This window comes from Acomys minous (assembly GCF_964271855.1).
Source record: "Acomys minous genome assembly, chromosome: 14".
Lineage (NCBI taxonomy): Eukaryota > Metazoa > Chordata > Mammalia > Rodentia > Muridae > Acomys > Acomys minous.
Window position 1 is genome coordinate 3079075 of NC_140496.1, and position 253251 is coordinate 3332325.

The following is a 253251-nucleotide window of genomic DNA, read 5'->3' on the forward strand; positions in this document are numbered from 1 at the left end:
CGAGACAAAGACAGTTCTAGAAGACAGCGTGTCAACAGTAGCGGCTCCTGCCGCCTTCCCACTTGGCTCCTGAGTAGATAGTAAGTAATTGTACCCAGTAGCTTTGTCACTTCCAGTCCCCATATTGTTTCCATCACCGTGTCATGCTCGTATCCCAACCCTGTCCCGCCTCCGCAGCTGTGGCTGGAGTGCCTGCCTGCCTCCCCACAGCAGCAGCACTGCGCTGTTTCCTCGACAGCATCGTCCTACCCACCGCACACTTTCCTCTCTGCTGACCAGATGTTCAGGCAACACACTGCTCCTTCTTCATCTTCTTTTTCCACACTGAATTAGGGCCGAAGACATGGAATGTAACCAACTTGACACTCTGTCCATTTAGGAGTGAAATCTCATATTTTCTTAGAATCAGTGGTGGAAAAAAACCCAAACTGCTCAAAGGAGAGCTATTTTCTAGACAATCCTGATTTATCTGGAGCCAGAAAATCAAAGGCAACTATAAAAGGTAGATTTTTGTGAGAGAATTTTTTTTTTTTAAATCATTACCTTAAAGCTGGATTGTGTTTAGAATGTGCAAATTGGAAGCAGACTGAGTAGCGGCTGCTGCTAGTGGCTCTGGCTTTTTGAAGTAGTGGAAAAGTTCAGATATGAGCCAATCAGTTTGCCTCTGCGGAGCAGGCCTGTGAATCCTGAGCTATGTTCTAATGATGGGGCCCTGAAGAGGCCCTGCCCACTGAGGTCTGTCTTTTAAAAGATTCATTTTGTTTTTCTTTAATGTGTACATTACTTGTGTGTGTTTGTGTGTGTCTTTGTGTATGTGTGTTTGTGCGTGTGTGTGTTTGTGTGTGTACATGTGTGTTTGTGTGCATGTGTGTTTGTATGCATGTGTGTTTGTGTGTGTATGCTCATGTATGTGTGCGCGTGCGCGTGCGCGTGCGTGTGCGTGTGTGTGTGTGTGTGTGTGTGTGTGTGTGTACTTGTGGATGCTAGGCTTTGGGTGCTAGAGTTACAAGTGGTTGTGAGCTGCTGGACACAGGGACCACACCCAGGGCCTCTGCAAGAGCCTCGGTGCTCTTCACTGCTGAGCTGTCTGTCTAGGCCCCGCCTTTCCCTCTTCCTTTATGTTGCCCAGAGCCCCAGCCTGTGGGTTGGAGTTGGCCACATCGTAGGTCTTTCTTCACTTAAACCTCCCTGGAAACATCTGCGCACAGATGTGCCCAGGGTGTGTCTTAGGTGATTTAAAGATAAGTCAGGTTGACAGTGAAGATGACCGTTTCTCTCAGAAAGATTCCTTCTCTGCCAGGAAAGAAATGCCACTGATGCCTGCTGTGCTCATGACTCAACGGTGGCCTCAGAGAGACAGCTTTCTATTTTCCTCTTTTCTGTCTCTTTCCTTGCCTAGGTGTGCTCTGTGGTACTCTGTGGTACTCTGGGCATCTCCACTCTTTCTCTCTTTTGCCACGTGACCAATTCACAAACCTCTGTGCCTTAACCCAAATAGGTGAGGTGTGTCTTTTCACCTCCCTTCTGCTACCACTGCGACTCAGCTTCCCATCCTGTTGTTTTTCTCTTAATCTTTATTTAGAAAGGAAGGAAGGAAAGGAAAGAAAAAGGAAGGAAGGAAGGAGGGAAGACAGCAAAGATTCAATACTTAGCATCTCCCAAATATCTCTGGCAATAGTCTTGTTCTCTGAAAATGACTTTGAGAGAGTCTGTCTGTGGACGATGCAGGAAAACCACACAAACAGAATGGCGTGGTCAGCTCGGCCCACTGAGCTGTGGTGCGTGGTCAGCTTGGTCCACTGAGGTGTGGGTGCGTGGTCAGCTCCGTCCATGCATGGTTCGCTATCTGAATTAGGGTGAGTCTGCTAGCACTGTATGTTCCCCAGCCTTCAACTCCCGAGGGATAAAAAGTTAGCACAGTACCCAGATTAATCACCACTGACAGCAGATATAATTGAATAACAAAACCATCATGGAAGAGAAACAACACATATGGAAAATGACCCACGTTGATTTGCCCTAGGATGGGCTAAGATGTGGCCGTTATTAACTAAGCGGCGATTTTTCTCTGCAAAATTGAGCCTGGGAGACACAGAGAGCAGTGGGAGTCACTGACAAACGTCACTGGTTCTTTTACATATAGTTTTCTGCTGCATGGACACCTGCAGGCCAGAAGAGGACACCAGATCGCATTATAGATGGTTGTGAGCCATCATGTGGTTGCTGGGAGTTGAACTGAGGACCTCTGGAAGAGCAGCCAGTGCCCTTAACCGCTGAGCCATCTCTCTAGCCCCAACAGGCACAGGTGTGCCCGATAGAAGAGACTAGAGGAGAGTTCTGGGATCTAAGACAATATTCACATGCTCACACACACACACACACACACACACACACACGCACACGCACGCACACGTGCGCGCAAACACACACACATGCACACACCCGCGAGCATGCACGCACGCGCACACACAGACAACACACACACACACACGCGCACACACGCACACACACACACGCGCGCGCGCGCGCACGTACGCACACGCACACACAGACAACACACACATGTGTGAACACATGCACTCGAGTGCGCACACACCATCGATGGCTCTGCTTCCACATGCACTAGCGGTATAACTCATAGACCCATCTCCCCCCGACTCTCCAAACTTAAAGCCCAACAAGTAGTCTGGATGCTGCGGCCTGAGACCCAAGTCTCGAATCCAAGACAAAATGAAAGCCGAATTGTCGTGTTCCTCTTTGCAGAGGTGGAATCCTTGAGGCCAGGTGTTCCCCACAGAGTAGCTGCCTTCTGAGTCCCCTGTGGACAGGGGTGGGCAGGGTGGGTGGTACCAATGCTTGGCTTGAGACCCACAGGGCAAGAGGGGCCCTTCAGCTCCATCTGGGCCGAGCAGACCGTGGTCAGAACCCCTGAGGCTTGCTTTGGCAGAGAACAGCGACTTCTCCCCTCCATTGCAGCTCAGCTGCAGGCTTCTCTCTGGAAGAAAGGTTTGAGAGGCAGAGGTAGAGGTGGGAGGAGAGGAGGAAGGAAGGCTGGAGCTGCCTGGACTCAGAGCTGACGTCATAGCGCTGACGTCACAGCCTTGTCTGTGGTGTCTGCGTGCACTCACAGAACCATGGGAACAGCTTTCACTGTGGTGCCGCGGCAGTCACCCATAATTTGTTGGGGTTCTGAAAGAAAAAGGGGGAAACATTTAGCTCTCTATTTTCTTCCCATACCCATGTGCTTAAGTAAACTTTACAAAACTTGTTCCCTCAAGGAAATAGGGGAGGTGGGGTGATTCCCAGCGTTTGAAAACTTGTCTAAGGGGAAACTTTCACAAATCTTCTCAACAACCTTAGCCAACATCAAGTGTCAGCCTCCTGGCCTCCTCACCTCCTGGCCTCTTCACCTCCTGGCCTCTTCACCTCCTGGCCTCTTCACCTCCTGGCCTCTTCACCTCCTGGCCTCCTCACCTCCTGGCCTCCTGGCCTTCTGACCTCCTGGCCTCCTGACCTCCTCACTTCCTGCCTCCTGGCCTCCTGGCCTCCTCCTTCCTGGCCTCCTCACCTCCTGGCCTCCTGGCCTCCTCACCTCCTGGCCTCCTCACTTCCTGCCTCCTGGCCTCCTTGCCTCATCACTACGCTCTTGGATTTGTTCTATGCATTCTAACCTGGGTGTTCTGACTCTGGGCCTGGACACGGTGCCTTATCACCTCTTTATGCAGCTCAGGTGTCTTCAGCCAAATAAGCAGTGACTGTGTTGCCACCCAACTCCAGTCAGGGGAGCCATCCGCAGACAACGGACATATGTCCAGGTGTGATCTGACAAGGTCAGCCTGTGGTGCTTGACCTGGGAGTCTCCCTGACACTTTAGTCTTGTGCTCAGAGCTTTCCAGTCACCTCACATGCCATGCACATTCCTGTCCTGACTCCCACAGGGCCCCAGAGGCACTAAGCTGTTTCTGACTCCATCCTCCCAGCCATGTAAGGACCTACACTGGCCACACGTAGAGGCTTCAGTGACTCCCAACAGAGGGTGAGGATAGCCAGCCCAGCACCTCTGCCTGTGCTTTCTGGGAAATGCGTTTAGGCTGGGCAGAATGCAGATGGACATCCGGGAAGTTCATGGGGCCAGACGTAAGCAGGACAACATCGCCGAGACAGCGCTGTCCAGTGAAGCTGCCATGCAGAGCTCCATCAGAGCTGGTGACTCACAAGCTGGACAGTTGTCATTGAAAATGAAGTGGTACAATGGCAGACACATTGCCAAGGTGTCCTGACGTCTGAGAATGCTGAGAACACACAAAACAAATGCAGTGAGCCGTTGACGGGAGCTTTGCTAATCCCCACAGCAAGAGGAGTGCGTGCTGGCCTGCTGGAAGCCAGCAACGGATTCCGTCTCCACAGCCAGTTACTGCTGTGGCTCCTAAGGCTTGCTGAGGAATAAAGGAAAATCTGAAATTGTGGCCTAGTGGCCCACACTTTAAATCCCAGCACCCAGGAGGGTGCGAAAGGGAGAATTCTGTGAAAAGCTGAGGTCAGAGTTCAGCCTGGGCTATCTAGTGTGACCTTGTTTCAAGAAAAATCAAGGGGAAAAAAAGGTTGGGTGGATAAAGGAAGAAATATGTAGAGACAGAAAGAAAGGAAGATGTGTATGTGTGTATGTATGCACACACGTGTTCATGTGTGTGAGTGTGTGTGTGTGTGTGTGTGTGTGTGTGTGTGTGTGTGTGTGTACAGTGGGGGAAAGGGAAGACAGAGATGGAGGAAGAGAAAATAACCTCAGTGCCTGGGCTGTAACTCACTTGGTAGGGCGCCTGCTTAGCATAAAGGAAACCCTAAGTTCAATCCCACACCCCATAAACTGGGCACAGTAGTCCATGTCTGGAACCCCAGCCCTTGGAAGGTGGAGGCAGGGGTAGAGGCAGGAGTTCAAAGTCATCCTCGGCTACATTGTGAGGCTAACCTGGGCTATATGACACCTAGTCTCAAAAAAAAAAAAAAGAAAGAAAGAAAGAAAGAAAAGAAAAAGAGAGAGAGAAAGAAGAGGAGAAAAGGAGGAGGATAAGGGCGGAGCTGTGCCTCTGCCTGCACTTGCACACTTCTCCTGAAAAGTCAGGAGAACCTTCTAGAACAGTGGCTCTCTGCCTTCTTAACACTGCAACAGGCTCTCTTGGTACACACCATTCTGCCTTCGCCTCACAGGAGCTGCGCACTGAACCAAGAGTTTCTTGTATATAGGCGAGCTCTCTACTAGGGTAACCCACACCCCAGCTCTGATCCTCAACCATTTTACAGAGTTTTGTATTATTGGATTAGAGTTACAGAGAAACCAACTCCCATTTAAATGCATAAGTGAGCAGCTGGCAGAAGAGAGAGTACAGGGCCTGCAGTGGCTCCCCGGGCCCCTCCGCAGAGCCCAGCCTTCTCAGACACATTGTCCTCTATTTGGGTGACACTTTTTCCCCCATTGGCTCTTCAGAGTTCCAGAAACAGTAATTAACACAGTGTAGAGGTTGGACTGTGCTGTTTACCCTGGCTCTCGGTTAATTAACTAATTGCTCAACTAGGAAGTGAAGTTTGTATATCGAGTTATCAGGACACAGGTGCGTGCCTGTGTGCATACACACACACACACACACACACACACACACACACACACCAGTCATCTGCAAAGCTGCTCCCCGCCAAAACATAAGATACTCACATGCTGAGGCACGACAAACAGGGCAGCTGCAGGAGAGGCTGCCAGGCCCTCCAAGGCAGGTGGGGGCTGTTGTTTCAGCTTTTCCACTTTCCAGCGGGAGGGGTGAATCATCAAAGGCCCGACCCTGCTTTTCCAGGGTGTGGTTGCCTCCTCGCTGCGCAGACAGCTGTTTGTCCTGTGCCTCCCGGAGGGCCCAGAGGAAAGGGCTTGTTCCTAACATAACCTAAACCTAACGCTGCTCCTGGGGCTTGGGGTCCGGGAGCGCTGTGGGAGTGGAGGGCTGTGAAAGGCTGCCGCTGTCCCCATGTCCCAGCTGAGCAGCAGGCCTAGTTCGCTTCTTCTCCGCCTTTCTTAAGAATTGAATCCTCCAGTAGGCAATTGACTTGGGTGTGTTTATAGTGTGCCTTGGGATATTCTGATATGTGCATATGCCATGAAGTGATCCCTACAAGCAGGCTGGCTGAGAGAACCCGCCTCTCACTGACTCCGCTCGCCTTCTGTTTGAGAGGAGAACTCTTACATGAAGGCTAGGGCTGCAGCTCAGCTGCTGGGCAGGCACCCTACCAACGGGAGCTGCACCCTCAGCTCCAGTTCCGTCCTTCTCCATCCCTGGGGAGAAAACGCCGCTGTGCAGAGCTCTCGAGAGGGGTTCCTTTCCTTCAGGTCGACAGCCGGGACCTGGGCAAAGACATGAATAGGCCAATCTCTAAAGAAGACCTCTCCCGGCTTTTAAAAAATTACTTATTTTGGTTTTAATTATATGTATATATGTGCGTGGGTATGTGCATGCGAGTGAAGGCTTGAGGCCAGAGGCATGGCTACCCTGGAGCTGGCATTACAGTGACGTGGGTGCTGGGAGCTGAACTCAGGTCCTCTGCAAGGGCAGTAAGTGCTCTCACCACCACCACCACGTTGATATCTAAGTGACACTGTGTCAGACTTGAGCACAGGCAGCGCCACAGTCACTGTTCCTTACCGTCACGTCATGTTGCCAGCTCGCCTACTCTGCCGTGCTGAAGAGCACGTGGATTGAGCCCATTACCAGGCCCTGGTTAAGTGTAGGATGTTCACCAAGGATTCCCTCCACGATGACCCTGAGCTGCCACCCACAAGGCTGTGCTTTCTGGAAATGACTGGCATTGTTCAGTCAGCGGCTTTGACTCCCCATAGGAGAGCCCATGTGGGCCAGTCCTCACAGCTTTCTCCCTGGAAACATGAAGAGACTTAGGTTGCTGGAACAGAATCTTAGTAACAAGTTGCTTTTGTAAGTGAGGATGTTGTTCTACACACTGTGATGGGCCTAGTAACCACTCCTCTGCTTTCCAACGTACTGCCAGAGCTTGGGGAAAGTTTTATGGGGCTTCGGAGTGGAACCTCAGAGTGCTGAGTGAGCGATGCCCCGGGGGAAGTTAGACCAGGACACAGGCTGAAGTCGGGTAGGTCATCAAAGCAGTCACGAAGCTTCAAGGACAAGTGGGACTCTGCCTGCCTCAGAAACCTGGAGTTGCTCACCTAGAGACCCGGGCAGAGAGCAGGGAAGCAGGGGAAACTGTGCCTTGTGGGTAAATTGGGTGAATATGGGCAAGGGTTCGTGGGTAAAGTGTCCATATCCCAGGAATGCACAGTAACATGCCAGCCGTGGGGCCGGGACACTCGCTGAATGTGCTCCAAGCGTGAGCGTGAGGAACGGAGCTGGAATTCCCAGAATCCTCGTAAAACTGGGTATGGTAGCATCCTTAATCCCCATGTTCCTATGACAAAGTGGGAGTTGGTAGCAAGAGAGTCCCCAGGAGTTGGCAAACCAGAGAGCCAGGTATGAGGTAGCAAGGTGGAAAGCTAGTACTAACTCGGGGGCTTTCCCACAAGCGTCACATGTATGCCATAGCACACATGTGTTCTGCTCACACATGTGAACACACACACACACACACACACACACACACACACACACACACACATACACACATCTGCAATCCTAGGGCTATGGAGGCAGAGGTGGAGGAAGAGGATGCCGGGACTTGCTGATCTGCCAGACTAGCCAATCGCTCAACTCCAAGTTCAGCGAGAGACCCTGTCTCAAAACATGAGGTGCAGAGAGGGGCGCTGAGAAGACACCCACAGCAATCTCTCCCCTCCACCTGTACATGCACACACAAGCGTGCACAATACAAAATTTAAAATAAAAATAAATCGCACCGTGGGCCAGGCTCCCCTTCTGTGCCTTGAATTCTATGTCTGGAGTTCTGGGCTTAATCCCGTTGCTTCCAGCATCCCTGACTCAGATGGACGGGCAGTGGCTGTCAGGGAGTGGTCAGCTTTGTGAACGAGGATGCGCTGCCCGGGGCCGCAAAAACTAGCTGTGGTTTCTATCATGGCAGAATTGCCTCGCCCTTTCTACCACTTAAAAATCCAAACAACACTTACCTTGCTGGGATCTTATGCCAAGTCGTCTTCTTCTTCTTCTTCTTCTTCTTCTTCTTCTTCTTCTTCTTCTTCTTCTTCTTCTTCTTCTTCTTCTTTTATTTATTTTATTTTATTTTTTTAGACAGGGTTTCTCTGTGTAGCCTTGGCTGTCCTGGACTTGCTTTGTAGACCAGGCTGGCCTCAAACTCACAGCAATCCACCTGCCTCTGCCTCCAGAGTGCTGGCATTAAAGGCATGTGCTACCATGCCCGGCTTATCCCAAGTCTTTAAGGGCTGTTAGCTCAACGAGATAATTATTGGTGCTTGTCTTAAAACTGTGCTATGGTCTTAGTGGAGAGTCATTTTCAAAGGGAAGGGTAGCCGGAACTGAACTGAATTGGAACTTGCTCTAGGAACTGTGGCCGGCGGAAGGGATGTTCTTTGTCTGTACGTCCTCCAACAGTCCCCACTGGCTGCTCACCCGAGAGGCTTACTTTTAGGGACCCAGGGTGACAACATGACATCAGTAGCAAAAAGCAGACCTCCTCAGAGGCAGGCATGTTGGAGTGGTCAGTCTGCCTTCCTTCTTTTCTCCCACCCTGCATTTACAACTTCCGTTTCCTCTTCAACTCCGTTCCTGTATTTCCTCCATTGCCTCCTCAGGGACCTGGATGAAGCACAAACACCAAACATGTCCTTTAAGACCTGGGTCAAGCTGGCACGGGCTGCAGGTGCTCTACAGCCCCTGGGTCAAGCTGGCACGGGCTGCAGGTGCTCTACAGCCCCTGGGTCAAGCTGGCACGGGCTGCAGGTGCTCTATAGCCCCTCACCTTAGTCTGATGTAGGAAACGAATTGATCTTATTGAATGGAAGTGGGGCTGCTGTTGGAGTCTCCTCTGTGCCTCTCATTTTGAAGGTCCTGTCGCCAGTGATGAGTAGGAACACCCAGTGACGTCATCAGGATCCTGTTCTGACCTCCCCGCAGCTGGTGGGCGTGCACTGTTGCTAAGGTCCTAAAGTTATGGTCACTGCTGTCTTTGTAGACCCTTCTGTGTCATTCCCACTCAGGCCACCAAGTATGCTACTAGACACTCTGGGGTGACCCTTCATGGTGACCAGATGGCAACAAGGAACTTGGGGCCCCCTGAATGGCTGTGGCCTTGTCAGCTACTGTCCACATCACTCTTTTGTAGCAGTCATGTCCCAGAGGGCGGGCAGGCTCTACGGATTTTAATCAGTGGGTGTGTGGTTGATATTGATTGTCTTAACGGGATTTAGAGTCACCATGGAAACAAATCTCCGTGCACATGTGTGAGGGATTATCTAGATTGGGTTAACTGAGGTGGAATGACCTACTCCAAAAATCTTCGTGGATCCATCCCTTGGGCCAGGGCCCTAAGTGGAATAAATGACCCGAGTGACCTGAGCAGCAGCGTCCATCTCTCTCTGCTTTGCGACTGTGGCTGTAATGAGACCAGCTGCCTCTCTGTCCTGCCCGCTCGACTTCCTTCCTATAAGGTCAGATTAAGTCTTTCTTTCCTTCCTTCCCTCCCTCACTCCTTCCCTCCCTCCCTCTCTCCTTCCTCCCTTAAGTTGCTTTTTGCCAGGGATTTTGTTGCAGCAAAGAGATAGTAACTAACACAGGTCGCTACAGTCCTTACACACAAGTGGGGGATTTCACAGCTAGCCCATGCTGAGGGGGTGACCAGGAAGCTGTACCACCCAACAGACATTTCTGAGAGACAAGTCACGCTCCTGCTCAGTCTTGGGGTGCTCCGGACATGGCCAGCTCTAGCCTGAGGTGTCCTGGGGTGCTTCCTAAGGGACACTGTGGCTAACCCTGCAGAAAGGGCAGAGGAGCACGGGGGGGGGGGGGGGCGGGGGGGGACGACAGAAAACCGGATGCCCATAGTGGCCCTGTGTGCCGGGTTTGGCAAGGGGTTTGGGGCAGCTAGCACTGACGTGGAGTTCTCAGTCACTGATGTTGACGTGACTATCTGGGACAGAACAGGGTAGATGATCTTCAGGCTTCTTGGGAAACCAACAGACACAGGATTTGAAAGTTTAGGAGTTTCAAGATGGCAAGAAAAGAGGCTCGGTTTTGAGGCGAGCCCTTTGCAGTTGCTCAGGCAAATGCACCGGAAGTAGACCTTGCCACCTGGAAGCAAGTAAACTGAGGCCAGGCTATGGATTTCTAGAGCAGTCATCCCTTGAAGGAGGGTGAGAAGTAAGAGAGGCAGAGGCAGAGGCAGAGGAGACAGGGTGAGGACAGCGGGTACCTGAAGGAAGCTGAGAGCTGGGCACTGGAGAGCATTGGTACTGAGGGACCAGCTTTGCTGGTTTCTGAGGGGTTTTATTTTGGATGTGGGAGGTTTGAAGCAAGACCTGATAAGCTCAGGCTGGCCTGGAGCCCACCATTTAGCTGGGGATGATCTTGAACTCACTCTCCAGGGAGCATCTCCCAAACGCCAGGACCACGGCACGGGCCCTTAGCAGGCTCTCTGTGTTGTTTGTTCTGGTTTGGTTTTTGACAACGGAAGAGAATTAGCATGTGTGGTGGTTTGAACGAGGGCGGTTCCGCATAGGCTCACGTGTTACAGCTCCTGTCCCAGGTGAGTGGCACAGCTTGGCGAGGCTGTGGAACCTTTAGGAGGTGGAACCGTGCTGGAGGAAGGCCGGGCCCAGGCCTTGAGAGTTTGCAAGGTCCAGCCACTTCCAGTTCACTCTGTCTGCTCCATGTTTGTGGCTACCAGCATGGCCTTCCAGTTTCCTGGCCTGTCCTCCTGTCCCCATGTCCCTCCCACCCAGTTCTCTGGGCTCTCCCTCTGGAACCATAAGCCAACATGAGCTCTTCCTGCCTTGGTCATAATGTTTTGTCACAGCAACAAAGAGAAGCTGATACAACGATACAATGTGTTTACTGATACAATGTGTTTACTGATACAATGTGTCTACATGCATTGGGGGAGGGGCAAGTAGTCTAAAGTGAAGATTTGGATGAAAAGACTAGAAAAAGAATGAGAAGGTGTTGGGGGTTGAAAGGGAAAGTTCCTGAGTGGCTGAAAATAGGACCTAGATGGTAAGCGCAGCTGGCAGCACAGTCCCGGGATTGGCTGGCTATGTTCTGACATGCTGGGAATTTATAAATGGTGCTGGACTTTCCGCAAGCCACTCCGTGACTCTGGTGATAGTAATTAAACAAAAGTGTTTTTCTTCTTGGATGTATCTATGGAGGACCAGTCACTGACACCTTTTTTTTTTTTTAATACAATGCTGCCACTGTAGCAGCACTCAGTTAAGAAAGAAAGAGAGTTCAGCGCACCGGCTGCTCTTCCAAAGGTCCTGAGTTCAATTCCCAGCAACCACATGGTGGCTCACAACCATCTATAATGATATCTGGTGCCCCCTTCTGGCCTGCAGATGTACATGCAGGCAGAATACTGTATACATAATAAATAAATAAATGTTTTGTTTTGTTTTTTTTTTAAAGAGGGAGAACATATATTCAAATGCAGGGAAGATGGTTGGAAGGGTGGGTGTGGCTGAAGAGCCACCCTCAGGAATTTGCTTACATTTGCCTGGAGAGACTTTCAGGCAGGAACTAAAGCGCTTCTGTGTTGAACTAAAGCGTTTCTATGTTGGATTTTCCTTTACTCTGTCTCAAGTGGAGGATGAACATGGGTGGGAATGCGTGCCATGCAGTTGTCAACTTGACACAATTTAGAACAGTTGCTGGTTCTCAGCCTTCCTGACACTGGTTCTTCATGTGGTGGTGACCCGACCATAACACTATTTCCGTTGCTACTTCCTAACTGTGATCTTGCTACTGTTATATCTGTATTTACCAATGGTCTTTGGCGACTCCTGTGAAAGGGGCTGGGACCCACAGGTTGAGGGCCACTGATCTAGAACCATCTGAAAAATGGGGGGCTGTTTGGTCTGTGGGGACTCGCACTGATGGCGTTGACTGAGGAGGGAATATGCACCCTGTTTCTGGGCGGGGGGTCCTGGATGGTACAGCATGAGAAAAATGAGCAAAGCGGCAGAATTCAGGTCTTAAATCTTTGCTTTAAGCACTTGACTGTGGACATGAAGTGACCAACTGCCCCAGAGTCCTACTGCTTTGACCCCCTCACAATTATGGACTAAAACCCGCAACTGTGAGCCTCCCTCATATTGTTTTCATCAGGAAAATGAAACCAAGATGCTCGGAGGCCAGAGTGTAAGCTCCAGGACAGTGGAGGGGGGGTGGGGGTGGGGCCCGTCCCCTGCACCCGGAATTCTGTCTAGCCCTGTAGGGAACTCGGTGGGTGTTGGTTTAAGGCAAGGAGGAAATTTCATGTTGACTGTTCCCCACTTCAGCAGGCTGAGTTCACTCATGGGCAGCGCTGCTACTCTCTTGATTCAGGTTAGACAATCAGAATTTGAAACCAACCTTGTGTGGGTCTCGGCTAAGATGTAGGCACACCCAGCTGACTTGCCTAACCCCAAACCACTGATGGGAGATGGGAGAAAATGTCCTTAAACAGCGGCCTGGAGGATCCACAGAGTGGGACCTCGAGAGTCAACTCAGAACCATGCTAGGTCCCACGGGGATAATGTGGGTTCTTAAAAAAGAGAGCTTTGTGATGTCATTGGTGATAGAAACCGAAGCTCTGAGGTATTAGAGTGCCCAGAATTAGAAACCCAGAAGTTAAAGAAGAAAGCTTAGAATTTTAGTAAACCTTTCCAAACTGTAGCTCATCCCCAGCTGGCTCACGTGTTCAAACACTCGGTTCCGCTGCCACTGGCACTGTTTGGGGAGGTTGTGGGACCTTTGGGAGCCTCACTGGAGGGAGTGGGCCACCTGGGTGCTGATGGTGTGGTGTGATGGCCTGGCGCTATAGCGCACCGGTCAACGACCTTGCACCCCCTCCCTCTGCTGAGATTTCATGGCCACAGTAAGCTGTGCCCCTTGAACTGTGAGCCAGACACGTGGCTCCTCCCTCAAGCCGCCCTCTGCTAGGTCTCTGTCATAGCTACAAGAGAGGAAACTAATACAAGCAACGGAGCGGGGTGTGGTGGGGGAGGATGCAGAGAAACAGCACTCAGACCAAACCAAGACATGTTTCACCTTTAAAAAGCAAAAAAATAAAGTGATGAGAATGCCATGCCTGCAGTTGTCAACAGTGACTCCAGCCTGGGAAACAGATCCAGCCGCAGTTTGGCAAAGATTCTGGCTCTCTGGAGAACTGAGGCCTTGGCCGGACTCTTGGGAAACCATACCGATGTAATTCAAAAATCATGAGCAATTGAAAAATAATTTCTAGATACAAAATGTGAAAATAGTTTGAGGCAACTTTCGTTTCCTCTCCCTCCAGCGAAGGTCAGTCCTCCCTGCTCAGGGGTGAGGTCTAAATTGTATTATCCTTTAATTCCTCTCTCCCAATAGTGACTCACGCACCATCTCCCACTAAGGCTGAGGAGGTGGAGGGCACGCGTGGGCAGCTGCTTCATAAGCTCCATTCCTGTTCACTTTCCTGCTTTTTTCATTCCTTGCCACCTTCTTCAGCCTTACTTATAAATCACCAAAACATCTGGCCAATTTACTTAATATCCAGATGTTTGGGCCTATTTTACATTGCCTTTTTTTTTTTTAAGCTTTGTAGGTAAATATAGCCTAAGCGAAAGTGAGTGAAGGTTGCCAGCTGCTGAAAATGGAACTAACTAGCAATCAGCAGCCAACATCTGCTCCTCATTTCTCTGTGGCTTCCTGGCTCAATCAAAAAGAATACGTGTAATCTTTGAAGAAATTCCTGGAGAAGTTAAAAAAAAAAAAAAGATCACTTGAGAATCTTCACCTTACCAGTATGACAATCAAAAGGAAACTTCTGGAAACGGCCCGAGTCCATTCACACGCTTACCGTAGGAATCAAATTAGGATGAGAGCCGAGATCCCAGATGGTCAGAACCACTGTCCCACGGTCCAGCTGCACACCAGCACGCCCCTGATAAGCACGGCTAATTACCTTGGTCCAGTGCCATCCTGCAGGAACCGTAGACTAATGACTCGCAATCCTATTGGGCTGGAAATCAAGGCTCCAGTCCAGGCTTTGGGGCCATGTTACAATGAAGCCTGCATCCCACGGTGAATCGAGTCCTTGGCCACATAGCCCTGAGCCAGTCGGGCAGCACGGGGACCACATCACTCTTCTTCCTCTTCCTTATGGTTTGGGTGTGATAACCGGATGGAAATGTGCTCCACTCAGCTGGTCACTAATCAAAACATTCTTCCAACTAAGCAACACATTATTTTTGTAATTCCAGTCTTGATTTTATTTTTGAGTGATTTATTTATTGGTTGTTCACTTAGTCACCCAGTGACTGATGTGAAGATGCCCATACACTACAGAAACCATCTACTTGGTTCAATTTTTGTTTCTAAATGGTCTCATGTAGCCCAGGCTAGACCCAAATACACTATGTACCTGAGGCTAGCCTTGAACTGCAGATCCTTCTGCCTCTCTGCTTCCCAAGTGCCACAGGATTAGCACGGTATCAGTCTCAGAAACACATGTTATAACACAATAACACCCTCCCCCCCCCAAAAAAAAACAACCAAAAAATCTCACAGAGAAGACAGACATGATTTTACCACCACCTATTAAAAACTTAAAATAAGGAGCTTCATTTCATGTCTAAATATCACCTACATGCAACCATGTCTGAACTATAGACACAGCAGCCCAGTATCTGTTGGTTTGGTACCACCACACAGGCCGTCTTACTTGCTTCTTGTGGGCACATATGTAGAGGTCAGAGGGCATCTTACCGGGGTTGTTGTTGGGTCGTTTCTCTCTCTCTCTCTCTCTCTCTCTCTCTCTCTCTCTCTCTCTCTCTCTCTCTCTCTCTCTCTTTCCCCCTCTCCCCCACGTAGGTCCAAGGAATTGAGCTCAGGTCACTGGGCTTGTCAGCAAGTGCGTTTACATGACATGTCGCCTTGCTGGCCCCTCGCCACCTCTTAAGTACTGTGTATCGGTGGATATCAACCTTACAGGGCGGTGGTTCCTTCAGCATCTCCACACACATGTACAGTGTGTTTTGTCCCCGTTCTTCCCCCTTTCTCCCTCCACCGCCTCCCGTTGGGTCTTTTCCTCTTGCCAAATAATTCCATTTCTACTTCCTTATCTTGAAAAATCTCTCGTCTAGATTTTTCCATGTCCCTCAGTGTTTTGTTTTGTTTTTCTGGGTCCTTATGGGTCGTCACGGGTTTCATCAGTTACTGTGACAGAAGTGTGGAACTCTTTTTAAATCACTGTGACGTCATAGTTTTCTATTTTTGCTCTGTACCGTCTGCGTTCTGTTTTTAGAAGCTTATTATTAGACCGACGACTGCAAAACTTTAAAAATGCCTTATTTTACATGTATGGTTATTTGCTTGCATATATGGCTATGTACCACATGCATGTCCGGTGCCCATGGAGGTCAGAAAAGGGCATCAGGTCCCCCGGGGCTTGTGAGGGCCATGTAGAGAAGCCCCGGTCCTCTGGTGAAGCAGCCAGTGCTCTTGACCACTGAGCCATCTTTGTACCCCAGCGTAAAATTCTTATGTCCCCCACTGTGATGAGCCTGAACCTGAGAGATGAGCTTCTGGGCTTGCCTGTGCGACAGTGTTCTCACTGTGTTAGTGTAGGCGGGGACTCCCACCCACTGTGGGCGGTGCCAATTCCCTGTCTGGACTCCTGGGTGATATAAAACAGTGAGAGGCAGCTGAGCAGCAGGTGCAGTCTTTTTTGTTTGTTTGTTTTTCAAGACAGGGTTCTGGACTCACTTGTAGACCGGCTGGCCTCGAACTCACAGTGATCCACCTGCCTCTGCCTCCCGAGTGCTGGGATTAAAGGCGCGCGCCACCACGCCCGGCTGCAGATGCATTCCTTATTCTCTGCTTCCTGTTTGTGGATGCCATGTGACCAGCACCAAGTATTTGCTGCCTTGACTTACCCACCATGACGGAGTGTATCTGTGCTGTTAGCTAGAGTCATCTGGGGAGAGGGAACCTCAGTTGAGAAAATGCCCCATCAGATTGCCTGGTAAGCAGGTCAGTGAGGCATTTTCTTGATTAATGATTGATGCAGGATGCCCAGCCCATGGTGTGTGGTGTCGTCCCTGGGCTGGTGGGCCTGGGCTCTATAAGAAAGCAGGCGGAGCAAGCCAGTGAGCAGCGCCCTCCATGGCCCCTGCACCAGCGCCTGCCTGCGGGTCCTGCCAGTGAGCAGCATCCTCCATGGCCCCTGCACCAGCGCCTGCCTGCAGGGTCCTGCCTGCTTGAGCTCCTGCCCTGCCTTCCTCCAGTGATGGGCTACGACTTGGAGGAAGTGTGAGCCCTTTCCTCCTCTAGCTGCTTTTGGTCAGCATTTTACCCCAGGAAACGAAACAAAACTAGAAGTAAACTGCGTGTGAGCTGTGATCCAGAGCAGCCCCTTTCCCTAGCCTGTGTCAGCTCGACAATCCCAGCTACAGGAAGTGGCCCCGTTTCCTCTTAGACAATCACAGCTACAGGAAGTGGCCCCGTTTCCTCTTCTCCTTAGTGGCTCTTCCTTCCTTCCTTCAAGCTGGCTGTACCCAACGATAAAATACTTCTACTTCCTCTGGGCTGAAATCTGTGCTGTTTAATCTTTCTCCATCCACTTCCAGCCTTTCAGATCTGTGTACGTATGATGCGTCTCTCCTGAGCAAAATATGGTTTATCTAGTTCGAGTGTTGTTTTAATAGAAATGTTTGGCTTATTTGACTTTAATGCTGTCACTTTGTGTTTCTTTCGTTCTTTTTTTTTTTTTAGACAGGGTTTCTCTGTGTAGCCTTAGTTGTCCTGGACTCCCTTTGTAGACCCAGGCTGGCCTCAAACTCACAGCGATCCACCTGCCTCTGCCTCCTGAGTGCTGGATTAAAGGCGTGCGCCACCACCACGCCGGGCCACCTTGTGTTGCTTATTCTCATTTTCTGCTTTATTGCTACTCGTTGCTCTGCGGTGGCCCATGTTTGATTGCGGCATGCCTGTCAGGCGCCGCCCTGTCCTCCATCCCACTGTACTCCTCCCAAGCACTGCCTGGAGGAGAGAACGCTGCTCTAGGCCTGGTTAAACCACGTGAGCCCATGCTTTTCCCACCCGATGGGCTGTGTGGGCGACCTGGGGGTTTTGAACATCTTTGCCCCGCGCTGTGTTGAGTGGTACTGCCTACAGATGCCCTGTGCACGTGGCGTGGTGCCAGGCACGCTTGTCAGTCTGTACTGTCAATTCCCATTCGGGTCCTCCCCGCAGCCCCTGCCTCTGTTCTCCTTTCTTTGGGCGGGAGAGAACATGGCTCAGTAGTTAAGAGCAGACCTGAGTTCATTCTCACACCGGTGTCAGGCAGCTCACAGCTCCAAGGGATCTGACACCCTCCTTTGGCCTCCCCAGGCACTGTACTCTTACACACACACACATACACACACACACACACACACACACACACACACACACACACACACCACACACCACAAACATATTTTAATGTATTCATCCAACATTCATTGCTTTAAATATTTTAGTTAGAATCTTAATATGCAGGATTCTCCAATATAAAATGTACAAACATCTTTAGCACTAGGGACTTTAAACTAAGCCCTAAGATGTGCTATCTTTCCTTATTTAACTCTGTGTGTGTGTGTGTGTGTGTGTGTGTGTGTGTGTGTGTGTGTGTGTGTGTACACTTTTAATCTCAGCATTTTGGATAAAGAGCCAGGAGATCTCTGTGAGTTCAAGACCAGCCTGGTTTACACAGCCAGATCCAAGCCAGCCAAGGCCATGTAGTGAGACCCTGTCTCCAACAAAACAGACAACGAAAACAGTGATTACTCTATGCTAGCTTTAGTGTGTATTACGGGCCTGCTACACATTAATAACAGCTGTGTTAGGCCTCAGTCGTCCATGTATCTAGACACGAGCTCAAGCTGGACTATAGCAGGGTTTCTCCTAAAAGCCTGCTGTCCTCAGGAACGTGTGAAACCGGTTCCCGTCTTCCAAAGGAGTCATTCCCCTGACTTCCAGCCGAAGCAGTGGCAGGCTCTCCTGACAGACACCTGAGGCGCCTGTCAGCATATACTTCCTGCCTCCCTCAGCATCACAAACACCTGTTGCACATTTCAAAGTCCACGCCAGCTCCTGGCCCTTCCCTCCCTCCACTTACTCATTCTCAGTATAAACCACACGCTTCGTTTACCCCATTCTGTCTCTCTCTCTTCTCTGTCTCTGTCTCTCTCTCTGTCTCTGTCTCTGTCTCTCTGTCTCTTCTCTCTCTCTCTCTTCTCTGTCTCTGTGTCTCTGTCTCTCTGTCTCTCTGTCTCTCTTCTCTGTCTCTGTCTCTCTCTTCTCTGTCTCTGTCTCTCTGTCTCTCTCTGTCTCTTCTCTGTCTCTCTCTCTGTCTCTGTCTCTGTCTCTCTGTCTCTCTGTCTCTCTTCTCTATCTCTGTCTCTCTGTCTCTCTCTGTCTCTTCTCTGTCTCTCTCTCTGTCTCTCTTCTCTGTCTCTGTCTCTCTGTCTCTGTCTCTCTGTCTCTCTGTCTCTCTTCTCTATCTCTGTCTCTCTGTCTCTCTCTGTCTCTTCTCTGTCTCTCTCTCTGTCTCTGTCTCTGTCTCTCTGTCTCTCTGTCTCTCTTCTCTATCTCTGTCTCTCTGTCTCTCTCTTCTCTGTCTCTGTCTCTCTGTCTCTCTCTGTCTCTTCTCTGTCTCTCTTCTCTGTCTCTCTGTCTCTCTTCTCTATCTCTGTCTCTCTGTCTCTCTGTCTCTCTCTGTGTCTCTGTGTCTCTGTGTCTCTCTCTGTCCTACTCACTCGCTCTCCGTTCTCTCGTCTCCATCTCTCGCTGCCTCACTGTCTCCACCACTGCCTCCCACTTCCCTAGCCCTGGCCAGGTGCAGTCTGTTTCTCTATACATATACTCTGGACCCTTCTAGATGCTTCTGGGTATTTTCTCTCTCTTATTCACAATAAAAACCTGCCCCCAGTGATGGAGCAGAGATGTTGGCAGTTCTTTTACTGTGCCTCTTCACACACAAGTTGAAGGAAAGCCACCACATATAGTCACACGGGCCAAAGAGGAGATCTAGACCCTAAATCAGAAGAGTTGTTTCATTATAGAAGGAAGAAAGGAAGGCAGGAAAGAAAAAAAGAAAAAAAGCTTTTGGATTGTGTAATAGAGTTTTGTACTTGGGGGTAAACTGACAAATTTCATGAGAGTGAGGGAACTAAGACAAGGAAGCAAATGCTTGCAAAACAAAAACAAAGCAACAACAATGCACTCCTAGTTTTGCCAGTGCCCTGATTTAGAACTGTAATCTTTCACAGACCTTGGTCTTTGGATAAAAATGTAACAACATAGCCGGGCATGGTGGCACGCACCTTTAATCCCAGCATGAGAGAGGCAGAGGCAGGTGGATCTCTGTGAGTTCAAGACCAGCCTGGTCTACAAAGTGAGTCCAGGACAGCCAAGGCTACACAGAGAGACCCTGTCTAGAAAAAACAACTACAACAACATGCCACACCATGGGGGGATTGGAAACTGGGGTGTTTTGATCACAGTCTCTCTAGTGACAACAGATTCTAATCCACATTGGATCGGACACATTCTGAGCTAAAGAAAAAAACGGTGCGTCTGTGAAGGGAGATGCAAACGGCACTTACTGAACACAGTCATGGCGGTGAGACAAGAGATAACCATTCAGGGTAAATCACAGAGGGGTGGCAAGCAGAGCACTTCAGAAGAGCAGGAACTGAGGCTCGCACTGGGGAATGAGTTGGACACCCCGCCTCGTTTAAAAAGACTTTTTGTAATTTTCCAGGTTGGAGATGGAAAGAAAGACCTATTTCATTCTCTGCTTTTCTGTCCTACTCTGTGACCTGAACGGTTTTCTTAGACCCTTGATTCTAAAAAGCATTTTCAAGTTACTTAGACTTTTACAGCAGAATTAGCAGACTGTAAAACATGAACTACAGAAGGCCCGGAGGGCTCGAGGCAAAGAGCTGTGTTTTCTTTGTAGGTAAAATTTCACAGGAAGAAGACAGATGATCGTTCCAACCACTCAGGGTTGCGCTCGTCTGCCCACCGTCCTGTCTATTTGGGTTTAGAGGCGGCCTTTGGAAACGGAAGGTAATGGTCCCTAAAGTCACCTTGTTTCCTTTACTAGCCTGGCTTCATAGGCTGCTGCTCTGTGGCTCGATGGCTCTCTCCAGGCCCATACATGACATGGCAGCAACAGATGCCTCCAGAAGAAGCAAACAAGACAAGATAGTTGACCTCTCCCAGTCCTACAGCTCTTGGGGCTCAGGTACCCTTGTCTGTAATGTGACCCTGGCCCCTCGTAAATCCAATGCCTCTACAGGTCTCAGCTGGGAGGGAGCACTAGAGGAGCCCGCTCCCCATTGGCTGCCGCTCCCATTGGCCGACGCTCCTCATTGGCTGCTCCGCCTCAGCGTTGCTCTGGGTAGCTTGTCCTGTATCCCTCTGTGCTCCCTCTGCTGTGCCAGCTGCCTTTCAGTGTGGCCATGGAGAGCCCTGACATCTCAGTACACGGAGCATGGTGCCTTTGACGTGGTCCTAGCTCCCCTGCCCATGCACTGAGGAGCTCAGGCTCATCCTGGTTGTCTCGTCCACAATCACGGCTCCCTTCCGTCACCTCTAGTAATAGGAGACGCTAGGACGGGCCCCTTGCCTCTTTATTTTTGCTCATTAACTCTGGTCTTGCCGCCTTCTGACATAATTTTCATGATATATAGTGCATATTAACTACTCATTATTTATCGAACAGATGGATTTAAGATGAATTTTGGATAAGTGGGAGAATCTCCAGTTCCACGAATGTCACATAATCTTGTTGACTATGTGAGGGACGCGGCGAGGGAGGGATTATTTTACGAAGCTGTTTTTCCGCTGGTATACAGTGTGCGCTTCACACACAGTGTGTTGTAGCTGACACCACAGTCCTGGTTTTTCCATGGCAAGTCTGCCTGAAATGCCGGAGAAGGAGCTTGTGGTTAGGGTAACTCCTGAGCATGGGAAACCACGACTTTTCTATTTATTCTCAGTAAGAACCAAATAACCAAGAGAGAACTAATTGGAATAGTGTGTGTGTGTGTGTGTGTGTGTGTGTGTGTGTGTGTGTGTGTGTGTGTGTGTTCGGGGGTGGGGAAGGGGGAGGTCTGTGCCTTTCTGGACAAGGTGATGATTGTAGTGGAGGTTGTAAAAAAATCACTTTTTAAAATACTCTGTGTGTGTGCATGTGTATGTGCGTGTGCATTCATCTGGGTGTGAATGTGGGTGTGAATGTGTGCACATTATGATACAGAAATGGCGGTGAGAGGAAGTTTGGGTGTCAGTCCTGACCTTCTACTGTGTTCCAGGCGTGGACTCTCCTGTCACACACTGCTCTGTGCTCCAGGCTTCTTGGCCCCTGAGCTTGAGGAACATCTCCTGTCTCTGCCTCCCATCTCTCCACAGCAGCCCTGGGATTACAGAGACGTTTGCTTCATCTCCAGCTATGACACGGCTTCAGGGCATCCAAACTCAGGCCCTGCTTGTGGAGCAAGTACTTGGCCCACTGAGTTGTCTTTGAGGCCGTAAGAAGCGTTTCAGTCAAGAGAAGCCTGCAGGGAGGGAAACGCCTCGGCAGGGACAGCACATACCAGGCAGATGACACCTGCCTGGGACACCAGCTCTGTGGGGGCTAGAAGCCTCCAACATCCAAGGGCACCTGCACTGGCATGCACATACCTCACAAAGACACACATATGTACGCATAATTTGAAAGAAAATAAATCATTAAAGAAAATTTAAAAGAAGGGACTTTTGATGGATAACACCTCAGTGCCAAGGAAAAGCCTCCAGACTGAGGTGGGCAAGGGTTTTATGTGCTTCCCTGTCCAAAATCCTGCGTCTCTCGAATCGAGCTTGAATGGTGGCCACAAACTGCAGCACAGAGAGTCAATTCGTCCCTCTGCATTTCAAAGCAGAGGGTCAGGACCTTGGACCTGGGTGGGGAATCCTTTCTCCTCAGTGACCATGCTGTTGCCCTTGTCACCCTGGTGACCAAGTTGCCTGGAGACCTGCAGAGGCAGCAGCTGGCCCATGGGCGGACCCACGGCCACAGGTCTTAGGCATTTCCCACCACACCAAGCAGTCTAGAACTACAAGATAAGCTTGCCTCCTTCTCTTTTCACAAGCCCTTGCAAAGAAATTGTCCCCTCTGGCTCTGCCCTCCAGGCAGGGGCTGAGGTGTGTAAAAGAGCGGCCCTGGGAACTGTGGTCTGTTTCTTTCTTCCTGCCCCCTTTTCTTGGCGCAGGCTACCCCTGGATCAATTGCTTTCTCCCCATGGGGGACACTTGGGAGTGAGAAGCCGCATACTGTCCTTACCTTCCCAGCTGGGAGTCTAAGACACAAAGCCAGGTTCTATCCCTGCAGCACAGAGATGCCAAGCCTGCATCTGGCACCTCCTCCTGTGTGTCCCATGGCTGTGCAAGTGTCACCTGCGCCATTTGCTCACTTTGCAAGTGACTTGATGCTACTACCGCAGCAAGCTTTTCATAGCTATCTCTATGGCTGTTCTTTATAGAACCAAGTGCGTCTATTTTGAGAAGACCTCAGTGTGGTGGCTAGTGTTGACTGTCATCAGCACAGGACCCCCAATGGCCCAGGAGACAAGCCTCTGGACGTGCCTGCCAGGGTTAACCTAAATTAGCTTAACCGAGGAGGGACGACACACTGCCCTAAGTGCATGGCTGAACTAAAAAGGAGGAAGCCAGCTCCTCAGTGTTCATCTCCCTCTGCTTCCTGACTGCGGACATAATGTGACCTGCCACCTCACGCTCCTGCTGCCATGCCTTCTCCACTGTAATGGACTCCCTCTCAAACTGTGAGAGAAAAGAAGCCCTCTTCCCCTCAAGTTGCTTTGGTTTCTTGTCAGAGCAGTGAGACAAGTAACTAATACAGCGAGAGAGCTTAGAAAGGAGACCTTTGTCTTTTTCAGGGAAAGCAGAAGTCAGAATAAACGAGGGCCCTCTCAGTCCTCCGTGGATCACTTTCCGGGCAGGCCATATATGGAGGGAAATAACCCTGTTCCACATACTTTAGAGGAACCTCAGGCTCCGCTCTGAAGCCACGTCAGAACGTTCTGGATGCTTCCCTCGCTCTGCCTGCTGTCTGTGTGACCTGGGAAGCAGGACCTTCAGACGCTGACTCCTACCTCTCCAATGACCAAGGGTCCTTCTTTGTCCTGCATTAGGTGTGACCATCGGTGGGTAATTAAATCAGAGAGTGACGTATCCTAATATGGCGCAGGTTATGCACTACAGATGGAAGTTTATTAGGGGGGAAAATGATGACTCACTCCTTTCTAGGATTTCTTCCAACTCCAAGAATCTAGGATGCTTTGGGGACCTTGTTTTTAGGAACAGAAATTAGAAAAATGAGTTGACTATATTGAGTATCCCTCCAAGGAGAGAGAGAGAGAGAGAGGAAGAGAGAGAGAGAAAGAGAGAGAGAGAGAGAGAGAGAGAGAGAGAGAGAGAGAGAGATATGATCTCATTTTTAGAATGTTGCCCCGTCATATCACAGATGCATATTTCAGATGCCACAGCTCATTCAGCTGTGGACTCTGGTTCGATAACCCCATTATATATTTCTGTGGGTTTTGCGAGGGAGCAGAGATCAACAGAGGCATTTCCAGCCACAAATCTAGAATGATGGCTTTCTTCCCTGCTCTATCTATTATTCACTAAGTACCTCTTTGTGAACAAATTCTGTCCTGGATCTCCAACGTGATTGAGCGGGAGGGCCAGCAGGGCCAACCCTGTGTGGTGAGATCATCCTCCTCCAAGTTCGGATCTTATTGAAACGCGTTTCAAGTTATAGATGGTATGTCCATGAGGGTTATATCAGGATCGTATTCCAAGATAAACCGACTGCAGTCCCAGCCTGCCCTGCAGCTTGCTATCGTCCGGCAACCCGCTGCGTATAATAGGAAACATTCACGGTTTTCCATTGCCATTGTGAGCAACGCCCAGGCGACGGCATGGTCAAGCCGGCAACACTGAGCTGAAGAGTACGTTTGTAATCTGCAAAAATTAGATACAATACCTCCCCTATGGGTGCTTCCCCAAGGAGCAGAAGGGAGGAAACTTCCTGCTGGTGAGGGACGGCGTAGCAGTGAGCCTGAAGAGTGAAGGCCAGGAAGCCAAGGCTCTCATCAAAAGGTGCAGACTGGGGTCTTTAAAAATACCTGTGTTAGCCAGGCAGTGGTGGCGCACACCTTTTATCCTAGCACTTGGGAGGCAGAGGCAGGTGGATCGCTGTGAGTTCGAGGCCAGCCTGGTCTACAAAGCAAGTCCAGGACAGACAAGGCTACACAGAGAAACCCTGTCTCGAAAAACCAAACCAAACAAAAAAACCTGAGTTTTCCAGTCCTCTGTGAACTGAAGTTACCAGAAAAAAGCCACATTTGTGCTAACCACACCACACGGCTGATGGACTGCTGGAATGTGGCAGGTGGGGACCCCAAATGTGCTAGGCTAGCTTTAGTCCCCCAATAGGCCTTCATTGTCTCTGTGTTCGACCTAACATCCTTAGGACTATTAGGAAAATCTCTTTGGGCTGTATCATCAGGCCCCTAGGTTAAGAGTGTCATCTGATAGCTGTCACAGAGCCACCCCCCCCACACACACACGTGTTACAAACCACCTGCCTCAGGACCCCACTGATGCTTTCTAATTGTGCCTTCATTAATGGCTTTCTTTGTTCTGTAACTATAAAAACCTCATGAAATTGTCACCACTCTGGACTGTGGTACTTGGGGAAACCCGAGTTTGTGTCCTCTTGCTGTGGTTACTCATATTTGGCTGTAGAACAAACCATCTCTTATTCCTGTTGAGGCGAGAGTTACGGCTTTGCTTTGACAGCTCAGAGAATTTGATGCAGACCTTTGGGCATTTATGAATTTGGCTCACGGGCCTTGACCACCAATCTATGTCTCCTCCCATCCTGGAAGTGAGGGGCCTGGGAGTCATCGGAGCTAAGTCCAAGCTCTAGTCTTTGCAGACTCTGAGGGTCTCTTGTAGCCAGCGAGGCCTAGCCATGCCCTATGAGGCTGCATCATGTCTTTGAGAAGAAGGTTGAGACTGTTGATGTTGACCTTGCTGTGATGAGAAAGTCTCAGGCATAGCTTTGAAGCCTTTGTCCCGGCCTAGTGGTCCTGTCATTCATGCCCTCTCTTGTAGTAGGTACTCTTGATGTTCTGTAAAGGACTGTGGTCAACACATCATGACTCATGAGCTGGGGTGGGGGGTGGCTCTGTGGTTGTAATGTGCTGCACACCTCTGAGCACTTGAGTTCAAGTCCCCAGACCTGATGGAGAAGAGGCAGATCGTGGGGTACATACGTACCCCTTGCGCTGGGAAGTCGTATCCCTGAGGCTCGCCAGCCAGCTAGTGTAATGTATGTGGTGAATTTCATGCTCAGTGAGAGAGAGCCTGTCTCAGACAAACAAACAAACAAACAAGCAAGCAAACAAGATGGATGGCTCCCTCAGTTGACCTCTGTGGCCTCTTCACACACAGACACAGACCCATGTGGGTATAATCTCTCTCTCTCTCTCTCTCTCTCTCTCTCTCTCTCTCTCTCTTTCACACACACACACACACACACACACACACACACACACACACAGAGCCACCACCACACCACACACTACATATGAGCAGACCCCAGAGTGGAGGCATCTTGCTTGGCTACAGAGGAAAGGACCGATGATCCCCAGATGACCTCACTGGACACTTAGCCTGCAGTGGGGCAGGCCCTGTCAATCGATCCGAGTTTAGTACTATCTGGAGGTGGTTGTGTCCCTCCTGCTGTTACCTCCCTGTGCAGACATGTGCTTGTCCCTCTGTCCATCCCCTGCAGGTACTTTCAGGTGACTTTGTTGCTATGGATGCTCATGAGTGCACACAGATGCTAAAAATAAATTCCAAGTACCACTTTCCACAGTTTGCCTTATGCACTTCTATCCAACTGGCCTTTGGTTGCTCTGCTCTGAGAAACTGGGTCTGCACAGACAGCATGCCCAGGGAACAACAGGTGGCATGGAAGTGGGAGAGAGACGTCACAGGCGAGCTGAGGACTGATGCTCTGTGACCTTGGCCAGCTGTGGCTTTGAGAGCATCATATCATCTCTCAGAGTCTAATCCTTTAACTGGAAAATGCAAAGAACATCAAAGTGCTCTCATCTGAACTCACTCCCTCCCCCCCCCCTCTCTCTCGTGTGTGTGTGTGTGTGTGTGTGTGTGTGTGTGTGTGTTGGATATAATTTCTATGTCAACTGTGGTGTAAGCTTTGGATTCATATGACAAAAATTATACAAAAGCACAGACCTTGAGTTTTACATGTATTTGTTCATTCATTCACTTTTTTTCTCCACCAGCCAGACATGGCTTCCTTCTGGATGATAAATGATCCCTTCTCCTCTTCCCTTCCTTCTCCTCATCTATCCATCTGTCTACCTATCTTCATCATCATCATCATCATCATCACCACCACCATCATCGTCATCATCACCATCATCATCATCACCACCATCATCATCACCATCATCACCATCATCATCATCATCATTATCTATCTATATCTATCTTTCTTACTTTCCCTCCTCCTCCTCTTCCTCCTCTTCTTCCTCCTTCCCTTCTTCTTTTGCTCTGCCTGACCCACTTTCTCATTTCAGTGCTGGGATCTAGCCCAGGGCCTAACATGCTAGCCAAGCACCCTGCCAGTGAGCTACAGCCCTGTTAATAGCCTTGAAGACAGGCTCTAATTCAGTTACTCGGGCTAGCCTTGAACTCACTCAGGCCCCAGGTGGGCTTTGAACTTTTGATCCTCCCGGCTCAGCCCCCCCCCCCCACATGCCTGGGATACTGACCTGCTCTGAAAGGCTCTGCTGAGACCTTAGGTGTTCAAACAGCCGGATGGGGAGGAGTATCCTGGGAGGACTTCCGTTCCACATGGGAACACGGACTCCAGAATGAACTACTGGAGTGAGATGGGCATTCAAGCTTAGCGTTCCTGTGTGTCTGTCCCTGACTATAAGTGATGTCTGTGTTTAGGGGCTGCCTGACATGCGTGAATGCGGGCCAGACTGCAGATCGCAACACCCACATTAAAATCAGAGCACGGCAACACGCTTCAGTTACGTCAGCACTGGGTGGGTGAGCGAGGAGGAGCCCTGGAGCTTGCTGGCCCGTTAGCTGGGCCAGTTGCTGAGCTCCGGGCCCAGGGAGAGACCCTGCCTCAAAAACAATGTGAAAAGTGATAGAGGAAGATTATTCAATGTCAACCTCTGGTCCTCACACGCATGTACACCCACATGCACACCCACATGTACACACCTACTCCCCCATATGCTTATGTTAAATTAACTGCAAAATTTTCCAAAGTTAACACTTGATATTGAACACAGATTTATTTAGTTTTGTTTTCTGTGTATGAGTGTTAAGGCAAACACGTATGTCTGTGTGCCATATGTGTGCAGCACATGTGGAGGTCAGAGGACAGAGTCAGATGGTCTGGAAATGGATTAACAGATGGTTGTGAGCTGCCAAGTGGCTGCTGGGAATTGAACCCAGGTACTCTGGAAGAGCAGCCAGTGCTCTTAACCATTAGAACCATCTCTCTGGTGTTCACCTTTTTTGAGACAGGGTCTCACTATGTAGCTTTCACTGGCCTGGAACTTGCTATGTAGACCAGGCTGTCCTCAAACTCACAGAGATCCACCTGCCTCTGCCTCCTGAGTGCTGGGATTACAGGCATGCACCACCACCCCCAGCCTCATTACACAGTATTCTACCAAGTGTAATGGGGACCACGTATCTGTTGATGTCTAGTTATAAGATATACAAGGAAAAGTAGGCAAAACGCCCCTGAGGGATCAAGGGAAATGCATCAAAACACCCCCCAAGGGATCATGGGAAATACAGGACTTAAACAGAACTCTCCCCATCATAGTTTATGTTTTGCTTTGTGACAAAAATATGCAAGAGAGCACGGTAAAGGATGAAGAATATATTGTTGGCTCATAGTTTCAAAGTGTTTAACCATGGTGACCTAGCCCCGTGTCCTTGGACAGAACATCAGGGTAGCTGAAGTGTGTGGCAGACACAGGAAGCAGAGGAAAGGTCAAGGATCACGCAGGAAGAGAGCAGGTCACACAGACTCCCCAGAGACATGTGCCCAGTGACTTCCTTCCTCCGCCTAGGGTCACCTTGTGCCTCTGGCTTCTCCCAGCAATGACATCACCTTGGCCTTCCACCACCCACCCATGGGTTAGGGCACAGCCCCTAGGCTCTCACCGACTCTGTGCCGCCTCACAGACCCACCCAGAGGCAGCATGCTTCAGTGAGCTAGGAGCTTCCATTTGATTGACAGTCAAGATTAACCATCCCAGAGACTACGCTATGCCAGTGGCTGTTGCCAACAACACTTGGCATGCTGCACACTGAAGGATTCAAAGACCCAACTAACACAGTGTAGCTGCCCGCAGCTGGGGTCTTCAGGCAGCACCCAATGAAGCCTCTCCTTATGGAAAGGAGCAGAGGCCCAGCAACGGTCTGCAGGCAAGTCTGTTTACACCATGCGACCCTTTCCTCACACAGAGGAAGGACCACCCTCTTGTTAAGGATAGAAACAGGAGAGCTTTTCACAGTCAATTGTTTGTAAAGAGATTGAAATCGATACACTGACAGCCTTGGTGCTTCACTGTGCACCCCTCTGGGTATGGGAGACCTCCCCCAAAGGATGAGGATCCAGGCCGTTTAGACTTCTTGCCGGGATGCAAGTCAAGGGGCAGATGTAAGGAGCGACAGAGCCAGGGAGACCTCACAGGCTTGTGAGATGATTAGAAGTAGAGGGTCACTCAGCAGCATTCGGAAGGCAGAGGCAGGCAGATTGATGTGAGTTCCAAGCCAGCCTGGTCTACAAAGTGAGTCCAGGACAGCCAAGGCTATACAGAGAGACCTTGTCTCGAAGAAGAAGAAGAAGAAGAAGAAGAAGAAGAAGAAGAAGAAGAAGAAGAAGAAGAAGAAGAAGAAGAAGGAGAAGAAGAAGAAGAAGAAAAAGAAGAAGAAGAAGAAGAAGAAGAAGAAGAAGAAGAAAAGAAAGAAAGAAAGAAAGAAAACCTTTCAAAGGGAGATGTCACAACTCCTTCCCAGTGCTATGGTACCTCATAACCACAGGCGGGCCCAGATCTGATTCCACCCCTGTCTGAAGCAGTGGGGATGAAGCTGCTATGAACCTTCCCTGGGGGACAGAAACAAATGTCTTCTCTCTCCACACAGAACACCAAGGACTTAGCTGATGAGTCTACCAGAGCCCAACATGGGGAAGCAAGCAGCATTTCTGGCTTACCTCAAAGAGCATGGATGATAAGGGGGTACTTACAGGAGTGTGGGCAAACTCAAAGCAGTCACAGCATGTCACCTCAGCATGGATGGTGGAGTCCCCATAGCTCCCTCGGTCACAGCATGTCACCTCAGCATGGATGTGGAGTCCCCATAAATCCCTCGGTAACAGCATGTCACCTCAGCATGGATGTGGAGTCCCCATAGCTCCCTCAGTCACAGCATGTCACCTCAGCATGGATGGCGGAGTCCCCATAGCTCCCTCGGTAACAGCATGTCACCTCAGCATGGATGGCGGAGTCCCCATAGCTCCCTCGGTCACAGCATGTCACCTCAGCATGGATGGTGGAGTCCCCATAGCTCCCTCAGTCACAGCATGTCACCTCAGCATGGATGGTGGAGTCCCCATAGCTTCCTTGGTCACAGCATGTCACCTCAGCATGGATGGCGGAGTCCCCATAGCTCCCTCAGTCACAGCATGTCACCTCAGCATGGATGGTGGAGTCCCCATAGCTCCCTCAGTCACAGCATGTCACCTCAGCATGGATGGCGGAGTCCCCATAGCTCCCTCGGTCACAGCATGTCACCTCAGCATGGATGGCGGAGTCCCCATAGCTCCCTCGGTCACAGCATGTCACCTCAGCATGGATGGCGGAGTCCCCATAGCTCCCTCGGTCACAGCATGTCACCTCAGCATGGATGGCGGAGTCCCCATAGCTCCCTCGGTCACAGCATGTCACCTCAGCATGGATGGCGGAGTCCCCATAGCTCCCTCGGTCACAGCATGTCACCTCAGCATGGATGGCAGAGTTTCCATAGCTCCCTCGGTCACAGCATGTCACCTCAGCATGGATGGCAGAGTTTCCATAGCTCCCTCGGTCACAGCATGTCACCTCAGCATGGATGTGGAGTCCCCATAGCTCCCTCGGTCACAGCATGTCACCTCAGCATGGATGGCGGAGTCCCCATAGCTCCCTCACTCACAGCATGTCACCTCAGCATGGATGGCGGAGTCCCCATAGCTCCCTCGGTCACAGCATGTCACCTCAGCATGGATGGTGGAGTCCCCATAGCTTCCTCGGTCACAGCATGTCACCTCAGCATGGATGGCGGAGTCCCCATAGCTCCCTCAGTCACAGCATGTCACCTCAGCATGGATGGTGGAGTCCCCATAGCTCCCTCGGTCACAGCATGTCACCTCAGCATGGATGTGGAGTCCCCATAGCTTCCTTGGTCACAGCATGTCACCTCAGCATGGATGGTGGAGTCCCCATAGCTCCCTCAGCCACAGCATGTCACCTCAGCATGGATGGTGGAGTCCCCATAGCTCCCTCAGTCACAGCATGTCACCTCAGCATGGATGGTGGAGTCCCCATAGCTCCCTCAGTCACAGCATGTCACCTCAGCATGGATGGCGGAGTCCCCATAGCTCCCTCGGTCACAGCATGTCACCTCAGCATGGATGTGGAGTCCCCATAGCTCCCTCAGTCACAGCATGTCACCTCAGCATGGATGGTGGAGTCCCCATAGCTCCCTCAGTCACAGCATGTCACCTCAGCATGGATGGTGGAGTCCCCATAGCTTCCTCGGTCACAGCATGTCACCTCAGCATGGATAGTGGAGTCCCCATAGCTCCCTCGGTCACAGCATGTCACCTCAGCATGGATGTGGAGTCCCCATAGCTTCCTTGGTCACAGCATGTCACCTCAGCATGGATGGTGGAGTCCCCATAGCTCCCTCAGCCACAGCATGTCACCTCAGCATGGATGTGGAGTCCCCATAGCTCCCTCAGTCACAGCATGTCACCTCAGCATGGATGGCGGAGTCTCCATAGCTCCCTCGGTCACAGCATGTCACCTCAGCATGGATGGCGGAGTCCCCATAGCTCCCTCGGTCACAGCATGTCACCTCAGCATGGATGGTGGAGTCCCCATAGCTTCCTTGGTCACAGCATGTCACCTCAGCATGGATGTGGAGTCCCCATAGCTCCCTCGGTCACAGCATGTCACCTCAGCATGGATGGCGGAGTCCCCATAGCTCCCTCACTCACAGCATGTCACCTCAGCATGGATGGTGGAGTCCCCATAGCTCCATCAGTCACAGCATGTCACCTCAGCATGGATGGTGGAGTCCCCATAGCTCCCTCGGTCACAGCATGTCACCTCAGCATGGATGGCGGAGTCCCCATAGCTCCCTCACTCACAGCATGTCACCTCAGCATGGATGGTGGAGTCCCCATAGCTCCATCAGTCACAGCATGTCACCTCAGCATGGATGGCGGAGTCCCCATAGCTCCCTCAGTCACAGCATGTCACCTCAGCATGGATGGCGGAGTCCCCATAGCTCCCTCGGTCACAGCATGTCACCTCAGCATGGATGGTGGAGTCCCCATAGCTCCCTCGGTCACAGCATGTCACCTCAGCATGGATGGCGGAGTCTCCATAGCTCCCTCGGTCACAGCATGTCACCTCAGCATGGATGGCGGAGTCCCCATAGCTCCCTCGGTCACAGCATGTCACCTCAGCATGGATGGTGGAGTCCCCATAGCTCCCTCGGTCACAGCATGTCACCTCAGCATGGATGGGGAGTCCCCATAGCTCCCTCGGTCACAGCATGTCACCTCAGCATGGATGGTGGAGTCCCCATAGCTCCCTCGGTCACAGCATGTCACCTCAGCATGGATGGCGGACTTGCTAGTAATTTAGATTTTTTTTAAATGTAAAAGATCTTGCTTTCAGAAATGTGTTGGTAATGGGTGGAATTTCCTTTCTTCTGCTCTGGAAATCAAGAGGGTATTTCCCTGATAAGATTTAGGCTGCTTTCTGATCCCATATCTTGCATGTGGAGCCACCAATGGCCCAAGAGCCTTTGTTGGATAAATGACAGATTTAGTCACAAAAGGGCAGGTAATATTGCTGGAGAAAGCATTGCTGGACTCTTGGGGGCTTCCTAGGAAATTACAAAACTCTGTCAAACCTTATAGAAGTCATTCCTAACATCCCCACAGAGAACAGGATGGATTAGAACCCAACGGAGGTGAAAAGGGCAGGAGAGGAAGCCCACAGGACCAGACCAGTATAGGGCAGAGAAGCCCACAGGACCAGACCAGTGCAGGGCGGAGAAGCCCACGGGACCAGACACAGGACCAGATCAGTGCAGGGCAGAGAAGCCCACAGGACCAGACACAGGGCCAGACCAGCACAGGGCCGAGGCAGCCAGGGAGGAGCCCAGAGGCCGGACGCCTTGTGGCTGGAGGGAGAGAGCTAAGAGCTAAGTGCCGGAGGAAGGGGGGGGAGGTGGGCTGGCTTGGGGCGCAGGGGTCAGCTTTGCCTTATATCCCACCTAGTTACTTCCCTAACCCTTTAAGCTCCCAGCACAAAGCAGCCCCATGTCCGCTGCGTAAATTACAGGCTTGAGACCCATTCTAGTGCCTCAGTAATTTGCTAACTCAGGGGTCACTCTGCTCTGTGCTCTAGAGACTAAGGAGCCTCCTTCGTCCTGCTCCCTCTGCGGCAGGTGGCTGACTTCCTCTCTATGGAGCCTGGAAAACATCTTTTCTATTAACCTCAAGGCTTCCTCCTGCCTGGGTGATCGGACAGACTGACACTGAGGGCTGGGACTCAAGGAGACCCAGGACAAGGAGCTTCAGAGTGAGTCTTCTGCTCTGAGGAATTAGAGGAATCACTCCCCTTAGCTCTGTGAGTATGCGGTGTCAAAGTAATTTTTAAAATATTAATAAGTACTAAATATTTCACAATAAAACCTGACCTTGCCTGTGAGGCTGGCTTAGCCTCTCCCTATCGCTCATCTTTCTGTGGGCTCACTGATGCTCATTTAGAGCCGTCTTCTCCTCTTGGATCCTGGCCCTTGCAAAGTCCTGAGCCAAGACCTGCGTGGCTTTCCCAGAGCTCAGCCCACCCCCTTCCTCCCCTTGCACCTTGCCATGGCTGGCACCAAGGTTTCTACCCTCTGTTCCTGCTGCTTTGCCAGCTGGAGGAGAACCCGTGGGCAGAGACAGAGAACACTCAGGAATAGTCTTCAATATTTGTTGTCTCCCCTCCCCCACCCTTGCCCCCACTCCCACCCTCACCCCCACACCTTTAAAAAAAATCCTACCTGGAATAGGCATGTGGTGCCTGGAGGCAGCAAAGTCATCCAGTTACTCAGAGACATCAAGACTGAGGAAAGGCCTAGAACACTGCAGAGGCAGTGCTAGTCACTGAAGAGGCAGTGCCCCCCCCCCAAAAGCCATTGCCAGTTGCTTTTTGTCTACACCCATCCCAGTACTAACCAGACTTGACCCTGCTTAGCTCCTGAGATCAAGCAAGGTTGGATATGATTGTGTGGTACGGCCTCAGACCACATTCTGTCTCTTTCTACGAGCAAATACATTTGTCAAGCATGCTGTAAGTCAGGCCAGTGGGCACAGATCCTCTGCTCCTATAGGCAGCAGCTGAAGGGCTTCCACAGAGCCCTAGAACTCTCACCTATGAGGACTAGTACACTCCGCCACGGGCTGGTCATCACCGGCCACCAGGCCAGCCTCTCCGTGGCTGCCTGAGTATCCTCACGGCACAAAGTTGGGTTCCAAGAGCAAAGGAGCAAGACAGCAAAGCAAGTCCAACCTGGGCTTAGATGCTACAGAGCAGCCCCGTCACTACAGGCCATCAGCCGGGTGTTCACAGTGCCCACCTGGTTCAAGGTGAGTGGATGGTCCCCTCTCTCTCATCAGCTGCGGTGTGGTCCTGGAGCTTGTAGGATGATGGACACAGCTGCAGCCACCTGACTACTATCTGCCGAGCTGTGGGTCCTAGGCCAGAGATGGCTGTTTCCTGTACTTCTGTACCCCAGAAAAGGGCCATGTGAACAGGTGGGGATACAGCTCAGCTGGTGGCACACTTGCCTGACCTGTCAGGGCACCACAGGAGCTGGGGTGAGCTGGGTGTGGGGGCCCCAAATTGTGATCCTAGCGGTCTGGCCGTGAAGGCAGGAGGATGAGGAGTCCATCCTACACACAGTCCATGTATGTGATGCTAGGGTGGTACCCAAGCCGGCCGAGGTGTTCAGTGCCTGAGCATATACATCCCTTCTGTCTTACAGGTAGGTGGTGGACCTGGGACCACTCGAGCTAGCAGGCCTGAGTGGGAGGAAACGGCATCTCCTGGCAACCAGGGCCGTGGCTAAGATTCTCTGAATGAATGGCTTTGTCTCCCTGTGAGACAGGAGAGTGTCAGTGGTGGTAGGACCTGCCTTACCTGAACGAGCACTGTCCTGTCAGGAAGTACAGGTCACAGGTGAGTCACTGAGGTGCAGTCAGGAGGAATAATAGTGTCCCATTCTCCAGAGTCGCCAGCCTCCCTCAGACTGCAGCCAGCCTCCCTCAGACTGCAGCCAGCCCCCAGCCCTTCTCTCAGTGTGCCCACTGACCTTCTGTTTTGTTTGAGACAGGGTCTTTCCTATTCTAGGCTAGCCTAACACCTGGTGGCTGAGGATGACCTTGAACTTCTGACTCGCCCTAGCCCATCTCCCGTGTACTTGGATGACAGACAAGGGGTGCCACACAGGCTTGGGGTTCATCCTAAGGTTTCTACACGCTGGCTGGGTCTCTACCAATGGTGACACATGCCCAGCCTTGGTCCCTGTCCTTCCTAACCCTTGTCTGCGGCCCGCAAAGAAGCAGTGCAGCATCTCACTTTGACACTGTTCTGTTCCTATTGGGAAGTGCCAAAGAGGCTGAGGAGAAGGATTGGAAAGCTGACTGAAGTTCTGAGGAATAATTCAACAGAAGAATGCACACACACACACACACACACACACACACACACACACACATGCATGCACACACATATACACACACAAGCACACGCGCACACACATGTACACACATACACATGCATGTACACACACAAGCACACACACATGCACAAGCACACATTCGCGCGCACACACACACACAGATACACAAGCACAGAGGCGGGGCTGGGAAGGTGAGGGAGGGAAGTGGATTGATTTAAAATGAAACTGGTCCCACTGCTTTTTCTTTTAATTGGTTATTTATTTACTTACTCATTTATCCATAGTGTTTTGAGATGAGGTCTCCAGGCTGTGTAGCCTCACCTAAATGCAAACTCAAAGTGATCTCCACGCCTTTTTCCAGGTGCTGGGTTAACAGATGTTAGCAACCACACCCAGGTTTAAAGTGATTTTGTTGTTGTTGTTGTTGTTGTGGGTTTTGTTTTTGTTTTTGGAGATAGGGTCTCTCTGTGTAGCCCTGGCTGTCCTGGACTCACTTTGTAGACCAGGCTGGCCTCCAACTCACAGAGATCTGCCTGCCTCCGCCTCCCGAGTGCTGGGATTAAAGGCGTGCGCCACCACGCCCAGCAAGTGATGATTTTTTAAAATATTAGATTTATTTTGATTTTATGTGTATGAGTCTTTTCCCTGAACATGTGTATTTGCCCCAAGCGCAGGCCTGCTGTGTGTATATGCCCCAAGCGCAGGCCTGCTGTGTGTATACGGCCCAAGCATAGGCCTGCTGTGTGTATACGGCCCAAGCGCAGGCCTGCTGTCTAGCCTCCAGGAGCAGGCATTGGATGGTCTGGAACCGGAACTGGAACTACAAATGATTGGGAGCTGCCACATGGGCACTGGGCATGGAACCAGGGTCCTCTAGAAGAGCGGCCAATGCTCGGAACCAGGGAGCCAGCTCTCCAGCCTCTAAGCCATGACTTTAAAGGTCCGCACTATTTCTCCCAGGTAAATGCACATGACAGATGCTGTCCTGTCCTGAGACCACCCATCCTCTCCAGCTACACAGTCCTACATGTCATGCAGGGTGTCCTTTTGAGCCAGGAGCTACTTCTTCCTTGCTGGCACATGGTGAGGCCTTCCTACAAAGAAGGCAGCCTGGTGGGCACACTCCCAGGTCCCCAAAGACAGGTGCAGAGTACTGTCTGGGGCTAATGCTAGGGTCTCTGCTGGAATTATTTCATGTGGGAAGAAATGAGAAAACCTCTATACTTTGTCCTCCTTTGGCCACGTTCTGGTTGGAAAGACTCGGTCACATGGAAGAAATCACTAGGTGAAGATATGGGGTGACCTCGTCTCGTGTAGGGTGTACAAGGCCCCTTGAAGATGCACCATCTGAGGATGAAAGAGCAGCAGCTGGCTGGGTGGAGGTGGGGAAGGAAGAAGATCCTGTTGAGAGAACACAGGGGCCAAGTGAGTGGTGCTCAAGGACTGGCTCTGTGGGAGAGACGGGGCAGGAATTGCACCGCCAGAGGCTGGGGCGCAGGATGGGCCAGACCAAGGCACGGGGCTTTTCTTGGGGATGCAGGGAACCTTTGAGGGATATGAAGCAAAGAAGAAGTGACTGGTCTCATGAGGGAGGGCATGCAAGAGCATGGTGGAGCTCGGGACGGGGAGAGGGGTTAGGCAGTTGGAGGAGATCCAGCAGGAGACACGGAGACTATAGACAGACAGACAGACAGACAGACAGACAGACAACTTTCTGCTGCTTTTCAGGCCATGTATAGTAGTATATAAAAATGTAGAGTTGGACCAGAAACATAGATGGGCACACGGGAGCTTAGAACGCTTGGCTGAGGGCTGCAGGAGAGCAGGAGGGTGGGGAGGGGCTGCAGGAGAGCAGGAGGGTGGGGAGGGGCTGCAGGAGAGCAGGAGGGAGGGGAGGGGCTGCAGGAGAGCAGGAGGGTGGGGAGGGGCTGCAGGAGAGCAGGAGGGTGGGGAGGGGCTGCAGGAGAGCAGGAGGGTGGGGAGGGGCTGCAGGAGAGCAGGAGGGAGGGGAGGGGCTGCAGGAGAGCAGGAGGGAGGGGAGGGGCTGCAGGAGAGCAGGAGGGAGGGGAGGGGCTGCAGGAGAGCAGGAGGGAGGGGAGGGGCTGCAGGAGAGCAGGAGGGTGGGGAGGGGCTGCAGGAGAGCAGGAGGGAGGGGAGGGGCTGCAGGAGAGGTCTGGGGCCACGCCAGATGTGTGGGTCCCCTGTTCCTGAAGCAGGGACTACAGGGAACAGAGTATAGTGAGGTCTCAAGACAGCAGGCTTTGGGGTGCAGTAGATTTGAGACCTCCTTGTACCCACAGAAAGCCCGTGGCAGATGGAGGCCAGAGAGAGAAGGCAGTCCAAGGAGGGACTCAGGGCTGAGTGTCATCCCAGCATGTATCCCGAGTGCCCCAGTTAGCACAGACAGTGGCCCTGGGGGAGCCTGACTGACTAGATGTCCTGCCATTGGGCTGCACGCAGGCATGCTGTGTCACTCACGGTGGCCGCCACGAGCCTTTTGCCCAGTCATTCCTTAGCATTTTCAGAAATAAGAAAGTGAAATTTTGCTACTGTCAGAGTGCATTTTCTCCTGGCTCTCTGACTTTAGTTTTCTGGAAACATTGGGGTCAGGGGAATCAAGGTTCTTTGGTTGTGTTTTATGCTTCCTTCTCGTTCTGGGAGTTGTTTTGATTCTGAACTCAGGGCGGTCTCTTTTCTCATTACGGGTGTGAGCTGCGACACCTGGCTCCTTTTCCTCTAATTGCTCTCTGACATTAAAACATGGACTGCCTCTCTCAACAACAAAGGCATTTTCAAATACCTGATCTTCAGGTTCATGGTCAGGATCTGCACAGCGTGTCCTTAGCCACGCTTGCTTTTCTCCTTGGCTGGCCTTCTGCTCTTTTTCCCTTTCTATCTCTCCCCAGCTTCTTTTCCACCTAGCCCCGTCTAGAAGTAAAGAGTGTAGCCATAAGGCAGACAAGCAGATGTCAGCTGAGGAGATGTTGCTACAAGGAGCTGGAGTGTAGTAAGTACCTGGTCCTGACAGAGCATTTCACATTCATCTTAATTTCTCCCTTGTAACTTGTAAGACTTTTCTTAAAACATCTGTTTCCTTATGTGATTTAAGTGCCGTGAACATTCGCATCTCAGCATGCTGAGGAGATACTGGTAGGGTTCCATTCTCAAAGGCTCACGGGTTGAAGTCTTGGGGTCACAAGGGTTCTGACCCCATCAATGGATCGATCCACAAACTGGTGGGCTATTGGGAGAGGGTGATGGGAAATTAGAATATGGAACCCTTAAAGGAAGGTGGGTCCTTCAGGCTGTGCTACAGACGCCCCCTCTCTCCTCGCTGAGGGCAGATGCCCCATGCTTGCTGTTTTGCCTCACCATACACCAGAAGCAAGAGATCAGTGAGGGCAGTACAAGTTCATGGAAACCAGGACACCAAACCAAACTGACTTCCACAAGGGCTGTGCCATGGGAGCAGAAGGTGACTAGCACTTCCCTGAAAGTCCTTACAGTGCCAGCTGCTTAGTCTCTGTCTCTGGAGCAAATGAATGACAGAGGCAAGCAGAGCGGTGTGCCTGCCTGACGGAGGCAAGCAGAGAGGTGTGCCTGCCTGACGGAGGCAAGCAGAGCGGTGTGCCTGCCTGACGGAGGCAAGCAGAGCGGTGTGCCTGCCTGACGGAGGCAAGCAGAGCGGTGTGCCTGCCTGACGGAGGCAAGCAGAGCGGTGTGCCTGCCTGCCTGCCTGACGGAGACAAGCAGAGCGGTGTGCCTGCCTGACAGAGGCAAGCAGAGCGGTGTGCCTGCCTGACGGAGGCAAGCAGAGCGGTGTGCCTGCCTGACGGAGGCAAGCAGAGCGGTGTGCCTGCCTGACGGAGGCAAGCAGAGCGGTGTGCCTGCCTGCCTGCCTGACGGAGACAAGCAGAGCGGTGTGCCTGCCTGATGGAGGCAAGCAGAGAGGTGTGCCTGCCTGACGGAGGCAAGCAGAGCAGTGTGCCTGCCTGATGGAGGCAAGCAGAGCGGTGTGCCTGCCTGCCTGACGGAGGCAAGCAGAGCAGTGTGCCTGCCTGACGGAGGCAAGCAGAGCGGTGTGCCTGCCTGACGGAGGCAAGCAGAGCGGTGTGCCTGCCTGCCTGACGGAGACAAGCAGAGCGGTGTGCCTGCCTGCCTGACGGAGGCAAGCAGAGCGGTGTGCCTGCCTGACGGAGGCAAGCAGAGCGGTGTGCCTGCCTGACGGAGGCAAGCAGAGCGGTGTGCCTGCCTGACAGAGGCAAGCAGGGCGGTGTGCCTGCCTGCCTGATGGAGGCAAGCAGAGAAGTGTGCCTGCCTGCCCTTTTCTCCATGTTGCTTCCAACTTCTTTAAACCGAGGGGGTAGTTTGTTGCGACTTGGTATTTTAGAGTGATTCAGGAAGTGTCACCAAGTACTGTGAGGTATCTAATGCACAGTGAAACTGCTTACATTTTATTTTAAAAAATTATTATTATTATTATTATTATTATTATTATTATTATTATTATTATTATTATTATTAATTTGTGTGTGTGTGTGTGTGTGTGCGCGCGCGCGCCCAAGCACACACCTAGGAATTCATGTATAGGTCAGAGGGCAACTTTTGAATGTTTGTTTCATCCCTGGATCTCGCAGTTCTAACTGCAGTCACATGGCTGGTACAGAATGCATGTCTACATGGCCCCAAAGCTGTTTAGTATTTAATTAACAGCTTTAACATGTTACCGAAGACCTTCACGGCTTGCCAAATGACAGCCGGCTGTAGATTCATAGCCAGTATTAAAAAGACATCACACATAAGCAGTGAATAGGTCCATATTAAATGGTTATAAATGTTTTCGAGTATTGATTTCTCGAGAATTATTACTTGGCAGAGTGTGTGCGCAGCCCTGACCCTCGCTTCTGACAGACGCCATCTAGTGGTGACAAGTAGCAGCTGCTCACACACCAGCCTACCTCACAGGGCACTGTGACTGCTTATTTGGTACAAACAAAATAAAAGATACTGGCAAAGAAACAGTGTGGGGGATGAAGATGCGAACCTGGAGTCTGCTATGGTAAGAGACAGGAAAGGCAGTCCTGGTACTTGTCTCTCCGCAACGCCCTCGTGTGCTGTCTCACTCAGGCATCAACCTCTCGTCCAGGCGGTGGGAACCGTAAACGCCGGGGCCCCTGCCACGCTGTCTGCACTCAGAGGCGCCACACATCTCCACCCGTGGCGGCTCCTCATCCACCTTAACTGTTTACTTTGATCCCCCCACCAAGGCATCTGTCTGGGTCTCTGCGGAGATTTATGGTACTTTTAAGTTCACGGTGACATTTTAACAACTATCTTTTCACAGTTTACATCTGCTTCCTGCAGAAATCCAGCTAAGTTTCATTTTCCTGGGGCAGCCACCTCCTTACTTGAAGAAGACTGTCATCTTCTGTTGTACCCAGGGTGGCTTGGGAAGAGCAGATTCCCATGTGTGCTTACAGAGCTGAGGTTTTTCAGCAGCCGGCATCCGTGGTCTCCTGGGATAGTGTACACATTCTGTCATACAAGGGCAGCGGGCAGGTGACCCCAGAACACACTGTTCTCTTGGTTTTTACACAGGTTTTGTTTTGGTCAGGACTAGTGGTTTATCACATGTCCAAGGCCAATAGCCAACTATGCATGCACACGCTTGTGTGTGTATGTATGTGTGTGTGCGTGCATGCATGGGGGGGGATGCCACTGCATACCTGTACACATCCAAAGGCAGCTTTGTGGAGTCGATCTCTCCTTCCATGTTTACATGGTTCTGGGGAGCTTAGGTCATCAGGCCCACGTACCAAGGCCTTTACCTACTGACCTATCTCCCCAGCCACTGAAGCTACTTCTTCAAATCTTAGTGGCCGGAGAGATGGCTCAGTGGTTAAGAGCACTGGCTGCTCTTCCAGAGGTTCTGAGTTCAATTCCCAGCACTGAAATGAGACGTCAAAACTGTCTATTAACTGTAGGCCTGTGGGATCTAATGCCCCCTTCTGGCATGTAAATGTACATGCAGGTAAAACATACATAAATACCCGACGTGGTGGCGCATGCGTTTAATCCCAGCACTCAGGAGGCAGAGGCAGGCAGATCTCTGTGGGTTCGAGGCCAGCCTGGTCTACAAAGTGAGTCCAGGGCATCCAAGGCTCTTGTTACACAGAGAAACCCTCTCTCAACCCCTCCTGCTGAATCCATAAACACAAAATACATAAATAGACATAAATAGGTTAATCTTTGCCAGGTGTGGTGGTGAACACCTTTACTCCTAGAACTTGGAAGGCAGAGGCAGGTGGACGCCTGTGAATTCAAGGCTAATCTGGTCTCCATAGTGAGATCCAGGACAGCCAGGGCTGCATACAGGGATCTAGTCTCAAAACAAGAACAAGCAACCCACTGACCAACCAACCAAAAGCCTAAACATTGCAGGACCTGGCGTTTGTTACCATACCTCCGAGGCCACACCGTTGTGAGAGGATTCTACTGTGGATATCCCGGGGAAGCACAGCCATAGGCTGGACACACATGAGGACAACCCCCAGCCCCAGGCAAACAGGACCATCATGGGAGAGTGATGTCTATGTGTGCATTGCATAAGCAGGGACACTCTACCAGGCCAGAGGGCATGGATGCTTTCCAGGCAGGCCCCGTGCCATCTCTCTGGGCTTCCCAGTCACTGGCACTGTTTCTGTCCTGTCTCCTGTTTCAAGTGGAGCTAAAGGCAGAACCCCGAGCTTCCCGCTTCAGGCCCAGTGCACTTCAGCCAAGCGACACCGCCAGGCCTCCCTCCCTCCCCATCCGTCAGCTCTGCCAAAGCCCTTGTGACTTCCCCAAGGTTGCTCTCCCTGTGGGGGCCAGAGCTCCTATCTGCTATCCAACTGCTCCTTGTCCTGGAGCCCCATATGGAGGCCAACAGCCGCCTGCTTCTAACATCAGGCCCTGCGCGACGCAGAAGATCAATACCTATTTATTGCAAATTATGACTGTTCATTTGGAATAAAGAGAAAAGCCCTAAAAGAAAGGCTGCAGCGGAAAGGGGACGGAGGGAGTAAAGGCAGGCTCCACACCTTCACTAAGCTGGCCACTGGACTTTACTGGCCTGCAAGCATCCTTGTGGGTTTGATCCTGTGGCTTGTTAGGGAAGCCAAACTGGCTTTAGCGAATTAAAAGGCAGACAGATACTAGCAGCAGCAAGACGGTTCGCTGACGACCTCAACTGCTTGGCTTGCCTGGCATGTCTTTGAACTCTGTCTCTTTCATTTTTTTCTTCAGACTCGTGTAGGAATTACTTCAGCAGAAAAAAAGGGTGTGGGAGAATTGGAGAGCAAGGGTTCCCAGAGCCAGTTTCCTTAGACACCCCTGAGCGCAGAAGAATTCCCGGGGGCGACGGGCCTTTGCAGGGAAGGGGGACTTGGGGGGAAGTGAACAGGAGGTGATGGACTTAGGACAGCTCACACTAGCTTGAGCGTTTGCAGTCATGTGTAGTCTCCACATGCGTGCAATGCCCAGAGAGGCCAGAAGAGGGCGTCTGATCCTGTGCACCTGGAGTTACAGATGTTGTGCGCTGCAGCTGGAAGCTGGGTCCTGAAGCCAGGTCCTTTAGCAAGGGCTCTTAACCCGCTGAGGAATCTTGCCCACACTGGCTTTTCCACAAGCTCAACGGAATACTTCATGGTTGGTGTCTTCCTCGGGAACGTCAACAATCTCCTCCATACCTTTGCTAGAAGAGGAGTTTTATGTTTCCTTGTGTAAGACACCCTGAGCCATGCACTGCCCTCCTCACTGCTGCTGTATCCCCCAATCTGTGTCCTGGGTTTAATCTGTGCATCCCCCAAAAGCAACAGAGCAGGGACTGGTCCCACGGCCGCTCAGGAAGAACAGCAGAATAGGTCTTTAATCAGGCTCCATGTTTGTTGAATGCATACACAACCTTGCAAAGCTAAGTATGGGGCGACCGTCTGGACAGGACCTCAAGACTCGGGAACTCCTGAGCGCCATGTCATAAACAGGTCGCTGGCATGTTTTGCCCTGCGTATTACACCTGTATTATAAAACGGTATATAAAGGATTGGACAATGTGTGCGGAAAGAAATACACCGAGGGTGGGGACCCACGCTGTTTAAACTTTACCAGGGTGTGTGCGCGTAGTAGGAAGCACCGCGCCAGGGAAGCGGAGATAACATTATTACATTATCTCTCCCAGGGAGGAGTTCAAAGTCCCAAACAAACCGGATCGAGACTCTGGGGCGGCTGGGTGAAGCCGGCTCGGGAAAGCTATCCTACCGCCCGCTCGTGCCGTATTTAAGCCTCCTCGCGCCGGGTGCACGTCAGAATAGGGCTCATCCCAGGTCTCCCGCAGCCGGCCGCAGGTGAGGCTCCCTGGGGTATAGACAAGGCCGGAACACCGAGTGTAGGCGTTTCCGGCCGGCAGGCGAGGGCCCGCTGGAGCATCACACCCGGCATCGGTTCCCCGGCCCGCGCGCAGACGGCAGCTTGGACTTGTGCGTCCAGTGCGTCCCCGGGGCTTCACCGGGCCGTTGGCGACTCTCAGGGGGGCCCGGGCACGGTGCGAGCATGTGGGGCTGAAGTCCACACCGGGCGATCACGGGTCGCTCCGAGGGCGCCCCGGCTCGCGAGCACTCCGAAGCCGGTCGCCTGTCCCCGCAGGCCCAGGCCTCGCGCTCGCCGCGGCCCGGAGAACCCATCAACCGGCTCCCCGAGGACGCTCGCGCGCGCCCGACGGGCGGTAAGGGGCGCGTCCGGCCGGGGAGGCGCGCCGATGGGCGTGGGCGGAGCTCCAGGGGCGGGGCCTGTCCGGTTGGCCAATGGGCGTGGGCGGAGCTCTGAGGGCGGGGACTGTCCGGGCACCGGCCAATAAGAGAGGGGCGGAGCGCTCGGGGTGGGGCCTGTCGGGGCACCGGCCAATAGGCGTGGGCAGAGCGCGTGGGGGCGGTGCCGGGGCGGGCGGGCGGCGGCGGGAGCCGGCTGCAGACGGAGCCGGGCGGCCGAGGACGCAGCGCGGCTCCTGGCGACGGCTCGAGCCGCGGGCGCAGCGGCCGCGCGGGATGCGCGCCCATGGGTAGCGCGGGACGGCGGCGGGCGGCGAGGCCCCGGCTTGTGCGCGCCGGCCCCGGCGGGGACGCAGAGGACCGCCGCTCCGAGGTGCGTGCCGGGGGGTGCGGGGTGCGTCCGCTGGGCGCGGGGACCGGACCTGGCGGGCTGCGCCCAACTTGCGGGCCGCTCCCCCGGGGCTCCCGCTCCTTTGTACGCGCGGGCTCGCGTCTCCGCGGGTGAGGACCGCGGTCCGGGAGCGACCCGGCAGCGCCGGCGCGTTCATTTCAGCCTGCTCGCAGATCCCAGAGAATCAATTTCGGCTCTCCTCCCCGAGAGCCGGGGACAACTTGGCGTCACCCCTCCGGGCGACGTTTGTCGTCATTAACCGGCTTCGGCTACGTTAATTCGGCCCTGGCCGACGCCAGCACGGGTGGACGGGTAGCAAGTGCGCCCTCAAGAATTGGGGCTCCTCTGGCGATACCTGATTTTGGCCAAAACAGGTCTTAGGCGCTTTGGATTCTGCTTAGACTTGACTTGGTGTGGACAAGGATGGCTTTAAGAGAGAAGAATAAAGGCGGAGAGAAACTAGGCAAAATGAATCAAAGCCCCCCCCCAAACCAAGTCATCCACAGAAAACGGGGCATCTTGGTTATTTTCATTGGTTTTCCCAGTAACTTCAAAATAGTCCCAGAAATGTTTCTTTTGTCTGCGGTTTCACTTCTAAACTTTAACACTAGATGGCTTTCTTATGACAGACATTTAGTCCACTGCCCGCTCGAGTTTCCTGCGTCTGCAGTCTAGGCTGAGATTTATTTATTTATTTAACGTCTTAGAAATTGGGATGAAAGGAAGAAAGTATCCCGAACTGCTGCTTTGTTTGAAATACAGTTACAATCCCTCCCCTTCCCCCGTCAGGCTTAAAACGGTTATTTTTGCAAATACGGGAAAATAGGCTTTGCTCTCTACCACCCAAAGGTGAATTATGAGCTAGCTGCTTGCTGTGCTCCGCTCTGCGTTGCGTTTTGAGTTATTTGGAGAATGTACAGTTCTTGGGTGGCTTTGGTGATAACGCTTGGTGTAGATTTTTCTACGTGCGCCGTGTACCGGTGGCTGCTGGGTTTTAGTTCGGAGATTTGAGAAACAGGCAGAGATGGCATCTGTCGGGAAAGAGCAGCCTCTCTTCAGTTTGGGCCGCAAGCAGGGCTGTTCATGCCTGAGGGTTGACCAGCAGCAGCATTTGAGGAAGATCTGTAGTCCAGTGCGTCTGCCTGAGTCATACTGAGGACTGTGTCACGGACCTCTGCGTTACCTTCTCTCTGATGACATCTGGTTCTTCTTTTCCCTGCGCGGCTCTTTGATGACTAGTACAGTTGCCTCTGGTTAACTGATCCAGCTGCCACAGCAGACTCTTACATTTGGGTTAAGCACTTTGATGGTGGTGTGGCGGCGGTGGTGGTGGTGGTGGAGGCGGAGGAGGAGGAGGAGGAGGAGGAGGAGGAGGTGGTGGTGGTGGTGATTTGGGAATTAAACCTTGAGTCGGCTAGAAAAGCACTCTGCCTCGTGCTGTTGTTATTTTGGAAGAGCCTCACTAAGCTGCCTCTGCTGACCTCACTAGAGAGCTCAAACCAGCGGCTTTGAACTTGTGGTCCTCCCGCCTCACCCCATCCTTGTTCAGTACTTTTGCTCTACAAGCAACCTGACATGGGGCCCAGTTCTTGCCTCGGTAGGCTTATTAGCTGAGGAAATTGGAATTTGGGTTTATAGTTGTGATTTCTTGCATGCCTTGCTTGGCTTAAAATATGACATGTTAAATTTGTATGTTCTAAATTAGTGTGTATTCGTAAATAGCCAAAGTGGGGGGGGGGGCGACTGGGTAGGTGTCTGTGAAGTGGGGAACACAATGAAACGGGACCGCCTTTCTTTCCTCAGTACCCGTGTGCTACCTATAGGTGGGGTGAGGTGAGCTTGCATAAGAAGCCCTGTAGACAGTTGCTCCAGAGGACGAAGAGAGAGCAACAACGTAGGGTCCAGTCAGGGTGTGGGGTGGAGCTTCCGCTTGGGAGCACCAGCCTGGGAGCTGCACTGGCTGCCTTGAGCATTGATTTTTTTTTTTGAACAGGACTTTGGTGTTGTAAAACATTAGGCTTTCGTCAAAAGCATTTGTTTTTGTGCTCTGTAACTTTTAGCCTCGTAAGTGGGACTGGACTGTCATTTTGGTCACAGCTGCCGAGTATGCATTTGGAAGGTGCCCCCCCCCCACACCCCTCCCCACCACACTGGTGTGATTTTGCAGGGCTTTCTCATACCTGAGTTTAGTCACCCTCCTGTAGCTCGGGGAAGACCAAAGCTGCAGTTGATTAGACACAGGATCTGTTTCTGAAACCGTGACGTTTCAGTACAAATGGCTCAGGCAGCCCTGTGCACAGCTCTCACTGCTGGCCTGGGAGCCGCGCTTTGACTCGCATGGGTCTGCCTCTCAGCCGTGCCCAGCGGCAGTTGTTAAAAGCAGATTTAGGAAGCCTCAGATTGCCTCTCTGAACTCTGATCTCCACATGGTGAGCATTTCAGGTATGTGTCATTACAAAGACACAGTGAATTTGAAGAAAACTTGGAGTGTGCTTGTTAACTTGAACAAAATGTGAAGTCAAGCCTTAAGGAATACAGAAGAGCCGCGTTCTAGATTTTCTTCCTGTGCCTATGTATTTCCTTTTTGGGTGAGAAGGAAGAAGGGTGGGGACCTTGAGGGGGCGCCTCTGTAGTTCGCAGGTGAGTTTGGGTAAAGTATTGCACAGTTCCTTGTGACTCCAAAGCTATAGGTTTCTTTTTTCATTTCTTTCTTTCTCCCCCCCCCCCCGCCCCGCCGTGTCTCTCTCTCTCTCTCTCTCTCTCTCTCTCTCTCTCTCTCTCTCTCTCTCTCGTGTGTGTGTGTGTGTGTGTGTGTGTGTGTGTGTATGCATGCATGTGTAGGTTAGAGGACAGCTTCTACAAGCCCCTTCTCTTCCATCATGTGGGCTTCTGGGATTGGGTTTAGGCTTGACAGCACGTCCTTTACCCACTGAACCATCTTGCCAGCCCCCTTTGTTCCTTTATTGTTTAAATACATGTATTAGCACAATAAAAATGTCTGTCTGGCCAGAATGTTTTATACTTCCCATGATTATAAGTCCTGCTAGATTCTGTGTATTGGAAGTTTGTGTACAGCGAATGCCCTTATATGGCTTTATAGTTCCTAGGTTTACCTTTGAAATCAGTGACTCAGGGATTGCTTTTCTCTGGCAGTTGCATTTGGTTCTGACCCTTTTTAAGGAGAGGTAGCCATGTGGTTGGAATTCAAATGTCTCCCAACTTCAAGGGTAAATTGGTTTGATTGTCTCTGAACCTGAGTTCAGAGTGACCCGCGTGACAAGTGCTCTGAGGGTTCGGCTCACATGCTGCAAGGCTGTTCTTCCTCACAGAGTCCTCTGTACTGTGAGCTGCCCCCGAGACCTGTTTCCTTTGCAGCGTTGTGTACATAACTGAGTAATGGAAGACAGGCTGTGAGCCGACCTCAGTCGTCACATCAGCGTTTCTATACCAGAAAGGACTCTGTTTCTATCCATCTGTAAAACTTAGAAAACAAAACCAAGCCACATGTGGTGGTGTGCTCTGATGATCCCAGCACTGGGGAGCAGAGGCAGGAAGATCAGGAGTTCAGGGCCAGCCTGGGCTACGTGGGACCCTGTCTCACAAAATCAACACAAAAGCAGACTTTAAGGACGTTAGATTTATATGCATTTGACATTGCTACCCTAAGCATATTACATAAATAAGCATAAGTATATTAATTAAACTGTAGCCATCATTAACTGTTATCAGTGCATTTAATCAAGAAATCATAAAGCTGCATGTGACAGCCCTGACCTGTGATCCTAGCACTAGGGAGGCTGAGGCAGGAGGATTGATGCAAGTTTGAGGGCAGCCTGGATTACAGAGTTGGGAGTCGGGATTCTATCTCAAAACAACAAAAGAGTAACACCCAAAAAGATTTGTTTGGGGGCAGGCCCCACATGGCGTGTGAGAGAGCCAGTGAGACAGACAGGAAGCGTGTAGTATGTACCGTCTTCTCATCTGCCCGCCCACCCGCTCCGCTCCCTTCCTCCTAGGACAGTGAGAGTGTCCCTGAGCAGAGAATTTAGAGTGCAGCCGCTTTGCCCAGTGTCCTGGAGCTTAGGATCCTACCCGTGGCTCCTGACCGCACTGAGACCTGAACCTGTGCTCGTAGCGCAACCAGGCATGTCTACTGAGCTGTTTCCCCGCCAAAGGGGCTCTTCCAGGAGTCACCCAGCAGGGCCTGTCATGATGTGGTGAGACACCACTTTTTGATGGTTTTTAATTTTTATTTGCCGTCTTGGGGATTGAACTCTGGTTTTACACATGCCAGACAAGTGTTCTACCACAGTCACACACCTGCCCTTCTTTTTATGTTTTTATTTTGAGCAGGACTAAGCTGCCCAGGCTGACCTTAAACTCATTGAGTAGCCCAGGCTGGTCTTGAGCTAACTTGGGCTCCTTCAGCCTCAGCTTTCTGAGTAGCTGGGAAGACAGAACTGCACCACCAGGCCTGACACCAGGAAGTTCCCTGAGCTATAGAATAGCCTTATGCTGCCTGTTAGTCATAATTTTACCCTTTCTGGGGCCTTCAAAACACACGCTCTAGAGCAGGGGTTCCCAACCTTCCTAACGCTGCGACCCTTTAATACAGTTCCTCACGCTGTGGGGACCCCCCCAGCCATAAATTATCTCGTGGCCACTTCATAACTGTAATTGTGTTACTCTTATGAACCACAGTGTAAATACCTGATATGTGACCCCAAAGGGGTCGTGACCGACAGGTTGAGAACCACCACTCTGGAGAGACGGTTCATCTCTGCAGTAAAGTGGGGTCCAGTAGCAGGCGCCCCTCCTGCCAGAGTTGAGCATGCAGAGCAGGACCAGAGTGCTCTGAGGCCACCTGCCCTGCGTGCCTCAGCTGTGCTCATGGCTGGCCCTGCTGCTGCCCTGTTCTATGACAGGACCAAGAAGTGCTGCCCGGGGCGGGGGTGGGTAAAGGTACTTGTCACCAAGGCTCACTCCTGAGTTTGAACCCCGAGGCCCACACGCTGGAAGGGAAGAACCAGCTGCTGGAAGCTGTTCTCTGACCTTCGCACATGCAGCGTAGCATGCACACCTCCCCTCCACTAAATCAACACGCTGGGGAAAGACGCGCCACCTGCAGCTTAGATTGCCCTCTGTACACCTCTCTGCGCCACTGGTGGCGTGGGGAAGTTGCCTGGGCACCCAGTGTGTGATCCTTAGTTAGCCATGGGGCTCCCTTCTGGGGGGTCTGAGCTAGTACAGGTGGGGGTGCCTCATCTTCTTTTTTTATAACTGGCTGAGTGTCTCCCCCCTTCCCACAGGTTATTGTGAAAGATGACGCCTAACTTGCTTTGCGGGTTCTGCTGCCTGAATTATTTTAAGTCAGAAGTGAGTCTGTGCTTTACTGTGCCCCTTGTCAGACCTGCTTTGCATGCAGTTGGTGATGAGGAAATGTATGCTTAGTGACTAACTGGCTCTGACCTGTTAAGGGGCCCTGTGGAGTCCTTAGAGAGGGAAACCGGAAGAGTACTGGGTGCCATGCCTGTTCTCAGGTGTGTGAGCTCCCGTTGCTCTCAGACAGCGAGGGCTGCACATCTCAGTCACATCTGTTGTTGCTGTGACCAGAGCCGCTTGAGGAAAGGATTCACAGGTACAGTCAGTCCATCACGGTGGGAAGGCGGAGCAGGTGCGTGAGGCTGCCAGGTAGCACGTCGCATCTGTAGCCAAGAGGGAAGAGATGAGCCCACTGCCTCCTGTTTGTGCATCGTGGTGCCCGGCCATGGATGGTGCTCCCCATCTCGGGTGAGTCTCAAGACCCACTTGAGTTAACACAAAGCTAGACACCGCAGACATGGTCGGAGGCTGGTCTCTTGGGTGACAAGAGTCTAGATCCCACTAACAGTATCAACCATTACTGCTCACATCTTGTCCTTGTGACTGTTACCCTTCAGCCTTAGGGGCACCTTGAACTTGTCTACATGCCTTGCACTTTGCACTTTGCACATTTGCCACCTCCTCTGAGGAATGTCCAGCGTAGGTGAGTTAGTGAGTTTTCCATGGCCACAGCCACGTACCTGTCTGTGGTTTCAGGGTATCAGCTGTCATGTCAGGAAAGCCAGTCAACTCTCAGCAGTCAGCAGCTTTGACTTCACACTTCCTGCTCAGTGTAGGGCACATGTGCACACCGTCACAGCCACTACCCCTGAGTCAAAAGGCCAGAGCAGAGAACCAGTGTCTGAAATGGTTACTGTGGAACACGGGTGCGTGAACTTTATGCACGTGGGCTCGTGGGCATGTAAAACATTACACACACCCAGTGATCTGTGGTTCAGGTCTCTACAGACATCCGAGAGGGGCGGAGGGCCTGGAGCCCACGTTGTCAGCACCATGCCTGCTTCTCTGTGCTCTGGGGCGTGTTTTAAGTTTTATTCCCGAGGAACCGTGGCGTTCATGCAGTTCTGGAGTAGCTCTGGCCGCGTTCCTCTTGCAATGTCTAATAATGGATTTTAGGAATTACGGTTCTGGTCATTCATTCGGGGGAAATGCTACTGTTTCCAATGTTCAACGCCTCAGTCTGGTGAACAGTGGCTGTTTTGTATAAGGGTGCAGTCATTTCCACTGCTAGGTCAACTCTCTGAGTGTCCATGTGTGTGCATACACATGCATGTGCACATGTGTCTGTGTGCATACGCGCTGCCGGGCGTAGTGGGTCACACCTTTAATCTCAGTACCAAGTGGGGCAGAGGCTGGTGGATCTCTATGAGTTCAAGGCCAGCCTAGTGTTCATGGCAAGTTTCAGGCCAGCCAAGGCTATAGAGTGAGACCGTGTAAAAAACTAACATATACACAGTTATGTGGACTGTGTCTTTTTTTTTTTTTTTCGAGACAGGGTTTCTCTGTGTAGCCTTGGCCATCCTGGACTCACTTTGTAGACCAGGCTGGCCTCGAACTCACAGCGATCCGCCTGCCTCTGCCTCCCGAGTGCTGGGATTAAAGGCGTGCGCCACCACACCCGGCCTTGTGGACTGTGTCTTATGTCTACATATGTGCACATGTGCTTTACCATGCCTGAGCATCATAAAATATAAGCAAAAGTGTGAGTTTTAAGGAAGATGTTCTGAAAGTGGTTAGAAGTAGAAGTATTTTCCCTTATACCCCAGCTCGCCATCCTTCCCCATGGAGCGCTCTGCTGTGTGAAGGCAGGTTTCCAGGGCCCATGCTAACCCGATCTTCATGGACTCTGTGTCTTTGTATGTATTGTCTTTCTGGGGGCCTTTCTCCTGGGTCCCCAGAACTACTTGTGTGTGCCTTGGTTGGGGATGAGGACAGGGGTGCTGGCCTCCTTGGGGTGTATCTGGTTTAGCTTGGTTACAGAGACAGCCTCATACCATTGTACCACCTTCTGCATAGACCTGGGGGAGGTGGCTATGACATGTCACCTGCCTGTGCAGACGTATGGACAGTCAGAAGCACATTAGGAGTGCAGTGGCACACGCCGTCCCCAGTCACAGATGCCCTCTTGTTAAGGTTCAAATGTGAAATGTCCCTGGTCCACCCATGTTTCAACACTTGGTCCCCAGATGCTAGTGTTGTTTTAAGCACCTTTAGGAGGTGGGGCCTGGCTGGGCGAAGTGGGCTCCTGGGCCTGACCTGATGGTCTGTAACGATGGTAGTAATAAGATGCTCCAATCCACTTGAGTCCACCGTCCCACAGTACCCAAACTCAAAATGCACCCCAGAGCACAGTGAAGGCAGGCATTGTGTGACAGCATGGGCACCAGCCCTCCTGCACCTCTCGGAAGTCTCTGGAGACCTGAACAACAGATCACAGGGTGTGTGTAATGTTTTACATGCCCACAGCCCTCATTTTCTATGGGAGCAATTTCAAGTTTTAGCCATTGTACCAACCCGAGCTCTGGCTTCCTGATCCCACAGAGATGTGAGCAAGCTGCTGCATGCTGCCGTGATGGGCAATAGCCCCAAACTGGGAGCCAGAATCAGCCTGTCCTCACCTGTGTTGCTTCTTATCAGGTATTTCCTGGGGTGACAAGTACAGGAAGCAGCTCGCCAGCCCTCAGCCTGCAGGAGGGCTGTGAATGCAGAGGGCCGGCTAACTCTCTGCTCCCTCACCGCCTTCTTGGCAGCCCACATCTCTGGCGCACCTCTCCCGCTGCGCTGCTGCGCATTATTTTTTGTGCCTTTGCTTCTTGTATCTCCTCCCTAGAGCATCTTTAATCCTGTGGGCAGGGACACCCCGCTGTGTTCCTGTGCTTTAAAAGTTTTTGCCACAACAGTGGCTCCTGGCCATAAGGGTTAAGTGATTGCAGTTGTGGCTTTGGGCGTGAAAGAACTCTGTGTCTTGATTTTTGTTGAAAGAAGTTGTAGATTCCACAGTGACTCATCCTAAGCGGCCTTTCGCACTTCGTCCTGCATCTTTCCCAGGTTTACAGGAAGTGGCTGCCACTGAGCTCTGGAGATGTTGCTGCAGGAGGCGGGAGTTCCTATGGAGAGCCTGGCAGGGTGCCATAGGTCCAGGGAGACTGCCCACAGTACTGAGGTTTGGGGGAGACAGCACACTTGCCACCAACTGCCCATGAGCTGGTGGGCTGCCTTTCCCGGTGTCAGGTTGGTCCCCGCAGGGTGGGCCCAGCGCTGTTGGAGGCTGAGGAGGAGGCTGAGTTCCTTTGGAGGCCTTGGCTTGGGCTGCTTGCTGCAGATTACTGGAGCGAAATGGATTCTCAGTTGCTACACTCTGTTGTCCTCTCCCTCTCAATCCTTAAAATCCCTACTAGAAATAGGGATGTTTGACAATTTGGTCTGCAGATTATAGGCCGTGCAACCTTGCTCATGCGTTTTTAATTCAAGACTAGCAAAGTCCACAGGAATGTTATTAATGTTAGTAATGACAGTGTTTACTTTTTATTTGAGACAGGTCTCATGTAGCCCAGGTTGATTTTGAACTCATTCTGCAGCCTTCAGCTTACAGGTACAGAGCTAGTGCTGGGCACGGAGCCGCCCCCTCCGCCTCCCCCGGCCTTGTCCCCACAGTTAGAGCCCTCCCTAGCAGGCGCCTTACCCTTCACTCCTGCGGAGCAGCGGTTGCTGTTTTGTGTGGATTCTGATCATCATGGTCAAGCCATGCTGTGAGCAGAGCTGGCTGAGGGTCAGCCATCGCTAATGAGTAGGGCCATCGGACTGGTCACCAGATTTTACTTGAGGGCCTTGCTAAGGCTTCTCTAGGAATCAGGGTCTGTTTTCTATCTTGGGTGTTCTGATGGGTAGGAGTGAAGGAGACTGCTGAGCTTGACGTATAAAGAGTGGAGAGCTGAGAGAGAGCCAAGGCAGGTCTCAGGCAGTTGTGTGTGAACTTTTCCTTCCTCACCCCTGCCTTATGTAGGAGCTTTAAAAAATGTGTGTGTGTGTGTGTGTGTGTGTGTGTGTGCGCGCGCGCGTGCGTGTGCATCTGTGTGTGCATGTGCATCTGTGCTTGCATGTGTGTGCACATGCCTTTGGCAGCCAGAGGACACCCTCCAGAGGTGGTCCTCAGCTTCCATCATCATTTGTTCTTTTGGGGACAGGGTCTCTCATTGCTTTGGGACTTGCTGATTCAGATAGGCTGGCTGTCCTGATCCCCCAGGGACTCCCTTGTTGCCACATCCCCACTCTGGAATCACAAGCCTCCACCACCCTGAAAGCTTATTTTATGTGTGTTCTGGGAGGCGGGGTGTCGAACTCAGGTCACCATGCTTGCTTGGCCAAGCTCCTTATCAACTCCAGCATGGGGGCTTGGTGAGGCCAATGCCATCTGTTTCTTGTCACAGACACAGTGTTTCAATGAGAAGTGTGTTTTTCCTAAGTCTTAGAGGTTTTTAATATTTCAAACCTGGGTCTGGCTGTGGTATTCTGTCATGCCCAGAGCACCGTAGCTGCCCTGGACATAGGTGGTTCTAGGAAGAGGGATGAATTGAAGGGGAGGAAGGAAGGAGGGAGGGGAAGGAGAGGTGGAGGCAGTTAGCTCACGGTCCTAGAGAGTGGGTTGCTGAAGTGGAAGGAGGGATGAGCTGAGCTGGGAAGCCTGTGAGCTGGGATGTCTGTGAGCTGGGATGTCTGTGAGCTGGGATGCCTGTGAGCTGGGATGCCTGTGAGCTGGGATGCCTGTGAGCTGGGATGCCTGTGTGCTGGGATGTCTGTGAGCTGGGATGCCTGTGTGCTGGGATGCCTGTGAGCTGGGATGCCTGTGAGCTGGGATGCCTGTGAGCTGGGATGTCTGTGTGCTGGGATGTCTGTGAGCTGGGATGTCTGTGTGCTGGGATGTCTGTGAGCTGGGATGTTTGTGAGCTGGGATGTCTGTGTGCTGGGATGTCTGTGAGCTGAAAGCCTGTGAGCTGGGATGTCTGTGAGCTGGGATGTCTGTGAGCTGGGATGTCTGTGTGCTGGGATGTCTGTGAGCTGAAAGCCTGTGAGCTGGGATGCCTGTGAGCTGGGATGCCTGTGTGCTGGGATGTCTGTGAGCTGGGATGTCTGTGAGCTGGGATGTCTGTGTGCTGGGATGTCTGTGAGCTGAAAGCCTGTGAGCTGGGATGTCTGTGAGCTGGGATGTCTGTGTGCTGGGATGCCTGTGAGCTGGGATGCCTGTGAGCTGGGATGCCTGTGTGCTGGGATGCCTGTGAGCTGGGATGCCTGTGAGCTGGGATGCCTGTGAGCTGGCAGCCCAGCCCAGGAGTGGTTGGCCCTTCACAGGCCATTTCTTCAGCTCTGGAAATCTCTGCCAAGATTAAAAGAAGTATAAGAGGGAAACAGTTTTTGTTTCTCATTTCTACTTTGCTACATTTGCATAATCTTTGTTGAAGCCAGCTGAATGTGAAGCCCTAAATAAATTCCAGGCATTTAAATATTTAAAGGGATCCATCCACAGGTCTCTACTCAGCCGAAGAATAAACGCATTCAACAAAGAAAATCACACCCTCGCAGATGCAGCCGGATAGACCGTGTCCACCTTGTCACCAAATTAGAGAACGTTAACAGTGAAGCTTGCCTTTGATGGGCTCCAAAACTGGCTGTGTGCCAACATATTGCTTCCCGGCTGGAGAAAGTGGTGGGTGTGTTTCAAGCTGGCGGCTGGCCAGCCAGGGGCTCTGACGCAATCACTCGGTCCCCGTAACTGCTTTGCAACTAATTTTAGGGCAGTTAAATCCGGGTGATGTCTGGTGGCTGCCATGTGTCTGGTTCATTGGCGCTTTCTAAATCCATCCTTTTAGCTTGGCACCTCACCTCCTGGCTCTTTCTAGAATAAGCCTGGGGCGGGGTGGGGGTGGAGGTGGATGTGTTGTGTCAGTGAGGGAGGAGTGAGGCTGTCGGTGAGAAGAGGCTCAGGTCTCACCTTGCTCTGCGTCACGGAAGCAAAGCTTAGGCTACTGTGTGTGTGTCTGTGTCTCTGTGTGTGTGTGGGTATGTGTGTGTGCGCGTGTGTGCGCGTGTGTGCATGTGTGTTTGTCCGTCCCAAGCTTTGCACTCACAGAGACTGAGGACTGAGCAGGGGGCGGGGCACAATGAGGCTCCACCTTCCCTGCAGCAGCCACCCTCAAGCCACTTACTTTCCTTGCAGCCTCTGGTCGCTGCCAGCCTCGTGGTGCTGAAACCTACATCTAGCCATGGTTTCTTGGAAATGCGAAGCTAGAAATCACAACAGCAGCAACAATAAAATAAATGCGTGCACATGTATATGTATACGGTAGCTGCAGCTATTTGGAGCATCTTACAGAAGAGAACGAGTCTCGTGTGTGTGTGTGTGTGTGTGTGTGTGTGTGTGTGTGTGTGTGTGTGTGTGTGAAGACTGAAGGCCAGTGTCCCATGTCACTGTCAGTCTCTTCCCACATTATTTTCAACTGTGCCAGCTGGCCAGAGAGCCTCGGGGGCCTTCTGTCTGTATTCTCCACTGCTGGGATGACGGGCGCGCACCACCATGCCTAGCTTCTTAAACTGGGCTTCTCATGTTTGCACAGTAGGCGCTTTACCATCTCCTCAGCTCTTACAGTCAGCTTTTATGATACAGGGCTATAGTCTGCAGGTCCACTTAAGAGTTTGGCCATTTGCTATTGATGGAGCAGTTGACTCACTGGTTGCCAGGTTAGCTGGGCGCCTCTCGAGTTCCAGACCTTGGCAGGCAGTCCTTGACTCCAGTGTCGTCCTACAACCCCTCATCAGTGTCAGTTCATACGATTCTAGACCTCAGAGGAACCCACGGGCGCCTTGTCAGTGGAGCGTCCCTCTCTGACTAGAGTGTGGTGGTTTGACTCTAAAGATGTTCCCCGGTGGTTCACATGTTGGAGGCTTGATCCCGAGCTGATGGGCCTGGCATCTCTAGGTCATTAACCCCACCATCATTCATTAGTTAATTAGCTGCTAAATGAGTTGTTAGGATGTCGGGCCTGGTTGGAAGAAAGTTGCTCTGCAGTTAGGGTTATGTCATGTCTCTGGCTTTTCCCTGTTACCGTGAGGTGAGCAGCCGTCCCCATCACAGGCTCCCAGTTGCCATGATATTTTTCCTTGGCACAGCCCCAGAGCAACAGAGCTGACCAGAGATGGCCCAGAACCCTGAAACCCAAGCCAAAATCAGCACACCCTTCTTAGAGCTGTGTCCTCGAAGGCCTCTGTCACCAAGAAAATGAATGGTGTGAGCGCTGAGTCTCGTCCTGATGGCCCCGCCTCAGGCCACTAGGGAGAACGGGAGACTGTGAGCCTGGAGCTGAGCTCTGGGAAATGCCTAGGATTTAAGGGCTTCCCAGAGATGGTGCTCGCCAGTTAGCTTAGACGGGCCTTGAACTCAGGACAGCCCTCCAGGTTCATCCTCCCGGGTGCTAGGATTACAGGCGACCGCCCTGCCAGCTCAGGCTCTGTGTAAGCTGTAAGTGCGGAACCCTCGCTCCTAGTGACTGATGACTCCCACACAGGTTCAGAACCTGTCTGTTACCCCAGGTGAAATTTCTAGAACGAAATGTAGATGCCTTAAGTGTGTCGTTCACCCTGTGAGTTTTGACACATGTGTCATCTGTTGTAACCTGCATTTCAGTCAGGGTATGACGTATACCAACTGCCTGGAAACGTCTTTCCTGTCCTTACCTGGACAGCTTGCCCCACCCCACCTAGATGTCTAGTTTTCGCCTGTGGAGCCTTGTGCGTTCCTGAGAAGATAAAAATAGCAGCTCAACTCAGTTACAAATTTCCACACTCTCTGCTGTGTGGGTGTATTGCTGTAGGTACCTTAGCTCTGCACGTGCTTTGCTCTCCCAGTGGGCTCCGGATCCTCCTCAGCAGCTTGTGATTTCAGGAACAGCTTCCTATTACCTGGTCTCTTAGTCAGGTTTCTGCTTACCCCTGCCTGCCAAGGAGTGGCTTCCTGTCTCGTCCTGCCGTCCACCTGCCTGGCTTCTTGCCACTGTGCACTCTAGGGTTCAGGTGTGCTGGCGTCCCGGCAGGGTTGGCAGGGCTCCTGGCACTGACTGAATGGCTTTGTTTCTGAAGATGGGTCAGTAGAGCTCAGCTGTTCAGCTGTGTGTGCCATTTGGAAAACTTGAGGCAAAAGAAGACACGGGTGTGTCCTTGGGAAGCTGAGGACTCATTTTTAGTTCAAACACAACAGTTGCTCCAACTCCCAAATTCAGTTTGATGATGTCATCTGTGGAAGAAACAAACCACCTAAACCGGGAAGACCAGATTTTCAGATCTGCTGTGCTAAGGTGATACCGGCTAATGCTCTAACCACCCCCTGCCCCCCACCTCTAACCCCCCACCCCAAGGAATTGAAGACAGCTTGCTAAACCCAATGAGCTGCCTCTTGGTCACGCCTTTAGTCACAGAAGCTTTGGATGACCAAGCCTCTCAGGCCATGAACTGGACTAGCTTCTAACTAGTGTTTGGGTTCCTCTGTTGTCACATGTTTGCTGTAATTTTGTTGTGTGTGTGTGTGTGTGTGTGTGTGTGTGTGTGTGTGTGTGTGTGTGTGATTTTTGCATAAGGCCAGGTTGGCCACAGTAGATATTCTCCCTGCTCGAGAAGACACATTTGAGTGTAGTCCCGGGTAGCCAAGAAGCCTTTCTTTGTGGTGTGACAGCCTGAGGCCTGTGCAGATGCCACCCTGGACCCAGGCTCCCTCCATCTTCTTCCTCTATCATAAGGCTTTTGTCCCCATCTCACCTAGTGACCTATGGCCCACACTCTGGCTTGCTGAGGAGGTGGCCAGCTAAGGGTCCCTGTCACTTTGCCCTCCTTCTAATGACCTGACCTGACCTCAGGGGAAGCTGGGAGCTGTCATTACTGACATTAGCTAAGGGTCCCTGTCACTTTGGCCTCTTTCTTCTGATGATCTGACTTGACCTCAGGGGACATCACTGGCTTCTGTCTAGTTCTGTGGCTGACACTGGGCTTCATGACACCTGGTTTGATGTGGATGCCCCTCAGTGAGGCCTTCCTGAAAGCTGCCTCCATAGCAGATGCCTCCTGAGAGGGTCATGTGTTGGGGGGAAAGCAAAGCCAGTGCAGTTGCTCATCTTGGGCCCCTAGTTGTTGAGCTATCCCACACTGTAGAAGCTGTGTGCCCACGGCTGTGGTATCTAAGCCAGGTACTTTCTCATCAGAACCACGTTTCTGTACCCGAGGATGGGGGACAGTCGCTGACCTTGCAGCATTCCCAGAGGAGTCTGTCAGGTGGTCAGGAGCATGTCTGCTTTTGCCTGGTGTTGTTGGAGGATGTTTTTGTGTATTGACTATACAAATGCTGACTTGTGTCTCCAGAGCGCTGGTTGCCGCCTGGACCTCGGCATGGCCTTTACTTTGTTAGAGCATCTTCTTGCCTAGGTCGTTGTAAACATTGTTCGTCACCACCTTCTATTGGTTGAATAAAGAGCCCAACAGTCAATGCTGTGCAGGACGGGATAAGGCTGGACTTCTGGAGAGGGTCCCGGGGGGACCAGAGAGAGTGGCAGAGGCAGAGTCACAGTGAGGGCAGGGACAGCGGGAGACCAAGATGGCAGGTACCTGGCGGGTTGGGATAGTAGAGCATCTGCCCAGCTGTAGAGCCTGAAGCTCTTAAGTATGAAGGTCTCTCTGTCACTAGTCAGAGCGAGGGCGGCATGGGAAGTCACCCATGTAAGCAAGAAAGCTGACCTGGAGGCTCTGGCGTCTGATGAACTGAAAGGGTGTGTTTTGACTGTCCACTGGTGGACAGACATCCACACGGCCTGCATCCCTGTAACTTGCCCTTCCCTTAGCTCCACTCTCTTATCTCTTTCTGCTGATGCTGTTAGGGTAAGCAGCATCCTGCAGAGCCAGCTGGGGACACTGAGATGGAATGGCTTGTCAGCCAGTGCTGTGACTGACCATGGGTTGAAGGGGGATCTTGGCAGCAGGGTGGAGGTTTCTCAGAGGCCCTGTCTTCGTGGACGAGTGGGGAGGAGGTGCCAGAGAGGTCGCAGCTCCTAGCAACCCTTGGAGTTCTGGTGTGTTGTCCCCCGTCCAGTCCTGTCCCATGCCCCTCCCCCCATGTCCTGGGCCACGCCTCTGACTCTGTGTGGAGCCTACGCTTCTGTGTTCAGATACTTCCCTGCCTGAGGCTCTGGTACTGGGTGTGTGCAGTGGGGTTAAGAAGGACTTGGGGAGCCGGGCGTGGTGGCTCACACTTGTAATCCCAGCACTCAGGAGGCAGAGGCAGGTGGATCTCTGTGAGTTCGAGGCCAGCCTGGTCTACAAAGTGAGTCCAGGACAGCCAAGACTACAGAGAAACTCTGTCTTGAAAAAAACCAAAATAATAAAAAATAAACAAAAAAAAAAGGATTTGGTACCTGAAGGAACACAGCTTGGGCTCTCTACATTGGGATAAATTAATGTGACCAAGTTATAGTGCATTTTGTCTTTTTGTTCTCAAATAATAACTTAATTTGAGACGGGGTCTCATGTAGCTCAGGCTGACCTCAAACTCACAGTGTTGCCAAGGGAGGACGGCCTTGAGCTCCGGACCCTGCTGCTCTACCTCCCAAGTACTAGCATGTGCCACCTCAGTGTCTGCCACAGGGGCGGAGCTTTGTGGCTGGTGAAGCCCCTTCCCTATCCCTGTGACTGAACAGAGAATTGTCCCTTGCATCAGAGCCCTGTGAGCTTCTCTGGAAACGTGAGGCAGGGCTGCTGCCCTCGGTTCTCAGGAGACACATGTAAATGGAGTGCATCAGCAGGCTGCCGCGGGGCCAGGTGCTCAAGGCCGCCTGTCCGGGTGGACTGCGCATGGAGAGATCTGGGAAAGAGACAAGCACCTCGCTGTTCATCAGGTCCCCTGGATCTCTGCTGTCCCTCATGTTTAAAAACTAATTCAGCCAGAGTCTCCCTCCTCCCTCTCATCTCTCACTAAGTCTGTATCCCTTGTTAGACCACGGAGCCCAACAGGCTGTGCCCAGCCCAGAGCTGGCCCTGCACCTGCCAGGGTCACTGTGACTCCTCCAGATCAGCCCGTCCACATCACCCAGCACTGCACCCCTCCCAGACTCCCCAACCCTCCAGCCCTCACAGGTCGGTGCTTCCGAGAACGGAATAAATATTGCCTGTTAAAAACACACGGACGGGGCTGGTGAGGTGGCCCAGTGGGTGAAAGCACAAGCCTGAGGACCTGAGTTCGATCCCCACAACTTACATTAACAGTGAGAGGAGAGAGCGGATGCCACAGCATTGTCCTCTGACTGCCAAACACGTGTCATGGCACACATCACACACACATTAATAATAAGTAAAAGTTAAAGTAACAAAACCCCACAGAGATACAAAATTGCTGGTTTTAACAGATGAGGGCTGGAGAGATGGCTCAGAGGTTAAGAGCACTGTGTGTTCTTCCAAAGATCCTGAGTTCAATTCCCAGCAACTACATGGTGGCTCACAACCATCTATAATAAGATCTGGTGCCCTCTTCTGGCATTCACACACACCTGGGGGCAGATTGCTGTATAATAAATAAATAAATAAATAAATAAAATATTAAACAAAAAACAGATGCTGTTTGAATTTATAGAATCACAGTGACCCTAAGGAAAAAATATTGACACCTTAATGCAGGATGGCTCTTGTAACTTTGCTGTTTTACACGGGTAGCCAAACAAACGAGTGTGAAGTTCCAGCCCCCAGCTGAATGCTAACCCCACATTTCAAACAACTATATGTGAGAGTGTGAAGATCATGCTGTGATAAGTGTGCTTGCCTCTCGCTTGGTGACTGATGGGGGGGGGGGTCCTGTCCCATTGGCAGGAGATGGTGTGCGTCTAAGTAGTTCTGCTGTGTTGATTCTTCTCATAGACTCTGGTCTAAAGGTACATGGATGAAAATGGAAAAGGGTTTGATTAAGTGATGTTTTTGACACAGGGTCTTTCTGTCAGACCAGGCTAACTTTGAACTTGTGTGATCCTCCTGCCTCTGCGCCTCCTGCGACGTGCATTGCAGACAAGCAGTGTTGTGCTGGGTCAGAAAGGGGATTCTGAGAAAGTTCACTAAAGTCATTTTAAGCTTTTGCCCCCAAAGTAAAGCACAGGATACTGGGTCCCAGGGTTTCTCTTCGACTCCTCCTTGGGGCGAGGCTTCCACGCTAACTGTGGGCCACAGTTAATTTGTCCTGGGAACACTGCAGCGTCCAGATTCCTCCTGCCTTGTATTCAGCTGCCAACTATAAACTCTCACAGTTGCCGGGCCTCATAATCGTAGTCAGTTACCTGCCAGTCCAGTTCTGCAAGAGGGAGACGGGTTTTTGGTGGTTTGAGGGGAGTGATTACCCCAAATTACTTCTCAGAGGAGCAGTGTGAAAGCGTGGAACACTTCTGAGAAGAGACAGCTTCCTTTAAAGAGAGGGGTGAGGCCGGGGCTAGGTGCCACACCGACTTTATAGAGGCTGGACTTTGACTGGGTACCTCTCAGAAGATTTATTTGGGGGCTGTGCCTTTAGGATGTGGTAATGGAACCTCAGCGTCCCTCTGCCCAGATGAGCCTGTGCTTGTTGGCCGAGTGCCTCTGCTGTGGCAAGCCCCTGGAGCAGAGCGTGTGGAAACGAGAGGAGGAAGCCCTTCCGGATGCAAGCCACCTGCTAAGGTCACCGTGCTGTGTACTGTGTAGGTTTTGAAGAGAGGAGGGCCATGCTATGGAAAGTCTGCACCAATAGTGCCTGCTGAAAAGAGCGTGCGCACATACCCACGGCTCCGCCATCCATTCTGTGACTTTGGAGTTCTTACTGTGTTTACATGCGCTCTGTCCTCTGCCAATTCCCTGGGGGGCCTTACATCTGCCTTGAGAAGTCCAGGCAACGATGATTTTCTATACATTCCAAGCAAATGGCTGGAGGTGGGGTGCAGGTGCGGGTGCAGGTGCGGGTGCAGGTGTGTAATCGGACCTAGAAACTGCCTTTGCGAAAAGACTGGGCTCCTTACCTGGACATGGGTCACTAAAGACTGAAAGCCTGGCACCTCAGCTTACCCACCTGATCACATGTACACTGACTTCTCTCTCCCCCTCCAGGCTGAGACACAAAGCTAAGAACATCTTGTTCACTGTGCGGCTTTACAGCTTTAGACCCCAAGGCGCTGGAGAGTCTCCAGTTATGGTCTAACCTATGTCCCCAAAGATTCTGGGAGCAGTGAAGTCTCGGGGACAGAGAATCTCGATGGGGAAGCCAAGGCTTTACCCAGCCTCCTGTCGTGACGTGGGAACTGGCTAAGAGAGATTTCTCTATCAGTGTCGAGATAAGGACCAAGCCGACCACAGTTCCCCCAAGACTGCTTGTTCACACCTCAGGCTGGTGAGGTGGCTTAGCGGGTAAACACTCTCCACCAAGCTTAGAGACCCGAGTTCAATCCCCGGAGTCCACGTGGTAGAAGAGAACTGACTCTCAGAAGCTGTCCTCTGACTGCCACAGTGCAGCCACACCACGGTAAACAAATGTGCAAAGTGCACACGCTTCTCACAGTTGCCCAGTTCTTCCTCTCTGTAAACCCCGACGGTGGCTGAGACATCGGGTCTCCCTCTTGCACCGTGGTCATCTTTATCCTTTTCTCCAGGGCTGGAGAGAAGGCTGAGTGGTTAACAGCACTTGCAGCTGTCCAGGCTTAGCGCAACGCATCTTTAATCCCAGCACGAGGGAGGCAGAGGGAGGCAGATAAATGTGAGTTTGAGGTCAGCCTAGTCTACACAGCGATTTCCAAGGTAGCCAGGACTACATAATCGACCCTGTCTCAAAAAAGAAAGAAAGAAAAAGAAAAGCACTTATTAGGTGCTCTTGTAGAGGACCTAAGTTCAGCTTTCAGCACCCACATTGGGTGGCTCACAGGCACCATAGCTCTAGGGGATCTGAGGGCCTCTGAAGATACCTGCACACATGTGCACATACCTCCCCACAGGTACACACACATATGCTTACGTAATTATAAATGAACATCATATTTTTCAGTGTAATGCTTTGAGTCGATTTCTGGGCAACTGGTTGGACCTAATTTGTTGGGAAGCCTCAGATTTGGCGTTGACCAGGACTCCTGACCTAGCAACCCCTAGGTGTGCTGAAGACCTTGAACTAGGCAGCTGGGCTCCAGCCCTCGGGTGGGCGGTCCGAGCACTGAGCCACGTGGGAGCTTAGTAATTGTGTCAGGGTTCGCCCGTTATAGTCACAGCTGCTCTGTGTGTGACAGATTGGAGTGCAAGATCGATTATAAGGTGGAAAGTGTTGGCAGGGAGACAATAAATTATGGTACTCCATACCATCAAGTAATTTAAGTCAATTTAGTATCTTGTTTCATTAGGCTATTTAATGGCGTGGGAGAATGTTCCCAGAATATTAATGCAAGCATAAGAATGTTCTTGCTAAACAGCATGTATGATGTTAGTGTGTCCGGAAGATGAGGTATAGGCATGTTGTTAGCGCATGACTACATCAGACTACACACTGGCCGTGGCTGTTGGGTGCACATATGCATGAGTGATTATCTCCTCCTTTGCTTTAGGTTTTCTGAAAGGAAAGTACTAATTTTGTAAGAGAAAAAGCATGCTCTTCATACATTAGAATGAGTTGTGTGTCATTAAAAACGATCAGTCTTTCTAGTTTAGATTGGTTTCCTTTCCCTGTATAATCTTCCTCTCTTTTTTTCTTTTGAGTGTATTTAGGAAGTTTTAAAGACAACTAATTAGCAACTTTACTAGGCACCTATAATAAACGTCTTGATATCTATCAAATGCACATGTAATCCAGTGGCCTAGGTGTAATCTCCTACAGGGAGCATTCCTGCCAGCGGCTGCTCATCCTGTTTGTGGGGATTTAGGCTGGATCTTTGAAACTTCTGGGTGTTTTCTCCTTAAGCTTCTGCTTCAGAATTCCATAGGTATATGTTTGTATCATACACAGTAAATATGCATTCCATAGGTACACGTTTGTGTTATACATAGTGCATATGCATTCCATAGGTACACGTTTGTATTATACATAGTGCATATGCACAGGTTAGAAGCCCCACAGTTAACGTCCGGCTCTGTAATGCCGTCTTCACAGTAAGGAGTCACCTGACTCGTGTTTATGTGTACCTTTAGCCCCACAGGTGCCTTCCCTGTGATGCTTATGCTAGCTACAGGACACCAAGAAGGTAGGGCATAGATTTTGGGCATTTACTTGGAAACAGCTCTGCAGCCCTCCCTTATCTCTGAGCGCACAGACATCTTGACTCAGAAAATTCCACGTGTCTTTTTAGCTGTATAATCACCAGCCTTTTGACACCATGTTCTTTGACATTTACATTAAAAATAAAAATTAGCTAATTTGTAAGTTATAAGGTCTTTAAAAATGGTTCATTCCTCTTTCATGCCTGTGAATGCTTCTATTAAACTTCTGAGATGGCTTATTAAATTAAATGCAATGTCAAGAGCTAATTGTCTCTCTGTGAATTAGCTTATGTGACAGAAAGAGACCTGGTTTAAGCAGCACCTTTGAGTAGCAGTTTTGAAGTCCACTCTTCAAATGTAACCATCCTTAGCATGTGGCCTCCGTTACCATTTACAGATGTTAACCCCATCCTTGGACGCTGAAAGGAGACACAGCCCTTTCAGAAGAATGGTGCCTGCCTTGCGTAGTAGCAGCCTGGAAGGGCGCAGGACCGTCATGGTCCACCATGTCGCTCTCTGCTTCTCGGTGTGGATGTGCTCAGCCAGGCCTCTGCAGTCCTTGTACTGCAGGCATTCGCAGGAGGCAGCTCAGGGCAGCTCCAAGCTCTGGGACTGGGCTTCTCTCCAAAGGCAAAGAGAAGCTGGTATCTTAGACCCAGTCTAGTCCTGCACAGGGGGTCAGGGGAGGAAACTGGGGTTGGGGGCCATAGGGATACCCCAGGTCTGGGCTGAGGGCATCTGTAACTCCATCTGCAGGCCATGGTACTCTAGGCAGAGGGAGAGGGGCCTCAGGGGACACTCTGTGGAGCATCCGTGTGCAAGAGAGAAGCTGCCTTTCTGCCTTGAGCCAAAGGGAGACACTGAGGGCTGTGGAGGAGGTGACCACATGGCAGGGCCAGGAGAAGGTACCATGGAGCAGGGGTGGTGCAGCTGGTCGGGGCTGCGGGTGAATCTGGGCTGGAACATTAGGGGGATGCAGGAGATGTGAGGTCCCTTCTGCCAGTGTCCTAAAGGAAGCCACTGCTGTTAAGGCGGAGAATCCAGATTGGCCAACGGTTGGAGCGTGAGTGACTGTGGAGTACTTGGTTCCTAAGCAGGATGTTCTGTACCGTTCTCCACATTCCCCAGGCTCAAGAGACACTGGGAGGAGGGGGCAGAAAGAAGGAGCTGTGGAACCCTCTTCTAAATGTGACATGGCCATGGTCAGGAGCTCAGGAGCTCAGCGCAGCTGTGGAAGCCTCTTCTAGATGTGACATGGGCCATGGTCAGGAGCTCAGTGCAGCTGTGGCTGCTGCACAGGACGGGTTTCATCTCGGCCTGCCTCAGGGAGGAGTTATGGGCCGCTGGAGGTCAGCAGGCCAAAAGCCAACCAAACAGAAAAGGCATCAAAGTAGGACGGGATCTGTTGAGAAGATGGTTCCACCAGGAGCGAGGAGGATGAGGGTTGCTATTGCCCAGATTCGGTGTCCGAATGATGTGAGGGAATTAAAAGCATATCGGGTGCCTATGACATGTTCTCTGTTCTACGCTAACTTCCTGGTGTCACGTGTGTGAAGCATCACTGTGTCCTTAGCGTGGCAGAGTCTGGCGTGGCATCCTCCCGGGCAGGCAGCAGCTGTCCCTGACACAGGCAGTGGGGACTCGAGAAGTTCATAGCCACATGGTATCAATGGAGAATCAGAAATGCTCTTTTCCAGACCTACTGTGTTTCTTCTAACCGCGGAAACCGTATCTCACAGGTCAGTGTAAGCTCCGTAGGATGAATGGAGTGTGAGGCCTGACATCACTGTGCCACCATGGTGAGCAGTCTGAGCAGCGGCTCGCAGCTTCCCACTACAGGGGGGATGGCATGCCGAGGAGAAGACTCAGGAGCTTCTGGTGTGTGCCACACGTAGTGCCCTGCACAGGGCAGCTCATGATCACTCTTGGGCAAGTCGCCTGTGCCCAAATGATAATCCACATGTGCTGAAAGTGTGGCCATTCAGGCTTGCTGTGGTGCAGAGCATGCTGGTTGTTCACAACAACTCAGAAGGAGAGCCACCTGAGTGTTTTAGAGTCTGAATACCCGTGTTGTGTTCAGGGAAGGTCCCTGTGACTGGTGGTAGTGAATGGTAGAACACAGGCTTGGAGAGGCCTGCCTGACCCACGCAGGAATGGCCCTGCTGCTTGGCTACCTGGGAAGCCCCGTTTACCCTTCAGCTCTGGGTAGACAGAGTGCAGAATGGCTCTGGTTCCCCTGGCTGCATTTGGTCTCTGCTGTGGCACTGGATGGAACTTACCTGAAGACAACCAATCCCTGACCCTGACCCTGACCCTGACTCTGACCCTGACCCTAGCCATACCATAGTCATAAACTCTGACCCTAACCCTGACCTCACCCTGCCCCTAACCCAGAAGTGCCCCACACTCTCAGTGGCCCTTGTTATGGTAGGATCCCTCCTGCTGGTATCCTCTGGCTGTCCCCAGCACCTGCTGGCTCTGCCTGTGGTCGGTCCTCTTGTCCCCTGCCTCTCTGTCTCTCTCTGGACTGTGGAGATGCCCTTCTAGACTGACCATCAGGAGGGCAGGAGTTGAAGGTGGCCGTTCTCAGTTAATGCGATGATGTTGGCAAGGGCCAGCTGCATTTAAAGCCACAGATGCCGCCATGTCACTTGCCACAGCTCACGTGCTCAGTGGCCATGCGCAGCTGGTTGCCACCACATCAGACTGCGTGTGGGGTGCTTTCATGACTGCACAGGGCTCCCTTGTTCGCGTGTCGTCCTCTTGTCAGCCTCTGGCCCCGGGCCTTGGACGGCTTCCACCCGTTGTTCTCCTGAGGCACATGGTCGGGGCGGCCCTCCTCGGAGAGTGAACACATTCCCTGCAGACCCCGCAGGTCCCCAGCACCCTTCCCGCCCCTGCACTCCTGCCTCTCTGCATGAGGTCTCCTCAGATGCACCTGTGCTTCCTTATCCTGGTAGGTGACACATGCTTTAAATGTTCCTGTGTCCACTCCCCCAGACATAATAGTCATAGAATTTGAGTACTTCACACATTTTTGAGGTGACATCCAGCACTTTCATCACACATTTAAATAACTTTTTGTTCACAGAACATAGAAAAACATCAAAGCTAAGATGGGAATAATGTGAGCACTGCTTTAGTTGGGATCAGTTTGAGCTGCCTGATCATGGGGTACATGCCACGCAGTGTCACGCCTGTGCCATGCCTGATCCTGGGATACATGCAACGCAGTGTCATGCCTGTGCCATGCCTGATCCTGGGATACATGCCACGCAGTGTCATGCCTGTGCCATGGCTGATCATGGGGTACATGCCACGCAGCTGTCATGCCTGTGCCATGGCTGATCATGGGGTACATGCCACGCAGTGTCATGCCTGTGCCATGCCTGATCCTGGGGTACATGCCACGCAGTGTCATGCCTGTGCCATGGCTGATCATGGGGTACATGCCACACAGTGTCATGCCTGTGCCATGGCTGATCATGGGGTATATGCCACGCAGTGTCATGCCTGTGCCATGCCTGATCATGGGGTACATGCCACGCAGTGTCATGCCTGTGCCATGGCTGATCATGGGGTACATGCCACGCAGCTGTCATGCCTGTGCCATGGCTGATCATGGGGTACATGCTGCGCAGCTGTCATGCCTGTGCCATGGCTGCTGTGGTTTGAACCTTTTTGATATTGGGGGAAATTCCTAGGTGTATTGAAAAGGTCTTCATCAGCTGTGGGGGCAGTGGTGGCGCACACCTTTAATCCCAGCACCTGGGAGGCAGAGGCAGGTGGATCTCTGAGTTCGAAGCCAACCTAGTCTGCAGAGTGAGTTCTAGGACAGTCAGGGCTACACAGAGAAACCCTGTCTTGAAAAATCAAAACAATAGCAGCAACAGCAAAGAAGAGCTCTTCATCATCAGCTCTGGGCTCTCTGAAGCTCCAGCACCCTCACTTGGGCTGCCTTTGCCGGACACATGCCTGCCTCTCTGGCCTTCAGGCTGATTGTTAAAGGCTTGTAGTAGTCAAAGTTCCGGAGTATCTTTATGTAAAGCCCCGGAAGTTTGTAACCATTCTGCAATGCATTGTGGGAAGAAAAGGATGCCCATCTGTCCTTCAGAAGTCTTGTGTGGACGGTGAGGGTCTAGATGCTCCTCAGTTGTGGGTCCTTGAGTCGTTGGTGCTTCAGGCTCAAGTGGGAGACCAGCTCTGAGGCAGGTTTCCTCTGTCCTTCTCCTTTGGAGGTGCCACGGGCCTGCTGTGGCAGTCTGCTCTTTAATTTAGGATATCATCTCTCATGAAATTATACAAGTATATAGTCACAAACAAAAAATAAAATATAATTGAAAAATAACACAAAGTGTCAGTTTCTGACAGCTGTTTGATTCTGTCACCCCCATGTCACAGGCCCTGCACACTGGATGCTTCGCCTTGTAGGTGTGTGTGTGTGTGTGTGTGTGTGTGTAAGGTAAGGTGTTGTGGTAGGGTGGTGATTTGGCCTACACGAGACCTTCTCAACTACCCTTGGCAGCTTGAGACAAGCAGAGTGATTGTTCGTATACTGTGACTGTGGTGTGACGACTTTGGGGGCCCCCCTGCTCTATACGTAGCCCATGAACTCACCAGTTCTCTGGTTGACCTTGGTGAGCTTGTGCTTTGATTGACACTGGAATCCTCTAAAGAGGGGTGGATGGACTTGTTTAAAAACAAGGCTTGATGCTGGGTGTGGCAGTGCATGCCTTTAATCCCAGCACCTGGGAGATGGAGGCTGGTGGATCTCTGTGAGTTTGAGGCCTGGTCTGCATAAAGCGTTGCAGCTGGCCAGGGCTACATAGTGAGAACTACAAAACTGAGGCCCCCAAAATCGGGCATATTAATTTTTACTCTATTAGGGAAGGCAACTGTAAATGTTGAGTCTATAATTGTTTTTCAGTTATGCTAAATATAGCACAAAAATGCAAATAAATGGTTTCTACTGGTTACCTTGTAGTAACAGTTAGTACTTCAAGTGTGACTGTCACTGTAGCACTTTTCTTTCCAGGACCACTGGGGGTAGGTTAGGTATCCCTGGCACAGGTTTGTGCCCAGAGTCTGGCAGAGCACTTCACCTGTGCGAGCAAACCCCAGAGTCTGGCAGAGCACTGCACCTGTGCGAGCAAACCCCAGAGTCTGGCAGAGCACTCACCTTTGCGAGCAAACCCCAGAGTCTGGCAGAGCACTGCATCTGTGCGAGCAAACCCCAGAGTCTGGCAGTCTGGCAGAGCACTGCACCTGTGCGAGCAAACCCCAGAGTCTGGCAGAGCACTGCATCTGTGCGAGCAAACCCCAGAGTCTGGCAGAGCACTGCATCTGTGCGAGCAAGCCCCAGAGTCTGGCAGTCTGGCAGAGCACTGCACCTGTGCGAGCAAACCCCAGAGTCTGGCAGAGCACTGCATCTGTGCAAGCAAACCCCAGAGTCTGGCAGAGCACTGCACCTGTGCGAGCAAACCCCAGAGTCTGGCAGAGCACTGCATCTGTGCGAGCAAACTCCTGAGTCTGGCAGAGCACTGCATCTGTGCGAGCAAACCCCAGAGTCTGGCAGAGCACTGCATCTGTGCGAGCAAACCCCAGAGTCTGGCAGAGCACTGCACCTGTGCGAGCAAACTCCTGAGTCTGGCAGAGCACTGCATCTGTGCGAGCAAACCCCAGAGTCTGGCAGAGCACTGCATCTGTGCGAGCAAACCCCAAGGCTTTTCTTTCTGCTTGCAGGAGTACTGCCCACAGCTCAGCATCTGATAAGTCTGACTCCAGGGGAAGCATTATATCTGCATAGGAGGAGCTGGGGAGATAAGCACTTGGGAGCGGCTTGCTCAGTGTTCTTGGGCATGCGCCCTTCTAGACTAGGGCTGGCTGTCAGCGGGCCTCCAGCCTGTGACATGTGGCAGGTCCTGGCAGTGGGAGACCCAGCCCTTGCTAGGAGTTAATGTGGTGGACGTTTTGGTTTATACATAAATATGTTTTTGTTTTAATCCCAGGTGTGGGATATGGGGGCTGCTCCAGTTTGTCCACAGCTGATAACTGCACCTTGTGCCAGCAGTGAGTGGTCTTTGTCAGTGGGGATAAAAGCCAGACCCAAAGCAGAAGGCTGCCGGTGGGCGGCCTGTGGCCCGTCCCCATCCCGTTTTCCCCCACCCCCATCCCCGCTGCTCCTGGTTGTGGTGTGAAGAGAAGTCAGAGACACTCTAAGAAAAGACTGGACTTGCCTCGTGAGGCTGGATTGGCCCCATGGAACCGAGGACACTGCACAGCAGGAAGCAGCTAAGGACAGCTACGTCCCCTCCCCCACTGACCTTTCCTCTGCCTGGTGTTGGGGTGTTGGAAGGGATTGAGGTGGAGAAGGGAGAAAGAGATTTTAGGAACCTAGAATAAAAATAAATTTTAAAAGTGGATTTGCCACAGCGCTGGCCAGTACTGTGGGGAGACCTGGAGTTGGGTGCTCTCCAGGTTGAAGTCTGCTCCGGGTGCTGCCACTTGATGGACAGTAGGCTGTGGAGTTCCCCAGATCTGGCCACACAGGATGAGGACAGGGTGTAGAATTTAGTGTAACTTCCCCAAACAGTAAAAATGTCCTGGTCACAGTTGTTAGCCGTAGAGTCAGCCCTGCGCAGCCTCCGGCCTCCTGCCAGGTGGGGCATGTGATGCAGGGGCACAGGGGTGCATGCTCCATGGTCAGACCAAGGGCACGGGTGGGGGTGTGTTTACAGAAGCTCGCTTAGCTAGAGCACTGTCAACTGTCATGTGTGACCCCTCCCCCCAGCCACTGTGTTGTTAATTTACACAGTATATACTCTGAACCTGAAAGCCCCATTCTGCTGTGTCCCAGGCCTTAAAGCAAATTTCTTGGTCCTGTTTCCCAGCAGACACTCTGTTTGCTAAGGGAAGCAATGTGATCAGATTTGGGCCATCAAGGAAACTGTACAATAAAACCTCTACAGAATTAGATGTAAGTGCACAGGTCTGTTTGTGAGGGGGGCTCGCCTAGCCAGGCAGTAGGCCTTGAGGGAGTGAGTGCTTATGCTAATTCTAGGTCAGAGCAGTGCTGTGGCCTCTGCCCTGGGCTAGCTGGACCTACCTCTTCTCTCTCAAGGGTAAATAAAGTCCTAGCTCCCAAGGGGGATGGTTCCTAGAGAAAAGTGGGGTGTGTGTGTGTGTGTGTGTGTGTGTGTGTGTGTGTGTGTGTGTGTGTCTGTCCGTCCATCTGTCTGTCCTCAGGTGGGATTTGTACCTTAAGATCTCTTCTCCCTCATGTTATGGAAACATGACCCAGAAAAAGTGGGGACCCCACCCCCAGCTTCCTGTGGCTTGGTTCTTAGATTTCCAGCCTCCAGGACAGCCAGAAGAATACACCTGAGCTTATAGACCTTGGGCAGTGGGAGGGGTTTCGGGGTGAGCGTCTGACTCGATGGAGCGAGCAGTGCCAAGGATACTTCATTTACACGCGGCAGCACAGCTCTATCATAAGAAGGGGCGCACGGGACTTAATTATCCTATGGGCAGTGGGGGGGGCGGCACTCAGATACCCTTAGAGGTATGGGAAAAGGTAACTGACTGAAAGCTAAGGTCCCAAGACATCTCATTGGCATGGAGGAGGTGGGTGTTTCCAGGAATCCCCAGGTGTGCACTGAAGGGGTTTCTTATCAGGAAAGGGTTGGGCCTGTAATCTCCCTGAGGGCTGTGTGACTGCAAGGGAGCAAGCAGATGAGGATCTTGTGATCCCCACCAGCTCCCTCCATGAGGGAGTGCTAACAAGCTAGATCTCTCTCAGGTCACCACGGCTGTCCCGCTCTGACTTAGCCACGGGACCGTAGCCATGACTGGCCGGCCGCTGAACACAACAGTTCTGCCCTTGCAGCCTTATGTTCTGTAGTGCTTCTAAGAGTTGCATGAATGAATCGTGTGACCTGAGCTGTCCTGCTGGTTGGTTTCAGTCAGGCCCTTCCCTGTTAGTGGCCTGGACCTGTCCCACAGTGTCTGAGCACTCCCTGCGAGCCACTCGGCTGAGGAACCCTCTTACACAGAGGACACGTGGGTGTTACAAGATTCTTCAGGCTGTAGTCTTGATGTTTCCTGGATGTTCCTTGATGTTTATGGAAAGAGGATTAGGAGGGAGGTCAGGACATGCAGTAGTTTCAGGGCCCACAGGCAGCCTCACCCACCACTCGCTGCCCACTGAATTCTTGGTTGGCCTCAGGGCTGACCTCTTTCCTGGCTTTCTGCTCCTTCCTCTGTGTCCAACCACTACCCCCGTTTAAAGCCTACGGCTGACCAGCCTTCTGGAAGTAGCGGTCTGCGTGCCACGGCGAATGGGAGTGATGGGGAAGTAGTGGAGGTGAGGACAGCCCCACCCTCCTGAGTGCTGCTCAGGGAACCTGTCAGCCGGCAGGGATGTGCCTTCATGGTTGTTTCCTTTGGTTAACACTTGTTTATGGTGGTTTTGGGATATTTTTGTTTTGGAGAAAGGGTCTCACTATGTAGCTGTGGCTTGCCTGGTACTCGCAGTGATCCTCCTGCCTCTGCTTGATGTTGCTGAGAGTAGAGGTGCTGGGGGTAGAGGTGTAAGCATTTCTCCTGGACTCCACAAATCCCAGTTTATTCTCAATGAAAATTAGTTCTTTCTTTGAGACTTTAAGGAACAAAAGCCCAAATTCCAAATGTCTGACCAAGTCCTTCCCGCCCCCTTTTCTATGGGGCAGGGGAAGAACATGCCATTCACCTACAGAGTGATTGCAGGTGTTCCCCAGGTGAAGCGTCCCCTGCCAGTAGTCAGTGATGACCGCCAGAATGGGGTGAGAGCAGGCCTTGAGGAAGGTGATGGCTGAGCAGAGTCGGGAGTTGCCTGGCAGCAGAGACAGTGGGGCACCCAGAGGGGATGGTTTCTGCCCTTCACCTGCCCTCCCTCCTTTTCCCCCTGCCCCCCTCTCCCCTCTCTCTGTGATTGAGAGAGGCTAGTTCTTCCATCTTTATCTTCAGATGTGGGTGAGGTACTGAGCATGGTTGCTCTCCTATACAGTTACTTTTTTTTTTCAAGACAGGGTCTCTCTGTGTAGCCCTGGCTGTCCTGGACTCACTTTGTAGACCAGGCTGGCCTCGAACTCACAGAGATCCTCCTGCCTCTGCCTCCTGAGTGCTGGGATTGAAGGCGTGTGCCACCACACCCGGCTCTTTCTTTACAGTTACTTTTCAGCCAGTGTGTCAGAGTGAGGCCAGCGCTATGGTTCAAGGCTTGGTGCTCTCTGTGCTGGATGTCAGCTAAGACAGGGTTAAATGTCAGTGTAGAAGGAAGTAGTCCCTGAGAGACTGGGCACTAGGCCTTGCTTGCTGCCCACCCAGAGTCCTTCATGCAGAATGGGAGGGGCCCTTGGGAAGCTGAGAGTGAGGGAGGACCTAGGAAACAGAGTGTCTGTCTGTCACGTAGATGAGCCTTGTATACTTCTGGAACCTTCTCAGGCCCAGCTGCTCATTAGACTCTCCAGGCATTTGAGAAGTCCATCTGTCAGCCATGGCCGTTTGCCTGTGGGACTAACTGTGGCCCTCAGTCGGCCCGCTGAGGAGAGTGTGCCTCCAGATGCCGGACTACTTGGGCTGCTAGCAAGTATACGTGGCCTTAGATGAAAACCCAAGACACCTTCCTATCTGAGGCTTGTTCCTGTGTCCTGCTCGGCCCTGTCACTGCCTGTAGTATTGACACTCTCTGGTCACAGGGACTGGAAGTTAAAAACGGTTCTATGATGTTAGATTATTTCAGGAGAGGTTCCGACTCCTCCAAGATGGCATGTGTTAAGTTTAGGAGCCTTGGGCTATTTGGGGCTGGGAAGGCTTTTATGGGAAGACGAGTGCTGGTGTCTTCTCTAAAGCTTCAAAACCGAGCGGATGAAGGGACGTGAGCTTAGCTCTGGCCGGTGCTGCGAGGCCCTTCTCCCAGCGTCTTCCCACAGTTCCCCACTGCTCTCGCCTCCTGATCAGATGGTTTGTTTTGCCCACTCAGGCCCTCTTGCCCACTCGTGGCCTTAGCTGCTCTCCATGCCTCCATCTCTCCCTCTTGTTCTGGTCTTAGGTTCCGCATCTGTGCCATCAGCCATCAGCGTGGCATCTGTCGGTGTCACCTAAGCAAGTCATTTTAGTTGGCAGAAGACAGAAATGGGGTCACAGGAGGGTTAGAGGGGAGCTGGAGTGTGGGATGAGCCAGGGTCAGAGGCTTCATTTTCTCGGCCTACTAAAGAATCAGAAGTGCAGCAGGTTGCCACAGAGAAGAAAGGCTCCAGTGCTGTAGACAGAAGTCAGCCATGAAAGGAAGGCCTTGGGAGTGAGGAGACACACAGAGCAGACGTAGCAGACCCTCCACAAAGCTGAGGCAGGGGACTCAGAAAACAAAACAACCAACAACAAAACCGAGTATCTTCTTGATGGCAAGGCCTGGGCTTGTTTTATTTATTTATTTATTTATTTATTTATTTATTTATTTATTTTGGTTTTTTTGAGACAGGGTTTCTCTGTGTAGTCTTGGCTGTCCTGGACTCACTTTGTGGACCAGGCTGGCCTCGAACTCACAGAGATCCACCTGCCTCTGCCTCCCGAGTGCTGGGATGAGAGATGTGCGACACCATGCCAGGCTCAAGGCCTGGGTTTTTTTTAAGTTTTCCTCTAATTTAGGGTTGGTCAGTTTGAAGGAAGCTAGGCTTGGCCTAGAACTCTGTGTGGCCCATCCTCAGCTGATCTTGAGCTTGCCGAGCCCTGTCATCAGCAGGGAGTCTGTTGCTGGGAGACCCTGCAAAGCTTTTCTCTCAGGTCAGGAGGGTGAAGCAAAAACCAGCCATCTTGGAAATGTGCCCCCTTTATTGCCCAGCGATGAATCCTCTTCCTTTGCCCTCCCAGGAGCTTGTGTCTCGGCGCCTGGCACACGTGTGTTGCTGCTGGTCCTGTGTCCTGAGCTGGGGTGGTTGTTGGCTTAGCTTTGTGCTGTGGAGCTGAGTGTGCTGGCTGCCCACCATACACACCTTGAACATGCAGGTGCTGCAGTGGGCACCAAACCCCCAGGCCTGCTCTGCGACTCCAGCTGCTTTCACAGGGTCTTCTACCTGGACCACCGTCATTCTGTCTGTGCACTGCTGAGGTAGTCGTCTCTTTCAGCACTTGCCACTCTGCTGACGTTGGGGATGCCTAGCAACGTTTCACGGTTTGGACAGTTTTTAATCACTTTAATGAAACCATAATAAATCATTTTAAGAAGAGCACCCTGGGGACAGGAACTCTAAGCTGGGTTTTGGGTTTCTCACGCTGCAGAGCCCAGCTTTTTAATGCAGTGCAGTCCTACATGCAGTGTAAGCAGGAGCTGCTGCAGGACAGTCCTGCTGCACCCAGAACCCCTGGAGCAGGGGTGCAGTGGCTGGGGGGCCTGGCCACTCCGCAGCCTCTGCACCAGGCACCCAGAACTGTGGGAGCTAAGGCCATTTTCCATTGTGACTTCAGCTCAGAGGAAGAGTAGAGCATGTGACAAAGGACTGCCAGAGAAAACAGCCTGGGCTGACTGCTCACACTGGCTTTGGTGCTTCTGTGTGAGCGACAGGTGTGGTAACTCCCACCATGGTGGCACACACACTTGTTGAGCAGGGCAGGTTGCTGCCCACTTCCTGGGTGTAGCCAGTCCAGGCACCATCTGCAATTATGTGGGCATGTTCAGTGGTCCAGCAACTGTTAGCAAAGGAGTTCCCAGTGTTAGAAGCTGAATCCCAAGGAACCGGTTTTCCTCATTCCCCCTGGTCCTGACTAATTTGTTTCCATTTTCTGGTTCCATGACAGAAAGGGACATGTTTAAAAACTTCCCCTCCCCTCCCCTCCTCTCCCCTCCCCTCCTCCTGGGGCTGGGATTTTCATCTCATAGCCTGTGTCTTATAAAGGGAATCTTCTAGAACACTTCCCAGTAAACTTTTTGATTAGTCATAAACATTCCTTTTGTATGCTTATGCACTGTGTCCCTGTGTGGTGGTTGTGTGAGAGTCTAAATGGAGGTCAGAGGTCAATGGTAAATGACCGTTATGGCTCCAGCTTTTACTTTTATCTTTTGAGATAAGAGCTCTGGTTTGTCTGGCGCTTGCTCTTTCAGCTGCGCTGGTTGGCCAAGGAGCCCGCAGGATCTGTCTGGCTCTCCTCTGGTGCTGGGAATCCAAATGTAGGTGGTCTTGGGTGCTCAGCAGGCACACACACAGCTATCTCCCCACGCCAACATCCCATTTGTGTGAGTTTTTCTTATCCTCTGGTTTCTGAAGGCCAGGGGTCTGTTGGATGCCTGAGGAATCACCTTTGTTTTCTTTTCACATATAAACCAGAACGATTTCCATTTGAAGCCAGCAGACTCAATGTATAATAAAGCACATTTATCTGCTTGCTTGCTTGTTCTTTGTAAGAGGAGAATGCTCTAGATGATCTATGTCTTCTCCCCAAATAAGCTGCCTTGGGAAGCCAGCAGCTGGTGGCCCTGCTCCATCACCCCAGCCTAGAGGTGCTCCCCTCTGGAGACCCGGCTGCCTGTCCCCGCCCCAGCAGAGTGCAGAACAGACGTGTCTTGGCTATGCGTTCCTCAGTGACTTCTGTCTGCCCGGCATCCCGTTTTAATTCTGGTGGTAAGCGTCTGTGAATGCCTGCTAAATATTCCTCTTACTAGCCGACAGCCCCCGTCAGGCTGTGTGCATGTGCGTGACAGCTTCAGGTTGTGTGTGTGCGCGTGTGTGAGAGCCGCTGAGTTTCTGTTCCTTCTCCCTTCTCCCTGATGCTCTGCTTTCAGAGTCCAGTTTGTGGGAATACTCAGTGACTGGTCCATATGACAGTGACAGCAGGAAAAGGAAGGACGCAGGCTCAGTCCAGGAGCACCTGCGCGAGTGGCCTCCTGTGACAGGGTGATTAGAGGCCAGGGCTCTTGCCATTTCATCTGTGTCTGCATTTCTGTGTGAGAGTCTCAACACATTTTAGGAAATTTAAAGTAAGAATGTGAAAGGGCTGTGAAGGCAGCTCAGTCTGCACAGTGCTTGCTATGGAAGTGTTAGGACCCGAGTGTGAGCCCAGTGCCCAGAGACAAAGCCACAGCACTGGGAGGGAGAGAGAGGCTTCGCCCAGCCCTGCACTCCAGGTCCACTGGTAGACTGCCTCACAAAAGCAAGGTGAACGGGGAACAACACCCTAGGGTGACCTCTGGTCTATGCGCATGTCCACACATACACAAATACACACACAAATACATACACAAACACACACACAAATACACACACGCACAAAACCACACACACTTGAAACATGGAGGGTGTCCTTCTTCTTGGCCCAGCAGGTGGGACTGTGGTGGAGTGTGACATCCCCTCACTGAAGTCTGTTAGCCCAGGCATGCAGGAGCTTTCTGGCTTTCTTAGACTTTGTCTTGCTGTGCACCCTCACCCAACAGACAGACAGACAGACAGACAGACAGACAGACAGACACACACACACACACACACACACACACACACACACACACACCCCATACACAGAGCACGCTAAGAGAAAGCCCTGGCTGCTGGTAAGCTGGCCAGTGAAAGGGCTCTCAGACAAAAGCACCACAGCAGCACACAGGCTCCCACCCACCAGAGTTAGAGGTCAAATCCAGCTCAGCCTGTAGAGAACCAATGTGGACCCAACTGCATCCCTAGGGCATAGGGGCAGTTGGTCCTGAGCCTTCCATGGCCTATCAGACAGACTTGGTCAGAGCTGGCTGCTGTGTCCACTGTGCAGTTACAGTAGCCAGGGCTGGTCAGTGCAGCTCCCACAGAGGTGGCTCCATGCCCACCTACCAGAGTGGAAGACGTCACTCCTACCATGGGGCAGCTTTTTACACCCCCTTCTCTGCTGTGCAAATAGCTGGGTTGGTGTCCAGTTTGTTCTGGAAATGGGAAAATCTGAAATACTTGCGCTCTGGCAGGTGCTGACTTGGCATCTGCAGGTTGGGCCCACACAAGGTGGGGCTCTGCAGCCCGCCCTCCTGGCTGTCCTTTAGGCCAGAGTCTGCAAGTCAGGCCCACACGAGGCGGGGCCTCTGCAGCCCGCCCTCTGTCACCTGTAGTCGAGAACCAAGAGCCCCCATCCACACCGAGTTGCTGGGCTCTTCTGTGGCAGACCTTCAGTGGGGCCAAGGTTTATTGTCCTGTCTGTTGTGAACTGCATGGAGATGACCCAGGACCCTGGCCTTCTGTCTGCGTGTGCACCCGGTGACTCAGTTCCCTTCCAGTTATTTCCAGTTCCTGGTCTGGTGCTTGCTCACCACACTGGACTTCCTGTCTAATTCTGGTCTGTTCTGCAGGATCTCATTCATGCTTTTTTGTCTGAGGTGGAGCAAGCCTTGGCGGGTGGGGAGGGGGAGGGGGGCCTGTTAGTGTGCAGCTGCTTCTACAGGCTGTGCATAGCAGCTCCGCGCTCTGCTTCAGGAGGTGAGATGCTAGAGTTGAATTCACACGGCTGTCAAGTCCGCTGTGTCTTTTCTCTCTGCCCTCCTCTTCCAGAGCAGAGTCTGTATACACAGGCTTTCCTTCCTCCCATGGTGCTGCTCTGAGTTAACTTTCTTTCTCCTTTAGCTGTATTGAGCTTTGGTGTAACTCTGGTTGTGAGCAAACATTAATTTCCCCTTGACGTGTCTTGCTGTCAGCTGTCGCAGCATAGTCCTTGTGGGCATTTCTGAGACAGGCCGCAGAGGCTGGCAGCCGGAAGGCCCGGACCCGAGGGGGAGGCGGCAGGGAGAGGTTTATTACTTGTTGTAACCAAGTGTGGAGAGAAGCAACTAAAGACCTATTTTGCTTACAGTTTGAGGGTACAGTCCGTCCCGGATGCAAGGCGTGGCAGCAGGGGCACAAAGCTGCCTGCTTATATCTCAGTGGACCAGGAAGTAAAGAGCCAGGCTATGAACCACACCTCCTAAAGGTTCCACAACCCCCCAAAACAATGCTGTTAGCTGGAGTACCGGTGTTGAAGCTCCCGAGCCTGTGGGGGACATTTCACAGTAAACCCACTACAGGAGGAGAGGTGGCCTGTCCTGTGGCGTGTTCTGTGAGGTGTCCCGAGGTCTCAGGTCCCCGGTGAGGCAGAATTCAGGAGTATGGGGTGTAGTGGGTGTCTGGATCACACATACCCTTGTATGGACTCAGGAGACCCTGTGGGGGAAGCCTTTGCCGGAGTCAGACTCAGTGTTGTGTGTGACATCTCTGTCACCCCCATATGTGCCACAGCAGGAGGCACCCTGGGCTGTGCAAGCGTCGCTTCAGGAAGCCAAGCTGCCTTTGCTCTGGAGGTGATAATGAGAAATCATTTCTTTTTCTCATGCTTGTACCTCATGCTCTCACTTTGAAGAACAAGACAAAGGCACTTAGCATCGAAAACCTCATTTCTCCTGAGATTCACTTAGTAAAGTTGTTGGCGGGGTTGAGGAAAGTTCTCCCTGGAAAACATCCCAGCCCAGGACCAAGTGGAAAACAAGCCTGTGCCCACTCGTGTCTGGTGACAACTGAGTTATTTGCCAGTTATGCAGAAGGTGTTTTTAGAACTTGTCTCATCCTCAGGGTTCCAGTATTTTGATCCCGCCTCCCGCCCCAAGACTCCAGAGCTAGAGAAAGGAGACTGCGAGGAAAAGATGCCTGTGAAGATGCGCCCGAGCAACTCTCGCTGTGGTAATTAATTGGCAGAAAAATCAATAATTGAGTGAGAAGTCTCTCAGTCAGTGTGACAGAGACAGTGCAGTGAGATGGGAGATGGCACCAGAATCAGGGAGCTAATTGGGAGAATTTACATACTGCACGCTTCTGTTGTGCCCCGAGCTGCTAGTCACCTGGGAAATCTGTAGGAGACTCACAGAGACCCACATGTTCAAATCTCTTAACCGTTTGGCCCTCGACAGAAGCCTTAGTGAATATATATATATACCTGCCTTAATGAATTAAAACGGGACCACTGTTTGCTTGTCGGTCTGATAATTAGCTCACTTCTTTCTTCAGAGATCAAATCCTTTGCCATTCTTCCGCCCTCTGCGACTTCTCATGGGGGCTGCTGTCTTAGTGTTTGTAGATGCTGACTCTGAGCCAATTTAATGGCAGGGTGGTTTTCTTGTTTTGTTTTGTTGTTTTATTGAGGACCTTCCATGGTGTTTGTTTTGTTCAGTGAGTAGCCGTCATGTTGAAAGTAATACATACGTGAAGTCTCCAGGGGACTTCATCCCGCCCCTGCCCGCCCCGCCCGCCCCCGCAGCTTCCCTTGGTTGCCTGCAGTTCTTTCTCTAGGGCTGAGGCCTTGTGACTTTGCCTTGTCCACACTGGCCTGTATGTCAGTGTCGTCCTTGTTCATGCTTAGGCGGCCATGTTGGTGAGACTTCGAGTGTGTCGCCTCTGGCATTTCTGGGAACACAGCCTCTCAGCAAAGCCCCCACTTCTGCCTTTGAGTCTCTCTCTCCTCTCTTCTGCAGTGACCCCTGAGTCTTAAGTTTAGGATTGTGTTGTGGATGTTAGATTTTATTTTATATGTATGTGTGTTTGCCTGCATGCATACATGTGCACCATAGGTATGTGTACGTGCTTGTGTGTGTGTGTGCGCGCGCGCGCGCACGCACACACACACACACACACACATACACACACACTAGCCTGCACCCACATAAAACTAACCTGACATACATAACACACACATATACAAAAGCACATAGGACGTTTGGTAGGTGAAAAGATGAGGATTAATTCAGTATTAACAGGAATAAACTGGAAATCCAGTCCACATGTTACATATTTAATGGCCCTGTAGCAGTGGGACTTGAGAGAGAGGTGAGGCCTGGAGGGGAAGGAGGAAGGAAAGGAGAGGAGGGGGGAGGGAGGAGGAGGGAGGTCCTTCAAGAGGTAGCTCCTGAGCAGATGCTATCTTTCAGGGACTAAATGGCCTTAGTGGCTGTGTGATACTTCCTACCACGTGGAGACCTTCCCCCTATATGGTCACTTGGTCCTGGACTTTGCAGATGCAGAACCATGAAACAGCCTTGTTTATATGTGATGCGGCCTTTGGTGCTTTGTTCTAGGGGCAGGGGCAGGTGATAGATGTGTGGAGCGCCCACCAGGCATTTGAGAGGACTACTCTGTCTAAGGCCCTCCTGCCTTCCTCTGACCCAGTCCTGCTTGTCCAGCAGCTGTGTGGGCGCTCTCCTGATGTACTAACCACGCTTTGAGCCCCACTGGCCACTGGGTTCTGAGTGGGAGTTACAGCGCCCCTCGCTCTCAATCCCCCAGTGTTTCTGTGCTGTTACCAGGTCTTGGGCTGTCTGCCTTCTGTGTACAGAACAGACAGCTGTTTCCCTGTGGCTTTGTTTGCCTAGGAGGACTTCCTCATCCCAGTCAGCGTTTCTCTGGTTCTTCTGCCTCTGACAAAATCTATCCTAGTGATAACAGTGTTTAAATTACTCTTTTGTGGTCAAAGCCACCGCTTCTGTGCTTTGGTTTTATTTTATGTACTGAAGTCTTTGGGGTGGCGTTTGCCCCACTACATTCTTTCCTAAAGGTTGCTGGCTGTGTCACTGCGAGAAGGGTCTCATCCAGTAGCTTGGGGCGTGTGGACTGGAGGAGCCATGTGGCCTGGTGAGGGGGTCCACAGCTTCCCAGGAATCTTCATTGTACAAATGGGTGTTGACAGTCTGCAGGTGTGGAGGACAGGACTGGACTAGTGACTCGTGTTCCCTGGGGGCATACACAGAAGGACCCAGGTTCCCAGAGAGAGCATACAGTGGATTCAAAGCTGAGTCCCATGGCTAGGCTTTGCCCTGAACCACAGCTGGGCTCCAGGAGGCTGGGAGCCTCACTTCTCCTCCCTGTGGACTTCCAGGCTGGTGAAACCACACCTTCTTTTGGTGTCCCCCTTGCGTTTTGAAATATTGCAACCGTTGCCTGACCTGGTCGGCTGGGCATAGTTGTTATTCTTGCAGATTAGAAGCACCAACCTTTCCAGTCTTTCTCACCTCTCGGTTTCCTACTTCAAGCTGTGAGAGGTTTAATTCAGTCCTGTGAGCATCTAGGGGATGTTTGCTTCCTGGCTCGCCTTGCTGCCTGCAGCCCTCGGATTTGCGTGCCCCGCCCTGCTCTGAGCCGGCTCCTCCCTCACCACTCCCTGGGCGGGTTGTTAAGAGAGCCTGTCCCTGAGCAGAGTGTCCAGGGCTGTATTTTTGCTATCTTCGGTGTGTACACAGACTTCACCCAGCAGTCTGTTGGCTCCTTTTGTATTGGGAAGTCAGGGAAGTGGAAGAAGAGAGGGTGTGAAGAGAAAATTACTTTTTTCATGATCTCTACCAAAGCAATAGAGTGTACTTAACTGTCTGCACAACTGTCTAGAGAAATACGGATAAAAGCCACATATTATGAATACAGTGAGTTACCAAAATGGATGGTAAAAGATGATTCACTTGCATTACATCTCCAAAGGCTTCTGGGAGGTTTTCTTTCATATCACGCAGTTGGTCCCAGAAGCTTGGTATGTGGCCAGCACCCTACGCGTACACAGAAGTGGGTGGAAGTCAGAACTTAGGAGGAGCCCGTCCTAGTGAGGAGGCACACATCAGCCAGCTCTCCCCACCTGTCACCGGATCCGTCCACGCCTTCTCTCCAGAGGTGGTGCAGCCCGCGGGTGGCACACCTGCCGGAGGTTGTTTTCTCTCTCATGCCTTTCTTTTGCTCACAGAGCTTGTGGTGGATGCTCCTTGTGCTGTGTGAATTGTTAGTACCATGTATCAGGACATGAGGCAGTAAGTGAGCTCTGCCCCTTGATAGAACAGTCGCAGAGGCAGCTGGAGCCTTGTGCCTGCGAGGGACACCTGCAGTCCTTTCTTAATTTGTGTGGCTGCTCTTACTCTGCATCCTTAAGTACACACCTGGACATCACAAGTCGCTCTCTCGGCTCCTCTTGCCTTCACGAGCATCACTGCAGGTTCACACTGTGGACTCCCAGGCTGAGCATGGTCACGTTGTTCCGTGGGAACTCTGATCAGCCACTGACAGCACAGCAAGGTGCGCACTCTCTCAGTCTCCCTCCCCCCACCCCCTGGTTGCGCTTAACCATAAATGGTGTCTCCTCGTTGCTATTGTTTGCTTGTCTCTGAGCAGGTGCTGAAGTGTCTAGCAGGTAGCTGTGGGAGCCCCGGGTCAGCTGTGCATGCCGGGCCCATGGGCATGGGCCTTTGTGCTGCTGAGGGGACGTCTGAGTGGTTCACCTGACTTCCTACTAGGGAACACCCTGTGACTGAGCCTGCAGCCCATTTCCCAATGGTCCCTGTCTGCAGTGGTTGCAGACTGGGTGGAGAGAGGATGGCTCCCAGGTGCCTGATGACCTCTCCTACTCCACCCTGTGCTGCCAAAGCCACTGTCTGGGCATGTGAACCAGAGAGACAGGGTAGGGCGCTGGGCGAGCAGGGGGCAGGAAGGCTGCCAGGGCTGAGCTGGCTACCTCGTCTATAAATTTGGCTTTGGGATTATGGGATAGTATTTTGGTATTGTTTTTGTTTTTTAACAGTAATGTAGCAAGAATGTATTGGTCCTGAAGTTTGTATTATTTTGTTGTGGTAAATGCTGAAAGAGATATCAACAGTTTCCTATACCACATATGTTAGTGAGAGTAATTTGTTGTTAACTCAAAATTCACAAAAAAGTAACATAAATTTGGCTGGACAGGATAAAAATACTGAATTCACTGCAGTGGCAGCAGCACCCAAGGCTCCTCCTGCCTATGAACTCACAGTTGAATGGCGCCAGCATGACAGAAATCTTGTAAGAGACTGAACACGTTGGAACAGAAAGTACAGTGTCCTTGGGCGCAGAGGGAGCGGGGCCACCTGGAAGCTCTTGACCTGTATTCTCTTAGAGATGGCAGAGACCTGGAGAGGGAAGGCTGAGAGACTGCCCTGTGAGGTGGAGGGCTGAGAGACTGCCCTGTGAGGTGGAGGGCTGAGAGACTGACTGACTGCCCTGTGAGGTGGAGGGCTGAGAGACTGACTGACTGCCCTGTGAGGTGGAGGGCTGAGAGACTGCCCTGTGAGGTGGGGTGGAGGGCTGAGAGACTGCCCTGTGAGGTGGAGGGCTGAGAGACTGCCCTGTGAGGTGGAGGGCCGAGTGGGCTCTATGTGAGGTGTGAGTGGTGATCCAAATCCTAGATGTTTCCTCATTAGCTCTAGGTTGGGATGAGTGGCAGGCCTGACTGAGCTCACCAGGTCTGTTGTAAAGTAAGTGTAAAGGATGACTTGGCCTCCTAACAGGACAAACAGATGCGACTCCCTCTTTTGTACTGCTCTATAAAACCTTCTCTGCGTGTCTTCCAGCCAGGTGTGACTCCTCCTCCCCAGTGAGGACTGTCCCACGGGAGATCGCTTCTGCCATCTGAGGACACTTGGACTCATTCTGTGGGAAGCCTGGCTTCCTGCTTGAGGCAGTGAAACTCCGGTGCCAGGAGCTGCATCTTGGTGTAGACAGCATCTAGGCTGCACGTTGGTGCTAGATTCGCTACATAACTCTTTGTTAAATAGTAAATAGCTTCAAAGGCTCCCTGTGTCCAGCTGCTCTTCTGTCTCTGAGTAACTTGAAAGGAACCAGAGTGATCACGTGTCTGCAGCCACCCATGTGCCAGGGCCATTCCTGTTGGGAGTTCCACAGGACTCAGTGCACACAGTGTGTGTGTGTGTGTGTGTGTGTGTGTGTGTGTGTGTGTGTGTGTGTGTGTGTGTGTGTGTGTTGAACACATACTTTTCATCAGGAGCATTGTGCCCACAGCACATTTTCAGGAAGGGTGATGTCATCTGATGTCCACGTCCTGAAGTCCCCTGGGACCCAGAGTCTTGGTGCTACATCTAGCACTGACTGTTCATGTCCTCAGCTTGTCTTCTGAGGTGTAACCTGGGCTTTGGGGGTTCATCGGGTCTGGGTTGGTGTCCAGCTGGGCTGGGCAGTCTAAGCTAGGCCCAAATGCTGCTGCTTGCTCAGTCACCGTATCTCAGAATGGCGAAGGGGCTGAGGTGGGAGAGAAGGGCTTTACTTGATGGTCTGAGCATCTGGGCCGTGGGCAGAGAGGGACAGGCCGTGTTTGGCATGCCTGGTCTTGACTTGGAGAGGTCTCAGTATTTTGACAAGGACCTTTCATCTATTTGTTTTTTCATGTGTGTTTTATATGCAGTTTATGGCAGCATCAGTCACCCTTGGGTGTCTTTCCTCAGACTCCATTCATCAGGGCCTCTCGCTGGCTTGGGATTCAAAGTTCCTCTGGGTTGTCTCTTTGCTCCAAATCCCAGTGCTGGGTTTATAGGAGCACACACCGAGGTGCTGGCTGGGTCCATAGGGGGCACACACTGCGGTGCTGGGTCTATAGGAGCACACACCTCAGTGCTGGCTGGGTCCATAGGGGGCACACACTGCGGTGCTGGGTCTATAGGAGCACACACCTCAGTGCTGGCTGGGTCTATAAGGGGCACGCATCGCGGGGCTGGGATCTATAGGAGCCTGCACCACACCTGACTTTTACCCATGGGTTCTGGCCTTGAACTCAGGTCCTTATGCTTGCAGGGGAAGCACTTGACCAGCTGAGCATCTTCCCAGGGCTGGATGCACTCTCTCAGAGCCCCACTTCATTAGGAAATCTGCGGGGAGGACCAAGGTGTGGGAGAGGAGCATGTCTGCATATGAGGTGTCTCAGCACAGACCTAGGAGTGAAGACCTTCCTGCCCCTTCCTGTGTGTCCCAGCTCATGGCAGTTGCTGGGGAAGACTGCTCTGCTGGAAACCCGGTTTTAGGCGCCCCTCCCCCAGCGCCCCATTGAGCCACCTGTGAAGGAGGAAGTGCCTGCTCCAGAGCCCCCATTGCTACTTGGAGACTCTGTGGCTTCCTTTCCTGCCCATAAACAAAAGCAGTGGCTGAAAGAGTGGGCGCTGCTTATCATGGGATGCTTGCCGTGTCAGAGGAAGGAAAGGGGCTTTTCCAGAGCGGGCATTGTGTAGGATCTCACTGTAAACTACAGACACTAGCCCAGGAGTGTGGTGTGAAGCTGACTGCCACAGCAGAGCATCGTGAGCTTCGCTTTGTCATGCCAGCCTCATGGCGGAGCGCACGAGGACGTGGGAGTAGAGGGAAATGGAACCCTGGCCTTTGAGGAACACTGATACTTCCGAGGTACCTGTCTCCACAGGGTCTCCTGGTGGCTGCCCCGTATGCAGTGCAGCACTGTCTCCACAGGGTCTCCTGGTGGCTGCCCCGTGTGTAAGTGCAGCACACCTCTTGTACATGAGCGGTGGCAAAGGCCTTCATGTACAGTGTGCTGCTGTCCTGCAGCTGGAAGCTAGGAGGTGGCCTGTGGGCGCTCGCCCAGCGGCTGCTGTCATAGATGGACAAGTCAGTGGACTCCTGAGAATACCTAAGTTTTTAATGTTAGGAAATCATTGATAACTATTTTAGCTTTTGGGGGGCATATATTCTGGTAAAATAAGTGGTTTGGAATTATCAAGTAAGTTAATATTACACAGCCATTGTGTCTCCATTTATGGTTTTCTGTAAGACTAGAGTTCCGAGCCCGTGAACCCGTTAAAGCGACTTCTTCCCCTCAACCTGTTTCGCATGTCTGCTTTGAGCCTGCAGGACTCCAGGAACCTCACTTAAGAGAAACCGTCTTAAAAAAAGAAAAAAAAACCCTCTTCTCAGCTTTTGTCCCTTGTGACAGACCCATGTGTCTTACTTAGCAGCCCCAGCTTCCACAATGTAACAGATGTCGAAATTTCCTTCCTCCTAAGGCTGAATAATATCCATTGTAAGAATGAGCCACATTGTGTTTATTCACCCTTCATGGACACTTGAGTTGGTTCCACCGTCTGCAGTCAATGTGGGCAGGCACACACCTCAGGAGCAGTGGTTCTCAAACTGTGGGTGGGACCCTTTGCGGATGAGCAACCCTTTCACAAGGGTCACCTAAGACCATTAGAAAATACAGATATTCACATTACAATTCATAACGGTAGCAAAATTACAATTATTAAATAGTGAAAATAATCGTATGGTTGGGTCAGCACAGCATGAGGAACTGTAGTAAAGGGAACCGCTGCCCCGGGGCCTGCTGCTGGGCTTCTGCACCTCAGAGCAGGGTGACTGGAGTACGGGGACAGTGACCTGCCCTCTTAGCGACCCAGCTGCTGCTGAGGGCCTTCTAGAAACCCCCATCAGCTGCCTCAGGGCTCCCAGAAGTGGAGTCAGACTGCGGAAGGTAGGCATCCAAAATCAGAGCCCAATCACAGCCTTCTGAGTAAGTGACCTTGTATTTATTTCCTATTGAAGTGGTTGGTGACAGGCCAGCACACCAGGTGTCTCTCACTGGGGGCTGCCTTGGCTCACAGGAAGCCCAGTGGGATTCTGGAGCTGCTGCCTTTAAACCGCTCCTGGGTTCCGCTGGGCAGTGGCCCCTCCCCCTCATTGCTGTGTCTTGGGTTTGAGAGCAGGAGTGTGGATTTTAGGGCGCTTTAGTTTTAGACTTAAGTCCACATTCCAGTCTTGCAATTCCAGAGGGCCCACAAGGTGCAGTTTCTTTCCTTCTTGTACATACACCCCCTTGTCCCGTCCCCCCCCCCCCCAACTCCTCTCTCTGGGTGAGACAAGGTTTCACATAGCTCAGTCTGAGCTTGAATTCTCCATGTAGCAAAGGATGACCTTTGACCCTCCTGTCTCCACCCTGAGTGCTGGATCCCTGTGGATGCTGCCACACGTGGTTGAGGTGGTGCTGAGGACTGAACCCAGGGCTGCATGCATGCTGGCCATGCTCTGCCAGCTGAGCTGCTGCCCAGCCAAGAGCCTGCTTCCTCAGAGTGCAGATCTCCTCACTCAGCATGATGGCGGCTGATTCTTTCATTCTTTGTTTTTCTTTCCTTTCCTTCATTCTTTTCCAGTGAGTGTGAGTCCCTAAAGAGCTTCAGGGCTGTTAACCAAAGCAGCCACCACTCAGCAGGGTCATCTGGAGCACAGCTCTCCTGTAGGTCTGAGTGTCACCTCCATGGCACCTGAAGTGACTGGATCCCATGGGGTTTGGGTGGTGTGCTTGGTTTGTACTGTTACTTCCTGTGGTTGAATTAGGATTCGAACCTTTTTAAAGTATTTGTTGGGGCAGGGGAAATGGCTGTGGCAGGGATCCAGCTTTGGTTCTGAATGAAAGAAAGAAAAAGCAAAGGACCATGACTGCGCCTAGGTAAGGGGTAAGACAGAGTTTATTACAGACATGTGGGCGAGCCAGTCCAGGATGGATGTGACCCTGAGCTTGGGGGCGGGGGGGGGGGGGAGGTAAGAGAGCGGAGAGAGCGAACAACAGCCAGGAGTACAAAGAAGGCTGCAGCCAAATGGTTGGATTGTAGAGGGAAGAGCAGCCTAGTACCCTGGGCTGGAGTGCAGGGTAGGGAGCAGGGTCTGCCAGCCAGGAGGGTCCTCTAACAGGTAGGAACTGAGGGATGCTGGGAGAACCTGGTGGCCAGGGTCTGCTCAGACATGTTAAAATAGGTCCCTCAGTCATTTGTCTAGGACTTGAAACCTAACAGGTTCCCAGCACCCACACGTGGCACACAGCAGTGTGCAGTCCCAGTTCAAGAGAACCTCACGCCTCTTCTGGCCTCTGGGGCTTGTGGTGTACATACATGTAGGTAACACAGTCATACACATGTAAATTAGTCTTTAAAATACTAAACCATACCTTGAAATGACAGTAACAATAGGGATGTATGTAAAAAACTGACAATAAACCCCTTTCCTTCTGTTATAAACACTATTTCACAAAAATAACTTCTCCAGTTCAAGAATGGCATTGCACAGAGAGACTGCATTTGCAAATCTCCACCATCTGGATTCAGAGCAGGCTGCTGGGTTCTTTTCCTTGTCTCTTTGGTCAACCTTTGGCACTATCACGTGTCGTTCAACCTCAGCAAGCTCCATTACACGCTGTGAGAGGAAGAGAAGGAAAAACAGTAAGGTATGCTCTGGTGCCGTTGATGAACCTGGATCTGACCTCCTGGGATCCCTGGATGGAGCTGCGGTCACCCAGGGATTCTGACCACACTGAAAACTGCTGCTGGAATTTCCCTCAGGAATCTGACCAGATCTTTCTTCTCCTGCAGGTTTTTGCTGCAGGCTGTGCAAGCGCCGGGCTCTGCCACAGGGAGGCTGCAATCGTTTTAGGTAAGCTGCTGCTGGCTGCCATGCCGACCCAGTTGCCCTCCACAGCTATTTGACATTTAACTGGACTCCTGTTCACCAACAGTGGTTCTTGGGAAAGGCTGGGCTCGCTCAGTGTGTTGGATGTTGTGACTTCACTCACAGCCTATGTCCTGAGCAAGGTTTACCCAGGCTCCTTTGAACTCCTGAGTTGCCTAAGTGGGGAGAGGCGCTGTTTCCAAACCAAGTCACCAGGGAATTTGTGTGTGCCCCTTGGTGTGTTTTAAGGGTACGCACTTTGCAATGATCCTGCGCTTGTCTGCGTAGAGGGTGCCCTCAGGGAACAAGGACTCGGATGAGCATATTGTGGGCAAGGGGCTGCCTGGAGTCCACTGTCCTGGAGAGTGCAGGACATGTGGGCGTGCTGAGGTGAGCCGTGGGCAGACGGGAACAACTGTGAGCTAACCCTGTCAGCCCTCAGTGCAGGCCCTGCTGCCTCCTTCCTTAGAATGTACAGAATATGTAGGGACAGCGGCAAGTAAGCAGGGTCTGTGAAGACGCCTGTCAGGGGTGACCACCTGTCAACCACTTTCCATCCTCTTCTGCTCTACCTTATAAGCCCACTCACACACATGTGCATGTCTGTACCTCCTCACAGGTGGGACTTTCTACCCTCTGTCCCTAAGAACTTCAACATGTATGTCCTAGGAATAAATGCAAGCACACACAGACACAGCGGTTCAGTTACCAACCTTGAGTTATTTAATACTCCTGTATGTCTCATCTGTTACCAGCTTTCCAGGTCAGTTCGTCTGACCCAGAGTGCCCTTCCTGGCAACATCCACCTCCATACAGTGGCCAGTTCAGGGCTGGGTGCTGCATGTAACTGCCATGTCTCTTGTTCATCCTGGTACCTTCAGCCTGTGGTTACGCGTGCGCAGCTTGTGTGTGTGTGTGTGTGTGTGTGTGTGTGTGTGTGTGTGTGTGTGTGTCTGTCTGTCTGTCTGTCTGTCTGTCTGTCTGTCTCCGTGTACCTTTGGCAGCTGTAGCTGGGCTTGCCTTTATAATGTGGGGCAAGTGTTTGAACAAAGCCAGGATGTCACCACCGGAGACGTCGACAATGTCCCACACTGCTCAGGGTCAGTGCATGCCACTCATGTCTGGTGAGGCTGTGGAAGTCTCTGTACAGAAGGGAGTGACTGCTGAGGGTGGGGGTAGAGGACCAGGGTGGCTTTTGTGACACAGCTCTGTTCCCTCCTGACGGGAACCAGAAGGCTCCGTCCACTTCCTGTGCTCACGGAAGCACTTGAGCCTGAGCAACTTCTCATCAGGAAATAAAACTGCAGGGAGGTGAGACCCGTTCAGCACAGGAAGCTAGCAGAACCGCCAGGGTTTGCTTTAAGGAAAGAGCCTTCTTTTGTGAGGCTGCATTTGTCCTCTGAGTGCCGGGGGCTCCTCTCCAGCTGGGTGACAAGTCAGTGCTGTCAAAACCAGGTGGCTGGCTGAGGCTGGACCCCGTGGAGGACCCTCTGGCGTTTCCTCACCTTGGAGAGCTGTGGAAAGCAGGTGTGCTTGAGTTTCTCCAGCCCAAAGGGTGCAGTTCCTGTCCAAGGCTTAGTGGGTAACCTTGAGGTGGGTCCTGGGCGGGTGCAAGGGTGTGGGGTCTGATCCCGGCCAGAGATGTTAGGCATCTGATTGTAGTTGGCTGCATTGCACGTGAGGGTATCACCTCATACAACCCAGGCACGAGATAGAGGGTACAGGCTTCCTGTAAACCTAGTCACATTTGAAAAGTGGAATTACCTAGGTGTGGTTCTGCTGACCTTTGGGCAGGTGGATATCTGTGAGTTCTAGGCCAGCCTGATTTACATATCATTTCAGGCCAGCCAGAGCTGTTGGTACGTACTCCCCCACCGCGCCCCCAAAGGAACTAATTGCTCAGTGGGTAAAGGTCCTTGAGTGCACCCAGACAACCTGAAGTCAGTTCCCTGAAACTATATGGTCGGATAAAAGAACAGATTTCTCTCTGATAGCCACATGCACGCAGTTTGCCCCCTCTGACCTCTCCACACGTATGTACATGTGTGCTCCTAACACCTGAAGGTGATGTACTGTGCACCGAGACCTCCAGTGTGCTTCAGCTGGGAGACGGTCACAGCCTGCATCATGAGCACGCAGGCTGTGTGCTTCCTTCGTGAGAAGCTCTGAGCCGGCTCTGAGTTGAAGACTGCAGAGGCCGGGCTCTGTCACAGAGTGCACTGCCATTTCATAAGCTGTTTCCGCTCTTTGGTTTGTTTGTTTACATGGCTGTTTGTTTGGTGGCGGCAGCAGAGGAGGCCTCATGGAGGAGGCGTTCACAGGAACAGTGGGTAGCTTCAGACTCGGGTTCCTTGGTGAAATGACTGTTTGTCCCTCGGAGTCTTTCCTTGTTGACTAACCGTGTGTCTGAAGGCCGCAGGGAGAACCCTCCACATCCCAAGTCCCAGCTCAGGCTCTCCTGCCTCCTTCTTCCTAGGGGTGGAGTTCTTGGGGACCCTGGGTCACTTGGCCCCCTATGTACCTGCCTGGCTGCTCCCCACTTTGAAGGGCTGTTTAAAGCACTCTGACACGAGAGCCTAAGCATTTAGCACAGCGTGGAAACTGCAAAGGTGAATCAGCTGGTGAAACTTTGTTAATAGTAAACACAGTGGAGTTAACAGCTGTGTCTTTTGCCCTAAGTCTATTTCTGTGTATTTGGTGTTGCTGCATCTGCTCTGAAGAGTGCTGTGCTCCTGTCCTCCCGTGAGTGCTCCTGTCCTCCTGTGAGTGCTCCTGTCCTCCCGTGAGTGCTCCTGTCCTTCCGTGAGTGCTCCTGTCCTCCTGTGAGTGCTCCTGTCCTCCTGTGAAGATGGACCATACGGTGATGAGATGCTCAAATCCTCCCAAGGCCGACAGAGGAACTACAGTCTGGTGCAAGGTTCTCAGCTTTGAGCCGTTTTGGCTCGGGATACATAGATAAACATGCTTGTTACATGGATTTTGAGTGGTGGCACATACCTGTAATCCCAATGTTCAGGATACTTAGGCAGGAGGAATGTGAATTCAGGGCTAGGCTGAACTACATATGGAGACAGTGTCTTTAAAAAAAAAAATCTCAACACACATACAGTATACACCACACACACCCCAAACACACACAGTTGTACGTTCACAAGCTTAGTGAAAATTGTGATTTAGTGAAGGGACCGTAATGTTAGAGTTGGTCAGCAGCCTGAGCTCTACCAGCAGACTGTCAGTGTTAATTTATTTAACCTTGAGCAATTTGCCTAAACTGTTGCTGGAGAATGAGCCCAGGGCCTTGCATTTTGCCCTTAGACCTGGGCTTTAGTTGCCTCACTTTCCTTACAAGCAAAATGCACTGAAGAGCCACACCCACATCAGTAGCCTCTGGGAGGGGTGGGGCCTGGAGAAGCCAATGGATGCTCCCTGGCCAGCCAGGAAGTAGTGTTTGTATAGGTGCTGTATTGGGAGCACCTGGGGGCGGCGGCTGGGGCGATCTCAGCTGTTGGGCTGCAAGGAGAAATAGCTACATAGCAGTCAGTGTCAGGGTTTTTGTCTAATTTTATTAACGGGACACTTGCCACTACCAATGTAGCTATTTAACTACTTTTTTTTTTCCTGGGGAAAACCCAAATACTAGCTCAGTTGCTAAGAACGCTCACCATGATCTGTTATGTCCCTGTAACATGACCACTCTGTTCTGAAGGGAATATGGTGAGAATTCAATCTGAGCCAGATGGCACTGACTGACCTTGGGCTGGCTACACAAGTGTGACCCCAAATGACATCACCCACCACTGCCGGTGCTTTTTATGGCCTCCTTTGTTCTGTGCCTGCAAATCAATGCACTTCCATCCTGCTGGAGGGAGCATCAGGTGGGCGGCACAGCACTTGGTCTCTGGGTTCCTGTGTTATCTCTCAGCATTTTTAGCCTCAGGGTTTGAGATAGCTAGGAGTCTGCTAAGTTTCAAGATGGCACAGAAGTTAAACTAATTGGCTTTTAAAGGACCTAAGATAAATTTACCTCTGGACCTGCAGCATTCCACATTGTTGTTACTGGTGGTGTTAGGGTCAGAGCAGGGGCCTGGCAGCCCCAAGGGCATCAGCTTGGCCACTGTCCTCAATAGACCACTTAGAGGAACAAGGGGCCAGCGGTGAAAAGCCAAGAAAGAGATCTATTCAGTGAGGCCACCCCGAGAAGAGGAGCCCATATGGCCAGCGACCCCTCCCCCAACCTCCGCTCTTCAGGGTCCTGACTGGAGGGTTAGGTTTGAATAGAGAGCACAAGTGCACATAGCTAAGCAGCTCTGGTCAAGGTGTGGGCCTGCCCCTCACTCCCACCATCCTCTCAGCTCCAGTCTCCTGCACTGTGTCAGGGCTGTGTGACATCTCTGCCTGGGAGGCAAGTCCCCTCTGGCCTGCACCAGCTGGGGCATGGGGGAGGGCTCGGGTGTCTATAGAATAGTCTCATTAACCTGTCGGGGTGGCCACAGGGTCAGGATATCCTCCTGCGCTTGTGTTGAGCCATCTGCAGCTTCTTGAGTAGACAAGTTCTCTTCAGAGAGCTCCAGCACGCTCACTGCCCCATCTCAGGCTTGCCCTGAGTCCACACTAGGAAGCCATGGCAAGGATGTTAATAGCAGCTGTACTGAAAAGAGAAAATTGTGAGTGCTAAGTTAGTGTCAGGGTTGTAGGAGTCCTTTTAAGTTCCCAGTTTGTTGGGTGTCTCTAGCTTCTCACAGAGCAGGCTCTGTTCTGGCAAGCTGTGTACCTCACAGGGGTGGCACTCTTGGCTTCTCGGCTGTGTAGGCGTCAACCCTGAAAATGGCTCACTCTAGACTGGCGTGCGTGTGTGTATGTACATACATGTCTCTGTACAGGTACACATGTATATATGTCCACATGGGAACAGAGCCATCCTCAGATCATGTGCCTGAGATGCCTTCCACCTTGTTTTTGTTGTTTTATTTTGTTAAGACAGACCTTCTCGCTAACTCAGCAATAAACTAGTTGGCCAGTGAGCCAGAGACCGCCTGCCACTGCCTCCCCAGCACTAGGCTTCTAAGCGCGTGCATCCACGCTGCGCTGTTCTACCTGGTTCTTGAGCTCCATTTGGGCCGTCATGCTCGCACTGTGAGCACCTGACTCACCAAGCCCGAGGCTCAGAGGTGCTTTTGTTGCTTGCTTTGCCGGCCGGGCAGTGGAGCTCAGTTGCTGGGAGCCCTGTGCTGCCTTAAGCTAGCAGCTGCTCATTCAAGACACTGTGAAGAAGAGTTACTGTAGTGTATGTAATTAATGTAACAACATAACCTCATGGCACAGTGCGTGTGTGGAGATCAGAGGACAGCTTGTGCAGTCAGCTGGGCACATCCACCTTTACTTGGGTTCTGGGAATGCAACAGTGGTCGCCGGCTTGCAGACACCTTTACCTCCTGAGCCATCTTGCTTCTAAAGAGCTTGAAAATCCTGGTGTTTGATATTTAAGAGCCGAGTCAACAGTGAGTTTCCAGCATCTGTGTTTACGCTTCCCAGGTGACCCCCATAGGCAGCAGAGGGAGGGGGAGCTGCCTTGGCACTAGGGGAAATGAGTGAGAACAACAGTGATTGTTGTAACGTGGGCATCGCCTTCAAGCCCACTTCCAGGAATAAGGACAGTCTGTTTGGTAGAAATGAGGAAGTGACATCACGGGTCCTGGCTTGGCTTCTCTGCCCTCTGCCGCACCTGCCTGCCCTCTGTGCTCCGAGGACAGAGCCTGGTGCAGAGGGAGCTCCTGCCTCCTTTCCCAGTGTCCTTTGTCTGCTGTGTGAAGCACGGCAGGCAGGCAGTGCTCCTGTGATGCCTGCCTGGGAACCACACTATTTTTAGGAACTTCTCCACACAATAGGTTTATAAAAAGGCTGTTGAGCCCTTTGAGGCTGCTGCATTCCGTCTGACAAAGTTGAGTTACAAGTCGGCTTTCCCGCCTCACTGTTCAGGCATGTAGGATTTTCTTTGCTTCATCTTTTTTTCTTCTTCTTCCTTGGAAAGCACCAAAGTAGCTTGGAGATCCAGAAATGTGACGGCCCTGACAGGCTGCGCCAGGTGTCTGCGGAGAGCTCTCTCGTGCTCTTTCTCCAGCTTCGCACACGTTGTTTAAGTTGCAAGTTTTATGTCTCCTCCTTTTCCTTTTAAAATGTGCTAAAATATGCGCAGTTAGTGGTGCTGTTGGGAAAAGTGAACAAGCAAGCTCTGTGGTTTCTGTGTCCTGAGTTGTTTCTCCCTCAAGGAAGGGATCCCCTAGTCCGGGCCTAGTGACCCATCAGGAAAACAAGCACTGCTTGGACTAGTGATGTAGCCAGCTCAGTTGGCAGCATGCTTGCCTAGCATGAAGGACACCCTGGATTCTTCCCCCAATGCCACATAACACCAGGGTGGTGACCCAGGCCTGTAGTCCCAGCACTCCAGAGGTAGAGGCAGGAAGATGACAAGTTGACTTCACGGTCACTGTTGGCTGCATAGTGAGTAAGTTCAAAGCCAGCTTCATGCTCGTGGGACCCTGTCTCAACAGAATAAGAGAAGATGGGAGAAGAACAATTGGACAATTGAATCTTGTTCCTCACTCTAAGCTCTGAATGAGTTTGTTCATCAGAGCGGAAGGACTGACTGGCCGTCACTGAAAACACACGCAGGCGCATGCACACACCTCATAGAGCTTGACTCTCTCCTGTGACGCTGGATGGCTTGGCCTCTCCTTTCCCTGGCTGCTTTCGGCTGAAGTGCTGCACTAAGCAGTGCACTAGACTCACGCTGTGCAAATGTGAATCAAAAAGGTCAGCTTCATGAGGATCATTCTCAAACGAATTGGCTTGTAGGCACTTAGCCAAATAACCATTTTCTTAGCACAGCTTGCAGAGCGCGTAGACTTGGAGTTGTCCATGGTGACCTTGCGATGCTTGCAGAGGGGTCTGGCCTCCCTCGGCTGGCCTTACTCTTGTGTAGCTCTCCAGGCCTTGCCATGTGCTCCTGGGACCTCAGCCGCTGTAAGGACAGGTGTGGCGCTTTGCTGAGGGAGCCACGTAGGGCCACCTGGCTGCATTTGTCTTCTCCAGTGTCCCTCTCGCTCCCTGGGCTTACCAGGGGCCTGGCCGGCAGCCAGTGGGTACTGATGCTTTCTTTGGTGTTCCTCAGGTGCCTGGCTCGGGGACCGCCTGCTTGCTTCACTTGTGGACACTGTTTAGTGATTTCCAAGCAGCATCTCTGCTCATAGATCCATTACCATGGTCACTGCACAGAGCATCCTGTGTCCCCTTCCCTGGTGCTCTGCTGTTGATTCATTAGGCCTAGGATGGGGCCCTGAAGATGAATTTTCCACCAGGCCCTCCTGAGGGAATTGTCTATGTGGACCATCCTTGGATGAACCATAAAAGCCCGGACAGTAAGTAGCTAACCCCAGGGTCAGAAAGGTCAACTCATTCCCTCTCTGTTCCGTACCAGTTCACGGTACAGAAGTGCCCACAGGCTCCTAAGCTGCCCACCCAGACCCAGAGCTGGCTTTGCCTGCCTGTCCTTTCTGGTGCTGGAGGGCCGGATGGCAAAGGGTCACTGTGGACTGCATGTCCATCCCACCCCAGGCTAATGGCCAAGTGCGGTCTCCTTGAGTGTGTTTCCATGAGTTGCTGTCCATGTTGGTCTTTTTGTGTCTCGTGCTGTTCTGCTTGCCTTTGTACCTGGTGGGTGTGTGCACTGTTGTGTCTCGTGCTGTTCTGCTTGCCTTTGCACCTGGTGGGTGTGTGCACTGTTGTGTCTCGTGCTGTTCTGCTTGCCTTTGCACGATGGTGGGTGTGCGAGCTGTTGCGTCTTGTGCTGTTCTGCTTGCCTTTGCACGCTGGTGGGTGTGTGCACTGTTGTGTCTCATTCCACTTCGCTTACCTTTGCACGCTGGTGGTGTACGAGCTCTGAACATGTTTTATTAGAACATAGGTTCAGCTGAGGTGGTTCTGAGCCTGGTAGGGACATCTAAACTGTAGCCGAATTCACATTTCATAGTGACAGTTGCCTCCCTGTAAAAGCAAAACCTCAAGACATTTTTGGTTGTTTTTGATTGCTGAGAAAGAATCTCAGTTTGTAGCCCATGATAACCACCCTAATACAATTGTCCTCTAGCCCAGGATGACCCCAAATATAATTGTCCTCCTGCCTCAGCCTCTTGGGTGCTAATATTCCAGATGCAAGGTATTATGCCTAGCTTATAAATCTGTTTAGTCAAAGGCCGGCTCCTCAGAATTGATCTGAAACCTCACGTAAATGAAGTTAGGGAGGGCAACCGAGGAGGATGAGAAAGTTCCAGTCTGTGTTCTTTGCCTCTCTGACCCAGCACTGTCCTGTCCTCTTCCCATGGGGAGGGTCTTCCTCCTGGGGAGGGGGAGGGGGTGCCTACAGCCAAGGGCCCTTCATACAAGGGAGCAAGATGTGCCCAGCCAGACGCCATGTGTTTATGTTTCTTCAGTGCTAGAGCTTGAGCGTGCGACCCAGAAGCACCCTCCACTTTTTAACATTTGAGGCAGGGTCTCACACACTTGTTCATACCAGCCTGACCTTTGCTCCCCCTGTGTCTGTGTTGAGAGTCGCAGAGATGACAGGCCTGTGTCAGCCACCATGACAAACGCTGCCCTCATATTTCAGGAGCTCTGTGCTCTCACAGGCTGCTTCGCCGTCTCCCGGGCGTTAGCATGCGCGGGGCTGTTTGCTTTGCCTTTTCTTCATAAGCACCCTGCCTCTGAAACCCAGTGTCTGTGCCCCACGTTGTTCACACTTCTCAGCTGTCTGAGCTTTCATATCTTCCCTGTGGTGGTACCTTCCGTTCTTTTGCAAGAAATTCAGTCTTGTGGGCTCTTCCCGTCCCAGCTAACTTACTTGCTACTCATGTAGCCGCAGGCCCTCAGCTGTGAGACTCCAAGTGGAGGCCGCTGCCCCTACCCGAGCTTGACCCCTTGGTGCTAGCTAGCCTGCTGTCCACATGCGACACTTGAAGAGACCAAGGCAACTGGGTGCTGTTCTTGTAGACCAGGGGGAACCAGCAAACAGCCCTGTTCCTCCCATGTGTGCTCAAGTGGCTGGAAAGCACCCGAGATTTGAAGCTGTGTGACCTATGCTCGTGGTGGGCAGGTGAAGTAAAGATGGCGAACAGCCTAGGATAGTGGTTCTCAACCTGTGGGTCACGACCCCTTTGGCAAACCTCTGTGCTCTCTCCCCCTCAATATTTACATTATAATTCATAACAGTAGCAAGATTAGTTGTGATGTACCAACAACAATAATTTTATGCTTGGGGGTCACCACAACATGAGGAAATATACTAAAGGGTCAGAGCGTTAGGAAGGTGGAGAATCCACTGTCTGGAAGAGTCACTAATGACTGATGGGATACGGTCTCATGATGAAGAAACCGTTGAAGGGTCTGCTTTGACTAAATAAGTTTAATAGCCAGGCTACCGGTTTCGCTGTCTTCCTACTGTCAAGCTTGTAGCCAGCCGACTTGGGTGAAGGGTCTATGGTCTGAGAGTGACACCGTCCTTAGTAGTGGCAGCTGGAAGATGGCACTGCAGCCATCCTGCTGTCACTAATGTCATAACGGAGAACTTGGAATCTGTGCGTGCATGCGTGTGCAAGTGCATTTGGAGGTAAGAGCCTAAGCTCGGTTTCTTCCTTGATAACCTCCACCTTCTGTTTTTGAGAGTCTCTCACTGAGTCTGGAGGTCTTTGCTTGACTGGGGTAGCTGGCCCTAAGCTCCAGGGTCTGTCTCACCTGCTGGGATCACAAGCCGTGGGTGCTGGGCATACAAACTCAGATGTGTGTTTTGTTCAGCAGGCACTTTCCCCACTGAGCCAGCTAGCATGCCTTTGGTTTGTTTTTTTTTTTTAATACAAACTGAATTTTTTTTCCCCTGAAAGACAAAGTTTATTAAATGGAATGCTGGTGCCTGCTGGTTGAACTCTGCAGAGGGGGAAGTAGTGATTCAGCCGGCGGATTTCTGGTGTCATCTTTACACTCCCAGAGGCTGACAGCAGGCAAGTTGGGCCTTGGCACCCTGCTGGGCTGGGAGGACTGCTCTCTGGGGTCCCTTGGGTAAGTTCAGACACTCTGCTACTTTATATAATTGCAGTCCCCCCTTCCCCCACCCATGGGATGAAGACCCTGGAGTGTGAAATTAACACATCAAGTGAATTTGATATTGCAGTAGCCTTGGGCTGATTTTTTGCAAATTAAATTTTGCAGAAATTAGCGTCAGCCTTGCAAAGGCAGCATTAATTTAGTGCTGTGACACTGAACTGTTTCCTTGCACTCTACCCAAGGCGGTGAGGGTGGTTTAATGCTAGGATGATGAAGGACCCTGGCTGGGTAAATCTTCTGTTTTGTTTTAAAAAAAAAAAATTCCATTGGCTGAAAAGCATTGCCCAAGTGAAACTCCACCCACACTGCACATATTTAACATGAACGTGGACGTAAAGTCTGGGGAGGTGTGTAGAGTTCACAGTGGAGAGTGTCACCTGGCTGTGCGGTGGCTTTGGGATTGGACTGCCTACTCCTTCCTGCCTGGATGCCAACACCTTCTCTCTGCCCGTGCCCTCCATCTATGTCCCAAGTCCTTGTCTTGTGTGTTTGTACATGTACACGTGTGTGCATGTGTGTGTGGAAGCCAGAGATCAACCTTGAGTTTCTCACTGTCCAACATTCTTAAAATTATTTACGTGTTTATATGGTTGCTTATGTACGATACCCGGTGCCTGCAGAGACCAGGGGAGGGTGTTGGGTACCCCGAAACTGGAACTCCAGGTGGTTCTGAGATGCGTGTTTTGGGCGGTCTTAACTGCTCAGTCATCTCTCCTGCTCACCTTGTTGTTTTTTAAGGTCTCTCTTGCCTAGAGACTGCCATCTTAGCTAGGCTAGCTGGCCAGTGGGCCCCAGGCATCCAGCTGCCTCTGCCTCGCCAGGAGTTAACAGGTGAGCAGTACAGCTGTGGGAGCGCCTGGACTTAGGGTGCCGAGGATCTGAGTGCAGGTCTGCACACTCCAGCGACAGATACCCTAAGACTGAGCTGTCTTCCCAGCCCCGCGCACCCTCCTCTGTCAGCTGTGCTCCCTCAGGCTGGAGGCGGCTGTTGTTTTCTGTGTGGATCCCAGTGTTTATCGTCTGGGGTCCTGTGGTGGGGAGTGGGCAGGGGTCCCTGTAGGAGCCTTCCCAAGCAGGCTCTTTGCACAGCATGGCTGAGGGCCACACTCCCAGGGCAGCAGCTGCTGCCTTGTTTGGGCTTCCCCTCTGTGCCAGCCCGCCCTGTTGATGTGGAATGCCTTCCCACACGGTCCATGTAGAGAGCCCTGGTCAGGGCATCACTGTGGTCAGGCAGGCCCCAGGGGACGTTCTCCCTCTTGAAGACTTCCCGGCAGCCGTTCCTGAGCTGCCTTTTGTGTCAGGCGGGTAAGAAGATGTAGCCAGGAGCCGCATTCTCAGGTTTCTTAGTCCTTGCTTCTCTGTGGCAGATGGGCGCATTCTTGGTAACGGTCACATGGGTGAGGCGAAGGGAGGCCATGTGGCATCCCCAGAGGGAGTATTTGTGGAGAACAGGAACCTCCCTGGAGGCCAGATGCAGTTATGAGGGTGTGAGAGGGAGCCAGCCCCATAGTGGGAATGAGAGGTGGGGCCGAGGCCATGCTGGGTCTGGGAAAGGGTCACTTTTCGGAAACTGTGACCAAAGATGCCTGAGACAAGCCGCTTATGGAAAAAGAGCTTTTCTTGGCTTGTGGGTTTGGGGGTTCAGCTTGTCGTCACCTGGCCTCGTGAGCCTAGGCCAGATCTCATGGTGGCCAGACTGTGTGGTACAGGGACGTGTCCCCACCTGATGGTGGACAGGAGCTACACACCTCGGTGACCTGTCCTCCTGTTAGGGTTCACTTGAAGTTTCCAGAATGTCCTCTTACCCCAGAAGCTGGGGACCAGGTGTTTAACATCTGGACATGAGGACATCTTAAGCCATTTCAAACCCTGTCTTCAGGAGCAGCTCAGAGCTGGCGTGCCATCGGGCTGCAGATCTCAGATGGCCCAGGTCCGTCTGCGGTGCACCCCTGCACTGTGAGCTCTGATGACACCCTCTGCTGCATTCCTCCTCAGGACCCAGGCCTCTTGAGGGCGCTTGCTGTAGCTCTTTAGGTGACACATTTGTCTTGGTTAGGGTTTTCACTGCTGCGACAAAACACTATGGACCAAGGCAAGTTGAGGAGGAACAGGCTTATTACATCCGGCACCCCGGGCCTTTGCTGGAAGCTAAAGCAGGATGCTGCAGGCAGGAGCTGGCGCAGACGCCATGGAGGGTGCTGCTCAGTGGCTTGCTCCTGGTGACTTGCTCAGCCTGCCTTCTTACACTCCTAGGACCACCAGCCTGGGTGTGGCACTGCCCACAGTGGGCTAAGAAAGCCCACCTATGTCACTAAGAAAATGCCCAGGCTTGACTCCAGCCTGACCTGATGGAGCAGTTCTGGAGTGAGGCTGCCTCCTCTGACATGACTCTAGCCTGTTCAAGTTGACATAAAACCAGCCAGTACAGCATTCTCGCTGCTTTGACCATTCCCCAGGATCCGTGCTCACTGCGGGAGCTGAGCCTGGTGCTGCTGGAACCATCCACACCCTTCTCTGACTGGTCAGTCAGGACTTGAGGGTCTCCTTTAGCTCACTGGGTATCAGCTTGCTGCCTCATGCCTCGTGCTGCATACATCTTCCCTCCTCTCCTGTGATGGAGATGAGTCAGTCATGGGTGCTTTAGTCAGGAAGGACTCTTGATATGAGGGAGTTTTCTATGTCCAAGGGTTCTTTCCTTGACATTTCTGCAAGTAGATCTCTCTCTCTCTCTCTCTCTCTCTCTCTCTCTCTCTCTCTCTCTCTCTTTCTCTCTCTCTCGCGTGCGCGCGCGCGCGCGCGTGTGTGTGTGTGTGTGTGTGTGTGTGTGTGTGTGTGTGTGTAAAACTCAGACATTACTTAGCCCAGCTTGGCCTTGAACTTGTGAATCCCTTAGCCTCCTGAGTGCTGGGATTTCAGATGTGCACTGTCATGTTTAACTCGGGCTGCGCTGTATTTGAGCTGTGTCCTTTGCACAGGGCAGGGTAATGCCTGCTGAGACCCCCGCACACAGCAGGACATTTTGGGGCGTTCTGATCCATTAGAGTCTGCTGTCTGCTGTCAGCACATCTAAGGCAACCAGGAAGGAGCTGGGCTTCAGAGCTGAGCTCGCCCGCTGCAGACAGTGCGGTGCTGACGGTGGAGGAACCTGAGGTCGTCTTCTGTCGCATGTGGGAGTCATGTAGCTACACAATACAACTACCTTGCTGCCTCTTCTCACCCTGCTCTTTGAGGTACCGCTGTCGTCTTTGTATAGGGAGAGCGGCTTCATGCACGGAGCTCACATGTTCCTTCAGTGTTGGGGTTACAACTGATGTCAGGTGAAAACTTCCTCGAGAACTGAATTATAGCCTGACATTTGGAAAGAGCCTCTGGATTTGGGTGCAGCTTTTATTTCATGAGTAGTTCTAAAAGAGAAAGGTAGGCCAATAATAGAAAGGGATGCCAGGCTTTGCTGTGTAGGCACAGCCCGGAGTGTATTCTGTATTCTGCATTCTGTGCTCCAGTTTGACTCTGTTGCTGTGAGTGAGAACACCCTGAGGAAAGGTGGTGCCGTCAGCACACCTCACGTCCATCTTTGGAAGAAGTCTGGGCACTTGGAGGCAGCCCTGTCTGCTACTCGGTGCCGTGTTCCCTCTAACCAGAAAGCTCACTTTATAGCTGAGAAGCACAGCAAAAACTAGACGCCGTGACACTGTGCTGCACGCCGGCCGACAGGCCAGTGCTTAGCAGGCTTTCTTACCCAGCACAGGATCGCTCACAGCGCGTGCTGCTGCACACAGTGACTGGGCTGGACCCTCCCAATTCAAATCAAAACAGTCTCCACAGACTTGCCCATAGTCCAGCCCGCTCTGGGCAGGTCCTCTCAGGTCTTTCTAGGCCGTGTCAGGTTGTCTGGTAAAGCCCACGAGGACAGTAAACAGACTCTTCTCTTAAACTTTTGTCATTGGAAATGGCCTTTTCTTTCTTTTTGGTTTTTTGAGACAGGGTTTCTCTGTGTAACAGTCCTGGCTGTCCTGGACTCACTTTGTAGACCAGGCTGGCCTCGAACTCAAGCGATCCGCCTGCCTCAGCCTCCCAAGTGCTGGGATTACAGGCATGTGCCACCGTGCCCTGCTTGGAAATTACTTTCTTATTTTTATTTTAATAGAAAGTAATTGACCCTTTTTTAACCTATTTGATGATAAATTAAACTATCACATTCTGTGGAATGTCTACATCAATAGCTCCTGCAGCTTCGAGGCCAGGACACACAACACACAGGGCTGCTGCTGACCCGTGGCTCTGGAGGAAGACATATGTCCTTGCATGTGTGACAATATTAGCTATCTGTGTTACAGAAATAAGCGGGGCTTCATTCTTGGGAACATCCCCAGCACAGAAACAGACACAGAAACAGACAGAGAAAACCTGAGCGCCGTCCTGAGCGGGAATAAAAACATCACTCTTTTTAGGGGCACACGGTAGAAAGGCTTTGGTGACTGAGAGGCTAAGAAAACAAGCTTGTTAAAAATAGGACTTTAAGTGTAAACATTGTGTGTCTTGGTTCCTCCAGCAGAGCCCCAGAAAGGAATCGTCCTTGGGGTCCTTGGTGAGCGCACCCCGGTTTGTGGTAGGTATCTTTGTACAGCTGGGGTTCCCAGGGTCCTTAGCTACGGCTAACCCCCGCATGTCCACCCCGTTGTCTCGCTTTTGTGTTCCTCCCACGACTGCGTTCAAATGGCTGCCGTGGTCACTGACGCTCACAAGAGAGGCAGACAGGTGAAGATAGAAATTTAACCCAAATGTGTTCATCTCTGTTGTTAACTCTGGCCGGGCAGGCAGTGGCAGCTGAGGAAGGGAGCGGGTGCTGGCTGAAGCCGTGGCTCACACCCTGCGCAGCTGTCTTCACCGACCTCGGGCCTCTGCCAGTTAGCTAACTGCCTTGTCAAAGCTTGAAGACGGATGTCTGACTGGGGGGACTGTGCATTTGTTGGGGTGCTCACCTGGGCTAAAGGACAACGGGTGTCGGTGTCCTCCTCTTACTCTCCACCTTCTTCCCTTGAGGCAGGGGCTCTCCCTGAGCTGCAGCAATCTTCCTGTGACCCCACGATAGCGCCAGGTCGCAGACGTGCACACAGTCGTCTTTGTGTGTGGATGCCAGGTCAGCATGCTTGTACGGTGAGTGCTGGCACCACCAAGGCATCTGTCCACCGCCCGTCGTTTGTTGGTGTCTTACCATAATCTAACCTTCCCTCTGTCTGTCTGCCTGTCTCCACCCCGCTCATGGATGTGTATGTTAGTGAACACAGGTCACTCCTCAGTGTTCCATCCACCTTGCTTTTTATTCATTTATTTGTAGTTTTTGTCTTGAGAGACAGTCTCTCGTTGGCCTGCACCTCCCCAGTTCTCTCATGTCTCTGTCTAGCATCAGGCTAACAAGCAAGGTGCTGCTACACCTAGCTTTTTTTTTTTTAATTAAGATTTATTTATTTATTATTATGTATACAGTGTTCTGCCTGCATATACCCCTGCAGGCCCGAAGGGAACACCAGATCTCATTATAGATGATTGTGAGCCACCACATGATTGCTGGGAGTTGAACTCAGGACCTTTGGGAGAGCAGCTGGTGCTCTTAACCTCTGAGCCCAGCTTTTTTATGTGGGTTCTTGGGGTCATTCTTAGGCCTTCGTAAGGCAAGCCAAGGGACTGAACATCTCCCTGGCACCATCTGAAACACTCTTGAATGCCTCGGTGCTTTTGAATATCTTAAACAAATTACAAAGTTTGTAGAGAGCTTCTGTGTTAGGCCCCACCCTGTGTCACCTTCCCTGTGAGAGGTCGGGCTGGCCTGATCTGCCGTCTGCACTATTTAGATGTTGGCTGAGTTGACGGAGATCTTGGTGATGCCTTGGGATTGACAGGCTGCTGCTGGGAGCATTGATTGTGACTACAGCAGCTCAGAAAGGCAGCATCAGCTGTTTTCCACTGCTGCTCTGAGCTGTCCTGGCTGACAATCCCACTGCTGTCAGGTTGTTTCTTTTGCAAATGCAGGTGGCCATGAGGCTCCTAAGGCCGGTGGTCCTGTTTGCTTAAGCTAGCTACTCTGTGGAATTTCTTTATTAGTTTGGAAAATATAGAAGAAGAAGAAGAAAAAAAAAATACCCCAGACCCAAAGCGCCGTGATAAAGTCTGGCTCACGGGTGACTGAATAAGAATGTTCACATTTAAAGCCCGAGAACAGTAAACAGCCTTCCTCCTGCGCCGGATCTCGGTTTTTCCAGCTTCTGCCAGGCGAGCACTTTGCGTGAGTGAGGCCTGGCTCTGTTAATGAGGGAGGACAGTAGCAGTGCTGATCTGCAGAGCGGAGTGGTTCTGAACCCCTGGTCCGTCAGCGTGGCCCTGTTCACGGATTCACCTCGCTGGTCCCCTGTGCGCTTCCTCCTTCCGGAAGGCCTTCCTTCTGGCCTGTCATCTGTGATAGCAGGGATGGGGGGATTCGAATTGGAGACAGTGGGGAGTTCAAACCCGCAGTGTTCCTGTAAACAGCTGGACGTGGTCGTGGCTGGAGACAGGAGGATCCTCAGGGCTCGCTGGCTGCCAGGCTAGTTCCAAGTTTAGTGAGAGGCCTTTGTTTTAAGGGACTGGCTGGACAGAGATAGGCCAGGACACCTGCCATCCTCCTCCTGGTCTCCTGTGCACATGGATGCCTGCACTGTCCCGCATGTGTTCACAGCACACACGGAAGACACACGCCATGAAGCAGAGCAAAGCTGATCGTGGCTTTGCATGTTCAAACTCCCAAGTTGGACCAGCAGGGGTTGGTTCAAAAGATTGAGTTTTTCCTCCTAAGTCCAGTCCTCTGTCCTCTAACGAGGCCTCTGCCTGCATGTAGGACACTGCACTCAGCACTGGGTCCTCCAAGCAGCCTGTAAGACCTCCGCTCTCTCTCCAGGACCCCTTGGTCTCTGTGGAGGTGTGTGCCTCGTGCTCCTCCACCCCATCCCCATCCTCCCCTGCCCCCTCCCCCCATTCCCTTCTCCCCTAGCCCCCTTCTACCTCACCCCACCCCCGTCCCATACTAACCCTACTTTACCTTCCTCTCTGGATGGTGTGCCACCGCCCCACCGTCCTGCTCTTGGAATGTGGTCTTCCTCAGGTGACCAGCTAGCTGTCTCTCTTCCGGGACATTGCTGCAGTGTTGGCTCGCTTCCTGCCTGAGCAGGGGGCTTAGTTCAGGTTTGTTGTAAGAGTAAGCGAATAGAATGTCGTTATTGAACGAGTTCTTGTTTGTGTCTTGTGAGTCTTCACGCTGTGGGAAGGTACCTGCCACACAATAGAGCCATTTGGGTTCCAAGTTCATTGTGAATTGAGCAAAGGCTGCCAGGAGACAGGATGGGGGCGGGGCGGGGGCGCTGCTTGTTTGCAGTCTGCTGTCCCCAGGGATGGGGGTGGGGCTCCTGTGCAGTGTGTGCTTACCCTCCTAGCCCAGCTCAGCTCCAGAACAGCTCTGTCTGCCTCATAGAAGTCATTAAAGCCGGGAGGCTCCATGATTACTGCACTAATATTCATTTGAGTATTTATTTTCCTTTTGCTCAAGTAATTACGCTGTGGCAAAGCTTGACTGTAAAAAGTGGATTATGTAATTACCTCTCTAGAAAATTGGCTTTTGACTTGCACTTGGGATTAGTGTCAGAGCAGACAGACTCTGCTGTGGGATGCATGTTGGGTCTTTCTGGCCCGTGTGTGTCTGGAGATCACCTCTGCACAGCATGGAGTGGGGGTGCTGCATGAGTGCTGTGCTGCTATTGAACTTGGGAGTTACCACAATGTGCTCCAAGTCAGGTCCAACCAATTACAAGAGTCAAATTAAAAGTGAAAAACAGGTGAATGAGATTTATTTTATATGGCCACATTGGGAAGGGGGACAAAGAGATCCAGCAAAACCCCCAAGTCAGACTTTGAGTTCCCAAAATGGGAATAAAGTCTTAAGTAGGGGCGGCCGAATACAGGAATGGCCCGCCTACGCTGGCCCACCACGACCCCGCCCACACTGGCCCACCACAGCCCCGCCCACACTGGCCCACCACGGCCCCGCCCACACTGGCCCACCACAGCCCCACCCACACTGGCCCACCACGGCTCCTCCCACACTGGCCCACCACGGCCCCGGCCACACTGGCCTGTTGTCCTCTGGGCTTCAGTTTGACCTGTAAGTTGGGCTGACAAGTATTAGGACCAAAATCGCTTTCTGGGAGACAAGCTCCCTGCTGGCTGGCAGTTTTTCTTTCTCCTAGAATGAGGTTCCTGGGGAAAATACCTGTTTCTTTGCAGCCCACTCTTTGAACAGCCTGACAGACTGAGAGAAACAAATGTTTCCTTAGAATTTTTCCATTTCTGCCTGCTGTGGGAAGACTGGCCTGGAGCTTCCTTGGCATGTTCAACAGCCATGCTGGATAGACAGACAGATAAGGAACCTTCCATGCTGGACAGGTCCAGGGTTTTTCCTGGGTGGTCTTAGGGAGACAGAAGAGAGATTGTGAGGGCCGAGGTTGGCTCACACTCTCTGAAGGGCAGGCGGCTTCAGTTACTTCTGCACAGGGTCTTATGTCACCCTGCCTGAGAGGAGGTTAGAGGGCTGCCCTGCAAGCCCCCAGGATGCACCTGTCTGCCTGCCAAGTATACCCTAACATGCCCAGCCTTTTCTGTGGGTTCCAAGGGTCTGGGCTCTTGAGCTTGGCACATGTCTTTTGTGTGGGTTCCAAGGGTCTGGGCTCTTGAGCTTGGCACATGTCCTTTGTGTGGGTTCCAAGGGTCTGGGCTCTTGAGCTTGGCACATGTCTTTTGTGTGGGTTCCAAGGGTCTGGGCTCTTGAGCTTGGGCACATGTCTTTTGTGTGGGTTCCAAGGGTCTGGGCTCTTGAGCTTGGGCACATGTCTTTTGTGTGGGTTCCAAGGGTCTGGGCTCTTGAGCTTGGGCACATGTCTTTTGTGTGGGTTCCAAGGGTCTGGGCTCTTGAGCTTGGCACATGTCTTTTGTGTGGGTTCCAAGGGTCTAGGCTCTTGAGCTCGGGCACATGTCTTGAGACAGGAGGCAGGAAGACAGAGACTACACTTGGTGCCTGATTTGCATCCTGGACCGTCAGCTCTGGCTCCAGCTCTTGAACAAGGCTCTGACTTATGACTGACTTGAGTGACGGAGAGGCAGCCAGTCCACGCTAGTCAGTGACGGGATGCGAGAAGCCACTCACACACACACACACTGTCTTCTGACATGTCTTCACACGCATGCCAGGTATACACACAAAAGAAACATGCAGACATGTTCTAGAGTCTAAGGGGGATGTGAAGCCAGCCTCCACACGGTGAGCACACGTATGCACGTATACTGAATGAAAAACAAAAACGTTTGCTTATCGGCAATGCCTCAGCTTCTCTGGGCTTACAGGTGCAAGCTACACGCTGTCCATGTCTGGATTCTTTCTTTAGACAGTTGTGTTTTATCAAGATAAAAAGCTACATGTTCCATTGTAGCAAGAAACACATTCAGGGACAGGGGGGGAGGCTCAAGCATGGCTTGTGTGTGACTGTGGAGGGATATTGGCTTCTCTGTGTCTCCTGGGCTCATGGTACTGTGTGGCCACAGACTGTCCTTTGGACAGTAGGGACACTTGGAGCGAGACAGAGACACTAGAGCGTAGCCTCTCGCAGCACAGCCTGAGAGCACAAGCGCGTAAAGCCTCCCTAAAATAGCTTCATGCTGATTCTTGGACAGCTTGGCTGTTTCTTGGAGGCTGCGGAAACAGTAGGTGGTGAAGCCTGGCTCTTGTCATGTGCAGCTTCCAGTGTGTACAAACAAGGTGTGTTTCGCTCACTGCACACAACCACACAGGGAGGGAGGGAGAGGTCTGCAGTTTCCGTGAATGTTTTTGTCTTGAGACAACGGCTCGTGTTCTTAGGCTGAGCAGCCTTGACCGGCCACTCATTGAGTGGTGACTGTGTGGACACAGTGGAGATGGGCTCCTGACGGTTCCCTTCCTGTCAGTTGTCTCTCCTGTAATTTGTTGTGACTCTCTTGGCAGAAAGATTGTTGCTCGTTACTTTTAAAGTAACATGATTACAGTTTGCACACAGGGACACATAGCCAAGGGCTTCTGAAAACTGTCTCTGCAGTTTTACAGTGGTGGTGAGGGCTGTCTCTTACATCTGCTAACAGCCTGTTTTTATGCACACGAGTGCTTAGTAGCATGTATATATGTATACCACATGTGTGCGTTATCTGCTGAGGCCAGAGTAGGTGTTAGACCTTCTGGAACTGGAGTGACAGACAGTTGTTAGCCACCCAAAGTGGGTTCTGGGAGTCACAAACCTAGTCCTCTGTGAGAGCAGTCTGTGCTCTGAACCACCAAGCCACCCCTAGCCCGAAAGTTTTAATGTTATGGCTTGCTTTCTCTTATCCTGAGAGCTTTGATTAATGACGCGTACCATGTGAAGCTGGTGGGGAAATGTCCCTCAATACAGTGACCAAAGAGGTCCATAGAGCTACGATTTTGTCCTCAAAGCCACATTGTGTGCAAATTTCTGGGGTTCAGTCAGATTCCTCTGGTTCACCATGTAGGGATCTCGTGGGTGCAATATTGTATGTTTAAAACAGTGGGGCGATTTTTGTGTCTTGGCTACCGGTACTGGGCTGAGTGGCTATCAGAGACATCTCACTGTTTGGGACATCTCACTGGCCACACTGAAAGAGTGGTGTTTTTAGGCAGTGATGGCTGATGGCTGTTTCCCCCAATCCTCGGGGCACTGAGCCCCATCTTGTTATATGAGCACCTTGACTGTGACTCTGAAACCGGAGCACCCCACCCCCATCTCCTGCCCACCCAGAGGTGAGACCCTTGCTGCAACTGCAGCGTGTCCTGGTCCTCAGAGAGCTGTGCAGCCTCAGCATTCACAGCCCGGACAGGTCACATCGTCATCTTATATGACGTGTCTAGGATCTGAGAATTGGGAAGAACCGGGAGAGGACACCGAGCGGGAAGGCTTTGTCTTCCAGACATCTTTCCAGGCATTTGACTTGTCGAAAACTGTGATTCTAATTGGGGTTTTTTTTGGGGGGGGGAGGGGCGACACATTTTGCCAATGAAGAACATTAAAATTCAGGATTCTGCCCGTGTCGGATTTCATACAAAAGACATTTTACAGTCAAACCCAGGAAACGTGGAAATAGAGATTTATAATGGAAATGCTGATTCAATTTGAGCCAAAGCCAGAGACATTTCATGAGGGAAAATTAGATTAAACAGTAGATGCTTAGAAAGACTTAAGATTGTGACAGCCTAAAAAAACCATATGCTCTGCATGCTTCCCAGGCATTTGGTGCTTTCTGTGGCAGGCAGGAGGCAGCTCCTTGATGCTTGAGGCCTTTCTAAGCGCTCTTTTATCTGTCTTTGGACTCCTCAGACCCCAGACGTATGGTTTGGAGTCTGGAGATTCTTACACATTCCTGCGGGATCAAAACCCGATGTTGTGGGTGGAAGTCAGTCAGTCCTGTCATGCCGTGTTGTGTTTATGAGTTTAAAAGGCCATTTTAGGTGGTGAGCATGAGCTCCCAGTTAGGGCGGGAGCTCCAGGAGGACAGGCAAGGGGGAGGGGCTTCCTGCTGCGGTGGACTGGGCTTCCTGCTGTGGTTGGACCCACACACCTTGAGTAGGGTCAAGGCTGTTCCAGATGTGCGCCTTCCCATCCCAGGGCTGCCTGCCTACTTCACTCCGTCGAAGGCCTCCTGGACACACAAGGATTTCTGATTTTTTACAAGCCCCAATTTTCAGTCATTTTCTTTGGTTGGCAGTGCTGCTGGTACCCTGTCCAGGAAGCCACTACAAAGTCTATGGTCATATTGCTAGCTTCCTTCGAGCTATATTTCTTGCGTGTATTGAGGGTTAGTGTGTGTGTGTGTATGTGTGTGTGTGTGTGTGTGTGTGTGTGTGTGTGTGTGTAGGCCAGAGGTCAGCATCACACATCTTTCTCAATCAATCACTCCCCACCATAATGTTTAAGATAGGGTCTCTTACTGTCCTGGCATTCTCCCATTCCCTGTGGCTGGCCACTGTGCCAAGGCATCCCCTGCCTCCACATCCCAGTTACAGCAGGTGTACAGGCATGTGCCACCAGGCATGCCTGTTATGCAAGTGCTGGAGAGCCAGATTCAGGGCCCCACACTGGTGTGACAAGCACTTTGCCACCATCTCCCCATTCTCTCCTTGTTGCTCTTCTGTGAGTTTTATAGGTGTTGAACTTAAAAAAAAAAAAAAGATTGATTGATTGATTGATTATTGTATATGAGCATTTTATCTGCAGAAGAGGGCATCAGATCACACTATAGATGGTTGTGAGCCACCATTTGGTTGCTGGGAATTGAACTCAGGACCTCTGGAAGAGTAGGCGGTGCTCTAAACCACTGAGCCATCTCTCCAGCCCCATGTTTTGAACTTTTATGTTTAACCTATTTTAATGAATCTTATACGTGCACTTAGGTAGGGTCCAATTTCACACTTTGCATATGCACATCTAATTTCTTTTGTTGGAAATGTTTCCCCCACTGAATCCTTAGCATCCATATTTATTTTATTTTATTTTATTTTTTTTAGCATCCATATTGAAAAAGATTTGACAGTGCACCTGAAGCACACTACAGTAAGGGGGGGTGTACCGTAAAGGGGGGGAGGGGGGTGTTTTACCTTGAGCCAACAGTGAACGGATCCATTGTGTATTTGCTGCTCAAATGACTTTTTTTTTTAATCACTTCAGTTGTGTGCAGAAGCAGGTGGGGCTAGCCTTCTCTCACCCTCTAGGTGAGTGGATGGCATCCTGGTTTACCCAGGGTACTTGGCACCCGCTGCTTAGTACCTGGGTTCGGTTCCGGGAGGGGAGGATTTGAGTCTTTCTGGGGCGCTGAAGGCTCCGTGCACCACTTCATGGGAAGTGTTTATGTTCCCTTATTTTCCTCGGGGCCCAGGTTAAAATCATGTGGAACTAACCTTAAGATTTGAGGCAACTTCTGAAAGACTTGCTGTAGGGTTTAGATAAAGTCAGAGTGATTGATAAAGCCAGGGAAGAGGGCTTGCTGAGGGAGCGTGTAAAATTCCCTGTATAACGTGACGTCACATGTATGAACACAAGAGGCAGGAGCCGGGCCAACTTAGCTGTGGCGCCCCATGCTGAGTCAGTCAAGCAGGCTTTGTTGGAGAGAATATGGCAGTGGAACAGCCAGGCCGGTGCTGGCTGAAGCAGAGGCGGAAGCATGTCCTGGAGTTGCGGTTGGATGTGGTCTTTGAGAAGAGCTGGATGAGAGCTTGCTACATGGAAGTGCTGAGCAAGGGCTGACAGGCAGGTGAAGAGCACAGCCGCCACAGTGCAGAGCAGAAGCACCGAAGGGAGCGACCGAGTCATGAGCACAGAGGGCGTGTGCCGTCCCCAGGAAGTGTCCCAACTGAGAGAAGGCAGCCTGGGACAGCTGGGACACCAGCATCTGCAGGACACCCAGGGGGAGGAGCCAACAGGGAGTCTGTGTCCGACCCATGTGTTGTGATAATGGGCCCTGCTCCATCCTGGCACCTGGGCCTTGTGGATTTAGACGTAAGCTAGTCATGAGTGCCAGCCCAGGGCCAGGCGCGGTGGGGGGAGGGGGTGCTGCCCACATGGAACCTCAGTGCTTAGTGTGCGAGCACTCCAGAGTGCCGCCTGGTATAGCTGTGGCTCAAGTTCCCTGGTTCCCTCCGTCCTCCAAGGCTCACCTCAGGCTCATCACACGGGGCTGTCTGGGGACTAAATATTTCAGGTCATCGCAAAGTCCCGCTGGACTCTGATGGAAAACTTAGCCACACCTTGGATCTGTTGTCCTGAAGAACTGTGGTGCTGACACCAGGGTGAGCTTTCTAGAAGGTACAAGCCACTGATGGCTCACCCTGTACTGTAAAGCTCATAGTAGAGAACCCTGTGTTGTGCATTTTCATGGCTGTAGTGTTAATGTTGCTACCAGCTCAGGGTTATGTTTTGTTTTTTAAGGAATGTCTGAATTTTCTAATATCTAATTTTCCTGCCCATATTTAACAAAAGTAGTCATACTATGACTCTTTGATATCAACAATTGTTGCTATTTATTGATAGCTGTATTGGCTACTTTACTCATTTCTATGACAAAAATACTGACAAAAATCAATTTAAGGAAGGTTTTAACTCAGTTTGAAAGTACAACCCATCCAGGGAGGGCCGGCCTGGAGCGTGAGGCTGCTGGTCGCATTGTCGTTAGTCAAGGAGCAGAGGGTGACCAATCTAGGACCAGCTCCTGGGATGCTGCTGCCCCAGTCAGGAGGCTCTTTTCCTCCTCAGCTAACCATCTCTGAAAATCTCCTCACAGGCGGACTCAGAGGGGAGTAAGCCAACCGAGCAGCCCATTTGTCAGGTCACTGCACATCTGCATGTGCATCCAAGGGCTGTTGGATGGCCCATGGTCATGGCTTCCTGTGACACCAGGGTAAGCATACCTGGTGTAGGTGGCTCAGGTGATAGAGCTCGGAGGAAGCTGCAGCCCAGCTCTTGTCCTTTTAGCCACAGGGAGGGTCAAAGTGGGGGTGCCTTTGTTTCTCTGTGTATCCCCAGACATGTTCTGATTAGATTCTGTTGTGAAGAATAAGCATTTTCCCTATAGTTATCCTTGTATTATAAACATGCTGTATAATTTTAACCACTCTTTTCTATGAATGGGATTCATAATTTGTGCATATTTGTGGGTTTCAGCCATTTGCTGCAGCTGCAGTCCTGATAAGAGGCTCAGTTACAAGCACAATATTAGTCTTTAAGACTCACTGACGTCTTGTGGAAGACATGGCAGTGCTGCCTCTTTACTGACAAGTACTTAAGCAGCAAGGTGCTCTGGCTCCATCTTGTCTTTCTCTGTTCAATACCTTCGGCATTAACTTGAAGGCCGAGCCTTTTGTTGGGTCCCCAGGCCTCAGGCCGGCCCTTTCGCCAGCTCCTGTTCTTGCCCGGGGAGGCCACGCAGCGTCCTCGTTTCCCTTTTTCTAATTCCCACAGAGGCCTGGTTACAAATAGTTTATTTTTGATAGGCAGCAAAAAGCCACAGAACTTGACACACTGCGAGAGTAACTGTGGCTGGGGATGCAGTGGGTGGCACCCCAGGTAGGTGAGAAGAGGCAGCCAGCTCCCTGTCTCTCCGAGAGCACAGGTCAGGGTGTCTGTGCATCTGCTTACATTTTCTCCTTTCATGTGTCATATCCTAAGATCCCCTATTTACTCAGTCGCGTAATGGCTCAGGGGTAACCAACACAAGGCTATGCCCAGGCTGTTAGCTTTTTTTAGTGTTGGGGACAAAGCGAAGCGGCTGTGACGCTAGGACATACCCGCAAAGATGCCCATCTATCCATCTTGGCCAGAAGTTCTCACTCCATTTAGCTAACTGGAATTTTAATCTTGTCCAACTGAACCATCACTGGGAATTGTGCTTACGGGAAGGACAGGAGCTGCTGCTTTCTCAGGCCCGTGAATAAGTCACCTTGCCTGTCTGAGCTGAGAAAGTACACTGAGCTGAGAAAGTACACAGTATTAGCAATATTTTTGTATAATTAAAGAGAAAGTCTATTTCTGCCCCATAAGTTTCCATCTGTTTGTCTGATGCATGCAGTAAATCCTGCATCCTGGGAAAGTGTTTCTAAGAATGGTGGTCGTGGTTTTCCGTGAGAGTTCCTGTCAGCCTTGCACAACAGGACACACACACACACAGACACACCTGAGCCATGTGAACAGTGTAGCATGCACACGGGCGTGTAAGAACATTGACGTGAGCAGAGGCGGGGTGAGCACGAGATCAGCCTGTAGACCTGCGTCGACCTGAACTGTGTCAGTCACAATTGACTGTTTTCTGTCCTTGACTGCAGGCGAAGGAAATGCTTATGGACAGAAGCCTTAGCAAGTGCTGCTGAAGAGAACAGAAGTGGGGACAGTGTCACTGCAGCCACTGGAAGACAAGCCTGTCATGGCCACAGAGCGACTGTGCTTTGAGGATGCTGCTTGCTTCTCATGAAAAGGAAACACTCCAGGCAAGCAGCCGTTCTATCTGTGCTTGTTGTGGTGCTGTGTGATGACCATGGATGGGGGTTCACGCCACTGTTGCTGATGACTGCTTCCTGCCTCTGTGGACATGAGTGACCCGAGGCCACCACAGGTAGAGACGCACAAGCTTGGCAGAGCTGCCTCCAAACTCAAGGACCCTTCCAGAACCATGCAGTCTGATGATTATTTTGCTCGGAAATTTAAAGTCATCAACGGCAGCATGGGACCCGCTGCTTTAAACACCCCCAGTCCGAGTGAGGGCGGTGGGGGTGGGCCAGCCAATGGAACCCCAGCAGTGCCCAAGATGGGTGTGAGGGCCAGAGTGTCTGAGTGGCCTCCTAAAAAGGAGTGCTCCAAGGACCTGGCTTGCAAGGCACTGTGGGAGAGCCGTCCTCAGTCTGGCTATGAGAGTGTCACCTCCATCATCCAGAATGGCCAAAACAACCAGGGTGACAGGGAGCAAGAGGAGCAGCCGGACCTGGACTTCGTGGAGGCAAAGTACACCATTGGGGACATCTTTGTCCATTCTCCCCAGAGAGGGCTCCACCCCATACGCCAGAGGAGCAACAGCGACGTCACCATCAGTGACATCGATGCTGAGGACACAATGGACCAGCGCGCGGTCAACCCCAACACGGGAGCCGCCCTACACCGGGAGTACGGTAGCACGTCTTCCATCGACAGGCAGGGTCTGTCTGGAGAGAACGTTTTCGCCATGCTCCGAGGCTACCGAGCAGAGAATTACGACCCTAAGGTGACCGGCTCCTTTGGGTTTCCCGACCTCTTTCCCTGTGACACCGCCATCTCTCCCAGCCTCCACGCTGCAGCCCAGATTTCCAGAGGAGAGTTCGTCCGCATCTCGGGGCTGGACTACATGGATGGGGGCCTGTTGGTGGGGAGGGACAGGAACAAGGCCTTCAAGCACAGGCTAAAGTCCGAGTCGGTGGAAACGTCGCTCTTCCGGAAACTCCGCACAGTCAAGAGCGAACACGAGGCCTTCAGGTTCTCCTGTGACCGGGAGGAGGGCCGCCTGGGCCGGGGCGTCCGCCCGTGGAGCTGCCAGAGGTGCTTTGCCCACTATGACGTGCAGAGCATCCTCTTCAACATCAACGAGGCCATGGCCACGAGGGCCAGTGTGGGCAAGAGGAAGAACATCACCACGGGGGCCTCGGCGGCGTCGCAGACCCCGGTCCCCACAGGCACGGCCGGAGGCTGCGAGTCCCCGCTGGGCAGCAAGGAGGACGTCAGCTGCAAGGAGAACCCGGACGCCGACGAGGGCGACGGGAAGAGCAGCGACCTGGTCCTCAGCTGCCCCTACTTCCGAAACGAGACTGGCGGGGAGGGCGACCGGCGCATTGCGTTGTCTCGGGCCAACTCGGCCTCGTTCAGCTCTGGGGAGAGCTGCTCCTTTGAGTCATCCCTCAGCTCACACTGCACCAACGCAGGAGTGTCTGTCTTGGAGGTGCCGCGAGAGAACCAGCCCATCCACAGGGAGAAGGTCAAACGCTACATCATAGAGCACATTGACCTTGGGGCCTACTACTACCGCAAGTTCTTCTACGGCAAAGGTAGGCCGGCGCCTGGCTTTCTGCGGGGCTCTGGGACTCCCACTTCCCCATTCCTTTCTAGGGTTGGGGGGCACGCATAAGCAACCCCCCAATGTTCTAAGGGTAAACCAAGCTGCAGTATGCATAAGCAACCCCCCCCCAATGTTCTAAGGGTAAACCAAGCTGCAGTATGCATAAGCACCCCCCCCCATGTTCTAAGGGTAAACCAAGCTGCAGTATGCATAAGCACCCCCCCCCATGTTCTAAGGGTAAACCAAGCTGCAGTATGCATAAGCACCCCCCCCCATGTTCTAAGGGTAAACCAAGCTGCAGTATGCATAAGCACCCCCCCCAATGTTCTAAGGGTAAACCAAGCTGCAGTATGCATAAGCAACCCCCCCCATGTTCTAAGGGTAAACCAAGCTGCAGTTCCATCAATATTCACTCTGGGTCACTGATGTGCAGAGGTGGCTCTTGATGCCAAGATGTGTCCCATGACAGTCACTAAAGGATTTTTCAGCAACTTCAAGCAGGGAGTGGCTTGCCACCATAAGAGGAGCCAGCCAGCAGCATGGCCTGTCCAAACAAGTCTTTCCGCATCCTCCCGGGAGTCTGAAAGGGAATTGAGTGCCGCAGCAGCAGCAGCGGCAGCGGCAGCAGCCCTCGCTGTCTCACTCCTGTGTCGGGGGTGTCCCAGAGGGGATGGCGCTGACCCCCTGAGCCCATGCTCCCCTGTGTCCCTCGTGCCTCCTTCCCTGTTGCCGTGCTGAGATACTTTGACAAATGCAACTTGAGGAGGGTTTATTTTAACTCAGAGGTAGGACACCCTCCCCACGCCGCCCGTGGATAGGATGTCTACACTGCAGGAGCTTGAAGCAGCTGCCACACCATATCCACAGTCAGAAAACAGGGGAAATGCAAGCCAGTCTCCAGCTTGTCTGGCCCAGAGTGCCTTGTCTGGGGAGTGGTCCCACTCACAATTGCAGTGTTTCTTCCTGTATTGGTTAATGCACTGAAGATGGCCCCACAGGTGTGCAAAGGCCCTCTGTCAGGTAAACCTAGATTGTGTCAGTTGACATCGCTAACCTAATGCTCTCCTCCCCTCGCTCCTTCCCTGCCTCATATTTTTTCTTCTGTCCTTTCATCCTCTCTACCTCCTCCCCTTGTAAAATGGCTCATGACAGGACGTGTTTGGTTTCTTCTTGTCATATCTGCTTTCTTCTTGGAAGGAGCAAAAGAGCAAAAGTGTTTCAGAGTGGCACGGGGCTCCCCTGTGGTGGCAGTGGCGCCATTACCCAAGTTAAGCTGAGCCAGGGCCTCCCTCTCGTTATTGTGGTTCACACTTTCCTTATGTCTAACTGCTGCTCCCGTCCTCTGCAGCATGTACAGTGAAGGATGCTGTGTGTCAATAAGCGAGCCTTGAGCTGAGTAGAGCTATTTCTGACCACGCACAGGACCCCAAGTGGCCAATGCCAACAAGCAAAGCCCCGCACCATCCCTCTCTCCACCTCAGCACCGTAAGCACAGTGTCTTATGGCTGACATGTCCATGTGTCACAGCTTAGAGGGTCCATGCTTGAGAGCCGAGGACTGTGCGTGGGCTCCATCTTTAAAATGAGCTGAAGATTCAGGGACATCCTGCCAAGGACATAGCAGGGCTTGTCACACAGCATGGGCCCATGCACTGCTTATGTGAGTGTGAGGCCAGTCTGTGTTGAAAGAGGCCATTGTCTCTGCCCCAGGCAGGCACAACATGAAAGGGCAGAACTTGATGGTTAAAAGATGAGGAGAGGACAGGGGAGCTGGGATGGGGCTGGGTGTGTGTCTGGTGAAGCTTGCCACCTGGTTGCAAACACACTCACCCTAGTGTTACTAGTGCAGGGTTGGGGGCTGGGGGAGGAGTGTGTCTCACGATCGAGCGGCTCATGACTCTGCTCCCTTTGAAGTCCATGCCCCTGCCTCCTCTTCCCACTTCATAGAGTCGGTGACTAAAATGAAGAGGAGCTGCACACTATAAAACCCTCGTGGTGAGCAGACTGCTACTCGGCAGTTGTCGTAAGTCACGTGCTCCTCGCCAGCAGGCCCCACCTCTCTCCCTGGCCCTCAGCCCTCAGTCCACACGCTCCCAACAAGGGGGAGTGCCCAGGTGAACTTGGGCCTCTGGCACCAAGGGACATCGCCAGGCAGTTGCTGTGGGCAGTGAGGGTGCAGGGGTCCCTGTAAGAACTTGCAGAGGACAAGGAGAAGCAGGAAGTGGGGGAGGAGGGCTGCTTTCTCTGTGAGGCTTGCTTGATGACCAAAGTGGAGACCTCAGGGGTATTCTGCTCTGGGACACCAAGTTGGAAGTGAAGGCCCCAAAGGTTCTGGGATCCCAGTGAAACTTGCCTTGCATCTGCTCAGTCCAAGCTTAATGCCCCTCCCACCTAAGAACGCACAGGAGCTAAACAGCTGTGCCTCACTGGCAGCCTGTTACCTCTCAAGTGGTATCAGGGGTGCCTCTTCCTCCCTCCTTCCCCTCCCCTGCCCTCCCCCTCCCCTGCCCTCCCCCTCCCCTGTCCTCGCCCCTCCTCCTCTCCCTCCTCCTCCCCCTCCTTCTCCTATCCTGTTGCTAAGAGCTACAGTGAGTGAAGGCAGCCTGGACAGCTCCCTCAGTTCCTTGTCTTTCAGGCTGTGCACTGCTGTCTTCATGACTGCACCTTAGGACATAACTGGTGTATGTTGGTGGAACTGTTGTCTGTTTGTGCACCATGGCAGCTTCCCCACATGGCTTGTATGTGTATGCACATGTGTATTTGCATGCACATGGTTGTACGTCTGTCGGTGCATAAGCATATCTGTGCCCATGAATTTGGAGCCTGAGGTTGGCATCAGTCCTTCTGGACTCTGCACCCTTCTCAGCGAGGCAGGGCCTCCCAGCTGAAACCAGCGCTTCCTGTGTCACTGGGCTGGCGAGCCGGCTTGCTGTGGGGACTCCTGGCCTCTGCCTTCCTATGGATCAGGGATCCGGATGGGGCCTAGAAATCCAGTCATCATGAAATTTGTGTTTGGCAATACATGTGGTTAGCATTTTATCCACCGAGCTGCCTTCCCAGCCACTCACGTGAAGGAGTCCCTAGCGCTGTTCTTAGAAGTGCCCTGCCAGGCTATCTGTCTGCATCCTGACATTTGCAGCAGATCATTTGCTGCAGCAGGTCACTTAGCTGCCCCCCACCCCCTTCGGGCCCTTCCAAAACATGGGTCCTTGTTGGCTTTAAATGAAGCAATCGTAACATTTTAAGTTTGGTTAAGTTTGGGTCCGAGGCACATGGCAACACCAGCACCTCCGTTTCCCTGCATGGGATCAGGCTCACAATGCAGGCGTGGTTTCTCAGGGCAGGGTGTGGCTTCATAGTGCTGAGGCAAGGTCATCACCCACCCAATCACCTTGCTTACTGTGTTTTGTCTGTAGCTCCTAAGTGCAGGGATAGCTGGTGATTTCAAATGCAGGTGCACAGGTGAGTCGAGGAAAAGCTGGTGCATGATCCACCACAGGGACTGAGAGAGCCACCGCTATGGCATGTCACCCCAGTCAACAGCACACAAAAACAAAGCTGGTGCACTATCCACCACAGGGACTGAGAGAGCCACCGGCTGTGGTATGTCACCCCAGTCAACAGCACACAAAAACAAAGTGCCCAGCCAGCTGTTAAACAGCAGGGAATCAGCAAGCTGCACTGTAGGGGGCAGGGGTCACAGATCTCTCTCCTCTCCGTGGGACTGAGGCAGAAGCCTGGAGGACATGGGTCCCGAGGCTCGTGGCTTCTGTGACCTTGCAGCCTGCTTTACCACTGGCACCAACAATCTGGCAGAGCTGCCCTCATCTGTCTCTTCAGCCCTGGCCTCAGCATGCAGAGTGCCTGGCTTCCCAGCTCTGCTCGTTGGAGACTTACCAGTTAATCTCTCTTCCAAGACTCTGCAGGGTCTAGAAACCGCCTTGGGCCAGCAGGGCACCCAGTCCTTTTTCTTCGTTGGAGTTAGGAATCTCCCTCCCCCTCCCAGGATACACCACCGAGATGCTGCAATTTTCCTTTCCCACACTGCAATCTTGTTAACTGGGTTTTTTCTGTCATGTTCTAGTATATTCTCGTGATATGTTGATTCTCATTCACCTCACCAGCCTTCCCTCGGCTCCTGTCCTGCCAGGGAAGGGTTTCATTTGATTCCCTCTTAAAACAAGTTTATGGAAATCATCAGCTCATTGGTTTGGAAATAAGGCTAGGCTGTGGGGGCGAGGGTCTGGGTGTGCATGGCTGTGAGGGGCCAGAGGCCAGGCCTTCTCAGGGTGAAATTAACACAGCTCTTACCTGACCGGGACTCAGGATGCCCTGTGGAAGGGCCGCCTTTGTTCCCGTCAGGGGTGGGGGTGGGGGACATGGACTGTTCACATCTTCATGGTCTGTGAGCATGCTCTGTAGCGTTACACAGCATGCTCTCCAGTCTAGGGAAATTTTAATTTCTTTAGAAACACATCCAGGCATCCCGCAGACTTCTTGCTGAAGCCAAAGGCACCGTGAGGTTCCTAGCAAAGTCTTGTGAGGCAACACCACGGGGCCAACTGCAGGCCTGGTGCCCGAGGCCCATGGGGCCCTCGTCTCCGCCCCAGCATTCAGAAGTCCAGGCTTGTGAGTGAGTCAGAACCCAAGCCAGAAATAGGTGCTGGGACACAGGTCAGCGAGAGCAGCAAGAAGGGACACCTCCTCTATTCTCCTGCTCACTAGTTCGTGAGCCTTGTCATCTTTGACAAAAGAGCGAATAGTTCTTCAAAATATGGTTCTGATTCAGTGGAGTATCATATGCCACACTGTTCTCTTAAAAAGACGGCTGTGGGACACTCACATCTAAAATCTTCAGCAGTCTGTTGGAAAACACAACTAGAAATTTGAGATATTGAAGTATATACATACCACATAATATATATGTATATTTATACATACATATGTGTGTGAGTACACACACACACACACACACACACGGTATGAATTCTAAAAACCTGAGACCAAATCTGAGGAAAGAGCAGTGACCCTGATAGAGCTGCAGAGCCAAGAACAGCAAAGCCCCAAACGTGTGGAAGGATAGTCGGCTGCTACAGCGTAGAAAGCTCTGTACTGTCGGTGTCTGCTGTAGAGACAGGTCTAGGGCAGTGTCCGGGCCCCGTGTCAGAACACATTGTCAAGAAGAACAAGACACACCGAAGCAAACGGTTAACTTCCTGCTGCTGGTTCACCGAGTGGCTTTAAACTGCTGATTAAAGCCACACAGTTGCTCAGCTTCTCTAACCCTGACGTGTTTGGTGCCTGCTACCTTGGCTGGCTGTACCCACCGCAGAGGCGTTCTCCATTTTGAAGTGGACTCACCTTTGCCCCGGAAGCAGCTTCCTTGATGCTTCTGGCTCTCCTGGGGTCTAGGAGGGCAGGATGTCTGTGTTTCACTAGTCTGGTCCCCAGGCAGTATAAAGTGGGTGTGGCCTGTGTTTCAGCAGCACTTTGGGCAGTGCTGGCTCAGTGGAGCAGGAGGCTGAGTTCTCAGAGCACAAAGCCACAGTCAGGCCTCACGGAGCCTGCAGGCTTCCCAAGCTCAGACGCTGAGAGGAGAAGGTGGCGGTCAGAGGGGGTAAATGTGGCATTCTGCATAAGGGTGAACTGGCCAGGCTGTGGATCGTGAAGAAGCGATTGAACAGTTCCCGGGTTCACATCTACCATGGTGGGCAGGAATCACTGTGCGACATGGCTGGGAGCAGTAGACATGCTCCTAGCTGCATTGATGGTTACATGGACAGCACTTCCGTGTTCTGCATGGCCCGACTGCCTCTGCTGTGCTTTAGTGAGATGGGCCATTTCTGAAAGACATCAGTGGGGAAGCTGCCGTGAGGTGTGGTGAGCCCTTGTCATTCTATGGTCCAGAGAGCTGTCCACAGAGCGGGGAGCATCCCATCACTGTTGTGAGTGGGATTGCTTCTTTGAATGTGTCCCCTGTGTTCCCACTGCTAAGTGTCACCAGCATGTGGCCATTATGCAGGTGAGTATAGGCTGGTGACTGTCCACTAGAAAGTGTGTCCTGCGGCATCCCATGCCTGGTGGAAGGGACACTCCAAGGTCCATTCCTGCCATGGGGTTGTATGACTTGGGTGTTTTTAAAGGACCAGGGATTTATGGGAAGGAAAAGATGAACTGACAACTTAGTGGACGGAGTTACTGGATTTGTAGGACCAGTAGTGACCTTCACAGCCCAGCAACCATCCTGTGTTTCCTGTCTCTAAATTTCTCCTCAGACACTAAGGGACAATTTAATGACAGGGTGACCTTTGTCACTCCACTGATGGCTAAGATGGCGCTGGCTAGTCTGAGTGGCTCATTGGGTAACCTCAGGAGTCTAAGTCAGTGTGAGAAGGTCACCGTCCATATGGAAGGGAACAGCGTGGCCTTCAGTGATGGCTCAGGGGGGCCCATGCCCCTGCACATGCTGAGGCTGCTGACCATCCTCCTGATAGAGTGTCTACAGAATGGCAACTTTGGAGCGAGGACTCTCATGACTCTGACTGCAAAGCAGAGAAAAACGTGGCCCTGCCCTGGGACTTGCTGCAGGAGCTGCTGCTGCTGCTGCATTGCTCACTCTCTCACTCACATTCTCTCTCTCTCTCTCTCTCTCTCTCTCTCTCTCTCTCTCTCTCTCTCTCTCTCCTTCTCCCTCTCTCTCTCTCCATCTCCCTCTCTCTCCCTCTCTCCTGTGTCTGCTCTCTTGAATCCTAGAGCACCAGAACTACTTTGGAATCGATGAAAACCTTGGCCCTGTGGCCATTAGCATCCGGAGGGAGAAGGTTGAAGATCCCAGGGAGAAAGAAGGGTCCCAGTTCAACTACAGGGTGGCCTTCAGGACCAGTGAGGTAAGGAGCTGCTGTGGGAGGTCAGCCTGCATCCTCACGGCCACTTAGTAAGGTTCTGGAAGCCTGATGTCAGCCGGCTAACGGTTTAGGACTGAGAGGCACTTCAGTGATGTTACCCCAGTGAGTGCTCAGACGCCTGTCTCAGATTGTAAGTGGCCATAGTCTCACCACCCTACATAACAGGACTGCGTGGTGAAGGAGGAAGGGTCCGGGGCTGAGACTTGACGGCAGATGTGAGCTACACAGTTCCCATCAGAATTTGGAAATGAGTTTAAAGGCAAATGCAGATGAGGAGGCTGGCATCTGACAGGCAGGCACAACCAACATGGCTGCATGTCCATCCAGCCCACAGCGTTCAAGAGCAGCTTGCTGTACCCGCTGCCCTCATGCTGAGTGAAAATCAAGGTCATCGTGCAGTTAAGTACCAGATACCCTGAGGAATTGGTTCCCACACACGGCAGGTCTTGTTCCTTTGGCCCACACAACCAGGAGATCTTCCAGAGTGTGGCAGCTGCCCACTTCATGTCAAACAGCCAAAGGAGCCTTTTCTAGTTTCCTTTGCTTCTGTAATCATGGTGACCCATATGTCTCTGCTGTGTGTGCAGGTGTCCTGCTGACCTGGGCTCTGTGCTGCCTATGCTCATATGGGCTAAACCCTTTCCTTGGGTGACAGCTCTGAAGACCGACTGTGCAGACTGAAGTTTGCAATAGTAATTAAATTTTAATAATTGATGAAATCAACTATCATGATGGCTGTCACACTAGTCACCTTCCCTAGGTCTGTGGACACACCATGCTAGTTCAGGTCACAGGTTTTCTGAGTAGACAGAGAACACTGCGTGTACCAGGTGACCCTGTGACAATGCTCAGTTCCCAGGGTCAGTCAGCAGGATCACTGGGCCACAGGGCAGTGGCTTTTCCCATCGTAACAGCTTGGAATGAGGACACAGGGGTCTTACTTTAGCTTTTCTATTGCTGTGGAAACACCATGACCAAAGCAATATACAAGGAAATATTTATTGGGCTCAGGGCTACCGAGGGCCAGAGTCCATGACCATCATGGTAGGGAGCATGGCAGCAGGCAGCAGGCACTGTAACAAAGCTAAGAGCTCACATCCTCCATCTACAAGCTGAAGGCAGAGCTAACAATGGCATGGTCTGTTGGAACCTCAAAGCCTGCCGCAGTGACACACCCCCTCCCACAAGGCCACACCTCCTAATCCTTCCCAAACAGGTCCACCAACTGGGGACCAAGCATTCAAATATGCAAGCCTGTGGTCCCGTTCTCAGCCAGAGCACCACACCAGGCTTCCAAGGTGTAGAGCAAAACTTAGGACTGCCCAGTATTCCTCCTCTCAGCCCAGGAGTGTTCAGCATGGATGTTAATGCAGAGGAGAAGGCATGTGCTGGGCCTGTCCCGTGCTCCCTCCTCAGCCCCGCCCCCCACGGCTCTCAGAGCTTCGAGTGTTTGGTGTGCTCTGCCTGCTTCCTCCATTTGTAGGTTCTTGGCCGTCCTGCAGTCTGCCTGCCCCTTTGTAGGGTTATTAGTGATAAAAGGAATGTTGATTTTGTTTTAAGAGTGCCTTCCGTTTGCTAGACCGTTAGGCCCTGTGGGTAACCAGCAGCAATACTAACTGGAGTCTCCTTTGCCCCAGCTCACAACCCTGAGGGGAGCCATCCTAGAAGATGCTGTCCCCTCCACAGCCCGGCACGGCACCGCCCGGGGCCTGCCCCTCAAGGAAGTCCTGGAGTACGTCATCCCGGAGCTGAGCATCCCGTGCCTGCGCCAGGCAGCCAACTCCCCCAAGGTCGCGGAGCAGCTGCTCACGCTGGACGAACAAGGGGTGCGTACCGCGCGGGGCCAGGGTGCGCTTTGTGTAACTCCTCCCCGCACCACACCCCACACACACACACAAAGGTCTTACTGTGTCTTTGCCCGGTCTTGAACTCAGATCCTCCTCCTGCCTCAGTCTCCCAGGTAGTTGAATTACAGACATGAGCTGCCACGCCGGGCTCTGTGTTCTTTCTTTTGAGACCATTTATTATAAACGCCTCCAAGTGAGGTGCTTGGCCCCAAAGACCACTCTAGAGAATCCCATAGGGAACGGAGTGGTGGGGCCATATGACAACTGAGGCCTGCTGTGTTCTCATCCCGCGCTGTGAGACCTTGGGTGAGCACTGAGAACCAGACATCAGTGAGCGGGTTATGGAGATGACGTCAGTGAGCGGATTATGGAGGTGACATCAGTGAGCTGGTTATGGAGATGATGTCAGTGAGCTGGTTATGGAGGTGACATCAATGAGCTGGTTATGGAGATGATGTCAGTGAGCTGGTTATGGAGGTGACATCAATGAGCTGGTTATGGAGATGATGTCAGTGAGCTGGTTATGGAGGTGACGTCAATGAGCTGGTTATGGAGATGACGTCAGTGAGCGGGTTATGGAGGTGACATCAGTGAGCGGGTTATGGAGATGATGTCAGTGAGCGGGTTATGGAGGTGACATCAATGAGCTGGTTATGGAGATGACGTCAGTGAGCGGGTTATGGAGGTGACATCAGTGAGCTGGTTATGGAGATGATGTCAGTGAGCTGGTTATGGAGGTGACATCAATGAGCTGGTTATGGAGGTGACATCAGTGAGCGGGTTATGGAGGTGACATCAATGAGCTGGTTATGGAGGTGACATCAGTGAGCGGGTTATGGAGGTGACATCAGTGAGCGGGTTATGGAGGTGACATCAGTGAGCGGGTTATGGAGGTGATGTCAGTGAGCAGGTTATGGAGATGACATCAGTGAGCGGGTTATGGAGGTGACATCAGTGAGCGGGTTATGGAGGTGACATCAGTGAGCGGGTTATGGAGATGATGTCAGTGAGCGGGTTATGGAGATGACATCAGTGAGCGGGTTATGGAGGTGACATCAGTGAGCGGGTTATGGAGGTGACATCAGTGAGCGGGTTATGGAGGTGACATCAATGAGCGGGTTATGGAGGTGACATCAGTGAGCGGGTTATGGAGGTGACATCAGTGAGCGGGTTATGGAGATGACGTCAGTGAGCGGGTTATGGAGGTGACATCAATGAGTGGGTTATGGAGGTGACATCAGTGAGCGGGTTATGGAGGTGACATCAGTGAGCGGGTTATGGAGGTGACATCAGTAAGCAGGTTATGGAGATGACATCAGTGAGCGGGTTATGGAGATGACGTCAGTGAGCGGGTTATGGAGGTGACATCAGTGAGCGGGTTATGGAGGTGATGTCAGTGAGCGGGTTATGGAGATGACATCAGTGAGCGGGTTATGGAGATGACATCAGTGAGCGGGTTATGGAGGTGACATCAGTGAGCGGGTTATGGAGGTGACATCAGTGAGCGGGTTATGGAGGTGACATCAGTGAGCGGGTTATGGAGATGACATCAGTGAGCGGGTTATGGAGGTGACATCAATGAGCTGGTTATGGAGGTGACATCAGTGAGCGGGTTATGGAGGTGACATCAGTGAGCGGGTTATGGAGGTGACATCAGTGAGCGGGTTATGGAGATGACGTCAGTGAGCGGGTTATGGAGGTGATGTCAGTGAGCGGGTTATGGAGGTGACATCAGTGAGCGGGTTATGGAGGTGACATCAGTGAGCGGGTTATGGAGGTGACATCAGTGAGCGGGTTATGGAGATGATGTCAGTGAGCGGGTTATGGAGGTGACATCAATGAGTGGGTTATGGAGGTGACATCAATGAGTGGGTTATGGAGATGACGTCAGTGAGCGGGTTATGGAGATGATGTCAGTGAGCGGGTTATGGAGATGACATCAGTGAGCGGGTTATGGAGGTGACATCAGTGAGCGGGTTATGGAGGTGACATCAGTGAGCTGGTTATGGAGGTGACATCAGTGAGCGGGTTATGGAGATGATGTCAGTGAGCGGGTTATGGAGGTGACATCAATGAGTGGGTTATGGAGATGACGTCAGTGAGCGGGTTATGGAGATGATGTCAGTGAGCGGGTTATGGAGATGACATCAGTGAGCGGGTTATGGAGGTGACATCAGTGAGCGGGTTATGGAGGTGACATCAGTGAGCTGGTTATGGAGGTGACATCAGTGAGCGGGTTATGGAGATGACGTCAGTGAGCGGGTTATGGAGGTGACATCAGTGAGCGGGTTATGGAGGTGACATCAGTAAGCAGGTTATGGAGGTGACATCAGTGAGCGGGTTATGGAGATGACATCAGTGAGCGGGTTATGGAGATGACATCAGTGAGCGGGTTATGGAGATGACATCAGTGAGCGGGTTATGGAGGTGACATCAGTGAGCGGGTTATGGAGGTGACATCAGTGAGCGGGTTATGGAGATGACATCAGTGAGTGGGTTATGGAGATGACATCAGTGAGCGGGTTATGGAGGTGACATCAGTGAGCGGGTTATGGAGGTGACATCAGTGAGCGGGTTATGGAGGTGACATCAGTGAGCGGGTTATGGAGGTGACATCAGTGAGCGGGTTATGGAGGTGACATCAGTGGGCGGGTTATGGAGGTGACATCAGTGAGCGGGTTATGGAGGTGACATCAGTGAGCGGGTTATGGAGGTGACATCAGTGAGCGGGTTATGGAGGTGACATCAATGAGCGGGTTATGGAGGTGACGTCAGTGAGCGGGTTATGGAGATGACGTCAGTGAGCGGGTTATGGAGGTGACGTCAGTGAGCGGGTTATGGAGGTGACATCAGTGAGCGGGTTATGGAGATGACGTCAGTGAGTGGGTTATGGAGGTGACATCAGTGAGTGGGTTATGGAGGTGACATCTGAGCGGGTTATGGAGGTGACATCAGTGAGCGGGTTATGGAGGTGACATCAGTGAGCGGGTTATGGAGGTGACATCAGTGAGCGGGTTATGGAGGTGACATCAATGAGCGGGTTATGGAGATGACGTCAGTGAGTGGGTTATGGAGGTGACGTCAGTGAGCGGGTTATGGAGGTGACATCAGTGAGCGGGTTATGGAGATGACGTCAGTGAGTGGGTTATGGAGGTGACATCAGTGAGCGGGTTATGGAGGTGACATCAGTGAGCGGGTTATGGAGGTGACGTCAGTGAGCGGGTTATGGAGGTGACATCAGTGAGCGGGTTATGGAGGTGACATCAGTGAGCGGGTTATGGAGGTGACGTCAGTGAGCGGGTTATGGAGGTGACGTCAGTGAGCGGGTTATGGAGGTGACATCAGTGAGCGGGTTATGGAGGTGACATCAGTGAGCGGGTTATGGAGATGATGTCAGTGAGCGGGTTATGGAGGTGACATCAGTGAGCGGGTTATGGAGGTGACATCAGTGAGCGGGTTACGAAGGTGTGCTGCAGTGTTGCTCTGGCTCTGCAGTGTTGACTTGGCGTTACTTTGATGCTGGACCAGCATGCCAACCGACAGCTCCTGGCGCCCTGGAAGCAAGGGCTGTTGAGAACAGCTTCTGCTCATGCCACCACCCAGCTGATGCTGCCTTCTTACTCCAGCCACTGCTTTTCCTGTTTGCTTTCCTGAAAGTAAATCTGCCTGTGAGGGCAACACAGCTAAAGAGACGTTCAGATATTTAAATAGTAATTAACCTTGCTATGGCCCCTGTTTCCTGGGTCTGTAGCCATTCTGGTTCCTGTGGTTGGCTGCCGGCCATCTCATTTCCCTCCAGGTCACAGTCGGTGTGGAGACTCCAGCTTGTTCATTTTGTTGTTGTGTTTTGGTAAAGTGTCTCAAGGAGACGGAACACTGTGGAGCGCTGGAGAAAAGCTATGATGAGGGTGGGGCCTTAAGGGTTTTGACACATTGTTTTTATAAATACACACACACACACACACACACACACACACACACACACACACGCACACATGTGTGCATATGCGTGTGTGCCACATGTATGTGCTGCTTGTTGAGAAGAGGGTGTCAGATCCCCTGGAGCTGGAACTGTACGCAGATGTGAGTCGCCCCACGTGATGCTGGGAGTTCAGACTCTCTGGAAGAACAGAAGGTGCTCATAACCATTGAGCCATCTCTCCAGCCCCTTTTTTCTTTTTGTTTGGCTTTGGTTTTTCGAGACAGGGTTTCTCTGCATAGCCTCGGCTGTCCTGGACTCGCTTTGTAGACCAGGCTGCACTTGAACTCAGAGAGAGAGATCCACAGGCCTCTGCCTCCCTAAGTGCTAGGATTACAGCCTTGCACCACAGTGTCCAGCTTCCTTTTTGCTTTTTAAAAATTTATTTATTTCTATGTGTATGAATGTTTTCCTGTGTGCATGTGTGACACCAGAAGAGGGTAATCAGTTTCGCTAAAAACAGAGTGATTCTGAGCCTCGTGCGGTGCTGGGATTGAAGTTGTGTCTTCCGTGAGAGCACTAAGTGCTCCTTACACACAGTGCCTTTTTCTTTTTTACAGACTTTTCTAGTTTATACTGTAGGACTCATAGGTTGGCCTTTAAAAGAGCTACTCAGCTTAGCTGGTGTGTGAGACACACACATTGTAGCATCTTTGGCAAAGTCGGCTTCTTTCCTCTTGCCACATAGCCCAGGCACACTGGTGGACATCAGATATGCTTGACACTGGTGTCAGATCCACACACTGAGCTGTGTGGTGGAGTGTTACAGTATTTTGTATCCATTCAGCCTACAAAGCAAATAACTGAGACAGGGAGACTGAAATGTACTTTAAATCTGCCAGCACTTCGCCGGGCGACTTCTGAACTGATTCTAATCCACTCATAAACTAAACAAACTACTCTAAACCTTATAACATACATATATTCCAAGCACTTGCCACCATGACCCCTGGGCCTCCTCCAACCCTCAAACTTTTCTCTTCCTCCAGGAAGTCCCGCCTCTCACTTCCTGTCCTTCTGCCCAGCTGATTAGCTAAACAGCACTTTATTGATGGTTGACATATTCACTCAGCATTCCTCCACAGTAGAGTCTGGGAGCTGATTTTCATTTGCTCCCTTCATTTACATTTAAATCTTCTTGTTGATACTGACATCATGTCTTAGTCCCTGTCCTGTGAGGAGACACCACAACCACAGTAACTATGAAAGAAAGCATTCGGTTGTGCCACGCTTACAGCTGTTCTGTTGTCGTCATGTCGGGGGACATGGCGGCATGCAGGTAGACACAGTGCTGGAGGCTGTACATCTTGATCCGCAGGCAGCAGAGAGAGAGAGAGAGGCTGGTCTGGTGTGAAACTTCAAAGCCTACCCAAGTGACACACTTCCTCCAACAAGGCCACACTCCCCACTCCTCCTAATCCTCCTCAAGTGGTACCACTCCCTGGTGACTCAGCATTCAAATACATGGACCTATGGAGGCCATTCCTATTCAAAACACCAGCGAATGCTTCTGATGTTGGGGACAGAGTGGCCAGCCTCGACCTGCCCCAGGAGAAATAGATATGGCTGAGTCCCCAGCTGCCTGTATGTCTGTCCAGCCCACAGCCCTGAGCCATGGGAAACTTTGACGGTCCAGTGTTTGAGTGCGTCACTGTTCTCACGTCCCTGCCTGCAGTCTGTCTTAGATCGGTTAGGTCTGGTTGGAGCGTGGGTACGCATTGAGATCAGCCTGAGTCAGCCAGTGAGGACGGAAGAGTGGTCTGGGAAGATGGGAGGAGCCGGAGGAGTGGTCTGGGAAGATGGGAGGAGCCGGAGGAGTGGTCTGGGAAGATGGGAGGAGCCGGAGGTGTGGTCTGGGAAGATGGGAGGGGCCGGAGGAGTGGTCTGGGAAGATGGGAGGAGCCGGAGGAGTGGTCTGGGAAGATGGGAGGAGTCGGAGGAGTGGTCTGGGAAGATGGGAGGAGCCGGAGGAGTGGTCTGGGAAGATGGGAGGGGCCGGAGGAGTGGTCTGGGAAGATGGGAGGAGCCGGAGGAGTGGTCTGGGAAGATGGGAGGAGCCGGAGGAGTGATCTGGGAAGATGAGAGGAGCCGGAGGAGTGGTCTGGGAAGATGGGAGTTCTGATGGAGGAGTCAGAATCTTTATGTGGCAGTGAGCAGCACAGCCTGCTACTGGCTTCCAGTAAAGTGCCATATTTGACCACTGTTTAGTTTTCTAAGAGGCCAAGTGCCAATAGGTCACTTCCTGACCATCATTAGATTGTTGTCACCTTGTAGTGGCCAGTTCTGCATCCCTAGAAGCTTTCCTGTGTGATGTTCCATCTTGCTGGTAACTCGCCAGAGGACAGGCAATGGAGGTGCAGCCCTGTGCCTGGCCATGCTGCACATGTCTCTAGCTACAGGCTCTATATTCTGACTCTGCCATTACATTTCCCAAAGGTCTTGGTACCTGTGATGCAGGTCTGGATCTGTTTGCTGTTTGGATCTAGACACAATTTAGGATGTTTTGGATGACTGGGAAAAGTCAGGGGGTAAGGGCTGCCCACACGTGCAAAGCACACAATTGGAGCCTCATGGTGTTAACCTAGACGCTCACTGAAGTCAACCACCTCTGTGTCTCTAAAGCTCTGAGACACTAAACCATTCCCCAAGCAACTTGGGGCCGACTGTTGCTCATAAAGAAACAGCAAAGCATTTGTAAATTATATTTGGTGGGTTTTTTTTTCTTTTGGGGGGAAATTTCCTTTTTGACCTCCGTAAAGAATAAGCCCAGAAACCAGGTGCAGTGGTGTACATGCCTTCAATCCCAGCACTCGGAGGCAGAGGCAGGCAAATCACTGAATTTGAGACCAGTCTGGTCTACAGAGTGAGGCCAGGACAGCCAGGGTTGTTACACAGAGAAACCCTGTCTCAAAAAACAAACAAGGAGAGCAATCCCAGAATATCAGGGGCTCAGTAGTAGCTACCACACATCCTCACACAGCCCACAGTCAGGGCCAGAGTCATTGTCATCTTTGTGACCCCACAGTCACCCACCCTGGCATCCATCATGCAGTGGGCACCCATCAAAGAGACAGACTTCCTCAGGCTGTGGTCCCCCAGGAAGCACCAGCATGCTCACCGTGGATGAGGCTGGTTGCTTGCCCTCTGCTTTAGTGCTGAGTCAGCTGCGCGTTCTGTTAGAGGCCGAGAGCTTCCCACTACAGAACTGAAGGCCAACACGTTGTGATGCCTAAAGGTCTGTCAGTCTCTCTGGCTCAGCTGCTGCTCATGGGACTCAGAGGCAGGTCTTTGGGGAAAATAAGCAATTCCTAAAGCTGGTGTAGTTTCTCTCTGGTTCTAGAGGAAATCTGTGCCTTCCACTCCGGCACGGTCCCCGACTGAGGTGGGGTTGCGGCAGGAACTGTTCAGTTGCTGCTGCAGCTCTCTTTGAAGTATTGTGTCTATAGCCAATGTTTTCTTTTCAGGATAGTCAAAAATCTGAGAAATTACTATAATTGCACAACCAAACTTAACTATGGTTGAAGCAAAACCTTTTCTGTGCATGCACACATAGTGCAGTTCTCCCTGGAGCTCTTTTCTTACCAGACCTTAATTTGATTTGATTTCCCTCATTTTAGCCAACATTTCTCCATGGATGCTCAAATAAATTACAGAAGAAAAAGACAAGAGAGCCAGGGAACGAGAACTTTTCTAAGTCCGTGGCCTCGCCTCCTCTGACTTGGAAGATAATCCTAATTATGCTGCGTGCTGTGTTTGATGCGGCCTTTGCACACTTGCACTGTTAGCTTCATGTCTGACCAGGGCTGCCCACGCCTCTCCTCAGTCCCATGTGGCTCTGGCCATGGCCACCATTCCACGGGGCTTTCGCTCTCCTCTGCTGTGGCTGGGCTTTCTGGACCTGGTCCGTATTTGTAACGTCTTGCGCAATGGGAGTTGCTCTGGGGACTTTTCCCAGCATGCTTCCCTGGGAACCGGATCCCAGGCTTCCGCGGCTCTGGCTTAGCTAGAAGCAAGCGGGCCTGGAGTCCCTGCCAAGTGCATCGTGTTTCCTCTCATTTCAGCTGAGCTTCCAGCACAAAATTGGGATCCTGTACTGCAAAGCTGGGCAGAGCACGGAAGAGGAAATGTACAACAACGAGACAGCAGGGCCGGCCTTCGAGGAGTTCCTGGACCTCCTCGGCCAGAGAGTGCGGCTGAAGGGCTTCAGCAAGTACCGGGCACAGCTGGACAATAAAAGTAAGCATGGGAGCAAGTACGGGTTCCTGTGTGTGCGTGTGTGTGTGTGTGTGTGTGTGTGTGTGTATGTGTGTGTGCTTGTGTGTGTGCTTGTGTGTGTGCTTGTGTGTGTGCTTGTGTGTGTGAGTGCATGCATGTTTAGATATATGTGTATGTAAGTAGCCTGTGTTCTTACCTATATGTACCTTTGTGTGTTTATACACATTTAAAAGCAACAGATGACTAGCTTTACAGACAGACACCACCATCTCTTGTTTAAAATATTTGTGTGGTGTATTTGTGTGTACATTGTGCAGGGTGCATGCGTGTTCATGTGGAGGCCAGAGGTTGATGTCAGTGTCCTCCTGTATCGCTTTCCACCTTCTGCCTTCGACTTTTATTTCTTCTGGATGACTGCATGCATGCACTGTGATGGGCATGTGGAGGTCACAGGATGACTCTGAGCAGCTGATTTCCCCGTCCCATGATGCTGCGTGGAGTATCCAGGCTGTGTGACCCCTGTGCACCGGGACAGTTCTGTTCCCACGTTGTATCCTGCCATAGAAATGCTGGGCTTAAAGGTGCATCTGCCCCACCCCCTGCTGGTTTGTGTGGGTCCAGGGACCAGACTTGGGTTGTCAGGCTTGTGTGGCAGCAGCTCTCACCCAGCGGGCCACCTCGCTGGTCCAGCCCCTTTACTTTTTGCACAGGAACTTTCTCTGAGCTCACTCACTGGCAAGGCTACACTGGCTGGCCAGCAGCCTCCATCTGCCCGTCCGTCACGTGCAGACGTGCGGTGCCTCCCTTTGCCTTTCACAGGGATGCAGATCCTAACCCAGGTTCCTGTTACCTGGCGAGCACTTGGCTGACTGAACCGTGTCCCCAGCTTCATGTTACCATTTCCTAATGTGTGTTTGTGCAGGAAGGAGGTTCAGAAAGAGCCCACAGTCTCCTCCAGGGCCCCTGAGTCTGAGAGAGCATGCTCAACAGAAAGCTAACAGGAGAGCAGAGGCCTGGGGGCCAGCTCCGGGTGGGAGCAGCTAACAGCCGAGCAGAGAGCGCCAGGGAGGCTGCATCCAGGTTCACACACAGTGCGGCTCCTACTTTTCAACCCTGAGACTTTTTGCAGAAGTCGCTGTTCAAGGGGGCGAGCCCTGGCTGTGTGCTTGCCTAACCAGCTCTATGGTGACTTTGTTTCCAGCGGATTCTACAGGGACTCACTCCCTCTACACCACATACAAGGACTTCGAACTGATGTTCCACGTGTCGACGCTGCTTCCATATATGCCAAACAACAGGCAGCAGGTGAGGCCTCCTGTGTGTCATGGTATGTGGCCTCTCCCATGTCCATCAGCACATCCCTCCAGCCTCCCACGTCCACCACGCGTGTGGCCCTGGGTAAGAGAGACTGAGGATTTACAGTTAAGCCGTAGGTTGCTGCTGTTAAGCCGACAGTCTGTGGCTGTTACTGCGGTGACTATATGGGAGTGTTAGTGTATTCCATTGATCAGGAGACTGAGAAGCTGGCTACCCAGACTCTAAAGAGAACTCATGTCAACCATGCTACTGTGTTGACTACATGGGTTTCTACATGTGGGTAAGTACTTATGTATAGAAAATAATAACGGCAGTGGGGGCTAGAGCTCTGCTTCTTGTCAGGCTTTTGTTTCATTGTTTTATTGACCTTTGGTGTGAGGAGGCGGTTCTCCTGTGCTGCCAGCTACTCCACAGTCTTAAGTGTTGAAAGCTTAACAATGCCTAAAGCATCACAAAGTAATTAACAGGATGTTCTGTATGGCTACAAAATGAGTTGAGTTCTCTTAGAGACATTGCTAGAAGTGCTAGCAAATCCTGGCAGTGCTGTGGCTGCTCCTTGAACTTAGGAGTGTGGGGGCTTGAGGTGGCCCTGTGGGGCAGCAGCTCCACCCCAACACCTCTAGAACCTGGACTCTGCCCAAGGTGGAGCTAAAGACTGGAGGAGGAAAGCTGCCTGCGTGCCTGGCATGGCTCCTGGGGGGTCCTGAGCTGTTGGCCTGTGACTGTGGCGTTTGTATTGAGGTCAAGGTAGGACCCAGACACACTGGTCTGAGTTGGATGCCACACCTGCCTTCCCGCACAGGTCAAAGCACAGAGACCACAGGGTGGCCTGAGAGCATCTGAAGAACGAAACAAATTCTAGAAATTCTCATTTCCTTTTTATTTTAATTTTTTAGACTTATTATCTTATGTGTGTCCTAGCTGGGCTTACTTGGAGTCTTATTGCTGTGGAGAGATACCATGACCATAGCAACTTTTTTTTTATATATAATTTATCCACTTTACATCCCAGTTGTTACTCTCTCTTACCTTGCTATTCCCACCCTCCCTCCCTCCCCTGCCCTGTTCCCACCCTCCCTCCCTCCCCTCCCCTCTTCCCCCCTCCCCCCCTCCCCTGCCCTGTTCCCACCCTCCCTCCATCCCCTGCCCTGTTCCCCTCCCCAACCATGTGACCACAGCCTATCAGGTCTCATTGGGATAGCTTACTTCCTCTTCCTCTGTGTGCTCACAGAGCCTCCTGGCCAAGGGGAAGTGATCAAATTGTGGGCACCAGAGTTCCTGTCAGAGGCAGTCCCACTCCCTCCCTCCCTCCACCATGGAGAGTGAGCCGTCTGTTGGCTGCATCTGAACAAGGGTTGAGGTTCTTTGTGAGCATTGTCCTCAGTTGGTGCTTCAGTTTGTGTAGGTACCCTTGGGTTCAAACTCATTCTATGAGGCCACAGTCATCTTGATACATAAACTACACAAAGACCCAAAAAGGAATATTTCAGACCAATTTCTCTTATGAACATTGATGCAAAAATACTCAATATAATACTGGCAAACCGAATCCAAGAACACATCAAAAATGTCATCCACCATGGCCAAGCAGGCTTCATCCCAGACATGCAGGGGTGGTTGGTTCAATATACAGAAATCCATCAGTGTAGTCCACAATATAAACAAACTGAAAGAAAAAAACCACATGATCATTTCTTTAGATGCCAAAAAGGCATTTGATACAATTCAACATCCATTCATGTTTAAAGTCTTGGAGAGACCAGAGATACAAGGCACACATCTAAACATAATAAAGGCTATATACAGCAAGCCGATAGCCAACATCAAACTAAATGGAGAGAAACTCAAAGAAATTCCACTAAAATCAAGGACTAGACAAGGCTGCCCACTCTCTCCATATCTCTTCAATACAGTACTTGAAGTTATAGCTAGGGCAATGAAACAACAAAAGGAGATCAAGGAGATACAAATTGGAAAAAAAGAAGTCAAAGTATCACTATTCGCAGAGGATATGATAGTGTAAGTAATGACCCCCAAAATGCCGCCAGAGAACTCCTACAGCTGATAAACACCTTCAGCAAAGTGGCCAAATACAAGATTAATTTTGTAAAATATCAGTAGCCCTTCAAAATACAAATAACAAACAACAGGCTGAGAAAGAAATTAGGGAAACTATACCCTTCATAATAACCACAAATAATATAAAATATCTTGGTGTACCTCTAACCAAATGAATGAAAGACTTGTTTGAAAAAAGACTATGGCAACTCTTATAAAGGAAAGGTTTAATTGAGGCTGGCTTACAATTCAGAGGCTCAGTCCATTACATCATGGCGGGGAGCCTGAGGCAGGCCTGGTGCTGGAGAGCAGCTGAGTTCTATATCTGGATCCACAGGCAGAAGTGAGTGCCATACTGGGTGTGGCTTGAGCATCTGAGACCTCAAAGCCACGGTGTCTCACCTCCTCGAACAAGGCTCCTCGAACGCTGTGCCAGGGTAGAGCACAGAGGTGGCTCTGGTGGGAAAGACAGCAGCGGGCTTGGTGACTGTGGTGTGGTGACTGTGGCCCGTGCAGGACAGACTCTCACAGACAGAGGTGGCTCTGGGGGAAATGACAGCAGTGGGAAGCTCGCTATGGCCCCTCTTTACTTCTGAGTTTAAAGGTTTTTAAAGTTGAACTTGTTGCTCTGGAGGTGCCAAATAAGCTGAAGGGCCAGGCTATGGCCTTGGTTGTTGCAGGACACTGGCCCCGCCCTGCCGTGTCAGGTAATTGGCTGCCTTCAGATGTGCATGGCGCTCACTACCACACTGCTGCCTGCACTGCCAGGGCCCTCTGTGTGCAGCTTGGCGTGTGGCCACAGGAAAGTGAGCATGCCTTTAATGCACAGCGTGTGGATCCTGGGTCATTATTCATTTCATGCATGTGCCCCGGATGCCTGCCTGGTGCTGGGCAGGCAGGAGTCCAGTCATATACCTTCCGTCCTGGGCCAGACCACACCTTGAGATGTAAGCCAGCCAGTGGGAGAGAGTGGCACCTGGGTGACAGAGGTATGAGGGTGGAGCGGAGATGCAGCCTTCACAGACTCACCCTGACAAGACACCTAAGAAAAATCAGTGTGGACTAGGAAAGATTTAGTGTGACACACGGCTTCCATTGTGCCAGCCCACAGTCACTTTGCTGTGTTTCTCGGTGCTGTGGGAGGCAGAAGGGCCCATCAGAGGAAAGCTAGGTGACTTCTGGCATCTGGGAGACTAGGGCTGGACACAAGATGCGCCTAGGGCACGTCCCCGGGGCCTGCTTCCTCCAGCCAGGCCGCCCTCCCTCATTTCCACCCCTTCCCTGTAGTGTTTTCCATCAGGAACCCTTCCATAGAGTTACGCACTGGAGGTCGGAGCCCTCTGGACGCGCTCACGTGCCGGAGGCCCACTGGGAGCACTGCTGTGTGGGGACCAAGCTTTCTCACATGAGCTCTGGGGAGACATGTTAGAGCCAAACCAAAAGAGCAGAGAGAACTGTCCGGGTGGGTGTCCACGGCCTCACCCACAGGACTGTCCAGGAAGAGCTGCTGCGGAGCCTTCTAGCCAGAAGCAGTGTCAGAAGTACAGCGTTTGCAGAACATTCCAGCTCTGGGTTCCTCATCACAGGATTACAAAAGATTACGTTTTCAGGCTGCTAGTGTAGAGGAATTCTGGATTCGTTAATTAATCTATATTGTATCAAAAAGCCAAGTTTCTGTTAATTAGTTTGAAGACCTGTGCTTCCCATGGGGGCAAAAGTGCAAGCCAGCACTGGGCGCCTGTGGTGCAGGCTGTGTGCGCTGTCACCCATCCGCCTCTTCCTCTCGGCTGGAGTGCCTAAACGATAGCCTAGCTTACAAAGCATTTGAGCACTCATGTGCTATTTTAGACTGAAAGAAACGGCTGGGTTAAAGGAGAGAAAACAGAAACAGATACCTAAGTAAAAGGGGTAGCTGGGGATGTAGCCCAGGGTAGCCCACTTCCCTCCCAGACGTGCTTTCTGCTGACATTGTATGTCTGGGTTTCTATTCCTTGAGAGTCTTCTGCCTGTGGCCCACCCAGCTGACCATGTGCTGGAGGACCCTGGGACCTAGGAAGGAGACTGCTTGCCTCTTCCTCCCTCCCGAGGGGGGCAGTTGTATAGATGAGTGTTTCCTTCCCTGCACAGCTGCTGAGGAAGAGGCACATTGGGAATGACATCGTCACCATCGTCTTCCAGGAGCCCGGCGCCCTCCCGTTTACCCCCAAGAGCATCCGCTCGCACTTCCAGCACGTCTTCGTCATAGTGAGGGTGCACAGCCCCTGTACAGACAGCGTGTGCTACAGGTGAGCCACGGCCTCGCCTTGCCTCGCCTTTCAGTTCCTCTCCTGGCCGCATAGCTGCCCCTTTCCTTCCCTCCCTCCTCCCTCAGTCCCTTCTCACCCCCTCCCTCTTCCTCCGTGTAGCCAAGGCTAGCTGGGAACTCAACCTCTCAAGTGTTGGGATTGTAACCTGCCTAATAATGACTTTTATTTATTTTTGGTAGTGCTGGGAACTGAACCCGGGGCTGTGTGTTTGCTAGCCGTGGTCTGTATTCCCTAGCCAGCCTCATAGCATTCTAACTGTATTTTTGCAAGCAGTAACTGCTTCCCTCCCTCAGGAAAGGAAGTGCCTAGCAGCTCAGAGGAGTGCGCCTCCATTTTCCGCTTTCCTGAGAGACTGAACCGAGGCCCATGCCTGACACCAGCCTCTCAACTAGATGGTGTGGCCCATCATGGCTGTGAATGGCAGGCAAAATCCTAGAAAGCCCAGGCAGGGCCACTGAGACCCAGAGCCACACTTGCTTTGAGGACTTTAAAGGCCTGTGTGTGCTTCCAAGCCCCCAAGACCGTCTTCACTAGACCTGCTCCGGCCCTCGATTCTGCCTGGGGCTCTGCCTTAGAAGGCGACGGGGACAGATGACTGCTCTGTGTGTGTTGGCAGGAGCGCCCTGCCCGACTGTTTGCTGTTGGGTGTATAGGGGTTTCCTCCTCCTCCTCAACTTCGCCATCCTCCATCGCCCCCCCCCAACACCCGTGTGTGTGTGTGTGTGTGTGTGTGTGTGTGTGTGTGTGTGTGTGTCTGTATGCAGGCTTTGCATGTAGGGTACACACCTGCTTGTGGGGTCCACATTGCATCTGGACTCTGGGCCTCAGGTTTGTGCAGCACTTTAAAAAGGGAAGAGAGCGCCACAGCTCACCTCCTTTTCTTTCTTCCTCAGCGTCGGAGTCTCCAGGTCAAAGGACGTCCCTCCCTTCGGCCCCCCAATCCCTAAAGGTGTAACTTTTCCAAAGTCAGCCGTGTTCCGGGACTTCCTTTTAGCCAAAGTAATCAATGCCGAAAATGCAGCCCATAAATCAGAAAAGTTCCGGGCCATGGCTACTCGAACAAGGCAGGAGTACTTGAAGGACTTGGCCGAGAACTTTGTCACAACTGCCACAGTGGACACTTCCGCCAAGTTCAGCTTCATCACCCTGGCTGCAAAGAAGAAAGAGCGAGTGAAGGCCAGGAAGGACGCGCACCTCTTCAGCGTCGGGGCTGTCACGTGGCACGTGGTGGCACGGGACTTCGGCCAGTCAGCAGACATCGAGTGTCTGCTCGGGATCTCCAATGAGTTCATCATGTTGGTAGAGAAAGACTCCAAGAACGTCGTGTTCAACTGTTCCTGCAGGGATGTGATCGGCTGGACCTCGGGGTTAGTGAGCATCAAAGTCTTCTACGAACGGGGAGAGTGCATCCTGCTGTCCTCGGTGGACAACTGCTCGGAAGACATCCGGGAGATAGTGCAGCGGCTCGTGGTAAGTATGGGTAGCATCTCCCGGCTGCGCTTCAGCCTCGGGGCCCAGAGCGTTGTCCTGGGAACGCCACCTGCGACCTCGGGCTTAGGCAGTCAGCCCCGTCCAGTGAGTACCGAGTTCTTATGTTTGTTTGTTTTTCTTTTGAGACAGTCTCTCATGGCTCAGGCCAGTTTTGAACTAACCACATGGCCAAGGGTCACCTTGACCTTCTAAGCCACCCGCCCCTTCCCCTCACGAGCTCTGGGATTAGAGCTGTGTTCCTACCATATCCAGCCAGGGTCTCGTGTGGTAGCTGCGCACTCCACGAGCTCCGCCATGGAGGTGGAGGGGACCCCACTTTTTTGTAGATGGTAAACTTACTAAGGCTGTTGCTTGTGGTACAGAGTACAGCCACAAGTGTGCATTGTGCGTGCAGGAGGGGAGGAGAGCTCACTTGGGTGTGCCACCTGAGAGTCTGGAAAGCCCTCCTCGGAAGGGCCACTCGTGGGGAGCCGTTCCCCATCACATGTTCAACTTCTTAATAAGACTTTTAATAAAGACTCTACTTTTGTATTATCCAGTGGGCCCACAAACCATGTAGCTGGTCCCAGGTGTGTGGATGAGCGACTGCTATTTTCACAGGTTTATTGAGTCTGTATAATTATATGGGGTGCTCCAGCAACAAGGAGACCCTTGTCTGCCTTCAGGGGTGTCTGACGGTGAGGACGATAATGATAGTGAGGAAGTCAGAACCAACGCCCTGCTGATGCTCCTCAGTCCAGCGCCTCACGTTAAATTCCAGGTGGCTGTTGCCTTCTCATTTATCAGAACGCGGGCGTCTGAGGTGCTGTCTGTCTTAGGGCTGCTTAGAACAAAGTTGAAGAGGAGGTGAGGAAAATGTCTGTTGAGGCCGGACACTACAGAATTGTTCTGTTAACAGTTCCAGTTAGCAGATCATTGAAAACTTGAACCTTTTGGAACTTCACGACTCACTGACACCACTGCTCCCTGTCTGCTGCGTCCCCAGCATCATGCTGGTCTGGGAGAAGCCAACTGGCAGTGTGTGCACTTCGGTAACCATGGAAACCCAGGCCAGATGCTGATACAGGGAGGAAGCCACAGCTCCCCAGCTGTACTCACAGCCACAGAGCTCGTTAATAGGAATGTGTGTGTTCAGAGCCAGGTTCCTGGAAACCGGGAGTTTATTGAACTGAAACTCCGCACACTGCCCCCAGGCCTTCGGGGAGGGGGGAGGGGGTGATCCCTCCCAACTTGACATTTCCCACAAGAAGTGATGTCATCATCTTCAAATGATGTTTAATGAGCCATGTTTTCCTTTCATGGCACTGTAAGCCCCATTCCATCAGTGCCTCTGAGGGTTACAGTGACTAATTACCTCCCTCATGTTCTTCTGGGGTACCCTGTAGTCTCCCAGTCTTCCAGAGGGTGTCACTGGAGCGGTCTGGGGTGGCCCTTAGGAAAGGCAGCTGCAGGAGCAGAGGGCTAGGAAGTCTTCAGGCCAGGGCCTGGGGGACAATTAAGGCCTTTCTCACAGTCCAGGTTCTCCTGGTCCTGAACATGGGTAGTCACTGAGTGTGAAACCAGAGGTACGGCAGGCCACGTGCTGCTGCTGCTGTTGCTTTCTTTTGAGTAAAAGTACCCAGGAGGCCTTAGAGCTTGAGACAGAACAGGGTTGGTTGAGACAGAACAGGGTCACCCCATCTTTGTCTTGCTATACTACACCTGGGAGGGGGTGGGGTTCAAGTGCTTCAGTGTCCTGTTCGCTGACTGGGGTGGGGGTGAGGGGGATGGCGGGAATGGAGCAAGCAGCACGTGCAACGCTCAAAGACTGCGGGGCAGTGGCTTCTCAAGAGCCAGGCTGCCTGCCACACGGTGAAACTGGAACTTTGCTTTTGTTGCTGTCTTTGTTAAAGGCAACCATGGTGAACTCTGGATTCAGGCATCTTCTAGGTCACTTGGAGGGACAGACAGGTGGCTGAGGGTGGAGCCAAGGGGACAGGGTCTCATGGTAGCCACCAAGAAAGACCAAACCCACCTAACAGCATCCTTCCCCCTTAGATAGTGACGAGAGGCTGTGAGACTGTGGAAATGACGCTGAGGAGGAATGGCCTGGGCCAGCTTGGCTTCCATGTGAACTTTGAAGGGATTGTTGCGGACGTGGAACCTTTCGGCTTTGCCTGGAAGGCGGGCCTTCGCCAAGGGAGCCGGCTCGTGGAGATCTGCAAGGTGGCTGTGGCCACCCTGAGCCATGAGCAGATGATTGACCTGCTGCGAACATCTGTGACGGTGAAGGTGGTTATTATCCAGCCCCATGAGGACGGCTCTCCCCGCAGGTAAGACCAGGAGGCTGGGCAGTGTGTGCGGTCACAGAGGCACCCCTGCCTGCCTGCCTGCCTCCCTCCCTCCCTCCCTCCCTCCCTGCCTGCGGGATCCGGCGAGAGCCACAAGAGCCATTAGTGCAAAGGCCAAGGAGCTTTAAATGGGCAGGAGAGGTGCAGTCCCTGGCAGGTTGTGACTTTTTTCTAAAGAGTGCCGCCACATACTGACTCCATGGAACTGAGTCTCCACAGACCAGGGAGGGGTCCGTTTGACTCAGCTGAGTGCACACAGCACGCACACACTCCTCAAGCCGGGAGAGCAACGGGGCTGCCTGTCTGGAGGGATGTGGGACAGGGGGCAGATCTTAGAGGCCATGCTGTTCCACCCTGATGGCTCAGAGGCGTCAGATGGGCCCAGGACATCCTTGTGTCCTGTTCTGAAAAACCACCAGAAGACCCGGAGGTAGAGAAGTGGTGGGAGGGGACAGGGTGGAAGTGGGAAATGCTCTGCGGCTGACACATGAACATGATGCCCGGGTCAAGGAAGCGCCATCAGCTGTGTCCAGCCCGTGTCCTGGGAGCCACACGCTCCTTCAGCTGCAAATCGTAAATGCACTTAAAACGTCACATTTTATTTTTTGTGTGGTTCTTTTAGTGTATCTGAGTGGATGACAAGGTCATGTTTCAGTGTCAAAAGTTTGCTTGCCTGTCAGACCATAGTTGAGATGTGCTCCCTGCAGATCGTAGCTCATTTTGGGGTGTGGTAGGGCTCTGGTGGTCCCATGTCACCCATGCAGCTTGTGTCTTCATCCAGGGAGTCCTACCTGTGGGAGGATGGAGGCGGCTGAGGCCAAGGCCTCCTGCATGACCATGGGGAGCGCAGACGGTCTGGGACCCTGAGACGCCAAGTCTGTGCCTGTGCGGGGTATGAAGGCTGAGCAGCGTGCTCTCCATGGCACACAGAGCTGTGTAGCATAGCTAGTGAGACTTCTACACTTTAGCTGAGGGGAAAAGAGTACTTGAAATCCACTCAAGTTTCTGTCACTTATTTATTTTATTTCTTTGTTTGTTTGTTTGTTTGTTTATGAATTATATCCCAACTGTAGTTTTCCTTCCTTCTTCCCTCCCAGCCTTTCCCCCAACAAGTTTCTGGGTTTTGGTTTTGTTTGTTTGTTTGTTTGTTTGTTTGGGTTTGTTGTTGTTGTTGTTGTTTTAGGGGGGTTTGTTTGTTTGGTTGATTTTGGTTTTTTCAAGACAAGGTTTCTCTGTGTGTAGCCCTGGCTGTCCTGGACTCTTATGTAGACCAGGCTGGCTTTGAACTCACAGAGATCGCCTACGTCTGCCTCCCATGTGCTGAGATTAAAGGCATGTACCACCACCCCACCATGGCCAAGTCTCTGTCATATTAAAGGAGACTCTCAGGCAGACAGTGGTTGGCTGTATCTACCTTCTGGACTCAGGACACAAAGTATCCTTTCTCCTCCTTCCGGCTGGCACTTGCCAGCGGCTTCTGTCGGCAGTGCCCGAGCCACGTGCAGCTGTCACACACTTAAGGTGTGGCTGAAATTTTTCACTTTAATTAATTCAGTTTAATTAACCACAGGTGTCTCTAATGGCTGCCCTTTGTTGGGAGGAGCTCACCCCTAAACAGGAATCTTTTAGAAAACAAACCACTCTTGTGTATCCTGGTCTCTGCAGTTTATATGCCGGAGTTTGTAAAGTCTGTTAGGTTGGGCCTAGCATTTGCTCCCTTTTGCTGCTGGGTTTGTTTTTGTGATGCTGGGTTTGGAACTGGGGGAAGGGGGAACCTTGTGCCCACAAGGCATGGACTCCACCCCTGCGCTGGAGCCCTGGCCCCCTAGTCTTTCAGTGGCCACGTTTCCTGTATCACCCAATATGTTTGTATGATAAAGTCTTACAGGGCTGGAGCCCCTTGCAGTGTTAACGACTCACACCTGTAAGGCTCACACAGGACTTCTGAGTCACCGTGCCAGGGTTTGCCCATTAGATCCAACTGCTCCCCCAGGGATCCCAGGAGCCACGCTTAAGTGTACATAAAAACAAAGATAAAACTGGTCACAAGAACAAGGCCAGAGTTGACTGAGTGCACATCTTCCTTTCAGCCTTCTTCACACAGTGTGTAAGGCGGCGAGGTGGGAGTGCAGATGTATGACTTCTGGTGCTGAGGGTCAGGTCTCCAGCTGCCAGACCTTGTGGCCTGCTGCTGCCCAGTAAGAAACTCCAGCAGCTTTCAACAATGTTAGATACTAAAAAGAGTAACATTCTCATTGTGCCTGGTATTTCAGTCACATGATTTCAAAGAATGGAGTTTCCTAAGGAATATTGGATTGTTTTTCAGCAAAAACAGATAAACAAACTACAGTGTGAATGTTTTTGCTGCTATCTTTTTCTCAAGAGCATGTTTTTCCTCTAGAGAGACTTTCTTATCTGCCTGGATCTGCCTGTAGTTAATTCTTGTTTTAAATGCCAGGGTATTATTCAGATACTTGGCCTAAGCACACGGCCCTTTTCCTTACAGTGCGCACTCGCTCGCTCTCCTCACCTTGGAGAAGGTTCTGGTGTTTTAAACCCACAACACATCAAGCAGGCTTCTCGGTTTTTCCCTTGTTCTTCATGACTCTGCATTTGAGCTTTTTTTTTTTTTAAGGTGATATTTTCACTCTTCCTGGCTCATTTTCCCTTCTGATGTGTGTGTGGGCCTTGCTGGCAGCATTGCTGTGTTCAGCTGTGCTCTGTCACCTGCAGTTCCTGTCACACCAGCGCCTAGCTGTTCGGGAGTCTGTCACAGCCATGTTCCAGCACAGTTGGGCCCTGCAGTACTGTTGGCCTTGCTGAAAAGAGAGAGTACATGTGTGTGCGTGCGTGTGTACGTGTGTATGCGTGTGTATGTGCCTGTGCATGTGTGTGTGTGCACGCGCACGTGCTGCTAGAGATCAAGTCCAGGGCCTCAGGAATGCTAAACAAGTCCAAGCCACATTCCCAGCCCCACTGTTTTGAGGCCAGTTGGTCCTGACCTGGCAGTAATCCTCCTGCCTCTATATCCCGCAGACATTGTAAGAAACCATAGAAAAGACGCCAAGAGGGGAATGAGTAACCGTTGATGCCTCATTGTTGTATTAGGTTTAATTTAGTTTAGATTTCTTGTGGAGGAGACGGGGGCGAGCAGAGTCCCCCACTACATAGTAGCCCAGGCTAGCCTCCAAGTCTTTGTCTCTCCAGTGCTAGAATTATAACCATATGGACTCACTTTAAAATATGAAACCCTTGGCCCTGAAGAGGTTGGTGGCCGCTAAGAGCACCTGCTGTTCTCACAGAAGAGTTTCCAGCACCCACATTTGGCTGCTCATAACTGACTCACACATACACACACATCAATAAATAATAAAAATAAATGTTTTAAATAAAACTGAACTCTTTTTAAGGGCAGCTTAATTTGATCCCATAGTCTTAGAGTTAAGTACACAGGACTTGCCTGAAGCTCTGACACCACATTTGACTTGTGGTGTGGAAAATGACTTCCATCTTCTTTCATAAATTGACTCTTAGAATCTGTCAGGAAGGAAAAAAGTTTTTTTAAATGAACAGTTACATGCATGTGCACACATCTGTGATTTTTCCTACGAAATTGCCTTCGCTGCGAGTTCCCTGAGGGAAACAGAAACGGTGAGACTAATTAATTATAAGGAGTTGTGACCCACATTGATCGACACTGTAGGAAGTGCTTTTGTTCATATATATTTATACATATACATAGATGTATGTATTTATACATATACATATATAGATGTATATATATTTATACATATATAACACACACACACACATATATATACGTATACACATACATCAGCTCAGTAATAGCCTTACATGGCATCAGTGACACGATAATGGACCGGAGCCACCTGCTTCCGCCGCAGCCTGAGAGCCTGGTGTTAATGGGCACTGGTGGTTGTCCTCGGTCAGACTCTTCGCTGAGTTGACTGAGGTCTTCTGCATCAAAACCCACACTGCTGTGTCCTGAAGACAGTCCCGCTGTCGGCCCCACCACACCGCACCCCCAGTTGAAAAGAAGGGAGCCACTTTTGGTTTCTTGATGGAGTTGGGAGGGGGGGCTTGTCACAGGCTCTCCTGCTGGGGCTGGGAGCCCTAGTAAATTCATGCACATTGGGAATGAGCTGTGGAGGGCGGAGGGAATAACTCCCTTCAGATGGAAATGAACTGCCCAGGCTGCCAGGCCTAAAGTAAGGCCATGGCCCTGGCTGCCTGAGTAAGTCTGACAGGATTGCTGGGTGGCTGGGGGGCTTGCCAGGGAGCAAGGGGATGTGAGTTTGGATCCCTAGGCCCACAGGGAACCAACCCTGGGAGTTTGTAAGCCCAGTGTTCTCTGGCAAGACCCAGAGGTAGAGCCAGGAAAATCCTCAGGAGCTCATGGCCAGCGAGGCTGGTAGACTAGCAGTGAGCCTTGACCCTGCCTCAAGGTGGAGGGTGAAAACAGGTACCCAGGGTTGCTCTGTGACTTCCATATGAGCACTCTGGCACACATGTACCCGCACACTCACATTTACACACACAAGGTTGTTGGTATTTTGTTTTTTAAGATCTTTTTCTGTTTTCTAAGGGTGAGGCCCCAGCCCTAAGCCCCAAAGGTGACAGTCTGTCAGTGCCATTTTAGGGGGAAGGCTGCTGTCCCAGAGAAGTCATGACATCCTGAATCATGCATGGCTTGCCACGCATTGCGAGCAAATTCAGTAAATATGTCCAATAAAAATGGAAATGAGACTCCAGGCCGCTCATCCGGCTCCTGACTCTTTGTGCTTTGCTGACAAGGGTCCACATTTCCATGTGACATGGGACAGCACAGTTTTCCCTGGGTCATCTTGAGTCACAATGATTGCTTTCAGTGTTCTATAAAATAAAAGCTCCGTGCGTCATGCCTTTGTCTCCTGCTAACTGACTGCCCAGCTTCCGGAAGTACAGAGAGAAGGGAGGATAGGGAATGAGAAACAGGAGGAAGTGTGTGTGTGTGTGTGTGTGTGTGTGTGTGTGTGTGTGCTGTGATAGTTGAGCTGAACTCAAGTGAGGTTTCAGATGACAGTTTTGATTTATTTGTATAGATAATAAAATGGGTATTAAGTCTACTCTTACCAACCCTCTAATGAATTCTGATGTGAATTCTGATGCTCAGTCGGGGTGTGTCCTGCCAGTGTAGTGCTGTGCCTTTGCCCTAACATAAGAGCGCGGGATTTCAGAGCCTTTGGTGGATCGAATATGTTCGTTCATTCACTCACTTGTTTGTCATTCACTCGTTCTCTCTGCCTCCCGTTTGTTTACTCGCTAACTCATTTGTTCATTGGCTCATTCATTCACTCATTTATCTGTTCACTTGTCCATCGTGCATTTATTTGTTTGTTGGTTGAATTCATCCATTTATCTTTCAACGTTTGTGTCAGAAATTGCTGATCACTTATGTTGTGACAGGGCAGCCTCATCTTTACCCTGCGTCCCTTTTAATCTGCCCGGCATTCTTGACACAGTTCTTCTTGTGCATGCTTTGACTATTTAAAAGAGAGTTTTGCTAACTGAAGCAACACCTTTTTACTTGATAACAAAGACTGTGCAGCCGTCCATCAGACAGCATCGCCCTCCTCTTAGCCGCAGCATTTTCCATTCACATGGGATGCTGTGGCTGCTAGACAACAGGGATGCAGAGGGTGCCACTACCATCCCATGCTGGCCAGGCTGCCCACGGCTGGGTGGCGGCAGCCGGGAGCTTCCTCTTAGATAGCCCTTCAGCCAGAATCCGCCACCGTACAGCTTCCAGGAACCTTCTCTGTGTAACTTACAAGTCACAGTGCAGTGAACATTTTCTTGCTGAGTTGTCTAAGAAAAGGGGAACAGTCAATGTCTTGTTTCTGGTTTTGTTTTTGAAATAGTGTTTCTCTGTGTAGCCCTGCATGGCCTGGACTTGCTCTGTAGACCAGGCTGATCTCGAACTCAGAGATCCACCTGCCTCTGCCTCCCGAGTGCTGGGATTACAGGCGCATGCCTCCACGCAGGGCAGGAGTCAGTTTTGATGAGGACTTTCTGATCATTTCCTGTTTAGTGCCATGTCCTGGAGCTTCAGAGTCTGCCCACTGAGGAAGAAAGTGAGGCAGCTGACTAGCTCCTCAGCGCCAGAAGGCCTCACGTCTGTGTGCCACACATCTGCCCATGTGGTACACACCCATTCAGTGCCAGACCTCTCCCTAGAGTGTGCCATCAGTCAAGTGAGCTTGTGGGCATGTGTGTGTGTCCATGGGTGTCTCTCTGTGTCTTAAAAGGACAATTGCTGGTCCCTGCACCTTGCCTGGGGCAGCCACTGCCCTAGCCTTTGCAGCTTCTGCAACCTAGAAGTTTCTTCTGGGGTTATCTCCTGGCACGGTGCTTGATGCCTGGTGCACCAGAAAGACCTCCCAACTCCAGAGAGGAGCACCAATTAGCCGTGCCACCTTGTTATGTGACTTGGAGGGCTTCTTTCAGCTACTAGAATGCTATTAGCATAGCAGACAGTAAAATGATTAGAAAGCAGTGGTTGCCTCAATCCCCAGGGCTCTGAAAGGGTTCTTATACAAAATGATGTCAAAGAAGGCGGTAACTTATTTAAAGAGTTTGCTTTGTTTCAGACGTTCTCTTAGTAGCTCTTAGAAAAGGGCACACTGGGGCCTGCGTTAGCAGAAACTGGTGGCTTTCTGAGAAGGGCTTGGGAAGCTGGTAGTGTGCCTGGCTCCACAGTGGTGTGCCTGGCTCCACCATGGCCTCCCTTCTGAGCAATGGTGATTTCCTTAGCCCCTCATAACTATTCACGGTCCATGGAAGAATATGTGATGTGCTGAATGGGGAGAGGTGGTGGGTTCCTGGGAGCATGCGTACAGCCAGCTGAGGGTACAAGCACGCTGGGCCAGGGTGAGGAGTCAGCTAGCTGAGCAGGCTCCAGGGCTCAACACAGCTGCATGGTGTGTGTGCACGATGTAGGCGCACATGCTACTGAGCGTGTGGAGGGCTGGACCACTTGTGCAGCTGGCTCTCCCTTCTACCTTTCCATGGCTTTCAGGGTTCAAACTCAGAGCTCCAGGCTTGCACTGCAGGCATCTTTAACTGCTGAGCTCTCTCTCCAGCCCCCAAAATAAACCTTCCTGTTTAATTCCAGAACTCCATACACTTGAAACACTCATGGTCTAGACTTCCGTGGAGACCAAGTGTTGAAATACATGAACTTGTGGGGACATTTCACACAACCAGGGATGGCGAGTTCAAGGCTCAGTAGATCCAGCTCTGCAGCAGGCAAGGGGTCTCTGGGGGCTACCATGCATGTCTTCTTCATCTGCATTCTTTAAGGATTTCCTCAGACCCGTGGAGCAGAGAGCTAAGGTTGAGCATGTCTGGTAACTTCCATTGCAGTCTGTGAAGTTGGACATAATAGCCACAGGTGTCAAGCCAAACCTTGTTCTTTAGAGTTAGCACTACAAAATACAGAGGTCTAGCTTAGTTACATGTGTGTGCACTTGTATGTATTCACATTGTATGGGTACAGGTGTCTATGTGGATGCACATGTGTGTAGAAACCAGAGATCCCCGTCCAGTCTCTCCCTCAGTTGCTCTCCACCCTAGTTTTTGGGACAGTCTCTCTGTGAGCCCACAGTGATGTGGCTGGACTAGCTGGCCAGTGAGCCTTCGGGGTCTGCCTGTCACTACCTCCCCTGCCCCGACACTGAGATTGAAATGCATGCCACCACCCACGCCCCACCCCCATCCGCATTGTGTGTAGGTTTGAGGGATTGAATTCCGAAACTCCTAATCCTTGCACAGCGAGCACACTTCCCTCCAGCCCGAGGGAACAGGGGGAGCGGCTTACGTGTGGCTTTCTTTGAGATGTTTGGAGAAGCATAATTCTGCTCTTATTCTTCACTCTGTCTTACACGTGACGCTCCTCTCAAACACTAGGTGTGAGTGTGCATTTATCTAAGTCTTTTCTTCCAAGATCCAAGTTAAATGTACTGTGCTGTGGGCAGCCAGCGTCTGCAGGCTTGGATTCAGTCAATAATCCGGTTCGCAGCAGCTGCCTTCCCTCCGCCTGTCCCCTTACAATAGCTGAACAGCCGCTAGAAGTGTGGGCACAGCCGCAGAGACACAGCCTGTGCTCCCGCGCGCTGGGCGACCACTCACCGCAGTGACAGTGGACACGGATATGGTCCTTCTGGTGCCTTTGGCATGTGGCAGAAGAGTCTAGATGCATAGCAAGGCACTTACAGACTAAAGTCCTTTGGTTAAAATGTGTAATGTTTCCCCAGATTTCGCTCAGAATAAAACAATCCAATCCAGTGCAAATCTGAACTTAAATATTGACTGTCAAACTCAGGAAATCCAGAGAGATATAAAGCAGCTTAAGAAGCAAACTCTGCTTGGGAGGAGGAGATGGGGTTAGGAGAGATGGAGAGCAGCCATGCTCAGGCCTCCTGCAAGCAGTGTGGGTCTGCGTCTCAGGGTCATAACGCTATGGAGACACACCAAGGCCAAGGCAACTCCTATAAAGGAAAACTGCTGGGCCAGCATGGCCAGTTGAGCGACTCACCCTGATGCCCGGGCCCTGGTGAAGAGTGCCTCGGGTCTGTGTGTAGCTCTGTGGACAGCATTTGTAGCACCTGGGTCTGGCCATGACCCTGCTTGTAACACGGAGCAGGTGTGCAGCATCTCTGGGCTTTGATGTCTCACGACATTAGGCAGAACTTAGGAAGACTACAGAGGAGCTTTGAAAGCCACCAGCAGCAACCCACAGCGTCCAGAGGCTGTGGTCCCTCCCACTGTGCTGCCCTCCCTACCCCAACCAGCCTGTGGTGTTCTAACAGAGAGAAGAAAGCCACAGTTGGGTCTTTTAGAGTCTCAGTCTGTGAGTGTTGGCCAAACAGCAGCTGGGCAGTTTCAAGCATCTAGGGAGGGGCGCCTCCTGGGGCAGAGGTACTGCGGCATGCAGTTACGCCCCAGTCAGCACAGGTGCGCTGAGGGAGCGTCCACCATGAACAGGCCTCGCCTGGGGCCTCTGAGAAGCTACTGTCTCACCACCTCTTCTTGGTTCAACAGGGGTTGCTCGGAGCTCTGCCGGATCCCCATGGTAGAGTACAAGCTGGACAGCGAGGGTACGCCCTGTGAATACAAGACACCTTTTAGGAGGAACACCACGTGGCACCGTGTGCCCACCCCTGCCCTACAGCCAGTTTCCAGAGCCTCACCAGTGCCCGGCACACCTGACCGTCTGCAATGCCAGCCACTACTTCAGCAGGCCCAGGCCGCCATCCCCCGGAGCACTTCCTTTGACAGGAAGCTGCCTGATGGCACCAGGTAACACCCACTGCCCTCCTCAGACACTAACTCAGGTCAGAGATTGCAAATGCAGCCTGACCTGTTGTAAGCTTCGGGCAAGCAGGGGCGATGAGCTAGCCTCGGACAGTGCTCCTCAGGGTCCAGCCTGCTCTGGTGTCAGATGAGATGCCCTCTGTGGTGGCTGGCCCTGCAGATGTCCTGCAGCTGTTCTTTTAAGGTTAAAGCCAGTGACAACAAGAAGGTGATGAGCGTTCAGAGCACCTAGCTTACATAGGTTGTATTTGAGAGTGAAACAGCACTTTGGTTTGTTAATTCCTGTATCCATGGTCATGTGACTTACACCTAAAATGTGGGCCTTTGCCCTGGATAGCGGATCCCTGCCAGGCTCCAATCTAGTAGACTCGTCAGCACACACTGAGAACCAGGGTCTTACTTGCCTGATGCTGTCCCCTGGGCCTCTCTCTCTACTTCCTTCATCTGGAAGAGAGGAAGGATGCAGACCCGGGCAGGACCTCCAGAAGAGCACTGCTGAAAGCTCAGCACCAGGCACCACACACTGCACGCCGTCAAAGTACTTACCATGTCAACAAACCGTGTAGCCTCATTAATCAGATCATCTGGGCCCCAAGCCTCCGTGCTCTGAGGCCAGGCAGCAGTCCTCCCTTGGTTAAATAGAGTCTAGAGAACACAGAGGCCAGAGGGAGCAAGCGTCGTCTCTGTCGAGTGAGTTTTCACAAGCACTTGGGCAATGATTGTAGAAGTACCTTAGGTAGCTATGTGAGCATCCATGGCTTTGCCCCCTGCTGACTGGTGGCCTGCATAAAGTTCCGAGTAACAGGTGTGAGTGGTGTTCTCCTGGCTCTGTGTGTCACCCACCCACTCTGCCGTGTCCTTGGTTTTCTGTCCTCTGGAGCAGTCACTGCTCTTCCCTCTTTAGCCAGCCAGAGCCCAGTTCTCCTGCCTTGGTGGACGGCTGCTATAAAGCCGCCTTGGGCATTCCAGTTCTTAGATGCTGTATCCTCGGTTGTTCCACTTCACACTGTAATGGGGTCAGCGTTGTCGTGACTGAGTGGATTTGTTTATAAACAGCTCAAGGCAGGCAGGCAGGCTGGACGGGGACAGTCAGCATCCGTAACCTGCTGGTGGGCTGGACAGGGACGGTCAGCATCCGTAACCTGCTGGTGGGCTGGACAGGGACGGTCAGCATCCGTAACCTGCTGGTGGGCTGGACGGGGACGGTCAGCATCCGTAACCTGCTGCTGTTCTCCCCCTGGCAGAAGTTCTCCCAGCAACCAGTCTTCATCCAGCGACCCGGGACCTGGTGGGAGTGGACCCTGGAGACCACAAGTGGGCTACGATGGGTATGGCTCCTTCCTGCTTTTCTGTCTCCCCAGTGGGAGCCTCTGTCTATGCCTGGGACTCATTCAAAAGCATGTCCTGTGTGAGGGTTGCCTGATCAGAGTCTTACACTGTAGCCCATGCTGGTCCCTCACTTGTGGCGATCCACCCATGTCACCTGTGAGGTGCTGGGGTGACAGATGTGTGCCACCACACGCCTCTAGGGAACTCATTTCCTTGGGCCTTGTGAAACCAGAGGGAAGATGTGAGGACTGGGTGTGGACAGGGACCCTCGGAGCCAGAGAATGAGGTGTCAGCCAAGATGTGAGGACTGGGTGTGGACAGGGACCCTCGGAGCCAGAGAATGAGGTGTCGGCAAAGCAGCTCCACTTCCTGTTGCACAGGCAGGGCCGCCTTGGCGGAAGCCTTTGTGGGTTCTGTCACACTCCTGGAGTCAGCAGTGTGGGCTAGCCGGAGACACTTGTGGATGTGTGTCCACACCCATGAACATACACACACATGCACACACAAGCGCTGACCGTGCATGGGGCTCTTGAGGTAGTGTGTACTCGTTGTAGCTGTGTTTATGGTGACTCCAGCCTATCCGTGGTGGTCAGCAGCTGCCCCCTTCTGTGAGCTGAACACAGCCATCCCTGGAGGCTTCCCACTTCTCTGGACAGAAAAGGCCTGTCCACCGGAGACAGTCACGGTCCTGTCCTTAGGTACAAAGTAGAGCTTGAGTCCTGGCATTCTGCCGTCCAACCCTGGGCTTAGAGGCGGACACCTGTTTCCCAGGTCACGTGCTCCTCACCTTAGATGTTGGACAGAGCTCTTCACAGCTGAGCATCAAATGCCTTCTCTGAATGAAGCTTCATGTTAGGCAAGGAGAGTAGTGTTTTGATTTGTTTTATATAAATGGGAAAACCCTGTGTGGTTTAACGTGCACAGTGTGGGCTAAGTCCCTAAGAATCATGTTGTGATGCAGACACACTTTTATCTGTGCCTGTCGCCCTTGTGCCTGACCCCTGTAGGGGCAGCAGCGTGTCCTCTGCGGGCTGGTGGTGTCAGGAAACAATGACCAGATGCTTTCTTTGCAGGTGCCCATCCCCCCTACTGCTTGAGCACCAGGGCCCGGGCTCTGTGGAGTGTGATGGGGCCAGGGAGCACGAGGACATCGTAGAGGGAGGCAGGCTTTCAGGTGACACGGGACCCCGGGGACCTGGCCTCCGTGGCTCCCCTTGCTTGAGCTATCTCCCACTGCAGCCACTCATCCGCTTGATCACCTCTGTGACCTGGACCAGAGGGCTTAGCTGATTCTCCCAGTGTAGGAGGCAGTGCCTGTGGATGGCCAGCTGGTTCCGGGGTGGCTGTGGTTGTGGGGTGGCTTCAGATCACTGTAGTTGTAACACCGTAGAAACAGATCCCTCTATGGTGGTGTCCTGCTGGTTCCTATGTGTTCATTGGTAACCGGGGAAGTTGTAAGGTCATTACCCTGCTTGATTGTCCCAAACTGTCTGTTAGAACCCTGGTTTTCTTCCTCTTGCTAACATTGGAAATTGTGGGTCCAATTCTCTTTACACCACAGAAACCAAATGGCATGGCCCACCATCCAAAGTCCTGAGCTCCTATAAGGAGAGAGCCCTGCAGAAAGATGGAAGCTGCAAAGATTCCCCCAATAAGCTATCTCACGTAAGTCCTTCATGTGCAGCCAGTCACAGGTTTACCTGGGTCTGATGTGTGTCAGCATGTGGTGGGTGGCACACACCTGTCTGTAGTGTTCAAGAACACAGGATGCTTGCCAGTACACAGTAGGACTACATATGGTGTTTCCATGCTTGAAAGAGTGGGGTGCAGCCCAGCATACAGCATGACTCTGTGTGTGTGTGTGTGTGTGTGTGTGTGTGTATGTGTGTGTTACTCAAGAACATGGGCTTCATACCTCATACAGTACAGTGACACGCTTGCCAGCAGCACATGGGAGCATGGGACATGCCCCAGCACACAGTTTGCTAGCATGTGCCCACATGTGGTGCTTGGTGCTGGAAGAGTTCATCGCAGTCCACAGTAGGTCATATACCTGTGACAGTGATGAAGAGCGTGTTGATTACCACACAGAACACTCATAAAAGAGGATAAAGGAAATGAGAAAGTTTTTGTTATTATTTCCTCATTGTGAAGGCCCTCGGAAAGGCTACACAGCAGATTACTGGTAAAGCCACACATACCTCAGCCCTCTGGCCTTTCCCATCCAGCATGATGTGAGCGATCCTAGGGTTAGCCAGTTAACCATTTGGCTACTTAATGGTTACATGTACATTTGGCTACATGAAACAGACATGTGGCCAGGGCAGCTGCAGCCAGGGCCCTCTGCTGATGTCGGCAGACGTCCGGTAACCATAGCAGCCTGCTGTCGGTACATGGTGGGGGCTTCCACGGACAGCAGGTCCCTTGATAGTCCCACAGATGGGCTTTCCACCCATGAAGCCTCTGTGGGGCGAGTCCACCTGAGAATCAGCTTTCTGTGAGACCCCATCAAAATGTGCAGGTGAAAGGAGCGCAGAAACTCCTGGGTCACGCCCTTCCCTTGTCGGCAGCAAGCTTGACAGTTCTCCTTCACCGCATGCAGCATTTCTGCCTGCAGCCTTGACCTGGTCTTGAGTCAGTCCCCAAGTCCACTCAGATCCACCTCACAGCTGTCACAGTCGTTCTGTGAGAGGAAACCTGAGGCCAGGCTTGGCATAAGGGTCCAGTAAGATGGAGGAAGAAGAGACATGGCCGAACCCTGCTTCTGCTGGGTCTCAGGCTGTGACAAGAGCTGAGCACAGTGACAGAAGGGGACCTCTCTTCTGTTGTGTTTTCCATTGGTCTTCAGGGATCTAAAACATGGAGTACTTTTCAGACAGGTGTAGTCTAGAATCTTCCTCCTTGGGACATCGTTTGGCTTTAGCTCCCTGAGAGCCTGCATGTTCGTTTGCAGGGCACTTCGTGGCTGCAGAATGCTGCTCTGCACAAAAAACACATGGCACTGTAAGCCCAGAAAGCACCAGGGGCCAACTGGATGACCATTATGACTCTGACTTGGGGGCTACCATTGAGCTTTAAAGAGAAACGCTGTACTGGCTGTAAATGAATGGCAGGTCTCCTCCCCCTAACTTTCACGCCCTCCCTCATCTGCACAGTCCTTCTCAGGGACAGGTGTGTGTTATACACCAGCCATTGACTACAGGAACTCTGAGCTCATGTCTGTGTGGGAGCAATCAGGAGGCAGGACCTCTGCGTGAGCCCAGGCTGGTGGGCCAGGGAGACGCCTTAGCTTAGTGAGCCACGTGCCCACTGTGTGAACATGAGAGCCGGGGTTCAATCCCCAGCACCCACTTAAAACACTTTTTATCCCAGCACTGGGGCAGCAGAAACAGATGTCGGGGTCTTGCCAGCCAGCCAGCTGAACCGACAAACTCAGGTAAAGGTCAAAGACACTGGAAACAGACAGAAGGAAACAGACTGGCATCCTGAGAAACACAGCGGAGCCTGGGCGCTGGTGCAGACGCACACGCGCACTCTAAAATGACTAGGCTATGGTGGAGAAAAGCCGTGTTTCTGTTGCAAGCTCTAGGAGCACATAGAATTCAACACCAGACCCAGCTGTAGCCTAACATGTGGGGAGGGCAGTGCAAAGGGTTTTACCCAAAGGCCGTCTGTCTGTCTGTCTGTCTGTCTGCTCCAGATCGGGGACAAGAGCTGCTCCAGTCACTCCAGCAGCAACACTCTCTCCAGCAACACCTCCAGCAACAGTGACGACAAGAACTTTGGGTCAGGGGACCTGATGGACCCCGAGCTGCTGGGATTGACCTACATCAAAGGTGCATCCACCGACAGCGGCATCGACACCACGCCATGCATGCCAGCCACCATCCTTGGCCCGGTGCACCTGACGGGCAGCAGGTCCCTGATCCACAGCCGGGCCGAGCAGTGGGCGGACGCCGCTGACATCTCAGGAGCTGACGACGAACCCGCCAAGATGTACACGCTGCATGGCTACGCCTCTGCCATCTCTGCTGGCGCTGCAGAGGGCAGCATGGGCGACCTCAGTGAGATCTCTTCTCACTCCAGGTGAGCTAGCACGTGCCAAGGTGCTTCTGGTACCGCCTGGAGCAGTGAGGGTGGGGCCCGGGGCTGCCACCGCCGATCCTTCAACCTTTAGTGTCTGTCAGCCATGTCCACGCTACAGGCCACCTGTATCTCAGGTTAACTGTGACTTCAGCGCAACTCATTTGTAGATGACATCACATGTCAGTCACAAGACAGTTGGAGACCTCTGGAAGAGGGAAGGCATAGCAGCAGGCACCCTACTGGGGACTCGCCCCAGCCCCTGTGTGAGCTTGTGAGCACTGTCACAGCATCCTGCCCCTGAAGCGAGATGGCAGACCAATCTGGAGGTTTCCTGTGTGGCCATGAATATAGAGCTGGGATTTTGGCTTGGGTCTGTGTGTGAGTGTATGCACATCGTACATGGCCCTCAGACGCCAGACGAGGGGCTGCCTCCTCTTAAGCTGGAGTTAAGGGCCGCTGTAAACCATCCGCTGTGGGTGCTGGGGACCAAACGTGGGTCTTCCAGAAGAGCAGTACACACTGTTAAATGCTGAGCCATAATCCCAGCTACTCAAAAGCTAATCTGGGCCAGCCTGTGACTTACTCCACTTAAAAGTCATCTTAGACATTTTAGTGAAATCATGTCTCAAAATTAACTGGTTTGTTTGTAAAGTAGCTCAAGGCTCTGGTGAATTCAACCCCCGGGTGCTGGGGGCGGGGGGGGGGGGGGGTGCTGGGGCAAGTGCTGGGGGTGAACGGGAAAAGGCTAAATATAAGGGAGTAGTATTCTAAATGTAGACCCATAAAGCGTGTCTGCGTTTTGTGCTCCTGCTTGACAGACATCTGTGTGCTGGTTTAAAAGCTGATAATTTCAGGTTTCTGCAGTCTCTTTCAAAGACTCAGAAGAAACACATGTGTCAGTGTGTCTGTGGGTGGGACTTAATCAGGCGTGTGGCTTCCACGCATGCGGGCTCCTTGTCTCTGGTGCGTCCCTTGCTGGGCTGGGTCACTGTCTGGCTTCTCAGAGCGTCCGCCCACAGAGCAGGGCTGGGCCAGTCCTCCAGGACCCAGGACTCTGCCAGGCGTGGCTCCAGGTGGTGCCCACAGGCCTCTGCCCATGAGCAGTGGTCGCCAGAGCGCTTCCTGGAGCCCTCCTCTGCCCTTTTCTGGACAGTGCTAAAGGACAGTGGCCACTATGAATGTTGTGTATACAACCGTCAGGGTAAACCTACACCCTCTATCTATACCTTTGTTGGTTCATATAATCAAGGGGCAAGTTTTTGTGACACTTTGACTCATATAATCCAAACTTCTTGAACTATAGAGGTTCTGTTTGGCCCAGCAGGCCAAGTGACATCGCCCAACACCAGATTTCCCTGTCTCTAGCCCCTGTGTGATGGCCTTTCACACTGAGCATTTTTCTTGTGGCTAACCCTTACTGCCTTGTGCTCATGGCTGTCCCCAGGTGAGAAGAGACTCTTCTCTAGTGTCTGCAGAGGACACAGGTCCCCCTGAGAGGTCCCTGAGCCAGTTGGCTGCTTCTCTTGTTGCTATGACTAAATCCCTGACAAAGGCAATGTAAGGAAAGCAGAGTTTGCTTTGGCTCGCAGTTTGAGGTGTGCAGTCTGAGGTCACAGAAGGGAAGGCATGGTGGCAGAAGAACAAAGCGGCCGGTCTCCTCACACCCACAGTCAGCAGTTGGTGCTCAGCTCACTTCCTCCTAATGCAGTCCGGGACCCGGTCTGTGGGGTGCCGCTGCCCACTTCAGGGTGGGTTTCTGACACACCCTCAGACGCCTGCCACCTCAGAGCTTACACATCTAGTCAGGCTGACAAGATTAGAATCCATCACACCCACTGTCCACACGTCTTCTCACCTGCCCCTGTCTTTGAAGCCCATGGCTGAGGGTGGCCTTGCTGAGGGCAGCCGGGCCTCCGCTAGGGTGAGCTGCTAAGCAGTGGCTGTTGCACAGAGAGACCCTGTCTCCATGAAGACCTGGGCTGAAGCTCCTCTTTGGCCTTGAGTTTTTCTTCCTGTGAGACTGGAGACATGAGCAGCTGAGTTGGAACTTTCAGCACTGAGGCCCTGCCCCCTGCCTACCTTTTACTGAATCTTCCCCAGTTGTATCTCTAACGCTGTTCCTGCCACAAGGTAGCCCCACACATGAACATGACGAGTCTCTGTACATGTAGGCTTCCCATCCCACACGCTACGTAGTAGGAAGGTCACCCTGCCCTCCCAGCCCAGTGGCCAGCGCTGCGGCACCTGACAGCTTTGCCGCCTTTGGCTCTCTCCACAGCGGCTCTCACCATTCAGGAAGCCCCTCCACTCACTGCTCCCAAAGCACTGGGTCTCTGGACAACTCCAAAGTCTACATCGTTACTCACAGTGGCGGCCAGCAGGTCCCTGGGGCCATGGCAAAGCCTTACCACAGACAGGGAGCAGCAAACAAGTACGTCATTGGCTGGAAAAAGTCAGAAGGCAGCCCACCGCCCGAGGAGCCGGAAGTGAGTGACTGCCCTAGGTAAGTGGCTTCCTGTCACGTTGGCAACCATGTTCACTGTCTTCTCTTCCTACCATTGTTCCTACATACACTTTCGTGTGTGTGTGTGTGTGTGTGTGTGTGTGTGTGTATGCAGTCATGTGGAATCCAGAGGACAGCCTCTAACGATGCTCTTCATATACTGTCACCTTCTTGGAGCTATGGCTTGTTATTGACCTGGAACTCAGAAGGAGCTGAGCCCCAGTGACCCTCCTGTCTCCATCTCCCCAACACTGGAATTACAAGTGCAGCCCACCATGCTCTGCTTTTTACCTGGGGATGAACTCAACTCTTCGTACTTGCAAGGCAAACATTTTACCCACTGTGCCATCTTCATTTCCCAGCCTGTTTTAAACTCTTTAAATGTTGAGATTGGTGATGGTGGTGATGAGGAGGATGGTGATGATGGTGATGATGATGATGGTGGTGATGATGATGTTGATGGTGATGAGGATGATGGTGGTGATGATGATGTTGCTGGTGATGAGGATGATGGTGGTGATGATGATGTTGATGGTGAGGATGATGGTGGTGATGGTGGTGATGAGGATGATGGTGGTGATGATGATGTTGATGGTGAGGATGATGGTGGTGATGGTGGTGATGAGGATGTTGGTGGTGAGGATGGTGGTGATAATAGTGACGGTGGTGGTAATGGTGGCAATGGTGATGTGTGGAGGATTGCCATGGCACATACATAGAGTTGATTCCCTCCTTCCACCATAGGGTTCCTAGAATTGAGCTTAGCTCAGCAGGCTTGCCCTTTACCTGCTGAGCCGTCTCTCCAGCCCTCAGCTCTCTATGTAATAGCGTGTAAAGCTGCGGCCTTGGGTCCTATTTGCAAACAGCTGCATGCAGTGAGCCATGGTAACAGCTGGTGACAGGGCAGCATGAGCTATGCCATCTGAAGCCAAGGGCAGCGTGAATTCTACAGAGAATGTAAAAGCAAGAAGACTATCTGGTTATTTTGTAGGAGTCTTGAGGTTCCTTGGGCAGGTGAGGGAGCATGCTTCCGTCTATGTAAAACCACACGTTTGTATTGTCCAGAGGAGCTAAGAACCGTGTGTCCTAAGGTCTGAGTCACATGCTCTGCTGTGTGAGCATGTGTGGTGTAGGCCCGGCTGGGTGTGCCTGTGGCCAGTACAGAGGCTCTTTTTTTTTTTTTTTTAACGTTTACAATAGATTTTATTTAAAGTGAAGCATCTGCAGAGCCAATAATGCTTAAACTCTGATTCAGGTTGAAATAGTTTTGTAGAAATATGCTGAGACCAGGTACAACCACAGATCTCAACTACAAGATCACTTCTTCGCCCATTCTTCTCTCTCTTTTCTTTCCCGAATAACCTCTTTCAGGTAGGGTTCAAGATAGAATTTGTCCTCCTCATATTTTGTCCTCTGCTCCTTAGGCAAGATCTGATGCCTCAGAGTCAGGTCCAGGGCTCTCTTAATGCGAAACATTCTGTCATTATAAAGGTCCTCAGGAAGCCTTCTTATGGCTTCTTTTACATCTTCAGTTTCATATAGTATCATATCGCATTAACCCCAGTTTATTGAATCCTGCAGCATTATAATACCATTTTCGAAAACCATCCAGGCACTTGCTTGACGCTGCAACAGCAGGCCTGCCCGCCATTTTGATCTGAGTTCTATCTCTCTCTCTCTCTCTTTCTTTTTTTTTTTTTTTTTTTTTTTTGATTTTTCGAGACAGGATTTCTCTGTGTAGCCTTGGCTGTCCTGGACTCACTTTGTAGACTAGGCTGGCCTCGAACTCACAGCGATCCGCCTGCCTCTGCCTCCCGAGTGCTGGGATTAAAGGCGTGAGCCACCATGCCCGGCGTACAGAGGCTCTTAAAGGAGACACTGCGGAGGTAAGGTCTAGCTTGGACCTAGCGCTGACTTCTGATAAAATGATCCCGTCTTAAACCCAACTCCACACTTGCAGTTTCTAAGTCAGCCATCATACTAGTGCTGCAGTTGTCCCTGCCCTTGGACTACAGAGAATCCTGTCAGTTTGTTGCAAAATGTTTAAGAAGGGCCTTTCACATAGCCGCGGGTGTTAGGGAAATGCATGGGTGCTCTGTGGTGCGTGGGTGTTCTATGTGCGTGGGTGTTCTGTGGTGCATGGGTGTTCTATGTGCGTGGGTGTTCTGTGGTGCGTGGGTGTTCTATGTGCGTGGGTGTTCTGTGGTGCGTGGGTGTTCTATGTGCGTGGGTGTTCTGTGGTGCGTGGATGTTCTGTGTGCGTGGGTGTTCTGTGGTGCGTGGGTATCCCAAACCTTTTGTAAATTCCAGAAAGCTTCATTGGAGCCTGGTGGGTGTGACACAGGCTCTGTGTCTGTATGTGAGTGGGCCCAGTGTGATTTCTCAGCAAAGGGGTAATACCGGCATGTTGAAGGTGGGGCCCAGCATGTCCATGCTGCAGCCCCTCACCTAAGGAACCTTCCTGGCCCTGTGGTATAAGGCAAGTGGCATATGTATGCACAGGCACTTGTTGCAGGGAGGCCCGCAGAGTAGATACATCAAGGCAGTGCATCCGTGTAGGACTGCAGCCCAGAGCGTGTTCTCCTGTCAGGCATAATTGTTGAAGGCACATCTAGCAGGTTCTAAGGAAAGATACCCATATCGGACTACAGGGCTAGATGTTGAGCCCTGCAAGGCCCTGGTCTCTGGACGAGCCATACTGGAAGCTGTGGGGCAGGGCAGCCACGAGGCTAGCACTGCTAGAGCTAAGCCCTGGCAGTGCCCGTGGTGCACAACCCAAGCCTTAGTTTGCATTCTTTGGGAGAAGTCCTGTCCCCTCTCCAGTCATGTCTGAAAGGCCTGGAGCACTTCTTCCCCAGCCCGTCTGTCCACGTCGCTAGCAGCACTATAGTTCAAGGTGGGGACATGCAGACAGAAAGCCACGGAGTTTCCCACAAGGCCTCATCACTGTTCTCCTCCCCCATGAGCTGTCACACTGTGATGAGGTGACATTTCATTGGAACAGGCATCCGTGCTACAGTGACTCCTGGGCCACTCTCTGTAGTTCTCCGCCGTGGGCAGCCGATTCCTGAGCCTAGTCTTCCCAGGTGTGTGGCACAGGTCATCACCTGATTGTCCTGAGTCCCAGAGGTGTCTGGCTGCTCAGACCATGTTTTCACTGCGACCTTTCCAGAATAACTACCCAGTCTCTCCCTGGAAAGGACCAGGCACAGTATTCAACACGGTAGGCTTTGTAGCTTATAAATACATTTTCATATCTTGTAATTAAAGGAGATGGTGGCGTCATTTATCCAAACAGTTTTATGAAGTCACCAATAATGAAACCTGCTCAGCTCATGCCTCAGCCAGTTTCTCTTAAATCTCAGGCCACCTGGGGTACCCTTGCCTCTTCTCTGGCGGCTGTAGGGTCCTGCTGTCCAGCCTCGGGAGGGCAAGAGTGGCCCGATCTCTGAGGGGACCCTCCTGCTGCAATGGCAGTGGCACCTGGTGATTGTAGAAGCTGCTTTCTGACATAGCGAGGAGGGAAGTGTGGCCTTAATTCAAAGTTGTAGTGTTTCCGTCTTAGGCTTTGAGGATCTGAGTTGTCTCTGAATTATTCAGGAATCTAACTACATTTAAGTTCATTTCACAGATTTGAGATATTGTGATGGCACACACAACCACAGTAAACTGCCAGAGCCGAGAATAGTGCATGTGTGTCTGTGTGTTTGTGCATGTATGTGTGTGTGTGTAGGTCGGAGAATAACCTTGGCCACTGTGCCTTGGCCTTTATCCACTGTGATTTTTGAGACAGTGTCTGTCACTGGCCTGTAGCTAGCTGATGAGTCTAGGCCAGCTGACCAGTGGCTGCCAGGGATGTGCTTGTCTCGGCCTCTCCAGTGCCAAGCCTACTACCACACCGGACTTTTTATCTGGGTTCTGGGACATTGAACCTAAGTCCTCACACTGACTGCGCGTCTCCTCTGCCTTCACCTGTTTGCTGGACTTTGATCTGACCCCGAGGGCCTTACGGGTAAGCCACAGCTGCTCTGACCTATGCTCTGGTTCTTTACTCCGTCAGGATCTATGGCGAAGTGGGCATCATGGCCACAGCCACTCAGCACCCGGCAGTCGTAGGGGACTCTGTTTCAGAAACTCAGCATGTCCTATCCAAAGATGACTTTCTGAAGTTGATGCTCCCTGACAGCCCCTTAGTGGAGGAGGGGAGACGGAAGGTGAGTGACCACAAGGGACACAGGGATTGTGCGGCTCGGGAGTGCTCGTGTGCCTCCCCACAACCCTTTCTGTGGTCCCAGTGACAGCCCAGTGTAAAGTGGCCGTGGCCGCTGGCATGGGCGGCAGGTTTGGTTTGGTTTTTAGTACTGAGGGTGGAAGCCTGGGCCTTGTACCTTCTAGGCAAGAGCTGAGTCCCAGCCCTGCCCTTGCCCCTGCTTGTTCTTCCGGAAGTTGAGCAAGCCTGAGCAGGTGGGGAGGGGGCATCGGATTCTTGCCGGTGCTCTGAGAGCCAGGCAGGCTCCCTTTGGGTCCTTACGCAAGTGGCCTGTGTGCTGATGTGATAACCGCTTATGCCGGCTCTGCTAGGAAGGCGCACATAGGAGCTTAGCACGGTGCCTAGGCAGAGAGAGAGTCAAACCAGGGCCAGTGACCCAGGACCTCCAGCCTGTGCCCTGGGAGGATGGCTGTTCCAGAGGTGAGCAGGGTTACTTGCAGCCCAAACCCTGACTCCTCCCCAAGTTACACTCTCATCAGCAGTACCTTCTCTAGGGACGAATTCACTGGTCTTTGCTCTCTTGCCCCAGGTTCTGTCTTAAGTCACTTTTTAAAATAATTCAAAGAAGCAAGAACTGACAAGATAGTTAGCAGCTAAAGGCACTTCCTGCTAGGCCTCGTGACCCAAGTCACCTGATCCTAGGACCCACATGGTGAGGAGAAAGTGGACTCCCCCAAGTTCTCCTCTGATTTTGACTAATCTACCATGGCATTTGTGTACACATACACACACACACACACACACACACACACACACACACAAACACACACACGCACGCACACAATATTTTATTCTTCACTAGAAGGGCCAGACAGATGGATACACAGGCAATTGAGGGGTTTCTAGCCTCCTGGCCACTCTGTGTGTAATAGAGGTGGTATCTATGTGAGAGGAATGTGGCTCAGTATGCCAAGGAAGTGATGGGGATGCAGGTCAGGTCTGACTTTTTTGAGTCCTTGTTTCTTTGTTTGGATTTTGTTTTACTGTATCTGAGATGAAAACAGCCAGTGATGTTAGTGGGTCCTTAAAGTTGTTGTCCTAGTGTCATGTCTCTTGCTTTGATTTAAAACAATGAAAAAACAAACTGAGAAAAGGGGACTTATTTCGTCTCGTACCTTCAGAGGACAGTCGATACACGTGTGGAAGGCAGGAAGGAACCTCGAACAGCTAGCTGGTTCATATTACATTCACAGACAAGAGCAGAGAGAAGTGGGCGCGTGCGTGCTTGGCTGTGTTCAGCACAGTCCCCACTCGCTGCATACAGTTCCGGGCCCACGCCTAGGGAGTGGTGCCGCCCACAGGGGGCAGGCTCACCCCACATCCATTAGCTGCAATTCAGCTTCCAACAATTATAATAAGACTTTTGCAAGTGGTAATTTTTAAGTGTACAGCGGGATTTGCCGGATTCAAACTACTTTTCTGTTTATGGCTCACAGAATGTTAGTGTCAGAATTAGCTGTTACCTGCACTCAATCGGCCCTCCCTGCCATCAGTTGCCTAATATTAAACGTAGTCACTTCCAATTCCCATCTAGCCACAGCATGTGCTTCTGAATATGGGCTGCCCGAAATGGCAGCCCCTGTATTTCTAGGAGCACTCGCCTCCTGCGGTTCCATCTAACATTTCAGAATTAATGAAGCCATACATGTCTAACCTGTATTAGAGGAAGGAACCCTGAAATCTAGGCATGGCCCAGGAGCCTCCCCAAATTTTTGGCTTTCCTGAACTAATGGAGATCTTGAGGAAACTGCTCTCCTAGCCGTCAGACACCTCTGGCCGCATCTTTATCCGGGCTGTTTTGCTTGGGTTTGAGATGGTCTTGGTGTGGTAGCCCACGCTTGCCTTTACCTGCCATGAAACTCAGGATGGCTTTGATGTCTCAGCAGTCCCCCTGCCTCAGCTTCCCATGTCTTAGGGATTACAGGTATGGACCAGTACTTCTGTCGTCTGTAGACTGTTAATGTCCCCCGCTTTGCTCAACCTCTAGTTTTCCTTCTATGGGAACCTGTCTCCGCGGAGGTCGCTGTACCGAACACTGTCGGACGAGAGTGTATGCAGCAACCGCAGGGGATCATCCTTTGCCAGTTCCCGGAGCTCCATTCTGGACCAGGCCCTGCCCAACGACATTCTGTTCAGCACCACTCCGCCCTACCACAGCACGCTGCCCCCCAGGACCCACCCTGCGCCCAGCATGGGGACCCTACGGAGTAAGTGGAGCCGGGTTACTCGGGCTGCGTGGGCCGGGGTGGGTGCCCATGCCGGGCATCCCTGGTGCACACGGGGGACTAGAGTCAATAGTTGGCACTGTTTCCTTTGTCTTTTAAGTCATTTTCAAGTAGCAAAACTGAAAGGTGGTTTACATTAGATGTCTTTATCAAATGCTGTTTTTACTTCATCTCTGAAGGAAGCCATGTATAGAGTCTTAACTTTTTCAAAGAGCAACAGTGGCATGGGGTGGGTTGTGAGGTTGTGCCAAGCACCCAGCCCCCCTTTTCATGGTCCTGGTAGCAGGTGGCAGCAGGTGGGGGTGTTGGGAGGCCCAGCTACAGCCTTACAGACCTCTGCGTGTCACAACCTGTGTCCTTCTGTGTCCCAACTCACAGCACGGCCACAGCTCAGTCTGATGATTGCCACATCAAGTTTTAAAACTATAATTTTTAGTGCCCTGTGTGTCTGTGTGTGTGCGCATGTGCACACTCGTATGCATGCGTGAAGATATGTACAGGTGTAGAGACAGGGCCCTCTGAACCTGGAGTTTGCCGTTTCAGCTAGTGTGGCCGGCCAGCACGTCCCTGGGACCTGCACTGTGGAACAGGCACACGCTGGCACGCGTGGCTTTTTTACGGGTTCTGGGCATCCAGGCTTAGGTCCTCGTGTTTGCACAAGTGTTTTCCCACTGAGCCACCTGTGCATTCCCACTGTGGTAGTTCCTAAGCCTGGCCCCCGTTTCTGTAACACAGGAAAGATAGCAGTCTAACCATGGGTTTCTATCCGGGTTGTCTTTTAGATTTCCTCACAGAGAGAACTGTCTCTAGAACCAGTTTAGCTTCTGCAGTGTGTATAAACCCCGGCTTTCTGACATAAGGCTTCTGGCAACGCTTAACAAGCTGTGCGGACCTCACCCTGTGCACTGCTGTGCAGCGCGCTGCCTGCCTTCTGCAAAGATGCTGCGATTCTCAATAGCAAGACAGAAGCTCAGCCAGACACGTTTGTAACACACACACACACACACACACACACACACACACACAAACACACACACACACCTCTTCGGAGCCAGGGTCTCCCGTAGCTCAGGACAGCCACTGAGTGTCTCCTAAAAGCTTTTGTGAAGCTGCTGAAGTTCTGTTTTATACCCTTAAGTTTTCACTTCCCATACCACAAGTGTGACTGACCCTCAGTTCTATCTTGTCAGGTTTTCTGTTCATTAGCTTCAGTTTCTTTTTCTTTTTCTTTTTTTTAGCTTCAGTTTCTTAAATAAATAGTGCTGGTGATAAATCCACTTCTTAGGTTTTAGGTTCAGAGAAAGATTGAGCAGAAAATACTGTAGCTTCCACGTTTTCCCTTTACAAGCCTGAGGCCTCCAGCCCCCACCTCAAGCACCGAGCACCGCAGTGCCTTGGTTCCCTGGAGCCCACTGATGCTTCATTGTCAGCCAGACCCACAGTTCTGGCTTCAGGTCTCACCCTGTACCTGCTCTGTACAGACGTTAGCTGCTGGCTCCACAGCGTTGTACAGCTCAGTTTCCCTCCCGCCCTCTCTTCTGCAGCAGGCACTGGTCACTGTGCCAGCGCCATGTCCTGCAGCTGGAGAGCACAGCATTTCATGCTGGCCGCCTCCTTCCGAACAGCAGCTAACATTCCTCTTTGCTTTTTCTTGTCTCTCGTGGCAGCCTGTGCTTTCTTGACCCCTTCCTTATATTTCCACACTGTGAAATCAAAATGAGAAAGAAGCAAGATTTTCCATGATCTTGTTACTTTTTTAAGGACCCTTGCTGTCCGTGCACTCTCACTCTCATGACTCCCCCTTGCTGGAGGATGCTAGGTCTGGTCCATGACCACCTCAGGTACATGGCAGTCTCCATCTGTCCCTTCAGAATCCTCCTAGTTGTTCCACAGACCCCTCTGAGAATGTGGCAGCAGTGTGAACCCTGATCCGCAGAAACAGCCCTCCATGTGGGAACACTGAGGAACACGTGTCTGACTCTCAGTCATAAACCTTGTGCCCCATGGAGACTTAGTGTCCATGATTAGCTCTCTTTTTGTCAGACTGATCCAGACTTGTCACCTGCAAATCCCACATCCAGGGCCGTGCAGTCAGTGCTGTCAGGGTGGCCCCACTGCATTTATAATGCAACAAAGTCAGGCACAGTCCGGATGGTGGAGTGGGTTAGGAATCCACAGGATCCCCAGGCTATGTTGGGTGGGCAGGAGGGCCTGGTGCTCGCCTCACCTCCGTCCTCATGCAGTGTGGGCAGGGATCATCGAGTGTGTGGTCTGTCCACGTTAATCTGTGCATTGTCCACCTGTACCCAGAAGCACATCCTGGCCATCCATGCCCTCTTCTGTTCTTCACCTCCTCAGAGCCCCGGGAAGTGCTCCTGTTAGGATTTCGTATGTCTTTCTCCTCAGAGCCCCAGGAAGTGCTCGTTAGGACTTCATATGCCTTTCTCCTAAGTGTACCGTCTTGTCTGGCCTGAGTGTTAGATAGCACAGGCCACCTTGGCTCTGTGAGGAGCCAGATGCTTTTCTGGAGGTTGGCTACGTGCTGTCAAAGGCTCTGTGACTGTGCCCCGGGAGCTAGTCAGTGTTGTCCCCTAGCTGGTCACTTTCTTTCTGAATTTCCTGAGGCACCCCAAGGCTTCGGAGAGTTAGATTGGAAACGATAGCTGTGAGAAGCCATGACAAGTGGTCTTTTCTAGAAGCCATCAACCTGGAGAGCAGAGCAGGCACAGCGTGTGACATCACAGTGTCCTTCCCACCATACTCACACCCACCAGACCATGGCAGTGTGTCTCTCCCGGCTCTGGGGCCACATGGCTGTCCTGGCATGGTGAGTGCACTTGCTGGCTTCCCAGTGTAGAGTCCAGTAACGCAGGCAGAGGTGTCGCGTGTCAGTTGCTAGTTTGAGACTTTGGACAAAAGAGGAATTAAAAAAGGCAGCTCCTATTTGTAATTACCTTATTTCCACTCAATGGAAGAAAAACGTTAAGTGTGCCTGCCTTTGATTATTGGAAAAGCCACAGGTGGCTCCTCGGTTGTCTGAGAGACAGCCACAACCTGAGGCTGCCCCCCACCCCTCAGGTCAAAGCTACCCACACTCACCCTGCGCTTTCACACCAGCCGTGTGGCAGGCGTCGGCCAGCTCCCCTTGTTGCTCAGATCTCAACCAAGTGTCACCCCCTTAGGCGGGACTCCGTCTCAGAGCCCCTTAGACGGGACTCCGTCTCAGAGCACGTCACCTAGCCTGTCTTCTGCAAAGGGCTCGGGAAGCCCCTTCGGTGACTGTCCTCTGTGAGCTGAGCTGTACACCATGGCTGTCCCACTGCCACGGTGTGACAGAGCAGTCTCTCTCTGTAGATTGCACCACAGGCTCCAGCCGGAGGGGACTTCCCATGCTTGGCCCCCTGTCTGCCCTTGCCTCTGGTCATACAGGCACTTCCTGTGTCCCCAGTGCCACATAGCTCCCTTGTGAGCCGACTCCAGGGCTGGCCGCGATGCACCTGCCTGCATACATACCCGGTCACTCACATCTGCCCTCCTGCACCAGATTCCTGTTTGTGTCTCGCTTCAGTGGAGGAATGTCTTGAGTGGATGTAACAACTGTCAATAAAATGCTGTTTAGCCAATCAACTGGGCAGAAGGACAGTTGAAGGAGGGAGTTGGAGGAGAGAAGCCGCCCTAGAAGGATCAGATTGGCAAGTGCTCGGGATACACGGAGGTTATGAGGATTAGGGTAGTTTATTTTAGTTTATTGTTAGATTAGTAGCAGTTTAGATTCTGCCCTAGTGTGTGCAGCTTTGAATTAGTTTCAGTCTCTGTGTGTCAGTTATTAGCTTCCTAGGCCGAACAGATACATTTTATTTTAACACTTCAGGAACAGAGCGTGAATTATTTAGCCCAAGATTGCCAACTGGTTGCTTCATTGAGTAGCCGGGGGAGTGCTTCCCACAGGAGGATGCTAACTTCACCCTGCCTTCTAAGTAGGAACCAGCCACTGTCCCTTCCGTTGTCACATAGGCCTTTATCCCCAGCCAGCCACTGTCCCTTTTATTCTACTAATAACACCAGCCACTGTCTTCCTTCCTGGCACTGCCCAGTGGCCCTGCCATTATATCCCAGAGAGGCCTCTGAGGAGGAGCCCAAAGTTCATGCCTGTTTCTCTCCCAGCTCCTGCCCTGCTGCCGGCTTAGCACCTGACAGTGGCAGCATACAAGCGTGAGCTGCTGTTATTGCAAAGATGCACAGGGAGAGACTGCCATAGTGTTCATTCCCTCACAGAGGAGACTGGGAGCACGTGGGCAGACAGCACCACATGTCAGCATGGTCTCCTGGAAACGGCCCTGTCTGATTGGTGTCACTGTCACTGTCACTGTGAGAGGTCTGCTGCATTTGTCGAGTGGGAGCAGACTGTGTGTGTCCTTCACGGCCACATGTGCAAATGCTGCCTGTCCTCTTCCAGATGCCAGCCCCTCACAGCTTCCCAGAGGGATGAAGGTGCAGAATTCACAGGTGCATTTGCTTAATTACGCCCCTGAACTTAATTGCAGGTTCAGCCAGCCAGGTGGCCATTACTTTGATTGGTCTCATTAGTCACATGCAGCCACAGGCAGCTGCGCGCGCGTGCTTGCATGCTCTGGGCAGGTTCAGAAAAGGCACTTTCAACGCGCCTGTCCAGTCAGGCCCTTTCAGAATCTAGTCTCAGAGGCCTGAGTTCTTAACAAGGAGTGTTAGTAATGACCTAAGCACTTCAGGAGATGCTGTGAGAGCTCAAGGAGACCAGGAATGGCGGGAAAGCACAGGCGCCGCTGGAAGAGAACTGCATTTCAGAAGTGAGGGCAGCTGGAGCATCTCGTGTGGCAGCAGGAGGGCTGGCCTGTGGGGGCAGGAAAGTGCACACAGGTCATGACAAGACATCCTTTCACTTTCCAGTCTGCTGACTGAAGTGGCCTTACCACATCTGGATGAGAAAAGGGCCCTTGTGATGTCAGTAAGGTTTACTGACTCTGACCCTGGAGTGACCAGCAGTGCTGGTGCTATGACTGACGCTATGGGGACGGAGGGACTGATGCACTAACGGTACTCATACTGTGTCTGGCTGATTGTGACGATGGTAGGACCCATGCTGTGCCTGGCTGACTGTGTGCTGACTGGGTGGATGGCTGGGAGGGCGATGACTTACTGCAGTGGGGACCACGGTGCTCATACTGGGACCAACTGTATGCAAATAGTGTGGCTGAGCTGTGACCTGCTGACTGACCATGTGACTCTGTGGGTAGCATGCTCACGCTGTGACTGGCCATGTAGACTAATGGATGGGTTGACAGACTGGCTGACTGTACTGGGGACTATGGCACTCATATTAATGTGCTCTGTGGGATCTGTGGTCCCCAAGCTATGACTGACTGACCTATTCCCATCCTGACTGACTGACTAACTGACTGATTGATTGATTTCCTGTGAGGGTCCCATGCTCTGACTGACTGACTGACTGACTGGCTGACTGATTTCCTCTGAGGGTCCTATGCTCTGACTGACTGACTGACTGACTGATTTCCTATGAAGGTCCCATGCTCTGAGTGAATTACTAATGGATTGACAGACTCTGGGGACCAGTGGTCCTCATGCTGTGACTCTGGGTAGAGACACACTGACAGACTTTTGTTTCTGATTTTGTTTCTGCTCAGATGAGTTCTGGTTCTCTGATGGGTCCTTATCGGATAAGTCCAAGTGTGCAGATCCTGGCCTGATGCCGCTGCCAGACACAGCCACAGGGTTAGACTGGTCCCACCTCGTGGATGCTGCACGGGCATTTGAAGGTAAATACCCACTCACACCCAGGGCCCCTCTGTGCCCAGGGAGTGTGCTTTTGTGGGGCCTGTCCTGCAGCTGAGGAGCACACGTCTGTATTGGCTCATCCGGCAAATGCTGAGTCCTTTGCCCATCTTTGAAGATGAAAAGGGGGAAAGAAGTGTCTGCAGGCAGCTGTGTCATGTGACAAGTGCTCGGCAGAGGGCTCAAGCCCTAAATTCTGCTCCACACGCCCATTCCCACCTGATCCACAAGCCACTTGTCCTCTTTGGCTTGGTTTCCCTGTGTGAACAGCAGACATGCTTGCCTGGCTCACGCTCTGTCCTTGAAGCTCACTGCGGTGACATGGAGGGAACCCTCAAGAGGCCAGATGACTGCGGCAAGACTGTCTGCCCCATGTAGACCTCTATCTCGGTGGGCCCTGGCTTCTTCTAAACCTGCGGCCAGTGGGCTGTGGTCAGTGGGCTTTAGTGAGTCAGTTAACCCTGTGGTCAGTGGGCTTTAGTGGGTCAGTTAACCCTGTGGTCAGTGGGCTTTAGTGGGTCAGTTAACCCTGTGGTCAGTGGGCTTTAGTGGGTCAGTTAACCCTGTGGTCAGTGGGCTTTAGTGGGTCAGTTAACCCTGTGGTCAGTGGGCTTTAGTTGGGTCAGTTAACCCTGTGGTCAGTGGGTTTTAGTGGGTCAGTTAACCCTGTGGTCATTGGGCTTTAGTTGGGTCAGTTAACCCTGTGGTCAGTGGGTTTTAATGGGTCAGTTAACCCTGTGGTCAGTGGGCTTTAGTTGGGTCAGTTGACCCTGTGGTCAGTGGGCTTTAGTTGGGTCAGTTGACCCTGTGGTCAGTGGGCTTTAGTTGGGTCAGTTGACCCTGTGGTCAGTGGGCTTTAGTTGGGTCAGTTAACCCTGTGGTCAGTGGGCTGTGCTGGGTCAGTTAACCCTGTGGTCAGTGGGCTGTGCTGGGTCAGTTAACCCTGTGGTCAGTGGGTTTTAGTGGGTCCGTTAACCCTGTGGTCAGTGGGCTGTGCTGGGTGAGTTGAGCTCTGAAAACTGTCCACCGGCCACACTGCTTTTGGTCACCATTGAGGCCGTGACTGTCCAGCTGAAGCAGCCACCTGGGGAGCATCCTTCTCCTTTGGAGAGCTGTCCACAAGGTAGATGAAAAACGTGCTTCCCACTATTGGGGCCTTGTGTGACATGGGACACAACGCTTGGGAGTTTTTACCATTTGTCATTTGTGTTATCTTTTCCATTGCTGTGACCAAAGCCTGACAGGCAGTGGCATTTGAGAGGACAACCCAACATTAAGCTCATGGTTTGAGAGAGACCGTTGACGGCACAGTGGTGGGCAGGCCTTGGCCTGGGAGTGGGCAGTGGGCACTTGTTCATATCTCAGGAAGTGGCGCTAGCCTATAAATGTCATCCTTGACTTCCTTCACCCAGCATGACCCCACATGTGACCTCTTCAGTTTCCATAACTTCCCTAGCATCAAGCCCGGCTGGGGAACAAGTGTGCAAGCACGCTGGCCTGTGGGGACATGTTACGTACAGGCTCTGACGCGCCCACCTTTCCCAGTAGATGAATTGATGCCAGTGGTTTGATGGGGCTGTCGTGCCTTCTGCCCACTGAGACTGTCAGGACCTTTAGCCTAAACAGGATATGTTGTTCCATTGGCCCCTCACACCTGTCAGTTGCTTGTGGCTCCCCCTTTGTGACCTCAGGGTTCAGGACAGCGGTTGGACCATCTCCCAGGGGGTATTGGGCTGCTAAGTCACGCGTCCTCTCCCCTTGTGGCGTGGCCTGCTGAAGAGGCCTTCTTTACACTGTGCCTCTGGGGTGCGTGTCCACCAGTGAGGTTTTACCTGACTGGGACGCTTACACACAGTGAGTGTGCCCTTCCTGCTTCCCATCATGCCTCACTCTGCCCTGGAAACGGTCTGCATGGGGCCCACACACTTGCTTATTCCACTGTTATAAATGCTGAGGGTGGTGGCATAAGCAGCACTTGGCACATCTGAAGGCAGCCATTTAGACATGGAATGTGTTGGCCTATCAGGGTGAACCGCCTGTGTAACCGTTTCCTCGGTGTCAGGGATCCTAAACCAGCAGCCATGGCATGCAGGAGAGCACTTTGGGCTGGAACCCACCAGCACTCCTCATGGAAGAGGGTGTTCATGGGTCCCTGACTGAGATTTCAGGCACCATGCCCTCTCTCATGCAGCTGTGTGTGGCCTTTTGGATGGTCCAGCATGTAAAAGGAAGGGTGGAGTTGTCCGTGTTCTCCTTAGTCACCCCAGTACTCACTGGCTCACCAGGTGCCTTGAATGGCCCTTTTCTTTGGTTCCTCAGTTCCCCAGTGTCTTCTGCATCTGGGACGAATAGCGGTTTCTCTCCATTAGCTCAGGAAAAGTCACACAACAGATGACACAGTTCTTCCTGAGAAAATCAAGAGTTCCGGCAGTCATGTGTCCTGTTGACTTGCTCATTCATCACCAAAAACGTCTTGTTTATCTTCCCTGAGCTGAAGTTTAAGTGCTAAGGTTCTGTTGTAGTAGGCAGAGCAGAGCCGGGGCACCGGACTCGCCCCTGCCGCATTACAGTGCTTTGAACATGTTTAGATATGGCGACTGTGGAGAGGGGGCTTTGTGTTACTGTGACCACGGATGAGTCACCAGGACTCTGGACCGTTCCATGAGTCCCCTCCAGAGAGGAGCATGTTCCCAGGCCTTGCTGACCACAGTGAAACAGCTCTTCAGGAGAACCAGAGATGAGGCTCGGGGTCTGCACTTTGGAGATGTGTGAAGTGCTGTCCAGCAAGTGCCTGAGCACAGTGCAGGACAGTTGTCCCCTTCTCTGTTACTGCGTAACGACGGAAAGGCTGCTGCATGCTAAGTGTGTGCCCGAAAGCCCTCGGGAGTTCTGAAAGGAGCACACGGTGTTCAGGAACAGTTTAATGGGAAAAGTATTAAAACTAACCTGACTGCACTTAACTGCTGAGTGGGTAAGAGCGCTGTGTACAAGTGCAGGGACCTGGGTTTGAATCCCCGGCACTGCACCAAAAGCCGGGCATTGTCTGTGTACGCCTGCAGCCCAGCCTTGTGGGGTAGAGCAGAGATACGCAGATCCAGGAGCTTGCTAGCCAGCCAGTCTACCCACAATGACAAGCCTCCAGTTCAGGGAGACTGTCCCAAGCCAGGGACGTGTGGAGATGATGAGGGGGGACATGTGATCGCCACCTTTGGGCTCAGCGTGGTATCGTGGGAGTGTACACTCATGTGCACGCAGCACACACACAGACCATGAAATGAAATCCAATTAAAATATCCATGCCTTGTGTAAATAGATCAACAGAGGTTTTCTTTGAATGCTGATTAACCTTTAGCAGATACGATCTCAGCCCATAAAATACGTAAGCATCATGGGATCAGTGAGAAAGAAGCTTCCTGGCCTGCAGCAGGTGGTCACCCTGCAGAAGACACAGCAGCGGGTGGTCACCCTGCAGAAGACACAGCAGTGGGTGGTCACCCTGCAGAAGACACAGCAGCAGGTGGTCACCCTGCAGAAGACACAGCAGCAGGTGGTCACCCTGCAGAAGACACAGCAGCGGGTGGTCACCCTGCAGAAGACACAGCAGCAGGTGGTCACCCTGCAGAAGACACAGCAGCGGGTGGTCACCCTGCAGAAGACACAGCAGCGGGTGGTCACCCTGCAGAAGACACAGCAGCAGGTGGTCACCCTGCAGAAGACACAGCAGCGGGTGGTCACCCTGCAGAAGACACAGCAGCAGGTGGTCACCCTGCAGAAGACACAGCAGCAGGTGGTCACCCTGCAGAAGACACAGCAGCAGGTGGTCACCCTGCAGAAGACACAGCAGCGGGTGGTCACCCTGCAGAAGACACAGCAGCAGGTGGTCACCCTGCAGAAGACACAGCAGCGGGTGGTCACCCTGCAGAAGACACAGCAGCAGGTGGTCACCCTGCAGAAGACACAGCAGCGGGTGGTCACCCTGCAGAAGACACAGCAGCGGGTGGTCACCCTGCAGAAGACACAGCAGCAGGTGGTCACCCTGCAGAAGACACAGCAGCGGGTGGTCACCCTGCAGAAGACACAGCAGCGGGTGGTCACCCTGCAGAAGACACAGCAGCAGGTGGTCACCCTGCAGAAGACACAGCAGCGGGTGGTCACCCTGCAGAAGACACAGCAGCAGGTGGTCACCCTGCAGAAGACACAGCAGCGGGTGGTCACCCTGCAGAAGACACAGCAGCAGGTGGTCACCCTGCAGAAGACACAGCAGCGGGTGGTCACCCTGCAGAAGACACAGCAGCGGGTGGTCACCCTGCAGAAGACACAGCAGCGGGTGGTCACCTTGCAGAAGACACAGCAGCGGGTGGTCACCCTGCAGAAGACACAGCAGCGGGTGGTCACCTTGCAGAAGACACAGCAGTGGGTGGTCACCCTGCAGAAGACACAGGCTCCCTGGCTTCCTGGCCTGCAGCAGGTGGTCACCCTGCAGAAGACACAGGCTCCTCGGCTTGCGTCATGAGCCTTGTGCTGCTTTGGGGTGTTGCTGTCCTCTGCAGAACGCAGGCCTTGGCCCAGGCTTGTCATCCTGGCTCCCTGAAAGTCAGAGCGGGAAGAGAGGACCGTGGGCTCGGTGCCTGAGCAGCAGATGAGATCCTGTCTCAGAAAGTGCAGGGCCAGGATTCCGTATCTAGTGCCACAGAAAACAGCTTGACTGCTAGGAAGCTCAGGCAGCTTCCCAGTGCCAGGGATTAGCTGAGAGACTAGAGAGAACCTGTCACCAAACACAGTCTATAGATGGCAGCTGTCCCTCAGCTCACGGTCCCCGTCCCCCGTCCCCCCCCCCCCCCCCGCCAGTGCTTCGGCTGACTCCTGGTGATGCTCCCACTCAGCACAGTTACCCTCCGCGCCTTCACCTTATCCATGGGAGGCCACGCACCCGACACTGCTGCAGCCTCTGCCAGGCTGGCTCCATTTGCACTGCATGCCACGTCTTCCCCCTCACCCTCACCCACTTTTCCTCCACATTTTCTCATTGAGTGTTCTCTGGGTAACATTAAAGGGAGGTTAAAAGAAGTTATTGAGGAGTTTCAGCTACATAGGAATAAACTACATGGTGACTTAAGTGAGTATTTATTAAAAGAAAAATGGGGGGACAAAGAACAAAGGCCAAAGCAAGTGTGGAAGTCACTGAAAAGCCATCCGAGAGTGCTCCAAAACAGCGGCTGCACTCAGATCTACCCAGAGAGTGAACTGTTCTCAGTTGCAAAGGATAAAGGTGCCTGTGCAAGGCTTTCCTGAAATCTAGAGGCAGCTTTCTTGTGTAATAGAATTCTTTCTTTTTAAATCTCTGAAAAAGAGAGCCTCGGTCTGTACGATTGCTGTGAGAAAACTCACATGAAATTCTGTAGCAGACTAAGAGTATTCATTGTTTAAGTAGTTTAATAAAAGAAAAGCTCTAATTATAATAAGTTACAATAGGTGAAGTAATTAAGAGTGATTATACTAATTTCCTAGAAGTATATCTAATAGAATTGGGACCTGTTCCTAATAAAAGATGAGATTTGAGAGGGTCCTTCCCAAGTCTCATGGAGTCTACAGAGTGCAGAGGGAATGTGCTGATGATTAGCGCTTTCATCAGATTGAGCACGGGAGCTGCCTGAGCTGCATTCTCATTGCTGTGATAAAATGCCGGTTCACAGTTCCAGAGAGATACAGTCCATAATACAGAGACATCGTGATGTGGCCAACCACAGCATCGGAAGCTGGTTGACCACACTCAGGAAACAGGGCAGGGAGCTGGAAGTGGGGCCAGGCCTCAGAGACCCGCGTCTTCTAGCAGTGCTGCACCTCCTAAAGACTCTACCTTCCCAAGCAGCGCCCCCAGCTGGGGACCCAGTGTTCAAACAGTGAGCCCGTGGGGAACACGCGTGCAAAACACAGCAGCCATCAGCTTTTGTGTGGGATTACATAAACAGTGCAGTGTGGGGAGGGGAAATATCAGTGATATAAAATGTAGTCGTGCTTATAGATCTAGAAAGTAGAGTCAAATGGAAATTAATAAAGATTCTAAACTAAAATCGTCATACAGGTGGCACGCGCCTGTAACTCCAGCACTCAGGAGGCAGAGGCAGATGGATCTCTTGAGTTTGAGGATAGTCTGGTCTACAGACTGAGTCTACACAGAGAAAACTGTCTCAAAAAACAGCATACGAAAAAGATTCTAAAGTTAACTAGATAAATAACCTTTCAAAGTATTCCTGATTTTTTAACTACTCTTTCTATATAGTAAGCCATCTCAAAATGTATGGCCTCCATGTCAGTGTTGTGAGCTGGCTGAGGCTTAACTGAGAAGTGGCTGCCTCACAGGCTACCAGAGCACATGTGGAGCCTGCCTGTGTCAGACTCATCCAGAGGACTCAGCTCCTGTGTGTGTCTGCGAAAGCCGCACCCTGGCTGGACTCTGCACCCACTGTGTCAAGTGTGGTGGGATCCCGTAGGATAACAGGTTCTGTGTCTGTCTGAGAAGTCCCAGGCTGGGATACCTGCAGCCATCTGTGGGTCAGTCAGGATACAAGGACAGGCAGACTCTAGGGTGGAGTGGCGTGCTCACATCGCAGAGGAAGGTCGGGTTGGCTCAGATCCCACACACATTCACTGAAGCTGCCATTGAGGACACTTGAAGCAAGTCAGCGAGATCCAGCTGTGCATTCTTTGGAAACCAAACCATCGCCGGAATTACAAGAGAATGGAAACACTCCTAACGGTGGCGTCTTAATATAGATACGGACAGGAATCGGTAGACTCCTCTGCGGTAAAAATGACAGTCCTTTTTGAATTAATTTGAGATAAGTGCAGTTTCAACTCAGCTATCTAAAGATATGCTAAGAACTTAATTGCACCCATTTAGAAAAATGATGAACAGTATTCAACAAAAAACCTATTATAAATCAATAATAATTAAAATAGCATAATAATGATTCAAAAATAGAATAAGTCCTTTTGAAAAATGAAGAGTGTGGGCATCAGAATGTATTTAACACCTAAATGAGAAAGCAATTTACATACACCATTTAGATTTAGAAACCAGAAAAGTCAATGTTATAAAAAGTGAATAATACTACCATTTGGAAGCTTTAATTACAGAGTAATGAGAAAACATGAAATATATGGCCAGATAAAAATATATGTAAGTATCAGATCGTTTATGAGCCTGAAAGACTAGAATTTAAAAGGGACGTAGTGAACTGTAGAGCAAGGTTTATAATCAGTGTGTTGGAGAAAGACAAGATGTGTACAGTGCATGAATGAACCGCGGAGGACGCTGCCTCTGTGGTAAACAAATGAGGTGTGTGGATGCGGCGCAGTAAAGATGAGACACGGCAGCTAAGTGTGCAAACAGTCTTATGTAAGTTAAAATGATGATGAGCAAGGGGCGCTCACCTGCTCAGTGTGAAAAACAGCTCTGCCACTCCAGGAAGCCACCGAACGCCTGAAGCCAGGGTTGGTCTTCAGACTATAGGGCAGTGCCACGCCCCTCCCCAAACCTGAGTCTCATTCCTAAGAACTGGCTGACAGCCCGTTATTTCATATAAAATGATATAGCACAATTAAAATCAACCAGAAGTAGGAAGACACGCAGACTGGAACCCCAAAGCACCATGACGTAGTGAAGATGTCTCCGTGGCCTAGGAGAGGGTGGTCCAGGTGTCATTGGGATCTGCCCAGGACAGCAGTTCCCCTGTGCTGAGACAGTCATGCTGAAGACCTGGCTGGGTCACACGCCGAGCTTTATTTTATTCTTTTTATTATGTCCAGTCTGTTTGGTGTGGGATGAAGTCACAGCCCTTGCCTGTCAGAGTTCCTGAACAGAATTGCAGATCTGCCTGATGTGGCAAAGCAAGATCCATTAGCCACCCGCCATGCAATGCTCGGCCTCCCTTTCGCTACTTGAGATAATATTTGTACAGACTCATTTTCTTAATGACTCCTTTACTTCCAGTGGTTTAAGAGCAGCACACCCCCGTAGGAAGCACACTTGGGATCCTCAGGCTTTGGGACCTCCTAAGGTGCTGCCTGCAGTTCCATTGGCCCCATGATCCCAGTGCGACACTGCCAGCACTCTTAGTGTGCTGAGGGGCGGGGAGGGGGTGGTGATGCCCGTGGGCAGCGTGTTAATGCAGTTGTGATAACGTGTTAGTAGTGTGGTCACTTACACCCAGGGTTAATGGGGTGTGAGCTTGTGAATGAGATGAAAGACAACTAGAAAGTCCGGCCGTGGGTCCGACTGAGGCAGGGAGGGGCAGGGGAGTCTCTTTAAAAGCCCTAGATTACAGGGCTGCGGATACAGCTCAGTGAGGGGCTAGACGTGCGGGCACGGGGACTTGGGTTTGATCTACAGACATGGTCGCTCACATCTGTAACCTCAGTGCTGGGAAAGGAGAGGTTCTCAAATCCCTGGGTCTCACTAGCCAGCCAGTGGCCCACACCAGCAAGTGTTCAAAGCCCAAGACAGATCCTGTCTCAAAAACAAGGTTGACAGCATCTACCTCTGGTCTGTGCACCCCCACACAGGTGAGCGTGCACAGACACAGGTCCTGGAGTTAGTTGCTCCCGTTCCTCCTCAGAGCATCAAGTGGCACCAGTGTGGCTCTGGGAGTTTTCAGCTGAGGTGTGACTTGAAGAAGAAGAAGCGTGCTTCAACATTAAAGTGATGCTGGCAACCAGAGACTGCATTCTGTGTCCCAGGCTGGGGAGGCCTAGCCTCTGAGAGTGGGCCATTTTTCCTCGCATGTGTCTCGTGCTGGTGCTGGGCTGCCGTGGGAATTAGATGGCCACGTGAGCGTGTTATGTACATTAAGTCTGTGCCTTTATTACATGTCCAGGAGTCTTTCGTTTCTTAAACAGCTTAGCCATAAACTTTGAAGATTAAAAAGGTTTTTTTTTGTTGGTTTTTTTTTTTGTTTTTGTTTTTTTTTTTTTGGTGTTTTTGTTTTTGTTGTTGTTTTTTGGTTTGGTTTGGTTTGGTTTTGGTTTTGGTTTTGGTTTTTTGAGACAGGGTTTCTCTATGTAACAGCCCTGGCTGTCCTGGACTCGCTTTGTAGACCAGGCTGGCCTTGAACTCACATCGATCTACCTGCTTCTGCCTCCTGAGTGCTGGGATTAAAGGCGTGTGCCACCACACCCAGCTTCAGGTTTTCAGTTTCAAGTTTTAGCACAAAGTTGATGAGAGGTATTGGTCACCTGTGTATGCACTGGGTGCCTCCTGCTGGTCCTCTCCATGGTGAGAAAAATGGAGAGCCTGACCTCTCTGGAGATGAAAGCTGCACAGTCAAGTTCTGTCTGGTAAACCAGCTTAAACCCTGTCCACGGCAGACTGAAACTGTTGCAGGCCTGTGTCCTGAGCAGAGGCGCTTCTCTCGCCCAGGGCCTCCACGGCACTGCCTCTTCCTTGCACTCCTTAGGAGACAAAGGCCTGAGCCAGGGCATTAGGTGTGGGAAGTGCAGTGTGTTGTTTCCTGTCCTGTCAAGTGAGTCGCCTTCCTATGGCCCAGGGAGCTCAGTGTTCAGTCAGAGCTCTGGCTCCTTCTCTGAAGCTGCAGAGCCCCTGTGAGTCTTCCTCTGTGGTTTGCCTGGGTTTTGGTTGGTGTCACTGTTTTTAAGTAATACAGTGTCTTATTTGGGGCTCTCCAGAGCAAGGCTGTCCAGGACTCTACCTAAGACCGTAGCCAATACTTGGTGTGTGACAAGTTCTGCAGCCACAAGGAGCTCTTGCTGACTCCCAGCCAGGTTCCCCTGGCTCCACCCTCACCACCTCATGCAGGGAGACCATGTGTGGTAGTGGACGGTGGCCAAACTGCATTATTCATTAAGCTGCAGGCTATTTCGTCACGTGCCAGTGCCCGAGGAGCAAGCCCTAAGTGGTTAAATGCAGCTTTCTCTTAGTCTGAGTGGGTGCAGGACACTGTCGTGTGGAGGTTACACTTGGGCTTCACAGAAAGGTCACTTAAGGGACCAGTGTGCCCATACCAGGTGTTGGGTGGGAACCCTGATGTGACAGGTCACTGGATAGGCTCAGCAAGGATTCTGGGAGCGCCCAGGGCACCCTGAGCAGTCTGTGCCTTCAGCACTCTGGCTGCAGTGACTTTCCATCATGTGCCTCTGACAGCCTCAGCATCGCTATCCTTTTTAATTAACTGGTGGTGTGTGACCCTACATCAGCCAAACAGGCAGGTCGCCTCATTAGGAGGCCTGCAAGGCAGCCAGCAGGAGACAGAGCGCCCAGTGCACCTGGGTACTGCCCCACCCCATTAATCAGTCCTGTGAGAGGGGCTTCCTGGGTGCTCCCTGGCAGACTGCATGCCTCTCCTCCCAGCTCCCAGTGCGCACACACTCAGGGACCCGGGGCAAGGCAGTGTCGCAGGGCAGCTTCCCGGATCTGCCCCCATGTTCTTCCTGGGTCAGAGTTCAGCCCTGAGAGGCTGGGCTGTACCTGTTACCTTTTCTTTTCTGCCCAACTTTCTGGAAACATGGAATGGCCAAGTTCGTAACGCCTTGTTGGTGAGAGGGGCCTCTGTTTCAGCTGGGTGTGGGTGTTGCTGCCCACATTGCTGGGCCCTCTGAGCGTCCTGCACAGTTTCCAGTGAGGCCCCACTGGCTGCTCTCCTCACCACTGTGTGTGCTTGCAGAGTGGCTCACTGGGGTTACTATGAAGTGATAATATCTGCGGGTGAACATGTGTGCGTCAGATAGTACCGCCCTGCTTCTAACTAGAGCGCCCAGAACATGCGACAGTTCTCTCTCCATGCCGTGTGACACCAGATAACACTGCACTGAGTGTGCCCGGGCCTCCCCTGCTGTTCTCGCTTACACACGTGTAGACAGGAGCACGCACGCCCACACAAACAAATGCTAGCACACCATGCATGCTCCACTCACACCCCCTCCATCTTTCGAGCCCTAGGAGGGTCCCCGAGATTCTCAAGGTCCGAGAGACCCTCCTGTTCATGGGAGAATTCTAAATCTTATTTCAGGTCTTGACTCAGATGAAGAACTCGGGCTGCTCTGTCACCACGCCTCCTACCTAGGTGATTGGCACTGGCTCTTGCCGTCCTGTAGCCTGTTTGTTTCTTTCATGTCTGCACGCCTGCATGGTGGTCCACATACTGAGGGGAGGGTGCCCAGGGACGTGCGCCCTGGCTGTCCGCCTCGGGAATGTTCCCAAGCTCATGGGAGCTTGCAGCAGGGTCCATCTCCATGGGTGTCACCAGCCACCTCATCCAGCTTGTTAAAACCATGCCCAGCCAGGAGCCTTAGGGTCCTTGGGGTGTGGAAAGACAAAAGCTGCCCTGTGGCCGTGGTGTCTGCACCAGCCTCACTCCCTTTCATCGCCAGTGGCTTGCCTGAGTTTGCTTCTGTTGTGTTCCGAGCAGGGCATCGCGATACGGGGTCAGCAGATCCCACTCAGCACATTGGTCTGTACAAAGTCATGTTGCCTGGTGGCTCTCTCCAACCTGCTTTCTGTGTGTCCCTCATCTCTAGACCAGAGGGTGGCATCTTTCTGTACCCTCACCGACCTCCAGCATGGACAGGAACTGGAAGGGGCCCCCGAGCTGTCCTTGTGTGTGGACCCCACCAGTGGCAAGGAGTTCATGGACACTCCTGGGTATGTGAACCCTCCCTCCCCTGTCCCAAAACTCAGGGGTCCCAGGCCAGGCCGGAGAGAGTCTTAGGTAGGACTGCCCTGTCTGTGTGGCCATTGCCTGCATAGACGGAGCTTCAGCTGGCCTGTGCCCACTAAAGCCGATCTCTCTGGCGGAGAGGAGCAAGTGGGGCCTCAGGTCAGCTATCTAATTACTACAAAAGCGCCAGTCAGTCTTGGCCGCTCATCCTGTAGGACCTGCCCAGTCCCTGATCCCTGGTCCAACTGTCCACCTGCTATTGCCTCATGTGGGGGTGCACCCACTATTCGTGATGCATGAACCCCAGTTCTGACGTTCCTGTGAACTGGGTCATGGCTACCTTTCTATCGAACCTGGTTCTGTCTTCATGGCAAAAACAAGTCAGGGAAAATCAGACCTACGTTTGGCTCCCAGGATTTGGCCCTGGCCTGCCTCTTACGTGTTCCTGGCTTTTGTTTTCTTACCAGACTTCGTGTCTCACAGATTCCTTGCCCATAGTGGTAGCTATGGGGACCTTGTCCCAGATCGCCAACTTACACATAATAATTCCAGTGACATTTGCTAACACAAACACAGCGATGTCCTGGCCTTCGGTCTCTTACATCCTCTTAATTTGTACCATTTCCCAGGGAGCGATCGCCCTCCACATTGACTGGCAAAGTCAACCAGCTGGAACTGATTCTCCGACAGTTACAGACGGACCTTCGGAAGGTATGTGATTACTGGAGCCCAGCAACAGTGCGTGGTGCCCCGTCCAGCCCCTTCTAACTCCTGACAATAAGCTGAGAAGACCCAGGAACAGTAAGGACCCTAAACAGGCCTGGGCACAGAAAGGCCTTGGTCGGCTCTCACTGCCTCGTGGCTTTCTTCCCCTGTGGTCGTACCGAAATGTGGCTGAGCCTTCCAGATGGTGAGGTCCCTTATGAAGTCAGATACAGCAAGGCGCCATTTTTTATTCTGTGAGCTGTTGCTTGCAATAGCCACATGTGAGCCAGCCCAAAGGGAAGTGAGTTGCTCAGTCAGCTCTCCCAGTCAGCTCTCCCACCTCAGAACACCTGCCTTTCAAGTGCACATGGAATTCCAGCTTCTCCCACTGCACAGCCCTACTGTGCCTGGTGCCCTTTGCTGCCCTTGGGGGCAGAGTGGAGTGTGTGTTACAGAGAGCCCTGGAGGCTCCTGAGGTGGCAGCTTGGTTTGGTTTCAGGAGAGCAGGGATTATAGCTGGTGTAAACGTTGGTGGGGTTGGTCCAAGCAGGAAGGTAGCAGTGGGGAGAAAGAATTACACAGGGTAGAGTTCTGCTCTAGTGTGCAGCGAGGGAGCTGTCCTAGCATGGGCACTGGGACAGCTTTTACAGCGTGTTAGATACATGTGGGTCTGTGCGTGTACACGCACTCATGCTGACACATTTTCCTCTGATGATGACTATCTCTCCTCACCAGCCAAGAGCTAAGGTCAAGGGCAGAGGGAGACTACCAGGGTGTATTCAGCTGAGTTACCAACAAGGCTCTGCTTTTCCACCTCAGTGTGTATTGCGGTGATCCTGGTAGAGGGAGGGGGTGTGTGTGTGTGTTTTCTTCCTGGACTAACCAAGTTTCCCAGACCCTGGGGCTTCATTCTAACACAGCAGAGACCCAGTCAGAGCAGACACAGCTCATTGCTTCATCTCCTTTGAAGGTATGGACACCAAGGAAGTTGAGTTTAACTCACCTGGTTTAGACACAAGGGCCCCGGGATATGTAGGATGTGAGTGCATCAGGGGACCCAGAGTGTAAGCGTCTGATTTGACAGCCTTCCTGCATATGAGAGCATTCTGACGGAGCCCAGAGGCTAGCATGCCCCTGTCCCTGTGTGAGTGGCAGAACTCAGGCCAGCATGTCCCAGGGGCCCTCATGTCCAGCTCAGTGGGAGCAGCTGACCTGTGACCTGTGACCTGTGACCTGAGCTGTCTTTGGTCTGAACAGGAGAAGCAAGACAAGGCGGTGCTGCAGGCTGAAGTCCAGCACCTGAGGCAAGACAACATGCGGCTGCAGGAAGAGTCGCAGACCGCCACCGCCCAGCTGCGCAAGTTCACCGAGTGGTTCTTCAGCACCATTGACAAGAAGGCTTGACCCGCTAGCTGCTCCTCACCGGGGACCATGGGCCGGCTGGCCTGCCTGCCTCCCTGCCTGCCTGCCAGCCTGCCAGCCTGTGGTCCCTTCCAAGTCGGCAGTGCCGTCCTTACATGTGCTTTCCACCACCTGTACGTAGATTTCTCACTGTCCACTCTGCGTGTCACTCGTCACCCCAGCCGGACAGGTTGGGCCTGCACTCCTCCCGAGTGGCTGCCGCTGAAAGGATCCCCCTGAAAGCGTTCTGGCCTCAGCGTCCCTGGGGGGCGGGTACAGGGAGAGCTGAATGTCATTAGCCTCAGCAGGTGACCTACAGGATGTTAAGCCAGTGTACTTACTATAGCAGGGCTGTAGGGTTGTAAGATAGATATGGAGGCAGATAATCAGACATGTACTTTAATGTTAAAGGTGCTCTATTTTTTTGGATGTACAGTAGTTTTATTTCCACAGCCACATTATCATAGCAATAAGAAGGGCGAAGTAAGTAGTCCGCAGAGCTCCATCAGAGAAGCCCTGAAGTTTAACACTAGCTCGGATGCTGTTGCCGTAGAGACGTATTTATTTGCAGAAACAAACGGTGCCTGAATATTAACAGTGTTCCGATTTTTTTTTTAAGAGCTACATATGCCTTGTGAGTGGCTGGGCCCGTCACCTCAGTGCATGGTTCGCTTTCTTGTAGTTTCCGTCTGCCTTCCTGACTAGAGTCCCGATGCGCATTGCCAGTGGGGGCATGTGTCCAGCACCAGATCTGTTTATCTTTGTACAGAAACTCTGATAAAGTGTCCTGTATTTAACACTCTTATTTAAGCTTATTTAACCCTAACTTGTTAATTTTATGATTGTTTCACCTGCGCTGGCTATAGGACGGGAGGCAGGCAGGCAGTGACTGGGCTCACCCCAACAGCGTGCAGCAGGTGGGCGAGCTGAGGGCTGGATGCTGCTGGCTAACACGTTGTTTGTATTGCTTTTCCATTTTTAACTGTTATATTTGAGATGAACATACATTTTGCTTTTCTAATAAATGTTCAAAAGAAGTCAACATAAGTGCCGTTGTCTGGTGTGTGTGCCGACTGTGGTGAGAAGCGCTGTTGTCTGGTGTGTGTTGACTGTGGCGAGAAGCGCTGTTGTCTGCTGTGTGTGTTGACTGTGGTGAGAAGCGCTGTTGTCTGCTGTGTGTTGACTGTGGTGAGAAGCGCTGTTGTCTGGTGTGTGTTGACTGTGGCGAGAAGCGCTGTTGTCTGCTGTGTGTGTTGACTGTGGTGAGAAGCGCTGTTGTCTGGTGTGTGTGCCGACTGTGGTGAGAAGCGCTGTTGTCTGGTGTGTGTTGACTGTGGCGAGAAGCGCTGTTGTCTGCTGTGTGTGTTGACTGTGGTGAGAAGCGCTGTTGTCTGCTGTGTGTTGACTGTGGTGAGAAGCGCTGTTGTCTGGTGTGTGTGTTGACTGTGGCGAGAAGCGCTGTTGTCTGCTGTGTGTTGACTGTGGTGAGAAGCGCTGTTGTCTGCTGTGTGTTGACTGTGGTGAGAAGCGCTGTTGTCTGCTGTGTGTGTTGACTGTGGTGAGAAGCGCTGTTGTCTACTGTGTGTTGACTGTGGTGAGAAGCGCTGTTGTCTGGTGTGTGTTGACTGTGGCGAGAAGCGCTGTTGTCTGCTGTGTGTGTTGACTGTGGTGAGAAGCGCTGTTGTCTGGTGTGTGCCGACTGTGGTGAGAAGCGCTGTTGTCTGGTGTGTGTTGACTGTGGCAAGAAGCGCTGTTGTCTGGTGTGTGTGTGTTGACTGTGGTGAGAAGTGCTGTTGTCTGGTGTGTGTGCCGACTGTGGTGAGAAGTGCTGTTGTCTGGTGTGTGCCGACTGTGGTGAGAAGTGCTGTTGTCTGGTGTGTGCCGACTGTGGTGAGAAGCGCTGTTGTCTGCTGTGTGTGTGTTGACTGTGGTGAGAAGCGCTGTTGTCTGCTGTGTGTTGACTGTGGTGAGAAGCGCTGTTGTCTGGTGTGTGTTGACTGTGGTGAGAAGCGCTGTTGTCTGCTGTGTGTGTGTTGACTGTGGTGAGAAGCGCTGTTGTCTGCTGTGTGTTGACTGGTGAGAAGCGCTGTTGTCTGGTGTGTGTTGACTGTGGTGAGAAGCGCTGTTGTCTGGTGTGTGCCGACTGTGGTGAGAAGCGCTGTTGTCTGGTGTGTGCCGACTGTGGTGAGAAGCGCTGTTGTCTGGTGTGTGTTGACTGTGGTGAGAAGTGCTGTTGTCTGCTGTGTGTTGACTGTGGTGAGAAGTGCTGTTGTCTGCTGTGTGTTGACTGTGGTGAGAAGCGCTGTTGTCTGGTGTGTGTTGACTGTGGTGAGAAGTGCTGTTGTCTGGTGTGTGTTGACTGTGGTGAGAAGTGCTGTTGTCTGCTGTGTGTTGACTGTGGTGAGAAGCGCTGTTGTCTGCTGTGTGCCGACTGTGGTGAGAAGCGCTGTTGTCTGCTGTGTGTGCCGACTGTGGTGAGAAGCGCTGTTGTCTGCTGTGTGTGTGCCGACTGTGGTGAGAAGTGCTGTTGTCTGGTGTGTGTGCCGACTGGTGTGTCATCATCTTGGGTCCTGCGCTCTGTTCAGAACTGTTTAGTTGCCTCTCAGCCTCTCACTGGTTGAGAGTGCTGCGGATTAATTTCTACAATCCACACACACTATTCTCTAAGCATCTTGTAGGCTTTGAACTTTTTCAAACCTACTTTATTTGAGGCTCTCCAATGCCTATACCTTCCTTCCAACCCACCTACCCTGGATAGGAGAGGAACAGAAGAAATAGACCTTTTTAGACTCCGTTCCTTTGGAGCAATTCCACTGGCATGGTCAGCAGGATTCCAATAGCCCAGTTAAACAGCAAACCAGCAATTCAGCGAAGGTGACTGCAACCACAGCTGCTGGAGCCCGGAACAGCGGCCAGTGCCCAGAACAGCGGTGTTCGCTGTAATGGTTCTCTCTCAGCAGAGCGTCTTGAAGGGGAGTGATGAACAGCCAAGACCAAAAAGCCCCGCCTCCTGTTGTGGGATCATATATAGCTCTCCTCTCAGAGTCCGTGCTAGGATGGTCCTCGGTTGGCAAAGACCATGCCCCCTCAAGAGGCGGATCCTCTTCCAGTGGACAAACGTCATCTTTTTTCAGCAGAAAAACACCACACACCCTTACACAAGTCTGTTTCACATCCCGCACTTGGGATCAAAACAAAAACATGTTTCCATCACTATAGCTTCTGGTCTCCTTGACACTTGGAAGAGGCTGGAGGTTCCCATTTTATAACCAGATAAACTGGGGCCTGGGGTGAAACTCACTCAAGCTTCCTTTGGGGTGAGAAACTCTTTAGCTGGTTGGTTTTTAAGCCAGGACTCACTGTGCAGCCCAAGCTCACCAAACGTGATCCTTCTGCCTCAGCATCCCAAGACCTGGATGTACAGATTCGCGCCACCACACCTGACTCAGCTTTTAAGTTTTACTCAAGGAGTTCAGAGTTGTTTGTGAAGCAGCTGTGAAAGAAAATAGTAGCAGCACCACTCAGGCCGTAGCAGTTGTAGCTTGTCCATGGCGCCTGCCTGTCTGGCCATGGAGCACGGCTTTTCCAAGGCCTTGATCTAGAGCAGGTGTGATGAACAGTATACAGCTGGGCAGGTGGCGCAGAGCAGGTGTGATCTTTAGTGTGCAGCTGGACAGGTGGCGCAGAGCAGGTGTGATCTTTAGTGTGCAGCTGGGCAGGTGGCGCAGAGCAGGTGTGATCTTGAGTGTGCAGCTGGGCAGGTGGAGCGAACTCCAGCCAAAAACAGCTGAGTAGAAAGCCATCCCACCTTTAGCATCACCACGGGCCAGGACAACAGCATCTTGTCTCTAGCACCAGAGCAGAGTGAACTCTCAAGTCTGAGCCGTGCCCAACACAGAGAGAGACAAGGTGACACTGGCCTGTGACTCTTCAAAAGTGATGGTTCCACTTAGCCAGGCTAACTGAACATGGCTTCCTGCCCCTGTGGTGCACTTAGTACTGAGCAGTGTTGCTCTGTGCTAAATATGCTTGGTTACTGACGCCTCTTAACTAAGCGTGTTAGCTTGCTATGAGGGCACACTGGTACAAACTAATATTGGAATCAGGGCCTCTAAAAGTAATTGCTTTTATTTTAGAATAATTAAGCAGGTGGGGGGTTTTGTTGTTGTTTTTTTTTCTCACCTTGTGGGGTGAACTGTTGTGTGTCAAAGCCTTCCCAGTATGTGGCAGTTGAAAGTAATTAGCATTGGATTTTTTTTTTCCTGTACTAGGGAGATGGCTTATTAAAAATACAAGTTGCCGACCCAGGTCAACAGCAGAGGAGGCTTACTTTGCTCAGCGGCTCAGTTATCAATGAGAGAGAAGCCGCCCGTGGTCCCATCAGTTAGTCAGAATGCAGTTTGATTACGTGTCATGAGTAGAGCGTGGCATCAGTCTCGGGGAGCCACAGCTTCTTACGTAAGGTCTGAGGGATGGCCACCTGTAGGAGTGAGGCCACAGCGGCTTGGAGACAGCACAGCATCTAAGGGCACTAGCCGCACGAGCCTGCTGACCTGAGTTCCTTTTGCGCGACCCACACAGAGAGCTGGACACAGCGGCGTTGAGGGGACAGAAGACCCACGCGGATGTGCGGAGCTTCTGGTGGAGAGAGATACCAGCCTGAGAAATCTGACGTCGACTCAGACAGAGCTCAACCTCGGATGGAGGTAACAATGGACCCTCTGGTTTGAAAAAGCTGTGGAGGCTGGGTAGTGGTGGCACACACCTTTAATCCCAGCACTTGGGAGGCAGAGGCAGGTGGATCACTGTGAGTTCGAGGCCAACCTGGTCTACAAAGCGAGTCCAGGACAGCCAGGGCTACACAGAGAAACCTTGACTTGAAAAAACAAAAACAAAACAAAAAGCTGTGGAGACCTCCCATGGTGCTGACGTGTGCTTGAGATCCTTGGAGTTAACCCACCCGGCCAAGTCTCACCATGCATGTACTCATGAGAAGTTTGTGGAAGATGTCTCACCAGTTCCTGCCTCGGGAGACCGCTAAGTAGTCCCAGATCCTTGGGAACCACACCAGCCTGCGCTCCTCAGCATCCCAGATAGGGGTGAGGGCAGGCACAGACAGTAACGGTCAGACGTCAGTGTCCTGGCCACCGGCACCCGTCCATCAGCCTGTGAGGGGCTGGTGTGGGAAACTTTCGTGGAGCCTGACAGCCGCGAGGAGGGCTGCGCGTGACACAGAGGGGAGGCACTTCAACACGTGTGTGACCCCAGCCACCCCACTTGTATGAGGTGCTGGTATTAGAGCAGAGCGGTCAGGCTCCTGCAGAAAGGGAAAGCAGGTCTGCAGAGCCGAGGGAAGGGAAGGAGTCGCTGCTTGCAGGAAGCCAGAAGCCAAACTGCGGATCCTCTGGCTGCCCAGCTTCATCCATTGCCGTCCACTGACAGAAACCCAGGCTCTTGGACGCTTAGCTCTGGGCCCACAGGAAGAGCCCCTCCCTGAAGAGTGATTAACTTGGTAATTACTGCAGGGAAGAGGAAGAGTGGCTCTGAAATGTTTGCTTGGTGGCGGGGGGGGGGGGGGGGCACCCTAAATTTTAACATTTAACTCCGCAATCACAGCATCTGGCGGATGAGGGGCTGTGGAGGGGAAGCAGCAGGGGGGATGAAGGATGCAGGACTTCGGGGAGCTGAGGTGCAGAAGCCTGAGAGGGAGACAACACTTCAAATGAGAGGGAACAGTGGCTGTGAGGCGCCTCTGGCAGTCACCGGAAAGAACTGAGGGGCCGGAAGAGTGAATCCTCTACCAATGTGAAAACCAGATTCAGACGGGATGGGGAACCTCTGCACTCCTGTGAGTCCATGCTTGGCTGTGGGGACCGGGAAATGTCCGCTGGAGCCTGGAGTGCCCAGAACGTGGGAGGATGGGGCGTGTCCCTCATTTGGGCAGGTTCCCTCGCCAGAAGGGAGCGTAGACTGCGCCTGTGTCCCTGGCTGCTGGCTGTGCTGTTGGCCGGTGCGCCTGAACAGCAATGGCTTCCCTCTGGCTGGCCAAGGCGAGATGGCCACGAAGACTGAGAAAGGTCACGTGATTGTCACCCCAGCTCTCTGCCTTCTGCACGGTGCGTGGCCTCTGTGAGGAACAGCGGCCACAGCTGGGAAGTGTTAGGCATGTAGCTTCTTCTTCCAGGTTAGCCTAAGGTGTGTTCACAGCAGATCTGCAGAAAGCTCGACTGTGTGGATTCTTCCTCCGTCTTGCAGAGAGAAAGCTCCGTCATGACTGCGGCGCTCAGGAACTTGAGTCCCATACTCCTGATGGCACTGTAACAACCCAGAACCCCACATCTTAGTTCCCCTTTTCCTCAGCCCACCTCTGACTCCAGTTCCCCCGGGGATAACTCCTTCCTGTGGTGTAGGCACGACACCAGGGGCTGGAGCACCACGCCATGGGTCTCTCGGGAGATGGCAGCAGGGGGAGGGACCTGGCTAGGTGTGGCAGGGAGCGTGCAGGCTCTCGAGAAACAGTGCACAGAGCAGGACGCTACCAGTGTCTCTGGTCTCCCTGGCTCCTGCTTTCTGCCCCGTGGCCGAGAAGAGAAAAAACCAGCACCCCTGGGAGCAAGAAGAGCGCCTGGGAGCCGGGGCTCACAGCCACAAGCTCAGTGTTAACTCTGGAAACACACTTGGGCTTTGTGCTCCAGAACACGGGGACTACGGATTGATGCTTCCCTCTTGAAACCAACAAGCCCATGCCTGCATATGGCAAGGCAGATGGCCGTGAGTCATTGAGCTGAGGCACTGTGAGTGGCCTCAGCAGAGACCAGAGCCTTTGGGATCAGGCTGGGCACTTAAGCAGGCAAATTAGTTACTTTCTTGTCGCTATGACCAAGTTCTCTACAGGAAGCAACTTAAGGGAAGAAAGACTTATTTTCAGATCATGAAGGACACAGTCCGTCGTGTTGGAGAGGGCACTGCAGAAGCAGGAGGCAGCTGGTCACCTTGTGTCTCAGGTCAGAGGACATGGTGGACAGGAAGTAAGGCTGAGCTATCAATCCGCAACGCGCCCTTTTCCCGCGAAGCTCTACAGCCTTCTAAAAACAGGAAGCTGACTGGAGACCGAGTATTCAAACATAGGAGCCTTGGGGGACATGTCACACCCAAACCAGAGTGTGTGGTCTGGCACTCCTGGGCAGGTGAGACCTACAGCCGCTGCCTTGGTGACATAGGGTCGGTGGAAGGATGGGAGAGGGCTAAGTGGCCTGTCCCCCCTCGACTCTTAGAAAGTCAAGGCTGCCAGGGGGCCCAGCTGACATGCTGGCTCAGCCTGGGAGGGCAATGGTCACTTCACCTCCTGCCTGCTCACGTGGTTGGAGGAACTCGCTCAAGCTCACACTGCTGACAGGAGCTTGTGTGGCCAGTCCTTGGTGAGGAGCCCTTTGTGATGGGTGCTGGCACTGGCCATCTACAGGGTCACCGAGTTGGTTCCCCGGAAAAGCAGGAGTAACATCGTTATCCCTTTAGGATAGGAAGAAGCCTAAGACTTGTAATTGTATAGGCCCCACCCCCCATTAAGGTCTGTTTAGATGGCTGCCTTTTCTCCTGACAATGTCTCCAGGACCAGGAAGCTACCATAGGGATCCTCATGCCCCTCCCCCCACGGTCCTTCATCTTGATGGCTGGCGCCCTGTGCTCCTCAGCATCACACCTCAGGAATGGTAGCCCCTTTCCGGGTCACTGCGTCTACTCTTGTTCATAGTGAGCAGATGCTGAGTTAGTTAGTTAGTTAGTTAGTTAGTTTGTTTATTTATTTTATTCTTTTTTGGTTTTTAGAGACAGGGTTTCTCTCTGTAGCCTTGGCTATCCTAGACTCACTTTGTAGACCAGCCTGGCCTCGAACTCACAGCAATCCACCTGCCTCTGCCTCCCGAGTGCTGGGTAGGGAGCCAGGGGCATTGCTGCCCACAGGATAGGTCGGCAGGCCTCAGAAGTGCTTTCCCCTGGGAAGTCAGCTGGATGCCCAGACCCTGCTCCCGTGCCTGCTCCCATAGCCAAGAGCGCCATCTTGTCTTCCAAAGACCTTCCTATCTGCTTCACAATGGCTTCCCAATCATCCCACAGAGGCTAGACTTCTTCCTCAGCTCCAGGAAGAGGAGGAGGAGGGGGGAGGGGAGAAGGTGGGGTCAGAACAAGAGACAGATAACAGCAAGGCCAGGAGGGTACAGGGGTGGGGGCAGGGGTGGGAGGTAGGGGGAGGCTCTAGGAAATGATTCAGCCCCTATCCCACAACCACACACAGGGTTTCTCCTGATGAGACCCCCCAGTCAGGTTCTGCCCTGGAGTCCATGTGAGGAGGCTGATCTTCAAGGGCTGTACGATGCTGAGGCACGATGCCTAGCCTCTCAGAGCCTCAGTCTCCCTGTGTATAAGGAGAGTTGATAACGGTCACCACTTCTTAATGTGACTGTGAGAACTGAGGGTGCCCTTGGAACACATGCAGAAAAGCACCTTTCAGCTGCTGGAACTACCAGACACCCCCACAGACCAGGTGTCCCGAGCTCACTGCTGTTCTGCATTGTCCCCATCACTAGAGAGGCCGAGCACCCCACAGTAGTTCAGCAAATGTGCACTGACCTCTCAGAGACCTGGCATGACAATGTGCAAAGAGCCACTTGTCAAAGGGTTGGTCTCCCTGTGGTGCTGCTAGGAGGAAGAGCAGCCTGGGAGGGCTCTAGGATATTGGGAGTGTGTGTTTGAAAGGGGTTGTGGGAGCACAGGCCCTTCCTCTTCCTTTGGCTGATGAGGTGGGCATCTGTGCTGGACCATAGGCTCCGTGCTTGTGGGCCACCTCCTCAGAGGCTGCTGACACTGGCTCTCCCAGTCTTCCCCTGGAACCATTGAAACGGAGCTGAAGAAAACTCTCCCTCTTTGTAAGTGAATTAACACCTCAGGTGGGTAGAGTGGCAGGCGCCGCCCTGCACACTGGGCCTTCACACCCAGTCCATCCAATAGGCCTTTAGGTCTCTTCCCATGACCTAGTCAATATTTGCCTTTGCTTTAGCACACCATGAGGCAGCAGACACTTGCCAGGTCCTGGATGTTTGGGGGGCAGGGGCAAAAAAAGAAAGCAGGCAGCCAGGCCCAGAGACGCGCGTCCTAGCCAGGCCACCCGAGGCCACATTAGCTCAGCTCTCTTTGCTGGCGGCCTTTCCCGCTGCCCACTCAAGAGGACAAGTGGCACAGCTGGAGAGGAGCTGAGTTGTCAGTGTCGCCATCAATAATGCAGCAGCATCTCCGCCTCGCTGGGCCTCTCATCTCCCCGGCAATGAGCAGACGCAAGGAGCCCGGCAACCGCGGTCCCTGAAAGGAAGCAAAGCTCCAGCAGAGTCTCAGTTCTTGTCCTCAGAGCCACACGGGCAGAGAGTGGACAGTGGCCCCCAGCCACGCCCGCCAGAGCAGTCCTTGAGATCACAACTGATGTGCCTATGCCTAAGTGTGTGCCTATGTGGACACATGCATGTACCTGTGTGTACAACTGTGTTTTTGCATGCATGTCGTCCATGTGTGGGTACCTACATGTGTGTATACAAGTGTGCCTGTGTGGACCTTTGTATGGGTGTCCCTATATGGGCATGTGTGTGCAGGTGTGGGTGTTCCTGTGTGTGTACGTGTGTGTGCGTATCTATGCCTATGCAGGAATGATTGTGCATGTGTGTGTGTGTCTCTCTGTATTAACATCCACATGCATGAACATATGTGTCTGCATGTGTTCACGAGTACATATACATACAAATGCATGTGTACACATACAAGTATGTGTGATATGTGTGGTATTTGCCTGTATGTGGACATTTGTATGCCATGCCTGTATTGAAAACATTTCACCCGCTCAAAGTTTCTCAAGCAAGCCATGTTGGGCACCTGTGATGCCAGGACTGAGAAGGCTGAGGCAGAGGATTGCTGCGAGTTGGAGACCAGACTTGACTGCCTAGTGAATTCTAAGTCACCCGGGCTGCAGAGTGAAGCCTTGTGTCAACTCTTCCTTGTCCTTAGTTTTTAAAATCCCCAACTCACTAAAGACCAGGGGCCCCTCCACACGCACAGTCAGCTTGAGACTCTCAGCCAACAGCTGAAGGGAGAGGTCGTTGGAACACCTCTCCCCTGAGCAGATAGCCAAACACGTCCACACATTGAATTCACTGCTTGACCGCAGCCCCATCTCTCGCCACATTACCAGGCTGGTGGGATAATCTGCTTGTTGTCACGGTCACGGAGTCCTGACGGGTCATGAGAATGGCTCTTGGAAGGGGGAGGGGGTGGGAAGGAGTGGGCACAGTCCCCTGTGACCAGCAGCTTAGCAACGGGAGCCCCCAGCTCTCTAAAGTGCTTTGACTACAGGCTGGAGGCGTCTTCCCATTCATTCTGTGAGCTGAGATCCCGCCTCTTGCTTTCTCATCGGCTGCTGCCCTGACACACAAACAGAACTAGTTGCTGTTTGTTCTGGACACTGACTCCTGGGTAAAGTTTTGGGTCCTGGGAAATGAATGCCTGAATGGGGAAATGCTGTCCCTTTCCCTGCCAGCCCCAGGCTGGGTGTACATGATGCCATGAGCAGTGTCCAGGTTCGCTGCCTTCTGTGGAACAGAGAAACCAGGCGTGCCACGAAGTGCTGGGGGTAGCCCAATGGAGAAGCCCGAGGCATCCAGCTTTATTTAGAACCGCAGGTGGACACCGCAGCCTGGGTCTCAGAGGTCAGGCAGGCCAAGTGCGTGTGGCCAAGGTTTACAGGCAGCAGAGCCTGCTGAGGCCCTGGTTCCCTGGTGTCCCCCCCCCCCCACACACACACATGAAGACTAGCTGTGTGCTTGACAGGACATCAGGGCGGTGGGAACAGCTGTCCTGGTGTCATTTTTGTCACTGTGGTAAGACATCCCGGCAGATAGCAACGGAAGAAAGGGGATTATGGCTTACAATTCTGGATTATAGTCCGTCATCAACAGCAGAAGCTTGAAGCTGCCACTCACAGCACACCCACAGTCAAGAGCACAGAGATGAGCGAATGCAGGATCACTCGTTTGCCCCGCCTGCTGGTGTTCAGCTGCCTTTCTCTACACAGGTCAGGACCCCTCGCTCAGGGAATGGCGCTGCCCACAGTGGTCAGTCTGATCTAGACTCTGTTTCCGGGTGAGTCTCGATTATGTCAGCTTGGCAGTTAAAGCTGACCTTCGCAAGGGCTGAGCTGGTCCATGTCGTCCTTCCTTCCACACCAGTCAGCCCTGGCCAGAGACAGCGCAGGTCCCCTGAGCTCACTGGCCAGGTGACCTACCCTACTTAGCAAACTCCGTGCCAGTGAAAGACTCTGCCTCTCTCCCCAACAAAGAAAGTCACAGGCTGAGGACAACAGCTGTACTGGCTGGTTGTGTGTCAACTTGACCCAAGCTAGAGTCATCAGAGAGGAAGGAGCCGGATCCAGCTGTGAGGCATTTTCTCCATTAGTGATCAGTGCTGGAGGGCCCAGCCCATGGTGTGTGGTGCCGTCCCTGGGATGGTGGTCCTGGCCTCTATAAGAAAGCAGGCTGAGCAAGCCATGGGGAGCAAGCCAGTAAGCAGCACCCTCCATGGCCTCTGCATCAGCTCCTGCCTCCAGGTTCCTTCCTGTTTGAGTTCCCGCTCTGACTTCCTCCAGTGATCTGGACTGAAGTATGAGCCAAATAACCCTTTCCTCTCCAGTGTGCTTTTTGGTCACAGGGTTTCATCACAGCAATAGAAACCCTGACTAAGACAACACCCAAAGTTTTCCTCTGGCTTCCAATTCATGCACACACACGTATGTACACATGAACACGAACACACATATGCTCAAAGCCAATTATATAATGATACAAAAATACTCACTGGAGAGACCCAGGCGGAGTCCCTGGCGGCATGCTCACACAGCCCCTGATGACGACAGCTGCACACCATTCTGTATAAACAGGACTATCTTGTGCGTACAATTTGAGACGTGCCTCGTCGTCTCTATGAAATACCTTGTAGGTCATTGTATGCCAGTGTTTCCCTCCCCCTGCCCCACACACACCCTGGTTTTTTAAGACAGGGCCTTAAAGGAGAGATAAACCTGTTTTTTATGATCCCAAGTATGGGATCGGAACGGTCTTGTGAGAGAACAGGTGAGGTTAATCTACTAGGAGACCGACCGCCTCATGCAGGAGCTGGATTGTTGCCAGCTGAGACAATCCCGTGAACAGACTCTGGGAGGAGATATATAAATGAGCCCAGAACGGGAGGCGGGGCTTTCTGGAGACTTGGGATAGTTTTGGCTGTTCAACGCTCCACTTTGGGATGGGATGCTCCTAGGGAGAACTGCTCAAGGGAAGGCTTCTGGGCTCCAGCTCCTGCTGAATTCCGGGTTCTGGTTACCCTAGGTTCCAGCAGAAGAAATCCTGCTGATTGTGCCGGGAGAATCGCTCCTCAGAACTGATATCCTTACGGTTTTGTTGTTGTGTTCCTTAATACTCATTTCCTATGGTTTTGATTAGTTGGGTTATGAGTGGAGTACGCTCAGTTAATAAGTTATAATAAAATATATTGGTTAAGAAAATTGAGCCGACAGGGCCTTACTATGTAGCTCTGGATGTCCTAGAACTCACTCTGTAGACGAGGCTAGTCTTGAACTCAGAGATCTGCTTACCTCTGCCCCCCAAGTGCTGGGACTAAAGGTGTGCACCACTACACCCAGCCCAGTGTGTGTTATTTTAACAAGCACGCACTGTTCCATGGTAGAAACCTACCATGGTTCGTGTGACTTCCCCAGCCACTGTCTCTTCAGGGGCCCCCAGCTTCCCGCTGTTATAAGCAGTCACTTCATTACATACTACTTAGTCATGCATTTGCGTCCCTGGGCAGGTGTTTATTAAGGCTGAATTTTCAATTTGGAACTGCAAAGATAATACAAATATAAAATTACATAGGCAGTGTCAAATTTGCTGACAGGCGCATATACCAATAGATTTTTTTTGTTTTGCATGGGTTCTGGGAATCAGCTTGGGGTCCCTGTGTGCACCGAGCACTTGGCCGACTGAGCCGTCTCCCAGGCTCCCCAGTTTGTTTCTCTTTCTCAGCTCAGAACTTGTGTATTCTACCCAGTAGGCATTTTGCATAGCGACGCCCTTATCCCTGCCGTCTTTCTTACGTTCAGATCTTATATCGTCCTGGTGGCAAGTTGTTTTGAATCATTTGCCTTTTCCTTTAGAACACTAAGGTCTCCCCCCCCCACCCCACCCTACCCTGCCACACGCCCCCAACCCCCGCCCCTACTTACATGTAGGTCCATCCATCAGGAATATTTTCTATATACTAAAAGCACCGCGCCTGACTTCAGTCTCTCCGGGAGAGGCTGCCGAGCTGCCTGTTCGTGAGCCACCAGGATGATTCTGTTTCTTCTCTGACTCAGAATTCAGATTCCATCACACGTTCAGTTAATGCGGCGCCCCTCGCCTGCCTTCTGACACAGAGTCGCTGTTCTGTTAGTCTAACGTGGGTTTTAACTTTACGGCCTTCCAAGCCACTTAATTTTCTTGCGTACTAATTTTCTCGGGAAGTAATCCACAGTGTGTACAGCCGATTGGGCTTACAGAACTCACAGACCTGTCCTGCTGTCAGCAGTCTTAGAACGTCTTCACAGCCTACAAGGAAACTCGGTGGCCATAGCTACCCGGCTCCGCTTCCCCACCGAAGCCGCCCAGCTCTGCATGGCAACTTGCTCGCCTTTTCTCTGTGGGAATCACTGGTGTGTTAACCTGGCACCTTGCGCCTTGGTAACATGGCCAAGGTCCCCCAGGCCTCAGCATCACTCATGTCTGCTTACTTTATTTACCGTATTTCTTCTCGTTTTCAATATCATCACACACCTGGGTGCAGATCATTTTATTTACCCAGACCTGTGGGGCGCTGCCAGTGCCACTGGGCATCTATGCACAGGTGGGGTGCCCAGCTACAAGATGACGCCATGTTAATCTTCAGAGGACCTGGTAGACAACTTCTCCACTCTATTGGCCCAGTACCACACGAGGGTTCCCCTCCATGCTCTCCACAGTGTTTGGTACTGTCTCCCCCCACCCCCACCCCCCAATCCATAGCCATCATATGGGTGAACGGCTGGGAGTTGAGAAGGTAATGGTGCCCCGCGCTTATTCACACGCTGCGGGGGTCAGTGAGTCACCCATTGGCAAATGCATCCTGGCACCATGGTGGGACAGGCCTGAGGCAGACACAAGCCCTCTCTGGGGCTTTCCCATCTGCATCACTGTGACAGCTTTGACATGTCATCGAAACTGACTGACTTAGTAGCAGGACTAGTTTTGTCTTTACAGACTGGAACCGTTGTTCGACCCATTCTGTTTATTTCTATTCCCACGGACTCTCTTTCCCAGTATGGATAAGAAGAGAGCCCGCTGGGCCGATGGCTGTCAGGAAAGTACTTGTTGTGCCAGCATGGGGACCTGAGTTGGTTCCCCAGAACCCACCTGACAGCCAGGTGTGGTGGCACATGGCTGTCATTCCTGCGTGGGCAGGTGGAGGCTGGTGGGTCACAAAAGAGGAAGGTGAGGAGCGGGCTGCCACACTGTGGGCTGCCACACTGCGCGCCAGGAGCAGCGCTGTCTCTGTTATGTTCAGCCTGTGTCCTAAAAACTAGTGCTGAACCTTCTGGAATGGCTCATCTGGGTTCACGTGGCTGAACAAAGTTAATGATCTTATGATAGAACACAAGACCACGAGACATTAAAACGCAAAAACAGAGAAGTATTTTAATTTGGTGATGAATCATCCCCAAGAACCCGTTATCTTGGGCAAGTCACTGCATCCAAATTAGGATTTGTGTGTATTAGTGTGTGTTTGTGCAAGTGTGAGAGTGTGTTTATGTGACAGAGAGTGTTTGTGTGTATGTGAGAGTGTGTGCATGTTTGTATGTGAGTGTATGTATGTGTGTGTGTGAGTGTGTACGTGTTTGTGTGTGTGAGAGTGTGTTTATATGTCAGAGAGAAAGTGTGTGTGCTTTTTGCTATATATGTTGAAATACCCTCAGAGGCCAGCAAAGGGCAGTAGACCCCCTGGAGCTGTAGTTACAGCACCAGTGCCTGGGAACTGAATTCAGGTCCTCTGCAAGAGCTGCCATCTCTCCAGCCCTCACCTATTTTTTGAGACAAAGTCTCCAACTGAACCTAGAGCTTGCGGATTAGGCTGGCTGGCCAGTAAGTCCCAGGGATCTACCTGCCTCTGCCTCTCTGATAGTGAGATTACAGGCGTGCCCCACACTCCCCGGTTTTTGCTGTTCAGGGCCCATGCTTTCACAGCAGGCACTTTAAGGGCTGAGCCCCGCCCCTTCCTGCCATGCCCCGCCCCTTCCACCTTGCCCGCCCTCCTTTCTCTTGCAATGCAGTTTGTGGCTATGGGAGGACCACTTTTGAGTTGGTTCTTCATTGCGCCCCAAAGCCTCTTAAAGAAACATCTATGTCCTGGGCAGGAGCTTGCCCTGAGTCCTGCGAGTGCCCCGCGAGGGGAAGGGCTTGGCAAGCGCTCAGGCTATGTCTTCCCAGCACTTTAATGAAGGTAATTTCCTTACCAGTGGAAGGAGATTCCCCAGGCTAGTTGGTACCCAGGCACCTGGAGAACATATTGATGAGTCTCTAACTGCCTCGGCTTGCTGAGTTTGGCGACAGTCTTTATCGCAGGGAACGTTGCTAAGCATCTCGCCCAGCTGTTGCCCGCACCACCACCACCCTGCTCCATCCCCCGCCAGGAGCAATGCACTGGGGCATTACTCATCTCTTAGAAAAAGACCCTAAAAGCATCCCACCAGACAGTAGATTACAGGAGGCAGGCGTCCGCAAGAGAGGACTAAACAGTCCGTGGCGGAACAGGAGGACCCGATATGAACCCAGCTCCTGCAAAGCTTAATTTAGTTCTAGTTTTAAAATAGGGCTCTCGGCAAAGATGCTCTCGTAGGGCCTTGGCCTAATGAGCCAACACAGGGTATCTGAGGTGACGCTGAGCTGCTGTGCTGGGCTTCAGTGTTGGGCTCTTCCTGCAGCCTTAACTATGGCAGCGTTCCCTTCCGTCTTCTGAGGTGCAGAAACACAGAGGCCAGAGAGGCTGGGAAGGATCCCAAGGTCACGTAGTAGGATGGCTTTGCCGAAGAGAATAAACCAGAGCTAAGGGCTGGCAGGATGGGTCTGTCAGCTAAGGGCGTCCTGTTCCCCAAGGCCACGTGGCGACAGCCACACGGGGAGGTAAGAATGTCGGTCATGTCACACGACCGAGGGAGCTCTGCTTGGCTTTGAACACTAGCTCGAGTTGTTCCAGCATCTGTGCTTTTGAGAATGTAAGGGGTGTACAGGTGCATTTAGAGGGAACGTGACCTCCCGTAACTCCTGACTGTGTACCCGCTCTTCATGATTTTTGGGCAGCCCAGTTTAGGCAGTTCTACACTGGAAAAGAATATACATCCCTTGGAAAAGCAAAACAGTGACGTAGTTAGGAGCCACCAAATTTTGGGGTGTTGGAGGGGATGGCCCAGTAGTTAAGAGCACTGGTTACTCCTGTAGAGACGCAGGTTCAGTTTCCAGCACCCACCTAGAGGACACCCCATTGTAACACTAGTTCCAGAGTATCAGACGCCCTGTTCTGGCCTCTGAGCGCTACATGCATGTGGTGTGTAGACATGCGTGCAAGCAAAGCATTCATGTATGTTGTGGTTTGAATAGGTTTGGCCCCCATAGACTCATGTGTTTGGATGCTTGGCCCATGGGGAATGGCACTATTAGGAGGCGTGGCCTTGTTGGGGTGGGTGTGGCCTTGTTGGAGGAGGTGTGTCACTGTGGGGGCGGGCTTTGAGGTCTCCTGTGCTCAAGCTACACCCAGTGTGGCACACAGTCACAATTTGTTGTCTGCGGGTCAAACTGTAGAACTCTCAGCTCCATCTCCAGCACCATGTCTGCCTGGGTGCCGCCTGCTTCCCACCATGATGATAACAGACTAAGCCTCTGAAACTGTAAGCCAAAACCAATTAATGTCTTCCTTTATAAGAGTCACTGTGGTCATTGTGTCTCTTCATGTTCACGGCAATAAAACCATGGTGTTTTGAGGCCAGCCTGGTCTACAAAGTGAGTCCAGGACAGCCAAGGCTACACAGAAAAACTCTGTCTTGAAAAACAAAAACAAACCCCTTCTTTAAAAAGAAATGTAATCTCATGCCTTAAGAGCCCTAGAAAAGCGGCTGTGATGGTTCAGGAGGGAACGGCACTTGCTGTCAAGCCTGAGCTTGACCTGGGACCCACATGGTAGAAGAGAGCTGACTTCCACTAGTTCTCCTCAGACTTCACACACACACACACACACACACACACACACATACACACACACACATACACACACACACATACACACACACACATACACACACACACACATACACACACACATACACACATACACATACACACACACACATACACACACACACATACACACATACACACACACACACATACACACACACACATACACACACACACATACACACACACATACACACACACACAGGTACATATACACACACACACACACACACACACAGGTACATATCCACACACATGCTCTCACACAATTGCGCACATACAGAATTAATTAACTAGTTAATGTAAGGAAACATTTTAAGACCCCTGAGAGTGCAGCATCCCAGACTGATTTAAGAACCGCCTTGCTTGAGAACTGTGCTCTGTTAAAATACCGAGTTCCCCCACTTTAACTAAAAAGAGTGAGGCTAGCCACTCCGCACCCTCTTGTTAGCGGCTGTGAACAAATTCTAAAAAGCCTCGGGTCCATGCACCACGAGCTGAGCATTTGACAGACATATGTGCGTGGCTCTAACGGGCACATTGATGATGAGCAGGTGCTCATTTGCTCGGCAGACGTATGCTTAGGTGAGTGTTGACGTAAACCCACAGGCTGTGGGGACTGGACGCCCGGACATCTTCTAGTCTTGAAATTGAAGGCTGCACACATTTCTTGCTCACTATGTCTTCGGTTTTGGATTCTTTCCTGCACAGACTTTCAGGGCCATAGTCACCAAGGATAAGCAGATGAATGTGGAGTGTGTGTGTGTGTGTGTGTGTGTGTGTGTGTGTGTGTTTGTGTGTATGTGTGTGCATGTGTGTGTGTGTGTGTTTGTATGTGTGTGCATGTGTGTATGTATGTGTGTGCATGTGTTTTTGTGTGTATGTGTGTGTGCATGTATGTGTGTGTGTGTATGTGTGTGATGCATAGATGTATATAGGTGCACATACATGGAGAGAAGTAAGAGGACAGCTTCCAGTGCCTTTCGTCAGGAGACATCAATCATGGAGTTTTGTTTTGTTTTGAGATAGGATCTCTCGTCATCTTGTCAATTAAGCTGGGATGGCTGGCCCGCTAGCTCCAGAGATCCATGTGTCCCTCACATCCCCAGGGCTAACATTGATGGCATGCAGCACCACCCCCAACTTTTATGCCGGTTCTTAGGAGTGGAAGCCAGGTCCTCATGCATGTGTGGCAGGTACTTTACTGTGTGAGCTGTTTTCCCAGCCTGAGGGACTGGAGCTTTCCGGTTATCCCAGATCTGAGGCAGCAAGCATTGCATCTTCCTTCGGAACAACTGACGCTCACAGATGGAAGGACGAGGTGGGAAAGGCTGGCTGTAGTCAGCTTTAACTATCAGCTTGACAGAGTTTAGAGCCACACGTGGGCGGAGTCTCAACTGAGGGATTGCTTAGTGGGACGTGGCATGTCTATTGGAAGGTTTTCTTTCTTTCTTTTTTGTTTTTCAAGACAGGGTTTCTCTGTATAGCCTTAGCTGTCCTGGACTCACTTTGTACACCAGGCTGGCCTCAAACTCACAACAATCCACCTGCCCCTGCCTCCTGAGTGCTGGGATTAAAGGTGTGCGCCACCACGCCTGGCTCATTTTTTAAAAAATAATTTTATTTTATTTCCATTGGTGCTTTGCATACACGTATGCCTGTAGGAGGGTGTTGGATCCTCTGGAACTGAAGTTACAGGCAGTTGTGAGCCGCCATGTGGTTGCTGGGAATTGAACTCAGGACCTGTGGGAGAGCAGCCAGTGCTCTTAACCACTAAGCCATCTCTCCAGCCCTGACTGTTATTTGATGAGGGTGAGCCCAGCCCAGTGACTGTGGGCGGCACCATTCCCTGAAGAGACGGTCCAGGCCTTGGAGTAAAGCCGCTAAGCAGTCCGCTCCGCGCTCCTGCGTGGATTCCTTCCTGATTTCCAGCAGTGATGGTGTGGGACCTGGAAATAGAAGGCGAGGAAACCCTTTGCTTCCTACGTTGCTTTGGCTCCTGGCATTCGTCACAGCAGCAGAAGGAAAACCGGAGCGAGGCTGGAGCTCAGATGCTCTGTCAGCAGCAGACCCTGCTGCCTCCTTGTCACCAGCTTCCTGGCTCAGACTTCTTGTTTCCAAATGCCCCTGCATCTGGAGGAAGAAGAAATGGGGACCTGTCTTAGGAACAGTAGCTTGTTGACAAATGAGGGTGGAGTTGGAGAAAAAAAAAACGGAAGAAAGACAGAAGGTCAGTTCAGAGGTCAGAGGTCACAGGGCAGAAAAATGTCCTCTGGAAACCCAGCAGAACAGTCACCACACTGTGAGGTACCACTTAGGAAGCCCCAAACGTGCCCTGAACCTGACCCTGGAGGCTCATTGAAGCAGCCAGGAAGGAAGGCCCTGCCCCATGAGGGTTCTGGCTAAAGCTTCCAGGAGGAGGCCGGCTGGGCTCCCGACGACGAGGATGGATCTGGAGCAGATGACAAATATCAACGCCCGCTGTTATTAACTGCAGCCGCATTGCTCCTGGGCGGGTTTATTTTTATTTTATTATTTTGATTCTTTTTTTTTTTCCTGATATATCATCCTGATCTAAATCAGGAAAATATGTTCTTACTTCTGGAGCTGCGCCCCTGCACTCTGCAATGAATGGCGCTCCCCCTCTGACAAAGCACCTGGCTTCTTCTCGGTTGGCAGGTGAGTAAATTGGCTTTTACTAGGTGCCATTAAATACGGTCTGGGCTGATTTAGTACCTGCTGCCTTGTATGGAAGTGGAGTACATAACACTCTGGGCCAGCAGCATCCATCTTTTGATGTTAATTCATTGCCATCCTCTGGGCAGACAGACAGCCGTGTCGGGGAGACTCCAGCGGCGTGGATAGCTGCGTCTGTGGGTGTCAGGTAGGGTGCCTCACTTTCTCGGCCTGTAGCAGCATGTTTGCCTCTTTCCTGTTGAGGCGCATGGTGGCTGAAGAACCCTGCAGGAACCCTGGGCTCCCCGGGTGCTTCTGGACCCAGCCAAGCAGGGAGGGCTCTGGCCATCCCTGAGCAGAGGTGCACATGGCTTCTTCTCTGTCAAGGCCACGGTCCTCCCTGCACTTGTGTCTCTGACGCCCACAAGTGTCTCCTCACCACAATGTAAAAAGAACAGCATCTGGAAGGTGGGTAGAATTATTCCTTCCTGGAAACACCCTCCCAGGCTGGCTCAGAGGCCTTTTCCTCTGCTTGAGTTGATTCAGGCTGGGGTGGCCTTTCCTGTGGTGTACCGCTGAGTCACCCAGGCTCCTGTGAGTGGCGCAGGAGTCACCCGTTCGCTAAGTTGGCCTTTGGTAGAATCCCGGCTCCATCAGTTCCCAGTCAGGTGTAGGCTGGAGTTCTCACACATGCTCACTCCTGGCTCCTGCCCTTGGCTTAGCCGACCAGCCCTGCTCACTCTTGCACGCCCGTGAGCCTGCATGACACACTGCCCACAGGGGCCTTTTCCTCTCCTGTCTGCCTGTGGACACACCGCGCCTGCCCCCCCACAGACAACACACCACTTCTTTGTTTCCATACTGCCTGCGTCTCTTCCTCGGATTAGCGAACCCTGTTTTTTTCTTGTGTCTCCTGCCAGGTTCTCAGACCCCAGACAGTGGCCAATACTGGGTGGGTATGCTGGGAGAAACCAAGAGATGATGGGGAACCTCCCCTGTTCAATTGGCTTTGATAAAAATAAGAATAAATGCAGTAACAAGAACGGCGCGGAGGTCTGGGTCACTGAGGGCTTAGAGCCCGCCACGGGGCTGGGGAGATGTGGCTCAGTGAGTAAAGCTTGAGGGCCTGAGCGTGGATCTGCAGCACCCACATAAAATGTTGGCCTGGGATGCCTGTAACTCTGTGCTGCAGGGAAAGGTGGGGACAGGCAGATCTCTGGGGCTTATTGTCCCCGGATACTAACCAAGTTCAGTGAGAGACTTTGCCTCAAAATAAGACGGAGAGCAACTGAAGAAGCCATCCAAACGTCAGCCCCTGGCCTGTACACATGCATGCTCAGGTGCACACATGGGACAGAGCATGGGAGGGAAAGAGGGGGGAAGACAGATAGAGACAGAGAGACAGAGAGAGAGAGAGAGAGAAACAGAGAGACAGAGAGAAGCATAGAGAGAGAATGCCAGGCCACGAGAAGAAAAGATATTTATTCTAAAACAAACTTTGGAAAGTGGACCGAGAGGAAGGAGTGGAGCGGGCGTTCGGGGAGAGCCGAAGGCTGGAAGAGCGTGGGAAAGAGCCAGGTCGCTAAAATGCGCCATAAATCACAGTGGGGCTATTTTCACCTCCATTGTCCTTCTTTGTGTTCCTGGCACCAAACAATTCATCATTCCTGTTTCATATTACGGGCAGCGAAAAAATAGCACTTGGCTCAAAGTTTAGGTGGGGGGAGAGCAGCTCAGAAGTCACAGAAAGCTGTGGGAGCTGGAGAGCGGTGTTCTCCGTGGCAACCTCACCCCTCGCCTGCAGGTGTCTTCCTGCTGCACTGCTGAGGAGGGCCGGGGCGATGGGGCTGAAGGCAAGGGGGCGCTTCGAGACACCCCACAGCAAGGCACATCGGGGGTTCAGTGGGTGCAGTATGTTATAAGCGAACGTGCTCAGGCCACGCACAGGCCCTTCCCCAGCAGAACCTCCTACTGGAGAACTGATGTTAGACCCCAGGACCTTTCCCGCGATGACCACTCCACCACGGGAGGCCACCGTTCCCTGCAGAGACAACCTTGGGACTTCATTTGGGAGTTACTTAGCCTCAATGCCTAGGAATGCCGCCCTAAGCAGGCGCTGGCCTGTGTGCTCACCTCCGGGACTGGGACAGAGTGTGGCCACGCGTGGTCCAGGTGCTTACACACGTGTGAGAGGATGCTCTTGGTGCAGAAGGACCTGAGTGAGCAAGAGAAGTGGGGCTGGCAAGCGTGGACTTTGGGTCCTGAATGTGAACGCAGGCTTTCAGGACATTTGTCATTGAGTCTGAATTCAGCGGCACAGGATTCACCCCTGTAGAACCTAGAGAGCCATCTCAAGTGATAACGTATTTGTGCTCAGCTCAGCAGCATCTGTGTTAAGGATCTTAGTAAGCATGACGTGCTAGCACACACTTGCAATCCCAGCTCTGGGGAGACAGAGGCAGGAGGATTCCTGGAGCTTGTGGACCCAGGACATATGATTCACTCCAATATTTGATTTTTTTTTTTTTTTGAGATAAGGTTTCTCTGTGTAGCCCTGGCTATCCTGGACTCACTTTGTAGGCTGGCCTCGAATTCACAACGATCCGCCTGCCTCTGCCTCCCCAGTGCTGGGATTAAAGGCGTGCGCCACCACGCCCAGCTCCAGTATTTGATTTTTGAGACTGGGCTTGCTATGCGGCTGAGGTTGGCTTTGCACTCTAGATCTTGGGATTATATCCATGTTCTGGGGTCATTTTGAAAGAACAATTACAATTGCCAACGTGGTTCGTGGACCTTGCAGTGGATCTCAGTGTCTCAGCCGACTCAACTTTGTTACTCTGACGCCGTGTTGTATAGACTTTGGCTTCTGCCTGTCCAGTGCATGCACTCACCTGTTTTCTCTGTGTAGGAAATTCTTCACCCACATGTAGCCGGATGCTGTGGGTGTTGCGTCTTCCACAGTCCTTGATACCCATTTGAATCTTGAAGGCAAAACATGCTTGAATCCCACTTCGCCGTTTGTACTTTGGTGTAGGTAGCCCAGATGCTGTGACACACTCAGATTTGGGTTTTGCTTGTATATGTGCATGTTCCATGTTCCTGTGTATGGATTAGTGTGGTGATATGTTTGCGTGCACATGGTGGCCACGCGACCTTGTGTGTGTGTCCTCCTCAGTAATGGATCCACTTGTTTGAAGGCAGAGTCTCTCGTGAACCTGCAGCCACAGGTCGCGCTATGCTGGTTGGCCATAGAGCTCCAGGAATCGCAGTGCTGGGGTTACAAGTGCATGCTGCGCCCACACCCAGCATGTCTGGGTTCTGGGTTCATAAACACAGTGCGTGTTTATGAAGCAAGCACTTTACCAGTTGGGTATTTCCTCAGCCCCAAGAGACTTTTTATTTTTTTAACGTTACCATATATTCTTTGGGGGAGTGTCTATCATAAGGAAATATGAAAATCTTGCAATTACCAGGCCATCTGATTCCAACAACTTGGGCAGTTCGGGAACCTCAGCTCAAGGTCCAGAACACTTACAAACCCAGCCGTAGAAGCACTCGGGGTTAGGATGTACAGGCGTGACCATTTGGCAGGGAGGTGGGCAGGCACAGTATCAGATCCATCCTACCTACCCCTGCGGTGTGACAGAGCCATCCTGTGCCACCAGCCTGCTTCAGTCGCCACTCCACCACAGGGCCCCGTGCCCTCCCTGTGCCACTGCCGTCCCTCATGTTGGCTGAGTCAAACTGCCTCCTCCTCCAAGGTTCCTGGCCACTCCTCTCTGCGCCTTCCTTTCCCTCTCATGTCCATCCCTTGCCCGTTTCAGCGGTCACATAAGTCCGCACAGTGTCCAGATGGTCTTCTGCGAACAGCTTTGGGTCCAGGTGGGGAGGTGGGGTGAGGACAGGTGCCCAAACTAATCGGTTCCTGCTTCAGGCCGAGTCTTGTTGGACAAGTGTCAACGACAGTGCCTCGAACCCTCTGGGCGCTGGGCCCATTTCCTGCTGTCTATCAAGGCTGAAAATATGGGAATATGGTGGGCATATTAGGGGGCTGGGCACTGAGGGTGGGGTGCTACCATGCCCTTCCAAAGGCCTCTGAAGGCTCAATAGTAAGAATGGGGTGTTGTCTACAGCCATGCCCCTGAAGGAAACCAATCGCATTAGAACTGAGGCATTAAGACTCACTTTTTCATTCTCAGCTGGGCTTTTGAGATATTGCTAGTGTAAAGTATATGTGTATGTGTGTTGCATTCAATCATAAGTGTGCATGTGTACACATGTGTGTGGAAGCCAGAGAGTCAACCCTGGACGTCGTTCTGCAATCATTTTCTGCCTTTTTTTAATTTTAATTTTTGGACACAGTGTCTCTCGGTTTTAATTCTCCCAGTTTTGCTTTACTGATTGAGCTGGGCAGGTGGTCAGTAAGGCCCTGGGAGCCCCTTGACTCCCTCCCTAGTACGGGGGCTACACGCACGCTGTTCCATGCCTCGATTTTAAAATGCGGATTCACTGGACTTAACTCGGGTCTCTCTCTATGATTGCATAGTGAGCACTTTATTGACTGGGCCGTCTCTCCACTGCATACGTAGTATTTATTTTTCTGTATTTAAATGAGCATTGGGTTGCACCGCGGATGATTTTAAATAGTTTCTATTCTTACTGTCTAGACTTTCTGCCACAGGAGAGGCAGGAAGGGCATTCTAAGAGCTGGACCCCAGCCCCACCCCTGCCCAGTTCCGAAGGATTCATCTGAGAAATGGCAGGCATAGACTAGAGGCCTAGAGTTCAGGTGTTAAGTCTCCTCTGCAGGCTCCTATGTTTGAACACTTCATCTCCAGCTGGTGTTGGTGCAGTGTTTGGGAGGTTGTGGACTATTTAGGAGTTGGGGCCTTGCTGAAGGAAGTGGTCCCTGAGAGCAGATCTTGAGATTACAGCCCGGCCCTGCTTCCTGCACACCCTCTGCTTCCTGATCCCGGTTCTCCAACCAGAGCCACGAGCTGTTCCTGCCGCACTGCTTTCCCCGCCATGCTCGGCTGCTTTCCCGTTAGCCAAAATAAATAACGCCCTCCCCCAAGTTGCTTTATCCAGATCTCTATCACAAAGATGAGAAAAGTGGCCGACCCACGGGAGGGACAGAGGTGAGCGTGCACACGGCCCGTGTCCCTGGCGCTGGGGGTCAGGACATCCAGCCCACGTGCAAATGCCGATGCTCAGAGTCCAGGCCCCATCTGCTAGAGTGAGGATGCAGTGTGCTGTGCAGGGAGTGAGCTCAGCTCCCTGAAGCCAGCAGCGAAGCCAGGAGCCTCTTCTCCTGCCACACAACAAGCAGCCCCCACTGTCCCTGCCCTACGCTTGCAAAGGGCTAACGCGCGGGCACAGAGGTTACAGACCACAGCAGTGGAGTTCCTGGTTTACGCCACCTCGGTGCCAGGTCTCCTCCTCACGAGGATTTTTGCGGTCTGCTCCACCAAAAAGCTAAATGTCTTCCCACCGGAGCACAAACCTCCTATCGCCTCTGAGTGCTACTGACCTTCAGAGTAGGGGTTTGGTTCTGGTTCCTTCTTAAGGGCTGGTTCTCCAAACCTTTGCTGAGTGCTGCTTAGTGGGGTAACCGCGCTTAAAGGCACAAGTCCAAAAGTGCAGGGACCCTGCCACCGGCACTGTCTAATCGGTACCCAGGCTTCACGGCCAACGCGCCCTGAGTAGAACAGCCCTCCGTCCCCTGGAACCGTCCGTCGCCTCTCTCACTTGTGTCAATTACTGCTTGCAGGGAGCTTAGTTGGGTGAGGGCTGGTCACCTGACCAAACCAGACTAGGAGAAGAACGGTGTCCTGTCTACCCACCCAAGAGTGAGATGGGCATTGATTGACCTTTGACTTGAGTATACAGAACTGACGTGAGGAGGAAGTCAGTCTCCACAGAAAGAGGTGGGAAGCCAGTGTGCTGTGCAGGAAGGTGCACGCCTTTAATCCCAGCACTCAGGAGGCAGAGGCAGGTGGATCCCTGTGAGTTCGAGGCCAGCCTGGTCTACAAAGTGAGTCCAGGACAGCCACAAGGTGACGCAGAGAAACCCTGTCTCAAAAAACCAAAAGTGGAGAAAGAGGTGGAAATCTGAAGCAGGGAGGGGAAGAGAGGGGGGAAAGTGCAGGCGGCTGCAAGATGCAGCATGCAGGGCTCTGTGACGAGCCTGTTACATTTCTCATTACTGTCAGGCTCGCTGTGGTCCCTCCTCCAACTAAGACGCCACTTCCCTACTCTGCCTGAGAGTGGAAACCTCACTGTTTTAAACAAAAGGGAACAAGACTTTCACACACATCACCTTATGTTAAACTAAAAATCTTGATGGATAGATATCACTGCCTTAATTTTGTAAATAACAAAAACAGACCAAACAAAACAGACAAACAAACAAACAAAACCCACAAGCCTCTTGTGAACTCACACAGCTATGGTGGAGATGAAATTCCTTGATCCAGGATTCATTGACAGCAGTCTGTCCTGCTGTGTCCACCAAGCGCGTATTTCCTTCATGTGTGTATCCCCATCAGCTCTGTTTCCAGAATGTTCTCTCTAGCCCCCACCACCACTGCTCGGGCTTTAATTCGTCAGCTCAGCTGCAGATGGTGCCATCCGCTGGGACCCTGCGAGTTATTAACTAGCGTCAGCGTCCTCATCAGGGGCGGGCTCCAGCTGATGTGCCGTACATCCAGGGCTGCGCCCCACCCCACCCCACCCCAGGCAGCATCTTCTCCCAGACACTAAAGATGCAGGCTCCTCCTGTGTCTTGATGGAACCAGCCATCCCTGGTACTACATCCTGGGTAAGGATGCTACACGGGTTGCCAAAGGAAGGCCAAAGCTACAGCTGCCTGTAGCTCCCTTCCTCAGGCCTCCACCAGACCCTACGACACAGGGAACAGCAGTGGCAGCATCCTTGGTGACAGCCACAGAGCGGCCTCACGGTAATTATAGAGAAACGCTGGGGACAGGTGGCAGTGCCTGACTCTGCAGACACTGAGGCCGTTAGAAAGAGCTTGGCTGTTCCTGGGTCCCCTCTCCCCTTTCTTCCTGCCTTCTCACAGGGCATCTGGCTCCAGGCCCAGGCAGGGACCGGCAGCCTTGCTATTTTGGGCCCTTCCTGGCCAGCAGTCAGTACTGGGGTGGCTGAGCCCAGGCCGAGGAAAATCAGGATTTTTACATCAACATTTCCTTTTACTAAACTCTGTGTGTTTAAAAAAAAAGGGGGGGATTAATTAGAACTATTCAAGCAGGGATGATTTCGTTAAAAGAAAGTAAACAGGGGCCAGGAAAGCAGCAGGAAAAGGCACCTGCCTGCCACTAAGTCTGACAGCCTGAGTTCAATCCTGAGACCCAGATAGAGATAGGAGAGAACTGTGACTCATAAGTTGACCTCTGACCTCTACACACACACTGTGGCATATGTCTGCCCCCACACATACACACACACATACAAATAATAATAAATTAATACTTTTTTTTTTTTGGTTTTTCGAGATAGGGTTTCTCTCTGTAGCCTTGGTTGTCCTAGACTCCCTTTGTAGACCAGGCTGGCCTCGAACTCAGGTCAATCTGCCTGCCTCTGCCTCCCAAGTGCTAGGATTAAAGGCGTGCAGCACCACCCCCAGCATATATTAATACTTCAATTTTAAAATAAAAATAAACAGGAATTCCTGTGCAATGTCTTCTGCCTTCCACCAGGCCCCTGGTCCTCCCAGAACACCCACACAACATCCTCACTAACAGCCACATGTCGGCCACAGCGAGGGGCAGCCAGCCCCTGAGAGATCTGGGGGCTGCACATTCCAGCTTTGAGAGATCTTACGCTCGCAGAAATAACAGTGGGAGAAACTACATCTCTCTGTTAGAAATAGTATCCAGTGACATACATGTCTATGTCTGTCTGCCTTCAAGTACAAAACACTCTGGAGAGCTGTGTCACATGGCTGAGACCCACCGGGTCCAGTACCCTCCAAGCCATGGGCCCAGACCCACAACATGACAGCTCTCCTTGTTTTGAACACAACCTCAGATGTTTCCATAGTCATATGGTTGGGTGCGTCTGGACAACTGTTGGATGCTGTCCATAAGGAACCAGGCTTTTACTCTCCAGCTTTATCTGAAAGGAATGGAGCGGAGAGCTGGTGCCAAACATGGCCTCAGCTGACAGGCTCCGTGTCTGGCCAGAACCCTGAGACAGGGCTGTCTTTCACAGGCCCACTTGAGGCAAGGAGGTTACTCACGATGGAGATGACCTACAGGAAACTTGACTGGGAGCCGAGTGAGGAAAGGGCAGCGGTCTGGGCGTCCTCCAAGGTTCCTGTGGAACGTCCAGTCTCCAGGGAGCCTCGTGTCTCATTAACTTTCCTGAAGGAAACAAACGTGTCTCCCCTAAGATACTGTACAGACACTAGAGCAAAGGATCTATTCCCCACAAGGTCCACCTTGGTGAGCCGGTCATTTATCAAGGTTACCTGCAGGGAACATGGGTGAACCCCAAACTGCAGAAGCACAGAAGTCTCTCTCCTGTGTGGGGGCCAACAACTTCCTCCTAGCTGCATAGATGGGGTCCGTTCTGCTCCTCACGCAGCCTTCCTTACTGCTCTGTAATCCGTTCCCAAGGCCTTGGGCAGCCAGGCCAGAACTGTACGCAGCTAGGGAGGAACAGGAGAGTGGCTGGCTGGGGGTCTAATGACTCCCCAGGTGCTCCTGGAGTGGTAAGGTCGGCAAGTGCAATCTCGAGCATCTCTTGTAAGTAGCTGTAGCTGCTCTGACGAAGGGAGAGTTGGTTGTTGTGACCAGGGGACAACGCTCCCCAACACCTCGATCTTCAAACACTCGCAGGAAAATGATAGCATATGAGCTCTTACAACAGCTTTCACAAAATCGAATCCTACTTTCAACTGTCTGCGTTCATCTGCTTCTGGACTCCTTTTCCAAACTGCATCCTAGGAGGATTGTACTCCTGTCTCCTGAGGCTCAGGCAGGCCGAGGTCTGACGGCACAACCCATCCTCCCACGGTGCCCACTGGCTTCTCATTTCTCTCTCCTCAGGCACCTCACTGGAGTCCAGAAGGCTGGGGCACAGCAGGACCCCTTCCTCTAGGCAGTGGAGCCCCCAGTGAACATCTGCCTCTGCCAACTGGCTGCACAGTTGGGTGTGTGGGATCTGTTCTGCTGATTTCTCTGACCCCCTCCCCCGCCCCCAGACAGCAGGCAGGGTTCCGTACCCCGGGGGACTAGGAGCGCATGCTGAGTGCTCGCCATACCGACACCAGGCCACCACCAGCTCCTCAGCTGTGTAGCGGGGACCCTTCCAGCCTGGCTGGAGCAATGAATACACACACACACCGCAAACTGAGGCTTCTCTCGGGATCAATTTCTACTTTACATTCCTGAATCCACAGCAGAGGCTGTCACCACAGGCTGCGGCATGTCAGAGCCACGTGTTATCCTTTAATCTTAAGTGTCAACTTAATTGGATTTAGAATCTCATGGAAACACACTTCTGGGTGTGTCTGCGAAGTTTTCAGAGTGGTTTAACAGGGGAGGAGGGGTCCACTCTGAAGATGGGAGATGGGGAGCATCATACCGTGAGCTGGGGTCCTCGACTAAGCAAAAAAGAGAAAGCAAGTTGAGTACCAGGGTTTCTCTCTCTCACTCACTCATTTGCTCCCTCACACTCTTCCTCCCCAGCCTCTGCTCCGCACTCCAGCTCCTGATTACTGTGCCATACAGTTGGGTTTTTGTTGTTGTTGTTGTTGTTGTTTTTCCCTTGCAGGGGCCCCTGGATAATGCCTCCCCTGGCTGCACTGGAAGTCCCTGATAGACACAGGGTGGAGAAAGGTGGTGGTGGAGGATGGGGAGGGAGGGAGGGAGGGAGAGCAGCCATTATAGAGCAGAGGTGTTTGTAACCCAAGAAGTCCCTTTTGGGGATTCCTGTGCCCCCAAAAAAGGACTCCAGGCAGCAGGCTTACCTGTTTAGGAGTTTATAATAGAATGTAGCATTTCCAATTAGTTCTAAAATGGTTTGTTTGTTCCCAGTGACACGAACATCTTGGTAACTATCATAGACCGTGTAGAAAGCACAAATGGTACCCGGGGAGCTCTGTGAGGTTGGCGTAGGTCCCTGTCAATTCAGGGGACCTGGACAAACCACGTGTTCTGATAAAACACACATGACAGCCCTGTGGGACCTAAGGCCTTCTTGCCCTAGTCTTTGCAGCGGGCACCTCCCTTTTATGGAGTTGGTTCTGTCCCTAGCCTGTGGGTGGAGATGCCAATCACTCCCCTCCCACTCCTGCCTGCTGGGGAGCCGGGGCCTCCCGCGGCATCTGCTGAACAGTTGGCCAAAGCAACCATGTCTCTCTCTCAGCCCTTCCTTCTGCCACGGCTGGCTGGGCCAGGGCTTTGCCCCAACTGAGCACCCATAATGTGTGTGCTGACTTGCAAAGGCAAGCTCCAGGAGACCAATGGGAGGGAGCCAGGAAAGGGGGAGAAAGGGACTGTCTGCGTGGAGCAGAAACTAGGGGTTGTGAAATACAGAGGGGACAGGAGGGCTGGGAGAAGTGTGTGCCAAGGATGTATGGTCATAGCCCTGCCAACTGTGTGGGAGCAGAGAGTGCAAGCAGGAGTGGGGGAGGGGCTGCCTGCGGGGAGAGGAGAATGCACACAAAGCGCTACAGCAAGGCTGCACCCCTCCACCTCAAACCCGCCAGGATGAGCAGCATTTTTTCTAACAAAGAGCAACAGAAAGGAAAATGGAAGTCCAAACCACGACCTGCTCCCCAGGGGGCACTGGAGATGCCAACAGAAATCATGGTGGGTTCGGAGGACCAGAACCCGCAGGAAGCTAGGGCACCCAGCAGAGACACGGGGAAGGGAGGGGTAAGCGCTCCTTAGGGACAACTCCTAAGTGCTAGGGAAGTGGAAAGTCCTGTCCGAGAAGAGATCAAAGGCAAGACACAGTGCTCAGGGCTCCTCAACTCCGAGAATGGAGGGTCTTTACCCGCTCAGCATGCGTAAAAGTTTGGGCCTCAGAAGACATGTGTTCTCCGGTCCCGTGACCCTGAAGCCCAGTGCCTAGCATTTGCTTACTGGACCACACAGAGCCTGCAAGAGCAAGCCAAGGCATCTCCATCCAGGGCCTCAGCACACGTGACCATTTCTCTGCCCTCACAAGAGCAGCTCTAGGAGCTGTGCAGGTTGACAAGGCCACTGGGCATGTCGTCAGCCACCAGCTGCCAGACAGGAGCAGGCCTGCCATCCTTTTCCAAGAAGAACAGCCTGGCCTTCTTCGCATGAAGTCTGGATGGGCAGAGGGCAGGGTTTCAATTGTCCTTCTGCTGGGCGTGTCAAGCCCGTCGGGAGCAAAGCCCTTCTCTCCAGTTCGTCTTGGCTCAAGGTCAAGATGAAACACTAATCTCTCTGCCTCATCCTCTGAGGCCCACGGCCCAAGGCTGTTTCCCTTCCTTCCTTGGGTAGCTGGAGTCCAGAGCAGCTAGCAACAAGCCCTGGCGGGCAAACATGTCTGTGGCACCAGGCAAGGAGTGAGTGGCGAAAGGAGGGCTGCAGTCAAAGCTCCTCCCGAGGAAGGGAGATAGGTCCCCCGCCTCAGGCGGATGTCAGGGGACAAGCAAGGCCTGTCTGGTCTCCTTGCCAGCTCAGTCTCTGCTTTGTCTGACTTTTGTTGGTATTTCTGTTGCAAAGTCTTTAAGAGCTCCTGAAGAACCTTTCTTTGCACTGGTCCCCAAAGCTCTGTGACGTCAGCCTCCTGTCTCCTCCTGTCTCCTCCCAGCAGCCCCTGGAGCTGTGTGAACCACAGCGCACAGCAGGCACACGCAAATATGGCAGGCTTCCCCCGTCATTTGCATCTCAATGTTCCACACACACACAATCATCGAGCCTTGTGTGAAAATAGAAGAATTTCCAGAAATCTGGGCTAATTCTAAACCCTGATGAATCACATCTAACTACAGAAGCTTCCTGATGAGGTGCAAAAAAAACCCTGCTGGGATTCATTTACCTCTGAAAAGAAGCCAGGTGGGAACGGAACCAAATACTGGTAATTTCTTTAGCCCGTAGTTTAGAAATTAGGAGAGGTCTCTCTCTTACACACAGCCCTCTGTCTCTGTTCTGCCTTAGGTGGAGTTTTACCTTTACTGTGTTCATTCGCCTTCTGGGTTACCCACTGTGTGCTTGGAACCTTCTAGAGGATTTGATGACTGGACACATGTCCCTTCTTGGAGATTTGTTCTGCTCTTGAAGACACTGCAAGTCATTGCAGAGGCATGTATCTGCTCAGGGACTTAATTCCACCAGTATCTTGGTGGCCACTGGGTCTCCTAAACTCAGATGCCTTAAGCTCCTGTCAGCTGTAAAAGGTCTCCTGAGGGCCCCACAGCACCGAGTGCAGCTGTGGGACAGTTTGAGGAAACATCTGGGCACTGTGATGAGAAACTAGGGCAGTGTAATCAGACAGTGAGGCAGTGTGAGGGACAGTGGGGCAGTGTGATGGACAGTGGGGCAGTGTGATGGACAGTGGGGCAGTGTGATGGACAGTGGGGCAGTGTGATGGACAGTGGGGCAGTGTGATGAACAGTGAGGCAGTGTGATGAACAGTGAGGCAGTGTGATGGACAGTGGGGCAGTGTGATGGACAGTGGGGCAGTGTGATGAACAGTGAGGCAGTGTGATGGACAGTGGGGCAGTGTGATGGACAGTGAGGCAGTGTGATGGACAGTGGGGCAGTGTGATGGACAGTGGGGCAGTGTGATGGACAGTGGGGCAGTGTGATGGACAGTGAGGCAGTGTGATGGACAGTGGGGCAGTGTGATGGACAGTGGGGCAGTGTGAGGGACAGTGGGGCAGTGTGATGGACAGTGGGGCAGTGTGATGGACAGTGGGGCAGTGTGATGGACAGTGAGGCAGTGTGAGGGACAGTGGGGCAGTGTGAGGGACAGTGGGGCAGTGTGATGGACAGTGGGGCAGTGTGATGGACAGTGAGGCAGTGTGATGGACAGTGGGGCAGTGTGATGGACAGTGGGGCAGTGTGATGGACAGTGGGGCAGTGTGATGGACAGTGAGACAGTGTGATGGACAGTGGGGCAGTGTGATGGACAGTGGGGCAGTGTGATGGACAGTGGGGCAGTGTGATGAACAGTGAGGCAGTGTGATGGACAGTGGGGCAGTGTGATGGACAGTGGGGCAGTGTGATGGACAGTGGGGCAGTGTGATGGACAGTGGGGCAGTGTGATGAACAGTGAGGCAGTGTGATGGACAGTGGGGCAGTATGATGGACAGTGGGGCAGTGTGATGGACAGTGAGGCAGTGTGGTGGACAGTGGGGCAGTGTGATGAACAGTGAGGCAGTGTGATGGACAGTGGGGCAGTGTGATGGACAGTGGGGCAGTGTGATGAACAGTGAGGCAGTGTGATGGACAGTGAGGCAGTGTGATGGACAGTGAGGCAGTGTGATGGACAGTGGGGCAGTGTGATGGACAGTGGGGCAGTGTGATGAACAGTGGGGCAGTGTGATGGACAGTGGGGCAGTGTGATGGACAGTGGGGCAGTGTGATGGACAGTGGGGCAGTGTGATGGACAGTGGGGCATTGTGATGAACAGTGAGGCAGTGTGATGGACAGTGGGGCAGTGTGATGGACAGTGGGGCAGTGTGATGGACAGTGGGGCAGTGTGATGGACAGTGGGGCAGTGTGATGGACAGTGGGGCAGTGTGATGGACAGTGAGGCAGTGTGATGGACAGTGGGGCAGTGTGATGGACAGTGAGGCAGTGTGATGGACAGTGGGGCAGTGTGATGAACAGTGAGGCAGTGTGATGGACAGTGGGGCAGTGTGAGGGACAGTGGGGCAGTGTGATGGACAGTGGGGCAGTGTGATGGACAGTGGGGCAGTGTGATGGACAGTGAGGCAGTGTGATGGACAGTGAGGCAGTGTGATGAACAGTGAGGCAGTGTGATGGACAGTGGGGCAGTGTGATGAACAGTGAGGCAGTGTGATGGACAGTGGGGCAGTGTGATGGACAGTGAGGCAGTGTGATGGACAGTGAGGCAGTGTGATGGACAGTGAGGCAGTGTGATGAACAGTGAGGCAGTGTGATGGACAGTGGGGCAGTGTGATGGACAGTGAGGCAGTGTGATGGACAGTGGGGCAGTGTGATGGACAGTGGGGCAGTGTGATGGACAGTGAGGCAGTGTGATGGACAGTGAGGCAGTGTGAGGGACAGTGGGGCAGTGTGAGGGACAGTGGGGCAGTGTGATGGACAGTGGGGCAGTGTGAGGGACAGTGAGGCAGTGTGAGGGACAGTGAGGCAGTGTGATGGACAGTGGGGCAGTGTGATGGACAGTGGGGCAGTGTGATGGACAGTGAGGCAGTGTGATGAACAGTCAGGCAGTGTGATGGACAGTGGGGCAGTGTGATGAACAGTGAGGCAGTGTGATGGACAGTGGGGCAGTGTGATGGACAGTGGGGCAGTGTGATGGACAGTGGGGCAGTGTGATGGACAGTGAGGCAGTGTGATGGACAGTGGGGCAGTGTGGTGGACAGTGAGGCAGTGTGATGGACAGTGGGGCAGTGTGAGGGACAGTGGGGCAGTGTGGGGCACTTTGACCACCTGTGGGGTAATAGAATACACAGACTCATACATACACACAAAAGCATGCATCCATGCATACTCACACACATGCACACACATGTTTACATATACATCTTCACACGTGTGTACACAACACACCAGTATGTATACACACACACACACACACACACACACACACACACACACACACACACACAAACTCCACATATAAAAGTAGACAAGAAAATGACTGCCCCTGTAGAAGGGGTCCGTATGAAAAAGCTCAGGGACTCCACTTTCTCCAAATGCCCCCTGCTGGGCTAATCCCAGAGGCGGTCATTAATTTTTAAGCCTGACATTGTTTACAGGTTACATTTTTTAAAGTCCGGTGAACAGAGTGAAAATAGGATGTGGGAAATGGACAAAACCAAAGTTCATCCTGAGGGGTAGGAGGGGAGTGCTCTGAGCAGCCTTGGGCTGCGTGGATTCTGTTTTGTCTTGCAAACGTCCAGGTGATGGTCCCACCTGATGTCTGCTCTGCTCTGAGCTGAATTCTCCCAATGGAGAGAGAGATGGTGCTGAAACTGGGAGTGGCCTCCTCCTCCTTCTTCCTCCTGCACATCCACAGAGTCCTGGATGTGAAGATGCCAGCATCTTCAGGGCCACAGCTGGTGAGGTTTGAACCCTGGTAACACCTTTGTACAGTTTTCTGGTCTCTCTTTGAGAGACTTTCTCATTTCTGTGTTATAGTCAGGCTTTAACTCACTGCTCATCACAGTTTGCTGTTGTGGAAAGTTTGTCTTCTGGAAAATCAGTCTGCCCTATCTTTGCTCTTTGGAGCCAGAGAAAGAGAAAGCCCAGTGTGTGCTGGCCTCTCTTCAAGTGTCCTAACACTGCTGCCCCACCCTCAGGCCTCCTCCAAGCAAATCATTTCTGGAATGTTAACCAACACTCCTGTGAGGATGGGAGAGACAGTCCACACCGGCCTGAGCAGTGTGTATCCACACAGGCCAGTAAGGATGCTTTGTAAAGTCCACTACCCAAAGCAGGGCCCTGAGTGGGCTCCTGGTACAGACCAAACCTCAGCCTGAAGCCTGTGCAGTCCGACCCCTCCTGGGTTGCCTTGAGAGCCAAATTGACTGTGCCCTGTACTCCAGTAGCTCCTGTGCATCCACTGATATTTTTCAAGTTTAAGTGCTGTCCAGGCATTGACTTAGCCAAAGAGATGCATTTTCTACAAGACCCTGAGACTTTGAATGTGGAGGGAGCAGAAAGATCTGCCTTACACACCTCACTTCCCACTGACTTGAGAGGCTACTGGCTAACAACCGAAGGCTGTAGGTACTGTGGTCAGTCAACTGTAGGCAACTCATTATTGCTATGCTGTAGGAGGGGAGCCCCATAAACCCATCCCCAAAGCCCCATGTTGCTACCTAGATCTGGGACTAGAAGGAAAAAGTTCCCAAGGGTAGCCAAGGTCATAAAGGCCAGGGTCTGGAGTCAGCACCAGTGTGTAAGTCATCACCACGAGGCGTGAACGAGCTCACCGTTATTTATTTAAAGTGTCCCCTTGTCCCGTCCTTTGCTCATTTGTCTCCATCCACACAGACCTATGAAGCATCTTACTGTGACAACAGATAGGCTCTGGCTTTCCCGGTGGGATACAAACCGCCAACCTCAGCCAGTCATACCCTAGTCATGTGTCCAGCTCGTGGGAGTCACTACTGTATTGGGGGGATGTGCTGACCCACCTGCAGAAGAAACGAGACGGTCTAAAAGCTGCCTTCCGCTCCTCAGTCCATGACTGAGGGAGGGCAGGGCAGGAGCTCCAACATGGCGGGAACCTGGAGGCAGGAACCTGGAGGCAGGAGCTGGTGCAGAGGCCATGGAGGGTGCTGCTTACTGGCTTGCTCAGCCTGCTCTCTTCTAGAACCCAGGCAGGACCAGCAGCTGAGGGACGGAACGGCCTACAGTGAGCGGGGCCCTCTCACATCAACTATCCATCAAGAAAACGCCCCACAGGCCAAGAAAATGCCCATGGGCCAATCTGGTGGGGACATTTGCTCGACTGAGTTCTCTCTTTCTGTTGGAATGATGGGGTTTTCTATGCCTGCCGTAGCTCCCAAATGAGATGGAGACCTGTGACATTTATTAATAAGCCTCAAGCACCATGACTGGGCAGATATCGATCTATTCTAACTCGCCTGTGCTAACCTGGCCTACCTCCCCGCCATGTGCGGTTATCTGTACTCTAGTGTCACCCTCGCTGCCTCTGTTCCACCCTTGTCCCTGTGGCAACTCCTCCATGGAGACCTCCTCCTCATGGCATGGTGGACCTTTTCCTCTCTCACTTGGACCTCAGAGTGGGAATGGAAGTCCCGCCCACTGACTCCTCTGCCCAGTCATTGTCTCTTCAGCTTCTTTGTTAACCAATCCGAGATAATCGGGGAATGATTTTTACACACCATTGAGACCGAAGATTCCTCAGTAACAACGGCAATACCAGAATCTGTTCCCACTCAGCTCTTTGGCTGCTGGTCCATCAGTTAGCAATCGAATATACAGAGACACACCTCAACACGATGTGGATGTGCCGCCTCTACGTCTTTCAAAATGGCTCTAGCTTGCGTGAAGTTGACAGAAAACCAGGAAGCAAGCACACAGCCCGAAACATTTCTCAGCAAGCTCCAGCGTCCTTCCAAAAGTAAGGTGACACTGCTAACCTCAGGGAGCAGATTATCTCTCGGCACTGTTTGCTGAGGAGGGACCAGAAGGGCCGTGGTCGGTGTCCTTGCTTACAGAAGCCCAGTCAAGCCCTGAGCAGGTGCTGCTCGCTTGTCAAACACCAAGTGCAGGTAAACAAACCCCGGCCCTCTCTGCTCTTTGCTCAGCCACCTCCCGCCTACTTGCTCTGTCAACAGAGGTGTGGCAATCAGTCCGCTGGGCTCTAGTGAAGGACACAGGGAGGATGACAGCACAGCGGTGGGAAGAGCATGTGACGGGGACCGAGCTCCTAGCAGGACTGGACAGAGTAGGGCCAGCCACGCCCTTTTACCACAGCTGCCCCAGGACAATGGGCCCCAGATGAATTTCATCAGTATTTTCCAAGAGCCGCTCCTTCAGCAACCTCCTACTGGGTGCCGCCTCTTAAGGAGCCTGTGACTTGTCCCGGGGGTCACACTGGGGTTAGCTGTCCTTACACAAGCCCCTGGGGTGAGCTTGGGCCATATCCTAATCCTTCATCCACACCCCTGTGTTCCTATAGGCGATGCGATGAACCCGCTGGTTCGCCATGCCCGGGCTTGGGTGGAATCGCCTTTGGTCTCTCAGTGCCTCTGTAAACCAGGTACTACATGGGGTTCACCAGGAAACCTCTCGCTACAGCTGTGATGGTGAACTCGGCTAATGCAGGCCTCTGTTTCCACTCACTGGGGGCGGGGGGTTGGGGTGTCCTTGGGGGCCCCTAAAAGCAGATTCTCGTTTCCAATTTTAGACTTTCCCAAATGAAGCTTTCTGAGATTGTCTCGCAGAGCTCTGCCAGGGAGGGGGAGATAACCCCCTCGCCCCGCCCCACCCACTCACCCACCCCACTCACTCAGCCACGCCCGCCCCAGCAATTCTTACAAATGCAGCCATCAGAGTAGCTGTTGCATACAAAGGACTGATGCTAAGTGGGCTTAGAAGGTAATGATGACCTTGGAAAACCCAAAATCTCCTCAGACAGGTGAACGGCAGAAGCAGTTCTGAAGCAAGCTGTGCCGGACAGGGAGTGAGGTGGTCTTGGGAAACTCGGCATCCCACCCTTCCCTTCTCAGTCGCCTGTGAATGAGAAAGAGTGAGGCTGGGAGTCACTATGGCCACTCAAACCGTTTGACAAGCTCACACACTCACCCTCTCTGCCTAACACCTGGGTGACAGCTGAGGAACTTTCTGTAAGGATCCAGGGCCGCCTTTCTAAAATCCCTGGGTCTCTCAGCACTGCGTCTTTTTCAGCTTTCCTGAAAGAAAGAAAGAAAGAAAGAAAGAAAGAAAGAAAGAAAGAAAGAAAAGTTTTGGTTTGTTTTATGGCTGTGTCTGTGCACCATATACAAGCAGTACCTGTGAAAGCCAGAAGAGGGCGTCAGAGCCCCTGGAACTGGAATTACAGTGGGTTGTTCCCTGCTATGTGGGTGCTGGGACTAAGTCCTCTGAAAGAGCAGCCAGTGCTCCAGCTTTCTTTGCTTTTGTTTGTTTGTTTGTTTGTTTTTGTTTTTTTGAGACAGGTTTGCTCCATGTTAGCCTTGACTGTCCTGGACTTGCTTTGTAGACCAGGTTGGCACCCCAGCTTTTTCCAACCCAAGTAAAAACAGCAAATCCTTTTTAAACGTTATGTTGAGAGAGAGAGAGAGAGAGAGAGAGAGAGAGAGAGAGAGAGAGAGAGAGAGAGAGAGAGAGAGAGAGAACCAACAGTGGCTAGAAATAGGCGTCAGATTCCTTGGAGCTGAAGCTACAGGTGCTGGGATTTGAACTTGGTTCCTCTCATAGAGCAGTAATAAACCGCTTAACCATCTTCCAACCACAGAAACAGTAAAATTCTTATTGGGCTCTTCTGACCACTGCAATTTCCATTCAGTTTCTCTTGTTTCTTGTAAAGCTTTTCTCAAAGGGATGGTTTGCACAGCTGGCCACCTCTTTACCGCTTGCTGTCTTTTGGGATAGGTCGAACTATGCCACAGACCACAGACCACAAACCACAAACTTCCAGTCTTGATCCAAATGCCTCTTGCTGCTGCCCCTGCCAAGATGTGGCAGGAATCGGTCCAGCCCTCAGTCAGGGCCGGGAGGCTGGAGCTGCTAAAGACACCAAAGCGAAGTGACTGATGCCAACAGAGGTTTGGATGGTGCCAGCAACACGGTGACCGCACTTGCTGCCCTCAGGTGACAAACAGAGGTATGATCTGCAAATGGGGGCAGGAGTGTGGGGGGGAAGCTTATCGCCTGAGGCTTTAACCGAGTCCTGTGGACATCTGGTACTTCCTGTGAGGCGTTGGGAAGATCCAGGGGCCCCCAGGCAGCCCAGCAGCTACCTACCTGTTTGTGGGGCTCTGCTGGATAAACTTGAAGCCTGGCTTCCACAGACAGAGTTCGGTATAGGAAGGCAGACTCCGTTTTCTTGGGGTGGGGTAGGGGGGTGGGGGATCTCACTCCACCTGATCTGATAAGCACAGATTTTGTAAGGCGTGTCACATAGCCCTCAAGGAAAATTACAGGCCGACCCTTTCCTGATAAGGGACTTTGACAAGCACAGGGAATTCCTGGAAGTACCCCACCCTATGCTGCGATCCCAGCCTCCAGGAAATGACCTTTAATTGGACGTACAAGCCAGCCCCTCACCCATAGGATAATTACGTTTTCTGTTTCCGCCTTCTTGTGATAGGACCCCTGTGTTTCTGCGTGTAAATGAGGTACTACTGTCCCACTCACTGTGTGTAGACCCTAGCATCTCTAGCCCTAGCGAAGCAGACATACTCACTCTCAAAACCCTCCCACGGCCCAAGGTGGCTGATGTGCTCACTCGCTCACTCTCAGGCTCGCTGTCTTGTTGACCATTTCTTCACCATGACTGTCTGAGACTCCCTTTATTCCAAGGGAACCTCCACTGAACGCCCGGGGCTTGGCTGCCAATTAAGGTGGTCAAAGAAACTATGGCAGAGGTTCCTTGGCAGCTGCTCCCCGACTGCTAGCTCAATGCTGACCCCCCCTCTCCCCCCATGAGATTGGGAACCTGGCCTAGCGCCCTGGGCCTCTGGCCTCTCTCCTAAAGCACCCTAGCCATCCTCCCTGGGAAAGAAATGGGTCCTTGGGACCTTTGATGCTCAGATCCATCTGTTCTGGGTCCAGAGGCAAGCAGTGCCTGGACCAGACCCCAGGACATGGGACCCAGGCCGCCCATCAGCTGGATACAGCATGACACCTGTTGATCTAGTCACTGAGCCCGCAGACACGTGGATAACTGTCACATGTTAAGTCTCCACCTGTGGGGGTGGTTTGTTACACAGCTAAACAGATACAGTGCTTCCTTGGTGTCTTCAGTTGTTCCAATCCAGGAGGTGCTAACAGTACTGGTGTGACAGGCGTGTAACGGAGTTTGCAGGCCCCCCCTCCTCCAGTGTCATGATGGCCTTTGTGGGTCATTATGGTGGCACTTGCCATCTCTTCCCTCCTACAGCATGCACTGTTCCCTGGTATGCTCCGTCTTGTACATGCGGTGCTTCTGGAAAGGAGTTTCCGGTTTTTCTGTCAGCCAGCCATCTACTCAAATATATCTGACATGTTAATTAACCACGGAATTGCTGCTACCTACCCCTGACTAGATCACTCTGCAAAGCCTCGAGCCTCGGGAATCACTACTGACCCTGAGCACAGAGCTACTGTCTGCACTGCAGGGGCTGTGGCTGGGTAGGGAGGTGTGTTTCTTTTCTTTTCTTTCTTTTTGTTTTTTAAGATTTATTTACTTATTATGTATACAGTGTTTCACCTGCATGTACACCTGCAGGCCAGAGAGGATAACAGATCACATTGAAGATGGCTGTGAGCCACCATGTGGTTGCTGGGAATTGAACTCAGGACCTCTGGAAGAGCAGACAGTGCTCTTAACCCCTGAGCCATCTCTCCAGCCCTGGGAGGTGTGTTTCGTTGTGACCCATGCACCCTACAGAACAATCCTTGCTCCCTGTGTCCCTGTATTTCTCTTGGGTTCACGCCCTGTGGGTAGGAGTTGTCCAAGTCCATAAAGTTGAGGGTCCTGTTGAGGACGGCTGGTCCTCAGCGTCTTTCCAAAATAACAGAAGAATTGGAGTGAGCAGCCCTGAAGGGCCGATGTGACAGTTAGCCTGGGACCCCGTACCCTGTTGTCCTCAGGGTTTTACAGAGTCCATTCGTTATGAAGAAAGATGCTGAAAATAGAGGTTATAATGTATGGAAGTGGATAACCTACCGGGCTGGGAGCAGGCGCTGCAGGGCAGCAGGTCTATTAACATAAATAAAACCTCATCCTGAGAAATAATTACACCCTTTATGGTGGCCCACCCTCTCATTCTCCTGGGCATTAAAAAAAATAATAATGGGAAGGTTAATACATTTCTCACATTTCCAAGACTGTTATTATCTCATGCTTACACACACACACACACACACACACACACACACACACACACTCTTTGGATCTGGGCGTGGATGACAGAGACTAGGCTCAGGATAAAAGCTTAACCGCAATAGAAAAGCAATCTGGCATAGCTGACAATATTGTCACAAAAATATTACATCTTATGAGAGGGATTTCTCAGAATTCAATAACAGCATGTTTAGCAGCTAAATGGAGTCATTTGCATATTGTGGAGAAATGAAAGTACAATAATCTCATGTTTGAAGTCTAATAGGATTTCCTGGGGCTGTGCCGCTGGGGAGCTTTAGTCCCGGCTTTGCTTTCTGCCCGTCAGTCCCTCCCTGTAGATGTCTTTTCCACTAATCCTCCTCCCGTTCTCCCCCTCACCTTCTCATCATTATTATTCCTCCCTTCCTCCCCTTTCCTGCTTTGCTGGAGTCAGTTTTGTATTTACTAAGCGAGTCCAACTGCGGTTAATTCATTCCTGAGGGTTAGCATAAGAAAAAAAAAAGGATCTTGATTTCTCATCTTTTTTCCCTTTAAAAAAAAATTGTGTGTGTGTGTGTGTGTGTGTGTGTGTGTATGAGAGAGAGAGAGAGAGAGAGAGAGAGAGAGAGAGAGAGAGAGAGAGAGAGCACATGCTCCCGCACCTGCATGCCTGTGTTGTTGCAGGGAGTGCACTTGTACCACAGTGAGCCTATGGAAGTCAGTGGGCAACCTCGCTGCTGGCGTTCACCTCCCTTTGCTCGTGACAAGGTCTCTTGTTCATTGCTAAGTATGCCAGGCTAGCTAGGCTGCAAGTATCTGGGGGATTTTCTGGTCACAGATACCCATCTCCCAGCAGGAGTGCTGAAACTGAGCATGTGTTCCAGGGCCTGGCTTTATGTGGGAGTCTTAGTCAGGGCTTCTATGGCTGCGACAAAACACCATGACCAAAAGCAAGTTAGGGAGGAAAGGGTTTATTCAGTTTACACTTCCAGATCATAATCCATCATGGGAGGAAGTCAGGACAGGATCTCAAGCAGGGCTGCAGCCTGGAGGCAGGAGTTGATGCAGAGGCCATGGAGGGTGCTGCCTACTGGCTTGCTCCCCATGGCTTGCTCAGCCTGCTTTCCTATAGAGCCCAGGACCAACTGCTGGGGATGGCTCCACACATGCAATCAGCTGGGCCCTCCCTTATTGATCACTGAGCAAGAAGACGCCTCACAGCTGGATCTCATGGAGGCATTTCCTCATCTGAGGCTCCTTTCTCTCTGATGACTCTAGCTAGTGTCAAGTCACCACACAAAACCAGCCAGCCCAGTGGGTCTCGGGATCTGAATTCAGCCCCCACCCCCATGACTGCACAGCAAGAGCTTTGCTCACTGAATCACCCCCAACCCTAGTCCTTTTCTTTTCGAACCATCTTTCCCCCTGAGCCTGGCATTGTCCCAACTGATGTCGTTGCTGGCATTTCACTGACAGCCTCTTTTCATGTCACGTCCAGGTAATTGGTGGACTGTGTCACTCACTACATCCAGGTAATTGGTGGACTGTGTCACTCACTATGTCCAGGTAATTGGTGGACTGTGTCACTCACTACAGGTGCAATCAAACCCCAGGAATGGAGACTGACTTCCTGACACGGAGCTTGCCAGTTGTGTGTGTGTGTGTGTGTGTGTGTGTGTGTGTGTGTGTGTGTGTGTGTTATTTCCTCTTATTTTGCCTAAATCATTCGGATAATCACTTCAAGTTGGGGACTGAAATGCCTCAAGTGGTTAAATTGACTGGACAGCCTTGAACGAGGCCCAGTACACCTGTAAATTACAGCCTCGCATTGCAATGCCAAAAGGTCGGTTACCTCAACAAACACAACTTAGAGTGCCTGACCTTGTCATAGCTCCTTTGCTGCCAGAGCAATGGGTGTGGCAAACTCTCCCGGTAGGGCGGAACTTACGTTCATCTTCGTGTTTCTCAAGTGCGCAGTAGACAATACACTTGAGGGTCTGGAGAGAGGGCTCAGCAGGTGTGAGCGCTTCTGCTCTCACAGAGGACCTGAGTTTGCGTCTCAGCAGCCACGTCAGGCAGCTCACAACCACCTATGCCTCCAGCGTGAGGGGACCTAACACCTTCTTCTGGCCTCCAGGGACACCTGCATATGCATGCATAGATACACAGAGCTATATACGTATTTACATACATACATACATACATACATACATACATACATGATTTAATAATAAATCTTTAAAAGATATTCAATAAATGAATAAAACTAGTGCAATAAAATATTCAAATAGCATGGAAAGGTTAGATCTTATTAAAATGCATACCTTACTAAAATACTATTTTATTATCACATAGGAATTGTCTAAGATAGTCAGATTCATGTGACACTTTTAAACATGTATGTAATGTACATTGGTCAAGGTCCCTTCCCTGTGGCCTTCTCTTACCCCTCTTCCTGATCCCCTCAGAGTCCGCACTCTACTTTCCTATGTCTTGTTTTCTAAACTGTAGTTTTTCTGTTTTTTTTTATGTGTGTGTGATATTAATGTGTATATGCACATTTGTGTGTGTGTGCATTTATGTATGTGTGTATGAGTGTGTGTTTTCGCACACTGAAGGCCTGAGGTTGGTGTTGGGAATCATCTGCCATCATTCATTCCCCTTATTTATTGAAATCATCTGCCATCATCCTTTTATCCACCCTATTTATTGACACAGGGTCTCTCAATCCAGCTCAGAGCTCACCAATATGGTCAGTCGCATCACGCAGCTCAGTAGCTCCCGTGACTCCCTGTCTCTGTCCCCCCTCTGAGGGGGGAGTTACAGCGGGATGCCTCACCCACCCAACCTTTACTTGGGTTCTGGGGCCCCAAGCTCCAATCCTCACATTTGCACAGCAGGAACTCCATCCTAAACCATCTCCCAGCCCAAGGCTTCCTCCACAGCTTACTTATCGTGAGTAGTGTGGAAACTATACACAGACGCACAAGCTCTCTACGGTGTGTTGGCCTAGGGTGGTGTAGCTAGGTCATTTTATTTCATTTTAGATTTCTTAAGAGCTTCCATGCCGGTTTCCACAGTGGCTGCACCTGTTTCCCTTCTGACCAAGAATGAAGAAAACCTGATTTTCAATGTTAACGTAAGGGTGGAATGCAACCTCCACTCTCAAGTCAACCAGCAAGTGGAAAGGACGGGTCTGAACTTGCCTACAGGAAACAGCCGGGTATGGCCGATTCTACAGAGCACGCCTTGGCCTCCCTCTTCTCAAGGTGTGTTGATGTGTGTTTAGTCATGATCTGAGCTGGTGGGATGGGCAAGTGCTCCTACATGCATCTGGGTTACCGTTCATGCTCCTTTCTGTAATGTAGAACTATCCCCAAATGCAACGAGACGGTGTTTCTCCCGTTGACTCACCTTCAGAGTGGTTTCATTGTAAGAAGCATTTCGTGGTAATCAGATTCCTTGAATCAACCCAGTTAAGCAATGTTTGTGGACTCTGTGCCTCCCTAGTAGATATGAAACCCAAATTTCACATATTTCAGGTTGGGCGTGCATCTTGCATAAAGCCAAGGCATTTGCATATGAGTTTTTTTTTTAAGCCATAATTCTTCAAAATATAAGGAAAGCTATCTGTCCAGAGACTTTAGAAAATAATACAAAGTCTGGCCTGTCTGGTGTGAAGGAAAGGAAGAAGCCACACCCACAGACGCTGATTGGCTGGTTAGAATGTCAATCATGCAGAGGTTGGGGTGTTGCCGGGCCAGAGCCAAATTATCTTGGTGAATCTTTAGCCCCTTTATTACAATGTATTTCCCTACTCAATCTTATCTTTCAGTCCTAGTAACAAGACTAGTCAGGGTCACTATTGCTGTGACAAAACACCCTGGCCAAAGGCAAGCTGGAGGGGAAAAGGGTTATTTGCCTTATGTTTCCACATCACAGTCCGTCACTGAAGGAAACTGAGGCAGGAACTGAAGCAGGACAGGAACCTGGAGGCAGGAGCAGATGCAGAGGCCACGGAGGGTGCTGCTGATTGGCTTGTTTCCCAGGTCTTGCTCAGCCTGCTTTCTGATAGAACCCAGGATCCCAGCCCAGGGATGGCCCCACCCACCATGGGCTGGGCCATCCTCCATCAATTACTAATTGAGAAAATGCCTATAGCTGGGTCTGATGGAGGCATTTTTGTTTGTTTGTTTGTTTTGAGACAGGGTTTCTCTGTTTAGCCTTGGCTGTCCTGGACTTACATTGCAGACCTGCCTCTGCCTCCGGAATGCTGGGATTAAAGACCTGCGCCACCACTCCCGGCTTGATGGAGGATTTTTATAATGGAGGTTTCCTCCTCTCAGATGAATATAGCTTGTGTGGAGTTGACATAAAGCTAGCCAGCACAGTGGCCGTTAGGTAAATCCTTTGGAATGTACAGACCTCTAGCTCTGCCAACCCAAAAGCTCAGATGTTGTCAGATAGTATCTGCAGCCTTGAGCAGAGCTTTGCCCACCCGGCTGTAACTGCCTCTGATGTTCCTACCAACCGATGGATTTGAAACGTGTCTTGATGTACGACTTTGTTCCCTTACCATAAAAACTTTATGTAATATTTATTATCATGTTGAAATGGGAACATGGGATTTGTGTCACCTGTGTTGCCTGAATTCATCCCTAATACTTCCATAAATAAATAAATAACAATAGGGGGGAAAGTTATTTTTCATATTGTGCCCTGCAGACAGTTTGTAAAACTGCAGCCCTGTCCTGGAATTGGGGGGTGGGGGGTGGATGGAGGGGCTTGAAAAGGCTGCAATGGGCAAGCAGCTAGTTTTCCTTTTTAATTGTTCCCTTCCCAGCTCTGTTTCCCTTATCCAGAGACAGTTTATAAACTCAGGCAGCTACGCGTTTCCTCCCAAAAGGCTTTCAGGATGTAGTCTTCCTGGGATTCTAGTGGATGGGGAAGGTTCCAGAACCGCAGCCTGTCTGCCATCGAGGGGCAAGAGGGCAATTGGAAGAAAATTGGCTGGCCTGTCTCCCCGACTCTACCTGGAGGACATGTTTGCTTCTGATTTCTATTCCATTTATTATTGATAGGGTGTTTATTTTCCTCACTTCCATGAGACTTGCAAACCAAATAAACTTCTCTGGCTGTTGGCTGGGGGTGGGGAGGGGTGGGGGAGGGGACAGGGGTGGGTGGGCTCTTTTGCTGGTTCTGCATCCCATTGATCCCCGTATTGGGCACTAAAGTCAACGGAGGGATTGGAGGGATAGGAAGGGACCCAAGGGTGGGGGCGTGCAGGGGCCGGGTCCCCCAGTGACTCAGCTGAACACCCCAGCCAGCCAGCTCCAGAAGGCCTGCAGTTGTCAAGGTCGCTGGGATTTAGTGAGTCGCCTGGGAGCCCCTCCTGTGCAAGATCCTTTGTTTGGCAGGAGAAAGGCCTGGCGGGTTGCCTTCCCTGCCACTGAGGGCTCGGAAGTAAGTTAATTTTTATTCCTAGTGGGTAAGGGACAAAAGAGAGCTAAGCCACCAAGAGTCTCAGTAATGTCTGACGCCTCCCCACACCAATCCCTTCCGAATGATGCCACAAGCACCTGTGGGGGAGGAAACAGCCCAGACATGCAGCCTTGACCTCGGCCTTGGTCCTCCACAGAGAGGCCCGGGAGCAAATGTGGCTGTGCAATGCTTTCCTACAAGGCCTGGGATTTCTCCTTGCTCTGTTGGCAGCCCCAAGGACCTGGCTGGTTTTCATGTCAACTCAATGCAGGCTGGAGTCAAGCTTAAGTGAGAAAATGTCCCCGCCATTTTGGTCTGTGGAGCGGTTTCCTGAGTAGTGGGGGTGATGTAGGTAAGCCAATCCAGTACGGTCCTGGATGGTATAGGAAAGAGAGCCGAGCAAGTCATGGAGGACAAGCCAACAGCAACTTCCTCATGACCTCTGCCTCCAGGTTCCGGCCTTAGCTCCTGCCCTAACTTTGTCACGGTTAAGTATAAGGAGCCATTGTTCTGCCCCCTTCTCATTGCTCCTTAGGAGGCTTGGAGCCCTGAGCTGTCCGCTGTGGGGCCTGACAGCGCAGTTGTGCCCTCCACGCAGCAGGTCTCTGACTTTCTCACAGACACCTGGAGACTGACTTCCTCAAGCTGACCCCAAGAGGCCTCATGAGCTGGCCTGGATGCCAAGTGGGAGCAAGCACAGGATGTGAGTTTTTCCCTCAGAGGCCCAGGTCTGAAATACACAGCCAGGCATGGGAGAGGTAGAGAAAGGCCTTCTCTCTGGCACAGTAGTGTTCTCTGAAAGGAGGCCCCAGGGGCTCCAAGCCCGGTAGGAAGTGAAGCAGTCTGGGGCCCTGGCCTCCTTCTCAGTCCTGAAAGGAGAGAAGGCAGCTCTGGAAGCTTATCAGACCTCAGCCAAATTAAAGCCTGGCTCTGGGGAGGACCTGAGGGAAGCCGGGCTTGGCTTGCCTCAGGCAAGCCCTACCCAAATGCCTGGAGGCAGCAAGCCCCCAACACTATCAAAATACAGGCCATAAATAGAGCCTCCTTGGCAGCCAGCTCAGGGCTGGAAATAGAGTCCCCCCAGGAGTGACCTTTCCAGACAAATGCTGTAACCCCAAAGGTCAGAAGAGCCTTCTGACGAACAAGGGAGAGGCGGGGCCTTGCCTGGTGCAGAGATGTTCCCCACAGGCTCGCAGGCTTGAGCATTTAGACCCCAGCTGGCCGCCCTGTTTTGGGACTCTGTAGAGCCTTTGGGAAGGAAAGGGCAGATATATACCCCCCTTTTCCTACTTGAGGCCTCTGCTTCCCAACCTGCCATCTGTGAGAAGCAAGCTGTAAGGTCCCACTGCCGCAGATCACATGTCAGCCACCACGGCTTCCCTGCCAGTTGAGACCACGAGCCAAAATAACCCCGTCTTCTCATAAGTTCTTTCTCGGGTATTTCGTCATAGCAAACCCAAGTCATTAATTAATATGCCCAGGGCCTGCTGAGGGCTTCACAGAGAACATCCAGGACTTACAGCTTACACCCTCCCTGCCCGACACCGATGGCGGTCCAAAACACTCTGCAAGGTGGCGGGTCTGAAGCCAGTGCTTCCTCTCCTCACTCCCCATCATGGATAGTCAGACACCTGGCTCCATCCTTGTCCTTTCAAGCTTTGCTCAGATGAACACTGAAGAAACAGGCTCTGCTCCACGGGCCTCACAGTCTGAGGAGGGCAGACAACAGAATAGATGGGTAGTGAGTCTCGTAGAGACTGAGGGGGTCACAGGCTCCAGGAGGCCAGCTGAGGAGGGACCTTGCAGAAGCTGAGCGAGCTCAGCTGTGGAGATCTGAGGGAGGGCATCCTGGGAGAGGAGGGGCCAAGCTCGCAGGTGGGACTGGGTGCAGGCTCAGTTCCCGTACCAGCCCAGAATATCACGGGGTGCCACTGCCAAGCTCACACTGTCCCTCACTTTTACAGACCCCCGGCTGAGCCCTAGGTTTACACACCAGAGTAGGCTGAAGAGCTGCTGATGGGAGAGGCTGCACGTCTTCCGCCTCCCAACCTCACTGCTTCAGAGACTCAGAGATGTCCATGGCTCCCATACCCAGTGTCCTTGTGTCCCTTGAGCTGTGGGTGGCCACCCCAAAGGCCGGGTTAGCTTGGCTCTGGTAAGCAATGCCATTGCTTTCTCTAGAGGACATTTCGATGGGGACAGAGCAGAGACACTAAGGGCGGCCTCCACAAAGCTTGCCCTCCATTGTACTGCACCCACATTAGATCTTTATGTGTCCCAGCCTTCAGAGCCAATGATGGTTGCAACAGCCAAGGACACCTGCCGAGGTCTGCAGAGATAACTTAGGTCTTCTCACAGAAGCAATGTGTAGAAGGCACCATAGGCCCCCTGCTTCACAGCTGGGTGAAAGGGTGCTGGAGGGGTGCTACTTCTCAGGGGTGCGCACTATGGCGGGAAGCTGGGCTTTGCTCTAATCTGAAGTCAGCTGGATAACCATACAACGCCTGCCCTAGATCAAGGCAGCCAAAATTCCAGCATGGGTAGGAGAGGTACTCACAAAGCCCTGCCCTAGCCCAGGAATGATTGGCAGAGGCACTCACAAAGCCCCGCCCTAGCCCAGGAATGATTGGCAGAGGCACCCACAAACCCCTGCCCTAGCCCAGGGATGATAGGCAGGTCCATCCCTAGGCAGGTGGGCCTGGGCGGTCTGAGAAAGCCATGGCACAGGCCAGCAAGAGATGCCATTCATTCATCTCTGGTTTCTGCTTCAGCCTCCCGTGTCAGCTCCTGCCCTGACTTCCCTCAGGCCTGGAGGTGGAAACGAAAGTAAAACCTCCCTCCCCTAAGTTGCTTTTGGTCGTGATAATTATCACAGCAACAGAAAAGCAAACTAGGTCATGTGTATAAAATCTTCAAGAAATAAATAAAAATTCATATTAAAAAAATTAAGCAACCTTTAGCCATTTGCTATTGAGTCAAAGTCAGCTTGCTCTAGAGTCTATCTAAGGAACAACTTTTTGTTTTGTTTTGGTGTGGTTTTTCGAGACAGGGTTTCTCTGTGCATCCCTGGATGTCCTGGACTCACTTTGTGAACCAGGCTGGCCTTGAACTCACAGCGATTCGCCTGATGGACAAGATCTCACCGTAGAGAACCAGGCCCAAAGGAAAGGAGTCTTGACCGGAGGTGGACACTGCCACATGCAGAGCTCCTCCCTAGGGTCAGGCCTTCGTCAGTGTGTCACCTGAGCCTTCTGGGGTCTCCATTCTGAAAGACACGGCAACACGGCCTCTACCACCAAATCCATCGTTACTGTCAGGTCCCAGGACTCTGCCAAGCTCTGACTCACAGGACTGTTACTGAAGGTCGCTTCAGACGGTCACGAGGGGCCTGAGTTATATGCTCTCATTGTGAGCCAATTGCCAGAAGCCTGGTCTACAGACCTGCTGAGGAGGCATCTGCTTTAAAGTCACACACAGGGGGAAGAGGAGTAGACAAGGCCAGAGCTGGGAAGAGCGGGGCTGCAGTTGCTCAAAAATGCTGAGCATCCTGAATGTAAGACAACCCTGCCGAGCCCCTCACTGACAAGCATGAAGGCTGAATGATGCCAGATGATGCCAGAGAGAGGTCCACGACGGTGGCTGTGTTCCGCTTCTCGGCCCCCAGCTCACACTGTGACTCCCAGCACACAGCGGGGGGTAGAGGGGTGGGCTCTGTGCGGTCAAAGGACCCAGCAGGGAGCCATGAGGCGTCACACATCAGGTGCTTTAAGGACAGGCTCTCAGCTGCTTAGAGTGCTTATCTCTCTACACAAAGCCCTGGGTTCAATTCCCAGCACCCATACGTACATCAGGCATGATGGTGCTTCACCTCGGATCCCAGCACTTGGGAAGCAGACGGAGCAGAGGACCAAGATCAGTTTTCACTCTACAGTCAGGTCAAGGCAAGCTCAGGACACGTGAGACCCTGTCTGAAAAAAACTAATCAGGATTTATTGTTATTATTTTAGATCTATTTTTACTCGTGTGTGTGTGTGTGTGTGTGTGTGTGTGTGTGTGTGTGTGTGTGTGTTTCTCAGATTGTAGAAGAGGGCATCTGATGCCTGATATGGCTGCTGGAAACCAAACTCCAGTCCTGTAAAAGAGCAGCAAGTGCTCTTAACCACTGCGCCATCTCTTTGCCCCTGGAGATCAGGGTCTTGACGGGACCGGCAGCTGGAGTTCAAGCCCCATGTCCCTTTGAAGGTAAGTACATGGAAATGCCCTATGATCTCAGCGTGGACATTTGGGGTGGCTTTGACACCTCTCCCCTCAGTCAAACCGAATAATGATGAACTAGTCTTTCCTCTGTGGCTTGGCCTCCTCTGTGTTTTTCTTCCTCCCTCCCTGCCTCCCCCACACTCTTTCTTCCACATGTTAAGCCCTTCTGTTCTAGGTAGGGTGCTCCTGTTTATTTCATTCTTTCGGGCACAAATACTTGGAACTGTCACAGACGAGGGGAACAGTCAGGCCCAGAACCCATATCAGACAGCGCAGGTGACGAGGCGTCCATAAAGCTCCTGTTGTGTCTGACACGGAACTTCTCGGAGGAAGTGTGGGCAGAAGGCAGGTTGAGGGTCTGGACACCCGGCTTTAGGACACCCGCAGCCAGTGAAGACAGCCAGACCCCGGCCCCCACTCACTGCTGTGGGTGGCCTGCGAGTTAGCGCCTCGGCGTTCTTGCCTTCAGCCCCTCTCCTTTCCTGCTCTCAGAGAGACAGAACCAGGCTCCGCTGTGAGCGGAGAATCAAGCCGGGAGCCCGGGCGAGCTCTATGCTCCAGGGACACGGCTCTCCTCCACACCCACCTCAGCAATTGCTCTTGGCAGGAGTTCTCTTGCTCACTGTCCCCAAGAAGGAGAGTACAGGGCGCTGGCTCCACCCAGATCTCCGATGTTCTGTCACCAGAGCAGGGTGCTGGGATGGCCCTGGGCACCTGCAGTCCTTGTGTGGCGTGGCTGGTTTTGAGGGAGCTAAGAGATGTTTTTCTCCAGCCTCCGTGAAGCCTCTGTGGAGTAGTGCAACCACGGGCGAGGCGGCACTGGGTGGCTCCCTTGCTCTGTGTGGTATAAGTCTGGCAGTGTGCCACCGAGGGTTGGTGGGTGGCACGGTGATGCCTCCTCCCAGCTCTGGAGTATACTCATGTTGCCGGCTCTGGTTTATTACCACCACATCACGCACACTGACGAGGTGTCACTGACTTCAGAGAGCAGATGTTGCTTCTGGTGTTTTGTTTTGTTTTTTCATTTTAGTTTTCAAGAAGAGGTCTTTGAGGGCTGGAGAGATGGCTCCGCAGATAAAAGTACTTGCTGTGCTTGTACAGGGCTCAGGGTTCCAATTCCCAGCAACCCGTCACATGGTTCCTAACACCAGGGAGGCTCTGCAGGCACCCTCACACTCATAGATGTAAGAACCCCCGCCTGCCCGTCCGTCACACACACATAATTTAAAAACAAATCTTAAAAAAAAAAAAAAAGAAGAGCCTTCATTGTAATCCTCCTTAGACGCCTAGTTCTTCACCTTTAACCTTTAGGGTGTTCCTTCACAGCGACAGTGAGGGAGGTCCTGCCTCTGTCTCAGGTCACAGGCCAAAGGCCAGTACTGGAGCTTTCAGGAGCTAATGCAGCCTGGGACACATAGTTGGTGGTTGTTCAGGGGGGTTAGTTATGGTTTGTTAGTGGTTGTGCTCAAAGGAGAAACAAGGGGGGGGGGCAGATAAAGGGTGGGAAAGAGAGAACACACAAAGTATCAAGGACCAGCCGCAGGGGTGAGCAGAGAAACAGCCCGTGGAAGCAATGGGGTGTCTAAGGCTATCAGGGGTCTGGAGTGACGTGGCTTATGGGAAGAAGTTGGTCAAGCGCCTGTGTGCCTCCAAAGGGGAAACATCAACTGAAAAGCTACCTTTCAAACCAAGATGTTCCTCTCTTCTTCCTTCCTTCCTTCCTTTCTTTCTTCCTTCCTTTCTTTCTTTCTTTCTTTCTTTCTTTCTTTCTTTCTTTCTTTTAAACCAGGTAGGCACCTGTACTTTTCTCCCAAATAATTCTGCCTTACATCTGAGACATTGCATGGGCATTTTTGCTTTGTGAGCAGAGCCAGAGCAGTGGGCGTGGGGTGTGGGAGGAGGAGCTGGCTGAGTGATCCACACAGTTGGCTCAAAGTCTATCTTCCTTTTCCTAATGAACACCATGTCCTTCACCAGGCTGTTCTTCAGGGAGCCACAGCCCACAGCTGGTGGCCTCACAAAGGGCTGGAGGCAGCCCCTCAACAGGCTCGCATGGCTTCCAGAAGGCCACGGAGAAAGATGCTTTGTGCTGGCGGCATCCTGAACTGGGGCTGCCCTTTGTTTCCTCTCTTCTGGGGAGACAGGAGCAGAGGTACTGGAAAGGGAGACACTGGTGCGAGGTGACCAGACCTTCAGCCGGTGCTGGGCTTTGCTTCTGGCTATTTCTCTACTGCTGAGAAGGAATCCCACAGTGCATAGTTTTCACCCCCGAGGAAAGAGCACCAGGGGCCAGACTTCCATGATGATTTGAAAGCCAAAATCTCGGGTTCCCTAATAAGAGCGTAGCTCATGATAGATGGATTATGAAGGAGTACAGGACGGAGGGGCACCAAGACGGGCTTGTGAAAGAAACCCACGGCACAGACTACATCCTCTAACCAGGACGCAAGTTAACAAGACAGAAGGCAGAGCTGTGCAAATGACCTCCCCAAAATGAGGCCTTTTGTGTCCCAGGGCCCCTGAGTCTAGGATTTCCCCCCAGCTCTCTGGCACACATGCATTTACAGGAATATGCTTTTCTCTTTCATAATGAACTACCTCTACAGCTCCTCGTGTGTCCTTGGACCAATTCTTTGTTCCCAAATAAGACCCCAGAAATTCTAACAGGTCCTCAGAACTCTGATCCTGTGACAGCGACGTGGTCTAGCAAGATTGGTTAAGCATGGAAGAACTTAGTGGGCATAAGGTGAGGCCTCGGCTCATTTTGACCTGGGTGTTTGCCCAGGATCCACTCCAGACTCTTTAGCCAGAGGAGATGACTCCTGATTTGTGCTCAGCAGGGTGAGCCTGGCCTGCCTGCGCAGCTGTGCTGTGCTGAGGCATCACTGACTCTCTCCTCTGACCAGTGTCTGTGCTTGGCATCTGGAGAGGCTGCAAGTCTCCAAGGGGATCTCAGAGTGAGAATGTTCCCGAGGCAGAAACCCTCAGGTGCAAATGTGTTTAAGATTTTTTGCAAGGAGTCCAGTGGGAGTGAGTCTTCTACAAGGGAAAGTAAGGTGAGTAGGTGTTTGTACTTTAATTATCCATGCCCCCCATTTTCTCTGTCTCTCCCCCTTCTCCCTCTCTTCCCTTCCCTCTCCCTCTCTTCCTCTCCCCCTCTCTTTTAAGTAAAAACTTTTTGGTACACTGAAGCATGGACGACCCATGACATGAGATTGACCTCTGTATATTCCTTGGGTCCATGGAATCTACTGCATTTCAGCTGTGACTGGTGAAGTAAGCTTTGGGGACAATTGTGCAAGGGATGTTGTGAGGACCTTAGCCTGCTTTGCACTTCCTCAGCGTCCCTCCAGCAGAACTGCACTCAGTTGGAAGGTCAAGGTCGCAGGGCCAGGATGTACCCTGCTTAAGTGCTAAGAATGGCGAACAGAGCTAGGGCTTAATTTCATCCCAAGAGCCCACCACCGTTCCCCGAGGTTGCCTGGGTCAGTGTTAACAGTCCTGTGCCCACCTTCTTGTGCTTCAGCCCAGTGAGTCTCAAATGTGGACTGAAAGAGGCCCCTGTGGCAGGCAAGGATGCTGCTTCCGGGTTTAACGCGACGGGCGCCACCAGGAAGGAGTGGCCGACCCACAGCGCCATGGCCCCAGCATTCAGGACGATGAAACAAATGAACTCCAGGTCCACAGCAGTGGTGACGAGGCTGTTAGCACTCCTCCCTGGAACTCCGTCAGGAGGCGCTCGTCAACAGCCTAGCTCCCACTTGCTCTGCCCCAGCTGCATGGGCTAGCATATATAAGACAGGGAAGGCTGGCCGAAGGTGGGGATCCTTGGTGGGCAGCACCCATGGGGTGGGACTTCTTGGTGGTTCTCCTGTGAGTTAACTCGTTGGTTCACCAAGCTGAGCTTGGACAGAGCCCTTCCTCAGTCTGCCAGTGCCCTATCTGGGAGGAATAGACATTTCTTTAAATTTCCCTAGGAAAAGTTACTCAACAAGCTCTGGGTGCAAGGGTTCTGATTCCATTTCTAGAGTCACCTGGCAGTGTGAAGTTCAGATTTGCTCTCAGGGAGTGTCCCTCCTGCCCAAGTGCCCAGCTAGCATGGACCCTTTATCCAACTTCCTCTCGGCTCTGTGCAACCTCCAGCAAGCCCACAGCTGACACTGGAAATTCAGGGACACTGACTGCTATGGAAGGTGATATCTTTGCTGGTGGCATTCTCAGACTGGCTCTTGGTGTCCCACTTCGTAAGTGGCTATTGCACAGCAGCTGGAAAATTCTGGAGAAAGCAATCTCAATGATACAGAAACATAGGTGCTAAATATTTAAGAAAGGTCTCAGCCGGGCAGTGGTGGCGCACGCTTTTAATCCCAGCACTCGAGAGGCAGAGGCAGAGGCAGGCAGATCGCTGTGGGTTTGAGGCCAACCTGGTCTACAAAGCGAGTCCAGGACAGCCAGGGCTACACAGAGAGACCCTGTTTAAAAAAAAAAAAAAAGTCTCGAAGTACCAGGTGCCTTCACTTTGTACAATTCTTTTCTGTTAAGTAGGTGGAGGGGACAGCTGCAGGGGTGGGGAAGCTGGCTTTCATCCTTTCCAGAAGGATAAGTTCATAGAACCAGGCCAGATGGCCGGGGGCAGCGTGGGTGTCTACACATATGCGGACCCGTCTATGCTAAGAGACCCTGATTTTCCGGTGCAAGCTGCTCCATCGTGCGCCCTGCCGTGTCCCTTTCCCACTCTGCTAGTCCAGCGTGAGGCCTCAGACCAAGGCCTCGAAGTGGGCACCATCTGAGTCAGGAGGCGCTGGGCTCCACCATGCGCACCACAGGGATGCTGCCTGACATGGTGACATAAGTGTTTGCCAAGTGAAAGTTGCCTTGAAGTTGCCAAGCACCGGCGGCCCTCTCCTGGCCTCCTCTCAGGTCTGCATCATGGCCAGCCAGTAAGTCAACATGGGGCGTCTCTCCAGTAGACATGTTTTATTAGTTTGCATGAATTCTCCTTCCCTTATTCCGACTCTTGAAACTTTAACTCATATTCTCTGTCTTGGCGTAATCTTTCCATAGCCACCAGATATTGTTTTTAAATTACCAGTATTATTAGTATGCCTGGCTAGCAATCAATTAAGATTCAGACGTGTGTTATATTTTAAAATAGCCTTAGTTAACCTGGAGCAGAGCAGATATCAATCCTCTAAACTACCTCCCATAGTGGGGCAGGTATGGGATCCCTGCCCCAATCCCATGCCATCTGCTCCTAATAATTTCTATCAAGCTACCTCCCATCCATAATCCCAAATATTTGTTAACGTTCTTCATCTGGGCTGGATCGCCATCCACACCGGCGGCATGTGCTTCTCCTCCAGCTAACCCATGGCAGCCTTCCTCTCTTCTCCTGTTGGGACCCTCTGGTCGTCTCGTGGCAGTGTTTCTTCTTCCCAGAATTCCTCTCTCTCTCTCTCTCTCTCTCTCTCTCTCTCTCTCTCTCTCTCTCTCTCTCTCTCTCTCTCTCTCTCTCTCTCCTTAGCCACACCTCTGTCTCCTCTGCCCTGCCCAGGTAGGATGACTTTTTATTAATCAAAAGGTGAGTCAGAGAGACAGCAAGCAGTAATTAGCATCAAAATACATTAGACCATTCCCCAACAACCAGACACCAGCTGAGAACCCTCACAAAGCACATTCTGTGTGCGAAGCCCTGTTCCCAGTGAAACACTGTCAGGGAGTGTTGAGAGTCTGTGGTTCAACAACCACATTGGCCTGCTGTGTCAGTTGGTCTGGTCATCTAGAAACCTCCAGCTTCTGCTTCCTCCCAGCCTCTGCTTCCCCCAGCCTCTGCTTCCCCCCAGCCTCTGCTTCCCCCCAGCCTCTGCTTCCCCCAGCCTCTGCTTCTTCCCAGCCTCTGCTTCCTCACCCATAGGCAGGATCCAAGTTCTACTGCCCAACCCAAGTCTGTCTTCCAGAAAGAGGAAACATCAGTTTAAGAAATTATCCTTTCGTTCCCGGTACTATCAACCTGGCCCACAGCCCATGGCCCAGGAGGTCATGGCTCTAAGGACGAGCCTGCTACTGCTGCTTTGCTAAATGGCATTGTTGTCAAGCTGCCTTCTAAATATTTATTCTTGTACCCATAGGTTAGTGATGGCCTCGACCTTAGCCAGAGAATGTTTTTTTCTGCAGTGATCAGCAGTTCACACAAACTCAGAGCTGGTCAAAGTGCTAAGAATAAGTGATTATTGAGGACCCAGTCCTCAATAGGATGTCTCTGGCATGCCCCACCCTGCACTCCACACACAGCCTCTAAGGCTCAGGGGACATTGAAGAAGAGGGAGAGAAACATACACTATCAGGAGGATGTGCGAACGTGGTGTGGGATGCTGCCTTCTGGACAGGAAGTGGCTATTGTACCCCCGAACTCACTGCAGCTATGGCCACTTGCACAAGATCAAGGCAGGAGGTTGGCCAACATTTTGGACAGAGAGAGAGAGAGAGAGAGAGAGAGAGAGAGAGAGAGAGAGAGAGAACAAAGTTTGGAAAGGGAAGTGTTGGGAGTACCCAGTTATATGATCAAGACACATTGTTTACATGAATGAAGTTATCAAAGCCTCAATAAAGGTATTTTGTTTTAAAAAGGCAAAGAGTAGAACTTGTCTTCCATAAAGTGCCCAGATGCCTCAGAGGACAGAGCTGCAGAAGAGCCTGCTGCTTTGTCCCTAAGAAATGTAGCCGTGGAGACGGATAATTCTTCTTTGTCACATTCTGCAACTATGGTATCTCAAATTTCCTCCTTGTTAGAAAACCCAGAACTTCCAAGTAACCAAGGTAACCAGGCCCCAAGCAGATATGGCCACTGCAGGGAATACCTAGGGCCCTGGCATTTAGCCTGTAAACCTAAGTCGCATGTGGTCTTTCTCCCAGACCTGCTGTCCTGTGGCTCGAGATCTCCCACACCCTCGGTAACCTTTAAACGGCCTCACCCTCGGTAACCTTTAAACGGCCACCTCACTGCCTGGCAGAACTGAAGCCTGTCTTGCCTTTGGAGGCCCATTGTTTGGTGCTGCCCGCCCGTCCACAGCGTGGGCGACTCCGCTAACGAAGCTCTGCCCGCCCGTCCACAGCGTGGGTGACTCCGCTAGCGAAGCTCTGCCCGCCCGTCCACAGCGTGGGCGACTCCGCTAGCGAAGCTCTCTCCTGATGGCCGGTTCACCACAGACCCTCTCTAGATTTCGCCACCTGTTATCTTCATCTGAGGTTAAATTTGAAGGTCTGTCTGAGGAAGGCTGGACAGACATCCTCAGGACTATAGGAATGCTATTTCTTTTTTCTCCATGGCAGTTTGCTTCTGGGACTCAGTTTCCCCATCTCTCTCTCCTCATGAACCAGCTCTTCCGTTCCTGTCACGGTCTGACCTGGTTGGTTGTGGTGGTGTTGCTGTTTTCAGTGCTGAGGATTGAACCCAGAGCCCCGCACACTCCATGCACGTGGCTTTCCACCTCATCCCCGCAACCACCTCATGGTCTTAAGACCATCAGTTAGTTGGCTGATTGAAGGCTATGTCCAAGTTTGCTGTGTATGACGACAAAGGGAACAGGGTGTTGCACTGGGCATACGTTCACAGGCTGAGACAGCTGGAGTGGCTGGAGGACCCCAGTTTAAAGTCAAGGTCACACAGATGGTTGCAGGCGGATCTTGGTGCTGACCTTGAAATCGGATGGCCAGCCTATTGCTTTCGCTTCTGCTGCAGGCTGCCATCTGCCCATGCGGGATGACTAACTGTGCTGCGCTAAATCGGGCGCTCGCGGGGTGAGCTGAGGTGGCGTTTATCACTTGCTTTTGACAGCAGAGTGCAAGAGAGAAGAGCAAGGCACGGTTTAGTGTGAGTGACAGGGTGATGAGGGATACTTTCTGCACCAGACCTGGCCAAGACTCTGCCCATCAGGGAGACCAAGCCACACTCACCGTCTGGCACCTTGGAGGGCGCACTAGCAGGGGTGTGCAGTGCAGTGTGAGCATTTCAGAGAGCAGCAGTCACGGCCCAGAGGTTGTACCCTGCAGCCTTGTGAGCGAGCGATGCTACAACCTGGGGATGCTGGCCCTTTCTAGCCTACTGCCTGGCCGTGGAAGCCCCTCTTCCACCTGGATCCCACTGCTACCTACCAAGACACATACTTAACTCAAGATTCGCCCGATCCCTTCATCTGGCCCCGCTGCACATGCCTTCTGTACTCTTTCATGATCCACTTTACCTGGTTCCACCCACAGCTCCTTACATAGCCCCACCCACTGCTCCTTCCCTGGCCCGCCCACTGCTCCTTCCCTGGCCCCACCCACTACTCCTTCCCTGGCCCCACCCACTGCTCCTTCCCTAGCCCCACCCACTGCTCCTTCCCTGGCCCCACCCACTGCTCCTTCCCTAGCCCCACCCACTGCTCCTTCCCTGGCCCCGCCCACTGCGCCCTCCTTGGGCCCGCCCACTGCTCCTTCCCTGGCCCCACCCACTGCTCCTTCCCTAGCCCCACCCACTGCTCCTTCCCTGGCCCCGCCCACTGCGCCCTCCTTGGGCCCGCCCACTGCTCCTTCCCTGGCCCCACCCACAGCTCCTTCTCTGGCCCCACCCACTGCTCCTTCCCTGGCCCCAGGTGTTACCCTTTAACCTGGTCTCATCTATTGCTCTCCACCTGGTCTATATATTGCTTACCTGGCCCCATGCATTGCTCTTTCTCTTGCAATTGGCTTTTTACTCTCTGTGATTTTTTTGTGATGTAAATCTTTGGTTACATATATTTTTATTATATAGACTTTTCCAAAACCCTTTCCACGGGGCTCGGAAGAGATGAGTGGCCCAATGGTTAGAGCAAGTCTGACAAGTGGAACCTACGCAGAAGCCGGATGTATTAGCACATGCGCCTGCATCCCAGCCTGCCCCTACTGGCTGATGGGAGACAGAAAAGGGAGACAAGAAATGATGGTGCTCACAAGTCAACTCTCCCAGTGCACGCAGCCGTGAATGCACAAATGCTGACTCGCGCGGCGGTAGGCAAGGGCTGACACTTGGTATTGTACCCCGCCCCCACGCCCGCTCACTAGTGCTTTAGCAAGTTTAAGTCTCTGGGATAACCCTTGTCACTTTGTGCATATATGTTATGTGTGTGTACCGTGTGTGCAGGTGGATGTGTGGATGCACATGCGAGCATAGATGCACGAATGTGGAGCCAGAGAGCAATTTCACACTCATTTCTCAGGCAGGGTCTACCATCTGCTTGTTTGTTCGTGGGCAGGGTCTCTCGCTGGCCTGGAACTCACCAAGTGGGCTAGGCTCACTGACCATGGAGTCCTAGGCCACCTGCCTGGCTCCACAACCCCAGCACTGAGGTCATGCGATTGTACTTCTGCGCCCGGCTTTTTAAATGTGAGTTCTGGGGTTGGAGTGAAGTCCTTGTGTTTGCAGAGCAAGCATTTTATCAATGGCGCCTTCCCCCAGCCCAGCCCCATGTCCTGTTGTCAGCTTTCCATCCAGAGACCTGTGCTGTCTGTGTGAGAAGAAGTGTGGTTGGAGTGTGTTCTGTGCTGTGTGGAGTGTGTGGTGACGCTGCCACAGTGCTTGGAGGAGATGCTGCCTCAGTGCTTGGAGGTGATGCTGCCTCAGTGCTTGGAAGTGATGCTGCCTCAGTGCTTGGAGGTGATGCTGCCTCAGTGCTTGGAGGTGATGCTGCCTCAGTGCTTGGAGGTGATGCTGCTGCAGTACTTGGAGGAGATGCTGCCTTAGTGCTCGGAGGTGATGCTGCCTCAGTGCTTGGAGGTGATGCTGCCTCAGTGCTTGGAAGTGATGCTGCCTCAGTGCTTGGAGGTGATGCTGCTGCAGTGCTTGGAGGAGATGCTGCCTCAGTGCTTGGAGGTGATGCTGCCTCAGTGCTTGGAGGTGATGCTGCCTTAGTGCTTGGAGGTGATGCTGCCGCCGGGCTTGCAGATGAACAACAACAAAGTACCTGGAGAGAAGAGTGGAGCACTCTCCTGACTGTGAGCTCCACACGCTGCCATGTAACCCTCAGAAGCTGAAGCTAATACAGGGGACAAGTTCCCACCCACTAGCCAGTGATAGCAAACCCCGCCCATCACACGGAAGAGTAGAGCTGAGCTGTGACAAGGCAGTGACACCTACTAACAATAGCACCATTGTCTGCTATCTACACAGAAGACTGTGGCTCTTTGACCTGAAGTCTGTGAGGCCCAGATTTAAAGGAGGCCTACCGTGGGAGACGTGTAAGCCCTGAGGACTGTCTGTCTGCTCATTGCTTGGGCCAGATCTCAGCTCAGCAGGCTGAGGATGTCCAGGCCCATTGTCTAAGGAAGGAATGAAGATCTAGTGAGTACATATCCCCCACCTCACCCCCAACCCCTACACACACACACACACACACACACACACACGCCAGGGGCATGTGCTCTGCTTAGGAGATTGAGAGCCTCACAGCCAGGCCTCATTTCGCAGTACAGGGACACAGCCAACTGTGTGTTCCACGGAGGCTCTGGAAGGTCCGTCAGTAGAAGTGAACCGGTCCAGTTGAGGCGGGAAGGTAGGGCAGAGCACTGCATCCAGAAGGCCTTACACCAAGGCTGAACCAGCACAGGCGAACCCACCCCCAACACTCTCCAGGCTTAGGGCCTCAGGGCCAGGCCCAGAGTCACTGAAGATGACCCAAGCTCTTTATAATATTAAAATGTGCCCCCTGGGAGGAGACGTAGGATGCTGTTGAGACACTGGCTGCATGGAAGCTGTGGGGAGAGAGAACTCCATTGGCCACGCTATGCCAATGACCCCCAAGGCCCTGGAGAATGTGACATAGAAGACCCCAAGTTTTATAGTGTGCTTGCTGCCGAGTTTCTAATTTTTCCCCTCTGCTCTTCTTCACTTCCTCCTGCAACTTTTTATTCAGTCTTAACAAGTCTTGCTTTGTTTGCTACTAGCCATATGTCTCTAATTCCTTGATTTGGAACACAAGAACCTGCCGCCTCTCTGGAGGTATGCACCAAACTGCAGTGTCACAGCCAGAGAGCCGTATATATGCCAGATACCTCCTTAGCCAAGTGACCATGGGCCGTTGTGTGCCTCGGAGCACTAAGATAGCGGTGGTGATACAGGCAGGGTAGCCACTGCCCTGTGTTCCCAGGGTGTTGAGCGTATGGTCCAGGTCCATGCCAGAAGCCACCAACCACAACAGCTGACTCCGTGGCCCAGCTGTAGTGGAGGCTGTATGCGGCTCCTTGCCGGCCTGAGCACAGCTGGGCCTTCTTGGCCTGATGTGCTGCTGAACGGGGAGCCAGGTGCAGACTTGTGGCAGCTTTACAAATCTTTGGGGCCTTTGAGACCTCCGCATCTGGCCCTAGGCACGGATGTATAATTACCTTCTCTGAGACTGCCTTAGGAGGTCATCTTGTCCCTCACACGGGGCTCAGACTAATTAAATTAAAACAAACCTGATGGAGAAGAAAAACAACTTGAACCTCAGGAGGGTGATAAGGTGACCCCCCGACTGGAGTCTGGGAATGCTGCTTGAATCCTGCCCCGAGTTTATTTTCAGGTCATAGCCTTCGCCCAGCAGACCCTGGACGGATGCCTGTGACTCCCCGTAGGATAGTGAAACATCTGGATTCACTGGGAAACCTTCAGCAGAGTCCTGTGCATCCCTAAATGAAACACACCCCCTTCCAGTCATTCGGGTAGAAACACCTCAGTCGCATAGCCTTAGGTCCCAACTGGGCTCCCTGCCAATCTGCACCCTGATTCCTCACGCTGGACACGCTGTGCCCCGTCAGAGCCCCATCAGTGGGCGTGGTCACATCAGTGGGCGTGGTCACATGAAATCTTACTGGTTACAGAACGAAGGAGGTAAAAATCAAAGCACTCATCAGAACACGGCACCAGGCACGGGTATCAGGTTGTGGGAAAGTGGAGGAACTGTGCTACAGGTTTGGGACAGTGTCTGGTGACATTTCTAGCTTTTGCGTTGGTGATAACTGGTGCTGGAGTTTGTTTTCTACTGCTATGATAAACATTACTCTCAGCACACAGCAAACCCCACAGAGGAACGCTGCTCACTGGCTTGCCCCCTTGCCCCTGCTCAGCCAGCTTTCCTAAACAGCTCAGCCCAGGACCCCCTGCCTAGGAATGACACCACCCAGAGTGGGCGTGGCCCTGTACGTCAATTAGCCATGAAGGCTATTCCCCAAAGACGTGATCACAAGCCAATACGACCAGGCAATCCCGCAACTGGAACTCCCTCAGCTGACAGCTGAAAACTAACAAGAAAATAAGAACACAGCATAAAGTTTTTAATAGACCTGATGGTGTCGGGTCAGACACAGGAGGGGGCCTCAAAGGAACTAAAAATAGCCCAACGTAGTGTGTATCTGTCTGAAACACTTTAACCCTTCCCAACTGTTCAGCCATTTGGCCTTGTAGACTCTTGAACACAGGTGCATCTCTCTCTGTCTGTCTGTCTGTCTGTCTGTCTGTCTATCTGTCTCTCTCTCTCTCTCTCATTTTTTTTCCCTTCTGGGAACTTCAGCTCACACCTGGTCAAGCCCCTGGAGAATCTGTGTGCCCCCAGTACTAGTATGTACCATGTTCCCAGACTCAGAAATCTGGGGCATATGACATAGCAAGCCTATATTTGGCATGACACTGACCACACATCTTGAATAGGCCACAGGTCACTGGCAAGTTGAAACGTGAAGTTCTGGTCTGTGGCAAGTTTTTGATCTGTAAGCCCACACCCCAGCTTTACTTGCCTGGAGTGACCTGCCCCTCTGACAACTTCTTTCTACCCTTGACATCATCTGAGTGACGTACTACAGCTTCCAACCCACTGTGCCTCTGGTTGAAATCTCCCGTTTTGTACCCATGTAACAAACATTCTCTGGAGATCACACACACACACACACACACACACACACACACACACACACACACACAGGCTAAGCACTAACTCGGCGTGAGTGACAAGGGTCGTCAGAACCCAGGAATCTTGTCGGTTTCAATTGCATTTCTGCCTTCAGCGTTTATGCTAGCATCTTGAGCACAGAAGTTCCTGATTAGCACACACAGAAAGGAAGACTGACCACACAGGTCCCGTTCAAACGAGCCAAGCCAGCGCGAAGCAAATCACGCTGCCAGAAGGGCTCTCACAGTGGTTATTAAGCCTACAGGGAACTGTCATTCCAAAAGCACTACAAACACAAATTTTCTCGTACTGTGGACAGACTGTACTAGAATCCAAGCTGAGACCAGCCCAGAAGCTTGCGTTTATAAAGCTTCATCGCCGCAGGGGGTTTCAGAAAGTCCTGTGATATGATGTTCTGAGCAGGCAGGCTGCTCAAGATCCGCCTTCCCCCAATCACGAGGGAGGGGGAAGAGCTTGGGGCGGGGCTTTAGGAAGGGGAGGAGCTTTGGAGGGGAGGAGCTTGGGGATGAGTATCTCCTTTTAGAATGCTCCAGGTAACTGATTCCCTTGACTGGCTGAAGGGATTTGTACAGGACAGTCCATGTGGCAGCCTTGCTTGGTTTTGCTCCTGGAGTTACTTTCTTTTCAAAATTCTTTGCTTTTAT

General features: G+C 52.0%; 1 protein-coding gene, 2 long non-coding RNA genes and 1 pseudogene across 10 annotated transcripts; 2 read left to right on the forward strand and 2 right to left on the reverse strand.

The window, feature by feature from the left end:
- Positions 1-44354: 44354 nt before the first annotated feature.
- Positions 44355-189149, forward strand: SIPA1L2 (signal induced proliferation associated 1 like 2). Of its 5 annotated transcripts, XM_084756634.1 has the most exons (24): positions 44355-44522; positions 80786-80893; positions 90364-90424; positions 116517-118259; positions 125023-125156; positions 126812-127000; positions 135062-135236; positions 136417-136520; positions 140718-140875; positions 141790-142366; positions 144425-144699; positions 153820-154077; positions 155337-155420; positions 156495-156595; positions 156983-157086; positions 159122-159507; positions 161786-162010; positions 166071-166224; positions 168268-168487; positions 174187-174318; positions 185359-185412; positions 185867-185990; positions 186636-186717; positions 187969-189149. In XM_084756634.1, exons 4-24 carry the CDS (start codon positions 116780-116782, stop codon positions 188113-188115), a joined length of 5163 nt encoding a protein of 1720 aa, XP_084612760.1. In that variant the 5' UTR covers positions 44355-44522; positions 80786-80893; positions 90364-90424; positions 116517-116779; the 3' UTR covers positions 188116-189149. The 5 variants fall into 5 exon arrangements, with proteins under 5 accessions (XP_084612760.1, XP_084612759.1, XP_084612763.1 ...); XM_084756633.1 differs by lacking the exon at positions 80786-80893; XM_084756637.1 differs by lacking the exons at positions 80786-80893; positions 185359-185412.
- On the reverse strand, positions 163211-163690 carry LOC311583244 (cytochrome b-c1 complex subunit 7-like; annotated as a pseudogene). The gene has a single exon. The product of its transcript is annotated as a cytochrome b-c1 complex subunit 7-like (transcript).
- Positions 189150-206897: 17748 nt separating the features above from the next.
- On the reverse strand, positions 206898-218367 carry LOC311583249. Its single transcript, XR_014774438.1, has 3 exons — positions 218170-218367; positions 216436-216559; positions 206898-207632 (listed from the first exon to the last, which is right to left on the reverse strand). It is a non-coding gene; the product is annotated as an uncharacterized lncRNA (long non-coding RNA).
- A 5754-nt stretch (positions 218368-224121) lies between these two features.
- LOC311583248 lies at positions 224122-242707 on the forward strand. Of its 3 annotated transcripts, none has more exons than XR_014774435.1 (7): positions 224122-225918; positions 226047-226127; positions 227480-227711; positions 232994-233182; positions 238444-238947; positions 239582-239636; positions 241629-242707. It is a non-coding gene; the product is annotated as an uncharacterized lncRNA (long non-coding RNA). The 3 variants fall into 3 exon arrangements; XR_014774437.1 differs by having other exon boundaries at positions 224122-225636; XR_014774436.1 differs by lacking the exon at positions 238444-238947.
- The last annotated feature ends 10544 nt before the right edge of the window (positions 242708-253251 follow it).

Excerpts from the sequence above, each read along its gene's own strand:
- SIPA1L2 (XM_084756634.1), top strand. The coding sequence starts at position 116,780 with ATGAGTGACCCGAGGCCACCACAGGTAGAGACGCACAAGCTTGGCAGA. Across the intron at positions 155,421-156,494 it reads CCACAAGTGGGCTACGATGG|GTGCCCATCCCCCCTACTGC; the intron begins GTATGGCTCCTT and ends CTTTCTTTGCAG. Across the intron at positions 157,087-159,121 it reads CCCCCAATAAGCTATCTCAC|ATCGGGGACAAGAGCTGCTC; the intron begins GTAAGTCCTTCA and ends TGTCTGCTCCAG.